The sequence below is a fragment of the Phoenix dactylifera genome, chromosome 16 (genome assembly GCF_009389715.1).
Source record: "Phoenix dactylifera cultivar Barhee BC4 chromosome 16, palm_55x_up_171113_PBpolish2nd_filt_p, whole genome shotgun sequence".
NCBI lineage: Eukaryota > Viridiplantae > Streptophyta > Magnoliopsida > Arecales > Arecaceae > Phoenix > Phoenix dactylifera.
Genome location: NC_052407.1, coordinates 7,916,406 through 8,180,898, shown reverse-complemented (window position 1 = coordinate 8,180,898; position 264,493 = coordinate 7,916,406). Strand labels below are relative to the sequence as shown.

The 264,493-nt window shown below is 38.2% G+C and overlaps 18 protein-coding genes and 1 pseudogene across 31 annotated transcripts; 11 read left to right on the top strand and 8 right to left on the bottom strand.

Annotated features, from left to right (window-relative positions):
- Positions 1-4,996: 4,996 nt before the first annotated feature.
- LOC103700874 (U-box domain-containing protein 21-like) lies at positions 4,997-6,552 on the bottom strand. The gene has a single exon (XM_008782770.4). It carries the CDS (start codon positions 6,474-6,476, stop codon positions 5,136-5,138), a length of 1,341 nt encoding a protein of 446 aa, XP_008780992.3. The 5' UTR covers positions 6,477-6,552; the 3' UTR covers positions 4,997-5,135.
- Positions 6,553-13,474: 6,922 nt separating this feature from the next.
- LOC103700875 (protein PYRICULARIA ORYZAE RESISTANCE 21-like) lies at positions 13,475-15,675 on the bottom strand. Its single transcript, XM_008782771.4, has 3 exons — positions 15,334-15,675; positions 14,423-14,504; positions 13,475-14,310 (listed from the first exon to the last, which is right to left on the bottom strand). The coding sequence occupies exons 1-3, from the start codon at positions 15,343-15,345 to the stop codon at positions 13,679-13,681; spliced, it is 726 nt and encodes a 241-aa protein (XP_008780993.2). The 5' UTR covers positions 15,346-15,675; the 3' UTR covers positions 13,475-13,678.
- Positions 15,676-28,462: 12,787 nt separating this feature from the next.
- Positions 28,463-31,024, top strand: LOC103700877 (alpha-1,6-mannosyl-glycoprotein 2-beta-N-acetylglucosaminyltransferase). Its single transcript, XM_008782772.3, has one exon. It carries the CDS (start codon positions 29,179-29,181, stop codon positions 30,487-30,489), a length of 1,311 nt encoding a protein of 436 aa, XP_008780994.2. The 5' UTR covers positions 28,463-29,178; the 3' UTR covers positions 30,490-31,024.
- A 17,148-nt stretch (positions 31,025-48,172) lies between these two features.
- Positions 48,173-57,770, top strand: LOC103700889 (phytochrome C). 5 transcript variants are annotated; one of them, XM_008782786.4, is made up of 5 exons: positions 48,173-48,467; positions 49,075-51,201; positions 51,370-52,186; positions 56,371-56,664; positions 57,264-57,770. In XM_008782786.4, the coding sequence occupies exons 2-5, from the start codon at positions 49,146-49,148 to the stop codon at positions 57,475-57,477; spliced, it is 3,381 nt and encodes a 1,126-aa protein (XP_008781008.2). In that variant the 5' UTR covers positions 48,173-48,467; positions 49,075-49,145; the 3' UTR covers positions 57,478-57,770. The 5 variants fall into 5 exon arrangements, with proteins under 5 accessions (XP_008781008.2, XP_008781010.2, XP_008781011.2 ...); XM_008782788.4 differs by having other exon boundaries at positions 48,179-48,347; XM_008782789.4 differs by having other exon boundaries at positions 48,179-48,375.
- Positions 57,771-62,598: 4,828 nt separating this feature from the next.
- On the bottom strand, positions 62,599-80,433 carry LOC103722740 (WD repeat-containing protein 26 homolog). Of its 2 annotated transcripts, none has more exons than XM_039114412.1 (5): positions 80,142-80,433; positions 77,175-78,075; positions 75,127-75,228; positions 65,155-65,784; positions 62,599-63,049 (listed from the first exon to the last, which is right to left on the bottom strand). In XM_039114412.1, exons 2-5 carry the CDS (start codon positions 77,967-77,969, stop codon positions 62,822-62,824), a joined length of 1,755 nt encoding a protein of 584 aa, XP_038970340.1. In that variant the 5' UTR covers positions 77,970-78,075; positions 80,142-80,433; the 3' UTR covers positions 62,599-62,821. The 2 variants fall into 2 exon arrangements, with proteins under 2 accessions (XP_038970340.1, XP_038970339.1); XM_039114411.1 differs by having other exon boundaries at positions 77,175-78,099; positions 80,142-80,432.
- Positions 80,434-90,638: 10,205 nt separating this feature from the next.
- LOC103722741 (protein transport protein Sec61 subunit alpha-like) lies at positions 90,639-99,574 on the bottom strand. The gene is made up of 7 exons (XM_008813407.3): positions 99,414-99,574; positions 97,938-98,286; positions 94,335-94,562; positions 93,905-94,259; positions 93,692-93,819; positions 93,458-93,593; positions 90,639-91,244 (listed from the first exon to the last, which is right to left on the bottom strand). The coding sequence occupies exons 2-7, from the start codon at positions 98,279-98,281 to the stop codon at positions 91,005-91,007; spliced, it is 1,431 nt and encodes a 476-aa protein (XP_008811629.1). The 5' UTR covers positions 98,282-98,286; positions 99,414-99,574; the 3' UTR covers positions 90,639-91,004.
- Positions 99,575-106,894: 7,320 nt separating this feature from the next.
- On the top strand, positions 106,895-107,840 carry LOC103722742. The gene has a single exon (XM_008813409.4). The coding sequence runs from the start codon at positions 107,142-107,144 to the stop codon at positions 107,502-107,504; it is 363 nt and encodes a 120-aa protein (XP_008811631.1). The 5' UTR covers positions 106,895-107,141; the 3' UTR covers positions 107,505-107,840.
- Positions 107,841-112,060: 4,220 nt separating this feature from the next.
- LOC103722743 (two pore potassium channel a) lies at positions 112,061-117,224 on the bottom strand. 5 transcript variants are annotated; one of them, XM_026810630.2, is made up of 6 exons: positions 117,208-117,224; positions 116,968-117,077; positions 116,729-116,857; positions 114,790-115,009; positions 112,683-113,620; positions 112,061-112,525 (listed from the first exon to the last, which is right to left on the bottom strand). In XM_026810630.2, exons 5-6 carry the CDS (start codon positions 113,579-113,581, stop codon positions 112,372-112,374), a joined length of 1,053 nt encoding a protein of 350 aa, XP_026666431.2. In that variant the 5' UTR covers positions 113,582-113,620; positions 114,790-115,009; positions 116,729-116,857; positions 116,968-117,077; positions 117,208-117,224; the 3' UTR covers positions 112,061-112,371. The 5 variants fall into 5 exon arrangements, with proteins under 5 accessions (XP_026666431.2, XP_026666433.2, XP_008811632.2 ...); XM_026810632.2 differs by lacking the exon at positions 117,208-117,224 and having other exon boundaries at positions 114,816-115,009; positions 116,968-117,167; XM_008813410.4 differs by lacking the exon at positions 117,208-117,224 and having other exon boundaries at positions 116,968-117,163.
- Positions 117,225-120,661: 3,437 nt separating this feature from the next.
- Positions 120,662-121,477, top strand: LOC103722751. The gene has a single exon (XM_008813425.2). It carries the CDS (start codon positions 120,662-120,664, stop codon positions 121,475-121,477), a length of 816 nt encoding a protein of 271 aa, XP_008811647.1.
- Positions 121,478-124,126: 2,649 nt separating this feature from the next.
- Positions 124,127-133,698, top strand: LOC113463786 (acyl carrier protein 3, mitochondrial). The gene is made up of 3 exons (XM_039114408.1): positions 124,127-124,300; positions 125,409-125,637; positions 133,150-133,698. The coding sequence occupies exons 2-3, from the start codon at positions 125,437-125,439 to the stop codon at positions 133,339-133,341; spliced, it is 393 nt and encodes a 130-aa protein (XP_038970336.1). The 5' UTR covers positions 124,127-124,300; positions 125,409-125,436; the 3' UTR covers positions 133,342-133,698.
- On the bottom strand, positions 133,412-135,234 carry LOC120104058. The gene is made up of 2 exons (XM_039114409.1): positions 134,690-135,234; positions 133,412-134,512 (listed from the first exon to the last, which is right to left on the bottom strand). The coding sequence occupies exons 1-2, from the start codon at positions 134,925-134,927 to the stop codon at positions 134,385-134,387; spliced, it is 366 nt and encodes a 121-aa protein (XP_038970337.1). The 5' UTR covers positions 134,928-135,234; the 3' UTR covers positions 133,412-134,384.
- Positions 135,235-144,576: 9,342 nt separating this feature from the next.
- LOC103722744 (protein DEK-like) lies at positions 144,577-155,842 on the top strand. 4 transcript variants are annotated; one of them, XM_008813415.4, is made up of 13 exons: positions 144,577-144,716; positions 145,567-146,287; positions 146,394-146,427; positions 148,582-148,658; positions 151,751-151,810; positions 151,939-152,049; positions 152,170-152,250; positions 152,474-152,560; positions 152,814-153,267; positions 154,436-154,545; positions 154,834-154,864; positions 154,940-155,097; positions 155,466-155,842. In XM_008813415.4, coding segments are annotated over exons 1-13 (1,935 nt in total). In that variant the 5' UTR covers positions 144,577-144,714; the 3' UTR covers positions 155,475-155,842. The 4 variants fall into 4 exon arrangements, with proteins under 4 accessions (XP_008811637.1, XP_008811634.1, XP_008811635.1 ...); XM_008813412.4 differs by lacking the exon at positions 155,466-155,842 and having other exon boundaries at positions 154,940-155,441; XM_008813413.4 differs by lacking the exon at positions 155,466-155,842 and having other exon boundaries at positions 144,581-144,716; positions 145,560-146,287; positions 154,940-155,441.
- A 14,096-nt stretch (positions 155,843-169,938) lies between these two features.
- On the top strand, positions 169,939-183,561 carry LOC103722745 (protein DEK-like). 2 transcript variants are annotated; one of them, XM_008813416.4, is made up of 12 exons: positions 169,939-170,091; positions 170,922-171,649; positions 171,755-171,788; positions 175,676-175,752; positions 179,542-179,601; positions 179,726-179,836; positions 179,957-180,037; positions 180,258-180,344; positions 180,604-181,051; positions 182,484-182,593; positions 182,957-182,987; positions 183,064-183,561. In XM_008813416.4, exons 2-12 carry the CDS (start codon positions 170,930-170,932, stop codon positions 183,231-183,233), a joined length of 1,929 nt encoding a protein of 642 aa, XP_008811638.1. In that variant the 5' UTR covers positions 169,939-170,091; positions 170,922-170,929; the 3' UTR covers positions 183,234-183,561. The 2 variants fall into 2 exon arrangements, with proteins under 2 accessions (XP_008811638.1, XP_008811639.1); XM_008813417.4 differs by having other exon boundaries at positions 169,958-170,216.
- Positions 183,562-195,649: 12,088 nt separating this feature from the next.
- LOC103698106 (nuclear transcription factor Y subunit B-3-like) lies at positions 195,650-196,910 on the top strand. Its single transcript, XM_008780079.3, has one exon. It carries the CDS (start codon positions 195,855-195,857, stop codon positions 196,524-196,526), a length of 672 nt encoding a protein of 223 aa, XP_008778301.2. The 5' UTR covers positions 195,650-195,854; the 3' UTR covers positions 196,527-196,910.
- Positions 196,911-208,221: 11,311 nt separating this feature from the next.
- Positions 208,222-217,417, bottom strand: LOC103722747 (isoaspartyl peptidase/L-asparaginase 1). Its single transcript, XM_008813419.3, has 4 exons — positions 217,171-217,417; positions 215,040-215,273; positions 209,942-210,028; positions 208,222-208,902 (listed from the first exon to the last, which is right to left on the bottom strand). Exons 1-4 carry the CDS (start codon positions 217,330-217,332, stop codon positions 208,399-208,401), a joined length of 987 nt encoding a protein of 328 aa, XP_008811641.2. The 5' UTR covers positions 217,333-217,417; the 3' UTR covers positions 208,222-208,398.
- Positions 217,418-227,825: 10,408 nt separating this feature from the next.
- On the top strand, positions 227,826-230,740 carry LOC103722754 (senescence-specific cysteine protease SAG39-like). The gene is made up of 2 exons (XM_039114407.1): positions 227,826-228,338; positions 229,917-230,740. Exons 1-2 carry the CDS (start codon positions 227,903-227,905, stop codon positions 230,507-230,509), a joined length of 1,029 nt encoding a protein of 342 aa, XP_038970335.1. The 5' UTR covers positions 227,826-227,902; the 3' UTR covers positions 230,510-230,740.
- A 14,304-nt stretch (positions 230,741-245,044) lies between these two features.
- On the bottom strand, positions 245,045-247,278 carry LOC103700184 (senescence-specific cysteine protease SAG39-like). The gene is made up of 2 exons (XM_039114405.1): positions 246,781-247,278; positions 245,045-245,806 (listed from the first exon to the last, which is right to left on the bottom strand). Exons 1-2 carry the CDS (start codon positions 247,214-247,216, stop codon positions 245,214-245,216), a joined length of 1,029 nt encoding a protein of 342 aa, XP_038970333.1. The 5' UTR covers positions 247,217-247,278; the 3' UTR covers positions 245,045-245,213.
- Positions 247,279-247,913: 635 nt separating this feature from the next.
- LOC103718377 lies at positions 247,914-248,512 on the top strand (annotated as a pseudogene).
- Positions 248,513-252,655: 4,143 nt separating this feature from the next.
- On the top strand, positions 252,656-254,839 carry LOC103718376 (senescence-specific cysteine protease SAG39-like). Its single transcript, XM_039114406.1, has 2 exons — positions 252,656-253,159; positions 254,133-254,839. Exons 1-2 carry the CDS (start codon positions 252,724-252,726, stop codon positions 254,723-254,725), a joined length of 1,029 nt encoding a protein of 342 aa, XP_038970334.1. The 5' UTR covers positions 252,656-252,723; the 3' UTR covers positions 254,726-254,839.
- The last annotated feature ends 9,654 nt before the right edge of the window (positions 254,840-264,493 follow it).

The window sequence follows — 264,493 nt, the reverse complement described above, 5'->3', positions numbered from 1 at the left end:
ACAACAGTGGGAGGAGCTGGTTCCCTTGGTAGTGCCTTGTCCACAAACAATCATGCGTGTGACACCAGTTATAGCCGGGATATTTTAGATTCTCTGAACAACTTACATTTAGAGCTCTAAACTAAGCCTAGATAGGCTTTTGGTATTCAAGTATACAAATGCACATGAAGCTTTTAATTTTAATTTGACTTAGCTTATTTGCCTAGGGTATGTTGAAATGTCTATTTGTATTTTTATTATTTTTTTAAAAAATCTCAACGCAGTTATGATGCAAGTTATGTTAGGTTCTTTTTTCTAAGAAGCTAGGTCATGACCAACCTTCACATACCATTACAACCACTCATTATACTTGTGTTATTAAAAGTTTAGAAGTCATGAACAACCTTTGATCTATAGCATATATCACACATCATCTAGTCAAAATGTAAAACTATAAATATGTCAAGGAAACTGCAATTAAACTGCAATTCTCTGATAATTCTAGTGCTATCTCTCTCAATGAGTACCTGTCATCCATCACAAATGATTATAATAACATTAAAGGCTGGTGATGGTATACATCGATTGGATTATCGATGCAAGTTGTGACCTACTTTGAGAACACCATGTCTGCAATCTTTCATTCACAATCTGGGTTGGGCTTATCACATCCACCAATCACTCCAAGATAGGATTACCATTGGTTAGATACATATATACATGATAGTTGTGCACAAACTATTATCTCTATTACTAGTAAAAAAGGAGACATCAATTTGAAACTTAACCATTGAAGGCATTGCTTTCAGATATCAAATAATTTATAGGATCATAAACAAATCAGTTTTGTTCTTAGCATGTAGCTGCAATGAACTAAGCTCTCAATCTATCTTCGGATTATTGTGCCCAGTCCATGATGTTAAGATATTGTACACTAGCAACCAAGCTGCCCAGGTGTTTAATGTGTTGGGACCTTGATACTGGAGTGTTTCCACTTTGCATTGCTGTATCCAAGTTGTATGTCTGGATCAATCCACATAAGTTCTCAAACATCCAATAGCATGTAATTGTATATCGTTCTACTGATGAGTGAAACCTTTTTTGTATGTTATCTATTACCCTTACCACATTAAATTTGGACATATTCATCTCGGGTGGTTTGTGGACTCTTGTCTTTCTAAGTAACCTAGTTGCAACTAAAGTTTGCCAGACGCATTCCTGGCCATGAGAAAAGGCTTGGTTACCAGGTTAGTGAGGACATGAGGTTAGAGGAGCAGGAAGAGTGGAGGGCAAGACGGAAGGGCCATCCCGTATGGTGTTTTTCATTTGAGAGCCTCCACCTCCGAGTTTTTTCAAGGTTAACTTCGACGGGGCTGTCTTGGACGGAGGTATGAGGAGCGGTGCAGGTTTTGTTATTCGGGACCCATCTGTCAGAGTCGTGGCTGCAGGGGGCAGTCAACTCTCTGACATATCGATTCAGGATGCGGAGCTGTAGGCTGCTTGGGCGGGCCTTCGTCATGCCCAGTGTGTTTTACGAATTAGATCCATCATCCTGGAGGGGAACTCGGCCATTGTTATCAGTTAGATCCGTGGAGGCCCAAGGAGTATTGGTTGTGTCCACCCATTGCTCCGAGGTATCTGGGCAATGGTAGGGAATGGAGGAGCCTTTCAGGCCAAGCATGTATTCCGTGAAGCTAATGAAGCTGCGGACTAAGTGGCTGCTTATGTAGCCAGTCACTCCGGTAGTATCTTGTGGGCTGGTGACGAGGAGTTGCTCCGGGCACTCCAAGATATTTTATTTTTGATTTATTATATGTATTCGTACTCGTCAGATATGATCCATCCGTTCTAGCAAAAAAAAAACAAATAAATAAATAAAAAAAAAGAAAGACGGAAGGGCCATGTTTTGATGGGACTGCAGACAAAAAAGCTGAGTAGACTTCCGGGTGTGGCAACTCTTTCTTCCTTCTTTATGATGGAAGCCATGATTTTATTGCAAAGAATATGAGGATGAGGACAAGCTTCCAACGTGCTAGCTGCACGAAAATGAGAGCTGGGCCAGATGGTCATGGAATAAAATCAGAAGACTATGGTGGAAAGTCTCAATGAACAGTGCTAGCGACTTGAAGAAAAAATTATTCTTTCTGCACAAAGTAAGGTTGGGAGGAAAGCAAGGATCATCATCTTCTTGCACAAGAGGCAAAATGAAAGTAGATTTGACACCATCCAAAGAGAATCGAGATCTTCTTGCACAAAAGGCAAAATGGAAGTAGATTTGTCACCATCCAAAGAGAATCGAGTTGGAGAATAGATACAGATTTCTCTGTTCTTCCATGTGATAAAACATCACGTAATAGATGGGCATGTGTCAAGATACAGTTAAGGCACTAATATGGCTAAAGCTCATCTACATTTCACAAATTGACTTGTGGCATAGCATGGAACCAAATTTAGTTGGACTTATATTTCTTGGATGATCCATAAAAGGAAAGCTGAGAGATAACTTTCCACTTGATACAGGACTCTGAAGAATCCAACCTCAGTGGCATATGGATGCTACATCTATAAATTTTTGTATGGCGAACCAAAAACTGAGTTTTTGTACTCTCTTCGAATGGACTTACTAATGCTGATCTCTAAGAACTCTAGAATGAAAGAACTAAATGAATTAAATAAAATTCAATATTTAAAATGATTGGAGGAAGGCTCTATTTATAGAGTTCATGGTGACTATTTAGAAAAGAGACCAAATGAAGAGGCATGTTATTTCTATTCAAATGAATAGATACATCCCTACAAATAGTCATGTATTTCATGCTAACAGTCATATCTTTTAAATGAAAAGATGCTTCCATACAAATGAATAGATGCATCTCTTTTGAAGAGACACCTCTTTCAAGAAGCAACCTTTCAAGTATGTCACTTTTGAGTCTATTTTCTCATTCATCTCTTATTGTCTAACTGTATAATGATGGGGGTGGAGCTTTGCCTAGATGCTTCTCTGAGTTGAATGAGTAGTTTGATCGGTTGATGATGAGGATTTCTGGTTAAAGCCAGCACTACTACCTTCACTACTCCCCCAGTTGATTGACTAGGTTGGGTGGTTGATTCTTTCGTTCTCTTCTTCTTGCCTTCCATGCGAAATGCTTCCCTTGAAAGAAGCACAAGCGAAACGATACCTAGATCCGGCTGGGAAACTACAATGTTGCTTAGGTTACATTGGCAACTCTTCGTCAATCTATCATTTCCTCGAGCTCTTCCTCCAGATGTCAACGCAGTCCGACCACCCCGTGCAGCAGAGTTGGCTCCGGTCAGCTTCATCCCAACAGGGCCGGCCCAATCCTTAGGCGACTGAGGCGGTCGCCTACGACCCCGGCCCAAAGAAGGCCCACTGCAGGAAAGGCCTTAAAGACAAAATAGGAAAAAAAAAGCCCCCCTGGGAGTTCGCCTTAGGCCGGCCCACTATAGGGAAGGCCTTAAAGACAAAACGGCCTTAGGCCTCCAAATATATTGGGCCACTCCTGCATCCCAACCCCTTCTTTAGAAGTCTTGGCATGTCTTAAACCTTTTAAAAAGAAATCAAACTGGAGTAAAAAGAACGCCCTTTCCTTGGAGCCCATTTCATGCACGCCAAAATTCGCACAGGTTACTTGCATGCTTGGCTGCAAGAAATTTTTCTGCGCACCAATTGAGCACGTACTTCAAACCATTTTTCTTTAACAGGGAATTTGACAGACCAGACTTCAAGCTTCAGCTAACACGTTAAAAGATCAACGATTGAATTGGTCATATTTGTAATCATGTATATTGTTTTAAACTCCGACTATCTTAGCAAAGGTACAAGCATGAAGCTAGCGATATCAATGGCAATGACCAGAATATATATTGAAATAGACTGTTGTTATTGTACAATTTATAGTACAAAATTAGGACTAGCTATCATTTTTCACTTTAACAAGCATGGTGCAGAAGAAGTGAAGAACCAACATTTGATTAAATTCATGAATTGATAACAAGGAGGTGAAGGGATAACCTCAGAGAGAATTCAATTAAAACAGAAAAATAAAATATGAAGAAAAATATTTGGACAACTTATCAATTTATTTGTTGATTTTAATGTTAATTAGTTTCTCGAAAATCTATGACAATATAAAGAAGAAAAAAGTGCTGAGAAATATTAGCTAAGATATAGAAGCTATGTCATCTTCTATCTTGAGAAATTTTAGATTGGATCGACCAACACAATAACTATAGTTTTCTGAGCATAATGATGGATCCAGCTTTCTAGCATCTGAAACTTGGTTCAGTTCTCAAATGTTTTGGTAATCTAGATATTCAAGTAACAACTTCTGCTCCAGGCCTAACATTTTTTGCCTCATGAATTAGACTGAGGAGAGAGATGAATGCTTGCCGGCATTTTATGTTCCTAAAATTAATATCAGCGTTTGCGCTGTTTGTTGCATTATGTTATTCTGTTTAATCTATTATATTTAATTGACATTAAATGGTAAAGATATTATATGGGTAAATGATTAGACTAAAGGAGAGAAAATTTTCAGAATTATTAGTATGATCAAAACAAAATCCCCAGGTAGAAATTAATTTTGATCATGTACGAGTGCATGTGGGATGCAAAAACAAGAAATAGCAACTGCAGCAACGGTCATAATAACAATAAAAATATATGATCAAAATTCACAAGAATCAAAACAAAATTGATGTTAGTAACCTTCATATTAAAAAAGAAAATGGATAATAGCCTCCAAATGCTACATGCATATGCTGTAAATTATCATTTACAATGGATGAAACTGATGAATTATTCAGTGATCTATGAAAAAATTGATTAAAATTCATAATTTTTTGGACAATTGTAATGCTGTTGGGTAATTTATTAGTTGTGAGTGAATTATCATGTAATTCAGAAATTGCGACTATGGCTATGATAGGTAAGCTATTAGTTCTATATGCCATAGATCAAAGAATCACTACAATGGCACCATTCAAACACAGCATGAACCATTTACTTTGTAGTAAATAATGAATCAATTTGTATTTCCTAACAAAAGAATCTTCATATCTCTGTACACTGAATATTCACAAAATCTAAAGTTTTATATGTTCTCTCTTTTCCTACTGTTCAATCATCTGAACAATTAGAAGGATCTCTTTAGTCCCCTAAAATCCGCAGTTCCAATGCAGTCCCCCATCCTCCTCGCGCCATTCAAAAGCTTCAGTAAATCGCTTGCCTTCACCTTGGTTGCACCACTGCATCCCACCTGCAACAGGAGCAATAGCTTCTGAAATGCCCCCACTTGGAGAGTCTCCACCAAGCACTCTTCCCCTGCTATCTCCCCTCTTTCCTGCTTACAATTCTTGCAGAGCTTCCACAGCGCCGAGACGGCAAACTCGGTTGCCATGTCTGAAACACGAAGCAGCTTCTTAACCAAGACGGGCATGGCGAGCGAATGATCATAAGCTGTCTCTCTGCCTTTCTTGCAGTTAAGAACTCCATCAAGGACAGCCAAAGCCTTCTCGACCATGCTCTTATCTGAATCAACGAGGATCTCTAGAAGCAGGGAGACCAACCCCATCTCCGCAAACTTCGTTGCAGTGATCTCGCTTGAGGAAACCAAATAGAAGGTGGCCACCAAAGAGGCTTTTGTGGCTTGAGGTGAAACAGGTTGCTCGATAAGTTTGACCAGTGCTTCGATCAATCCATAGGTCTCTGCCACCAGATTGACACGGTCAATATCCAACGAAGATACGAGATCTTTTAGCATCAAGGCAGCATTAAGCCTTCCTGCCAAATCTCCACATTTTAGGATCGAGACCAAGGATTTAAGAGATTCGGGTGATCCAATGTGCCTGTGAGCCTCCTTATCAAGAGGAGAGAAAGCAGTCAGCGCTGACAGGAGCTCCTCCAATACCCCTGAGGTTGAGCTATCAAAAGATCCTGCAGCCAATTCACTGAAAGAGGCTGACAGAATATGGACAGCACCACCCGAGATGATGCACCTCCGATTCCGCTCGCTCTCCCTCCCCAAAGCTTTGATCTTTGCCACCAATTCTTGGCACCGGACATGATCTCCTCTCGCGCTAGCTGAAGCGATCTCTGATAGCGGCTCCGATACCTGGGTCGGAGCCACCGGGATCCGCGGTGTGGGGATTCTTTCGATGCCTGATGAGCGATTTGAGGCACACCAATCTTGTATCATCCTCCTTAGGGAGTGGTTGGGTATGAGGTCTTCGGTCGTTAGCACCTTGTAGGTGACCGGGCATGTCTGTCTCCCAAGCTCGAACCATGTCTCGATGCTCTGTCGGTCGTAGGTGATTCCGGTGGACACCGTCACCGGATCCCTCATAAGGTCAAGCGATATTGGGCAGCGGAAATGGGTTGGGATTGATGGCTCCATGTTCAAATTCCCGGCCGCAGGGTTCCTCTGGATGAAGGGGATCTTCCGGCGGGGTTTCAGGGCCCTCCAAGTGGAGGCCATGGTAAGAGAGTGAGAGAGAGAGAGAGAGATTACGAAGGAGAAAGAAAGAGATGGATTCAGAGAACTCGCACTTGGAATGAGGAGGGGAAGAAAGAGAGGCAAGGGGGTGTTTATATGCGTGTGTGAGAGTCTAAAAAGTTTTGAACAGCGTAGTAAACGCGGACGGTTTCAAAGCTTTGAATGTTGACCGTTGAACGTTTAAAGTTGTGAACCGCGGAAGGAATTTTAACTGGGTCATGGGTTGGAATTGACCCAGGTTTGACCAAACCTGAGTCAACCAGTCGGAGTTTCCTAAATATTCGTCATTTCCGTGGTCGGTCGGTCATCAATCCGTGCACGGTTCTGAATTTTGAAGATGACCAATAAGGCCATTTGTGTGATAGGCAAGAAACAATATTGTATGTTTTTATGGTGCATATCTGTACATAATTTCACAAATGAATCTATAGATAAGGTAAAGATTTAGCAAGATCATGATGGTTCCAAAGTATATAAAGTCATGTTCAATGTAACCATTTTTGAAAATTTTGAAATACAAATTTAGCTTATACGTATATATATACATATATATACACACACACACACATACATATATGACTATGATGTTTATATTAATTACAAACCAAAATCAAGAATTTTTCTGTAGGGTGTTTTTGCGTGTATATCTTTCTAAATATTCGAATATGCAAAAATATCTTCCAAAAGTGATATTTGAATATATACCTTCATAAAACACTTGTTTTGCATGTATATTCTTCTTCTTTTTTTTCTTACATATGTACCTACAACATCTAACACGGTTAAGAAATTAGTAGTTTGAAGTTAAATGACTGAAATACTCCTAATAGATAGATATATAAAAGAAAAATTTATAAAGATATACACGCAAATAGCTACTTTACAATAGTATTCATACAATTTTACACATTTAATAGAGTATATACACAAAAAATTCTTTTTTATTTTTGTTGATTTCATCTTGTTTTAACATTTAGATTAGCCAGATGCATGCTCCTCAATGTCTTCTATGAAAGAAAGTTTTTCACTAATTATGATATTATTCTACTTTGTTTTTCTTCATTTATAATCAAATATTTACCTAAATATATATATAATTTTTATTTCTGAAATAAATCAAAATAATTTTTTCAATCTCAAGCAAAATAAAATAGTTTAGAACACCAAACTTTATTTTTAAAATAAACATTTTTTTAACATTTAAAAATGGTTTTTATTTCTTAAAATAAAGCTTTAAAAAAAACTGCTTTTTAATTTGCCTCTTTTCTTTTTTTTCTTTTTCCTTTTTTTTGGTGAAAAATAGGGGGGGGGGGGGGGGAGGGATAAACTCAGCAACCCTCAGAGCCTCCCTTTCACTGGGGAATGTTCGATGCAGGTCGCAAGTTTCCGCGTGCCCTTTCCGACCAGTGGGCTTCCTCCATTGAGACCAACACCTATGTGTGAGTACGTCATCTCAGCACCATTGAGGCTACCAGTAGACCAATAAACCCTTTCAGTTCACGTGTCCGAGCAGGGAGCATCCAGTCTCCTTAATTTAATCGACGTCCACACGTTTCGAACTCGGAACCACGGAGTAGGAAGTAAGGCCCAGTTTTACTGAGCTACCACCTTAGTTGCTTTTAATTTGCCTCTTCAAAATACATTTTTGTAAGGGACTCCTTCTAGTGAGAAGATGGCTCCTGACAATCGGAAGTTTTGAGAGTTGAATTTTGAACTATATAGGACGACTCCCGAGATTCATGGAGACGACCCTTCAAGTCAGTCTTTTTGCCCGGTCACCTGCAGATGACTTTTGGTCACCTGGATATGACTCCCGATCTTTTGTTTGAATAGCTCCTTGACGTATGAGGCCACTTCTTAGTAGCTTGAGATGACTCCTAATGGTTTGCAGTTAGCTTGGTTTTTGGAAGATGACTCCTGATCTTCTGGAGATGACTCCTGACATTCTATCGGTTAGCTATTTAGAACTGGGGATGACTCCAGGTATGCCGAGACGACAACTAGTCTACAGCTCCTTCCATCTGGTGGTGACTCCTCGGTAGCGCAGTCGACGCTTGTGAACTGGAGGCGACTCCTGAGGCACCAAGGATAACTCCTGAGATCTGTAGTTCTGCGCTAGTCCCTTGGAGATGACTTCTAACGTCATGGAGATGACTCCTCCCTGATTTGCTAAAGATTAAGGTCTGGGAGATGACTCCGTTCCAGTTGGAGATGACTCTTGTCTACTCTGTACAGCTCTCAGATATGAGAGACAGCTCCTCAAATGAGCTTGAGACGGTTCTTCATCTATGAATCTTCTCCTCCATTCAGAGGGGTAGACTCCTCCATCCTAGGAGTCGGCTCCTCATAGTAAAATCTTGTAACTTTCTTTTTTCCTTTTCCTAAGGCAAAGTCAAACAACTTAGTATCTCCCAAATGATCTTCCCTTTTTTATGACAAGACGTTTAAGTATATGCAATAAGAACATAATTTACCTTAGGCTAGTAAATAGTATCAGATCCTGAATTGAAGTATATCAAAGCATATCACTGAGTATATCAAAGCACTAGAGTTTGTCCGTTTTAAAATTTTATCAAGTATTATAGCACTTTACAGGAGCATTGTATGTTCAAAGTATTTAAAGTTTCAGATTTTCAAATGTACCAGAATACATTGTTTCAGAGCATTTAAGGATTCAGATTTAGAGTTTCAGATTATAGATCACCCCTTTCTTACAATAGTCCCCCTTTCAGATGATACTTTCCTCATTTTTAGTATTTTCCCTTATGCATTTAGGATTCTCCGCTTATTAGAAACTTTTTGGCATGCATATACTCTTGATGATTCTCCCCCTTCTTGTCAACATCAAAAGTTGGGAGAATGTATCATAGCAAGTACAACATGAGAAAAGTATCAGAGTAGGATATTCAAAAATAGAGAGCACAAACAACCACTAAAATACAAAGATATAATTGAAATAAAGAAACTTTTATTTTTACAAAAGAAGTTTACAAGTACATGCAGAAAGCATTTACATTCAAAGATCTAGTCCTACTCTCTCTTCTAAACTAGAACTACTCTCCCCCTTAGGTTTAGTGGATCCTTTCCAGGATGCAGAACCTGAGGGTCTAAAGGATGGTCTAGATATGGTTTGTTTGTAAGAAAATATATAAATAAATCTACCTCATCCTATCAGCTTAAGCTTTTAGGATAAGTGATGATTTCAATATGGCATTCAGGGGCCTAGCCCAACATGGGGCCTCTAGGAGGCTGAATTGTAGAAGAGGTGGGCCTATTTAGCTGCTCGACAACTTTGTTCAAGCTTTTGGATAACTTTAGTTGAGGAGACAAGAAGGGTATCATTGAACTTCTGATTCTGCTCCTTAAGTAGACCAAGTCCCTTCTCCACTTCAGTGCCAAGCCTTCTAGCAGCTGCCTTGAGGTTCAAGTTCTCTTCATAGATAATTTTCTCCACATCCTTGACCTCTGAGTCCAAATTGCTCACCTTTAGATGTAGATAGTCCACCTTTGTGTTGATGGCACTGAGTTGGTAGTTGATATTGGTTATCATCTCTATAAAAGTGCTGCTTTGTGGCGCAATTGTAGACTCCCTCTGAGTAGCTGCATTGATCCTTGGATCATTTAGAACTTTTTCTGCCACTTTGATGTACACCTTCTAAGTCAGTATGTTCAGTACCTGCTGAAGAAATTTCTGAGTGAATCTTTTGAAATTCTCAGCCATCACCAAATCCTCTGTTACCAGTGAACCTTCTCTGATGATTCTCTCATAAATTCCCTCAACGACCTCATCATCCACTACAAAATTACCTTCAAGCTCAGTCCTTTCTTCATTGACTTGTTCCTATGCTGGAGCTGAAGGTCCTGAAGGTCCCTTCCATAGGGGCTTCCTCTATTCTTTCTTCTTCTTCTTCCTCATTCCCCCTGACATTCCCTTTGATCTTGACCTATTCTCCATTTATCTTGTTATATCCCATTTGGAAGAGGGTCTTCTTATTGTATATATCAATCTTACCTTTTGTTTTAGTAATTTATTTTGAAGGCATTGTTAAAACAATACTCATCAAAAGCACAACAGCTATCATAACAAATTTAGAGGTAATCTATTAATTATATTTTAGAAAAATGCGTATCTAATATCATCTCTTATTTCCAATGCAACTATTTTCCGAAATAAGACTATGTTTTATCTATCTCAAACTTCAAATCTATATACCAATTATATCAATTTGTCTTGATCTCTAAATGACATATCGAGACTTAAAAGCTTGTGATAAACAGATACATATAAATGGTGATTTCAGAAAGTGGAACTGAGTTGCCGACTCTTATCTTTTCTACTTTGGGACACGATTGCCCATCAATGGATAATTTGTTTTCTTCTTGACTTAAAAGACCAATTTGACTTTACTTTACATTGTTTTATTGGAGATTGCTATGGTGCTTTTTTTTACTTTTTTTTTCAAAAAATAGAGGATCATCTTAGCTGTCTATTTTTGGTGAGTACAATCGAAATTTCAAGTCCAAATGCTTCTACCCCTCTCCGATTCATTGGGTGCTCCATTTCCTACAACTTCCTCTCTAACTCCTCCCACCCTACCCTTCTGCGCCTCCTCTCTCTCTCTCTCTCTCTCTCTCTCTCTCTCTCTCTCTCTCATGTTCAACTTCCATCATCCCCTCGATTAGGCGATAATCCCTTCTTCCACTTCTACCATGGCCCAAATCCACATCTTATGAAACATCTGGGGCTTCCTCTCCTAGCACCACCTCACCATAGCTTTTTCTCAGCCCACTCAATTCAAATCGCTCAAAACAAAATTAGAAGACAGTAGAATTACAAAAATAAGTTTTAAGTTTTTTTCTTCTTTAATCGATAATCTCCATCTCCTAAACTAAGGTATATAATTCTTATTTATAATACCAGTGACGTCTTCTCTTTCATAATTTGGATAGGATTTCTCTCCTAGTTTGAATAGCACTAGATCTTCAAAAGTAAATTGACTAATAAAAATTAATTAAAAAAATAAAATTCTATTGAAGGAAGAACTCAACTTTTACATCAAATTTACCTTATATCGTCCTACTAAATTCTTCACAGATTGGAAGATAACATCCGATCCAAGCCTTTTCCAAAAGAAAAGTTTTGGTCTAACTAGCCTGGTTCAAAGGCTAAAAGATGGAATTTTGGCCCGATTAAACCTCTTAGGTTATTGGCCCAAAGCCATAGCTCTCAAAAATTTATTCAATTTGTTTAAAAAAACTACTTCAATCAGACATTGTGTGACCAAATTATGGCTTCTAAAAGGTTGGTCTATGACTTGGCTTTTCAATATGGCAGATCTTTCCCTTGGACTCTATCTAGTTCTACTCGTAGTAGTCAATATGGTCTATATTGAGTCTAAAGATCCTTCTCGATCAAAATTTTTTTATTTAAAAATTTAACTTCCGCTAAATCAGCACCGAAGGATGTCTACTTTTCCATCGCGTGATTTGACCATCGTCGCCAGCTGCTAATGGGATGTATCTAGACAATTACAGCTGAGAGCTGGAACGAGGCTAATGGTGTTTTCTTGCAACATGCGGATGCGGGCCAAGATATGGGTCCCATTGGTGGTTACAAGTGGACCAAATTAGGCTTGTGGTACTTTGACGCGTGGCCTCCTTCGCAAGCATCTGGTGGAGGTGGCTGTCATCTATTTAATTTCTAAAAAGTAGAAACAGTGAAGTGGTTGCGTAGCCAAGGTATAACTCTCTGCTGTGGGCTGGGATCCTGCGGAAGGCCCGAAGCGAGAGGCTACAGTTCCTTCATATGATACAGCAGTGGCTGGCCAATTCGAGGACTTGTTAGGAGGCCATTAGAGCGACTTGCATAGCGCATCAGATTTGGCTGACAAGGAACGCTCGTACTTTCGGTGAGCGCAGGGTGTCATCGAGGTTTGCTGCGGAGCTTGCTCGTGCATAGGCCTCAGAGATTATGCTCACCCCCTCTTCAGATAGACCTTTGATAACTCGGGACACCTGGGGCCCCCCTTCTGCCTCGGCAGCCCCCCAGATGGTGTTTTTCACTTGGAAGCCCCCACCCCCGAGCTTCCTCAAGGTTAATTTTGACGGGTCGGTGCTGGACGGCGGTATGTTGAGTGGTACATGCTTTATCATACAAGGCCCGCACTCCAGGGTGATGGCAGCAGGCGGCTGCCAGATGTTTGACACGTCGGTTCCGGAGGCAGAGCTGCGAGCTACCTCGACGGGTATGCGTTATGCGAGGATGGTTCTGCAGGCCAGTTCGATCATCCTGGAGGGCGACTCGGCCACGGTTATCGGGTGGATTCAGAGGGGGTCGACGGGTGACGGTACAGACCACCCCTTGATCCGTGACATAGGGATGATGATGAGAGATGGAAGGGCCTTCCAGGCTAAGCATGTATTCAAAGAAGCTAATGGGGCGGCCGACTGGGTGGCGGCCCATGCGGCCCATCACTCAGGGTACACCCTTTTGTCAGGAAAAGGGGAGCTGCCACCTGCTCTCCGCGAGTTGTTGTATCTTGACTTTTTTGGATGTATTCGTACACACATTGTATGAAATATCCATTTTTAGCAAAAAAAAAAAAAGTATAATTCTCTCATTATTATTAAAGGAGAAAAAAAAAAGCAATAAAAAATTTACCTATAAACTTTACTACTTTTTGCATGTATAACTTTTTCCCTTTCTTTTGATAAAAGGCATGACAATGCTATATCATCAAGGCATTGCTTGTAAAAGCAAGCAAACAAACAAAAAGGCATCACCGTAGAGATCAGAAACGCATAACATCAAGGGTCGATGATTGGAGCACCGACCTAGCAGGTTGCCCATCTCCATCAGCTATGGAATCATCATCATATTCAATTGTCTAAATGACCGGGACCACCATTGCCCTCCCAACCTAACCTATCCATTGCTCTTTCTACCATCCAATTATTCAATCAATTTTTTAATCAATCAATGAATCAATCTCCCCATAGAGAACATAAGTTTCTCATTTCTTCACTCCATTCAATTAACATCATACGCACCAGCTGTGTTCATACATGTAATGACGAATGAACCAAACATCGTTCATACATTTTATTTAATGATAAATATTTATATATGCATTGGATTAAAAGGGAAATATTGATGAAGAAGATGCAGGCGAAGTTGAGAAAAATCACATGATGTTGCATGGATAAGCCGGGTCATCCTCGCAGACGATCTTATACTCTTCACGGTGGACAGGCGCTGGGCCCCACCCCCAGCCGCCGTAGAGACTCCCACACGAGCAGCACCGCAGCCCGTCGCTGTAGCCGGCCGCGTAGCACGGGCACGGCCGGCCGCAGCAAACCGGTTCTGGGCACTTGGGCCGGCACGGTTCGGGGGCAGGCGGTGGCGGAGGAGCCGGTTTCGGCGGAGGCGGTGGCGGCGGAGGCGGTGGCGGCGGAGCCGGTTCGGGCGGAGGCGGTGGCGGCGGAGCAGGTTTGGGTGGAGGCGGTGGGGGCGGAGCCGGTTCGGGTGGGGGCGGTGGGGGCGGAGCGGGTTTGGGCGGAGGTGGTGGGGGTGGAGCCGGTTCGGGCTTCGGCGGTGGGGGCGGAGCCGGTTTGGGCGGAGGTGGTGGCGGTGGAGCCGGTTCGGGCTTCGGCGGTGGTGGAGGAGGGGGCTTGTCTTCCTTGATTTTGATGTCTTTTATCACCTTGCAAGCCTTGCACCAGAGCTTCTTGGAGAGGTAGTGAGGGTCGAAGGGGCCGGAGATGGTGACGGTGTTGTTCTTCTCGTCGTAGTCAATTTTCTGGATCTTCTCTCGATCTCGAGTGCAGCGATTCAAGGAAGAGAGAGAAGGATTATAAGCACCGAGATATCATGGAATGCTAAGTGTAGGGAGAAAGAAATATCGTTGCATAATTCCTTAATTACGTACCTTGGAGCCTGCATAGTACTTTTTGGATCTTCTTGTAGCAACGACAGCATTGAAGGTCTACTGTCAAGATTAACGTGGAGATCTTTGATATACAGAAGAATAGAGAGAGTATTAGAAGTCAAGAAAAGCATGGAAAACACAGAAGAAGAGAGAGATTATAACTTCAAAGAAATTAAGAAATGGTTGTCTATCTATAACAACATGGTTTCTTTACTGGTGCAGAAGGATTTTAGAATTGTCGATAATTCATAAATAAATGAGGCTTGGTAATAATTTGAGCGATCAAACTGAAGAACAATTAAAGATGTTATATGGAATGCAAGCTAAATTTTTTAAAAAAGGAGGGATTCGGAACAAAACAAGAGCCAAAGCGGTAGATCAAAGAACAATTAAACCTCAAAAGCACACCAAAAGAGCAGGGGAAAGACCTTCAAGCAATAACAATGCAATGAACCAATTTCGGTCAATAAAAAGCAACAAAGAAAAGGTTAACTCCAAGAAAAAGAGAATTACATAGAATTAGATGAGAGACATCCAAGCCCATACTTTATCCTCGGATTCTAGCTAGTGATAACAGCAAGAAGTAAATGAAGAAAATCCCAGGAATTAAGGAAGAATATATCTATCCACCAAAAAGCATTAACACAAAATAGATAATGCGCAGCTATAAATCCAAATTTAATAGATTATGAACAAAAAAAAATGTAATGATTTAGACGAAATATTCTGAAAGACTCTGGAGGTGCAATGATAGAACAAAAACTAGTAAAAAAAAAAGGAAGAAGACAAAGCATCACAAAATGAGTACTATTATGTAGAAAAGAAGACAAAGCATCACAAATTGAGTACCGTCACATAGAAAAGAATGTCTCTAATGAGAAGGAGATTTAAGAGAGAGTAAGATCAAGCACCTTCTCTGCCATAGGCTCGAATGGTCAGAGATCCCAAATTTGGAGATAGGCAGCGAGGGGGTTTGGAGGGAGAGAGGAGTGCTACTCAAAAGATGTGGATGATCAAAGGAACTGATAAAGAACCTATGGATCCAACAGGTCACATCACGTATAAGTTTACTTAAAATTTTTGCATGACCAATGGATAAAGGTGCCACCGGACTATCGATCATGCAACTCCACTTGCACAGCATCTACAACCTTCCATGTACCATCAAGCAAGCAGATCACATCACATACTACTGTACTTTAATTTTTGCGTCACTAATAAGATAAAAATGGCGACGTCCTACCAATCAACTCCACTTGCAGCATTTACAACCTGCCACATATGCTCTCTCCTGTAACAGTTATACGTATGATGGACTCTTAGTGGAGAAAAGATGAAACACGGAGCAAAAAAATATGGCAAGTCGTCCAATATTAATTATTCTTACCATACTGGTGATAATATTAAAACTTATCTCGAGGTGATTTTACTGTAGCTGCAAGGGTTACGGGTTTATCTTTCTTTCCTTGAATCCATCGTTGGATCATCAGCTGCGAGCTTTGACAAAATGAGAATTTTTTTTCTTTTTTTTTGCATGAAAGATACAATATAGTCCCCAGCCTAAAACATCTTGGCTATAGGATTGTAGGATGGAGGACCTCATTCCTTTTGCTTCTCTATCCTTAATCTTTCTTAGACGATTTCTATGCAGTAGGGTATGTACAAGGATATTCACATGCTTTGTAGGAAATAAGATTGATTAGCTAGTGTAATAAGCTCGAAGTAGATGGGAAATCTAAAGATTAAGAAATATTAATATCATTTTTTGACCTTTTCATCTTGGAGTCATGAATTCATCAGATAGATAAGGAGAAACAGTTTCCATAAGGACAGCATCATGAGATATCCCCCATATCTGTATACTGTTGTTGACAATAATATCTACTTCTTGCACTAATGGCTGTGCGTAAAATGTCAATCCTTTCATAATGAAATGTCCAATGAACATACACCAGATCACATATTTGTTTGCTAACAAATTATGGATATCTTTGTCAAAATTAGACTTGAGTAGAAGATAGAATGAATATGACTTCATAAACTTTAGTAAAATAGAATTTGACAGACTGATTGATTGCTTAAATATAGATGTGAATATATGATTTTATTTTCTTGAGAGTTAATCTTGATTGAACAAAATACTTTAATGAAAATCACTCTTTTTTGACAAATAAGTGAATTATTGATAGTAAAATCATAAATTACTTTTTGTTGGTAAAAATTGTCTGTGGATATTGGGTTGAGAAAGATGGTGTGCTGTTAGATTGTCTGTTAGGTCATAAATTACTCTATCGAATGAAATTAAAAATAGAAACAAGGTGCGGTTTGAATCAAAAGGAGAAGATGGAAAGGCTGCTTTAAAGTGGTGGCCGGCTTCAAGATGCACCAAAGTCTTTGCTCACAGGTCAGGAATTTGGCGTCACCGCCCTCCTATCATTGGCCCCCGGCATTTATTTTCATATCATAGTGGCCTACCAAAGCCTACCACGAGATGTTGGCGTCTTTTGTCCATTTATTCCTGGGGGCCAACAGGTTATCTAGAGAGAGACGAAATGTACATTAGGGAAGGATGCCATCCGGACTTTTTTTGTTGTTGTTCATATCACGGACCCAATCCGCGGTCTTATTTGTCTCTCTATATACCTTTTTGTTCTGGAAGGACACTCATCACTGTCCATCTCACAAATGTCTCGGATCAGGAATGGTCCGACCCATCCCGATCGAGCCTCACAACTTTAGATTCCAGTCATTAACAATTGGCTAAGGGAGAGGAACGGTGTCGGTGAACTACAACCACAAAACTTTTAGTGACTATTTTGAGGGAACCAATACGTTCGGGTTTGACTGAAGAAAGCTGCTCTTGACCCAATCGACTGATTCTGTACTATGGAAAACTGGACTATGACTCAACCGATTTCCAAATTATCACCGCCAGTGAAGTGAAAGGGGTCATGTCATCCAACTAAATCCAGTTTCCAAAATGGGTTCTGTTGTTGTCATCGTATCCATATCCTTGAACTGATGACCATCATATATGTTTATGCTGGATGCGAAATTTCCTGGAAGAAGCAAATTGCAGCGGCATCTCTGTCCCTGCCCCACCATTGGCAGACCTAAAATTTCCCCCCATCTGCCCTTCTTCCTCCATTTACTTGGCAGTAATAAACATCAAGCCACCCAAAATCCATGAGAAACGTGGTAACTGATGTGTTATATTAGCATTCTTATGTGAGTACTGCTACCACCAAAATCCAGTTTGATGATAGCGAAGGCCTAGAGAGTGCTGATCAACCTGCACACAGGAAAAGAAGAACAAAGAAGGTCGCCAGAGTTGATCTTGAGGAGCCTCCGATGTTTAAGTTAGAGCTTTGGAGGTCAGCAGAAAAGAGTGTTGCTCAAGTAGCAACCCAAAAGAGAGGAGAGTGTGAATTGGGTTTCTTTTCAAAATTTTAAAACTTAATGACAATTAACTAAAGAAGGTAATGAATATTCAAGCAATTTAAGAATTAGCAAAAATGAAACTATGTGCAGGTGAAAGATGATGGGTAAGTTAATTAACATAGCTACAAATAAGAAAAATAGAAGGCACAGCGCTTGAGAAGAATACAACATATTTATAGTGGTTTGGAGTTAACCCACTCTTATGTCCACTCTCCAAGGTCACCCCCTTGAGAACTTCTACTATAATCTCAAAGATTACAATCCAGTTAATTTTCGGGCATTAGCTAAGTCATTTTCACTAAAGTTTTATCTGCAAAACTCTCGCATAGTTGATTTTCAAGAATCAACCACTTCTAATCCTCTTCGAAGTGCCTCCAGACATTTCACCTGAGTTTTACTCTAGAAACTCTTACAACAATCACACCATTCTTTGAACAACAATTTTCTAAACCTCTTGAAGGTCAGTTACAATAGTTTTCGTGCTTATACGGTGGAGGAAATGGATTGCAGTAAATGCTTGGTTCCAACATACTTCAATGTATTTTCATGGTAGCTCACTTCTATGTTCTTGCCTAATTATCAATCATCATGAATTCAAGGCAACAACTACATTTCACAAGATTAAGAACCAATAAAAGAAAGAAAAACAAAGTAAGGGGAACAATTAGGAATCATTATCAATAATTATAATTATACTAACACATCAACAATAGAATAGCAAAGAAACACTCCATAGATATGACACATGAAGCTTACAATAGAGAACCAATTCATGATAAGAATAATATGAAAAGACAATTACAATTAGAATCAACAATAGAAATAAACCACCAATCTTACCCAATATGGTGATTTCAAAAAGGGAAACTGCAGGAACGATTAATAGACCATGGCCAAAAAAGATCTTGATGTAAGAACAAAGTGTTTAGAAGGTAAATTTTCCTGTGGCAGAAACATTAAAAATATGTGAAGTCTTTTATTCTGGTGATCTGCTATACTTCACATGTTTAGCCTTTTTTTTGACAACCAATTTCCTTGATCATAAATTGTTTATTTTCTTCTTCTTCCTGTATGTAGATGCTAGTGTCCGAAGACATCTTAATCTATATTATTTTACAAAAAAATAAATCTGATTGTTTTGTAAAATAAATAATATATTATATTTTCTATGCAAATTCACTCCTCTGAAAGAAAATATACCAACCCTAAAAATAAAACTTTTATTAACACCATAATATTCCGGTTCATCTAACTATAACAGTCTATAATGATTTTAGTCCCTCATCATGACAAAACATCATGATTAATGTACTGAGAAAACATCATTATTGCAACCTTCATCTCATGAAGGATTTTCGCTATTATCTTAATTTCGATCAAAATGGTGGGGACTTTCTTGAGGTCTTTGTGGGCTCGATCGGCTACATTATTGCTGTGGGGTGGGAGAAAAATAAAGTAGCGAGGCTTTTTGACAAAAATTCTGAGTTACTTTCGATTGAAAGGATTAGGATCTGAGAAGTCCTAGTTGAATAGTACACAAATAAGCATGATTTTTTGGACATTTGACGTGGTCCCATGAAGCTAAAGAAAAGGCATGGGAAGAGCTGGCAAGCATACACCATTGCAACGTCCTATGATGAGGAGCAATGATAGATGTTGGCCAAGATATTCGATTCTAGGTGTGGCCTATGCATGTCTTCTTGGATATTTCCAGGAGCTCTTCCATGTCAAGTTGACGCATAAATGTTGTCAGGATAGTGAGTTACGTACCCAATATGAAGACCCCAAAGTTCCAATTGAAAAGCTACTCATTTACGCCTTCTAAGACACAAACTCGGCATGGGCACACTAGCTCAGGAGGCGGACGTAGGTTATAGCCTGTGATACAGTTACTTATATATATCTACTTCTAATGGATAAAGAAACTTCTTAGGCCCCATTTGGTTTGGAGTTTAGGGGATTTATTCTCGTTTCTTTTCCTTTTACTTTTATCGTTTTGTAATTTCCTAGTTTTAATCTCCTTTAATGGAAGCTCTTTTGCACAGAGAACAGATTCATGCTTGATGACTTTAGGAAGAAAAGAATCGATCAAGTTAGTCTTGCCACTGACAGACTTGGAAAAATCCATGTGTTCATTTACTTGAACAGAAATCTCATCAGTATTTCTCCACCATGGAGAAAGGTGGGCAGTTTCATACTTATCAGCCCAAGCATCTTAATTGCTAAAATGTTCCTACATGTTGTTAATAAATACATTTAGTAGCCAATATGCTTGAGCCAATTGGCTTGAAATTCTTAGAGTTTAGAGGTATTTGTAAGAAGGATATGCATAAAAGTGGATACTTACAAAATACTCTAATTTTGAGTCTATACTAGATAAAGGACTAGTGCTTGCACAAACAAGAATGGTAACAAAAAAGTAGCAACATGTATCAGAAACTGCATGTTTCGAGCAGCAGTCCACCACCACACTCAAATATCTTCTTGTATGGTCCAATATAGAGATGTTTTTTCGGCTCCATAATTCATTTGTGATGCATACTCACCCCCCATGGCGGAGTTCCTACTTAGATTGGATCAATTCCCATGGTGCATTGGCTTACCTAAGATCGGCCCTTTAGGGCATCAATCCACCATCATGTTGTAGTATCTCCCCATATGGTCGGATACGAAGATGTTTCTCTGGCTCCATAGTTCATTTGCAATGCGTGCTTGCTCTCCATAGTGGAGTTCTCACTTAGATTGGACTGCTTTCTATGGTGTATTGCCCTATCTAAGAATGGCCCTCTCGAGCATCGATCGGGTCTGCTAGCATGCTCGAATATCTTTCCAAATGGTACGATACAATCGAAGATGTTTCTTCGACTCTATAGTTCATTTCCTAACCATGCTCACCCCTCATGGCAGAGTTTTGGTTTATTTTGAACCGGTTCCCATGGTGCATCATCCTACCTGAGATCATCCCTTGCCGGGCAGCGATCCACTAGCATGCTCGAATATCTCTCGGTATAATCTGATACAGAGATATTTCTCCAGCTCCATGGTTCACTTGCAATGCATGCTCACCTTCTATGAGGCAGTTCCAGCTTAGATTGGACCACCTTAGGTTCCACACATTTAACACCTGTATGCATATTGTTAGTCCCTACCTACATACACTTAATATCCCCCAGAAAGAAGTTAGGCCCCAACTAAGACAGTACATAATTAATCTTGCCTTGCACACATTTAAATTCTCCCAACATAGCTTTGCTATCGACACAATTAGTTCCTACCTGCACATAGTTGATATTCCCCATCACATAGTCCCCACCTGGACATACTTAATATCTTCCAACACACAGTTAATCTTTCCTTGCACATATTTAATTTCTCCTTGCACATAGCCAAGATCTAATGTCAATATTGTGATAACCCAATCCGATTAACTGGGCCTGGTCCACTTGACCAGCCCAGACAAATCCCAAAAAAAAAGAAAAAGAAAAAAAAGGCCGCATGGACTCTCGATGGGAGCCTTCTTCCTCCCGCAAATAAATTGTTTCATTTCTCTCTCTTCTCTTCTTCTCCTTCCCTCTCTCCCCCACATTCTCTTTCCAATTTCTCTCTCTATCTGAATTTTCTCTCTCTAGGACACTGGACAAAGCTTAGTTCTTGGGGGGAGGCCATACTCCAAATTAATTTTTCAGGAATCCAAAATATAAAGGTGCAACCTTGAAAGGCTTTGCAAATTAATAATTGTTTCATGAATCCAGCTTAAAGATCATGTTCTCTTCAGCTCTCTTGCATCTTTCTACCTTTTCTTTTCACCCTTTATAGGGTTTAGCTAGCTTGAAGAGTACTGTTATGATGTTGCCAACAGTAGGTTCTAATTATCACTTTGTTCTATGTTTTCAATTAAACAGTTGGCTTTGCCTATTTTGGTTTAGATGGGGTTGCAAAACCAACAAAAATGTTCTAGGCTTTAGTCTTAATCGAACAATCCATATGGAGCCAAGAAATTGTCATAAATTCAAAAATATATAGTTTTCAGTTAGAAACTTTCATGCATCTAATTTTAGTTCCATGCATCTGATTTACAGAGTATAATAAAAAAAAATGACTGGATGTTCACAAAAGACATCTAAAGTAAAAATTAATTAAAAGCATACCAAAAAATGGAATTGCTTCAGATGCACTTTACATGGATTGAAGATTATGCATTGTTAGCATATTACTTGAGATTTGACCTTCATGACCAGAAACCATTGGTGTGAGGCAATGCAACAAATCCTTTCACTTTGAAAATGCTCACTACACTTTGATAGTTTCCACATACTAAAGATCATGGAGGCCTATCTACATAATACTTATGGACTAGTCCCTTGCATAAGTAAATAAAGCAACTTCATCCAAAGGTCGTTTACTTCATCTGAAGGTTTCCTAAAGCTCGCTCACTTGAAATGTTTCTTGAAGTGTCAATGCGATAAAAAGCAACTTTTTGTCTGCTGAATTAAATTTTGTTTGTCCTTAGTAACTTGTTAACTTAAATGTAATTTCTTTTAATCTGAACAAGGAGAACGAAGTAATTTTTTCGACTCACTCAACTCAAATCTCTCAAAAAAAATTAGAAAAGTAGTAAAAAAGGAGCAAAAGTAGGGTCTAGATCTTCTTTTCTTTTATTAACAAAAAAATTCGGGTTATTTATATTAGAGAGGTCTACCCTTGCACAATTCGGGTTGGATTCTCTTTTAGTTCAAACAAGACACAGTTTTTCCAAAATAGACATGACTAGTAAAAATAAACATGACAAAGCTAAAATTCTATAAAAGATATGTCTCGATTTCTATATCAATTGCCTTCAATCAATCTACCTAATTTTTTCTAAATTAGGGCAGACATTCGATCACAATCTTTCTTGAAAAAGAAAGTTTTGGCTTGACCAACCTATTTTGAGGCCTAAACGATGAAATTTGTCCCTTATCACTCGAAACACCGCATCCTTTATGAGGTAGTACCCGTCATAGAACTTTAAAAGTTATTAGTTGAAAAAAAAATTATATAAGTCGGATGCCGTACAATCAAATTATAGCCTCCAGAATTTTGCAATACGATTCGGCTTTTTGATGCGGTGCATTTTGCTCTTGCACCTTTTCTAATTCTCACCATAACAGCCAGAGTGATTCATATTGAGTCCGATGATCCTCTTGAATCATTTTGAAGTTTTATTTTAATGAATTAAATTTTGTGAGGCACCTAGTTTTTCTTGATCCTTTGAGCAAATTATATGTGAAATTAAATTTGATTTGTCTACATGACCTAGACTATAAAGTCTTGCATTTATTACTTGTAGAGTTTAGATCAAATCACCTCTAGGTAATATCACTACTCTTTTATTCACTACAGAGTATTGTATTCATGATAATGGAATTATCTATGCATTTGACTCCTTTGATCCCTTGACAAAATTTAACTAGAATTATATTGCATTTGTCCACATGATGAATAGAGAGCTCTACCTATGCAGAGCCTCCATTTTATTACATATATAATAGATAAATTTTATGTAGAAGTAAATTGCATTTGTCCGCATGGCGAATGGAGAGCTTAGCCTCCATTTTGGTATATATAATATATTTAGGGCTATGCATCTTAGAAACAATGCATCTCGTTACTAATATTTCTTACATGCTATGCACACGTCTTTCAAAAAGAAAAGGGTCTCTCTCTTGTAAATAACACAAAGTTAATTTATGCAGATTTTTATTTCTAAAAAATAGTTAGACTTTATTAAATTTCTTGGTTATGTTATTTTCTAACCCTAATTGTAGGTCTTTCCAAAGCAAGGTGGGAAAATGAGGTTGTAATAGAGAACTTAATTCCATGGTTGCAAACTGGTGAGCTTAGTATATGATCTGACCTAACTTTATATGATTATACCCACCCAAATCCATTTTTGTATATCTATGGATCAAGATGGCACTAAAATCTAGAATATAAACTTGTTTTGAGAATCAGATCAGTTTGAATTTATAATTTCCAACCTCACCCAATTTATAAGTAACCATGGGCTCGTTTGGTTCGCGGGAAAAGAAGGGGGAAAGGTGTGGTCAACGGAAAAGTAATGATATGCCTCTTATTTGGTTGGAGTTTTCAAAGAAGAGAGATGGAAAAGTTGTATTCCCATTGGAATATGATTCCCACATTTAATGAGAAAGTTTTTCTCATAAGAAACATGAGAAAGTTACTTTTTCATGAGGCAGAAATCACTCCATCTTTATTTTTTTTTCCAAAAAGGCCATTCAGCATTAAAGAGGCATTAAAGATCTAATTTTTTGGGTATAATAGGAATTACAAATAACTTTTTCAGAAAAGTGGATGGTCAACCAAATATAAGCACTTTGGAAATCTGTCATTTTTTCATGTTTAACCAAACATGCCAAAATACATTCTCAGGCATTTTCTTTCTAGAATTTTTTTTTCAGGAATCATATTCTTAGGAGGAAAATGCTTCCCGCGAACCAAACGAGCCCTATATCGTAATCTCATTCAAGCAATCTAACCTAGATCCAATATGCTTTACCCTTGGACACCCTAAAGAGGGCTGCAACATGGTCAAAAGTGATTTAAAGATGCCATTAGTTCTTTAGGGAAAAAAAAGAAAAATCAAAGAGGAAAAAGGCCGGTAAGGCCAATCATATGGAAACCGAGACTTGAGTATAGCTTGAGGGTACTGTTGGAAAAGGCTTAATGAACAAAGCATCTCGTCTAGCCCTAGATATGAAGACCCAACTCGTACTTACGTGGTTGAGCTAAAGTGTCCATTCTATGCATCTTTTGTATAGGAGCATGGTAGACAGGTCATAGGAAAAAGTTTTAGGCCTGATCACTCCTTACTTTACTTAGTTTGATGCTATGAGACATTAAGAGATGTGCATCAATTGGGTCTTGTAGCTTTCACACAGAGGCTGGAAATCAAGCCAAGCGGGCCAAGCCTCATGCATGCCCAAGCCTAGCCCAAAATTTGTTGGGGCTTCAGGCAAGACTTGGGCTTGAAGTTTCTTTGTAGGTCTTGACCTATGCCCAAGCTTGGGCACAGACCAAAGCCCAATCAAGCCCAACCTGAATAAGCTCGTTGGGCCTTATTGGCCAATAATGCTGAGTCCAACTTGAAAGACTCCTGGCAAAAAAATCCTAATAATGTAGTAAAGCCAAGGTTAGACCAGGTTCCAGGCTCGAGCTTCAGTTAATAAGTCGGCCTTGGGGCTTTGTGTTGAGCCTTAGCGAGCCCAATCATTACCCTGAGCCCTCCCAAAAATGTACTTAAGCACTATTTTCAAGCACAAAGCTGACTCAAACAATCCCTAGCCTAGCCCAAGCCCTAACTTGAGTTTATCCCAGCTCAATCGGCCTCGGGCTATCCTGGGCCCATTTACAACCCTGCTCCCCACTCATTTGCATGTCAAATTCGAAAGAAGGCAAAAGATCTACAAGCTACCATCTAAAATAGAAAAAAAATAGAAAGGAAATAGAGAAGAAAAATTATATCATTATCAAGGAGCAAATTTTATTAATTCAAAGAAAGAATTGAATTCTAGAATTCAAAATCGCAAGAAGTCAAACAAAATAAAAGAGAGTAAGGAAGAGAATTCTTCCCTAGCTTGGTGTAATCCAGTGTGATCTCCTCTTTGGAGAAGACCATGAGAGCGGCTTTCCATTAGCTTGAGCTCCTCGTATCTCTTGGCTTTTTTGGATATTAGATGGATCTTATGCTCTTCGGTTTTTATTGATCCAGGTCCATATCAAACTTGGACAAAAATAAGGGTCTTAGTAGAAGGAGGGATTGAGAGCCAAAGACTGGATTCATGGTAGATTCTTTACTCGTTGAAATGGATTACCCCACTCCTTGATCTAGGAATAAGTTGATCGGATCGATTTCCTGCTAAAACTTGAATCAAATTGTTGTAAAAAGAGATCCAATCAGACCGGATTGCTTTTTCTCGGATTCGTGTCCTGTCCATACTCGGTTGCAACGAAAAGATCTTCCTCCACCCCTCCAACCAGATTATGTTTTCCCTACCTCAACACCGTTTCTCCAATGCATTTCCTATTTCTGAGAGGTAACATGCCCTGACTCGTTCCTGTTCTGTTCTGAATACAATCGCTAAACACCCAAAAGCATCAAGGCGGGTCACACTGGTGTGGGGTTTGTTATCAGAGATCAGGAGGCCCACTTTATGGCAGTTGGGGATCGACGAATCTTCGATTAGAGTGTAGTCAGCATTGAGGTCAAAGTCACATGGAAGAGCGTCTTCTATGTGAGGCACGTACTGGGTGCAGATTGTATTATATTGGAGGGAGATTCAGCTTCGGTAATTGAGTGGATCCAGAACTCAAGTCATACGGATGGCGAGTTGCGACTGATACACGATATTTATAGCCTCCTGGGGGAGTGCGCCTCCCATCGGGTTGTCTATATCTACCGCGAGGCAAATAGCGCGGCGGATTGGGTGTCTTCTTTTGTGGTTCACCATTTTGAAGATTTTGTTTAGGACAATTATATCCTAGTCCCGTCTTTCTTGTATTCTCTTTTTCTTCCTTCCTTCCTTCCTTCCTTTCTTTCCTGTGTGAGGCGCTGGTACACCCAAAAAAAAAAAAAAAAAAAAAACCCCAAAAGTGACCTCGGACAACGCGTTACCTATAACACAAACTAAAAAACTCACATGCCGTCGCTGGCCTGCAAATGATAACTCCCACCCACACAAAGGAAAGAAAAATCATTGTCATTTAGTGTAGGACAAGGGTTGAATATTTTGCGCCAAAGAAGGATTCCCCGTCCTTCCATCCACCATTCGATCGCAGAACGATTGCTTTATATGTAGATGGCACCATCAGATTGCTTTAAGAATTGTGCAGAACATGATTCAACGGCTTTGAAATTTGTTACCCATGTTCTTCCATATAATTTAAAGTAAATTGCTAAAATCGGTCTATGTTCTCATAATGCCATTTATTATATTAATATTTTTTTATAAATATTAATTATATTATATTACATATATCATAATATATTATATATTATTTATATGATAACATAATATATTATGATAATTTGTATTAGTGTAATATATTATTATAATATATAATATAATAAATATATTATAGGGTTAGAGGTATTTTAGAAACAAAGTAAAAAATTTTTTTGGTTAATAAAAAATAATTTACCCATTTTTAAGGTATATTTTTTTTCTATCTTATGGGTAAATCCTATCTATGAAAAAATAATTTATGTAGAGAAGCGTGAGAAAATACGGTCAAGTTAGTAAAATGTCAACTTTTTCATAATATTTATATCCATCGAGGCCCTTAGCGTGGAATTTTGCTCTGCATCTCTCTCTATTCTTAAGAACCCAAAAAGATGATACCACCTCCATTCTATACAGGTAGCGCTTTGTATGGTGTTCTTCACCTTGGAGACCATACCCTCTAAGCTTTCTTAAGGTCAACTTCGATAGATCCGTGCTAGACGACAGCAAAAGAGGAGGTGCTAGGTTTGTCATTAGAGGTCCGAACTCTAAGATAGTGGCCGGTGATGACTATCAGATCTTTGATACTTTAGTTTCTGAAGTAGAGCTGCAGGTTGCTTGGGCCGGCTTGAGCCATGCTCAGCGTATGCTATAAGCCTGCTAGGTTATATTGGAGAGTGACTTGGCCACCGTGATCAAGTAGATCTAAAGTGGCCTGAGTGGCGATGTAGGGGGACACCCTCTGCTTCAGGATATTTGGGCTATGGCAAGTGATGTTGTAGCCTTTTAGGCTAGGCATGTGTTCAGAGAGGTCAATGGGGCCGCGGACTAGGCGTCTTCTTATGTGGCCTGTCACTCCGGAAGTATCTTATGGGCTGGAGAGGGGAAGTTGTTCAGAACACTCCGAGGCTTGTTATTTTTTGAGTTTATTGGGTGTATCTGGACGGTATGAGATTCCCACTTTAGTAAATAAATAAAGGGGATTGATAACCTACTCTATGTTATGGTAGGTTATTAATCTACCCGTTTTTTCGTAGACAAAAAATATTTTTATTTTTTATAACTCTTAAGGATATTTTATGTCTTTGTACAATTCTATATTAACTTGTCTTCTCAACCCCCAATTAATACTTTCTCTCTCATTCATATATATATACATATATATACACATATATATATACATACATATACATATACACATATATACATACATACATATACATATACACATATATATATACATACATATACATATACACATATATATATATACATACATATACATATACACATATATATATACATACATATACATATACACATATATATATATATATATGTATATATATATACACATATATATATATATATATATATATATATATATATATATATACATCGAGGAGAGAAAGTATTAATTGAGGGGTTAAAAGAATAGGTTAATGTGGAATTATAAGAAAGTATAAAATAATTTTAAGTGTTGTAAAAAATAAAAATATTTTTTATCTAGAAAAAAAAGGATTGATCGGTAACCTAACATAACAAAATATATACTATATTAAAGAGAGAGAGAGAGAGTGAGAGAGATGATACCACCTCGGAATGTGGATGGCGGTTAACCAACGTTAAGCGGTGACCGGATCACAGCTCCCATCGAGTGCAGCTTCTGCAGTTGCTTTTGCCTCTCTCTCTCTCTCTTCCCTGGATCCAAAGAGGGGTCTCCTCGCTTCGCTTAGACAGGATTTTTCCAATCCAAAAACGAGACCTTTCGGCACTGGTCCTCAAAATCCGAAGCCGGGCAGGGTTTGATTTCCAGGAAACCGCCTCTGTCGTGGATCTCACGGCTCGTTTCCACTTCTCACCTGCTTTGATTCGTTCTGAGGTTGGTTGGTTCGTGGTCTACTTGCCTCGTTGACCCCGATTCTTCTGTTGAAAATCGCGTATCAGGTGGGAAACATTGATTTTTAGGGAGTTTCTCTTGTTGGGAATGCCGTTTCCGCTCTCTTCTTACCGTTAGAAGAAGAAAGGTTCGATTTTGATTCATGGATTTGTGATTTCCACGCTCTGATCTTTGGTTCTTCTTGTAGATTTCGGCGGGGGAGGGCCTCAAGCTTTGTTTCTAAGGTGCTCTCCTCGCTGTTAGGCGGAAAAAATATTTGATTTTGATCCATATATGGGCTTGTGATTTCCTCGCGGGGAGTGCTTGTTTTTTTTATTTTATTTTATAGATTCTTCTTCTAACACCTGGAGAGGGCTCCCATGTTTGTTTTAAAGGTAATTTTTGGCTGATAAATAAGGATAAAATAAAATAGCATGGCTTTTTACAAGCGAACCCGGATGAAAGATGCCGGGTTCCGGCGAGTGCTTCCCCTGGTTCTGGTAGTTCTTTCAGCGGTTATAGTTCTTATATTTTTGCTCAGAAACAGAACAATTTATGATGCTACGTTTTCTTCTAATTATGAGGTGCGAGATATTCCTGCGTTAGACGGTGGTGTTGATCCAGTGGTAATGGATGGTAATTTTAAACCGAAGTTGCCAAAAAAGAATGAATTATCCATTTCTTTGGAGCAAAGGAATCGGCAACCACCTCGGAATACAGATCTCTTTCCAAATTTGGCAAAGGATCACATAAAGATTGTTCTGTATGTGCACAACCGGCCGCAGTATCTTCAAGTCGTAGTTGAGAGTCTGTCTAATGTGGAAGGTATTGGAGAGACATTGCTGATAGTCAGCCATGATGGGTACTTTGCGGAGATGGATAAGATTGTTCAGAGTATCAGATTCTGCCAGGTGAAGCAGATCTTTGCGCCGTATTCTCCGCACCTGTTCCCTGATAGCTTTCCTGGTGTTTCACCGGGAGATTGTCATGACAAAGATGACCCAGTGGAGAAGAAGTGTAAGGGTCATGCAGATCAGTATGGCAATCACCGCTCTCCAAAGATTGTGTCGCTGAAGCATCACTGGTGGTGGATGATGAATACCGTGTGGGATGGTTTGGAGGAAACAAAAGGATTATCTGGTCATATTTTGTTTATTGAAGAGGATCATTTTATATATCCAAATGCTTATCGAAATATTCAACTACTCGCAGTGCTGAAGCCACAGAAATGTGCGGAATGTTATGCTGCAAATTTAGCACCATCAGATGTAAACTCAAAGGGTGAGGGGTGGCAGAGTTTGATTGCTGAGAAAATGGGCAATATTGGTTATACATTTAACAAGACAGTTTGGAGGAAGATCCACGCAAAGGCCAAGGAGTTTTGCTCTTTTGATGATTATAACTGGGACATAACAATGTGGGCAACTGTTTACCCCTCGTTTGGAACTCCGGTTTACACTCTAAGGGGGCCAAGGAGAAGCGCTGCACATTTTGGAAAGTGTGGGTTGCATCAGGGGCAAGGGAAAAGCAATCCATGCATTGACAGTGGCAAGGTGGGTTTTGATATAGAAGCAATTGATAGAATTCCCAACATTAAACCAAATTGGACAGTGCACGTATTTGAGAAGCAAAGTGGCTATCAGGCAGGCTTCAAGGGTTGGGGTGGCTGGGGTGATGAGCGGGACCGGGATCTTTGTTTGAGTTTTGCATACATGTTCCACAACATGGAAGCATCTTCTGTTTGAAGGGGATGTGCTTATGCATTTATAACATTTTTCAGCTTGTCTGGTCATTCTCTTGTCTGTATGATGTATCTGACAGATACATGATTGATAAGATATACCATTTCTTAGTATTTAGCATTCCGCTTGTATTTATTAAGGAGGAGGTTTTATCTTAGTTTCTATTTGTTGTACTAGTGGAATATCGTTTTGTTCTTGCTAACTGGAGGTTTTCAGTCAAAGGCAGAGTATATCTCATTGATTAATTTAGATGTGGTTGAATCCTCTTTAGCATACTATTTATTTGAGTACTTTGTAAGATAACCAAGAAGACTAAAGAAGCGGCCAATTGGACAAACCTGATGTGCATGGCCTCTGTGATTTATATGCATTGGAGATCAATTTGCATCATCATATTGCCCACATATGGACCTGTTATGTTTTTTATTTTTATCCTTTGAGCTTAAGATGGTGAAGCATGAGTTGCCTTGTAACCAAATCATGATGTTTGTTCGGAATGTTAATAGATGAAAGACAATAAGAGTTTTTGGTGAGTCATCATTTGATGATATATTCTGCTACATGGTGATGCTTCATTCTGCTAATGAAATCCAAGAAGCCGTCTGAAATGTAGATTACTATTTAGAATTCAGAAGTTGCTTCAAGGGGAACAAACTTTGGACAAGTGTTGTATTGGTCTGTCTTTTGTTTCTTGTTTAGGAATAAATACTATTATCTTGCTAAGAATCATTTTATATGATTGTCATTTTTATATTGCAGATTCTTTTTCTAAGAATATACATGGTAATGAAATCTTGGAGGGGATGATTTTGATAATCCAACCAGTTAACGTGTGTATAATTGTTTGGTGTTCTTTTTCATTTTTCATACTTCACAAGCATGTATCATATCTTTGCTATAATATGTTTGCTAAAAGTAGTTTGGAGAAATACTCATAAATTATCAAGGAATGCATTGACAGAAGCGGAAAAATGCAGATTTATTGATCACGTAAGTTGCAATTGCCACAAATATAGCCGTGAATTCTTATCGACACTTTTGGCTTTAACTTTATTAATTGTTTATAAAAATTCAAATTTTTAATGCTCCCAACAACCCTCTCCCGATACAGGCAACATATACACCAAAAAAAATCTAGATGAAATTAAAACCGTGTAACTTTTTCCTGTATTAGTGTAATTTGATACAGTTATTTGACAATTGTACATAAAAATTTTGTTTGTTATATATATATTTTTACCTAAAACCTTCTGTCTCCCTATTTTTTGGCTAATAATGGTGCTTGTCCTATTATTCTCATGTGATTACATAAATGGCCTTTGCTTGTTTTCCATATATTGGGAGATGTGATAGGGTTCTATACTCTAATGTTATTTTAGATACCTTGGCTTTCTTGAACTGCAGGTGCTCTTTAAAATGTGGTTGTCGAGTACTATGCACTGTTCTTGTATCTGTTGCTTTTAAATATATTACATATCTGATCTGCATAGCCAGGCACTTGAATGCGTTTTGTAGTTCCAGTACTTTTGAAATCTGTATCCTTATTTTTGAGAACAGGTTTTTGCAGTTTCCATGAATAAATATTCTAGAGGCTTTTACTTTGGAAATGCAGAAGTGTTTTCAGAATTGATTTTGTGGAGGATTTGCCTGGTCGATGGTCTAAGGAGGACCATTGAAGATGTAGGCTTTTGGAGTCAAGTTACTATGATCAAATTCTATTGATGTGCTGGAAGATAAGAACAGCGATAAGAACAGCTGATATATTGATAATCTTTCATTTAAAATGGAATTGTGAAGGTTGAAGAGTATATAATGTTGTCGCTAGCTTTATGTTTGTTAAGGCAAAAGAATCATTCTTTGGGAGGACATCAACATGACCAAGACTTTCATTGCTTTCCTTTTTCTTATTGGATGATACTAATGTTTCTGTGTTGCCTTCTGGAATTAGGACTTTGCAGCATCCGGATATTGAACAATGGTTTATGGCTACTGAAGTAGAAGAGCTAATAAACAACTAAAGGATATTTGGAATGTTTGATTGGGCTACAAATGAACTAAGCTCTTCATAAATTGCTCAAGCATGGCTCCGGCTTGTTCAACTAGTTGAATTCAAGCTGCAGTTAGGGCTGAATTTATAAATGAGCAGAGCTGGAGTTCTTTCCAGCTTAACAAGTTATTTCTGAGCACAGGAAAGCTATGAAAACCAGCTCATTCAAATTGTCACAAGCCAAGTCAAGCTGAGCCTGAACGAACTCCTGGTATGGCCAAGCTGAGCTACAGCATCCCAATACCCTGCTTGGCTCAGCTTGTTTGCAGTTCTATGTTGGAGTTATACGTGCATATTCTTAGATCCATATTGATATATGGTATATGATGTGGCATGTTGTGGAGTACAGTATTGGGTGTCTTTAAGTTGTTGCATAAAGTTTGGTTTTCTTATTCCATGTCACCAATGCAGGGTTGCTTGTTCCTTCCATTAGTTACTCCAAAGAAATTAACTTAACCTGATGCTTTATCTATCAAAATGAGGTAAAAATTGGAATTAAGGAAAATTCATTAAACTTTTTGATGTTAAGAAATCATGATACTAGTGTTTGATCTTAGAAGTAGATAGAGGAACACAGGCTAATGAAAAAATAGCATATAGGAACAACTAATACCTGAGAAAAAAAGGGTTCTGAAGCGGGAAAAATGTTTGAATTTTGTGAACCTCAGAAGCGGGAAAAATGTTTGAATTTTGTGAACCTCAAATTGGTAGGGAAGCTTTTCATAAATTTAGTTTGTTTGATGTATCTTCATAAAATGTTATGAATACAGTTAAATCAAAGATCATAAGTCAGCATCCATGTATTACTTTAGAAGTCTGTTTTGCTTCATTTTACTGCTTGGAAAGGATTATCTCGAATACATTGTGTTTATGAAAAAAAGTTAACATTTTTTACATGGAAAAAATTATTCATTTGTTTTAAACTGTTTTATTTCCTCATGCACCTATCATTTTGCCTTTTTATTTTTATATGAAATTACTAACTGATGACAATTCATCAGACACTAATCATTAATAGAAGAAAATTTATTTTTATAGGTGTAAAATTTCGGATACCAGCATTTCTTTTCTTTTCTTTTCTTTTTTATTTTTGATTAATATGCTGGGGACGCCACCAGGGTTTGAACCCTGGACCTTTGCCAAGTGGAGAGGGGTGTCAACCAGCATTTCTTGAATATCTTGACTGCTGAATCTGTGTCAATGTCTCTGTTGGAGCTTGTCTTGATTATATGTATTTCTTCTAGTCATCAGGTTTAGCTCTGGATGTCGTTTGATAAAATAAACTACCGTATAACCTTCAGACCAGATAACAGAGGACGATATGATATCTGTGGTAATTAACTTATCCACAGGTCTTGTTTATTCATTCCAGAAGATAATTGTCTGTTAGTATGAGATATAAGATACTGATGTGATCATTCTGTATTCTAAAATTTATCAATATAACTTTAGATGGTGCAAGAATATTTCTTGTTTGCTGTATGACTGCTATATTTTTGTAAAAGTAATATTAACAATGCTGCACAAGAGATTTATTATGTTTAAAGAGATATGGACTGTGTTGTGATAAATTGATCACATGTTTGAGATGAAAACTGGAAGAGGGAGAGAGAGATCCTATCATTAATGAAGGAAAGGGGCAATCCTATGTAAAAATCTGACAATATAAGTGAGGCCAATGGCTGTAGTGACACTGAATCAATTATTAGTATTTCATATCCCTTCTTCATACCAATTTCAAGTGTTTGATCTTTAGATCTTCAATGTATCAAATCCCTTTTATAAAAAAAATTAGAGACAATTGAACATATCAAAGTTCTTAAAAAATTATTAGAGTCGATTAAATGTTCAAAGCTCCAAAAAAATCGATTGAATATGTCAGAGCTTTTTATAAGATATTTTAGGAGAGATTAAAAGATTTACAGATTATGTATCAAAGCACATGAACTTATGTATCAAATCTCTATAAAGTTTGAGATCCTAGCCATATAATTTGCATTGTATGAAATATGAAAGACATGAATAGATACCATAGAGCACAAAATGCATCGGAGTTGCTTATTTGTAGAAAGAGCTATACATAAATAGAATACTTCAGAGCTAAAAGCAGGTTGGATCAAAGCTATTTGTATGTCTTAGAGTTAGTTAATGTTCAATACTGTTCAATATCTGTAAGAGTTATAATTCAGTAAATTGAGATTAGAGCAATTGAATTTGTGCAAGTTATGGTGTAGTAGAGCCAGAGCAATTGAATTTGTGTAAATTATATTGTATCAGAGCCATTTTTCAATATAATTTGATACAAGATAATATTAACAGGGCCATTTATATCAGAGTCATTTTATGTTGCATTATATGAGAGCTATTACATCAAATTGAATTGTTTGTTATGCGCTTTACATTGTATCAGAGCAAATTGTTTACCATGTATCTTATATTGTATCAGAATATGTTATGTTTTATATTGAAGCCGAGCATGTTAGAGCATTCAAGCATACCTTTTTATTGCATCAGAGCCATCATGTGTTAGAATTGTATCAGAGCATATTATTTCAATTGTAACAGAGCATATTATTTAATTGTATTAGAGAATGTATCAAGACTGTTAATGATACATGTATCAGAGAGACATGAATTATCAGAGTTTTGCAACAGAGCTATATTATTTTGTATTGATGCAACTTATGTACAATTTATGTATTAATGCAATCGATTATTTTATATTGATGCAACTTATATACAACTTATGTTATGCAATTTATCTGCATATACTTAACCTCTTTTCTCCCCCTTTTTATCGCCATCAAATGAATGAGAGCAATAGATGATTAGATGAGTTTAATGGAGTGTTTAACTCCTTACTGTTTAATTAGTTTGTCTATAGTAGCGGCCACCGTGGATGCTTTAGCTAAGAGTGTATCATTCAGCTGCCTTGTCTGATCCCTCAGCTTCTTGAGCCCAGTCTCCACTTGATCCTATAGCTTTTGGGCCTCTCCAGCAAGGTTGATTGTGTTAACATTCACCGATTTCTTGAGCTCCTTCATGTCATTCTCAATGGTTGTCATTCTTTAGTGCACAGATGATACTAGGGCTCTCACTGAACCAATGTCGAATCTCAAGTCTGCTAGCAGCTGTGCCAAGGTAGAGGAATGGAGCACTAGAGCCTGCTCCCCCTTCTGCCTGAGGAGCTGATGTGTTTTGCTGCTCCTCTCTCCTTGAGGTTTCTTCCTGAGGATGGCTTGGTTCCTTTGGCATTGTTACCACCACCCATCTCACCACCTGTTCCACCGCCAACTTAATTTGGTTTTTATTCAATCTCATAGTGGTGGGGGCTCTCTTAGTGTTGAAACTTGCCTGTTGGTGTGGTTCTTCTCTTATTTTAAATTCTCTTCTTAAAAACTTCCACTCATTAAATCTTTGAATACTTTTAGATAGGACAGAAGACATCTTGGATCCTTTTCTGACTATTAGAGGGCTCTCCCATCTTATTAATGCCTGAAAGTTCACTTCTGAACATACTGAAAAACTAGCTGTTCTAAGCTGTCGGCTGCAGAAAAGTTGGCTCCTAGCTGCTTGGAGTAGCCTTATGGACATTTGGAGTTTGACTCCTTTGACTGGAGTCAGCTGTTGAACTATCGCAAAAAACCACTTTTCTGTTTCCACCCTGTGGCTATTCTGGAGTCGGCTTCTCCAAGATTGGGTCGACTCCTGGTCATGTATTAGTCAACTTCTGCATGTCGAAGTCAGCTCCTGAGATACTCGGGTCGACTCCTAACCATCCTTCGGAAATCAGCCTTTCTATTTCATCCTGCATTCTTCCTAGAGTCAACTCCACGAAGGCTGGAGCTAGCTCCAATTGTATGGAATCTTCCAATATGCTTTGACAACATTGAAATAATCACTCCAAGGGTTCTTCATCTAATCAAATAGTAAGAACTTGCAATAGATATTTATTTTTTTTCAAAACACAAAACCATTAGCACTATACTCAAATGTTTTGTATTATAAAAATCAGGTACTATTATACATGTTAGGAACCATGCTTGGTCAACACATGATGTAAATAGTTATCTTCTTTTTTCACATTTGCATTCCATTTTTCTATGATCCTAAACATATGGAATCTTCCTTATAATCTGTATTACATTAGAGTTTGGTTCGCCAAAGTGGTACTAGGAGTCTAAGACTCGTACTAATCGGTGACTGGCATGGTATGGTACATGTCTGCACAGTGCTGTTCCAGAGTGCATTGTTTTTTTTTTTTGAATTTTTTAATCTGAAGTCAGCAAATCGTTTGCAAATTTGTAGACTTCTAGCTGAAGTTGGCAAACTATTTGCCAACTTCAATTCAAAATCGTCAAAAAATAAAATAGGACCGTTGTTTAATTTTGAAACAGGGGATCCCTGTTTAATTTTGAAACAAGGATCTTTGTTTTGATTAGGGCTTTCGAGCCCTCTCTCCCCCTCTCTCCCTGCCTCCTTCTCTCTCTTTTTCTGTCTCTTCTTCTCGCTTTCCCTCCGCTTCAAACTGAGGTAATGAACCATACTGGTAACTGACCAATCAAATTTGGTATGCTCTGAACCGGCCAGTTCGGTATGGTCCGATCAGCCAGTTCGGCATGGTTCAGCGAACCATGCATTAGACCAATGAATCTAAACTGCCAAAATCTTTTATCTAACTTAAAAATGGTACCAGAGAAAACCACAATTTGAGACCTTTCATTTTCTCCTATTCTAGATGGTCAAGTCATTGTCTCTATTTCTTCATCACCATATACTCATTTTGTCAGTCGTTGTTCCTTACGGTGATCTCAAGGAATGCTTCAAACAAGGTGGATGATTGCAACAGTCCACTTTACTTGTATTGTAGTGACAATGCTGGCATTATGCTTGTCTCTAGCCATTAACCAGAGAGAATCATTCCACTTGAAGCAGAGCCATGGCACTCAAAGCCAAATCCATTGTGAAGCCAGTGAATCCAAATGATCCAAATCTCCACCAATGGATTGACTGCACCAATATAGTGAACTCTTAAATTCTCAACTACTTGTTTGAAGAGTTGGCCTCTAGCATCATTTATGTGAATACTGTTCACAAGGTATTGAATGATCTTAAAGAACATTTCTCCCAAACTAATGCAGAGATTTGGATCCTGGCATCTTTCAAATACAGAGATATTATTCACTTCATCAACAGCAAATGTCTGTGACTGTTTATTTCACCCACTTAAAGGGTCTTCGGATGAACTGTCTGCTCTGTCCACTTCTATCTTGTTTTTGTGGTGCATTTAAAGAGCTGACCGAGTGTCAGCAGCGTGAGAGGCAGTTCTTGATGGGATTGAATGAATCCTATGCTTTTATCGGTGCACAAATAGTACTCATGGATCCTTTATCTTCTGTCAATTAAGGTATTTTCTCTTGCGTTTCAAGAAGAGAGGCAGTGTGATATTTCTTTTGCTAACTCTTATGTTTTTCAGTCTTCAGCTATGGGCAGCCAAAGGCAACACTAATCAATGCTCAAGCCGTGATACTCATGATTATTGGAATTCTTCTAAGAAAAATGGTGAAGGAGGTAAACATGAATGACCAACCTATGATCATTGTGGATAGCTTGGTCATACAATTGACAAATGTTATGTTCTTCGTGGTTATCCTCCCGATCACTGCTGATTCAAGGAAAAGGCACAAAACTCTGCTAACCATGTAGTGTCTCCAGCAACTTAAAAGGCAAATCCAGATTTGTATTCTAATGCTTTCCTTTTACTGCAGAACAGTGCCGCTAACTATTGGCTTTAATCAATAAGCCACAAGCTGGTGAATCAAGCAAGTAGCAACCATCCGGCCGCTACTTTGTCAGGTATATCTCTAGGCCTATCTTTTCTCCATGTACCATGGATCATTGATAGTTGTTCTCTTGATCATATGGTCGGCTCTGCAAATTTTCTCACCTCTGTCACTCTTGTTGGTACCTCCATAATTAGACTTCCTAATGGAAGTCATGCTTCTGTTACACCTCCCCAAGCTCTCCAAATCCTTCCGACTTTGGTCGCCAAAACCTTAGGCCTCCTCCAATCTAGTGGATGGCCCCCCCTAGCAATACTAACAAAAGATTGGTTACCTGATTATGATAATCAAAGCAATGAGGGATCTCGCATATTCTTGCTGTATAAACAAACAAAAGTCAGATCTAACAAATAAAATCAATGCTGGACCTCATTTTCTTTATCTGCTTGGATTGGTGTGTGATTACTCAAGTGAAAAGGAAACCTTCTCCTTTGTCATGTAATTTAAAATTGTATTATATATGGAAACTAAGATTCTTATCAAGTGAGGATTTTAAATGTCCATTTAGTTAAGTGAAATCCAATGAGATCTGAAGCCTTGGATTGCACCCATTTTTTAGGAGAAATCCAATGAGATCTTAAACCTCATCTGCTTGTGGAGCGCTCCGTTTGGTGTTTTTTACCTAGGAGCCCCTACCCCTGAGTTTTCTCAAAGTCAACTTCGATAGATGTGTCCTGCAAGGTGGCGAGAGGGGAGGCGCGGGCTTTGTTATTAGACGTCCGAATTCTAGGGTGATTGCGGTTAGGGGCTGCCACCTGTTTGACACCTCAGTGCTTGGGGCAGAGTTGAGAGCAGCATGGTCTGGTTTGTACTATGTACGGCATGCCTTGCAGGGAAGAGAGATCCTTTTGGAGAGTGACTCTGCGGCGGTTATTGGGTGGATCCTGCAGGCTTTCCGGGGGGGGGGACGATTACCTCCCGCTGCTGAGAGATATTAGGGCTATGGGCCGTGATGGATTGGTGATCCAGACGAAGCATGAGGCCAATGGGGCTGCGGATTGAGTAGTTTCATTTGTTGCCAACCATTAAGGGGACCATCTATGGGTGGGGGAGGCGGAGTTGCCTAGTGCGCTCCGGAATGTTTTGCTTTTTAATTTTCTTGATTGTATCCATACACAATATGTATGATACTTACGTTTTAGCAAAAAAAAATAAAATAAATATATTTCTATTGCATCCCATTTCTATTGCATCCCGTTTCTTTCCTCTTTGGTACAAGCAAGTGATTTACTTTTCTATTTTTTTAACTTAATAAAGATCAGATCAACATTTATGCCATTTGTTTTGCTTTTCTTCAATAATGCCATGGAGTGAAACATGATATGGTGACTTGTTGAATTTATATTTGTTAATGGTAAATAAATTTTCAAAAAACATATTATTTTGTTCAAAAAAAATATTTCTTTTTTCTTTTGACTTTTATGAACATATGAATAAGATAACTTAAATATTTAAAATTTATTTATAATGATAAATTGTATTAATAATTACTTAAAAGAATTTTGGGGTACCATACTACCATTGCTCTATATACATGGCGGCATTAATTGTTGTGATGATGTTATTTCATTGTTCCCCCTATTTTGAATTTGGCCACCCCTAAATGTATATAATCTTGGCTCTGTCCTTGCTCATTGATTTTTTCATCTGATTCGTGCCTTATCCAGGACCTTTATTCTAAGATGATGATTGGTGTGGGTAGATGCCACTTCTTTGGTCCTATCACCCTTGCATGGAAGGTTTGTTCCATTTTTGCCACTAAGCTTTTGCGTCAACATCTAGGCCATTCATCCAATAAAAGTTTGAAATTTCTTGCACAAGTTATGCCTAATATTTTTATCTCCAAAATTCCATCATTTTCAAGTTTGCCCACTTGCTAAACAATCTCGCCTACCATTTTCAATAACTTCCATTTCTACATCTACATTTGTTGAGTTAATTAACTGTGGTATATATAGAGGGTACAAAACTGCTTCACTCACTGGCCCATGCTAGTTTCTTGCTATTGTTGATGATTTTATTTGCATAACCTGGGTTTAGGCACCCAAGGCTGAATGATTTCTTCAGTCATTTATTAAATTAATTTCAACTCAGGTTGATCATTCGGTAAAAAATGTTGGAACTAATAATGGAGTAGAGTTCAATACGACCCTTTTTTTCATGATCATGAGGTCAGACACAAACGAAGTTGTGTTGCCCCTCCATAACAAAACAGCATCCCGGTGCGCAAACTATTGCTGCTTGAGCCATACATTATTATTGTCAAGCAAAACTTCCTATCAAATACTGGGGAAAATGCATTTTAATTGCAGATTATATGATTAATTGCACTATTATTCTTTCGGCAAAACCCTTTATGAGAGGTGGTGTAAAACCAAACAATCCAGTTCTGTTATGTTTAGGGATGGCAATTCACTCCGCTCCATCAGGTATTCGACCCGATCAGATCCTAATAGAATAGGTTTTATTTTCAACCCAATCCAAATAAATGTAACTCTTTAGAAATCTCCTTCCCATTCTTTATCTTAGTTATTCTACTAGTAAGAAAGATTGAACATATGAAAGGCTATACGCTATAATGCTTAGTTATTTATTTTTTTGGTTGATTTTTTTTTTTAAATTTAAGTAACATTTGACTTCTTAGAGAACAATATTTTTATTTATTATGTTTCTATTATTTTTTGAAAATTTGGTTTGTTATATTTTATATCTTCGATATTTCGTTTAATGTTCTATAAACTAGTAAAATTTATTTTTTTTTTATTTTTTTTATTTGTATGCAAAAAATTAATTTTTATAGATTTATCAAATCCGATCCATCAAGCATGCTCTATCTAACCTTTTCCTTCTACCGGCTTTCCCAACCACCGCCCTCACTTGGAGACAAAAGATCAGATTCGATTCACAAAGATCGGAATCAAGAAAGGGAAGGCATCAGGGAGGGAAAGCCGGGGCCCCCTATACTTCGAGTAAAGCTGAAACCGCATACCCAACTTGTTGCTTCCCCAGTTATGTTTCTGTTGATGCCTTTACATTTACTAAATTTGACCCATAAGCAAAGCAATGTATTTTTCTTGGTCATCCAGATGGGCAGAAGGGGTATGAGGTGTATGATTTGGAAAGCCCCTCTTATGTCCATTTCTTGTATGCTATTTTCCATGAAGATATCTTTCTTTTCCATGATATGTCTTTTAATTCCATTCCATCAATGGTTCTACCTGTACTTATTGAAGAAGATACTGAGTGATCAGCCAATAATAGTACGACCAATGAACTGCTCTCGCTCTCCACTCCTCTCTTGCCATTAGTGTGAGGCCCAATAGTCCCACATCGGAAAGACTCGTTCCAGAGCCTGGGCATATGAGGCGGGTGACTCCAAATCCTGCAGACGCGTTTTGGGTGGAAAACAAAACCGGGGAGGGGTGAAGGACGCTTGCGTGAAGCCCCAGAACCGGACAATATCTGGCAGGGGAGCCCCGTGTTCCCCCCTCATGTGGCCCCCACGTGGGCACTGGGTGCCTCACGTGCCTCGCAGAGGCGGGGGCGTGACATTTGGTATCAGAGCCGAGGACGGCTCTTGTCCGATGGTGGGAAGGGTGTGAGGCCCAATAGTCCCACATCGGAAAGACTCGTTCCAGAGCCTGGGCATATGAGGCGGGTGACTCCAAATCCTGCAGACGCGTTTTGGGTGGAAAACAAAACCAGGGAGGGGTGAAGGACGCTTGCGTGAAGCCCCAGAACCGGACAATATCTGGCAGGGGAGCCCCGTGTTCCCCCCTCATGTGGCCCCCACGTGGGCACTGGGTGCCTCACGTGCCTCGCAGAGGCGGGGGCGTGACAATTAGTCATGCCAATAGCTTCATTGCATCCACCTCCACTCCAGCTTCTACTCTTCCCTCCAATTCTTCTTCCCATCTGAGGATCATCACTGTGGATAGGTCATGCAACCTCTCCCCGATCCATGACATTCCTCGACGATAAGCTTAGAGATTAGCATTCCATATCCCTTATCTATTTTTTTCATCAAATCGTTATCTTTCTCATGTTCGTGGAGCTTTTTTTTTTTTTTTTTTGCAGCCATCATCCATCGCATACCTAAATCCATCAAAGAAGCTATCAAAGATCCAAAATGGTATGAAGTTAAGGGCACTGAGGTTTGTGCTCTTAAGTATAATATTACTTGGACCTTGACATGCCACCTAACAAACAACTTATTGGTTGAATTGGATATACAGGATAAAATATAATCCAGATGCATGGTTTCTTTGAGAGATACAAAGCATACCTAGTGGGTTAAGGCTCTAGCCAAAAAGAGGGCTTAGATTATCTGGAGACATTTGCTCTACTTGCAAAGTTAATCATTCTTCATGTTCTCTTAGCTTTTGCAACAATCCAACTGTGGCATCTACAAGTAGGTATCAACAATGCTTCTCACACGGTGGTTTGGAGGAGGTTTATACGAAAATTCCTCCAGGTTTTGATGGTAACGAAGAGACTTCATATGCAGGCTTAATAAAGGCTTAAACAAGCCTCTTTGGCAAATTTTCAGCTACCTTATCTGATGCTGGTTTTATTCAAGTCAAGGTTGATTACTTCCGCTTCACCAAGCCCTTGGTAATTCTTTTACAGCTGCGCTCGTCTACGTTCACTGCCAGAAAACAAGCGTACAGTGACGGAAAACTAGTGACGGCCCGTTCTCAGTCACTATTTGTGACAGATTAGTGACAAACAGGAATTTGGTCACCGTGGTGTGATCTTAGTGACAGATTAGTGACAGATCGGTCACAGACCGGTCACAGAATATGCGGGTAGGGTGGGCGCCAAAACTTAGTGACCACCGTAGTGACGGGGTATCTGTCACAAAATTGGTAGCTGAAATTGCAACCAGACAGTGACAAATTCAGCCGTTACAAAAATCGTAACTCAAGTGTTTATAAACTTTTAAAAGATTATTTTTGGCAGTGACGGATTATTGACAGAAATTTCTGTCACCAAATTTAATTTTTAATTCCAAAAATATTAAAAATATTATTTTTGAGTAATTATAAATTAAAAAAAAGATAAAAAAAAGGAAAATCCAAAATGAAACTAAGTGTGCCCGCCGCCCCGCCCAAATCCCCTCTTTGATAGCCGAAATCCCAATCGCTCTACAGAAAATCCAAATCCCTTCTTCTCATTCCTAATCAACGTTGATGATGCTATTATCGCAGGGAATGATCTTTATTCTATCACGATAGTGAAGAACTTCCTATGTAGTCAATTCAGACTGAACGACATTGATCTAAAAGAATTCTTGGGCCTTGAGTTGGCTCAATTGAAGAGTGGTATTTACTTGTCGACGATCAAATACGCCCTCGAACTCTAAGAAGACACCGGCTTTCATTCCCCATAGCCTGTTGAATTTCCTATGGAGCAGTAACTTAGGCTCACAAGGATAGATGGTGAACCCCCGTTGGAGCAATCAAGTTATCAGTGTTCTATTGATCGCATGATTTATCTCACTATCATGAACTTGGATGTTGTGATAAACAGCTTAAATTGGGCTCATATTGGACTGAAATTGGTAGGCTCAACAAAGGGAGAGGGGGATCAGAATAGAGGAACTGCATTCCCTTGCCCAAGCTGCCGTGGACGGTAAGCCTGTGCAAACGGCTGCTAACCGTAGGGCCGCTACAACTGATGAATGCCTCGGCCGAGCTAATCTAAAACTCTTTTAAATTTTCCTCGTCCTCTGAGATTAATCCACTGCTGAGCCTTCTCTTCCATCTTCCTCATCTCTGGAGACTATCGTGTCACTGTAGGCGAGCTCCATCACCCCCAATAAAAATCCTCTTTTTTCCCTCTAAAACTCGACTGCCTTGGTTTTTTCCTATTTCTAGCATTGCTACCACAAGCCGCCAAATTTGCCAGTCTCTTTTTTTTTTTTTTTTTGAAAAAAAGGGGTAGGGGGGAAAAAGGGACAAGCCTACCCCCGCGTAGCAGTCCCCACTGGGCCTCCGCCCCGCCAGAAGAATGTTAGATGCGGGCAGAAATGGCCGTGTGTTGGCCACTCCGACCGGTTTTACTTATGCCTTCCCCACCCATGGGCCCGGCTCAGCTACCCCTCTGGGATCTGGCTCGAGTTCCAAGTGTAAGTACGTCACACCTGGCACCACCCCGACTACTAGCGGTCCAAGAGCGGTCCTATACCTCATGTCCAAGCAGTGGCCGAAGCCACATTTTAATCGTCGTCGCAACCACTCGAATTTGAGACCATTAGGTTAGAATCCCCGCCCCGTACCACTAGGCTACCACCTTTGCCGTCTCTGGCCAAGGTTCGCTACCTTCTCCACTCATCGGTAAAGCTTCCCTCACCATTTTCCATTCTTTCTTAAATCGAGCCCCCATTCCTTGACTTTCACTAGGCCCAAGATCCTATTCTTGGGCCGCCGCTCTCACAGGCTCCACCACTGTTGCTGTCAGACCCTCGACCATGCTCGCCATGCCACCGTCTGACCATCGCCCTCTCTCCCTTTTCTTCCCTTTGTTCCTCTCCCCTATTTTGTCTTCTTCTTCTTCCTCTTCTAATTTATCTCCTTTTCTTCCTATTTTTCTTTATTTATTAATTCTATGAAATCCTTCTTTTCTCTTTCTACTTAACTTGTAGATTGAAGATAGTAATCAAACCTAGGCCTTGATTGAACCCATACCGAGCTTATTTTTCAATTTTCCAATTTTAACCCAACATGAGACCTTGATTCTTCTTCAATTAGCCCTGTTTGCAAATCGCTATTGTCCTCGACTGTCATCAGACCATCGCGGCCAACTCATCGCAGGCTGGGCCACCGTTGGACCATCATCCTCTTTCCCTCCTCAACAAGCCTTTTTGATGGAATGAATCCTGAAATAAATAAAAAAAATGAGAGGAGGGCACTTATCTTCTGGCCGGATCCAGAATCCATCAAGATTTAGACCTCCACTTGTAATCTTGGAATAAATTCTACTGAAATTTCTGAAAATGATGTCCGGGAGAGTGAATGTAATTGCTGACTTTGGCATTAAAATACTATAAAACTTTGTATTTTGTTACGTTTGCGCCCTTCTTACTGTTGTATTCATTCTTTTAATTTTATAGCGGCACATACTCATCTCAATGCCTTTTACGAACACTTTAAAAGCTGTTTTTTTCCGCTACACATAATTATAAAATTTTTAAAACTCAATTCACCTTCCCTTTTTGGGTTAAATTGCTGGGCAACACTATGCAAAAGTCATTCCAGGCCTAAAAATTAAAAAAGTAAAAGTAATTTTGATAATAAAAGGCTAAGAAAGGTAAGAGAATAACTAATAGTTTATTGCGACGCTAACAAAAGGGCTGTAGAACCTAAAAGACTCCGTCAGCTGGTCTCGCTGTAGCTCCCAAAGTTCATTAGGACTTGCGCAAAATCTGCCATAAAAAAAAGGTTTTAAAGAGTAAACACGCTTAACGTGCACTCAAGAAAAACCAAACTAGTTTCTGCACCCAATCTAGTTTATTTTCTCTGTAAAGAAGATGGTAGAGAAATTTGAGGTGGGTGGGAGTGGATGTAGGGAGAGAACGAGAAGTTAGAAGAGACGGATGTTGGAGAAGAGGTTTTGAGAGAGAAATTTTTTTAGAATTCAACAAAAAAGATGGACTTTTGTGGTGGAGCAGAGAAAGGTGCTCCCTCTTGAGTGAAAAAATGGTGAAGTCCAGTTGTGCGGCACAAAATGAAACCGCATTGGAGATGTGATCGGGGAGAAGGTAATTTGAGATGTGAGGGTGGGGACAAGGCTCTTGGGAGCAGACCGTAGAGACTTCTAAAGCTTTGGATGGTATTTTGAGGATGGTTTTTTTTTATGAATATTTTTTAAAAAATTTAAATTTATACAAATATTTTTTTTAAATTTATATTTATTTCTATATTTTTATAATATACTATTTTTGCACAAATGCCTTCTAACACCGTTAAAAAAATTATATTTATTTTAATTAAAAATAAATAAAATTTTAAATTTATTTTTTTGTCCTCTAACGCGATCGCCTTGTAAATATTTTTTTTTACATGTTTACCTCTTAAAATATTTTAGTTATCTTAATTTGAAACCGTTAATTTTTTAACGATGTAAGATTGCATGGGTACATATGCAAAAACTAGAATAGAAAATGGTAGAATAGCAAAATAATTATTTTACGAGGGTATATATGCAAATATCAAATTTGAGAGAGTATTCATGCAAAATTTGATATTTAGGAGGATATTCATGCAAAAAATTTCTTAAAGATATTTACAAGTTTTTTTTTTTATATAAAATATGCTGATTGAAACTAACAACATGAGATGATTTGGATCTTTCTTTACAAAATATAGTGACTATTATGATGTAAAATATAAAGGATACGCATTGACTTGTAATTTCAAAAAACAATAGTGAATGTTCTTCCAAAAAAAGGTAAAAAAACGTTTTACAAAAATCTCTCATTTTGGAAAGAACACAAGGTAATGGTAACCCTCATATATTTCAATTGTGATGTTTCTTTCCAAATGGAGCTTGAGGCAAACTTCAGCATTTGCAGTGCCTGATTTGCCTTTGGAGTGGCCTCAGCACTACTTGCCACCGCAACGTCCGGGTTGCTGATGTGGACTTGCGCGGCCCGTGGGCCAGATTTTTGAGGCCGAAATCTCGCCACGTAAAAGACGTCACGTGCCGGTCTTTGGATTAAACACTTCCCGGATGGGCGCCGACGCCCGCCGCTTTCTCAGCGGTGCTCCCACGGGGCCCAAAACATTGGATGCCAAATCAAACCTCTCCTTCTTGTCTCCCAAAAAAATGATTTTTGGTACTGCAACAAAAAATAATTTTTTTTATTATTTTTATTTTTGATACACCGGTTATTCATCCTACTTTAGTATAGATGTAGCCAACCGAATCAAAAGTAAAAACCTGACACAATGGTGTTGGAAGTCCAAAGGCCTCTCCAGAATGCTGCGCCACATAGATAGCCATCTAATCGATAACTCGATTTGCCTCTCGGTAGGCATGCACAACCTGAAAGAAACTACAACCTCCTAATAGCTGCTAGGTGTCATGAAGTAAAGGGCACCAATTAATGAAAAATGTTTTTGATTTAATAAAAGATTTTATTTTTCCTTTGATTTTCACATCTTCTCACAAATAATCAAATTAATATAACATTATCAAATTATTTATATGATAATTATCTTTTATGTTATTTAAAACTTATTCGAGAAAACTCATGGACCGGGAGTACAAGATTTATTTCGGCAACATTATCTTGTAGTGACCGAGGAAAGTATTGCTGTTGATGAAATACTTTGAGATGATTCATAAAATTTTTGTCAGAAATAGCTCTTGAGATTTTCTCATTAGATAATCGAGTTGATAAATTTTATTTTATTATTTATAATTTTTATTATGTTAATTATTCAAAATTTATTTAAGATAATGTTGATCCTATTTTTGGTGTTTAGTGCTTGTAACTGTATGTGGATGGTCGTATGAATGATCTAGTGGTCCAGTATGTCACTGATTATTATTCATCCTGTATATCAATATCAATGTGAAAAAATAACAACTATAACATATCTATAATATAATCTCTTACTTTTACAAATATTTTTTTGTTACAATTTTAAAAATTATATAATATGTTTATATTATCACATTCTTTTTTTTTTTCTTGGTAGGTTTTGTGAAAAACACTTGGGGTTTTAGAAACTTAGGGGGAAAAATTAAAAAATAAAAAACCTACCACTTTCGTACGGAGTTTTCCTCCAGGCTCCACCCTCCTCCTTCTCCACCGTAAGTTTGTATTCCGTGAGAAAATTGGACAAGTAATGTAAAAATTAGTCCTTTTTATTCTGTATTCAGCAATCGGGGCTTAAATTTCAGAAAAAATGGAAGCCTTCAACCAAAATTGATGGCATGGAATGAAGAAAGACGGAATTCAGGTGTGTTGGTCCACTGCCATCGCTGAAGGTTCCTGTCCTCCTCTGCTCCTCTTGTACTACCTCTCTCTGTGACGCTAATTTTCTTTCTTTTTATCATCTGAGATTGCTCTCTTCTCAAAGGTAACTTATTTTCGTGCTTGGAATCCGAAAGATTTCATTTTTCATGTCACGTAATTGAATTTAGTATTTCCTTTAGAATTGTTGTTGTGTAGGCAGATTCAGCAAATGATATGGTTTCGAAAAATGAAAGCTTTTTTCATAGGTAATGGAATAAAGGGTTAGTTTATCAGATTTTAGGGTGGCCTTCTAATCTTTCCTCCTTGTTCTTGATGGGTTTGTGAGGGGTTTATGGGGATTTAGAGGGGAGTAAGTGACAAAAATCCCCTCTCACTATTCCTCTAGCAGAATCTGATCTCTTTCCCTCTCCTTCTTGTCCTCTGCTTCTTTATACTTTGTCTTCTCTGTATCAGAACCCAATTACTGGTCCACCCTTGGAACCGCATCGTCCTTTCCGTTCCTTATCCTGATCAGGTCTTTATTTTCAGAACCTGAATTTGCTTTTTTTTTGGTTCCAAAGTTGCCTCTTCCATGTCCCCAGGTGAAATTCTGAGTTTATGCTTAGCCCACTTGGTACAGTTTTGGAGTTGAATTCGGAAAAATTAAAACATCATACTTGGTGTTTGACATTAGGTTCAACTGAATTCTCTGCGTGTTAATTCTGAATCAGGAAATGGACATTTTTGGTGAGCTTTGTTTTTATTAGAAGAGGTGGGAGGAATTGGGGAAGAAGGATGAAAGATGTCGTCCAGGTCGAACAGAGCTACCTGTTCGCGGAGCAGCTCAGCACGGTCCAAGCACAGTGCTCGTGTGGTTTCTCAGACCTCCTTAGATGCAAAGCTCCATGCTGAGTTCGAGGACTCCGATCGGCCATTTAATTACTCTATGTCGATCGGTGCTGCCAATCGGTCGGGCGGCACTGAGAGCTGTGGCATCCCCTCCTCCACAGTCTCTTCTTACCTTCAACAGATGCAGCGGGGAAAGTTCATCCAGCCCTTTGGGTGCTTGCTTGCCATTGATGACCAGATGTTCACCATAATTGCATATAGTGAAAACGCCCCTGAGATGCTGGACCTGACACCTCATGCTGTCCCCAGCATCGAGCAGCGGGAAGCCTTAACAATCGGTACCGACGTCCGAACTCTCTTCCGATCTCCGAGCTCTGTTGCCTTGCAAAAGGCTGCAAGCTTTGGAGAGGTTTATCTTCTTAACCCAATACTAGTACATTGCAGAAGCTCGGGGAAGCCTTTTTATGCAATAATGCACCGAGTTGAAGTGGGATTGGTTATAGACTTGGAGCCTGTGAACCCTGCTGATGTGGCAGTGACTGCAGCTGGAGCACTAAAATCCTACAAACTAGCGGCAAAAGCAATTTCTAGACTGCAATCTTTGCCCAGTGGGAATATCTCTCTCTTATGCGATGTCTTGGTTCGAGAAGTAAGCGAGCTGACGGGCTATGACAGGGTGATGGCTTATAAATTCCACGAAGATGAGCATGGTGAAGTTATAGCTGAGTGTAGGAGATCAGATTTGGAGCCTTACCTTGGATTGCATTACCCTGCTACTGATATTCCTCAGGCTTCGAGGTTTCTATTCATGAAGAATAAAGTTAGGATGATATGTGATTGTTCTGCTCCACCAGTGAAAGTAATCCAGGATAAGAAATTGGCTCAGCCTCTCAGTTTGTGCGGGTCTACATTAAGATCTCCTCATGGGTGTCATGCTCAGTACATGGCTAATATGGGTTCGATTGCTTCTCTCGTAATGTCGGTCACAATCAATGATGATGATGATGAAACAGGCAGCGAACAGCAGCAGAAGGGGAGGAAACTCTGGGGATTGGTGGTTTGCCATCACACTAGCCCAAGGTTTGTTCCTTTTCCACTCAGATATGCCTGTGAATTTTTGTTGCAAGTATTTGGCATACAGCTTAACAAAGAGGTAGAGTTAGCAGCTCAAGCAAGGGAGAAGCATATCCTTCGAACGCAAACTCTTCTATGTGATATGCTCCTCCGAGATGCCCCTGTTGGAATTTTTACACGGTCACCTAATGTTATGGATCTTGTTAAATGTGATGGTGCGGCCCTCTATTACCGAAACCAGTTTTGGCTGTTGGGAACAACACCTACTGGAGCGCAGATAAGGGATCTTGTTGCATGGCTTCAAGAGTACCATGATGGCTCTACAGGCTTAAGTACTGACAGCTTAACAGAAGCAGGTTATCCAGGTGTTGCTGACCTAGGAGATGCAATATGTGGCATGGCTGCAATTAAAATTACTTCCAAGGATTTTATCTTTTGGTTCCGGTCACACACAGCAAAAGAGATCAAGTGGGGTGGTGCCAAAAATGAACCTGACACTAGAGATGGACAGAAAATGCATCCAAGATCTTCATTCAAGGCCTTCTTGGAGGTGATGAAGCAAAGAAGTGTTCCTTGGGAAGATATTGAAATGGACTCAATCCACTCCTTGCAGCTCATATTGCGTGGATCGCTGCAAGATGAGATTGTGAATGATGAGTCCAAGACCATAGTAAATGCACCATTAGATGATTCAAAGAAGATACCGGGTGTGGATGAACTGCATATGGTTACCAATGAAATGGTTCGTCTTATTGAAACAGCAACAGTGCCAATTTTTGCTGTTGATGCCTCAGGGAACATAAATGGCTGGAATACTAAGGCAGCAGAATTGACCGGATTGTCTGTGAATGAAGCTATTGGTATGCCTCTAATTGATGTTATTGAGGACGATTCAGTTGGACTGGCAAAAAATGTGCTATGCTTGGCTTTGCAAGGTGACAAGTTTTCTTTATTTTGCTTTTGTCTTTAACTTTTCCTTGAGAAGAGCTTCCATGTCATTTTTAAGTTATATTGTTGCCTCTCCATCTGTAATTACTTTCCAAGCTTGTAGAGATTTCACTTGCATCTTGCCTCAAATGTTGTTTGTTTCATTGTAATGACAGGAAAAGAGGAGCAAAATGTTGAAATCAAGCTTAAAACATTTAGATATCGAGAAAGCACCGGGCCTATAATCTTGGTGGTTAATGCATGCTGTAGCCATGACATGAAGGACAATATTGTGGGAGTCTGCTTTGTTGCACAAGACATGACAGGGCACAAAATGGTAATGGATAAGTATACCCGCATTCAAGGTGACTACACTGCCATAGTGAGAAATCCAAGTGAACTCATCCCTCCAATTTTTATAATTGATGAGAATGGTTGCTGTTTTGAATGGAATTCAGCAATGCAGAAGTTATCTGGTTTAAAGAGGGAGGATGTAATCGATAAGATGCTTGTTGGGGAGGTGTTCAGCCTTCAAAGTTTTGGCTGTAGGGTGAAGGATCATGACACATTAACCAAGCTCAGAATAGTGCTGAATGGTGTGATTGCAGGCCAAGATGCGGAGAAATTATTATTTGGGTTCTTTGACATCAACGGCAAGTATGTTGAAGCATTACTTTCTGCCAATAAGAGGACAAATTCAGAGGGTAGGATCACAGGGGTCTTATGCTTTCTGCATGTCGCCAGCCCGGAACTCCAACATGCTCTGCAGGTGCAAAAAATGTCTGAGCAGGCTGCAACGAACAGTCTAAGGGAATTAGCTTACCTTCGCCAAGAAATAAGGAACCCTTTAAATGGGATTGTATTTACTCGCAATTTGATAGAGTCTACTAATTTAAATGAGGAGCAGAAGCAACTTCTTAAGAGAGGTGCCCTGTGTCAAGAGCAGATGACGAAGGTCTTGGATGACATGGATTTAGAAAGCATTGAGCAATGGTATGCCTCTTCCACTTTTAGTTCATTTTATGGCATTGTTATGAAGCATTTATTCGTATAGTTGTTTTTTTTTTCACATTCTAGAAACTTATTCTGATTTCTGAAATTCTACTGTCTCTTTGTGATGGACTCTTAGAGAAGCTATGACCAAAAAAAAGGTCAAAAACTGCTAGACATGCTATTTTTCCTGTTGTTTATGGGCAGTCTAACGGTTGTTTGGGAAGGAAAAACAAAGGCTTATAAGTACAAGAATGGACAACTGTGCTCAGCATAAAGCAAAATTTGAATTCATAAACTGCCAGCATCTTTCCGTTCATCCTTGTCTTAATATCAGGATCAGCAACCTTTACTCCTCGATGCTCTTTCAACTGTGCTCAACCATTTCTTTCCCCCTGATCTCCCACTACAGCTTCGCCAAACAGCTAACTATGATAACTGTAGTACAATGGCTAACTTGCTTTTGTTATTTTGCAATGTTTAATTGCCTAGCTTCTCAGGAGGGAATGACTAAGTAGTAGAATGGAAGTACATACATAAGCACACTTAGCTCCAAGCATCTTTCAATTCTCAGGGTTCCCTAGCCTTGATAGCAGAGCAAGCAATCTGTGATCCTATGAGCTGATCCTTCTCCTGGATATAACTGTTGTTTTGTTTCATTACCCCTACATCTTCATGCCACTGACTATTAAGCCCATCATCAAGCAAGATAATTTCTTCATTGAAATTCATATTGTTACAAGTTATTGCTTCTTGTTTATATATATCTTCCAGAAGATACTAGTGTTCATATTGTAAATCCTTTGGAGATCTTGATCTAGTGTGCATGCAATAGATAAATAATCTGTATTATTTAAGTAAAAACATTGGAGGTAGATATTATTTTGCATAGATGTAGGCATGCCTAGCCCGCTCACTATATTTAGAAAACTCAAGCATCTCTTATTGATCTATGTACCTACCTATTAGTTTATCTATTTTTCTTGTATTTATCAATTTCTTCTTCTTCTTCACTGCCCCTTACACATGGGCCATACCCAAGCAAGGGGTAGACTGCAATTATATAGAATCTCGTTGACATAAAAAATGCTTTCTTCAATCTCTCTCCCCCTCTCTCTCCCCCTCCACCCCCCTCCCCCATCTCTCTCCGGCTCTGTTTATGCATACAAACATGTGTGATGCACATGATTATGTGCATATCTGGAGTTGCAAAACATTGTATGATGTGGCATTATGTCAGAGGCCTTTTATCTATTAAGAATTATATTATAATATGTATTAACTGTTCTGTCAACTGTAGAAGTAGAATACTATCAAAAAAGGCACAGGCATAACATTTTTAAGTTGCTAAATTGCCAGAAATATCAGAAAAAATCATATGTTAACTTGCATTATGTTAGGGAGGTATAATTATTCATGGCCAATAACGAACCTGCTAACAGCTATTTATGAGATAGCATGATGGGATACTTATTCGTGTGGTTTTGTTTTTTTTTTTTTTAACGGAGGAACTGAATAAATGGAGTCAAGTTGCATGTGAGTACTTGGTTCATAGACATAGATAGAACCATTTGATACTTTATTTTGTTTCTGGCAATTTTAAATTGGAAATTAAGACAACAACTAAGTGCCCATTAGGTATTGCTGTTTTTTCATTTTTGTTTCTCTACAATTTAGTGAACTATCACATGGAGATTGATGTTGAAGATAGTATGTGCACAAAACTTCTGCTATTCCTTGTTTTTATTTTCACTTTTTGAAAGAAATAAAACTTTAATTCCAAATCCTCTAAAGATTTTACAGGCAATTTGACAAAAACAAAGGAATTTCATCATACATGTTTTTCAGTTTAGTTCAATTTTCTTCATGTTCTTGAATACAAAAACAAAAAACAAAACCAAAACCAACCAGGCCCTAAAATTATAAGTATTTAAAATTCATTGATCTGAGAAACCAATCCGACATTAGCATGAAAAATGTCAATTTAAAAACATATGGAATTTAAATTTTTTTATTGCTTTTCTTTATTCTCTGTCGTGACAATTTAGTATGCTCTATTATCAGTAGTTAGCTTAGTGTTTAGGATATTACTGCTAAAAATGCACCCGTTGTTCTTGGAATATAAGATATTAATTGTATAAATTTACAGGAACTATGAATATTATGTAACAGTAGCCATTAACCATAACCGATATAGTGCAATATATAAAGCTTGATTTATTTGTTTTGGGCAAAATCCTTGTGGTTTTTGTCCCAGGTATGTGTTTAAGTTGTTTTCATTGAAAACAGTTTACAAGCAGTAACATTTTTACGCCCTACCATATTTCCATTAGATTAACAGGCTGCATTTTTGCACAAAATACTTCTTTCATAAGAACGTAGATCCTCACATAGACTAAGCTGCAAGTATGGAAGGAAAAACATTGGAGACAAAGTCCCTTTTATTTTAGGTATCAAACTCATTCCTTAACCACACTTCTACTCTGTACCCCACTCTCTCCCCTATCTGAACTGTAAGCATTGTAGTACTCATTGTTCCCTTCGCTGGATTTTGCTACCCCTGCCACTTAGGTAAAGATGCCAATATTTTGACCTTAAATGAACATTTTGTATGGAATAAGTGAAGGTGTTAGATGAAGATATCAGGAGCAGGTGACTGTTTGTACAAAGGCATATATATGAAAAGGAATATCTTTTTTTCAATTCTTTTCTATATATAGCATGGATATGTAATAAACATCAAAATCAGAGTAAAACAAGTTAAAAAAAATATATGCTAGATATTATAGCATATAGAAATGTGTAGACCATAAAGCTAATCAGTTACACTCAAGGTTTGCTATCTCTGCACTAGATCCTGTACCCGTACTATCCTATAACTTCACCAGTACACCTGGTATAGAGGCCAGTCCAGCGTTCCGACACTCAGTACGCCCTCCATATATATTGGTGTTGTACTACTATGGTACAGTCGGTACATACCGGTACCAACTGGTATGGCATTAGCATGGTTGCACTACTTCAGCCTCATTCTTTGTGAAGAAAAGCAGCTTGGTGTTATACTTTGCTTATTTCTGTTGGCTCATGGTGTGAACACGAGATTCTGTCTCCTTCATGCATAAGGGATATCAAATCTCAATATATTTTCTGGTTTCTGATGAATGAGTGTGTTTTTGGATCTGGATTGCATCACAGCATCTGAATGCTTATATATAAAAGATACTTTTGAGAAGAAAAGCTAGTATTTGAAAATGAATATTGTCCTTTTATAGAAAAGAGAGATGAAAATTAATAATGAACTTTTCTTTTGCAAAAACAAAGGGACATCTATATCCTTGCATATATTCTTTTACAGTGAAAACTCTGGCCTGATATGTCACAGGATGTCCATAGGCACATCTCTGCCCAGAAGTGCTTGCTTATTGTACTCTGAATGTTTCACTTGGTGAACAGTCCATTATCTCAAAGCTGCAATGACACTAGAGACTTCATAGGCATCATCTATTGATTGTTGCATATAGTCAATACTGGCAATCCGATACTTTTCTTATGTTTTGTTGCTGCTAGAGTCTCAATGCTTATTCTTGCTCTTTGAAATCCTTTTATCCCCTGTTGTTGCCCGATGCTCTGCTAGGTCATTTCACTTGTTTCCTCATGATCAAGCTCAGTTCGGTTGGAACCATCAGAAATGGTTCTAAGACTCCGGAACGGTTTAACTAAAAAGTTGCATACTTTACAAAGCTGCCTAGTTATGTAAGTCCTTAGAGCTGAGAAGTTTATGCTACAGTATCTGCTGTATGTTTTGTTTGCATGATAAGCAATGTAGCAAATTTCTCTACAAAGAGCAACGTAGTTTCCAGTAAAATGAAAAAGAATTGGAGATCCCAGCAACAATACCAGAAAAGATGAATACAAAGGATATTTGTTCGCTCATTCATATGATGCAAATTTGTATTATATTTGGTTTTATAAAGCTATTCATACAAGCATTTGATACTCTGTTGCTCCAGTTCAAAATATTTAAAGACAGTTCTCCACAATATTATCCCATCATATAGCCAACTGTTTGCTTTTCTCTTCAATTTAAAATTCATACATCTCTTGTTTACCTTTTGACTTGGATGTACAAGATCAACACTCACATGGAAGTTTTTTATCTTTCATTCCAATTTATACGGTCTGAACAGCTACATGGAGCTCAACACAGTAGAATTTAACCTTGGGGAAGCTCTGGATACGGTCATGATGCAGGGAATGTCTCTGAGCAGCGAGCGACAGGTGCCGCTTGTTCATGATTGGCCTGCAGAAATGTCCTCCATGTACTTATATGGTGACAATCTGAGGCTTCAGCAGGTCCTGTCGGACTTCTTGTTGACTGCACTTCAGTTCACACCCCCTACTGTAGGATCAATTTTGTTCCAAGTCATTCCAAGAAGGGAAATTATAGGAACAGGAGTGCAGATCATTCACCTTGAATTCAGGTAATCTACTCTTCAATGATTTGTTGTGAAGTTTGTCTAAAATTTGCTTATTTATAACTACACAACTTGAAGATGCACATATTTTATATGGTAGATGATGCTGGACCTTGCAACAGAAATTGAATCTTATATTGGACAGGCTAGCGTAAATAAGTTGGATTCTGTTCACTTTGTCTCAGTTCTTTCAACTGGACATTGATGTATGTTTTGTATGCATGGAATTATCGCACAAAGATTACATGCATAGAATAAAAGTAAATTATCCATGACCTATTTGAATTTTTCACCTTCACATGAGCAAATCTGTATTACCATTTAGGAATACGTTAAGGGAATGAGAATGCTGATATGAGTTTCCATTAAAAGAACCACATCTCAGGGCCCTGCAGATGTGTTTAATAATCACGAATGTTTTAGTTTCTTGGAGCACATGGTACCGATTGTTAGAAAAATATATCTTCCACAGGCCGTAGAATGTGTCTGATACTTGAGGATCTGGGAGCAAGCCATATCTATGTTCAAACTGGAATGAGATTAGTTTTTTTTTTTAGATAAAATTTTGAAGCTTCTTCTCTAATATTAGCAGGGTCTGTTTGCAGGATTTTTCATCCAGCACCAGGAATCCCAGAGGCTTTGGTACAGGAGATGTTCCACCATAGCCAATGCATATCGAGAGAAGGCCTTGGCCTATACATCAGCCAGAAACTTGTGAAAATAATGACTGGGACGGTACAGTATCTTAGGGAAGCTGAGAGAGCATCTTTCATAATTCTAGTGGAGTTTCCCTTGGTTCACGACGCAGGTGGGAGATGATATCTTTTATAGGAGAAATCAGTCCTGACCTCATGATCACCTTCCATCAGATTGCTCCATCTTCAATTGAATGAAGGCCTGTCATTGAGCTGCAAGAATTAGTGTGTGGTTGGTAACGATGTCGATATGGGAATCAAACAGTGGGTTCGTAGCATGCACTGACGACTCTGGTTTCAGTTCTTGGTTGAAGGCTGCATGTATAAGTGTCTTTTCTTAAATAAGGTACTGTACCTGAGGAAGATCTTTGTATGCATTTACAAGAAATAAAAGCAGTGTTTGCATTTTATCTTTAATACTTTCTCTTCCCCAATACCTTAAGTGGAAGCTTATGACTGTTGCTCGTCATTCAGACATTCAAAGAGAGGGTTCACTTTGATATCCTGTTGATTCTAGGCGGATCTTCCACCAGATGTCAGCATACTATTTATGACACAAGGCCTTTTAACTCCATCTGATTATAATAGGGATAGGAACCATGGATGTGAAGTTGCCTGAATGCTTGTGACAAGCTGAAAGAGAATCTTAGTAGAAGCTAGTTTACAAGAACTAAGAATGGTCTTCAGATAACCATGCCTGATCTTGGAAACGCCTCGTTAACCTTTTCTTTTTCTTTTGAAAAAACAGCATCGAGCTCGACTGCATGGTTCCAGCTTTTCGCTGTTTTGCTTTCTTTTCATCGGCAGTTCTACAAAATGCTTCCAATTCTTCAAGACAATGAAATAAATATGTGATTCATTAGAGCATATATTTAAGGATGGTTATCGTCATGTTTGATCCTGTGAGGTAGGATTAGGCGCGGCCAGCCATACAGGGGAGGCAGTTCAATGTTTGTAGGGAGTGAGGAGAGGATCCCTTGAAGCTTTGGAGATTAGAAAGGCGAACAAAAGGAATGGAAGAGTCATTCTCGATGGTTGTCGTCTCAAATTCTTTCTTTCGGGATAGGGGATTAGAAAAATCCTATTGATTACTGCTTTCTCCAAACAAGATGTTGGAGGACATCTTGGGCTCCTCTCCCTATCTCTCTATTTCTTGATTTATTTGTCGGGCAATCCTCTCATGCATGGATTTAGCTTAGATATCTATATTTCATGACCCTCTACCTTTTTTTTTTTTTTTTGTAGGTTTAATTAGGGGAAGGAGTAAGTCCTCACCGGCATGTATTGAATGTGGTAGTCTCAATTTCCTATCCATGCTTTGGTCCATTTACTCTGCCTCTGTAGGCTAATTCCATATACCATTCTTGTCAATTATTTGCAAGGAAAACCTCTAGGTTGAGTACAAATTGTCCTAAAAGGCGAACACATATATAAATGTCCCGAAGCTGGTACTGGAAAGCATCTTGGCAGCCAATGGTCGGGTGGTGATCGTAGTTCTTCAGCAACAGAATCCAATACTAGAGTTCATGTATCACTTGTGGCGGCAATTCTCCAATATTTTGGGAATGGCACGAGACCAAATCTGTGAAAATCCGTGCGGACATGTGTTTAGTCTCATATCGATTATTTACTAAGGAGATCTTGAGTAATTATATAGGATCAAGGAACTCAAATAATACTTTCCGGCTAGCCATTTTGGGTGAAGTCCTGAATTGTAATAAATATGTGAAGATCCGTATGGGCGTGTGTTTAGTCCCACATCGGTTATTCGCTGAGGAGATCTTGGATACTTATACAGAATTAAAGAACCCAAATAATATTTTTGGACTAGCTATTTTGGGTGAGGTCCTGGGTTGTGACAAATGGTATTAAAGCGAACTCGGCCCATAGCCTGTGTGGACTAAGGAACACTACAACCAAGTTCATGAAGGCTGACCACGGGCCTATCGTCGTGTTTGTGATTACATTTGAATGGATTTGAACCTTTAGTCTGACGAGGACGTCAGGACTTGAACGGGAGGAGTATGCGAGGATCTGTGCGGGCGTATGTTTAGTCCCACATCGGTTATTCACCGAGGAGATTTTGGGTAGTTATACAGGATCAAGGAACCCAAATAATATTTTTCGACTAACCATTTTGGGTGACGTTCTGGGTTGTGACAAAGTCCTCCATATCGAGGATTGTGGTGGAATACTTCATGTCAATTTTTGGTGGACTGGCTGTGCTTTCTCATCTCTCTTTCCCTTATTTCTTTTGCTAGCTCTCTTGTAATGCATGCATGTACAGTAGCTTCTAGGCTTGCTGGTAATTTATTTATCGGGGTTTGAAGTTGGCCTTAGCCGTTAGTTGACCCCATGGATGGATAGCATCAGTGTCCTGATGACTCCTCGATTCAAAGTGGTTTTAGCATGGCCACTTCTCATGAATCGCTCTCAGGATGGATAAAGTCGTCACTTCATGGTGGACCCTAGACAACCACTTGGGATACTATTTGAAAGGATAGTGTACCCTATCGATCCATGTTTAACTATCGAATGGACTGCTTTGGTCTCATTTGGATGCTTAAATTTTGCTTAAGTGATGATTAGGCTAAGCAAGATACGAAAACTCAATCTCAGAGTATGAAAGTGCCATTCAGGTCCCACTTGGTAAGTTAGACCATGGATTCTCTTTTTGCTCACAAGCCTTTCACAAGACTAGGTCTTAAGCCAGTGTAATCATAGTTAGAAAGTGACAAAATTAACACATAATATATACGATATCAACACATATATTGATGCAATAAAATATAATTTATATTTAAGTAAATTATATCATACTTGATCAAATGGTTTACAAATCATTTTCATATAGAGCACATGTGGTTCTTAATTTAAATATAAATTAATGGCAATAGATTAAATAAAATACAATTCTCTCACAATCCGTCAATCAGAAAAATTGTCCAAAAATCTAAAATAATCAAATGTCTTATTAAACTTTTATAAGGCAACCTGAAATATTCTATCATAGGTTCCGCCTATGTCTGAACTACTGAATCTAGTCTAATATCCCGAGGTCTCAATCACCCCTTTGATCAAGAATTACTCCTAACCTAACACTAACACATATTTCACAAAGAGGTGGAGTTTGTAGTTCTACTTGAATGCAAAGGAATAAGTCTCAATCATATCTCTTCGTTATTCAAATCCAGATTTCTACTTGATGAAATTAGATTTTTTGGGTCAGATCTAATTTATCAATTAAGAGAAAGTTAGACTAATTAAAGATATTTTGACTCCATTTGGATCAACCAATAAAGATAGAAAGAAGAGAGAGAGAGAGCGCCTCGGTTGAGGTTCAATCAAAGGCCTAGGTTTGGTTCATCGGTGACTATATAAATCATTGTGTCTAATCCATGAGTTTGAGAAGAAAAACAAGGAGAGAAGGATGTTTTTTCAGAAAAGAATAATTAATAAAAAATTGGAAGAAAAGGAAGAAATTAAAGGAAGAAGAAGAAAGAGGGACAAAATGGAGAATAGGAAGAGAGAGAAGAGGAGGGATAGAAGAGGCTGAGGGTGCCGAGGATCCGGCAGCATGGTAACAAGATTGGAAAGTTGCTGGCAGTAGCGGCCATTGCAGCAGGGGCTGACGGAAATAGGTAAAATAAAGGGAAAAAATATTAATTTGACAAAGAAATAGTTTGGGTTCAAGTCTAGCAGGAGGTAAGAAGAGCGAAAAGGAGGACCAAGGTGACACAGCTCCCTAGCGTCTTCTACCGCCCTATTGAAGGAGGAGAGTGGGGGCACCTCAACCTTAGTTCCCCCAAACGAGGCTTGGGTCATTTCGTTGGGGAAAAAGTCCCCAAGCGGTATATCTTAATGCAAAAGTGGAATCTCTCCTCCAATCTGCCAGAGGTGAATCTTTCTCCGAATCATCCTTATGTTGCGATTCGTAATCCCGTAGTCTTGCCTATTCCGAAGGGAGTCTTGTTATCAGTCTTGAATCTTCTATTGCCGCCTCTATTCATTGGCTTTTTCATTTGGTTAGTTCGAGATCGAAAGAGTCCCTGAGAGAGACTAGACTTCTAGTAACAATAGGTGCGCCTTCAGTTGAGGAGAGCTGTTCACAAGCAGTGGTTATGAGCTCTTTCTTGTTCCGATTCAGAATAGGTAATTCCTTCGCGTGGTGGCCACGGCCCATGCTGTGCAGCAGTGCTCCAACCGCATGCATAAAAAATAGGGCAAAGGAGGAAGAAAGGAGCAGTGCCCCTAGCTACCTTGGTTGCGCCTTCTTTGGCCAAATAGGGGCAGCAAGAGGGTGCAAGGCTTACTAGTGAGTGGCAATGGCGACGAACCTTCGTCAATGAAGTTGGATTCTGACGAGATTAGTAGTGGCAATACTCAAACAAGAAAAACAGAGCACACAAAAATCTAAAGAGTGAAAGAGGAGTTTCAGGTGGCAATGCTCGGCTACAACGACATGGCAGCCACCGAAGATGAGGAAGAAATGGAGGAAGCGAGGAAGGTTTTTGGTGGTGATCAATCGCAAGTAGATGAAGAAGATTTAAATGAACTCAAAAAGATTAAGCTTGATCAATGAAAGGATACGGCCAACAGGCGATTGGCAATAGCTCCAATAGCCGACAATCATATCAACAGTCCCAGCCGCCGATGGCCATTCATACAGCCTCCGATGGCATAATCATCATGGCCTCATCTGAAAATTTGGGCAGAGGACCGCGGTTCCTCAATTTCGATCCTTTCTCTTCATTTTTTTTTTTTTTTTTTGAATCTTAAACTAAAGTTGGATGAGCTTGCCAACTTTAATCCAAGATGTGTTCAATCTGGCGGGTTCTCATACATCCATTACGATCATGACCTCCTCAGCACCGATGAGGATGGTAACCGAGGTGGACGGCAATTGTTAAGATTCAACTCTACCCAACCATAACATTATAGAGAAAAATTAAAAAGCAACCAGATGTGATTCAAAGAAATAACCAAAAAAAAAACATATTTCGCTATTTGGAATGGCTCATTAACAACATCAGGTGGTGGACGAGCTATAGGATCACATCAGATCAATATAGTAAACCCAATTAAAAATTTCTAAACCCAAGAAGTTGCAAGTACAATTCGATCAAATAGCAAGATGAAACTAAAATTTTTCCGGAGGCCAAAACATGCAAAGCTTTAGATTTAAACACCACCCGTGAGGAAACCAAGAACAAAATATCACCTAGAAGAAAATGTAAGAAAATCATTAAATAAGCACGAAACAAGAAGACTGATTCGATTAGGAAAATAAATGGACAGACTGAAAAAGAGTCGAAGTACACGATTTATTGGCAGAGATAGCGGCCTTATATTTACAGGCCTCGTCTGCTATGCATGTCACGAAAGAACCAAGTAAAAGAATGTACAGTCAATGAAGGAATGATCAAAGAAATTCCTTTTAAAGTTCTCCATGCTCCATATTTGCATGTTCATTTTCTGTTTCCATTGCACTGGTGGACCACTCCGTTGCAATGATAACCAGCGTCCTTCCGCTTCAGGTTAACCCTGTTTAATCCCCATACACGTATTGTATGGTCATCACTAGCTGATGCCAACATATGATGATTTGATGGGTTCCAGCTGACACAGTTGACGGCACCGGCATGCCCAGGTAATGCCCGTATGAGATCCCCACCGGCCCGGTGCCATATGTACACCTGTATTGCAGATATTGCGTCATTGATGAGAGAAGGGAAAAAAAAATCCTACATCAAGGGACAAGTATGGAAATGCAACCATCTGCAATCAAAAGAAAAGTGCATGGAAGATGCAAGAAAAATTTACTTTCGGAATCAAATTTATGCATCAGTACAATGTTTTCGGTAGGTAACAGAGAAAAAATAAATCAACAAAACTTATCTCTGAAAGGTATTTACTATCTGACTGCCATCACACAAGAAAAGTCACTGGATTTGTGTTAGATCGAAATGTCTTCAATGGACTAATACCAAAATGTTACACACACAAAACAAATAAATAAGTCCAGCTGTCAACACAAGCATGTTGGTCATTCAAAACCACAAGTGGTCAGAGAATCAAACTTTTCTCCAATTATTGGCATCTTGTGACTCCTTTATAAAAAAGTTACTTCAACTACTGAGTAAATGAAGAATTCACAGTTCAAACACAAATATGGGGTCTTCAGATACTCCTTATTGTGGATGGGAAGAGAGCGTACTTGTTGATGAGAGAAACAAGAACAAACCAATATCGCCTCTTAGAGAGGAAGGATTATCAATGTGAATTGGCTCAGAATTGGTTGGCTGAGATGAATGAATCACCAAATAATTTGGAAAGGCTTTAAGGACTTTTACAGCAAAACCCAGACATGGAAGTTCTTATGCAGAATTGCTAAAAGGACTTCCAAACAGGGGGTTACTCTATCAAAGGCACATCTCCTATACAGAGTACTGTTCAAGATGTTGAACAGGACTTAAGGATGATAACATGTTTATAGCAGCTTGCACAGCAACACAGTCCCTATGGAATCATATCTGGAAGTATATATATATATAACCAGCCCTGAGGCTCTCGCCATTGCAAGATCTGGAGAGGGTCATCTTACCACCACATACTAAGAGATTGTTTCTAAATTTCAAACTCATGACCTCCAAGTCACAATAACCCAACCTTACCGTCACCAAGGCTCAACCTCTCTGGAAGTATTTAAATCTCCCAACCAAAAAAGAAGAAATAGGAATTTTCTTATTTCAAATTTCTATGTTAGTTGTCATTAAAGAAATAATATTGGAAAACACATCCAAACCAAAAAGATGTTAAGGTTCATAGAAATTTAAATATAGAACTGAAGTGCAGTGGGCGGGAAGCCGTTTCAGCTTCATCCTAAAGGAAAATACAGAGTTGATGAAATGGAAGCTCAACTCCTCAACAAAGTGATGTACATATGGTTCATTTGTTGGAAACAATAAGGAAAGCAAGGTTTTAAATACCATAGGATGAGAATGTCCTGGTTTTTTCATGGAACATGGTGCCCCGTATTGGCATCCTGACATTTGAGATGGTGGATGTCCCATCCCTTCCCAGTCCATTTCCCAAGTCCATTCCCAACTCATCCCATCCATACAGTTGAGATGGTGGGACGCCCTACTGTCCCACTGGTATCTAAAACATTAACGAAACTTCTTTGTGGCATTTAAGAGATGGAATAAGACTGTGCATTGGTAAAGTTTGCACAAGTGGAGAAGAAGGTGTTCCTTCACCTAATACAAGAGGAATGCTAGAGGGCATGGAGTTAAATACAAAGGCAGTCATGGTCACATATGCAGTCAAGGCTTATCCGAAGCCTGCTATTTTAGGCATGTGAAGAGATCAACAGGTCAAATTATAGACTCCTGCCAAGGCAAAGAAGAAGAATGGAACTATATAATTCGGGTATCTCCGAGTAGTTTATTGACTATTGAGTTCAGTTTCTCGACTAGAACTGATATCTTGATGCCTACAAAAGTTCATGAAAGCATATTGGTATTTCTACTCCTTATTGATGTTTTTTTTTCTCCATCATATTAGTTATTAAAGCTAAAAGCAATTGATAAATAACCTCTTTCAGCCCCGGCATGAGGTATCTAAACAACAGAAAACATATTAAGCCACCTCATTTAGCTCATTGGACAAATGCAAAACAAACTTATGACGATGCATAAGATTGACATATCGTGGAGTTCAGACTGGACAATTATTGATAAAGTACCAAATAGAGACTGAAGGATCAGAAAACAATATAAATGTGCCATGCATTTCATACCTGTGAATCTTCACTTCCACTTGCAACAAATGCCTGCTCATATCCCCCAAAACAGGACCTTATTACAAGTCGGCTACGCTTGTGACCTTTATATTTGGCTATAAGCATTGGCTCACCAACTATGCTCCACAAATGGATCTCTTGGTTTAGAAGATTTACCAGCAAAAACTTATCATGTTTCGAGAGTGAGAATGTAGTAATTGTTTGCTCCTCTTCAATGAGATGTTCTCGTTTTGCTTCCCTATCAAGCAAAGATATGGCAGTCTCCCTACACATGCTTATAATCCATTTGCCATCTTTTGTGACAGCAATATCTGATGTTCTAGTTGCTCGCAGCCCCTTCCAACTTTCCAGTTCTTTTCCATCCAAATCCCACAAGGAGATGTTCTGGTCAGTTACACCACAAAGCAACTGTTTTCCATCTGGGAACCAAGCACAAGAAATAAGACCAAGCCCACTTTTTTCATATACATGGAGGCATTCTCCAGAGATAACATCCCAGCGCCTGACGACCTCTTCCATGCCACAGGAGAGAAGCTGGCAGTCATCAGGTCTCCAGGCAACCATTATGACAGGTTTGTCATGACCAGTTAGCTTATGCTTCAATGAAATTCTTCCATCTTCATGAACCTAAAATTTTGCACAACACTAATCATTAAATAAGAGACTCCACCTTTCGCCTCCAAAATAGATGAGATAAAATCAAATCATTTCTTTGACCAAAAAAAGCTTTCTTTCTGAATAAATACTAGCTCTCTTAAAGCCTATCAAGACATGCAGGGCCTTGTCACTTAAAGAAATAACTGATATAACTTGCAAAAATTGAATTAGATCTGGTTATAAGGAAAAGCAAGTCCAGCAGCTATGGTGTATCAAGGAAAGCCAGCTAAGCAATTAAAAGCATGAAGATTCTGGGCAAAATGGCCAAAATTAAGTGTCCAAAGGAACAGATGATTAGATCTAAGTCGATATACATTTATTATCAGGGGGAACAGGATGACATAAGAATCAAGGTATTTGCAAATAGTTAAGAATTTTTTACAAGTTTTCTTAAACCTGATGAAATCATCAAACTCAAATTGAAGTTCAATATACTAATAACTCCTGTGACATAACTCCAGTTTCACATGGAGTCAGCAGCCAAGGATGAAAGAGAGTGCCCATGGAGGGTGGGGGGTGTGGGGGAAGGTGTATTGCTCTCACCTCCTAAAATTTAGTGTTTACCCAACTTCACACATTACCAAGTATTCAGCGAGATTTAAAGTTCTTCGACTCCTTTTATATGGGTCTCTTGATAACTGATGGTGGATTGTTGTGTACTTATAGAAAGTTCTTTAAATCCTTTGATATGTAATTTAAAATCCCAATCCTATAAGCTAAGAATCTTATCAAACTTACAAAGCTAATGCTTATCAAACAGCCAAATCCAAGGAGATACGCAGAAACTAACCATCTCTCATGCACAACTCCTCATTTTATCATGGACTGTCTTCTTCTATGATAGATGTTTGTCTCTACATAGTTTAGCATTCTTCTTTTAGAATTATAAAGATTAGATCTTTTACTTTTTTTAAAAAAAGTTTTTATTCTCTTTTTCCGTCTTTTAACTATGCCATGCTTATAGATCCCATAATCTCATGCACCATAGGGCACCTTATTGGATCTATATCTATTATATTTAAAAAAAATGACAGTTTCTAAATAAAGCAATCTTCTCTCTAGGTTCTCTCTGTCATTTTTATGCCACAAATACCCTTCCACTTTTCTATAATATACAAATTATCCTCTCATTAATTACGACCGTTAGAAAGGAAGAACCATGGAGATATTTTGTGTTGCTTTTGAAAACCCAACCTGACAAAAATAGAGACAGATTTCTTCCAAATCAAATTGTATTATTGAAAAGTACTCTTTAAAAAGATCATCTGACAAAAACATGGAAAGATTTTTTTTGGAAACCTAATATGATTTAAAGATATAATTCTTCCAAATCAATAATTAATTTCTAAAATATAATTTTAATTTTATAAATAAATTTGTTACTGTTTCTTAGATGATGCAGTTTAAAGTTTTGTTTTATTTTTCACTCAAACAAGCATTACACATGTCCAATTTCTAGTGTTTATCAGAACAACAAGATATTCGGTTTTTTTTATAATGATAAAAATTAGCTAGCCTAATTCTTATCCACATATATGATGTGTTGCATGGCACTAACATGAGAACCAGACTCAGACAGCAAGAGAGAAAAAAGAGCTACATGGATACATAGAAAAATGATTTTAACTAAAATACATATAAGTATTTTATATTAAAAAGTGAATATATTATTCATTATGTTTCAATATGCATGTTGCTATCCAAAATTCCCAATTAGCTTAAGGATTTTAGAGAAAATAACCATTTGCAAAATTATTTTAGAACCTACATCCTTAACATCTCGAAAAAGAACAAAAGCTTACTTTTTTAACATTATTATTGAGGACTAAGCTCTTTGTTGAAACTTGAAAGAGTCTGACCATCTACCAAATTCCAAAAAATTGCAATAAAAAATTTGATCAGTTTTCCATAAGATTTGCTATGCTAGTACCAGACTCGTACCAGTTGCCCGGTAGTTTGGTATGGCACGCAATCATGCTATTCCATTCCAAGCCTGTATCGAGACAACAAATCCGGTGAGGGAGGAGAAGAGGGAGAAGGAAAGAGAGGAAGAGAGAGAGAGACAAAAGGAGGGAGAGGGCGAGGGAGAGGGAGGAAGGGAGGAGAGAGGTGGAGGGAGGGGGAGATGGAGAAGGAAAGAGAGGGAGAAAGAGAGAGGGACAGAAAAGGAGGGAGAGAAAGGGAGAGGGAGGGAGGAGAGAGAAGCCGAGCAAGGGAGAGAGAAGCCGAGCAAGGGAAGCTCCTATTCTCATGCATTGGAGCGGATTTCGGTGCATGAAAACAGGGGTGAAGCTCCTGTTTTGCTTCGAAAGCTCCCTATTCTCATGCATTGGAGCGGATTTCGTTGTTTAAGCCTATTAGCTCGTGCATTCAAAGAGCTGGCAATGGGGGTTTGAAAACCCCCTCTTTCTTCCTGTCTTGGTCTCTCTCTCCCTCCCTCTCCCTCTCTCTCCCTCCCTCTCCCTCTCTCTTTTTTCCTCTCTTTCCTTCTCCCTCTCCCCCTCCCTCACCGATTTCTCGAACCAACAGGCGGAACCGTGTTGGTCCGCCCTTGATATAGCTTGGTACATGCCAAACCAGGTGGTTCAAGATAGTACAACATTCCTTGGTTTTTCAGATGTTTAATGTATTTCCATTATGAAATATATCCAACACGGCTTCTAGGAGTTGGACATGAATGTCCAAGTAACGCAGCATATATCTAGTTTCAAGAACCAATATATTTATTCAAATCGCACACATAACTTATTTTTTATTTAATTGTCAATAAAGTTTTAATTATCTTTCCTCAGTTACACGTCATATTAACTATAATTGAAAAGCATGTATAATTTATTAACTTTAAGTGTTATATTTGCATTATGACAAATACAACACAGTTATCTAACAATCATAGCCCACACTATTTGTTAGTGATGTGCACTCAAGAATTTAAATGATAGTCATCATTTTCATGTTAGCGCAATTATATTCTTTTGTAATTATCAATGGCGGTTGTAGAACACATTAATAATTTAAGATTAAAAAAAGAATAATGCATATATCATGATACCGGCCCCTATTAAAATTACAATTGTTTAGACATGCTATTTATAAAGCCACAGAGAAGTTACTATAATCATGTTATTTCATTTATGTTTCCCTTTCTTTGTACCCCCCCCCCCCCTCCACCACAAAGAAAAACAAAAAAAGAAAACAATAGAGACACACACAGACATGCACCCAGAAAGAATATAATTCTGGCTCCATCCATGCATGGAGTGATGGGTCTACCATAAAGTTGCTCCAACAACAGGGATAATATAAATATGTATTATTAGTTTTGCATACTATTTTTAAGGTACTAAACATTCAATATGATGTTCAATGAATACCTTAAGCACCAGGACAGAATTTATACTGTGACATTAAGTAAAGTCCCCAAGACAAATCATCAGTCATCTAATGTGATCATTCAAACATCTCACGGGCTTAGGCATGTGAGAGAGAGAGCAGCCATATTCATATATCAGATGCAAAAAGCTGATTTCCCATGAAAAGTTGCTGACTCAAATACCCTTCCACTGATGAGCATGTGAGAGAAGATGGGGGGATGCCAGATCAACATGGGTGAGGAAAGATGGACGGCCACGCACTGAGAATCCAAAGAAGAAAACGAAAAAACCCCGAATGGGATAGAATTGGAATGATATAAGTTGGACTCTCATACATCAATCTAATGAGAAGTTGAACAGTCATAAGGACCAGTTATCCATCCATGCTTTCTCCCACATGCAATGCACATGCTAAAATTTAGTATGTTTTACAGCGAGTGTCATCATAGACTGATACTGGATATGGAAGAATGTAGAGGAATGAAGCAACAACATGCCATAATGGAAATCCTATGCTGCATGAGTTGCTTAATAGCATTTGGGGCTAAAACCCACATGAGGCAATCAAAAAAGCATTTGGAGGATTGGAGGATGAATAAACCAAGCATCTTAACAATTAGAGCTGCAAAACCAGAACATTTGGCCATTATAGTCACTTGATTACATCATAATTTTTCACAGACATTGAATCGAGACTATATTTCTTTTTAACTGCTAACACCTACAATCAACTAAAATCTTCTTATCTGTTATTTTTTCATAGCTTTAGATTCAAGATGACATCTGCTAAACCTATTACTACTAGTCTAATGCGAAAAGTATAAGCAAAAAAAAGTGCACCAGAGAATACAGTTAATTGCATCAGCAGCTTTTTTTTTTTTTACCAAATCTGCTTAGAAAGGGGCTACTTACCAAATCTGCTGATGCACCTAGTCCTTTTTCTTTTCTCTCTTGTCTTCAGTTATGTCAGTGATTCAAATCTTCGATGCATGATTTGGGGTGGTTTCCATGGGGAGGGGGATTTTGTTCCGAAAGGTACACAGCAAAAGGTCATGTATACCACAAAACATTGTAACTGACCAACAAGATGGTCATTGAGATTGGCACCTTTTGCTGCATAGTACCTCTCTCTCTCCCCCCCTCCTCCCCCCTAAAAAGAAAATTCCATTTATCCTATATTATCTCTCCCTGTTCTCTTAGCACAACCCCAGAAACCCGCTTGGAATATTATGCAGCAAAATGAAAAGTCTGTTGCCCGTCCTCTCTTTTGGCAACATAAGCTTTACATTCTTGCATTTATGGAATTCAATTTGATGTAGGGGGTTCAAGAATGGATAGATACATCAATAAAGAAGACAGATTTCAATTTGTTTCCGATGACTTATGGCTAATTAGAAAAAAAAGAATTGCAAGATATCTGAAAGAAGTGAGAACACTAGAACACATTGAATTTATCGGAAGCCACAACTTACAAAAATTTTAGAATGAAGTCATAAAGGAAATCTAAGAGAAAAGGACAAAAATGAGCAACATAAATTAGAATCTACCCAAAAAAATGGCAGGGTGGAATTCAATAATGATGAAGCTTACAGCAGTTTGGTAAAGGTTATAATAGTGTGTTCCTGTGAATTGACACATGGAGAATAACAGGGCATTAACCAAACATAATATGCCCACTGGGCTCAAACTCTAGCAATAAGGTTGTGCGTATGACGGTTTAAAGAGTTCATTTGCAAATTTAGGTGGAACTATACGAAATGGTAATCAGATATGTATTGGGCCATTACATAACAATTACCCGTCGGAAGAGGCAAAAAGGTACAACTAGGGCTGGTCGAACTTATAACGAAATTGTAATTTAATTAAGGTAATATGACTTTTCCATCATGTTCGTCCAGCATGCTTGGTACAACGTGCTTTTGAGTATTGTACCCGGTTACCATAGAATTTAGCCAACAAGCTTGTACCACAAGCATGGGGATAGGCTTGCTATAAAAACAAAAAGAAAAAAGAAAATACTAAGTGCTACCATCTTGCTATTTCTCCAAGTCATGTTCATAGAAAGAAATGATTATAAGCTCCTACAGTAGCTCTTACACACGTCCCATCCTTCCTTCCAACATATGTGATATATACAAGTTTTCACAAATGAATGTACCATAAATCATCTTCAAATCTTGACATAAAGACTATATTTCAAGGTTTGCTGTACCAATTGGTACTGGTATCTACCGACTGTACCATACATATCGACCGTACATACCATATCAGCACCGAACCGGTATGTGATATAGCGAGCGTATCAACACTCTATACACCAAACTGGCCTCCATACTAGGTGTATTGACACTGCAATAAAATGGTACTAGTATGAAGTCCGATACCGAAATAGCGAACCTTGCTACATTTTGTTGGTACAAGATATAAAGATTATATGACACATAATGTGCCTTCAATCTGGCTGAACTTATAAAATATTCTTTTATATGGATCACCCATCATAGAACATTGTCGCAATATGAACAGTCATATGATAACTTCTATCTATGAATTTGAACTTTTAGATAACTTTAGAATATCATCTATTTATGAATGCATTAGAACTTGATTCTACATTCAATCTTCAATAATCAAACCCAAAAATATTAGTATGATTTAGATATTATGATTACAACTTACCAGAATTGGGCCCAACATAGGTACAAGAAGCTGGTCTCTTGAATTTTAAATAAGAAAATACTTAAAAAGCAAGTGCAAGAATGAGTTTTTGAGGAGATTTAAGCAAGTACACCATCCTAAACAAAACGTTCCTACTATTAAGGATTAGACAGAATCCTAAATGGTTCAAAAATTTCATACTCTACTTACATAAGATGGACTTTGCTCCTCTCAAGGGGAGTGCGTATCTACTCCTCTCAACCATGTGCATGTGTATATTATGTAAATATATAGATATACACATATACATACATACATAAAAATATGCTTTCCCTGAACTATATGAAATAAAAAAGCAATAAAAATTGAATGGTTATATTTTTGCAAATGCGTTTTAAATTCAAAAGAAAATAATTTATTATAATTCAAGTTCCACAAATATTATTGTTATTCTTAGCAAAGAAAATTTTAAAAGGTGTTATGGGTATGCTCAACAAATCTACAAGCACTCAATCAGTCTTTTTAAATTTACATAATATATTTTGAAATCATGATTAATTTGAAGCATTTAAAGTAAGGCTCGGTAGCTCTAAATGGATGATGTTTAGGGATTGGTTCAGGGGTGGTTTTTCACTTAACCAGCCAAATGCAAGCAAAAGGTGATATTAAAGATAGCCAGCCAATGCCGCAAAAAGAGCATCATGGGAGGGTATGATTAATCCACAGAACTCTCTCTCTCTTCTTCCTCTTTACATTTTTACATTTTCCATAACTTAATGTGCTAAACCTCAAATGTCAACCAAATAAGTGATATTAATAACCCATGGATAACTGAGCAAGGTATGGCAACTTGGACTTAAAAAGTACCTACCCCCTGGTTAACTATTTGACATCCAATCAGAGCTAAAAATTCACAGCTATTCTATCTAACATCCAATTCTTAAAGCCGAGGATCTACTCAAGTTTCTGCACAGGCACAAGCTAATGCATCTGGTATATACATATGTACAAAGATTCCAATTAGGAAACTTGGAGGGGGAATAGAGAAAGGGTTAACTACAAAGATTTACAGAGATGAAGCAAGCACAAAAGATGTTCAGATCCAAGCCATTTTTTCAGAGTGATACTCTCTGTGCACAGTCAATGAACATTAACTTAGAAAAATGAATACTAAAATGAATTTGAGAAAATGTACAAAATGTAATGTTGTAGGCCAAGAGAGAGAGAGAGAAAAGGTTACATGCAGGAAGGGGAAAAAAGAGCAATATAGATACCCGGAGTTTTTCAGTTTAGCCAGGGGAAGAAAGAGGTGAAAGAGGTAAAGGGCGAGTTGTCCTGAATGATTTGCGTAATGATGGATAAGTATGTCAGAAGGAGGGATAAGAGGGAAGTTGGAATGGAAGTGTTTGATCTGTCATGAAATTCTGATTGGGGTTCTTTTCCAGTTTTTGCCTTGCCTTCTCATTGTATAAATTTAAGACGTCAACATTCAAAAGAATGATTCTAAGAAGGGCAAAAGTGACAAATACAAATAGTTCAATCCATGCTTCTTGATACACTCTACATATATGGTGTGTGAGAGAGAGAGGTCCGTGCATATATGTAACGAAATGAATAAAATTAGTACACACCATAATATTATGAATGACCTTGCTGTAGTGCATGAACGTGGAAATACCATGAAAGATTTTAAAACACACAGAGATTTTTTTTCTTTTTTTTTTGGGTGGTGGGGGGGGGGGGGGGGGGGGGGGGGGGGGGGGTGAGGACATTTTATCCAGTTGTAATTGCCAAATTCACTAGAAGCAACAAAATTTTGGTCATTTTAGCTTTGGATCAAAATAAGGACATTTTACTCCAAAGCATTGCCTCAGTCAAGCTGACAATCTGATAGGTTGAGATGAGTAATAATAGAAGGATTTTAACTACTTCATGACCAACTTAGACGGTTCAAAATTCAAAATTCTTGCAAAACTCATGCATGATAATAGTGGTGGAGAAAAATATGTTCTCAGCAAGAATGAGTGCAAGCTGATAATTTACATATTCATGATTATAAATGTCTTGAAGCAAAAGCCAAGCCTGATGTGATGTAAGACAAATTAAGGATGACCTGCATACATGTTGAAGGTCCTATGAATGAGTTTAAACTGGATTTGAAAATAAAGTATTTTGTTCATTGTCTAGCTTTCAAGAATCAGGAAGAAGAGAGAAAATTTGGTTATTAATATCAAATAATGATTCAAATAATCTGCCCTAGGCTTTAGGTGATGGTGATGGAAGAAGCAATATTCTAATGAATTTTTGGACTATACAAGAGGACCTTGACCCATAAATAAAATTCAGCAACCAGCCCCTAGGCTGAGTACATCTAACGCTCCCCAGACCCTGCAGTGGCAGGAGCCTCGAGCATGGAATGCTCTTGTTTATACGATAAAGTAAAAGGAAATCAAACAAGGACTTGAAATTAGATGAAACAAAGAGACAGTAGAATAGAGAAGAAGAAATTGAGAAGAGGAAGAGGGATATGAGGGCCCATAACTGGCCAGTCAGCAATTTGTCATGCATTCAACAATTTCACATACAATGATTTTCTGAGCCAGAATAATAAGCCATTCTCTAATCTCGTATGCCTTGTTTCACGAGTAGACTATTAATCTTAATAACCAAAAAACTAACTTCCCAAAATTTTCTCTAACGGAAAACTTGGAACCCCACAATACCCTATCTTGAAAGACACCTAAAAGACCAGTAATTCAAATCGTAACAACTTTATCACTTACCCAACCCAGCATATACCTAAACTAGGACTCTCTTAAACTAATCTCACTCAAATTAGCACTTTAAATCCCACTCCAAAAATTATCTTAAAAAAAACTCCGAAAGTACAATAAAAAACATGAGAAAATACATTTTATTCGCCAATTGCCATCGCAATATCAAATTTCTGCACTGCACTGTCAAAGTTCCAGAAGTTCCAGCTAAAACAAGTAATACACCAAAGTTCAAACCAAAATATTGACAACTTAACATAGTTATCTAGCCAACTAATTAGAAATCAAACAAGCTAACTTACAGGAAATTATCATGTTTACTCTCATATATCCTTGACAAAAACTAGGCAATAGACCATGTGTTAGCATTTGTTAAAGGCAACACATGTAACTTTCTAAATGCATGCTATGACGCTAGACCAAGTGACAAATTTTTGTCACCAAGCTTACATAAAACTGGAAATAATTGCACAATATCAAATCAACATCCAAAACTAAAAAGTTACCTCCCATATAATAACAGATCCATCACTTGATGATGATGCTAAATATTTCCCATTATTTGAGAACTGCAAAAACCATACTTCATCATGGTGTCCAAACAGTACCTGTACCCATGCAAGTGACAAAATCAGTAAATTAGCATACTAAAGCTTCCGCACCAATGAGTGAAAAATTGAAATCAGTATAAGTGAATTAACCCTTGTTGAGGTAGAAATATCGAGTGGAAGTTCTAGCATGGGATTCTTAACAGGGCCATGTTTTCAATGGGTTGTCTCAAGTAGTAGGGAGGTTTTGAAAGGTTCTTCATTGCGTATAGGAGATTCTTAGGTCAATCCTCTATTGCATAATGCAAACTATGCAACTGATAATATAAAATTCCAACACATCAATTTTCACCTTTGGTTTCACGGCAGGCATGCTCCTGCCTATATTACCTTGGGTGGTATTCCAACACAACTCAACACAATTTTTAAAACGTCAACATGAGGCAAAGAACCAATCATAAAATTTTCTCTAACTTGTAATGATACACTACAGGTCCATAAGGCAACACAAAATTGATGAGACAAGAATCGTTGGCATCCAACATGTCAGCTCCAGTCCAATGTTCATCAGAATCTAAAAAAATGGTTAAGTTATTTGAATCTCATAGTATGCATATCACACCATAAAGAGTTCTATGTGCACTTATCAACTTCGTTCACAAGTGATGAAAAGAATATGGGCATGATGTGTTAAGATAAATGCACATGCAACTATGATGACCCCTTAAGCTTACGAGGAAAAGTGAAAATGGAAAAAGACAGAACCCTGACTAACAAAACACATAGAGACACCATCTGAGGGAACTTTTAAAGTTATATATTTACTCCATATTAATAGCTTTTCCAAATTTTCTTCACATCTCTAATATAGATTGTCCTTAAAGATTTACCATACATCCAACAAGAAAATATGCATATGACTATTACATTGTCAAAACCCATAACAGTTTAAAGACAAGATGAATTTGTCACAAAACTAACTGAATGGAATATGAAGCTGATGCCATGTTTTAGTTTCTCTGCTTAGCTCCATTCTCTATAATCCTCACAGCAAAATATATGAATTCTCAATAGAATTGGCAACCGATTTCACTATATCAACCATAAAGAAAAGGTTCAACTCCTCTACATATCTCAAATCAACAAAATATAAGCAATTAAGTTACAACCAAGAATTCATATGTCCATAAATGCATAATAGATTGCACTACGCTCCTCACAAGCTTGCGAGTCAATTTGCTGAAGAGCAAGTAAACATCTAACTATCTAAGAAATGTAATAAAAAAAGATTTTAAGATCATAGTGTTAAAATCTGTTCTGAGTTAACCATTATTAGTAAATCTAAAATCGTTTCTCAATGCTTCCCCTCCAACTCATACATTACCTGAAAGAAGATAAAAGGAGCCTAATCATATGACTAGACAGCACCCACCTACTCTCATGTCTCAAGATTATACAATAATTAAAGTCATAAAAGAATTTGGAAGATATACTTCAACAAAAATTTTATTACTATACCGAAATAATAAAAGTCATTTTCCCCATTTGTTTTAGCAAGGATCTTATAACAATTTCATGTTCTATCAATTCATGAGTTCATTATAAATAAATGAAAATTGTTAAATTAACAGAATCATTAGATGACATTTTTGAATACTATATTAATCAAATAGCAGCTACTTTTGGGAGAAGTATTTAAGGCTTGACTTCCCAAAGTTTAGAAAAGGATTGTACATAATTTAACATTTGACCTGCCCAAGGATGTGTTGTAAATCATACCTTCTACATATTTAGACTTTAAATCAACTTCAATCATTTGCATATTGATCACCAACAGAAGTGAATGGACTATCAGCCAAAGTATTACAAAACAAAGAGAAATCTATACAGCTTGTGAAGCATGACGCACAGACCAACTGGTCAGGAAATACGAGTCGAGACTAGTTTCCACAAAAATGCAATAACACAAGCTATGAAATAATTGACCATCATAGCTAAGTGCTAACCTGTGTTGTTTGAGAAGGTATCTGCTCCTTTCCACACTGATGATCAGTGTATAGGGACAGTGTACTATCCAATGAATTGTGGAAATAACAAGCATCACGCTGCACATTCAGAGCTTGTTCAACCAGATGCTCCAACCTCCTCTCGGGTATCATAACTGTGGGGGGAAACAACTTCTGCAATTCCTCTAGCAGCTTCATCCGTGAGTTTGCAGTCTCTGTACCCACATTAGCAAATCCAAGTAAAGCAAGCTTTGAAGAAGAAACAATACAACCAGAAAGCTCGTGTACCCGTTCTCTCTTGATGCCAAGAGGAGTAATCTCACTTCTCAACATCTTTACAGCATCAATAATTCTATTCTTCCCCAGAAGTTCAAAAAATTTTTGCTCTAATATCAAAAAAGATGCAGACTTCAGAATATTCTCATCCAAGTGATCTATTTTCCGCAATGTAACCAAACTTTCATCCCAATACCCATCAAGCACTTGTTTCCTAAAAAGATTTACCACAGATGAATGCAAGTATATTCCTGACTCGTCCTCCAAAGCTGCACCACTTCTCTCATAACCAAGAGAATATAAAGCCTTTGTAATGATCCTAACAAATTCCACTTTCTTAATAACACCTTTAGAACCAATTATGTCTTCTTTTCCTTCTGATGCTAAAGGTCTGGCCATTGGGCCTCCCAAAGAAATGACAGGCTCTGAAAAAGGTGAGTTCTTCAAAAGGCTCCCTGATTCCACCGTAGGCACTCTCACGCGTTTTAGTGGTGGTTCATTGTCATCTACACCTCCCATGAAATTCTAGAGTCAGCCCATATATCTCAACTATGTAAAAGATAAACTGTAAGAAAGAGGATGGTTGCTTTCAGCTGTGAACCAAAAGAAGCAAATTGAGAAATCCCTGCATAAGATAATTAAGAAATCCCTGCATAAGATAGTTAAGAAAGTTAAAGCTCACAATGTAGTAGGCAATATTTAGTCAATTTAAGCAGGTTAAGTTGGCATATCCACAATACTTAATCACTTGAACTAAAAATTTGTAAGATGTCTATTTTTCTTAAAATAAAAATAAAATAAACTCATGCGATCAACTTGGAAAAAATATAAAATCAAAAGAATCTGCAGGTAAATAATTTACAAATTAATGCACAGGTAAATTCTCACACTCTAAGTTGCAGTTTGGGGCCAAACAAATTAAAGCAGAGACCAAATAGTGCTACTCACAGTCATTTATTACTTACTAAAATTTAAAAAAAAAAAGGAAAAGAAAAAGGCACCCCACCCCACATAAGGCCAGCAATCCTAGCTTCTAAAGTAATTCATAACACCTGCTGTCTGGCAAACACTTTTAATTACAATTATTATAGTTCATTGCAGTCCATGTCTTGTATTTGCAAACAGTAGTCAGAAAAGGACAACTACAGCAAGGAGAAAATAAAGGAAAGGATAAGTTAACATGTTAGAAACAGTAAAAAGCATAAACATGGACAAAATGATCAGCAAGGATTTTCATCCTTGCACATAATTTAATAAGCAAGCTCACACAGGATAGAAAAAGGGAAGCGAGCGCTGCACCGCATTCAATGAGACAAACATTATGTCCAGCAACCTTGGTTTCAGAAGAAGACAAGAGAGGAGACAAAAAGGAGGGGGAAGAGAAGAGTTAGTAAGGAACCCTTTCCCTTAGTTCATGAACAGAAAAGGGTACAATAAATGGCTGCTCCCAAAAGAATGACTAGATGGAAATGATGATTATGATGAACCAAAGAACCCTTAATCCAGTTAGTTCCTTTTTTTCCTTGCATTCTCCACCATGACAGAGCATAACTCCACCAGATGGCTTGCACCAAAAAAGTCAAACTGGCCATCATCTAGAACAGGATAAAAAGCTCAACTGCATGAAATAAACTTCCGAATGACCTACAAACACTTTCTCACACTAACATTGTAGTTCACAATATAGTTCATCTCGAGACAAAATGCAATCAGTAAGCACATTAACTTGGTCCCAGGCAAAGAACAACTACTACTGAACAGAATACTTTCCAAATGAACATTTACCTATCCAACCAAATAAAAGAGAAACAAAAGCATGCTGGAGATGATTAGCTATCCAAATGGATATCCCATCGGAGCATCCCCCAAAAAGCAAGCACAATACCCTTTTGTGAGATTTGATTGTGTTTGCTAGCATACTTCCATTAGCAGTACTCAAATTCAAGAAATGCAGTTTACCCAGTAGAAACAAATAAAAACTGTCGCCAAAACCGTTAATTTCATAAGCACACTACAAATTCCTTCTAAAATAACCCCCCGCCCCCACAAAAAAAGCAAGTGTCTACAAAACCCACGTCAAGAACTAAGAAACCCAGCTGAGTTAAGCCCAAGGGAAATTGACAGAAACAAAAAAAAAAATTCATCATGAATCACAACAGAACAATTTTCTGAACGACCTTGCAGTGCTTCCCAAGACTGGCATTATTGTTCATATCATGAAAAATGCAATCAAATTATGCAAAACATTAATTCAGTCCTAGCAAAGAACGAATTCTATTGAACTAAATATTTTTCATATTAGCATTTTCCAATGTAATTAAAATCAATGTTTTCCAAATAAAGCCCCATCAGAACATGCCTAAAAGAGCAAACAGAACACTACCAAGATTATCAACACAAAGCAATTTCTTCGTGAGATATGATCGTCCTCACTAGTGTATTTCCACAGTATAGCAATACTCTAATTCAAGAAAGGCAGTACACCCGGCAAAAACAAACAGAAACCCCCAAAAAAACAATCAATTTCATTATCGAGCAATAAATTCTCCCCAAATCAACCAACAAAAGCAGCAAGAATCCACAAAACCCCCATCAGAAACCAATCCAGCTACCTGAACCCCAAACTAATCGATGAAAACAAGAAAACCCATCAAAAATCACAACAGCGTGTACCAGCGGACAAATCCTAACCTCCGATATTATCCGATAACGGAGATTTCACGGATCCAAGCCCGATCGGAACCGCCCAATTGCACAAAAGCCCCCAATTTCGGTCGATTCCCGTCGCGCCGCCTCGAACCCAAGAGAAATTTCACCGAGGCGGCGAGGGATGAAGGAGAGGCGAGAAGTCCCCAAGCCCTCAGAGAGAGAGAGAGAGAGAGAGAGAGAGAGAGAGAAGCTTCCACGCTCCCTAGGCCAGGGCTATAGAGTAATATTTCCTCGCCGAACGGCTCACGCTTTTGCCTAAGCGAAGGAAAAGACGGGATGAAAACGAGAAAAATATAAAACCAGGCGTTTAAGCGAGGGAATACGACGGCGTGAGGAGGATTGGAAGGGTGGGAATAGTTTCACTGTAGGAAGGCATCTTGGGTGCGTGAAGGCAAAAGGTAGGCTTGGCGTAGGGGACACCACCTCATTCCAAAAGAGGTCAGAGATCCCTTGCAATGCGGTGCACTTGAATCAGGCCACGTTAGGTTTGGAAAGACATGGTCAATGTGGTGCTCTTGAATGAGGACATGCAAAGAATTTATAGACCTTTGATACATACACTGTACATTGCATTATCCTATTGATGTATATTTGGAGAACTTTAAAACTTAGGATTAATTTTAATGTGGTGAATTTTTAAGCCTCATGTCAATGCTCCATACAACATGCAATGCAGCAATTCACTTCCTATTGTTGGGTAAGTAGAAAAACACCAAATTGGAGGTTGCAAAAGTGATTATCATCAAAAATGACCTTTTTTTTCTTCTCACCATGGACTTCCATATGCACCTATTGAACTATGTTAGCCCTCACAATTTATTAATGTGACAGTTTGATGTATCTTGGAGTAGGCACATGAACCCCCCAGTTATTGCTCCATAGCAATGGTGATTGATCAAATTAATAGATTGTAGAGGAGCCCCTACTTTTAGTTGTGGGCCTAATGCTCAAAAAACTATTGCTGACTTCTGGAGGAGTGCAGCTCCTACCAGGCTACGCATGTATACAAGGAGGCAAACGATACTGCCGACTGGGTAGCCTATGCAACATTTTGTTTTCTGATTTTATTGGCCGTATTCATACTCGTTGAGTGTGAGCCGCCGTTGAACCAAAAAAAAAAAAAAAAGAACCATTGTCAATATGAAAGTTAACTAACTATTGCTTGATCTTGCCATGCCTTTTGAGTTTTCAATAGAAAAGGATGACTGCTCATGAGTTTCAATGGTAGATCTCTTGGTTCAATTGTTGATGACTAGATGCAGGAAGAAAGTCAGAGACAATGGAGTGGAGTCAAATCTAGACGTTACCTGTTGATGAAGATGAAGCAATCACAAGCTTGATGACAACACAATGTTGATCAGAGGGTTGTTGAGGGCCTTTAGGGTAACCCACAATGTTTGATGTGAAACCGGTAAGCATCTCTTATAAAGACATAGTAATGACCTTCCAGCTGGCTCATTTATTAGATCAAGTATCATATCTTCAGTTTTAATGGGGGTGATAGATCAAGACTCCTAAACAGCACCATTAGCATTCCTACTTGATTATTGATTTGGTTGATTATCATCTCCTTAGTTTCAGTGGGGCAATAAAATAGGGGTGTTAAACAATCTGAACAACTCGAGCTCGTCTCAAAACGAACTCAGTTCAAACTTGGTTCGAAGCGAAGCAAACCAAGCTTGGATAAACAATCTAGGCTCAAAATTAATTTCAAGCCAAGCCAAAAATAGACCAAGCCAGATCAAGCTAGCTTGATTAGGCCCATGTGTATATATAAATAAATAGATAGATATATCATACGCTTGGTGACCATGACAATGATGTTGGCCAAAGCATTATCAAGTACCTTTAGGGCAAAACATGAAGCTGATGAGCATCTTATAAAAAAAACATGGACATCTCATCCGACTCATTAATTAGATCAAGCATTATCTCTTCGATCTTGATGGAGTGATAGATCAAGACTCCTGAATAGCACCATTAGCAATCGAGCTGACTATTGTTTTAGCTGATTAGCATCTCCTTAATCTGAAGGGGGCGATAAAATAGGGGTGCTAAACAATCTGAAGAACTCAAGTTCACCTCAAAACAAGCTCAATTCAAGCTTGGTTTGAAGCTAAATGAATGAAGCTTGAACAAATAATCTAGGCTCGAAATTAATTTATATATATATATATATATATATATATATATATATATACACACACACACACACACACACACACACACACACACACACACACACACACACACACACACATATACATACATACATACATATATATATATATATATATATATATATATATATATATATATATATATGTATATATATATATATGTATGTATGTATACACACATATACATACATACATACACACACACACACACATATATATATATATATGTGTGTGTGTGTGTGTGTGTGTGTGTGTGTGTGTGTGTGTGTTGATCAGAGCGTGACTAAGGGCCTTTCAGGTAAACCACAATGTTTAACATGAAGCTGATAAGCATCTCTTAAAAAGACATAGTAATGACATCTCATACATCTCATTTGTTTCATTCATTAGATTGAGCATCATCTCTTCGATCTTAATAGGGTGGTCACTCAAGACTCCTAAACAACACAATTAGCATCCCAATTGATTGTTGACTTGGCTGATTATCTTCTCATTAACATCAATGAAGCAATAAAGTAGGTGTATTTAATAATCTAAACAACTTGAGCTCATCTAGAAACAAGCTCGATTCAAGCTTGGTTTGACACTAAATAATAGAAGCTTGAACAAACAATCTAGGTCTTACGCATATATATGATTAGATCCAATAGTCATCAGTATTAGGATTGTTTCAAGAAGCTTGAATGCTTATTTAATTTTAGGTCCCATTAAATATTAACTAAAATTTGAACCATGCTTGGATCAAGTTTTGATTCAAGCTTGAACTAAGCTTGATCAAGCTTGAGTTAATTACAAGCTTGATTTAGGATTTTCAAGTTAAACTTGTAGGCTCATGTCAGTTCAAAATTAAGCACAAAGCAAGTTGGAAATATTGATAAATAAATCAAGATTGATCTCAATTTTGAAGCCCAAAATTAATTTCTAACTAAAATTGATTAGACCTAGGCTTGATCAAGCTCCGCTCAATTACACCTCTAATGGAAAATCAAGACTCATGAAGTCTTGTTATTGTACATATAGTGTTCAAGATCAGAATAGATCAAAACAAATAAAACAAATAACAAGTAGTAGATGAGAAAATAGTCTAATGGGAGTCGATGTGGCGGAAAATAAGCTTGATGATATGGCATGACCAGGTTGGTCCAACTTAGAATTAATGCGGCATTCTACATAGCCGAACAAAGTCTACCTCGACCAAGTTGAGAAGCAGAAAGAGCAAATCAATAGATCTTCGAAGTCACGTCGCCTGACAAGAAGCCTTGCAACTCGATTGAGCATTTTTTCAGCTCGTCGCCCTTCCTAGACTAACTTGAATCTTCTCACCTTGGCTAACAATTTTTCCACCCTGCGCGGAAGGATGTCCCTCCATCAAGCTGGGGATGAAGATTACCTTAATGACCTCCAATAGTTACACCAAATTTTTATATAGTTATAGCACATTCGAGATAATTGCAACATGACTTTAAGTTGTTAAGATACAATTCACAAAAGATTTGAAATCCTGCTGCTTTAAATAAGCCATAATCCCCTACAAGAGAGATGAGAATGCTATTGCGACATTATTCCAATCCTCAAAACACTACTAAGCTCCTTATTCATTCATATTACTTTCTTCTTCCTTATCTCCCACCAAAAATCTTCTCTGATTTAAGCATCGGAGGACATGGCTGGAGCCAACCCGGTAAATCCTCTAACCCCTTTTGTTTCTTTGTAGATCGGCGTAAGTGGAGCATATTAGCAATCCAAAGATCGGTAGTAACAGATTGGCGTCGTCTGTGCGAACGAGATGAAGAAAACTATGAGGCTTAGAAGAAATAACTACCAAGTAACTACTCACCTACAGCTTAATAACTTCCTGCATAGCCCGAGAGATCTCAAGCTCTCAGCCAGCCATGGGAGCTATCAACATCAAGTAGTTCCACCTGCTTGTTCGATAAGTGCAGGCTTTTAAAATAGTGGTACAGAACCTACAACAATAGGCCATCAATACCCAACTAATTAACCAACCGAACCACCAGGATAGCTTGGCACAAGACAACAGTCACCCTCGCCTTGAGAACCTTAGTGCAAGCTCGAGATGTGGCTGCTTCAGCTCTCCCTCTAAGCTTCCGGTCCCGACAAACCTTCTCCACATCAATTAAAAAAAGTCTCTATATAGGAGGTAGCCCTCAATCACAAAATCAAAGAGATGAACAACAAGATCAAAGCCCTATAAGGATGGAAGCCCGAAGCAGAGGATGACCTGAAGAGGATAAGCGAGCCTCCTTTTACCATTATTTTCTTTAATTTCTTTCTCACAAAAATTATTATAATTAACAATAGAAATATATTATTTACTATTAGTAATTTTTGAAAACTCCAATTTCCATGTGGCAAGAGAGATCTTATTTAGGTCCAATATGGTTTATTTTAGAAATATTTGCATCCTAAGTAATCTCATACTTGTAAGCATCATTGACTTTCACTTCTACGATACCTAATTAGGTTAACTCTTTTGCTACCATGCATACATCCTGACCTCATGCAACTAGATTCCTAGTTCTTGTTGGCCGTGGCCTGCATCACCGTTGATAACTAGACTTGGGCATCGGGCCGTGCCGGCCCGGCCCAGGCCCAGGCCCACCGGGCCCGAGGTCTAAACGGGCCGTGCCCCGAGGTCTAAACGGGCCGTGCCTGGCCCGGCCCGCTCAGCAGAAAACGGAAGCCCGGCCCGGCCCCAGGCCCGTCTATTGGCGGGCCGGGCCGGGCACGGCACGAGACGTGCCGTGCCTGGCACGGCCCGTCGCGGGCGCAAACGGGCCGTGCCTGGCACGGCCCGTCTGGAGAGGGGGGGAGAAAAATAGCCGTTTCCAACGGCTATTTTGGGAAATTTCCAAAAATGCCCCTCCCAACAGTCCAAAAACGGCTAAATTGAGGGGTATTTTGGGAAAAAAAATTTTGGGCTTCTATAAATAGCCCTTTCCTTCCTCAATCTCACCACACCAAACCAACTATTCTCTCCTTCTCTACTACTATTATTTCTCTCTTCTAAAGTGCTCTTCTAGCAATTTAATTTTTAGTTTGCATTTAGCAAGTGTTCAAGTGCTACACAAGAGGAGGTTCCTGTTGAGAAGAGAAGGTCACTCCTGTTGAGAGCACAAGAGGAAGCTCAGAATCTCGGCTCTGCCTCTGCCCTCCGACCCTCTACTCAATTCCTCCTTGTGGTTAGTTTTTATTTTTTGAATTCATCAATTTAGATATGTCATCTTTTGAGGAAAGTCATTTTGGCATTCCTCCTGTTTCTGAGGGAGAAGAAACTAATCCCCAACCCCATGTTCCTAGTTCCTCTAGAACTAGTGAACCGAGTGAAGATCAAACCTCTTCTCGTAAGAGGACTAGTGATGTATGGAATGAATTTGATAGAGTTATGGTTGATGGAGTCTGAAAAGTTAAATGTAAAAAATGTGCCAAACTTTATAGTTGTAGTAGTAGTGGGGGAACAGGGCATTTAAAAAGACATCAAGAGAGTCATAGGATGCATGATTCTCATGCTCAAACTCAAAGTACCCTTAATATACAAGGGGGATTACTTGTAGGTAATTTTGCATATAATCAAGAAAATCAAAGAAAAGCACTTGTAAAATGGATAGTTAAGGATGAATTACCTTTTAGTTTATGTGAATCTTTTAATTTTGAAAAATATGTTCAATTAAACCTACAACCTGCTTACAAAAGAACTAGTAGGCGTACATTTAGAAGAGTAGCTATGACTAACTTTTTAGCAATGAGACAAAGTTTAATTGAAACACTTTCTACTTTAAATGTAAAAATTTCATTAACTTCTGATATTTGGTCAGCATCTGTAGGTAGTAATTGTTTTATTGCCATTACTGCTCATTATATTGATAATGATTGGCAATTAAATAAACGTATTCTTGCTTTTCGTGCTTTTGATTTTCCACATTCTGGGCAACAAATTTCAAATGTCATTTATCAAACTGCATGTTCATATAATATTAATGATAAAATTATATCTATTACTTTTGATAATGCATCTAATAATAATTCTGTTGTTACATTATTAAAAGACTCATTGCATCCCATGTTAGATGGAAATTTATTGCATATTAGATGTGCATGTCATATCTTAAATCTTTCTGTTCAAGCTGGCATGGGCATGATTCAAGATGTGATTTCAAAAATTAGAAATGCAGTTTCTTTTATTCATGCTTCAAGATCAAGACTTCAAGAATTTAAGGAACTATGTATAAATCATAGTAAACGTTTAAAAAAATTTAAACTTGATGTAATTACTCGTTGGAACTCAACATATAGCATGATACATGATGCATACCCATATAAAAACTTATTAAGTGCATATATTAATGATCGTGGATTAGGCTTTACATTGACTGAAACTGATTGGAATAAAGAAAAAATTTTGGAAGATTTTTTGCTTAGTTTTTATAATGCTACCAATGTTCTTTCTGGTATTTATTATCCAACTTCATGTTTATTTTTACAACAAGCATATATAATTAGTCAAAAATTTGCAGAACATAGATATGATGATGTTTTAATGCCTATTATTGAACAAATGGAATCTAAATGGAATGAGTATTGGGACAAGATATGTCCTATGCATAACTTAGCTGCTGTATTTGATCCAAGAGTTAAATTGAATGGCGTGCTAATTTTACTTGATGCATACTGTGAAAATATGATTCAAGATCCTGAACCTGCTAAAATTGAGGTAAAACAACTTCTTTATGATATTTATGCTATATATGATGAAAAAATTCGTGGATCTAGATTCTCCGTACAAAGCTCTATTTCTTCTTCTAGTAGTTCTCGTTCGTCATCTATTTTTTCATTCATTGCACAGAGAAAACACACACATGCTTCAAGTTTATCTTCATCTTCTTCATCTTTAAGTAGTGAAGTAGAATTTTATTTACGAAATGATCTTCAGTCTGCATATGATGAAAATCAAATAGAGAATCTAGATGTATTATCTTGGTGGAAGAGTGTTAAAAATCAATATCCTGTTATGTCTGCAATTGCACGCGATATTTTAGCTGTGCCGATGTCCACGGTAGCATCGAAATCCGCTTTTAGTGCAGGTCGGCGTGTTCTTGACGAAAAGAGAAGTAGGATGACGGGCGAAACGGTTGAGATGCTTCTCTGCTTCAAAGATTGGTTGGATGCTGAGGCAAGACTTCAAGATAAAGGTGGACATAATACAACATCCTCTAATGATGATGATACAAACACTACTGAAGAGTGAATACTGATTCACTGATGATTAGTAAGATTTCTTAATTTTTTATAATTGTACATTTTTATTTTTTTAATTGTTAAAGTGAGTCATCTCTATTTTTTCTCCTTTCTTATTGTATTCTGGAGGTCAGACCAAGGTCCAAACCTCCCTTCATGTACCATTTTGATTTAAATTAATAAACTGGTAGGGGTCTATGCCAAACCCCCCACCATTAAGGTGGCTTTATATTAATAAATCCTTAGTTTTCAATATTTATTAATTTATTAAAAAAATTTATGAAGCATTAATTTTTATGGAGACGGGCCGTGCCTGGCCCGGCCCAGGCCCGGACCGGGCCGTGTCGTGCTTGGCCTACGGGCCAAGAGCGGGCCGTGCCGGGCTCGGCCCGCGGGCCAGAAACCCGTGACCCAGCACGGCCCCCTTAAATGGCACGGCCCGGTACTGTAGCTAGCGGGCCGTGCCGGGCCGTGGGCGGCCCGGCCCAACTAATTAACCAACCGAACCACCAGGATAGCTTGGCACAAGACAACAGTCACCCTCGCCTTGAGAACCTTAGTGCAAGCTCGAGATGTGGCTGCTTCAGCTCTCCCTCTAAGCTTCCGGTCCCGACAAACCTTCTCCACATCAATTAAAAAAAGTCTCTATATAGGAGGTAGCCCTCAATCACAAAATCAAAGAGATGAACAACAAGATCAAAGCCCTATAAGGATGGAAGCCCGAAGCAGAGGATGACCTGAAGAGGATAAGCGGGCCTCCTTTTACCATTATTTTCTTTAATTTCTTTCTCACAAAAATTATTATAATTAACAATAGAAATATATTATTTACTATTAGTAATTTTTGAAAACTCCAATTTCCATGTGGCAAGAGAGATCTTATTTAGGTCCAATATGGTTTATTTTAGAAATATTTGCATCCTAAGTAATCTCATACTTGTAAGCATCATTGACTTTCACTTCTACGATACCTAATTAGGTTAACTCTTTTGCTACCATGCATACATCCTGACCTCATGCAACTAGATTCCTAGTTCTTGTTGGCCGTGGCCTGCATCACCGTTGATAACCTTTGTGTTGAGGATGGGGAGGCAACCAGATATGTGAGAATCTTTCTATCATGTTGCAGACAACCAATCATTGATTCCTTAGAATACATTCATCAGATCTTTGTGGCTTACCATCAAAGTTTGATTCCAAAATAAAAGGATGGTCAACCTCGATGAAATCGGTATGGACAATTTGGAGACAATGAAGGCTGAGGAGGTCAAATAAGAATGGAATGGGAATAATTGCTCCCTCTCTGACTGCCTTTCTTTGTGCGGTTTAGCTGAAACTAAGTGCTTGAGATTGCTGTGCTTTTTTCTCAACTCTATCAATGCCATGAACCCTGATCATGTTGTGTCAGTTCTAATCCCAATCATGGAGTGCTCGATTCATATTGTAACCTTCCAGTCTTGCCTTGGCATTGGACTGGTTTAAGACTCTAGCGACTTTGCTGGCTACCAAGGTTTTACCTGTATTCTTTATTTTTGAAGATTGAATTTATTGGTCTTCTTTTTTAATATTTATGTTGAGGGTTTGTATACTCCTTGATCAAGCGATTCATCAATCAATGCAAGCTATGGTCGATAAAAAATACTCACCATTTTGCTCAGAAAGATGGATAGCATGCTTCTCACGACCTCAATCAGTCCGCTATGCTAGTAATCCTAGCAGTAATGGTGAGGGCACATTCTACCGACGAAATAGCTTGCGAGGTTGGACCCTCCGCTTTTGTTTACTTTTTGGCAAATGTCCCGGTGAGAAGCTAGTAACTAGGGCTGCAAATGGATCGGGTCGGGTCAAATCCTGAGTGACCCCGATCTGATCCGATTTCTTGTTCGGGATCTAATTTTGGATCCAGAACCGGTTAAAAATCGGATCGGGTCGGATAGAGTCCATGCCTATAAATTTTGATCCGACAGATCATTCGGGTCGGATCGGATTCGGATTTATGTATTTTTATATTCAAAGTTCCACTATATAATAGTAAAAAACTGATCCAAAAAAATGGATCGGATCAGGTCCGAGTCAAAATTGGGTGAACCCAACCCGATCCGACCCGACCCAAAAAATAGAACGGGTCCAAATTTAGGACCCGATCCGGCTCCGTGAGTCCTAAAATTCAGATCGGATCAAGTCTTATGCAGGTCGGGTCGGATCATGGGTCGACCCGACCCATTTGCAGCCCTACTAGTAACCACAATAGGTAACTCGTTGTTCAATATGTTAAAAAAAATAATACTTTAAATACCCTAATTTATTCGACAGTCCACATGCCTAGTAACTTTTTATAAAATATTATAAAGAAATACCATAACAAAACTCTATCAATAATCACTCTTGATAATGGTACCAACTAGCACGTTGATTAAGTCATGCTTGGTATTAGTGATCTCGGTTTTGCCTCCCACCAGTGGAAATGAAATGAGGTTGGATCGAGCAGGTCATGGGTTGACATATCTTGGAGAAACGCTAGATAGGACAATCACGAATGTGAGGAACACGGTAGCTGCCAGAGACATTCATATATCGTAGCAATAACATGGATGCAGACACTATTTTCAGCAACAAGTGTCACGGACAAATTTGATCAATAGTTTTGTTAGGAATCAGTTAGTGCAGGTCGTAATGGTTTGGAATTTACACCCATGGGTCTAGGAATTAGGACTCAAGCTTCAAACCTTGAATGGATTTCATGCATATTAGCATGGTACATCCTCAATCACTTGATCTTGGATATCATGTATATTAGCATGACACATCCCCATGAAGAAGCCATGATTCATTCTCTTGATATTCTTGTCATGACAAAGTGAGTTTTAGATGATTCTAAACCTTCTTTGCATGTAACAATGTCTTTCCAACTTCAAAATTTTTCCCAATGTACCAAGATAATAATCAAGTAGTCTCCCTGCAATGTAAGGCTTGACAAATGGACTTAGGAAAGTGTCAGCTCTTAATTGCACAGGTCCTCACAAGAAAAGGCATACATGTGTAGCGCCCCAAACAGAAAAAACATTGAACTGATTAAAATTGCGTGGCATCAAGTATAGATTTAAGGGTAAAAAGCACATAAAATCAGTCATTGATATCAAGAAAAGATAGAGAGCCTTGCAACCTATCCATCTGAAACTGAATGAACTAAAACACTAGATATCTTACCCATCCTTTCCTGGGGGTAATCTTCTGAGTTCTGAACTCCCATGAGGAGGGTTAGAGAATTATCACTATAAATAAACCCACATGGTAGTTGGCTTAACACCTGAAGTTAGAAAAGGCTTTTTCTGTTATCACCAGCAAAATTGCTAGAAGGGCTTATCTGAAGCCACCATTCCGGAGCTTCCTGAGGTAAAGCATCAATAGATCAAAGTCCAAAAAATCCAAGCTCACTTGCCCTCTCCTTCTCAAATGTCTCAAAATATTGATATATAATTGTCACCGCAAGCAAGATTCCGGTGCCTGAACCAATTGCACCCATGAAATCAGCGAGCACTGTCAGAGCACCAATGCACATCCCCCCAAAGGCCGCTGCTGTTGGAATATACCGGTTCAGCTCCTTCTGGAGGTTGGACTCGCGGTGACCTGGCATCACCATTTGTTGTTCCTGCAAGGTAAGAACAAGGACATGAAGTCATTTTATTTCTCAATAATACACAACCGCTTAAAGCATTTGCTAAGGAGTTATAATGAAAACCACCAAAATACATAATGAAGCTTGAAGTTTATGCTAAAAGAGAATTGAATAAGTATAACAAAATATTACAAAAAAGGCCAACACATATTTCCTAAATCCTAGTCATACTCTTTGTACAGTATACTTAAATGATGCTCCTGCAAATCCTGGGTTACTTTAAAGCTGTCACCACCTTCATAAAGCAGACTCCATAAATAGTCCAAAAGGGCAAAAAAAAAAAAACTAAATTCACCTAAGTGGCTTTAAACTCGAGCAAAAGGGCCAAAGATTTAGCACATACTCATGGTATGATAAAATCAGTAATGTTTCTTGAGTACCTCAAAAGTGCAGTAAAATTTGATTTATCAGAAGGCCTTTACGTGGAAGTGTACGAGTTCAATTAGTGAAGGTCGATGTTTAGGGGCTCTATTGTGTCCTTGTTATCTAAATGGTGGTAGAAGTTTCCTAGTGGTGAAGGGGGCATTTGGAAATTTCTAATTGAGAACTTTGATATCACAATAGAAGAATATGGTATGCTGAAATCAGGGGTGATGTTTCCAGTTTCTGGTCAGCTGTCTTGAGAACAAAGGATTGTTTCTTGTGTGGTGTTTCATTTATGGTGGGGAATGGTGAATTGGTCAGATTTTGGTTGGATAGATGGCTTGGACGGTTCCCATTAGCCGATTGGTTTCTGAGCCTATTTACCCTTGTTCAAGATCAATCTAGAATTGTGGCTTCATACTGGGCTGAAGTGAATGGTAGCTCTTCTTGAGTCATTCCTTTAGAAGAGTACTTGATGATCAGGCTCTTTTTGAACTATCAATTAATGGACGTCCTGACATTAATTAGTCCTTCTAATGATTCAGTAAAATGGAGATGTCTGCATCATCATTTATACTTATGTCTTGTTATAGGTTCACTAGTTTTGGAGGGAAGCTGCAAGGATATCACCAAGTCATTTGGAAGACTTGCATTCCAAGAGAGTGAAAATTTTCTTACAGCTAGCTTCCAAAGGAAGAATCCTTATGGCAGATATCCAAGGAAAAGAACTTGGCCTCATCCTCCTTCATGTGTTTTGGATCATGATCCTAAGGAGTCAGGTACTCATCTTTTTCTTTCATGTAGATATATAGAAAACAGCTACCGAGTTTGTTTAGAAGTAAGAAAAATTGAATGGCGAGGCTGAGCCCCTTCTATATAATCCTTTTGGGAGTTTGGAGAATAAAAAGGATTAAAGAAGCGAAGAAGAGATTGGGATATTCTAGCTGCAGCAATTTGGTAGAGAATTTGAAAGGAACATAATGCAAGAATATTTACTTTTGAAGCAAAATACTTTTCATTCTTAGCAGGAGAAGCGATATCAAGACTAAATATTAAGTGATATTTTGTTCTTTAAATCTCCATGATGTCAGTACTACTGCATCCTTTATAGTTAAAATTTAATGACCTCTAATGGGGTCCAATGTTGGGCTTCCCATCTTTTTGTCAAAAAAACAAGTTCATTTAGATACCAGCACATTTAAAATCTTCAAAACACATAATTTATTTGAAATTCATATCTGAAATTTTCTCTAAAACAATAAATATGCAATCCTTAACAGGAAACAGACAACTTAGTTCCAGTCATTTACTATGACAAGACTTTAAAGCACCTATGCTTCCCTGGAGTAGCCATGTTCATAATGACTTGCATCGAATACCAATACACCTCGGTTACAAGCAAAACATCTCAGATATTTCCATAAGTATCCTCTTTTCTCCTAACAATACAAAACATCAAATACAATGACAAGAACACAGTCTCAGTCTTCCGGAACATTCCTGACTACTTTCTAGGGATGCCAGGCATGGGTCAAGTTAGATCAGATAACATAAACATGCTGCAGCCATCATCATGATGTTTGTCCTAACTGAAATGAAAACTTTCATAAAGCATGGAGAAGACCTATAGCTGTGGAATGTATAATATACTAAAAGAACAAATATGTATAAAAAATTTATATGTAAAAGCTAAATGTTATTTATGGACTGTTCCATCATAGTCATAGCAGCACCCTTTTCCCTTCAAGATTTGTCAATATCTCTGTCATATCAAGTGCTATCCAAGTTTTATAGCTAAAGATTACAAATAGAAAGGTATGTACCTTAAGCTGCTTTGCTACATCTTTTGCCGACGAGCCAGAAACTTCTATCCAAGTCTTCGAGAAAAGTGCACAAGCTGACAACATAAAAACAATATAGAAGAGTGCATGGAATGGATTCACAAACATGTCTGCCAGGCTGCATTGTAAAAATTCCAACCAAGAAAATTAGCAATCAAAATGATGAATGTGAGAAACACAGAGAGAAAACTCAAGTTGAAAGGTTTACTTAATCACCTAGATGGTGCTGTAATGTAGTAAGCAAGACCACCAACAGGGATGAATTGACCACCAGAATATTCAGATTCCTTCCATTTACCCAACAGATTCACAAAGAAGTTTCCACTGAACCTCCTGTACAACAGCTGCATTAAACATTAAAAGAATTAAATTTTTACGAAGTAGGGAAGATATAACTATAATCCACCTCATACATCCCATGCTCAGTACCTGGGAAATAAAGTAAAGGTTAGAAACAAGTGCAGATTGTAAGATGATCGGCATGTTAGAGGTGTAGAATAACTTGATGGGGTAGGATCCCTGTTGACCCCGGGCATTCTTTGATCTAACAGGTAGAACAATTCGAAACCCTTGAAAATAGATGACAATGAGAAAAACCAGAACTGTAGCGAGCAGATTTGTCACATTTGGAAGATTTTGACGGTAAAATGCTTCACGGAGAGCACGGACCTTGTCCGTTCGAGTTATCAGTAAATGGAACAAGGCAATAACAGCACCTTCAAATTCAGCACCTCGGCCACTGTTGATGGTAGTGGGGCTAAATGCCTTCCAAATGATATTTTCACTACAGGAAATAAAATTTGGATGTAAGTGCAAGCTCATACATTCGCAAGAAAAGTGATAGAACCCACTAGCCTACCAAATATTGGTGGCAATGAATAGAGAAATGCCAGATCCAAGACCATATCCTTTCTGAAGAAGCTCATCTAGACAGATCACAATGATACCAGCAAAAAACAGTTGAAGAATTATAAGAATAGCATTTCCAGAACCAAGTTGGCTGACACTGCCATACATTCCAGATAAAACATAAGCAACTGCCTCTCCAATTGCGATCAGGATGCCCAGTAATTTCTGGGCGCCATTTCTGGAGACCAAAAAACATACACACGGTGAGATTATGTATAACACAGCATTTTCGTAGGATATAATATCTCATTACTAATCAGTTTAAAATGCATGCATGCAAATAGGAAGAAATCAGCATTGTAGTCTGTGTAGGAAAGGTTCAGAGTAACATAAAAAGGATCCAAAAAAATGCAAGATGATCAATCCACATGACAAAAACAGGAAAGCAATACCACCTAGAATTAACGATACTCCACAAATTGCAGATGAGCAGTATATATTATATATGTATATATGTGTGCATGTGTCTGTGTATAACCTCAAAGGGAGGAAAATTACTGAAGTATAGTTACAATTATTGTTATTAGCTCTCATTTGCAAACCCATATTGTCATAGATTCTACAAATATAGTACTTAGCCTATTTTAAAAGAGAAGCAGATGCATGCCTGTCAAACAGTTGGAGCTCAATTTAATGCAATCTATAACTGAATAAATGAAGTAAAATTAGTTTCTCAAATACACGGTGAAAGTAGTTTGTGATGAAAATGCTTAAGAATTTTGTTTTACATGATTCAGACATTATGATTGTTTGTTATTAGAAATGTTAATATGAAAATGATAAGAAGCTAGTTAATGATATTTTGAAAAGAGTGAATGTTAATTTGGAGTTACAGATAGAAGCTCTAGATGGAAAGGCATACATGGTAAAATGTGAAGTTTTAGGGAATAAATGATTTATATTCTGAAAAAAATTCAAACCAAAAGGTAGGCATGGAATAACCGTTACACAAATATTTCTGCTGTCATGAAGTGGTTAAAACTCAGAGGCAAGTGAATTTCCGTTTTACCATACTGATTTAGTTCTATTAAACAAACAGGTAGACAAAGATGTAGGTTTCATACAGAAGTACGACTTAAGGCCAGACAATCAAGACGCACCAACATGGATAATATGATTGTTGGTTTCATTTGCAAGCTACAAGAAGATTTTGTAATTCAATTGTAGACCAACTTGATACCTTGGATCAAAATGCTGGATGCTAGTGAAGGACAATAGGTAAAAGTGAAAGCAGCAAAGATGAGTAATTTAAGGTAGATTTCTGGTGAAAAGTGCAGGAGTACCCTGAAAAAAAAGTCAACTAGAGAAGGCCTCTATGAGAAAAAGATCTCAAATATATGTTAAATCACATAATGAGGTGAGGAAGGAAAAGAAGAGATTTACAAATGTCTCAAATTCATTTCAAATTGTTTAGGCATATGGTACCTTGTCTTGTGTACTCCTAATTTATGTAATGTAAAGTTGTTTTATTAATTTAGTGTTCAAGACATTAGAGATCTAGTGATAGCTTTCCTTGTTTACATTAGGTACCATTTGCTTTCCATTAAATTTAATGAAACAGATAAACACAGAACCTGTTCTTGTATTTTTGTGCAAAAAAAGCTTAAGGAAAAGATAAGGGAGGAGTGAATTGCAGTTTTTCATAAGATTTTTTATATTTTATGACCCGCTAATTTTGTCCAAAACAGTTTTAATGAAAAGTTGTGAAACAAGTGTTTATATAAAATTATCTATTTAGCTTTTCTGTACATCATTATAATAAAATCTACCAACCAACCTGCCCCCTTCTGCTTTGTTGTAAAGCCCTTTTAATAAAGCTTAACGAATATATAATCTCTTAGCAACTGTATATGATTTGAACAATACGATATTGATTTTAAATCCAATGACCACTACACTTAACTTCTCTTAGAAATGTAGGTGAGCCGAGCTTGAGCAAACAAAGCTATGCTGAAGCTCAGGACATTTTGTAATCCAGCCAAGCTCGAGTCCACACAACAAAAAATGAGCTGAACTCAAGATAATACTAAGCAACACCAACACATAAGAGACTTTTTTGAGATCCTTAGGCTTGCCAAAGCTTTCATATAATTTTTGAAATAATATCCATGGTTAGGTCTCAACATTACAGATAACATGCATTCTTCATTATGTGGAATAAATTAGTGTTTGATAAATAATTATTAAAAACCACTTTTCTTTAGATTATACTAAAAATAAATAAAATATATAATATGTCAAATTTTGAGCTTAATTGAGCCATTGGACATGAGCTACACAAACTTCAAGCCTGGCTAAATAATGCACATCACTGCAAAGAACACTTTACAATAACTTGCTATTTAACTTATTTCTTTAAAGCAACTACTATCATATTTCCATGAAAGGTCAATTTTGTGATTGCATGTACTAAATGTAAAAAAAGGCTCACACCCTAAACACATGCTTACAGTATACTGGAACAACTTAATAGGTTGTTAAAAGATGTATTGCCTCAATTCAACTGATTCTAATAAATTAATATAATAAATTAAAAAATAAGAAGACAAATCTACGATCATCATTGAAATTGGGACTGGACCTATGTTGTATATCATACCAATATAGATTTAAATACTTATACAAGATTCTATGAAGCATGGACATGGATATGGGATATGGACACGACATGACACAAAAATGCTGGTATGGCAAATCTTGAAAACTAAGATATGATATGGTCCGAACACATCCCTAAACATATATATCATATCGTATCATATACACAAGTATATATTTTTCTGCATAGAACGTGCATACATTCATACATAAATACATATAAGTATGTAAAAATGGTCAATAAAGCATAGTAGGCTATCAAAAATCATATAATCCATACGTTTCACGATAGCAACAACTTTTACAAGCTCATAATTTAGTCATCATTCAAATCCATTGGATGTATTCCACACTTAATTTTTTAATATTAATATAATAGATTACAAAATTGTCCCCCCAACACAATTTTGGATGTATTAAGAAAGTCTTCAAAGAGTATCTAGGAAGTATCTGGTATGTTTTCTAATTTTGAAAAATGGGATATTTAAGACATGTATCAGACGCATATCTGAGAATTATTTAACAAGTGTGGGTATCTGATATATATCTGATACAGACACTGCATATGATTTGAAATATCCGTGCTTCCGGGACAAGATTCAAAGCTCCTGAGTAAAAATTAGCAATTTCCTATAATATGCAATAGATTTTCTACGTAAGCAAAGAATATTGTAGTTCTAAATCACCAAGTCAAACTCATCGATGAATGCAAAATACTTTCTTATGTCCACAAACTGGCAACATGCTGAGTGTTATGTAGGAGCAGTTCATGCATATTGCCAGCGTAAATCAGCAATATGCAGGAAGAAAGGATTTTTCATCTTTCATCGTAAGATATAGCTAATGCCTATTCACATGAAAATCAATTCATTCCACCTGACAAGATAATCAACATTAATATCCACGACCATTATCATCTACACATTACAAAAGCATCATGCAGGAGAGTACTTACAACAGAGCACGATCCTCTCTCACACTGTTGTCGACTTCAATGATCTTCGACCCAACCAAGAGCTGCATCACCAGTCCCGAAGTCACAATAGGAGTGATCCCTAGTTCCATAACAGTTCCACGATTTGATGCGAGAATGACACGCATCCAATAAAAGGGATCGGCACCAGTTGTCGAATGAATCCCATATAGAGGGAGCTGACTGCAGACCAGAAAGATAAAGAGAGATATGACAGTGTAGATTATTTTCTCACGAAATGGAACTTTCCTGTTTGCAGTTTCAACTTCTGGCAAGATTGCCAGGAATGGCCTGACAAGATGCAGCACTCTGAATCCTCCTGCCATTGTTCCTGCATTCATTCACGTAGAAGTTTTTTTCAGGAAAAATGCTTTATGTAGCCCTTGGCATGCCCCTTAGCATACCCCGACCTGGCTATTTGCAAGCTGCCAGAGGTAAAATAAGCAATAAAGCCCTTCTTGAACAACCTACCCTGTGTATGGTGCACAGAAACCCGGTTTGGCACTCATTCGGGGTATGCTAGGGGTACATGAAGCAGCACACTTATTTTTATTTAGGAAAAAAGAATATAACGGAAACAAGAAATTTATAAATGCAGCATGGAAATGCATGAATTGTAGTTAATAATAACGCTGTAGTGCTCTGCATGGTCAACCTATCAGTTTCTCCTCCCACTGCAGCATGAGTGAATTGATGCAATTCATTGATCGCATCAGAATGAGGAACTGGCAAGGCGACAAGGTAGGCCCTAGATCAATTTTTTTTTTTTGCCCTCTCAAAGTTTTGTACAACTCCATGACAACCCCAATTCATTCTAATCATGATTTCTTTCTGAAATATGCATTAGACAATGATTTCCTTGGAAGGCATTTATTCGTCCAGCATCATGAGAAAAACACCATTCAGTTAATATGAAAAAAAAAAAAATTGCGACAGAATACAAACAGGAAAAGAAGCTTTTGACCACGATCACACAACTCAAAGATCCTCATGAATTTCAAAGGTATTGACAACTACACAAACGAGTAAAAAAGCAACATATAACACTCGTTCATCAAAAAAATAATAATAGGGCTTCAATCGAACAACTAATAATAGCAATAATAGGGCACAGATTAAACGGTCGAATTTAGTTGACAGAACAAATAAATCTACAACAAAAACAACCCGAACCACTTGAGAGAGCGGTCAACATGAAGTCAGGATCAATGCGAGAGCGATAAGAAAATACCAATTGAGATCTGATCAAAACAGAAATCGAAATCAAAATTCTAAAGATAACAGATCAGAACTCACATACAGATCTATCATAGCATTCCTAACTTTCTTTCATAAATAAACATACACGATTGCAATCGTGTGTTCTTGTTCGTGGAAATTAAAGAAAACAAAAGGAAATTGAAATCGAGACATAATATTTAGAAACCAACAACAGCGATACGTTCGTTGGAGACGCACCAGCGCAACCGGAGCCGACTTAGAGAGATCAGCGAAGGAGAGCTTTGAAGGACGTGGCCCGTCGCGCCTGCCCCCAAGAAAAGAAGAGGAGAGGGAAGAGGGGCAGGTTCCCACCTTTTTTTTTCCCTTGTTTTTTTGGTTTTTTTTTTCGTTTTCCAGTTGAATAAATCGTGAGTAGTATCCCGATCTCGCCGTGACTCCGCCACGACACTGTATCCAATAGAAGATCTCCATGTGGCATAAGGGATCGAGCAAACGAATCGTCGAGTCCGCGACTCCATCGCCTTTGCTTTGCTTCCGCGCAACGCCATCTCGACAACGCCTTCCCAACTGGCGCGTGATCATGAGGCGGGCAGGGTTGAGATTCGCGCTGTGATATGGATGGATGGCCATCGTTGAACTCAGGGATGAAATATTGTAGGTGATCTCTTTGCCACCTCATCTGTACGTGCTAACAAAAGGGTCATGCAATAACTAATCCCTTTTTTTTTTCTTTTTTTTTATACCTAAAAAAAAGAAGGGGGAGGAAGGGACAAGCTCACCCTCACGTAGCAGCCTCCATTGGGCCTCCATTCTGCCAGAAGAATATTCGATGCCGGCAGAACATAACCTACATTTTTGGTACGAGATAAATTGCCAAAATTGATAAGTAAATTTTCTCTATTTGAATGTTTCATTTCTAAAGAGAAAGGGCGCAATCTGAGGACCTGCACCAACGCAAATCATAGCTGTCATTTTTTGGATGCACCATGAATGAGGTATGTTACCATTTTGGTCTAATTTCCATGCTTATTCTTTCATTTTTTTACTTTCAACCTAAATCACGGTTGTGGTTACTTTTATTAGCACGGTCCACCTTCAAATACAAAGGACAAGGAGATCATTAATAGGCTCTTGCAATGCAACGATAAGCTCAAAGGTGAGCTTTGGAGTTGCAAAACGAGCAACTGTTTGGTGTCGCATTTTTTAATATTTGGTGTATTAAGGGTCCAGGTTGAATGTTTTAGAGTTTGGGGGCTGTCCCACAATAGATCTTTTAGGGGCTATCCAACTAGCTTTTTAATCTCTAAACTATCTATGTAGTGAGAATCATATATTTGGCTTAAATAAATGGCATTATCCGGCATACTAAGTGGAATGTTGCACTGGAACCAATCTAAAGCTTTTTGATCCCAAGCAATTTCAAAATGTCTTGCATGTTTCGGAACTGAAATGCATATCCAAAGATATATTTTTGGCCAATTAAAACACCCCCTCTACTTTTACACTATTCCACTCACATCCCGTCTACTTTTACGGTAGTTCTATTCATACCCCCTCGTGTATTATTATGTTGCAATTACATACTAATTTTAAACTATCATAGATTTGGCAACCTTTTCTCTCGTCTGCATGGTCGAGAGAAGGATGACAAGTCTTATGGCTAGATTGTATGCCAGCATATCACTGGTGGTGGATTAGCCAGAAATAAGATAATAAAAAGATGACGAGAGTAATATGGGCTAGGTACCTAAACTTTCAAGGACTTTTGTTACCATCAAAACACCCATTTAGAAAAAGAAAGATAGGGTATAGCTGGGGTTACGATTAAGGGCTCTTTTGGTTCGTGGGAAAAGAAGAGGGAAAAGTGTGGTCGACGGAAAAGTAATGAGATGCCTCTTGTTTGGTTGGAGTTTTCAAAGAAGAAAGATGGAAAGTTGTATTTCCATGGGAATATGATTCTCACATTTCATGGAAAAGTTACTTTTCCATGAGGCGGGAATCACTCCATTTTTACTTTTTTCCAAAAAACCCTTCAACATTAAAGAAGCATTAAAGAGGTATTAAAGACCTAATTTTTATTAAGGGCATAATAGGAATTATACATAACTTTTATAAGAAAGTGGATGGCCAACCAAACATAAGCACTTTGAAAATTTGTCACTTTCCCGTGGTTAACCAAACATACCAAAAGTACTTTCCTAGACATCCTCTTCCTAGAAATTTGTTTCTCATGAATCATATTTCTAGGAGAAAAAATGCTTCCCGCGAACCTAACGAGCCCTAAAATACTCTACTGCTGCTACTACCAGTGGATTAGAGTTCTACTCACAAACTAAAATCAAGAAATTTAAAAATAAAGATACAAATAAGAATAATTTAAAGATAAACTGGTTTCATTTGATCGATCAAACGATCTCTTGTTCAAATTACAATCTATTATTTATACACAAAACTAAAACTATGAAATAACTGCCGACTTCCTATAACTATCCGTATTGGCTTGCCACGATCTTTCGCAGTTTTGCAAGTTCATTCCACGATTCCACATACTTCATACACAGCACAACCATGGGCTAACTCCCATTCCAAAGTAAAGTTAATATTCTTGAACCTATGTATCTATACATCATGGTTAGTCCGGGCCAAATCTTGTTTCTTCAACCTATGTTTTTACACTTGTTGTGATTAGACAATCATAGACGAGTCATGTTAAGTCCAGCAAGGATCACATGACCTCCATCTGTCTCAATCCTTAGCTTCATCCATGTTGCACATGTTTATGACTGCCATCTAAGTTGCCAAGACGCTGACCTATTACTACTCATTTACGAAAGTAGCATTACTACTGTTGTAGGAAGGGCCTGAATATAGTCCTGCATCAGCTAGTAGCGAAAATGTTCTGTGCCTTAATTGGAAGGCAAAGCCCTTTCCTCTCGAGGCACCTTTTGAAGGGCAAAATCGTGAGGAGGGCTCTGGGTACGCTCGACCCCCAAAACGGACAATACCTCGGGAAGAACGCGGTCCTCTTTCTCTGCTAGCTTAATGTGGGCTATGCTGTTGCGCGAGGCTCCGGCCAAAGTGTCGTCCCCGCAACAGATGGCGCTAGAGAAAGGGCCTCCCGCACATAGAAACTCTTCCTGAGCCTGGAAGGCTGTCACGGGTAAAACCGGCACAGAACCTTCCCGCTGGGGGGGCTATGTTGTGGGAAGGGCCTGAATATAGTCCCACATCGGCTAGTAGCGGAAAGATTCTGTACCTTAATTGGGGGGCAAAGCTCCGGATACGCTCGACCCCCAAAGCGGACAATACCTCGGGAGGAACACGATCCTCTTTCTCTGCTAGCTTAATGTGGGCTATGCTGTTGCGCGAGGCTTCGGCCAAAACACCATCCCTGTGACAACTACCTTTAGCAATCTTCTGATATTCTTTTTAATTAATTCTCTTGAACTACATGTTTCCTTCACGCCTCCTCTAACATGGAATAGTCTCGTACACTCGTTTGACTTGCATACTGCTTGCCTCTCCTGGTGATCGCCTGTCCCTCGATAAAGCGTGCCTCTTCTTTATAAATTGGCCCTACCTGCCTCTCCTGGTGATCATCTCTCCTCTACTTCCCAAGCATACTCATTTCTCTAGCCATTCTCCTTCTAGTTGCCATCCGAGTCAAAGTAAGTATTGGTCAATAACTGGGTCCGCACAAAAGCTCTATGCCCACCGCATCGTCGTGGCTACTTCCCTGAGCTTACTATCACTGCAATTGATGAGCTATCATGGTGGAAAAAATATCAAATCATCGTGGAGAATCATGGGATGCAGCATAGTAGGTCAACAATTGTGAAGAATCATCGCCATAATGTTAGCTAGTAGGTTAGAAGAGTGCAGTGTGTATCTTGAGAATGTTAGTTTATTCAACCTTGTATCTATATTTTCATTGTGCAACCAAATTAGCCAAAAGTATGAAATGACATGGCCTTCTAACTCGATATTTCTTTACGTGCTTCCTAAAGTGCACAGGAAAATACTTCTTTAAATATGTTCTATTAATGGATCACCATCAATGCCCCTTAGCATATAGACTCCTCTAGGTTGTACAGTATATAGTTCTTTCCAATTTGGAGACCACTTTCCAAATCCGGGTTTCCAATAGGGAATATTACTTTCAATACCAAGTCTCCAATGCCCAAGGACTTTGGCTGAACCTTCTTATCAAAAGAACAAGCAACTCTAAATTTTTGGGCAGACAAACGATCTCATTGCCGGTCTCATTTCGTCCAGCTCCTCTAACTCAACTATCATAGCCCGAGTATAATCTTGACTAGATGATTCAAACTAATGGGATACCCTATATGATTTGATAGTCATCTCCAACAGTAGCACTAGATTGAGACCATAAGTTAGAAAATAAGGAGTTGCTCTAGCGGCCAATCTTTTAAAAATCTTGTACCCCATAATATTTTGGAAAGAATTCCAATAAACTTACGAATGTTGGCCGCCAATATCTTGTTAGTTGAATCGGTCCCATTATCTTAGATGCAATATGATGTTGAATGGATGATATAGTAACCGATCTCCTCCACAAATGCCAAGATATCTTGACTAGTAAAAGTAGTGTCTTGATCGATCGTGATAGTTTCCACCAAATTGAACCTATGAATTATATGATTCCTGATGAAGTTAGTGACAATAGACTGATTCACCGACCTCATAGGCCATGATGACAAACTCGTGACTTGCTGATGAAAGTGGATGGATCTGATCGACCAGGTTCATGGCCCACCTCTAAATGGTCATGATTTGATAATGGGATGCAAATTTGCTGCCGAGACTCTCTATAATAGTTCATGCCTTTGGCATGCTAGGCACCCCTTTAGCATACCTCATGCAATCCTCCACCATCTTAGGCTAGTAATAACCATATTGTTTGGTTATTAGCCATCGCACTTTTGGATCTGCCCTGATGGGTTTGAAAAATAAATTTCAAGGTCACCTTAGCAAAACCTTCAATTAACTTCATAACCTTCATATAATATTGCATGAGTGCTTCATTGCCACACTTATACTCCCCACAAAGCTATTCATTTATCACTTGAGAGTCACAACAACTTCAACTATGGCAACTTCCATGTCAAGCAGCATTCCTATGATGATTATCAATGCCTCATACTCAGCCTAATTGTTTGAGCAAGGGAAACTTAGCTCAGACGATCTTCATCCTTGCCTAATAAGAAAAAAATGATTGGAAGTCTATCATCCTCAGCTTGTATAAAAAAAAAAGGGAGGAAAGGAGAAATGAAGACTTTTACCTTATAGGTCAGCTAGACTCATGCCAGCATTAAACAATATCTGCTTGGTCAAGAATTCCCGCAGAGGGGACATATTGCTTCCGAAGAAGGTCCAATGATTTCTGGTCTTCCTTAGAAAGCTTGGGAGCTCAATTCCATATTATCTTGGAGGACCCCCAAAGGGTGCTGAAAGCCTAGGGCTACTCAGAAGTAATAAAGAAAAATCGACTCTTCCTCCTATGGATGACGAAAGGGTTCCCTCTAATCAAAGGACGGCCTATTTTGGAAGAAAAATACTACCAGCCTCTGCTCTCTTAGGTGCTCCTTGAATGTGAATAAGCCCCGAATCAACCCATAGTAGCATGGGACATTACGGAGCAAGCAAAAAGAAAGAAACCAAATTATAATCCTCCAAGAGTTAGAGACTAGTTAGGTCGACATTAATCCTCATTCAAAAATACAACGATGAAAGAAGTCAATAGAAGAGGCCGAGCTGAGAGGGAGAGGTCCTAGTCACCATAAAGAGAACCCAGAAGGAAGGAAATATTATCTTCTAATCCTGTCTAAGTCTTCTTGGGATTTGATAGATTTTTAACGAGTTAAATAAATTTAAATATATTAAATAGGTTAAGCGTTAAATAGGTCAAAAATGAGTTATATAAGTATCAAATAGGTTAAACAAGTTTTAAAGCTAGATGTATCGGAGCATAATTGGACTTAATTATTAGATGGATCAAAGCAAATGATTATTTTCTTTAAAAAAAGTTGATCGATCACGTCCAAATCTCATCCTACAGTATCCCGCCTACAGAAACCGTCTGATCAAGATCCGACAACTTTGCTTCGAAACCACATGAAAACACGACGCTGCGAAGCTCACGAGCAAATGGTTACCCTCCAGTTGGCGCAATTATTAGATTCCTTTCCGTCGCCGAGGATGACGTAAAAAGTAGCCGACAAGTCTGCAGAGACTCCTTTTCCAAGACCCGCCCTTCGGTAGTCCCTTAGCTATCATTTTGCCCTTTAAAATCTAAAAAAATTGAAGTTTCTGTGGAAGCTTCTACCCCAAAGTTGCCAGAAACGCCCCTTACCCTTGGTCACGAAATGTTGCTTTGCCAGGGTTGGTGAAATAACGCTCATCATTTAGTTCAAACTAGATTTATTTAACAATATCTATAGTTGTTATATCCTAGCAAAAGAAATGTTATAAAATCATTGCTATAAAATTTATAATAAAAATTAATAAAAAATTAATAATGTGCTTCACTCAAATCCTTTGTTTCAATAACATAGTGATCCAGTTGCAATAACCCTAACAAAACCTGCTATAGATACTTACAAAGATCATTATTTACTATTATAGAGAAAAAGGTTATTATAAATGACAATAATGATATTATTTATCTAATTAACGTTGACTCTCCCAGCTAGTACAGAAGTTTAAGTCTTAAAATATCGTTTGGATATTCTCTAAAATTATTATAACAGCTATCTTTTTAAAACTAAATAATATCTATATTATTAAGATAAACAGTGAAATGTAATATGATAGTAATTAACATGATAATTGTTAATAGTAACTTTTTCACATATTATAATGTAGACTCCATTTGGCAGAGCTTGTGGTGGGCCAATAAGCACTTTCTGACTTTCTAAAAGTACTTGCTAGATGGAATAGAGGTGTTTGGTAAAAAAAATCGGAATCAAAGCTAAAATAAGTTCTTGGAGAAGCTCTAAAATAGAGCTTATACGGAAAAGTATTTTTAGCATATATCGGAAAGCTATTTTGATTTATAATTTTTTTTCTTTTTGGACCAAAATACCCATTATAAAGTATTATAATTACAAAATTAGTTCCTAAAAATATTATATTAATAAAATATTAATATATAATAATTATATTTTATATCTTTATTATTTTATTATATTATAAATATAATATTATATTATGTTATATTATAATGCATTGATATATTATGTTATATAATATTAAATTATATTATATTATTTCGCTATAGTATACAATATTATATTACTATATTATAATAATATTATATTACATTACAATAATATTGTATTATATTATATATTTATATATTTAAAATATATATTATATTTTATTATGATTTGTTATATAATATTATGCAATGTTTTTTATGGTCATTTTATCATACCAAAAATATTTTCTTAGTTTATTTATCAAATATATATTAAAATTTTACAGCATTTTAAAAATATAATTACTAAAAAGTAAATAATTTTTATAAAAATTTTATTTTTAAAAGCTTTACTCCTAATATCTCTACCAAATGAAGCCACGAACAGTTTATATGTATCAATAACGGAGATATCAGCTACGCCAAACGGAGCCATAACCTGCTGATATAACAACAGAGTTATCTCGAAGAACAAAGGGCATTTTGGGGACCGAGCTTCTTATTCTCTCTCTTGTGAGAGACCGTGACCCAAAAGCTTAATTAAAAAAATAAAGAAAAAAATGAACGTTTGGCAGCGGAAAGAATCTTTCAGACCGTGACATAACCTCTCCCCATCCATCAATGAATCCAAGACTCCTTTCTTTTCTCTCCTCTTTTCTCCGCATCGGTCTTCCTCTCTCTCTCTCCCCCCCCCCCAATCAGACCCTAGAAACTAGAAAGAGAAATCTAGCTCGCTCGGTAGCAAGATGGCGATCCAGGAAAGGCTCCTGGGACTAGCGATGGAGTTCCGGTTCCACCTCCTCGCCGCCGCTGCCCTTGCCGCCGCCGTCTTCTCGCTCCTCAGCGTCGGGCCCAGCTTCGCCACCGTCGTAAGCTTCTTTTGGCCCCTCCTCCTCTCCACCGGCTTCTTACTCGCCGCCGTCGCCGTCCTCCTCCGGATCTCACCCCCTCCGGAGGAGGCCGCCGCCGAGCGCACCGGGGAGGAGCTCATCCACTACGTCGCCGGTCGTCCAGAGGAGGCTCCCCAGGATCGGCCGCCGGCAGGAGTAGCAGGCGAGGCGGCGGAGGGAAACGAACGAGGAGAGGAGGAACACCCGAAGTCGCAGTAAAAAAGGGGGGAAACAAATCTCTCTCGCGCGCAATCCGCCGGAGGAACGGCTTAATGGGAGTATTTGGGCTACGTGACGGGCGCTGATTGGAGGTTAGAAGACCGAACACCGGATCCGCCAGAGCCGTCAGCCGGATGTAAAAGTGTGCCTTGTAAAGAGGTGGAGGACATTCAAATGGACCATAATCTTTTGAAGTGGATTGTGGATATTGTGGGAATATCTTAGGTTTTTGTGTGTTGGATATTTTGTTGCTGTCATTATCATCGAGCATCAAAGTATTTAAATTATGTTGTCATCCTTCAAAAAAGTGAAATAGATTGATGTTGCAAGTTGGAACACCAAACACCAACTATACAAACTGATACATCAAGAGTAAAAACTAGGCAATTAACATAAAGATCGAAGGGGATAAAAGCTATGGAGTCCAAGGAAAAAAAAAATAATAGTAGTACTATCTATCATACATAGCAATAGCAATGTGGTATACAATGGTAACATCAATTTGAATGGCAATTAAGGTGCCTACAAAGAAATCTCAAGTGAAGTTCATAACATTGTAGTGAAGCTGCAATGATACACAGTGGAGCATGGGTGCTAAAGTCTCTAACCGCAGTTTTTTTTTTCTTAACTTTGTGAGCTAGGATGGGAGAAAATTTAATTGAAATTTGGGTGGTAGGATATGCTTTTTATACTAAAAGAGAAACCTCCCTCACAAAAATGCAATCAGGTATTGAACATCTGTAGCATTTTTGGGAAGCTACATATGGCTAAATCTTTGGTGTCACCTAGCAAGATACAGATTGCTAGGCTAGATAAAGATTTTCTCGATTGTTCAACTCTTTCAAACAGTAAATTTGCTCAACTCCTTAGAATGCACTTAATAGAATGCTACTGGTAGATGCACCATGCACATTTCATGTTGTTTACCCTTTCCTCTTTTTGAGACTTCCCCAAACTCTCCTTTCCACATTATCATGTCCCCTGCCTACTGATATGTCCAGCTTGACACTGGCCTCTCCTTTGATTTGTTCCCATTGCATTCCCTCTTCTCTCCTGCTCGCTTCTCTATTATTTTCTTCTCCCATCAACTAAGCCCAGGGCCTCTAGGATTGGTGCCCTTTTATAGTCTTTTAGTGCATGAACTCTGCTTTCTTTAATGTGTTAATAGTTGGAATGTCATTTCTTGATATGTCTCGGAGTTTTGATCGCATTTTAGAATCCTGAATGCCAGTTTGTTTAATCTTTTTGTGAATTTTTATGTTGCAGAAACTTTTTAAACAGAATAATGGGACTAGGAGTTTTGACATTAAACTCTGATTGAGCATGATCAAGAGGAATGGTGAAATACTAAACTTATAACAAAGTCTATCTTTGGCTTTCAGAGATAATAAATTTGTCAATATCTAATAGTTTTGCCTCATAAAGACAAAGTTGATTTTGTTTTTTCAACATAAGTTGGATTGCTTATTAGTGATTAGAAACTTATTTGGACTTGTAGTTACAATCTATTTATAAATTGAGTCATCAAGTTTCTCCGTTTGCTAATTTTTCTTGTAAGACATTTATGCATCAAGTTTCTGTCTTTACTACAGGGAATCTGTACTTATATCTGAACTCTGCATGAGTTCTATATATAGTGTTGCCTTTGGAAATCATATCAACACTTCAATTTGAAGAGACCTATCTGTTTAAAGAGTATGCTCCATCATGATAGTAAAACTACAAACTATTCTAGATGTTCATGGAAACTAATTTGACACCGTATGGTTTTAATCTATTGAACTATCTCATTAATTCATTTTATAAAATACGATTCGACTTATCTCTTTGACATTACAAGTTCCTCTGGAACCATACATTGCAATAGTTGTTTATATTATTATGCCTAATCTTGCATCAGGCTTGATCGAATTCTAAAAAAATGTCCATATAAAATTACAATATACTTGAATAATATATTTATTATAAATACACTATTTAATCTTAGTTATTACAAAGATACACAAATAAAATATTTTATTTTCAAATATGTACTTGGTAGCTAGCTTGTAGTTTACTCATGAATAAATCAAATACTATGCACCTTTTCAAGTTCTCTTTTTTACATTAGATGTATAGCTAATCCATGCAAAACAATGAGTTATCTCTACTGCACTTGTTACTATTCTGAATAATGATGCTTTAATTAGCATTGAAAGAAGCTTGGCACTAGGCTTGATCTTAATTTTATTCCTTTGCTATTAGTTATATATGCCAAATCTTGTATGTTCTATACAGTCTAATGATGCAGTCTGCCCAGGAACTTTGGAGAAGAAATGGCATGATAATCTATAAACACTAACAATCCCTCCACTCAAAAGCTGCACCTCATGGCTACAAACCTATAGTGAGTCATTAGTTGGAGCTTCAATTATGGCAATTGCTCCTCCATCTCCACGGTGCTTCAATTTCCCTCTATTAGTTTATGGATCATCTTTCATTTATTTCTAGTCTGATTTTTCCCCCTTCTTTCCTATAGCCTTCTACTATATTATGGCAGACTTTGCTAGCTCTCTTGATCATCCTCTGTTGTTAGTTTTTTTTTCTTCCCTTCTTTTCCTTCTATTATGCAATAAAATTTTCAAGACCCAAGAGATAAGATTCGAATCCTGGAACAGCAAGTCCAATTCTAGATACCAAGCTCTCCTCACCAAAAACATAGCACTGGTTGAATATTTTCTACACGTTTACTTTGTTGTATATTTCATCTCTTATTCACATTGCTGTATTACATTTTATTGTTCTAGTTTTAGTGCAAAATTTCATTTTCTAATTTGAGATTTGTCATATTATTGATTTTTGATGCATTCGATGTGCTGCAAGCATATGAAAAATGAATCTTAAAAGATAGTTGTTGATTCATATCCCATGCTAGAAGTTGATGTGGGCAAATTTAAATTCTGAATGTTCTGCAAGTAGTGATGATGGCTTGCATGTCGATTTGGTGCGCCTGTAAATCCTACATGGGCATTTGCAAATTGGTTCAAGTTTGGTGTTAGTGAAGCGTAGAGGCCCGACGAAGATCTGGTTTGAATCTGATGCATTGTGTATCATCAAATACATATGAATAAATATAACTTGGCCAGCTCATTGATGCATCTTACTTCAGGATGCTTATGAAACATTCACTCAGTCTCAAAAATATTTTATTACGTATAGATCAGAAGAACCATATGATTTAGTAAATTGGCCTACAGGAAGAGATCATAAGGAAAAGCAGCATTTGCTGTGGCAGGAATGCTTCCAAGGAAGTCAATGGACTTAATTGTGCAGATCATAGATCTGTATTATTTCGATGTATGGAATCTTGCGTAGCTATTGGCTGAATTAATTAAAAAAGATAAATTTCTTTATTACCTACTCATCCACTGCTAATCTCAATTAATGGGCAGCCACTAAGTTGAAGTTCTTTTCATTTCTCCCGGACTTTCCTTGTTCTTACCCTTCATTTGCACAAGTTGAATACACCTTTGCTTCACATAGAAATGGCAATGTAAACCCTGGAGTTGCACTATAATGTTTCACTCTCTCTCTCTCTCTCTGTATTTTTCCTCTTTTTTTGGTACAATAATGTTTCACTCTCTAAAGAGAAAAAAGACCATCTGGATGGCAATCTAATATGTGAAGATTTATCAATTGAAATGTAGTGTGGCAAACAAATTCATAATGCCTGCTTGAATTGGAGAATCATATAGATCCAGGATCTCGTGCTCAGCTCTCTACGTCCATTTGTCATATATTCATGCATATTAATTAGCCCTAATCAAATTTACGGGCCTCCTGTATTAAGATCAATCATTTCCAGTTTACAAGCTGTTGGCCTGTCCAACCAATTCGGCGACTGCCAAGGTGGGCCAAGGTGCTTTCATATTTTTTCTCAAGGAAAAAAAAAAAAAAAAAACTCCATAACTATGTGATGGAACATTTGACTGCAGATCAATACTTACACTGCATGGAGCTAATTTAGATTGCACATAGTTTACGGTAGCAGGAATTTTTATGGGAAATTACAACAAGATCCAAACATGTTGGACCTGATCTCACTTTAGATCAGTGGCACTTTCTCTGAGAGAGAGAGATGCAGGTCTTTAGAGAGTTGAGTTCTCAATAACATATGTCAATACAATCTGAAGCATTTTGTTTTCTGGGCCATCAAATAACCTATTTAACTTCACTTGAACATCTTTAAATAACTAAACATCCTTATAATTAGGAATTTTTCTATCTAAATATTTTTTTATTTACACCTTCTATTTACATACATAACATCAATGGCTAATATGGAAGGTGTCAGCATGCAAGCCGGTAAAGCCCCTGGGTAGTTGTACTAAGAAACCTGAGTCCAGACCCAGCCTTAACCAAAATTGTGAAGTGTATCTGGAAAACTGCTACCTCTCATTGTGCAGCCCATTGTCTACAAACCTCTTCTATCCAGACACGCGCGCGCGCGCGCGCGCACACACAGAGAGAGAGAGAGAGAGAGAGAGAGAGAGAGAGAGAGAGAGAAGCTCCTCAGGTAATTTAACTTGTAACCAGTCAGATTGGTCATAAGCTATGTAAATTACATGATAAAACTCAAGATACATTACAGGGATGGCAAAACTCACAACTCATCGTGTATGTAGACAAAGAGGCAGAAAAACTGGCACTTGCAACTGGCCAAATTAATTGTAAGATTCATAAACTACAAAAGAAACTCAAGTTACATCCACAGGGATGACAAAATTCACAAAATCAGTTGTGATACAGCTTCGTGTGCAACCATGAAGCAGTTATACTCCAAACAGCAGAAATAGTATTATCAGTCAAAGACATTCATGGAAACTTTTCACCTAGAGGATTGAGCGATTATCAGATCGGAGTTTGATATTGTACCTGATTGATCAACATCAAGTTCCTCAAACTCCTCCATCACAAGTGCTATATCCTCTTGGGTTATCTTCCCCATTTCTTTGAGCTTATATATTATGAACTCAGCAGCACTGTGGATATCCAACACCATAACCATTGCTAGATTTGAGAATATTAAACAAGATACTTCATAGAACATGTTGTGGACTGGATAAAACATTTTTAAAACTTTTTTGAAGTAATAAAACATTCAAAATTTAAAAAGAAACTAGTAGCGAATGCGCTTACCCCACAGCTCCATCATCATCCAGATCTGCCGCTTCAAGATCCATGAATGTCATTCTCCGTGTAAGCACCCATTTTGCAAGCAGTTTCTGTCTACTCTCTGTGTTTAACTCGGCAAGGTAGAGAAAGAACTGAGCTAAACAAATTGTACTAGTCATTATCCAGAACACAGCAAAAACACGCCCCCCTTTAGTTGAGAAACTCTTATCCCCATAACCCAATGTTGTGATAGTGGAACAGACACAATAGAAGGCATCAACAAGGTTTAGCTTCTCGACCTTCAACAGAAAGATAGTTCCCATAAGTATGAGAACTGTAAGAAGCAACGTAGTTGTATAAAACTTGTACTTCACTCTGTTTGACTCAATCTCCTTTAATGTATGTGCCTGACCAACCTTACGATGCATGTGTAGTGCTTTAATAATCAATACTTCTTGCTTCTCAACAAGGTAATCAGCTGCTCTACTTAAGAGGAGTGCACCAATTGCCATGCCAGTAAACACAAAAGCGCAAGCAAGAAGTTTTGTAGTGACACTGTCGGGAACAAGGTCACCATAGCCAACTGTGGTCATAGTAACAATACAGAAATATAAGGCATCAAGAATGCCATTGGTTGTCTCACCCTTGATCTGATCCTTCACAAGATAGAAGCAAACAACACCTGCTCCCAAGTAGATGACCAAGAATAAAGATACCTGTTTAAAGCTTGGACGGAAATTACTGAAACTGAACTTCAAATCTGAAAACGAGGCACCATGTTTGATTGACTCTGGTGTGAAGTCTCCAGGAGTAGTTCTACAACGACGGAATCTTTTCTTCTTTGCTGTGTCATTTTTCAGCGGTTGATGGGGAGGTTCCTGTAATGCTGGGAGCAAGGGCTGATTTGCAAAATCATTTGCCATTAGCTAGTGCCTAGGATATGATCACTCACGTCCAGAAACCTACATGACAGAAAAATGTCAAGAGAAGTGAGGTTATGTATTATAAATCTATACGCAGAAAATACATCAAGGAGACTATTTATTTACTACCAAGTGGCAGATTTAGGCATAATGCAATGTGTACTCTAAATCAAAAATTCAAAATTTCCATGATCATCTCTCTCAATAAGGCAAAAAGAAACCAACACTTTAATAATGTAAAGTAACAGTTTTAACTATTAAATATTATGTTTTTTTCCAGCACTAGTCACCTTTGTGAACAAAGTCCATTCGTATATTTCATGAAAAATATTTAATACATGTTTTCACCCCCTCCCCACCCTCCCTGCTTCTTTTCTTGCTGTTAGGAAAAAAGGTAGTTTCTGTTTCCTGTGAGAACCAATTTGACAGAGGTGTCCCAAAACGAAAGAAATTGTTTTATTAATCTAAACATCCAATCCATGAGAAAAACATTACGCAATATTAAGCTACATATACAAACAGTCCATGTCCATAATATGACCAGCATGCTTGCTAACGACATAAAGCTGAGTATAAGGCTAGCATCATTAAGAATCCCTTTGTCCATCAGGCTAGGAAACAAATTTGGACTTCCATGATAGCAGCAGTAGGTGGTAACACAGAATGCAACAACCAATACAAAACCCACAGCTTTGAATTGCTCTTATTAAATAACTGTCACTATCAGAAATTATGAAAAGCTTGTCTTTATACAAAGATTTTGTTTTTACCAATTCAGCATTTTCCCAATCAGAAGGCAACATAGTTCACAAATAATTGACAACAAACTTCATAAATAAGCAAATAAAGATCAATTGAATCATGCAAATCATAATTGAATAAAATTACAAAATTAACACTGCTGTAGATGGGTCTAGAGACATAAATTTCAATTTTCTTGAAGAAATCCTCACATTCTATATCAGCAAGGACAGAGGATCAATAATCCCACAACAAGTGAACTGCATTATGTCTACCACAGATTGTAAATATCGCAATTGCCCGTACATGTTAACACAACATTGAAGTTCAAATTACAGGCATCCAAATTTTAAGGGCCTGTTTGGATACTTTGCATCTAAAATTCATTAATAAGTTAACATCTGATTGAAAGTGGGAGGGATGGGAGAGAGGCGAGGAGGTGTGTAGGTGAGAAAGGAGGAGGTTACCTGAATTTAGGGATAAATGAACTCACCCCCGAGAATGAGTTTGCTCTTAGTGAAATTTCAGAATTGCAGGATGTTAGCGCGCCATTCGTCAATGATTTTCTCTCCTGTCCTTCCTACGTTCCTTCTTACTTTCTGGAGGATGTTAAGATGTCCCATGAACAGTGGATGTAAAGCATCCAAACAGCCCCTAAGCACTTATAGTACCTTGACTTTTATTTTTCTGTCAAAAAAAGTACCTTGACTTTTATTGTATGACAAATATATATGTGCTTAGCTAGAAGTATGAACATGACAAAATAATAAATGTCAAGTTTCTTGTTGGTCAAGTCTCAAGTATCTGCACAACATGTTAAAGCTGGCATAATATTGTCATGATTATCTGATAACAGTAGAAACTCTATGCCAAAATATTTTAAGGTGCTTAGTCCAACATATCAAGAACAACTATACCTTCCCTTTATTCAAATTTAACACTCATTCTTTATAAGGCCTTTATTGGTTTTTCTCTAAACATGGTCAAAGTATATTTCTCCCTCTATCAAAATACATATAATATTACAGCACACCGAATAATAGATAAGATGTTACAACCAGGAACTTCCAGCATTGGACATTCAACAGAATCCTTGAGTATTTTGTGTCACAATAATTTGTGAATAGGGTGGGGCTTAGGTCCTTCCTTTTATTGTCAAGGAAAAAGAATCCAAGTAATTTATTATCCAAGTAAAGTCTTATATTTGATTCTATATGTAAATAATAAAAATCATTATGGAACCATTGCAAGATATTCTTCACTCCCCACCCAATTCTTACAACTGTTTGCTATCCAGCCACCACAAAACACACTCAAAAAACGGGAGAAGACAGGAACAACAGTTAGTAGGAAGAGCATCTGAACTTAAGGAAGATTAAAATGCCATGCCTCTATTTGCCTAGATATTGAGGATGTTCCTTGGCGCAACGGTAAGGCTGCTTCATTATGAACTGAAGGTCACAGGTTTAAAACATGAAAACAGCTTCTCCGCATGTAGAGATAGGGCTGCCTACATCTGAGATTCTCTATGCCTTGCAATGGCAGGAGCGTCATGCATTGTTTTACCTATTTCTATTTGCCTATATATTGATACTTGTACTTTTTCTATTTCACATTCATGCCGTGAAGAGGTAGCTAGAGTGCAGGTACTGCGGTGGATGAAGCTCTATTTCAAGGTGTGACTGTTGATCCAGCATCTTGCTGATGCTTGATTTTTCTGTTCAACACCTTTCCTTCTTAATTAACAAAGAATAAATATTTGAAAATAATATATAACTTTATCATGCTGCGATATATTCGATATGCTCATTATTATACATTTTGAATGGTACTGCCTCTAAGCATTACTGGTTAGTTGCTCATGCACTTGGATAAGGACCCATTTGATGCAATAGTGTTGCCATCAAATTATGTTATGGATAAATTAGATGATTTCTCCACATTAAATAAGAATATCACGTGGTGCTCATTAATAGAGCAAACAAAATAAAAATCTTTTCAATATTGGGACTAAGATAATGTAAGAACAGATTATCTGAATAAAAGAAAGGAAAATAAACACAACAAATGGAAAATCATTGAACATTCTTTACATGCTGACTGAACAAAGGTGTATGTCAGTAAACTCTATATTTAAAAAAATGGTGAAAGACATTTTTTTAATTGGGAGGATGTCTTTTCCCCTCCTATTTCCCTCAAAAAAAATAAAAAGTGGTCTAAAAACTAAAGCAGTCTTAATATTGAAGGAATAATTTTTTTAGTGAAATCCTCCGTTCAGAAAGCCTCATCAAAAACAAGAGAAAAAAAAAAACCCAAATTTATTAAGGAGCCGAAAAAAATCATGAACCGGATCTTCAGGATTTAGTAAAAGATAAAGGCAGCTAAATGAAACCCAAAATCAATTACCTTGCCACAGCCCTCCTAGAAAACTCAATGAATTATAGACTTTTCGGCAATTTGGAAAAATATCGAATTCTCTGCCGACAACGTTTCTCTCACGGAATCGGATCTCCACATCAGAATCACCGGTTGGATCTTGAAGAACGAGTAAAGAAATGAAAAACAAATGACCAAACTGGTTAAGAAAGGGATAATGAAATCAAGAAAATGTTGAATTGAGAGAGAGGAAAGCTTGGACGATTCACCTCGGAGAAACAAACGGTCTCTTTAGCATCAGAGTAGGTAGGAACGGAAATTTGGGGTTTCAGAGGTGCGCCCGAGCTCCGCGGGTTTGCAAGCCTTTTGACCCTGCGAACTAGGGGAGTGGGGAGTTTGTTATAGAAAACAATAATGAGATTCTGACCGTGACCGTGACCGTGACAAAATTCTGGAACGTTCTAGTTTTTAGATGAATTATGATGGCCATTTCCCCGGCGGAGGCTCACCTCCCAAATGAGATTTTAGGGCTTTCACCGACCGATAGCAAAAAAGGAACTTACTCTGATCCACACAAAAAAAAAAGGTAAATGAACTCTGCCAGCTTTGGCAGTAAAAGGTCCAAGTGTAAGATGTATGATTAGACTTTTTGTTAAAGTCAAGACAAAAACTGCTAAAGAGGATCTCAATTTGGGCATTTGTACTAAACACTTCCTAGTAGGGTGAGCCTCTATTTGGAAGTTTTGGGAAGAAAAAAAAAGAAAAAAAAATTTTAATGAGGAAGAAAAAGAAAGAAATGGAATGGAATAGACTTTCCTCTCCTCTTGTTTGGAAGTTTTAGGAGAAAAGAGAAAGTATTTTTCTTCCTCTTGTTTGGAAGTTTGGAGAGGAAATAAAAAAAATCATACCTTTTTAACACTTTTACTAAAAATTCTTATTATAAAAGGGGCATGCTTATGAGTAGAGAGTAAAATAGGTATTATAAAAAAATTATTATATTTTAATTCCTTTCTCTCCAAATCCTCTTACTTATGGGAGGAAAGAAATGAGAGAATTGGAGACCAAAATTTTTCCTCCTATTCCCTCCTTTTCTTTCTCTTTTTCTTCACTAAAAAACTCCCAAACATCAAAATTTTTAACTTTCCCTTCTATTCCATTCATTTCTTCTCAATTTCAAGTTTTCAAACAGAGCCTGAATATTCAGAAGAAATTCTAAATCTAAGAGGCTGAAACTGGAAATGCCATGATTGAAGTAAAAGGTATTTGAAGTGGGGGACTAGAAACATGCAACCACCATGACCGAAAGGTGATTAGCTATGAGAGGAGACTTCAAAAGAGACAAAAGACCAAGAGACCATTGGCCTCCCAAACAATAGCCTTTTGCTACGAAACTTAGTTGAACCTTAGATTCCAGAGGTGAGTTTTGGTCGGTCGCATGCGATTGTAGTTCGGATTATTCTTGATCAAACTTCTCAAGTCTAATTATTCATACAAGAAAATTTCTTTGGAAGAATGTGGAAGGAAAGAAAATAGAGCTCGAGAGATCTTGGAATGAAAATTGGAGCAAGATAGCAGAAACCTGACTCCACAATGAGTACTTAAGTATTCACTCGCTTGAAGATGCCTGCATGATCAAAGTTTGCTCGGCATTATCCCAGCAATGGAATAAAATGTGGCTTCCTGATCCATGGTAGTTGAACAGCTTATAGAGACAAGATGTAGAGAGGGGGATAGAGAGTCAAGCATGTGAAGATCTTTATAAAGAAAATAAAGATGACATATGACTTATAGCTAAGTGATGACCCATACCAAGTCATGATTTGAAGAGACTATGATTGATTACTAGATCTTCAAAAATTAGGCAACAACAATTTTTGGGAGGTAAGCTATACTATACAAGCCTATGGCCACTATGAAAGGAGAAAGAAGCATTGCTGTACAATTCGCATACTATGAAAAATATAAATTTAAGGAGGGTGAGAATCCCTACAGGCATAATTATTCTAAAGGTCAAATGATGATATTTTGCCCTGAGTCTTGAATTGTCTAGTACATCTCATCACTCTTTTTTAGCTCATGGTTGATAGAATGCGAGGAGCATTGTTTACACCACATCCTTACTCAGGATGATATATGGGAGATACAATCTCATTCAGTCAAGTGGTAAGGTATGAACATAACTAGCGTAATAGGATTTCAGATGAATACCCTGACAAGAGCTATGTTCCAAGTAATAGATAATATATAAAAGCTACCATGACGACTGGAGAATATCATGCTAAATAGTGAATGTGCAAAAATGACCCAGAGTGAACTAATACATGATAGGCAAAATGAAGATACAACAACAATATTAAGACCGTTTGAGTATGATTATCGATCTAATGGGTGGTACAGAGTCAGGTTGTTCTGACAAATATGAAGTAATGGGAAAATAAATGGTGTCAGTTACCAAAACTGCTAGAAGTAGAAGTTAAATCTACGCCATAATTATTTGACTTACAGAAGCAATTTCATTCTTGATGCATTCTTTGGTTCTCCATAATTTGACTTATATGGAAGCAGTTTCATTGATCAATGCATTCTCTTATCTGCGACCATTTGACTTGTACGGAAGTAATTTTATTGAGTAATGCATTTTATTATCTACCACCGTCCAGTTTGTTTGGAAGCAATTTTCATCAATACTTTCTCCCTTATCTGCCGCCAATCGACATGTATGGAAGTAACTTGATTAGAGTTATAACAACATATAATTAATGTCACTTTATAGTTCCATTCGTAAAGATCTAATAGTTAATTGTCATCAACATGTATGGAGTCATTCCTTGGTACAAAATGACAATTATAAGTTTGTTATTGCTATACGACTTGTAGAAAAGCAATTTCATTATGTAAAGCCAAATTATGATTTTAGTATCATTTATCGTTTAATTTCATAAAGATATAGTAGTTATTCTAAATGAATAGATGCCAACAGACATATCGATCTTAATTATATAGGTGCCATCTTTGAGAAACAAGTTTGAGGACTGATATCTGAAAATGTTATGATTAACATAGGTAGCATAGAATATAGGAGCATGCATGGAGAATAAGCCATTGTGAAAATACATGGAAAAATAATAATGCATAACAAATGAAGAGAACCCATAGAACTCTTTTCTCGTTAATTCTCTCTTTGTAAGGATAATATGAATAGAAGAAATCGCAGGATAATCAAAGATCAAGCTCAAACTGAAAATTATTGATGATGTGGTCATCATATATAGTAGTTATTATTTATGTTGGAGATGCAGTGCAACCAGTGGAAAACATGAAACCAAATTGATAATATGCTTTTTAATTGATCTGTTTTGCTTTAGAGAAATATAAAGAGTTTTAATAGTTTTTGCATTAAATGATACACCAAAAAAGACTTGCCTTCTGCATTGCTTTGCCTACATATCTAGTTGTCAATGAACATAGACAAAGCTATGGTTGTGCAAAAGCCTACAATGGAAACGAAACCTCTGAAGTATCTCAATACCATTGAACATTATCATGAATCCAAACTTTCTTGTCCAAATTCAATGATACAAAATCCCACATTCCACCCTTTCTAAATCCACCATCTCGACTAAATTTATATCCAATGGTTGTAATTTTAATACCCACCCACTGGATAACTCTTGTGCATCCAACTTTTACCTCTCAAAGGACCATCATATATTACTAAATAGTCTCAATTAATGCTTCTCCTCTATAAAATGTGACCAGGACCCTCAAGCCCTCCCCACCTATCTCCCTTTGTTTTTCCCCAAAGCCTTCTTACTCTCTTTCATTTACCTGGAAGAAAAAAGAAGAGAGTTCTTCTTCCAGTTCAAAACTAGTTCACCCAAGCACCGACCTTTCATATACCTTCAAACCTTTCCACACCCATAACTTGTTCACTGCCACCCCAACCAACACCACTACTCTACCATGGATTTTAGCCTCCCCTTCTTCTTCCAATCCTACCGCCGTCCTTCAGACAATGGTGCTGCTGTCTTGGAGATAATTTCTTATATATTAGCCACCTCTGAGCTCCAAAACATACAACCCGGCAAAGCACAGATCGACCTCATCCTACGTGACAAGGTTTGGTTGTTCGACCCGCCGCTCCTAGAGGATGGATACCATGACCTCAGTCCCTTGCTCGAGAAAAATTATTTTGAGGACCTACAGGCTCTCGATTCCCCAGAACTCACCGAGATGTGGCCTGACCTCATGGCGCAGTTGGTCGAGAAGGCCCCACGGCTCCCTGCTGAGCTACGGGAGTTCTTCCAAGAAAAAATTCGGACAAATCTCCATGAAGCTACCAAGCTTGCAGCCTCAACAGATAATTGTGCCATGATCATCACTGTAGACATAGAAGTCATCACAAATATGTCCTATGAGCAATATCATCAGGAGGAGCGCGATGACCATCTGGGCCTTGTGGAGGAGACTTATTATCAGGTGGCATCGACTGATGAGTTTGATGAGTTTGATGAGCTCATCGAAGGAGAGGTAGGTTGGTCTCATGGGCCCATGGATCGGCTATCAGAGGATGCCATTGACCACAACGTGATCATCATGGCTTACGATGAAGGCGAGGTAGTGACTTGCACCATCTGTCTCGAGGATATACTGATGGATACTATTGCTGGTTGGTTGGATTGCAACCACCTATTTCACCCAGATTGTATAATGCAGTGGTTAAGGAATAGTAGGATGTGCCCAAATTGCCGACTAGAGCTGCAAGAAATTGATGAATAATTTGAGATTGGAAGCATTTCTTTTTTCTTTCTTTTTGTCATCTTTTCTTTCATTCACTCCTTTCTCTTTCGTGGTGTGAGAAGTTTAGAATCGTCATGTTGCCTATGATAAAATGCCAGACTCATGTCATTATAATATAGACAGTTTCATTCTAAATTTTCTGGTTACAGTATGTTGTCTATTTATGCTCAATTTGTTTTTTTTTTCCCAATGATGCAATGATGGTTATTGTGAACAAAGAAGAGTACCTATTGATAAATAGTTTTTTCCTGGAGAAAGATAATTAAAGTGCTAGATAGGTTTAAATGTTTCCAATTTCTTTTATGTTAAGATATTGATTAATAAATTAACTGAATAATTACATTTTTGTGAATGCGGGGGAGGTTTCCATAAAAAAAGTGAATACAATGAAGACATATTTTTTATTGGTTTATTGTAGAACCTTGATTATTGTTTGTTTTTTCTATTTAAGAGTGTTGAACATATGGCTTTTCTTAAAGAGAAAAAGGGTAAAATTGGAGAAACTTCGAAAAAGATGTCATCAACCAAACTATCATGCTCTTCATTCTAGGTTAAGGATCGGTATGTTTTTATTTTCTTTCATAAATTCATATTGTAAAGATCAGATATCTGACTTAATTGTCATTATGGCCACACCCACGTGAACCCTCCAAACTTAGAAAAAAAAAGGACAGAGTTAATTACACCCTAAACGATATAGATTGGTTTCGGAAGTAATACAATAGATGGAAACTATAATGAAAACCATGCAGTAGATGGAAACTCTGCAGCATTATTGATTTAATAAGTTGGTGGTCATGAATAAATAGAAAGTACACATTGGAGTGTATTTGATCAGCTATATCTTACCTATTTTTGCAGAGATTTTTTTCAACTTTGTATTATTACTCCATATAACAAAATACTAAAAATATATATACCTTGTTAGTTGATATTTGGCCTACATCTCTCGGTTTGCCAATGCTCCACATATATAGGAATTGCCTTCAGAGTCAAAATATTGCATAGTCCTCCTTAAAACCACCATACCATAGCTTGCCATCTATTTCAGCTATTGCTTCAAGCAATTGATAAAGTAGCCCATGCTTGAGGATCTTACTCCACACCAGGCAATTGATACCATCCATTATCAAGCGATGCTGTCATGCATTTCGAACATCCAACGCAATCCAATGATCTCACTAGAATATCAATGAGCAGCATCCTCTAGATTTGGCTATATCATCCCTTGAGTCATGCTCTACATCAATATAGAAAAACCATTAGTCTTTCACAATTTCTTAGAATATAGCTTTATATTGGCATTAGTGTTTGCATTACATTTACACTACAATACCATGCACATTTGAAAATGACAATGGAGGCAATCAAATCCATATGATTGTTACTTTCTTCTACATCTACAGCTGGCTGTTGTTGTCCTTTGTTTTGACATTTTCCCATTTCATTGCCTCTATCAAGAGAGGTATGCTAAAGATACACCCTAGCTATAGGCAAAATAACTTCTTTAATGGTAGTACATTCTAGTATATCTAGTCTAAACCCTAGTCCATCCAATCCAGAATGTTTGATCTTAACCTTTGTTCATTTGACCCAAACCTTAGTCCATCCAACCCAAACTCTAATTCACTTGATTCGAACCTCAGTCCATCCATATGACCTAAATTGTAGCTAGTTCATCCGATCTAACGTAAACAAATATTAGCAAACAAAATCAACCCCTACCATATCCAAGTATAGCCTAATCAACCCTCCTCTCGAGTAGGGTTGCACTCCGATAGAACCATATGTATCTTAACCCACCATCCCTCTTTTTTCTTAAGACCACTAGCCAAGTGGCTTTATATGAGACCTGCACATTAGCATTCTTCCTAACTAACTTGGTAAATAATCGGGAACTAATATCGGCAAGGATTTGCCAACTTCACCAGTGATCTTTTAAACCTCTCCATGACCGACACTTTTAGGTTTCGAAAAATATTAACCAAAAATCTCTTGATGGTTCGGTCTACTACAATTTTGTTGGCATAACTTTTTTCAATCCCCGATCAGTAGGTTCCAAGATCTCTATAGAATAGTTTTCAGTTGTTGCCTCCTGATGAGCTAAAGTCTCCAACTATTAATAGCATTTATTTTACTTTCTCTCTTAATAAAAATCAACATGAGATCTATTATTTATTTTACTATTTTTTTAATTTTCTTTTCGTAGCAAGTATGGTAATATGATATGAGTTATTTTTGCTCATGCCAGATTACCCTGATTCAAATCAATCATAAACTTTATTGTCGTACCTTAATTTTTCAGTGGAATACAGACCTTTGTACCAAAGAGGGGGAGGGCCCATCAATTAGATGTTCCATTAGGATTCCGGTATCATAATTAAATCCAACACCTTGACACTCGTGCTTAGAGTAAGATTGCTTCCGAACGTGCTAGTACTCGGCAGTGTTAATAGTGCTCCAAATGATTTGCTTTTGATGAGGATGGACCGAAATTATCCCAATCCAATCCTAATTTTTTTTTTGACAAACTTTGGATTCATCGATATAATTTATTTTAGATATGAATTGGATATGTACCATCATGTACGCTAATTTGGACCCGACAACCCTTAGACCCAATACTTATAACACAAAGTAAAACAGAGTAAACGCTCCGTCTTCGCTGCGTGCGCCGCTGTCGTCTCCGTCCCCGGTGCGCGAGAAGCCCGGCGAGAGACGCGTGGCGGTTAACTTCTTTCGCTTTCCAAACCTCTCTTTCCCCCATTTCAAGATCAAGGTTTCGATTTCCCATTAGGATCGGTATCTCTTCTTCCTTACTTCATGGATAGATTACAGATTGGTGATTAGGGTTTTAACCTTGTTTTTTTGGGATTCCTTGCATATCTTAAGCTCGAATTTTTTGAGGGCTGTCGAAGTTGAAGTTAATAATTGTCACCGCTTCTATACAATATTGTTAATGAGTTCTTCTTATCTTTTGTTAGAATCTTGTAAGTTGTGGTGAGTGGAAGAGGGGATTGGTGGATTCTTTTTTATTGTTTCGTTGAAAAAGAACAAGGATCATTTAGTTGATGTTCTTGGTGGATTGCCTCCCAATGTTCTCGATCATTTTCACTTCAAAATATTATTCAATGAATCGGATATATTTTTCTATGCATTTATAAAATGGTTATCTTTGCTGGGAGAGGGGGGAAATTATATTGATATTACAATCATAGGAGTTCTCCACACAGAGCGCTGTAGAATCTTTTTCATTAAAGTCATTCATTCGGTGGGTTCTTTACTGAGTTACACTTGATACATTTGAAATTTTAAAATTTTTGCTTTACTTCTGTAGTTGCATTCATTTCTTAGTTCTTTCTTGAGCAATTTGCACCTATATGACTGCTAAAAAACACGAAAAGAAGGAAAGCAAGAGAAATGATCTGGCTCTTCAGCTGACGACCTATTAATATATGAAGTCACAGCTAAGTCTGCAGTGTAGAAATTTCACAGCCAATTCCTGAGTTTTGGCTGGCAATTTTAGGCAAGCTACATATGCATTGAGAGATTTGAGTTTTGCTTGTTAAGCTAACTGAAGGATCAGGTACTTGCTCTTTTGGGACATGTTTACTTGCCTGCATGGTTTCTTGTCAGTGCTTGCAATATGCCATGCGGTGTCCGAAGAACTTTCACACCTGCATCAGCTTTTGGTACACTATCACACATGCTTTATAATCAATGACTGGCACATTGTAGGCGAAACTTATGTTACACATAATAATTGGCAGGGAGTTGGACTTTTTGTTTGAATGTTTTCAACTATGTTTTAGATTCTCATGTATGTTATGATTAGTTAGCAGATAAATAGGACATTTCATACATTGATGCTTAATTTATAATTGGCTCGGTTTTCTTGTGTCCTGGCTAGGTTTTTCTTTGATTCAGCTTTGGGTAACATGCAACACTTACGAAATTCTGTACTGAAGCATGTGCAATTGAGCTGCTCCACGCAACTACATGGGCTTAACACATGTCGAAAGTCACTCTTTGGGCCTATCAGATACATGTCTCTGGCATCAAACAATTCTGGCTCTGAACATCTCATGGCTCGTGTAATTCAGCTGGTTAAAAAGTTTGATAAGATAGATTCTAGCAAGGTGATTCTTTATCATAAACAAGTCTCTTCTGTCTTACATAAAATTAGTGCATTAGCTTATCTGCCAATATGACTCTAGAAACAAAAGAAAGTAGATCAGGAATATCACTTGGTTAAATATTCTCTAGTGCTTTTAAAAGGAAAATGCCAACTATACTACTGAGAGTGTGTAGGTCAATAAAGAAGCATGCCATCTGCATCTTGTTATTATATGAATATATTCAATAAGACCAGGTTCATTAACTTCCTCTGTAAAATGCTCCCCATGAAGTCAACCATCTCAGACAAGTAGATCAATTTTTCCCCTTTCGTTTTACTATATTTTCCCTCTGCAGCCAACAGCAACAATCAGATCTGATTAGATATAGTGAACTGCTATTAGATCTGAACCTGTCAATTTGCTCATAAACCTTTTTTTGACAAGTTAATTTTCTGCAGATTTTATGCTGGCAGATTTTTCTTTGATTTTCAGCAAACCCTTCCCAACTAATATCCTATATAGCCTGCTTGTGAGCCATTACATGTATCAGTTATTTTTCATCTACATGAATGACTACGATTAATATATCTGAAGCACATCAATTATTTTCTGATCCATGTCCAATTCATGGCTTCTAAGTCGACATTATTCCATATTTGTCTTCTATCTTCCTTCCAAAAACCTAATTTGTTGTTTTAAAGTAGGCTTTCGTACATCAATTTGGTATCAGAACCTTTGTTATGCCATAATGTTGTCGCAGTGGCAAATCCAATTCATGGAGCATATATGGTTATCAACAATATCTTTATAAGCAAGGTTTACCATATTGCCCTAAACAAAACAGTTCAGGGTATATCATACCGTACCGGATTAGAACCAGTATGAAAAACATCAATCAAGTTGGTACATGTCCCATATTGAAACCAACCATATCGATATATATTGCCTGGTCCTGCTCCAAACTAGGATGCGTATTGCACCTTTCCAACTTGTGCTAACCTGTACCATCCATTTTCGAGAGGTATTATGATAAAAAATAAGAAAAAGGGGTCTTGATACAGGATGCATACTGTATCATACTCGACCATGCCGTACCGAACTGGTAATATACTTGTACGATACCTAGTGCAAAGATTGCTGATGTTATTATGAGTATCTCGATGGAGATTTCACTAGGGAACTTGAATCATGTGAGTTTCTAGAGTTGATCCCTGATCTAGAAGATTACTTCAATTAGTATGATATGCCTGACCAAATATGCATAAACTTCACCATGCCAAAACTAAAAGTCCAAGCTTATACATGGTGGAGAGCATAGAAAATCAGATGATGTGCCATGCCGAGTTCCAATTGTTAATTATGAAGAGATAAAGAAGTTGCTCAAGTCGAGATATTTGTTGCCATCAGAAATCCCTTTAACCTTTAGCACGGTAATAGATATGGTCAACCTATTTCCAAGAAGATTCCAAAAGAATAAATTTACAGAAGGTGAGAAACTTCTCAATTTTCAAGGCTCTACTTAACAGACGATCTTGGTTTAATGATGGAAGGGTTGTTGAAAAGCAATATTGTAGAAGCCAACAATCTTGTAGAACTCAAGAACTTCTCAATTTGCATCAGACTAGGGCATAGGGCAGTATAGAGAGCATTAAATCTGCTTTTGTTGACCACGGAAGTGAAAAAAGAGGTAAAGGAGCTTCCCTTAAAATTGGATGATGTACAAGATCTTAAAGACAATGTGGAAGTAAAGAACAATATCACATAATACTGAAAATCTTAATGAAGAAAATGATGATTAAACAATGAATACAGTGATTCTGCAATAATGTTAGAAAAAAAAAATCATGACTGGTGCTTATTTATCAATAGAAGGCTATTTGGATGTTGAATTTCCATAGGAAGAAGCCAAAGTAGTTGGAAAACTTGGTTCTCAAGATTTTGCAAAATTTAAAGAAAAAGAAACATGCATGATCCCCTGAATTTCAAATATATTGTCATCTCATATGGGAGAAATGCTGATCATGTTTATGCCTTTCAAGATGATATCATATGGGCAATACTAGCTTGGTAACTAATAAAACTGGGGCTTATTCAGAGGCATTCATGAGTTATTTTAGTCAAGTACATTCTTATTGCATGGGATTGTTCATCAGCTGGAGATCAAGTTTGATCATGGGGTTGTTTGGCTCATTGTGACTCAAAATGCACTGCAAATAAAGTTGCATGGAGCTGAACTTGCAGCAATTCAGGTCCATGCAACTGGCTTGATCCTGTTTGGTTGGATGCAACTCGAACTACAATAACCACGGATTTTCTATTTGATTGGGTGCAATGCAAAAGATAAGATCACCTTGCAAATAGGATGGTGAACTTACCCCTCACATCTCAAGTTATAAACATTTATTTTGACTATCATAAACAAGGTTTCAAAGATACCAATATCCTTATTTAATGAACTCCTCCCTTACAATTATTCACTGTCATAATCAAAAGTATGGTCAGTATTTTCTTAAATCTGTTAAACTAGGAATATTTGAGAATAAAATTTTAATTGTTGTAATGATTATTATTTGTCACTAGAAATAAGAATAACAAAAAATGGCAGCATTATTTGCTTAAATTACTGACCGTACAGTCATACTAAAATAACAAGTGTTAGTTGTGTTATCTAATGATTTTTATAGAAAAATAATGGCCAAAAATATTCCAAGTAAAGATTCATAATAGAAGGCATTTGAACCCATATAAATATTGTCATGATATTATAGCAACTGTTATAAATCCTATTAAACACATGTTCCAGATTTTTTACTACATTCACATTGACACTTGTTGATGCAGATGGACGCTTTTCAATATTTTAAATATTTTTTAAATTGACATATTATCATGGAAATTCAAAAGACAACTTTTGATTATGAAAAAAGAAAAAAAGTGGAAAGAAAGGGAATGGGAGCAGGGGAATAAGGAAAAGGAAGACTCCAGAGGAGTCTCCTTCCCAATCATGCCCATTGTGGTCTACTCATAACCCTCTTTGGTGCTAGTAGCTTATTCACTGAGGACACCATCCAATCAAGTGGAAATGAATCTACACTTCCCTTTTCTTTACCATAAGTTTGATAGAAGCTAGCTAAGATCCATGACAAGTTCAAATCATTTGAAGATGGAGAGGAATAGAGATTTCAAGGTAGATTAAGTCTTATCCTCACTAAAGAGGATCACAACTTCGAAGCCTCTATTGGAGCTTGCTGTGAGATAGGAGAGAATGTTGATTGGGTCGATATTCTCATTGCTGGTGAGAATACTAATCTCAAACCTTTTAGAAGGGCTGGCTATTTTTTGGGGTGGTTTGCATTATGGAGATAGACACAAAGCTAGCAAAGGTAAGGAGGAGTCAGCCAAGGAGCTCGAGATCTTTGTGGAGATAGTAGTGAGGTGTTGATCAGAGCGGTGGAAGTCATCAAGAGAGGGTGCAAAGTTAGGGGAGGATGGGAATTCCTTGATCAAGCAATGACTCAAAACTTTCTTGATCCCAGGCTGAGCTATTATAGCTCGACATGCGGTACTTTTGGCCCTAATTTTGGCTACTGCAATTAGAGTTTAATCTGTAACCAGCCTTAGGTCAAATTGGCTCAATTGCTTGAAATGCACCCTTCAAACAATGATTGGATCTAACTTTCAGCTAAACTTGCAGGGGTTCGAGTTGCAGGGTTCCAAAACTCTCATGACATCTACTATTAGGCATATCAATCAGTCAATCATAAATCAGAAGTTAATCATTAACCAGATGTTGAATTTATGTAGTTTTAACTTCGAAGAACTTGAGATGCATTCCTACATAGCAGAAACCAAATGGAAACCCTTGATTGTGTCATGATGCAGCGGAAGGCTGAATGGCTTATAGACATTTGTTAATTCAATATTACTTTTGCATTTGTTGTTTTCCTTTTGTTCATAATGGTTTCAGTCAGGGTCAGTGGAACCGACCCGAACCGGCCGGTTTCGGCCATTCCGAGCCATCTTGGTGGCTGATCGGCACGGTTCCGGCAACGGACACGAAATCTATTGCCAGAGGGGGAGAAGAAGGAAAGAGAGAAAGAGAGAGAGCAAGCAGGGGATGGAGGGCGAGGGAGAGGAAGGAAGAGAGAGAAAGGTGGAGGCTGGTCGGCGAGCCGCGTGGAGGACGCTCCTCTGGGCTCCACAGCCGGCAAACAAACCCGCCGTATTTTTTGGCCGCGGAGGTTTTCTCCACCTCTTGCTTGGGTTGCCGGCCTTCGACGACCCTCCACTGGCCTCCATTGGCCCTTTGTCGGCCTCCGCCACCCTCCGCCGGTTTCCCTCCCTCTCTTCCCTTTCTCTCTCTTTTTTCCTGTCTCCCCCGCCTCCTCTACTGTGTCGGTACGGGCCCGGCACAGGCCCGTACCAACTCGTACTATCGGGCAATCGGTATAGTGCCCGGTATCGGTTCCCCCGACATTGGTTTCAGTAATAGTTGTATTGAATTAAGGGCCGGGTTCAAGGTTTGTAATCTCAGTACTAGGTACCATATCGGTACGGTACGGTACACTTCTGTGCCGAAATAACTCTCTAACTATTTTTCTCAATACGCACCTTCGTACGCTTTGGTACGGAACTTGTACCGACTTGAAGGTGTATTTCGTACCAATTTTCTTCCGGAAAGGTATGGGGCGGTACGGCCGACTTTGGCTGGGATTGAAAGATCTTAGATGTTATTTGACAACTTAAAAGGTGCAGTTATTTCTTGTGGTACTGTTCACGTGATATTAATCATGGTATAGTAGTAGTCATGAATTAGTGACTAGCACTTTATGAAGAGTATTTTTGGAAGAATAGTTAGGGTTTCCCTTTTCTATAAATATGGATATTATGCAATTAAGTTTTTATGCAGAATATGAATCAAGCAAGTTTTCTTTTTTTTTCCACTGCACTATCATTCCATAACGGAGGTGTGAGGCCTTCAACCCTGGGTGTCATTCCTTGGTGCCAGAGTCCAATATCATCCTTTGTCTTCTCCCTTGAGTCTTTCTTATATTTTTCTGTGTTTTATTCATAAAGTTTATTTTCTACTTAGATTTTTTTTCTTTGTCCCTTTCCATTTGCTGTATTTTTCCTAATGCAGCCAACAGCACCAGATCCGATCAGATCCAATGAACTGCTATTAGATCTGAATCCCGTCCAGTTTGCTCAAAACCTTTTTTTCTACAAAACCAATTTACTGCCGACTTCATTACAGGAGATTTTTGCTTGCTTTGCTGAAAATCCGTCCCAACTAACATCCTGTATATAGCCTATCTGTGGACCATTACATGTATCAGTTATATATATACAAATACAAAATACATCTATTTTTGGGGTCTATGTGCAATCCGTGGCTTCCAAACCACCAAATCTCATTCTATGTGGATATTATTTTATGCTTGTCTTCTGTCTTCCTTCCAGAAAACCTAGTTTGTTCTTTCAGGTAGTTTCCTGCATCAAAAATGTTCAGTAAAGTTAACCATGTGATGAGTACCTACGAAGCATGGACATGGATATAGAATACGGCATGATACAGACACAACGATAAGGCAAATCTTGAGAATGTAAGATATGATACGGCTAGGATATGTCAAGATATATATAGACATGCATATCTATATATATGCATATATATCTATGTATTATTTATTTTATACACATGCATATACATCCATACACACAAATTACAGGTGTATACAAATGAAAGAGACATTGATTATGCATATTAGCCTTTTAGAACAATAGTCAACACTTTATACACTAGAACTTCTACTAGCTCATAATTAGTCATTATGCCATAAATTATAATCCATACTTATATTTAATATAATATCAATAGACTACAAAATTGATCCTCCCTTTTATTTTTGAAGGTATTGGGGAAGTATCTGAAGTGTATCCAAAAAGTATCTGGGGTGTTTTTTAAATTTTGAAAAATATGCTGCTTAACACAAGTATTAGGCAGGTATCTGAGAAGTATCTGACGAGTATCAATATTTGATATGGATACAATGTGGACATGGCATGTCATTTGAAGTGTCATTAAAAGGATATATGAATTTGATGACTTCTTTTGACTTTTACTGTTTCCAGTAGCTGCTAGAGAGCTTTCTGTACCTTCCGTTTTTTGAATGCAAGTGATTACTTCTTTATAAATTGCTCTTGCAGTTTTGATGTTTGTTTGAACCAAAAAACATTAGAACCTGTCTTGCCTTTTATTGAAGTTCATATAAAATGGAAGTTTTGTAAATGAAATTGGGAAATGTTTAAATGGATATTGGGTACCATTTTACCTAACATATTGCCTTATTGAGGTATCTGCAATAGTTTAGCTCATGGGTTTAACACAAGCTTTATTTTCATACTGGGTTTGGATTTTTTGATTGTAAAGCTCAATTCTAGCCACTGTTTTATATCAGAAATATTATTATTATCTAGGCACTTTCTGTGCCCCAAAACCTTCTAATCTCCCTACTCTCTTTACTTTCTGCTTTCTTGTTCCTTTGTCAGGATTTTCGTTGTCTCATCCCACTTCCTCAGTCAGTACTGAAGCAAAATTTCCATCACAAGGGAAACACCACATCATTCACCTATTCTACCTTCTGCCACACTGCAACTTTCCCTCCTGCAAAGTCCAAGCACCTCCTGCTATTGACTTTGGAAGGAATTTTTCCCTTAATTTGTGGAACACACATTTCTTGTAATTGAATTCATGATGTGTCTACTTTTGCCACGTTTTCTTTTTGCTTCTAGTAAGAATTATGCAAGTAAAGTTTATTTTGTGAGTTTTTAAAATTTTTAATTCCACCTGTCATTTCCCAAACCTCTTTATGTTGTTGAAGAAATGGTTCTATCATTTGCTCACCTTCACTGAAACCTCTTTAGTCACATAATTAACCTACATAATTGCACCTACTGAATCCCTCTCCTTTCTCGAGACTTAGCAGTAACTTGAATGACAGTTCTGGAATGGTTCTCTCTCTACATGGCTGCCTTCATGTCAGTTGGTCTGAGGCTTTATGGGAGACGCCTATCAAACTTCCTGGAGCATTCAGATGGGTTACCTTCCCTGGGTGCTTTATCTGCATTCACTCCCTACTTTTTTAGTTGAAGGATGTAGAAGAAGATGGTGAAAGGAATCTAGATACTTGTGGGATAATATAATTTGTTTGGAATATCCTAATTATTGGTATGATAATAATGTGGAATTCCAATATATATCTTTATGGGAGCTGCCATATGTATTATGATAATACATATCATGATGCTCTTGTATCTCCTGAATTTATGGGAGCTGCCATATGCATTTTTTGACTGTTTTTATTTTTGTTTGCAAGAGTGTAGTAACAAGTAGGTGACCTATTATCGCATTTGACTTAAATCTTTCTGAACTCCCTTTGTTGGTCTTCCTTCATTTTTCTCTCAATCTAGATGTTATTATGGATGTTTTCTATGAAAAATATCTGACTACCGTCAAATTGGAACTTGCTACAGGTCACAGAGACAGCTGATTTCCAAAAGGACTTATGTTTGGACAGCTTGGATAGGGTGGAGCTGGTTATGGCTTTTGAGCAGGAGTTTTCCATTGATATTCCTGATGAGAAGGCAGATAAACTTTCTTGTTGTGCTGATGTGGTGAAATACATATTATCTGAAGCTCAGCCCAATAATGTAGGGAGCTCCTGATTGGATAGTTAGTCCTTTGATACGGCAGAAAGAATCTTTAGGGTTTCCTTGTGGCAAATCATTTTTAATCTTTCCATTTTCTGTTGTTTCTGTCTGATTTCATAAGATTTTTGAAATCATTTGTCATGGGCATCATGGTATGAATTACTATAATCGTTTGTATTCTTCAATTAGTACTTCATGATGTGAGAAGGCTTGTTGTTTACATTTAGTTAGATGGACTCTGTTACAATATAGAAATGACAGACTGTTGAAATTAGCACATCATTGAGTTGTTATTGGGAAATAACATTTCTCGGGCACATTTGCAATGCATTATCATTTGACTTGTATTGCATGTAGGACCTGATTGTTCTATTTTTTGTTTTAATTTGGTATGTAAAATATTTGGAAGCCTGTTATAGCTGCTTATCCTGAACCTTATTAATTTTTACCCATTTTCTTTCCTGTTTTCTAGTTGATAATACTATCTTATCAGATCAATGGAAATGATATAAATGGCGCATAAGGCTGCGTATGCATGTGCAGATCTCTGACCGCATTGCATTGCTTATATGTAGTTACTATAAGTGGTCATAATGCATACGGACCGAAAAGGCACTCGATTTAGCACCATTTGGCCGTATATGTGGCTCAATTAGCGTTTTGCAGCTGCATATATGACCTGTTTAGCATTATGGAGCCAAATATGTGTCCCACTTTTATATAGCTCTGTGTGGATGAAGCATGTTTAATTGATGATCATGTCGATTTTGGGTCGAATTTGGCAGGCATGTATGTGATGAAAAGGTCTTTATGTTTTCCAGCTTATGTTCAGAGGTGATATCTGTGAGGACCAGCCCACACACAGTGGACTAATGGGCCAAGCCCAACATGGCTGGCCCATCTGAAAATCCAAGTAGCCTTTCGGGAAGAAGATGGAGGCGGTAATCGCCAGCTGTCTGGCGGTTACAACTGCCTGACAGCCACGATCACTACCACTCTTCTTCCTCCCCACCGAGTGCCATAAGAACCAGGGGCTCTTCTCACGGATGTTTCATTCCTCACCTCTCACTGCCCCTCACTCCTTTTTCTCTCCTGCTACAAGGAACGGAAGAGTAGGGATCTGAGCCGCCGGAGGGAACATCATAGAGTTGTCCCAGAGCTAGGTAAGTCCCTGACTTCTTCTTCCCTGGTATTATGTAAGTAGATCTAGCTTAATCATGAAACAACAAGACAGAGAGAGAAAGAAATAGAAGAGATCAAGACAGGAAAAGGAAAGAATGAAAACAAAAGAAAAAAGAATAGGAAGAATAAAAATAAGAAGAAGAAGAAGAAGAGGAGGAGGGAAGAAAGGGGAAGAGTTTACCTGGCATACTCAGCCGCAGCCGTCGACGGCCAGAGGCTCTTCCTCCGCTCCTTTGGTCGCAGCGAGCTCGGCCGCTGCCATGGCTGCATCGATGGCCACGGTCGTGGGTTACTTCCCCTACCCCAATAGGAACGAGGGAGGAGCCTTCGGCTCCAACTGCAAGCTCTATCGGCCCTCGGTCGGAACTGCGGCGGGCCGGAGGCCCCTTTCTTTCGAGAGGGTGGTCTCGACACCCCATTTCCACCAAGGAACAGAAGGAAGCCGGCCGCCGCGGGCGCGGCGACGGGTTCAACCGTGGGCGCCGCCAGTCGCGGTCGACCTTTTCCGTGAGGGGGAGCCGCCCTCCTCCCTTCTCAAGAGAAGAAGGATGATGAAGAAGGGGGGATCGGCCGCTACAGGCCGAGCAGCGGGCGATGTTGGCCGGCCGCCGGCACCGTCGACCTCGGACCCGGCTCCTCCCGAGTACTCCATGAGCCGCCTCGCTTCAAGTGAGGAGGAGAAGAGGAGGGGGAGGAGATCGGGACGGAAAGAAGAAGAAGGAAGAAGAAGAAGGTTCGGGAAGGGAGAAGAGAAGAAAAAAAGAAAGAAAAAGGAAAAGAAAAGAAAAAGAAGAAAAGAAAAGAAAAGAAAAGAAGAAAAGAAAGAAAAGAAAAGAAGAAAGAAAAATAAATAAAAAATAGCTGTGGGCCGAAATGGGCCTGATTCCGGAGTGGGCTTCAAATAAATTTGGCTTTAGAAGCCTGAGGCCAGGCTGGGCCCTGGTCCGAGCCCAGTGTTCTTAAAACCAAAACTAACTGGGCCTGAAGAGCTCAAATTTTAATATAGGGACTATATTGAATATAGTTTGAGGCTAGGTTCTCTTTAAATTAACTAGAACTGATAAGGTATAATTATAAATTAACCAATAGTGTTTTTGGGGCTGAATATAAGTGGGCCAGTAATTAAATCAGGCCAAGGGCCTTATTCAGAACCCAATTAAATAAATGGCAAAGGTTTTATGATGCATAAATGGCAAAAGTTTTATGATGTATAAATGGCAAAAGTTTTATGATGTATAATCATATTTATGAAGTTGCATAAATGGACTTGCATAGTTTTATGACTGGTTGGATTATATGAAATGTTTACTTTATTACAAGCACAGATTTCAAAGCATGAATAATGACAGCACAGATTTCAAAGCATGAATAATGATAAGTACGGATTTCAAAGCAAGAATAATGATAAGTACGGATTTCAAAGCATGGAATAAAGACAAGTTTTAAGTCTGGTTCGATTATATGTTGTATAAAGTGTTTACTTTATTACAACCTTTAGTTTCTTAAAATAATGTACTAGTATGAAGAATATTATGCTTGATCCGATAAGATTATGCTTGTTTACTTACTGGGCTTTATAGCTCACATCATTCTATTTATGTCTTTACAGATGAATAGGAGATGCTAGGAACAAGGAGCGTAACATACTCCAGGGTTATGGGAAAGGTGAATGTTAAATGTTGATATTGTTTTTAGAAGCTTTGTATGGATTTTAATACATGAACATTTAATAACTTTCATGAATATAGTTGTTTACAATTTGAAGATTTAAAGTGGCTGTGTGTTATTGTATGCTTAACTTGGCAATAACACGGCCGTGTCATGAACCGAATTCGGGGCGTGACAATATCAAATTGTGAATGTGTGGATTAAGATATTTGTGTCAATAACTTCGGAGATTTTGACAAAGAATGTTACACAAATTAAGATACAACGGTCAAAATCCTAGTCTGGGGATCAGTTGCTGTGCAGTATGTGGCCTGTTCACACAAACTTAATGCGAAAATTCATTTTATCCTTCGTAGGGAAGCAGTAATATGTAGTCATGTAATTGTAATATGAAGAATGGCGTTATAAAACGTTGGATTCGAGGAGGTCCAAGGGGTGTTGGTCGCGACCACCCATTACTCCAAGATATCTGGGCAATGACGAAGGATGGAGGAGCCTTTTCGGCCAAGTATATATTTCGAGAAGCTAATGGGGCTGCGGACTGGATGGCTGCTTATGCGACCAGCCATACAGGTAGTACTTTATGGGTTGGGGATGGGGAGCTACCTCGGACGTTCCGAGATATTTTGTTTTCTGATTTTATTGGGTGTATTCGTACTTGACAGGTATGAATCGCCCGCTCGAGCAGAAATAAAAATAAAAATAAAAATGAAGGAATGGTGTCATAACTATTGAGCCTAACCGTTTGTATATGACTTTTTATCAGATGTTCCGAGACTCTTTGCAAGGAACACAAGCTTGGAACTTCGAATACAGAATCTTGTATATAAAGTTTTAACACTGAACCCTTCTCGTCCTTCTCGTTGACGTAGGAGAAGAATACAACAAATGCTATGAAGATGTCAAATACTATAAATATTGTAGTTTCTCATGCACGCATAACATCTGAAGTTTATACGATCCGTAATTAAGGTTCCATGACTATGCCTCTGTAATCTGTATTTAGAGTTGCCTGTTGCATTCTAAGACTCTGTGAATTTGTTGATATCATGACAACAATATTGATGTGGTTAACATGAGGCATTTGTACCTTCTAAATTTTGTATCTTTGTTATGTATAGCATTCACCATTCTTTTAGTATCTTTGTTACATATTAGCCTTATTCCTCTTTGTTTTAACTAAGCCTGGCCAAATCGGTATTAATGACAGTATCAAAAATATACTTGGCAGGTATCCAACTAATAAATTTATCAACTCAACCTGTTGGTGCCCTCATGTTAGACTTCCTCCTTACTTCATAATAAGTTAACGAACAACATATAGTTGAAAAACTAGAGGGCTTCTAAATGAACTTTTTGTGACATTCTTCAGACTATTACTATAACTATAGTCTTTTTTCGGAGAAGTTTCATATGCATAAAGAAACAAACAAGCTGCTTGTTGGCTATAAGTCGTCCACATGCTCACTCGCATGCGCATGCATACGTGCATGCACATGGAGTGATAGAGATACACAAACACACCGAGAGACAAGCGTGCTCATGCGCGCGCGCGCACAGAGAGAGAGAGAGAGAGAGAGAGAGAGCGCAACTAGGTACGGAAATCTTGACCATTTTATTCCAAAAGTTCATGGGAACATTCAACAGTAATCAACATAATGATAAGGATTAGAATGAATGCGTTATAATGGGTGGAGTATTGAATTGAGTAGATAGAACACCCAAGCATCATTGCAGAGTATGAGGTTCCAGCTCTATGGCCATCATTAATGGCCCAACCAAGAGATAAAAAAACCACTGGAGTATATTTTTAATTATAGTTGTTATCATAACATGTTAAATTAACCAAATGTGGCTTACCAAATTAATATCAAGTGAAATAGAAGTTCATGAAAAATCATCCAACTGTTATATTTTCCTTATAGCTTTCTAACTAAAATAAAAAGCACTATGTATCCTCATCCAATATAGGTTTATATATACTCCATTTCCTAAATCAATGGCCGTGTCGTTGATATCATTCCTAATCCAATTTACTTCATCTTGTGAAGCTTGTGTAGATTCCTTCCTTAACCCATCATTGATATACAAATGCTCATTGTTTGTCTTGATGGATGATTCTTCACCCATATCATATAAGTCACGAGTCTTTGTCTCAACAACACACTATTTAGGATTCAATGGATATTCGACATAAAAAACTTGCAACACCGTGATGCTAGAATAAAAAGGTCATCGGCCAAATTTGCACTTATATGCACCAACTTTGAGAAATTCACAGGTGTGAATCCAAATACATCTTTCTTCAACCCTTTTCCCTACTCTACATCAACCCAATCCCACTTAAATAAGGCAACTTTAAAACTCTCATAATAATTTAATTCAATTATCTATTAACTTGCCAAAGAAGGCAACATCATCTGGTAAGCTTGATGTCTTTGTTGTGATGATAATTCCAATATTTTGTGTTCTCCTATTTTTCTTCTGATCTTCTGTGCGAAACCTTCTATTTCTAATAAGATAGATATCCTTTGGACCTTTTGCCCCATTGTTTGGACCTCAAGCTTGCTATATTCATTTTCTATCTCCATTTATGATGGATGATGGTTGCGATGTTGCCACTTGACCTCTCTCCAATGCTCATTAATAAGTAATTGACCCAATTAGTATGGTTATTACATAAGAGCCATAAAATCAATTTAACTAAGAATCTTAGCACTTACTCGATGAATGTAATGACTAAGTTATGGTTGTATAGCATACACAGATGTGCTATAATAAGCAAAGGTTATTCTATCTCCAGAATAATATATTAGCCACTTTTTCTATAGGATGACCGGCTATAATAAGCAAAGGTGCATCTTGCATAGGTTCAAGAACAAGCTATCCATATTCCAAAATGATCGACTAAACTTTATCTCAATACCTTCAAAGTATCTTGAAGAAAATTATATGGAGTCCTCTACTAAATATCTCTATGCAATTGAACCTTCATGATGGGCTTTTTTTCGAACATAGGATTTAACAGTTAACAAGAATGTACTACTAATTAAACTATATCAGCACTACAATAGTACAAGATAATGAACATGTGAAATCAAAAAGAGACAAAATTTTAAAACACACCTCTCAATTGGGTACATCCATTAATAAGGCACTGGTCCGGTAGGCTTCGTCTCAGAAGCCAAATGAATGATCAAATGCACCATAATAATGAAAAAATATGGAGAAAAAATCATTTCCATGTAAGAAAGTATTTCTCCTGTTTGTGCCTCTAGTTCTTCAAGAGGGCTTACTTTGAGTACTTTGGAATATATATTCTGAAAATAAACGCATAGATCAATTATTGCTTTATTTACTTGGTCATTTAGAACTCTTATAGATATTGGAAGAAAATCCTGCATCAAGATGCGATAATCTTGATTTTTAAGTCCCATAATTTTTACGTTGCTTTATCTTAAAATGTTTGATAAATAGCTATCTAGCACTTTCAATCCTTTCAACACTCCAAGCATGTGTTCTTTTTTTATTGAAGATAGAGTGTAGCAAGCTGAGAGAAAGAACATTTTTTCATTTGGAAGCTCCTTTGGTTGAAGCACGCTCCTTATATCCATTTCTCTAAGATCAAAATGCGACTTTAAATTATCTTTCTTTTTTTTTATCCATGTTTAGCAATGTATCTAACAATTGTCACACACATTCTACACGATATGCACAACATCAAAGTTATGTTGAAGCAAATTGTACCCCTAGCAAAAATATGCTTTTCTTCTTCTATGCCTCTTTTACTTGTGCCAAGTCAACTAACCCTCATCCAATTACTAATTCCAAGCCTTCCAAAATATTAGATCTAAGTGGTGAAATTCGTGCCATATACCGTTCTTTGTTTTCATTAAATTTGCGGTTGTCACTTCAAAATGGTTGATCCATACGCAAGAATCGGAGTATTAAGCATCATTCCAAAAATTCGAAAAATTTGCAATATGCATCCAAAAATTCTACTTTTTAGCAATATCATATGTTTCCGTTCCACTATCCCATAGCTTCTCCAGCTCGTCAATTAAAGGCAGCAACTAGATATTAATATTATTTTGTGGTGACTTTGATCTAGAATCGAGCAATGACAACATGAAAGATGGTTGCTTCATGCATATCTATGGTGGTAAGTTTATGGAATTATGACAATCGGCCATGTACTATGGCTAAGGCGAAGTATTAAGCATCAAACCACTTCTATGCACAATCATCAATTGGATATCTTAAGCACAATCATTCTTATAGCTATCAAAGTGCCATTGCATCATAGTTGTTCAATGAGTATAAGCATGACCAAGTTTAGGAGTCAATGCATGCTCCATGATAACATCTTTAAGTATAATAAAGTTTATTGACGCGCTTTATGCAAGAACAAGCAATATGACCATCCTCATAAGACCTTAATAGAAATTCTAAAAAGCTAGAAAGACGTTCCAAATATCTTGCACTAACTTTGTGTGGCTCATGTATCCAACTTTTAGCCATCAATTATATTTTTATAAACTCTCTTTTATTTGTATACAAAATAGAAGCAACTTAGAATATAAATAAGTGGCATAAAAGAAAACTACATCAATGATGATCATTTAATACAGTAAAATTACGTCTGAACTTTTTTTATAGTAGTCACTTGAATAATATAAACAATTTGTGATAAATTCTTATGAAAAATGGAAATAATTTGGCAATACACAATTAGCTAATAGTATGTCTTTTGGAAAATAATAAGTGTGTTGTCTAAATATAAAATGCAATAACTAATAATAAGAAGCAAAAGTAAAATATTCAAGTGTGTTTTTATAGATATTACTAATGAAGAATATGCTAAAATGATATACTTAAACTTGCCTATCATAGGGAGCAATTTTTGCCTATTATTATCTCATTTGAACGGTTGATGTCTCTTAAACTCTAGGATCCTCAATATATTAAAATGCTGAGCAGATTTGTCCAGCCATAATATATCAATTCTAACCTAAATCAATTAATATAATATAATTTATCCTAGTTGAATATTATTGATTTTTCTTTCAAGTATCATTACAATTATCATGTTCTAAATTATCAAATTTCTTCTAGATTTCCACTAAATCGTATTTTGATAAGTTTTCTTCATGAAAGGATATCAATTAAAGAGTGAATTGTTCCTATCCAACTTTTATTATTGTTATTAGAGTCTATATACTGGATACCCCACAATCGTTTTTTGGGATATCCCACCAATCCTTATTACAATTGATTTGAGGCCTCAATTCCTTCGGAAACCCTCAAAGGTTTGGAGTTTTTTTTTCTATTCTCCAATGATTGCTACTTGAGCACCGCCACTAGACCTATACTCTCATGTCCTCCCCCATCAATCTCATTAGAAATATTCTCCACCTCAGGCAATCGCCACTTCCCACTTACCCCTCAATCTCTTCCTTGCCAGGCACAAGACCCTCCCCTACCTTTGTTGGTTTTTTTCACATCCACCTCTTGTTGACCTCCCATTCCTCTCTTGGTCGAACTTCGCCGAAGAAGCTTGCATCAAGCCCTTGCTGCATCAAGTTTCCCACTCAATACCTTCAACTGGTAGTGAGACACTAGCCTCCTATGCCTTCATTGGCCTCCTCTACCTCCACCGGTCACCACCTTCCGCTCCTTGTTTTAGCCCCCTTGGCTGGAGATACTTTGTTTCAGACCCTTGCTACATCCCACCTCCCCTTAAGATCATCCTATCCAAGCATAATAGACCTCCCACTTCACCAAATAAGTCCACCTTCACCCTATGTCGCCTCATCTTCAGTCTCTTGGCCTCCTCCGCCTCCACTCCTCACCGCTCAACCTTCCTCGTGCAATGGTCTATGCTTAACATGATTTCAGTAGTTGTTGATTCTTAATATTATTTAGGATTCTTTGTTTATGAGAATTAGGATTTAATAAAAACTAGGACTTTCTATCAATCACTAGCATGAAACAAAAAAAAATGACAATCAGATGAAAGAGCGAACAAAGATTATTTGTTGTAGTTGGATCCTAATTAGTTGATTCTATTGTGACGAGCAATGATGAACGAGTAACACCAAAGTGGAGGGAAGAGAAAAAGAGGAATCCATATCTGGGGTGGCGCAATGGGGATGTAAGGTTTATGAGAAAACAACATGGTGAGAAGGAAAATAACTGTATTTGGAAAGTCTAGATTGTTTCTTCTTTGAAAATTTGGAAAGCTATATTTCTTAAAAAAATTAGATGCATGTAGATGTAACACAAGCGGTGGCTTTTTTATCTTTTTATTATTTTTAATAAATCTATTATGATATTTACTAGAGTAGGTATATTGCTATATTTGTAAATGTAATAAAAAGTGTAATAATATAATGCTTTGTAAATTAGGTCATGTTAAAAATTGCAAAATCAAATTCATAGTGATGTTTATGGATACATGTGGTAATAAACTTTTGTGGCGATGATTTTCATATATCCCAATAATAAATGGGGGAATAGATTATATTTGGTGTAGTGTACATGTTTTCAAGTCCTAACTAATTTCTTTAGCAAGTTCTAGTTATAGGCCTCATTTTCACATAAAAAAGAGAGAAGTAAATAAACAAATAAATATAGAGAGATGTTGACAACAGACGATGTCTCATGCATGGGCACTTTAGACAGTTAACGTAGATAGTTTTCCAAAGTTCTTCATCCATAAGCCCCATTGTATCCAAAGAAAAAAGATAGAAAACAGGTAAAATTTGGCTCCCTAATAATATAAATTTGAAGAGTTCATTTAAGACATCCACATGTCCAAATAATTAAAGGAAACCAAAATAGCCGGTAAAGTCACTTGTCCTCCTTTTTTTTCTTTTTGCACTTTAAGGAAACTAGTGACTCCATCACCCTATCTATCATTGGCTCCATTCCAATTGCCACCTTTGTTACTGACCCTCCTTGCTTCCATCGCAACCTTCGTGAGTTCTAGTCATGGCCCTTTCTGCCTCCAATCATGTTTTTCATCCTAATAAATAGAAAATTACTGCTATCTGGTTCTAAATTTGGCACCAATGCTCGTGATTCCAACCAAATTGAGGTCTCTTGAGCCATGACATTTCAATCTTCTCTGCCCCTCTTCTCTGCCTCGACCTTGATATCTCTTGCTTCTATCCCTTTTCCTATTTATAGCAATATTTTTGAATGTATAGGGAGATAGTTAAAAGATGATTAATATTCTTTTAGAAGGGTTCAAAGGAATAAAGACATAGAAGATAGAACCAATTAGTTGTTCTAATTCCTTTATGATGGTTAGGATGGAAGGGGTAAGGGCCAAGAATGGACTAGGTGGTGGACTAGACAATGGAGTATAAAGATAATAAAGGAGGAAAAGAAAATTAACGAGACATTTTATTTTTTTCTTGCCCACTTAGATATGTAAAAGGTTGAGATGGATCTTTTAACTTTATAATTGTTGCTGAACTCAATAATGGAGCTGCATTCCTATATGGTCTCGAATCTCAATTAACTTCTCCAATACAACTTACACTTATGAGTCTTACTTTCAAATAGAAAAGAGAGAAAAATAAAACAAATATATAAATATGAAGGGAGTGGCGTTTGTGCAGGTTTGCAACAAAGTAGTTTGCGGCAGTTCTGCAACACTGCAAGAGAAATTTCTCATAGTTTGTGCATTATAATAGTGGAGTTCATAGTAGTATGTAACGGAGTTATTAACATTTTGATAAAGTTGTAAAAAAGTTCTAACTTATTTGGACAACAGACAACCATCCATTCACATTTATTTCAGAATTAATTAGAACAAGCAATTTTTTTCTCTTTTCTTTGTTGTAATCAAACATTCCAATTTTATTTGTGATCTTGAATCAATATTTACTCATCTATGTCTTCAAAAAATCTTTATCATCGTGCATTGTGCTCGAGCTAGCATTGAGCTTTTTTGGATAAATCAAATGCGGTATATGGCACTTTAACTTCTTAAACAGCTTGTAACTCTGATGAAAGAGAGAAAAAAAAAAACAACTTATGACTTAGCGACAGGTTGCCCCACCACAACGACCTTAGAATCAAACGGTTGCAAAGGGCAGGACTGTCCGATCCGCCTTGTGGCGATCCTGAAAGTATTACACGTGGCGCGCCGACAAGAAACCAACGGACGTTTTAGCAATAGGCAACCAACAGATCTCGACCGTACGTTCGAGAAGCATTTCTTTTATCCAAAAAAAAGGAAATAAACACCCAAGCAGAGACCCTTTAAGAAACTCGCCCAGATTTTGAAGCGAGGGATCGGACGTGGTGCGTCTCTCAGCTCGACGGTGACGCTTGGACCCGACACGTCAATAAAACCGTAATGGACTTCGGCTTGGAGTCCGGACTATAAAGAAGGCGGAGAAGAAATATGAGGGCGCGTCGAGGAGGGAAAAATTAAGTTCTTTCGTTCGCTAGCTCGCTCTCTCGAGGGAGAGGGGCGAGAAGATCCACTGCCAATTTTCGTCGATTCGACTGCTCTGAGATCTTATGTAAGTGTCTACTCACTCTGTCGTGATGAGATATAGAGCATTTTCTTGGAGTTTTCTGATTTTTTGAGGTTATTGCATGGAAAAAGTTCGTTCTATCGAGCTAGGGTTTCGAAAATTCGGCATGAAGGTGATATTTTCCTTCTTTTATTTCGCGTTTTTTTGGTGTCTGAAGGGACTCTTTTAAAAGTTTTTCTCTGATTTTATAAGATTTGGGTAGTTTTTCTAATCTGAAGCACTTCTTGCCATTTGTGGTGGGGGCAGATTGCTGGTTCTGCAGCTTTCCTTCTCTTTTCCGGTCTCTGGGGTCTCAAAGGATCAACTTTATGCTCGCTACTTGAGTGTTTGTTCCTGCACTAACCTTGGAGATGTCTTTTATCGTTGTTTCATGTTTTAAGGTTTCTATGCTGTTTCCCTGGTCTTTAGGTTGATAAAAGTTGGTGTCTTGAAAAAATATGCGATTTATTTTGATAAGGTTTGTCAGCCTACCTTTTGGCATCTCTGCTCTTTGTGATTCTATTTGTTATTCCTTGAACATGTTGATTTTTTATTCAATTTGCCTGTACATACTTTCTTTCTCCAATATGATGTCCATATATTTTAATAGTTATTTTTCTATTCGGACTTTGCTTCAGTTTTTGATAGCTAATGAGCTTCTGCAATCGGTGATTTCATATTTTGTGTTATAAAAGGTATATTCGTTGTTATCGTGGATTTTATTGTTCTCGGTTTGCATTAATTAATGAGTTTCCCATGTGCATGATTTCAGTCATTATGTTAACGGAATCTTGATAAGTTAGAAGTTCCGATCTGATAATTACTCCATTGACATTATAACTTTGGAAGCAATCAGGATGTCTGGACCAGAGCCAGCATCTGAAGTGGAAGCAGCTAAGATGGCCAATGGGTCTGCCCCCCTCCCTGAGGATGTGGGTGTGGAGGCTGTTGCTGAAAAGAACAGTGAGGAAAAGAATAATGGAGATGAAAAAAAGGATGGAGTTGAGAAAAAGGTTGGAGACCAGAATAAGGATGTTGAAGATAAGAAAGATATGGAAGGAAAGAAGGAAAGTGAGGAAAATGGCATGAAAAAAGTAGAAGTTGAAGAAGAAGGAAAAGACGAAAAGAAAACTGAGGACGTGAATACAGGAGAAGCTGAAGATGTGAAAATGGTAGATGCTGAGGATGTGAAAACAGTGGAAGGCAAGGATGTGAAAATGGTGGATGCGGATGACTCTAGAGATGAGGAAGATGGGGTCAAAGAAGTTGGAGAAGAAGAGGGAGGAGCGGATTCAAAGTTGAAAGAGGCGGATGATGTGAAAGAAGATAATGAAAATATGGAGAAGAAGGTTGATGACAATAAGGTGGAAGGGTTAAAGAGAAAAAGGGCAAGGAGTCAGAAGATCAGCGATAAAGAGGAAGCGAAGGCGAAGAAACAAAGAGGTACAAAGTCGAAGGAATTGCTGAGTACTCCTACGCCATCTTCGATTGATCGCCCTGTGCGTGAGAGAAAAACTGTGGAAAGACTCGTTGAAGTTATTGAGAAAGAGCCAAATAAGGAATTCCTAGTTGAAAAGGTGCAGACATTCATGCTCAATTTTTCCTCATATATTTTTAGTGGGTTCCTTCATCTTCAGTGTTTTTAATGAAATATTTATTTTCTGTTCAACATTTCTTTTGTAGGGCCGTGGCACTCCCCTAAAAGATATACCAAATGGTAAGGTTATGAACCGTTGCAAATTTTGATGATCTCTTACTACGTGCACTTTATGATGCCTTACCATGAATTTTGTTGTCTTCTTTGGAAATTCCTCTTCGTGAATTACGAGCTATGGACATAAATCTCTTACCCAGTAGCCCTTCTTGTTTTCCTCTCTATATAATTTTAGTGCTAATTATCTAAGTTTTTGGAGTTACTCATGCTGTCCTTTGTCTTGATTGATTTTACTTTCTTATGTTTTGAGATTGTGGTTTGGTTTTAAATCCATGCAATCACAATAGGATACTTCTTTTTCTAGTTTTGATTTGTTTAGTCATAGCCATCAAGCCCCATACAAATTAAATGAGGATCAGTTGATGAACCCTTATTTACAATAGTTGTTGAATCGTTGCTAACCAGTCTTTGTACAAATTAATTGGGAGTTGCCTCATGAATCTTTATTTATTGTTCATTCCTATTGGGGTCTATCTTCTCTTTCAAACCGATATATTTCAAATATGCTTTTAGTAACTTGCTTCAAGTTTATATTATGTATTCTCATCCTTGTCATATTCTAACACAAATATGTGTCCTGTTCCCTATGGACCAGCAGGGTCTATAAATACTTGTAGTATCATAGTACTTTACACTTTTGACACTTAAGTTGGTCATTGAGTTCTAGCCCCTACTATCTTGAATATTGTGATGCTTTTTGTATACGCTTGGTCATATTTATTCAACAATGGTTATGCCAAGGCCATCTCTACTTTGAGTTCTTGCTTCCTCCAAAAAAATGTGCCGGTTTGTGGTGGAGTAAAATGAGAAAAAGCAAACCCATAGACATTTAAATGACCTATTTTTGGTATAAAGCTGTTTGGTGCTCCCATGCTTGCACAAATAATATAATGGTAATATTATAGTGGATACAATTAAAGCACATTGGTCATTATCTTCTTTGCACATCTATCCTTGTTTATAAAGATCTGCTTCATTTGGATCATAATAACCATAATTTATTATGGAGTGCGTGATTATATTGTAGGGTATTATTTGGCATGTTTGTTAGCAAAATTAGATCATATCTATCTTTTTTGTTCTCAAGGTGATAATTGTTATTTTATTGAATCAGAGATCATTTTTGATGTTTATGAATTGCTATGAGCTAGATTGTTCATAAATTTTTTTTTTTGCAAATTAAAGAATGGTGTTTGAGAGGGTATCATGTGTGTATATATGTATTTGTATACATGTACATGTATGGATGTTTGGATCTATATTGGTAAAATGAATTATCTTGTTGCGGGTACCTTATTGGTATATTACTGGCTCGGTATGGTCATGCTATAAAAGTTTTGAAAAATTAAATAATTGATAGGAATATATGGATAAGTAAACTAGTGGCTAGTTTGTGATCATTGACAATAGTAATGATATTTGGATGATCTTGGGTTGTATGAGCTATTACTGTTAAACAATATTATAAATATATTATTTCTTTGTTTACTTGCATTTCGATTGCTGATATGATATATGTCTTTAAAATGTATTTTATAATTCAAATTATGTGATACTATGTAATATTTCTGCATGTTTATGACTTAGCACACAAAACACCTTGACCAGGGAATTTGACTCGATGGTCCTCTCTTATTTCTTGCAACTATTGAGCTTTTGGATAAGAAAACATGACTGAAAAAGAATTCTCTAACCAAAATTTTGCAGCCAAGAAAGGCTGTACAAAGGGTGTTTGCGGTATATTATGCGTACCAATAAGTATACTTTGCTGGCATGCGTTATCCACACTCTGTTGATACGATATCAATCCCTGGTATTTTGAACCTTGGCCATAGGATAACAAATAACTGATATTGATACTTATAGTTATAAGATAAAAGTCCTTATCTGAACTCTGCATGCTGTCCAAAGCACCTTTTAGAATCATGGAGTAAAGGAGTAATCTTCTCTTTACATGTTGAATGCTGGCTGTTAACTCAAAGTTGAGATCTGCTATGTGGATTTCTAATATTAGCATGCCTTCTTGATTTATTGCAGTTTCCTAATTTTTGATGTGCTTTTCATACTTCCCATTTTTGTATTAGTTTATCTTCTGTCTTTAAGTCTATATTTGGTGCAAAATTCTTTTATGACCTATGTCCTAAATCTTGTTCTCAGTGGCTTATAAATTAGCAAGAAAGAAGCCTGCAGATCTTAAATTGCTTCATCAGACTCTTTTTGGAAGGAAAGGAAAGGTAGTTAAAGATGTTACATTTAATTGCTTCTTTTATGTTACATTTGGGTTTTTAAGATCCTTGTTGGTTATCATACATTTGCTTTTATTATTTTATGCTGCTTCTGCTGGTGGCATGCATATGTATTGGTGTTTATGTAGTTGTTCTGGAGCTAACAATTGTTTGCTTAAGCTGATTAAGTGTGGAGTCATGGTAATCTTGACATTGAGGGAAGAATCTACTATCTATCTGAAGTAACTTGTCTTCAGATGCTACCCTGGTTTGTTGTCATTGGTGTTTAAATTGATGTCTATTTTACATAGTACTATCTTTTTTATTTCTTTCATGCACTTCTTGAAAGTTGATCACATTTGTCTGTTTGCTCACAGTTTTATTTTTTGACCAGTGATGTTGAGTTTGGTGGTTGGTGTAAAGTCCTTACACCCCATGTGTATTATATACATACCCATTTCTTCATTTCTATATGTGATGACATTCTATGAGTGATTAGTCTGTTTTTCAGGGGTTTAAGTTACATTTAGGAAAATGCACATTGTAGTGAGTGATTGTTTTAGGTTTATTTTGATGCCTTGAAAATGGTCCATTGTGGGCTGTGGAAACTATATTGATTATTTGCAGGTGAAAATCAAGCTTCTTTTGTCTGGGTGACATATTCGACATCTCTCTGTCTTATTATAAATATAATTTTCCGCTAATCTCTACATTCATCTAGATATTCTAGGTAATCCTTAATATTTGGAATGTTTTATCTTAGATATTGCACCTGCTTGTACACTTGGGCATGGGCTGCCAAACTCACTTGGTTTGCTGGATCTAGCTTGGGCAATTGGCGGCCCTGGACATGCATTTCCAGCCCATTGAGGTAGGCTGGGCCTCAGCTTAAAGCATCCAAGCTTGACCTGACATGTATGCTATATTATATTTTAGGGGATTTGCAGAATAAATACCCAATGTTTCCATATTTAGAGAAAGGTCATGTTTTCTCCCCGCATAAACACTCGACATTGTGGACCATTTTGTCCCCATTCTCAGATGAATATGCACATTTATTTCAGTTGATGTATACAAATTATCTTACATCTTCTTGAGAGTAAACTAAGGTAGATATTGTTTATAATTAAGTAATGGGTTTAGATGTAATAATATAGGTTTGCAAAGAAATCTCTTAGATTATCAAATTTACAGAAAATGGAACCTTTTTTTTCTGGAAGAGACTTGTCTGTTTTGAATTTTACTGGTATTGTAGTTTATCCCATGCACATACATACACTCCCTTTTGTTGCCGGCCTCACTGTCTTGGTCTACTACTATGTTATTTGTCACCCTTGCCACCAGTATTCCCATTTGTTCCCTGCCCTTCCTCATCATCAGTGTCTTCAACACCCTCACCACCGTCGATGCCCCTGATCCTTTCCCTCCTTTTGGTGGAATGGGAATTGACCTACCTGGGAAATTGATGGGGTGTGCTGGGTGACTAGGCAGGATGTAGAAATTAGTTTTGAGGTCCTCTGTTTTATGCTTAGCCTAGCATGTTGGAACTTGATCTTGAGTTGTCGCTTGGCCTTAGCCCAACCTGTCTCAGTCAATTCCAGGCCTACCTATCGGAATCTCATTCTTGTTCTCACAGCTGCTTCATCAGGCACCTTTCATTGCTACCGCTATTTAGAACTAATCTACTTTGTGTTAACTATCCATTATTCTGTATCATAATTATCCACTGAAGGTTCTAACCAAATAGCTGCATTTCTACATTTAATAAAATTATTAAAATTTTTAGACAAATGCTTCCTGGTTAATTCAATATCCTAAAACCTTTTGTGAGCTCCACCTGCTTATCCCTCATTCTAGCACCAGAATCCAATCTCTCATGGAAATGCAATGCACTCAACTTAGCTATTAATGTTACTTTTCTTTTGCTGCTAAACCCACTTGTTTTCATACATTTATAGATAATCTATTCATTATCATTTTCTATTAGAGCATACAGTCTTGGTAGAAAGATTCATTTTGCTTGATCTTTCTGAGGCAATAGAACTTTTGCTTGTGGCCAGCATCTTATTAGTGTCTTGACACTTTATAAGCGGGGTGACAACTCTAGAGATATGCATCTTGGTTTCTTACAGCCATTTATTATATGCTTCATCTTTCAGTGGGAAGGATAGTATCATTATAAGAGAAGATAGATGATCATTCTCATGCATTTGCGATGGTTCTCAACAACATCTTCATGCATGTTTCGCCATTACATTCTTCATCTTCATATTGATGATCCTTTCTTGCATGGGCAAAAATATTAATTTTTAGAGCAGAAGGTTAGTTTCATAATGAGGGTCACTTTCTATACCCGTTTATTTTGTACTAGTTCTGTAAGGGAAGGTTAGACTTTTGACATCAAAGATTTTACAAGCCTTCAGATGAACATATTCTAGCAAGTGGAAGATTTGACTCAATAACTCGAGGAAGGTCAAATCATTGCAGTGTCAAAACATCACTAGACCAAAGATTGTGAGATGAACAGTCTCACATTGATTGATGCATTTGAACTATCTCAACTTAAGAGTTGAGATAAGCTCTATGAACTAATTTGACCATATGAGCATGAAAGTTTTAAGGTTTAGTATGCGCCACTGGCTAGATTTTCTGGAACATTGATACTAGTTTGGGATCAAGGCTTATTTGAGTTGGGTTGAGTTGTAAATGATATTTGACTTCATTATCATGGCAGCAGTTCTTTTTGGTTGATGTGATCATTGCGCTTGTTGAGATGCGCCCCCGATTTTTTTGCCGAGACGAACTTGTGTTGTTTCAGTTGATAATGAAATTAGTTTATTTTTCTTTAAGATAAAAATTCCATTTAATTTTATCTTTTTTTGTTTCCTTTATTAATTGAACTCGTTTTCCCTAGTAACTAGTAAGGTAAGGGTCTCATCACTACATGCATAATGTAAATAACTCCCATTGATGAGGTTACTTATCTAAATAATTACTATTAAGGCAAAAGTTTTATCTGATCTTCTTTTGATTTTAATAATCTATTTTTTCTTTTCTGCCTTCTATTTCATGATGGGTCATTGTTGCATTTCTGATTGCAGGCTATAAATTTTAAAAATCATATTCTCCAATTTTCTGGATTTGTCTGGCACGAGAGCGATGTAAGCAGTCATTTCATACTTGAGATATACTCTGTTTGACTCCTGTATAATCATATTTACTTGTTTTCTAAACCTTTGAGATATTGTTCCAAAATTTTGACTTCCTTTTTGAATAACCTTTCTTATAGGAAAAACAGAGAGCTAAAATGAAGGAAAAACTTGACAAATATGTAAAGGATACATTATTGGATCTATGTGATTTGTTTGATATACCTGTTTCAAAAACAACCATGAGAAAGGTTGGTGGTCTGTTGTTCTAAAGTCTTCATGGATGATTATTCAAATCAAAGCTGAGTTTTGCTTGTGACACTTGTCGCTGATCAGACTGATTAAGATTCATACTTTCAATGTTCCCACAGGAAGACCTTGTAGCCAAGTTATTGGATTTTATGGTTGCACCTCATGCTTCTACTGATGTGACACTTTCTGACAAGCAGCAGGTTTGGCTTTGCTGCTAAAACTTGCTATGTTCTTCTTTTGCGGTGCTTGGTACTGGTATTAGATGTTCATTTAGATGGGTTAGGATTTTCTGGCTGAAATTTATGCACATGGGACATAGCAATATTAGATAATGTGAATCTTTACCTGTGGTAAATTTTTGAGGTTTAAGGGGTATTTTGTGGGTTGAATCTAACTGTTTCTTTTGTTCCTTTTTTTCCGCAGTTGATAAAATCTCAAAAACGTAAGAGGGTGACTAAAGGAAGTGCGTATAAAAGTGTGGCAGGAGCACCCACTAAGCGGTCTAGGAAGGTTTGTTGATAGAACAACTTGCATATAAGTGATTTTATGTTACTATTTCTTAATGATATTTTGTTCTTGAATAATACTTGATTTCTACAATTTTAACTTTTATTTGCAACAAAGCCACCTCTTTCGTCTTATTTGTGCGAGTCATTTCTCATTAACTATCTGTGCTATGCGCATTTGCATTGTTCAATTACATTAAGGGTTATCCTTGTCAAGATAGCCCTGATGTTTGTTTGAGACAACTGCATTTTTGCAGAAACAGACCAAAGGAGAAGACAGCTCAGATGGCAAAGGGAAGGGTGTACAGGAAAATGAAGAAGAAGATGAAGAGGATAATGAGAATGGTATTTCTGATGAGGACGAAACACTTAAACGGTCTGAGTGTGAGGCAAAAGAAAGTGAAGCTGAAAAAGCTGCTGATGAAGATGAAGATAATAATGAAGACTCAGGAAAAAGCAAAGAGGATAAGAAGAGATCTTCAAAACAACTAGGTTCTGTTGGTAAAGAAAAGTCAAAGGTGGAGACCAGTTCTAGAAAGTCCTCTTTCCCAACAACCACCAAGAAACCTATTAACATATCATCTTCCAAACATCCCAAGGCTGAAGACGTTAAGGATGTAGGTGCAAAGGTTTTCTCCAGGAAAAAGAGAAATGTTGATGTAGCCACGAAAAAATCAACTCTTAAATCAGATAAGAAGGAGAAAGTTACTGGTATGCCTTTGATCTGTAAACTTTGCTAATGCGTAGATATAGGATGGTAGAATCCACAGTATCTCTTAATGTTGATCTTGTATGGCTACATGCGTGCATGCATCCATAGGTTAGAAACAACCAATACATGTGATTTTTGGTTTCTGTGTATTTTTAGTGATATAGATCATGATCAATGCTGTAGATCTTCGATTTTGGTGCAGGATTATTGATTTTGGACTTAAGTAATTCTCTCCTCTGGAGAGGTGTGTAACCCATCCCATCTGTATGTGTATGTGTGCGAGCGTGTATGCGTGCGTGTGTGTGCATGCCTGAAGTTCTCTTTGGATTAGTTGGTATGCAGAACTAGAGAAACAAGAGCCTAATTGATTATTCTCACAATTAGAGCTGTTCATGGAACATGTTCTGAGTGATGTGGCTACATTGTTCTCGTTTAATGTTGTCCCAAGGGTTTGTTGCATCAAAAACATTATTTGAAGAATATATTTACATCTGAAAATCAAGAACTCTTTTTGCTCATTTAAGAGCTTAGTAAGTACAGGATACACAGATAGCTGAATAGAAAGGCAAGGAGGGAAGCTCTTAATACACAATTACATTGTTTTTACTTGGCCTGATGGCTTCTGACCTTATCAAAATATTTAGCTAGTGGCCTAGAGATTGTAGTACCTAAGCTTGCTTGGTTATTAAGATGTCATCAGCACTCATCTAGAACCCACGGATTTGATAGGAAAAGTAAATCTATTGTAAAACAATTGATGTTAGACTGTTACTGCTTTGTCATCGGCTTTTCTACAGGTGATATTGTGGGATGAAATTTTATATTTTTGCAGAACATGTGTATCGTTTAATGCCAAAACTTTTCTGACCTCCTCATGTCATGTCTGACGGCTGCTATATTAACCATGCAGCAGTCTCCTGATTGTGGCTGTAGTCTGTTGCATGTCTCTGTTCCATCTATTTCTAAGTTTTCTATCATAAAGATAAAGGATGTTCATGTGTTGAAGCTTCTTTGCCTCCCACCACAGTACTGTCAATGTTTAAGATTTTGTAAGAATGAGAACTGACTCTTGTGGCTCTTATTGAACTCTATGCTTGTCTGTGGTGTCTCCTCCACATTTTTTGTGAATGACTGATCACTACTTAACTTATCTGTTATTTGATCAAGGTAAAAGGGCGGCTAGAGGCAAGGGAAAATCAATGGAGGCGGAGTATCCAAGCGCGGAGGAACTGAGGAAGACTATATGTGAAATTCTGAGGGAAGTTGATTTTAACACTGTGAGTTATTCTGATAATACCCTGTATTATTTGGAAAATTAAATATTAAGAAGCTTGCATTTTAGTTGTACATCATTGTTAATCCAAAGAAAGTTGCATCAGATATTAGGCAGGCTATCTTCATCCGTGTTGCTCAGGATCTGTTGGTCTTTCTAGTAGTAACCTAGATATCATCAAATTGCTATTGCTTCTTCCCGTCATTTATGCTCTTGACCATATGATGCCCATATACAGTATGGCATATGATTTCTTCAGTTTTATTAACTACATTCTCCTGTTCTGTTTCAGGCCACTTTCACTGACATTCTTAAACAGCTTGGTATGTCTTTCTGAATCATCCTTATTTCTTTAATCTGGACCTTTCTGAAATACTTAAAAAGTTTGCTTTTCCCAGCAACCCATTACAAAATGGACCTATCTCCTAGAAAACCAGCTATAAAGGAATTGATCCAAGAGGAGTTAACCAAGCTTGCGGATGAAGCAGAAGAGGATGAGGATGATGAAGATGAAGATGCCAAGAAGGAAGAAAATTCAGAACCTAGTGGCAAGAAGGTGAAAACTTGATTGCAGCTTAAGTAGGGGCATGTCACTATATTTACTCAATAATGTTCTCCTGTCGAAGTTAGCCTGCCTGCCATGGTGGTCTGGCATCATTTTATTGCATTATCTATGATGCCGATTGCTAAGACCTTCCCCCTCCCCCCCTAGTCATGCTATGTATTTATAACATAGTTTTGTGGCCATCATCTCAACCTTAAGTTTACTGACCTGGAGATGTTGTTAGGTATCTGCAGCTTTAATCATTATATACTCAAACATCATATACCTGATTACACCTGTTTGGTGCTGACTTTGAGTTAAATCAAAAATGACATCAACTTTTCCATTCTCTACAACCCTTTTTTATCTTCTGGGTACAGCATTTATAACTTTCGAAGTTGGATGCCTGGAAATATCTTCTTCATGACTTATTGCAAGCCCTAGTGACTGGAGATTTATCGCTGTGCTTCTGTTGTGTGATCACTCTTCTTGTTTAATGGTTATATCATGCAGTTGTAAATTGTAGAATGCTGTTATTTGATGCCCTCAAGTTAAGCTGTCTTCTTTTCTTGGAAGGGTGTCTTTCATATTTGAGCTTGTGTAACTTGATTGTTGTGAGGGATGAACCTTGGCTGGCCAACTCCTTCTGGCATGTATTTCCTAAATGTATGCAATATTTTGTTGCTGCCCGGTGCTCTCTTGCTCGTTGTGGCTAAGCAGCACAGCAGTTGAAATCTTTTGCTAACCTTGTATTGGAATTGAGATCTCATGTCATGGCTGATTTTTGAACAATGAAAGATAATCTGCTCTGCCGCAACCACTTTGAACTTGGTATCTGAGTTTCAGCCTGTGGTTAGCACATCCATTTTAGTTCTTTTGATATAAACTTTGGTGTTGAGTATATATAATGCTTCTCCATCTGCAAATCGCAGTGTCACGGCCTTTACATGGTGAGGATGATTGCTCAATTTAGGAATTTATTTAAAAAGATTATTTGCACCATTGGTTGGACGAGTTAGTGGTTTTTATTGAACACTCATATGACATCTTCATGTCCCTTGCAATGTATGCTAGAGCAAGGCCTGGGAAACCCTAGAGCATGGCCGAACCCGAAAATGTTTCGTTGGTGCTTGACCAAGCTGTGCACTAGTACTTCCTGAAGCTCAAGTTTGGAGGTTTATCAAAAATCCATGCCGGGTCTGAATGAATTTGAATTAATGACATTTGAATGTTGAAGTGTCAGGTTGTTTTGCGGACGGTTTAGTTGAATATTTTCGGGATAATAATTGTGCAAGACACTCCAAGCTGCTAAAATTAGGGAGGGATGTCTCTTCATCGAAATTCTTCTTAGGGATTTTGGTATATGGCATCAAATATGGAGCAATGTAATTTTTCATATTCGGATTCAGGTATCTTATTAAAAGACTTTACCTGATCCTATTCAAACGCGGGTACTATCATATGCACATCAGAGCATGTTTTTGATTTTCATGGATTAGACCCAAATTGGAACTCCATCAACATCCAATAGTTTATCCAAACTTTTTCTTTAATTATTTGAGCTTACATAGGGTATATATTGGAGGGCATGAACAGGTTTGAACTTGACAAATAATGGTACACTCAAAATCTGGACTTGATGTTTATATATATCTAATCCTACATGACCCAATCTTCTCTGAAGCTGACACGATCAAATTCTTGGATTGGTAGTGTATGGATTCAAATGTAGACAAACCTCCAACTGGCTGGTTCTGGTTCAGTTAATATCTGAATAGTTTTGTCATGCATTTGCTTGGTCATGAGTTGGAAGAATGTTTGTAAAGGCAATCTAGTTATCACTCACCCACAAAGATATGATCCATCAGGTTGCTGCATATGCTGGTGTTTCAACTACAACTCATGCATTGATACTTACATTTGAGAAGAGCACGTGAATTGAATGGTTTTGCAACTACAAGGTTGTTCCACTGCGACTTGGTGTCATGAGTTTAAAACTCCAAAATAGTCTTCCAGCGTGCAGGGATAAGACTCTGTGCCTTTGGCCTCTTTGGACCTTGCAATGGTAGGACTCTTATGCATTAGGACGTCTTTTTTTTTGTTGATGCCTGTGATTTTTTTTTTTTTTGTCGAAAAGGGAGGTTGAAAACCACCCAATCAAAAGAAACAAGTATTTACAAGAGGTGGGGAGGAGGGTTGGACAGTGGGAGAGCTTAAGATGAATATTGAGAAACAGTGAGCAAGGAGAAGAGTTTTTGCAGTCTAACATAAGTCTATTCTTCTGCAAAAAAAGATTGTTCCATCAAGGGAACGGGAAGAGTTTTTCCAGTCTAACATAAGTCTATTCTTCTGCAAAAAACGATTGTTCCATCAAGGGAACGGGAAGTTCAATGGTTACTTTTATCTAAAGTGTCACAAAGCCAGGTAAGTCTAGCTGGTCTCAAAGCAGAGACCAATTATTGAAAAGACTATAACTGTTGGATATTGTGGAGGCAACTGAAGCTGCTCTGTTCCAGAAAACTCTGTTCCAATTATAGTCTATGACACTGCAGAGATAAGCAGAGGATAGCTGAATACATTCGTTTAGGCAATTGTTGCAACCTCTAGTGGAGATGAGATTTGTGAGTGAAGCAAGGGGTTGGCAAACACCAAAGATAAGAGAGAAAGCTATCCAAAACTATTCTATTTAAGGACAAAAGATGAAGATATGGTCTCAAGACTCAGAAGGTTTACCGCAAAATGTATATCCACCAAATGTTTTCTTGTCTTTCATTAAATATTATCCCTTGTATTAAGTTTATTCATCAATGTGAGCCATAGAAAGCATTTAACTTTGATTAGGACCTTCAGCTTCCATGTTAAAGAGGAATGCTTCCGTGTTATTCCTCTGAAACAAAAGAAAATGTAGAGGGACAAGGTAGTGAATTTTTTTTTTTCCATTCTATCTCCCACCAGCTCATCTAGAACTGAGTTGAGATAAATACCTATAAGGAGATTTATGAGCTTTCCTGATTCTTCCCATGCCACTAGAGAGAGGAGTTGAAATTTTGAGGTCCTGGGTCATTCATGAGTTGAATAACTGTGTCACCACACAATTTTTGTACTTATAGAGATGATGCGAGTTTGTGAAGGTAAACTTGAGAGTAGTTTCATCTATCCACCTGTCTTTCCAAAAAGAGAGCTATAAGTCCATTGCCAAGTCGGAATCGTACCATGTTCTCCAAAGGTGGTAGTGAAGTGATCACATCTAACTTTTAAGCACCTTCTTGGCGGCTTCTAATTTGCTAATAATTTAATTTTCCTACGGTACTTATTGATAAGTTGGGTATGGGCTTGAGTCATTTCGTAAAGACACCAATCCCACTTTGTTAATACAGACTGGTGGAAAATTCTTAGATCTTTCACCCCTAAGCCACTTTCCTCTTTTTTTGTATAGAGTCTCGACCCAACTTGCTTTGTAGTGCCAAATCTGACTATATGAATGCCCTTATGAACTTATCTATTTTATGAGCGATACAAGATGATAGTTGTTTATTAAAATATAGTATAGAGAGAGAGAGATGAGAGTACAACATTAATCGGTGTGAGCCTTCCTCTAGTGGAGAGAAGCCTTCCTTTCCAATTTTGATTCTACCTTTTGAATCAAAGGCAACCAATCAGCTTTGGTTAGCTTACTTGTTTATCTTTTGGATAAACAACTCATAGTCATGAGTTTCTTTCCACTCTTTCCCATGACATTGACTTTGAGGGCATCAAATCCATTCTCTTGTACCTTAGTTGGCACACATGAAAGTTGAGGATTGAGGTGGTCTTCCAAGGCACCTAACCATCAACTTGCAGTCTATTATTGTTGGTGCTACTATAACGTCTGAAGAATATAGCCACCCCGTTTTGTAGCTTTTAACCATGAAAAGCAGTTGTTGTTGCTCTCCTTTCAGTGTCCTCAGACACTCCGTCCTTCAACTTTCCAATTAATTTGTTGGTGATGTGCATCCACATTACTTTGGTTCTAGAGTTCTTATTAGAGTAGCTGGGTAGACTTATTCTTGCTAGGGTTATCCCACTAAGCTCCAGATCGGTCCCTCTTGTTGAAGTAATAATTACGTGGCATGGATGGAAAGCTGTTATTTATATGTTGCATGCCATGAATATATGGATTGAAGGAAATTCAATGACGAAATTGCTTGTCTGCTCAAGGATCCATTATCGATTATCCCTTCTTCAAAGACTTGCCAACCTTTTAGCCTCTTTCTCACATATTAAGATTTCTTACGCCTACATCGAGGGGAATCAGCTTGCCGATTTTCTTGCCAACTAAGCTTCCTCCCTTTCTCCAATCCTCCATCCTCTTTCTTTATCTTTATAGTGCTGATGTGTTATCTATTTCTTTCTTTCATTGGTAAAAATGAGGGTTGATAGCCTTCCACTTACCACAATATATATATATATATATATATATATATATATATATATATATATATATATATATATATATATATATATATATATATATATATTCCCCTCTTATTATTCAGAATGTATTCTATCATGAAATTTTTACTTCCAATCGTGAATGACCACATTTTATATGGAATGCTACGCCTTAACTCCAATGCTCTACTTTCAGACTATTTTACATAGACCACTTTTGATGCTCATAAATAAGCCAAGTATCTTAAATAGCACACCTTAGGGCACTACTATTGCCAAAAAAATAGCCCAACCATGCTTGCATTTCGCATACCATCTATGTGTATTACTTGACTTTTCACAAGAGAAGTTGGGTCTCAAAAAAAAGGATCTAATGACAGATATTATACCATTAGATATCGTTAGACAACATGACCCTTAACAACCGACTTATTCGTATGGTAAGCCTTCTATTGATCGATAACTTTAGAAGGTGGTTGCATATCCATCCGACATCCAGCCTCGTCAAATATATCCAGTCGACTACCAAAGTTTGAGAATAAGCCCTTGCCATTAAACTTGATTTGACGATAGGGATCTTGCCATTATAACTCTTTTGATGGTATATGTCTACTATCAAAAGAGGTAAAGCTAGCTTGGACCCTTTCTTCAAGTTTCAAGAGTTTTAGAATCTTTTCTACTATTCTTTTAGTTCCACATTACTCACACAAAGGCCTGGGGCCTCCTAGAAGATCCTATATAAATCCCTCTATCCCATATTTTCAACCAATAAGCACCTAGTAGCCTTTTAGCAAAGCTCAAACATAACTTGCAAAGAGAGCCGATGACTTGCTTGTCTAAAAGTAGCCATGTAACAATTATTCTGTACCTTCGAAATATTCAAGCGAGGGGACAACATGTAAAAGAAGCTTTCTTTTTCTTCCATTCTTTCTTTCTACTCTTAGTTTCTCCTTAGCCATAGCATAGCATAGCCATCCTATTTGTTTTTTTCTCCTTGGGAGTTTTAAGGAGAAGGAAAGGTGGCTATACCCTCTTCCTTCCCTACCAATATCCAAGATTACTCTTGACACGATTAGTCCCACAATCCTCCTGAGTGTTGATTTAAGATCCTTGCACCCAATAATTCTCATGTTTGCTTAATATTTCTTATAGGAAGACTCTTGGCATGATCAAGACCTCTATATAAAGAACACTCTATCTTGGGGAGGTAGACTCAGAAGCAGATAGCTCTTCGAAGGTAGCATCTTGGCAAGCTAGCAGAAGCGAATTGTTGGGTGGCAATCATATAGTTTTGTTATAGTAGCGGGTTCTATCTTGGAGCTGGATAAAGTACTATAGGAGTGACAACCCTTCACCAATGACCGAAGAATAGTCAACCTAATCCTATAGCTATGTGATTGGCAAGTGCATTTTCTGGCAAAAGTCTTTGAGCAATTTAATAGATAAAGTGTATTCCAACTTTGCCTTTGTACTTTTTATTCTAATTTTATAAAGTAACCTATAAAAGCTACCACTTTGTTCCACTTCTCCTAGAGATGCCCATACTGCAACCACTTTCCTCTTCTATTTAAGATTCTCAAAGTTTTCTTTTGTACATTCATGATTTAGTTTTCACTTCCAATGTTGAAAACAATTAATTTGGTTTGTAAGGTGTGTGCTAAAAACTTTGATGTAAGAGGCTTTGATATGGGGTAAGAGTAGTAAAGGACCAACTATGGGATAAGACTCCAAATTAACTATCTTAACAAAATTTGTTAATACGAAACACAAAGTTTGACAATAAACATCCATTCTCAAAAGAAAGTGGATCTATAAATCAAAAAACAAGTGAGAATAAATAAAGCAGGCTAGGAAGGTTTCCTAGGCACCATTGACAAAAAAGAGAGTATGAAATAAGAAGGATTAGGGCATGAGAGTTAAGGTTACGGATGAAAAAAAGAGTTGAAACAAAAGGAGCACTTCATCTAAGCCTAGAATCAAGGTTAGGAAGGGGGAAAGAGATTTGAAAAAGAGAAGGATAATTCAAGACGAGGTATTTTTCTTTTAATGTTCTTATAGTTTATCTAAAACAATATTCTACACCAATCAAGAAGTATGGTTGTTGAGTGTAAAAAGTGAGGTGCAACTACGTATTATTACTTTCTTTTATATGTGATATTATTCAATTGTTGTGCTTTCCAATGTATAGTATTCTAAAAGAAGGCTTTTAAGGAATATCAGAATCAAACCTTTTCAGGAGTCAAATTAGAGAAAGATGGAGTTTATTTGTTTAAGAGTTTTAGGAAAGAGGTCTGTTATTATTAGGAAGGGAGGCGAGAACATGTGAGATAGTTAACAGTGAGAGTAGCTAGGTAGTTAATATATTTTCTAAGATAAATTATTTTTATATATTGTATAGACTAGAATATTGCATGTGCAACACATGGCTAAGAAATAGACAAGAATGTGAGTGGAATTTTTTTTTTTTTGGCATTCTTCTCTCGTTGACCCAATCCAATGCAAGAAAAAGATAGAAAATTATGTATGGAGTTTCCTACTACTACGACAAATATAGTCTATTCTAGCATTTCAAACTATATCATAAAAAACTAAAATAACAGAATTTAATCAATGACTTACTAATATTTATTAGAAGTGTGACTTAAGCAACCGTCTCTTTAACTATAAGTGCATTTTTGACAAACGTCAATAGAGGTCATAAGCTTTTTTGTCACATTAGTATTTTATTGCGATATTTAATAATGTCTTTTGAATATTGCAACACTTGTAACACTTGTAAACATAGCTCTAGCATTTCATTAATGTGATGATAAGTGTCATGTTATCTTCTTAAGCAACATTTATAAATATCGTTTAAAATTATTTTGTCTACAACATTTTTGTACTTTTATAAGTATTATTATAGATATTTTTAAATGTTGCCAAAAACCAAGCAATTTAGTGGTCCTATAATATTTTTTTTATCATCAATTAGGGGCTTTTCCCCCCTCTATTTGTCAAGATTAATAATGAGCATATACTTGTCTACATACATATTAGAATTCCAATATGTGAAATTCATATAACTATTCCAATAATACTTTTGTTCAATGCACCAAACCTACATCAAATACACATTTTCAATTTACCAGACATTTATATTACCAGAATTGAAGCAAAAAAGTATTTGAAGGTGTTCACTTGAGTAAAAGTCTTAGATAAATTAAAAATATCACATCTTCAACTAAAGTAGAAAATTAGAAGAAGTTTGGATCATATATCTCCAACTTGCAAAAATAGACTAGAAGAACACATATATCAACCTGTAGGACATGGAAGGAAAAAAAGCATAAAATACATGACTTATATATAATAATCAAAATATGGTTTAAAAATATGTCAATCGATAGTTTATAGTTTTACTATTAGAGCTAGTAGATGGAGGATCATCGTTAGACACAAGAGAGTGTAACAATGATCCATAGAGTAGGGATCATGATAGCTACTCTCCTCAGGAGCCTAGTATATCAAATGGGTGAGAGAGGACCGTCATGTAAGAGGTCTAAGTGCACTTCTATCAGGTATAAATATAGAAATTAGAAAATTTTATTTTATTTAGGATAATTTTATTTTATTTAGGAAATGCAAAATTGTATTTTTTTATTTGGACTCTAGGACTAGAATATTATGAGAACTCTAGTATTTTCTTTTTATGTGGACTTTGATTAGGATTTTGAATTTTATATTATAAACATATTATTGTATTAATTGAGAATATAATTTGCATTATTGAGTTTTGAGAATACTAAATATTGAGTTACCCTCTATCTACCTTCCTTTTCTCTTTTCTTCTCTTCCTTCCTCTTCTGCTCTCTCCTACTTCTATCATGCGTCAATTTGGTATAAGAGCATCCTATTCTTTCTGCCTCTCGAGCTTGTCTTGTGACAATTTGGTATCAAAGTAAATTTTAATTAACCACCACTACCGTATCTTTACTGCTCCGTTACTATAGCCCAACATCTCAAACCACCCTCCTCGGATCTGCCATCTATGCCCCACCACAGCACCATCAAAAAAAAAGAAAGACAGGGAAAAAAAGAAAAAAATAGGGACGATTGCTTTGTCCACCACCACCCCTTATTTCCTCTCCTATTTTTCGCTACTCCCCTTCTCCTATCTCCATCAGCCATTGGAAACCCATCGCCCTTTACCGAAGCCCTGCCATGCCCTCACAACTACGTAGGCATGGATCTCTACATCCTACACTAGCTACATCATCCTCCTGAAGAGATTGATCACCGAATCTCACGAGTTTTCCATCAACTACCTACGCCCGACCATTGCTACCCTCATCAGCACCTTGCGTTGCCCATACGGCCCCTTGCCATGCCCTCCTCTTCAACAGGTGCCACCACCCCTGCCACACTAGAGCTCCATCGCAAGGTTCCTATCGACAAGTTCTGCCTTCGTCTTCTTCAGCTTTGACAACTCCTCTCTGTTGAAGATCCACTAATTTCCATCGATCTCCACTGCCAAGAGGCCTCTGCAATGTCCTTTACCCAAACTCGATAGCCAATTGCTGGTCATCACTGAGTGGAGTGCTGCCTAGCATCTAGGGCTTTGGAACAAAGCCCTTGTAAGGAACAGAGGGCCCAACCAAGTCCGAGTCTAACCCAGATCCAATCCAGATTTGGTAAGGAGCCTGTGGATCTGGGTCTGAATCACATTTGATGTATCAACCCGATATATCGGTGCCACATCACCAGTGGGGCCACATCATCAGCCAGCTATCAGCATATGTCAGCATCCATTCAACAATCTTTGACATGTCTGTATCGCTATGCAACCTGCTGACATCATTTGCTACATTAGTGGTCCTTGCCACATCGACACCATGTCAACTACCACATCAGCATTGGAAACATGCCCTAGCTAATGTTGATATATTGATTCCATTTTTGATGTTTGTTTCTGCTGATTCTATTAGTATAGTGAGTTTTTCTTTGCTAGAATGTGAAGTTATGGCTTAAAGTGTTCTTTATGAGATAATATATTTCTCTTTAAAACCCCAATTGATATTTATTTGATTGGATAACTGGTAAATTGCTTTAGTTCCAACTTTTAATCTTATCCCTTCTCTTTTACAAAGAAAAAAGAAAAAGAAATCGACATCTTGCACCTAACCTTATTTGCATATGGCCTTGTTATGTTGCATCCATTCTAGTTTCTCAACTTTGTCATATTATCTGCATTAAATTTATTAGTTTTACATGTATATATGGTACTAGTTTAGGATTCTTAATTATGTATTGTAATTTTTATTTTATCTTTGTATACTTTTATTGCCCTATACTTGAGTGTATCACACCATAACCAAGAACAAACAGAATGCCCACCTATCCACTATGGAGCAAACTATCCCAAATATTGTTCCCTCCACTTCTTCACCACCATTTGACCCTCAAGCCTTGATGAGCTCTGTAGACCATAAATTTTAATGGAGTCAACAATATGAATAATTGAGTTAGCAGGTAGATTAAGCTCTAAGCGGCTTAGGGCTAGATGAGTCTATTAGGCAACCTGATGAGTCTCTTCATTTAGTTGGGTATGTACAAAGTATCTTGTCCACTTTCGAATCAATAGTAACTACTAATAGGATGAGTTATACCCCTAGATATGTTATTAGAGTCTTACCTAGGGATCTTTATTATAATGTGGAGTCTAAAGCTCATAAGGATATACATGTGGAGGATGAGTTTATAGAGAAATACTAGATTCCAAGGCAACAGCATAGACAAGACTATAGGCAGCCATTTCATGCTCATCTAGGTGAAGTCCATCATAGGTAAGTTGATCAGCATGTCAGATATCCTGATAAGGTTAATAGGCATTTTTCTCTACCCTATAGATATGATCAAGAGGACACTTATGGCATTACTAGGTTAGTTAAGATAGATGTGCGATTTTATGATAGTTAATTATACCCTAACACGATCTTGGGATAGTTAATTAGACCCTAACACCTTCCTAGATTGGTTGGATGAGCTTGAGGATTACTTTGATTAGTATGATATGACAAATAGAGAGAGAGAGAGAGAGAGAGAGAGAGTTCATTTTGTTACGATGAAGTTGGTAGGTGTTGCCAAAAAATATTTGCAGAGTGTCCAGCAAATTCTTTAGCATCTAGATGAACTACTTTTCATCTAGTGGATAGTCATGAGGCACAAGTTAATGGAGACATATCTACTTTCTTACTATAAGAATTAATTATTTGATCCACTTATGAACCATTGGCAACTTAGTATATAAAATAATTGATAAAAAAGTAAACTACACCAACTCCGATCCCAAAGAAAATTACACCAACAATGATCATTTAATACAGTAAAATTACATCTAGACTACTTTTATTAGTAGTCACTAGAATATTATAAACAACTTCTGACAAATTCCTATAAAATTTGGAAATAATTTGGCAAGACATTATACACGGATAGCTAATAGTTCATCTTTTGGATAAATACAAAGTATGCTACCTATATATAAAAAAAGCAATAACCAATAATAAGAAGCAAAAGTAAAATGTTCATGTGTGCTTTTATAGGCATTAGTAATAAAGAATATGCTAAAATGATATATTTAAACATGCCTATCATAGGGAGCAATTTTCATGTGTTATTCTCATTTGAATGGTTGATGTCTCCTAAACTCTAGGATGCTCAATATACTAAAATGTTGAGTAGATCTATCTAGTGATAACATATGAAATTCTAACCTAAATCAATAAACTATATCTAGTTTGTCCCAGTTGAATATTATCAATAAATTAAATCATCAATTTAATTTTAGATTACCTTTAAATCATATTTCAATAAGTTTTTTCTAGAAAGGATATCAATTAAAGGGTGAATTATTCCTATCCAGCTTTTATCATTGTTATTATGGTCGATATACTGGATACCTTATAATCTTTATTTGGGATATCCCACCAATTCCTATGACAATTGATTCGATCCCTTAATTCCTCTAAAAACCCTTGAAGGCCTGGTGCTTTTTTTTTTCGATCCAATGGTTGTTGCTTGAGCACTACCATTAGGCCTGCACTCTCATCTTCTCCCCCATCAATCTCACCAAAAAAGTTCTTTGTCTTAGGCCACTGTTGCCTCTTACTCATCCCTCAATCTCTTCCTCTTTGAGCACAAGACGCTCCTCTACCTTTGCCAGCCTTCTCCCATCATTTAGCCTTCCATTCCTTGCCTGGTTAGACTTTGTCGAAGAACCTTGTATTAGGCCCTCATTGCCTCACCTTCTCCACTCAATATCGTCCTCTTATAGTGAGACATGGCCTCCTATGCCTTCATCGGCCTCCTCCACCTTCACCACTCACCACCTTCAGCTCCTTGCCTTAGCCTCCCTTGCTAGAGATATTGTGTCTCAAGCTCTCGTCGCCTCTTGTGCCTCACTCAAGATCATTCTTTCCAAGAATAACTAGCCTCCCACTTTGCCGGATAAGTCCACCTTCATCCCATGTCTCCTCATCCTCAACCCCTTGGCCTCCTTCATCTCCCCCCTTGCTACCCAACCTCTCTCGCATGGCAGTCCATAATCAGTATGAACCTAGTAGTTACTGATTTTTAATATTATTTGGTACTCTTTGTTTTTGAGAATTAGGGTTTGATGAAATCTAGGGCTTTTTATCAATCACCAACATTAAACAAAGGAAAAAAAAGGGGATAATTAGTTGAGAGAGAGAATGGAGATTAGCTATTGCACTTGGATCCCGGCCAGCTAGTTCTATAGTGGTGAGCAATGATGAACAAATGATGCCAAAGTGGAGGGAAAAGAAGTAAAGGAGTCAAAATTTGAGGCAACATGATGGAATGTAGGGCTTATGAGGGAGAAACATGGTGAGAAGGAAAATAACTATATTTAGAAAGTCTAGATTATTTCCCATAAAGAAATTGAATATTCATATTTCGTAAAAAAGTTAGATGCATGTAAAAGAAACACTAGCGATATTTTTTCTTTTTATTATTTTTAATAAATCTATTGTGATATTTACTAGGGTAGGTCTATTGCTACATTTGTAAATGTAATAAAAAGTGTAATATTACAATGTTTAGTAAAACATAAATTGCAAAATCATATCCACGATGATGTTTATGGATAAATGTAGTAACCAAAATATTTGTGGTGATGATTCTAGTATATATCATAATAACAAATGTGGGAATAGATTATATTTAGTGTGGTATACGTGTTTCAAAGTCCTAATTAATTTTTTTTAGCAAGTTCTAATTATGGGCCCGAAAAGAGAGAAATAAATAAACAAATAAATATGAAGAGATGTTGACAATGGATGACATCTCATGCATGGGCATTTTAGGGAGTTAACGTAGATAGGTTTCCAAATATTATCATTCATGGGGCTCATCCTATGCAAGAAAATAAGATAGACAACTACGTATTGGGAGAGTTCAACTCAAGTTTTGAGCTCGCTAACAATAACAATTTGAAGGGTCCATTTTAGCCATCCACATGTCCAAATGTTCAACTAGAATAGCCGGTAAAGTCCCTTCTCCTCCATTTTTCTTTTCACAATCGAGTGAAAGCAGTGACTTTATTGCCTTATCCATAATTGGCTCCATTCCAATTTCCACCTTTATTCCTGACCCTCTCTGCTTCCATTGGAACCTTCATGAGTTCCAGTCGTGGCCCTTTCTGCCTTCAATCATGTCTCTTATCCTAATCAATACCAAACTACTGCTATTTAATTCCAAATTCAAAACCAATGCCCACGATTCCAACCAAATTGAGTTCTCTTGAGTTATGCCTTTTGAATCTTCTTTACCCCTCTTCTCTCCCTCCCCCTGGTTGATCTCTTGCTTCCACACCTTTTCCAATTTATAGCAACATTTTAAATATATAGAGAGATTGATCAATATTCTTTCATAGGGTCCAAAGGAATAAAGACAAAGAAGATAAAACCAATCGGTTCTCGTTCTCTTCATGATGGCCAAGATGGAAGTGGTCAGGGCTAGGAATGGAGTTGGTGGTAGACCGAGCGATGAAGTATACATAGAATAGAGGAGGAGAAGAAAATTAACTAGCTATTCTATTTTTTTCCACTTAGACATGTAGAAGGCTTAGATGGATCCTTCAACTTTATAATTATTATTAAGCTCAATATTAGAGCTGCATTCTTATGTGATCTCGAATCTCAATTAACTTTTCCAATATGACTTACCCTTGCAAGTCTTGCTTTAATTCACATAAAAAGTGAGAAAAATAAAATAAACATATAAATATGAATGTAGGAGTGTTCGTGTAGATTTGTAACAAAGTAGTTTGTAGTATTCCTGCAATGCAATACTGTAAGAGAATTTTCTCTTAGTTTGCGCATTATAGTAGCAGAATTCATTGTGGTATGTAACAAAGTTGTTTATAATATACTAGTAAAGCCGTTCGAAAGTTCTAACTCATTCATGCATGGAGATGACAAACAACCTCGGATGCAGTGTTGTTTTAGAAACTTCTTGTTACATATTAGAATAAATAACTTTTTTTTTATTGTAATCAAACATGCCAATTTTGTTTGTGATCTTGAATCACTATTTACTTATCTATGTATTCAGAAAATCTTTTTTTTTCTTAGGAAAAGGGGTAAGGGGAAAAAGAGATCAGCCCACCCCCGCGTAGTAGCCCCCACTGGGCCCTCGCCCGGCCAGAAGAATATTCGACACGGGTAGACTCTGTTTAACTCATATCTTCTTCATCTGAAGGTGAGTACGTCATATCTGGCACCATCTAGGTACAGGTAGAAGGAAAGCATAACCGCTAACAAGTCATCTGGGCGTGGAACATTCGGTCTCCGAATTTAATCGACGCCTATGCATTTCAAATCTGAATAATTTGAACGAAATTATCGTTCTTTTACCACGAGACTACCATCCTGATGGCATTAAGGAAATCTTTATAATCCTGTGCACTTGCATTGGCCTATTTTGGTAAATCAAGTGCCGTATACTGGCAGTTCAACCTCTAGAAAGCTTGCAACATGACGAAAGGGGGACCAAAAAAACAAAAGCTTATGACTTGGCAACAGGGTGCCCCACCACAACGACCTTACAATCAAACGGTTGCAAGGGGCAGGACTGTCCGATCCGCCTCGTGGCTGTCCTAAAACTATTGTACGTGGCGCGGCCACAAGGAACCAACAGAGTCAGCAATGAGCAACCAACAGATCTCGACCGTACGATGGATAAGATTATCATTTAATCCAACAAAAAAAAAAGGAGCAACTCCAAAGAAAACCAAAAAGAGACCCTAAAAAAACTCTCTCAGATCTTGAAGCGAGGGATTGGACGTAGTGCGTCTCTCAGCTTGACGGTGACACTTGGACCGGACACGTCAAGAAAACCCTAATGGACTTCGGCTTGGAGTCCGGACTATAAAAAAGGCGGAGAAGAAAGTGAGGGCGCTTCGAGGAGGGAAAAATTAAGTTCTTCTTTCGTTCGCTGTCTCGCTCTCTCGAGGGAGAGGGGTGAGAAGATTCACTGCGAATTTTCGTCGATTCGACTGCTCTGAGATCTTCTGTAAGTGTCTACTCGCTCCGTCGTGATGAGATATAGAGCATTTCCTTGGATTTTTTTTTTTTTGAGGTGATTGCTTGGGAAGAGTTCGTTCTATCGAGCTAGGGTTTCGAAAATTCGGCACGAAGGTGATATTTTCCTGCTTTTATCTCGCGTTTGTTGATGTTTTAAAGGTTTCTTTTAAAAGTTTTTCTCTGATTCTATAACATTAAGGTAAGTTTTCTAATCTGAAGCACTTCTTGCCATTTGTGCTGCGGGCAGATTGCCGGTTCTGCGGCCTTCCTCCGTTTTTCCGGTCTCGGGGGTCTCAAAGTTTCAACTTTTTATGCTCTTTACTCGAGCGTTTGTTCCTGCACTAACCTTGGAGATGTCTTTTATCGTTGTTTCATGTTTTAAGGTTTCTATGCTGTTTCCCTGGTCTTTAGGTTAATAAAAGTTGGTTTCTTAAAAAAATATGCAATTTATTTTGATCAGGGTTTGCCAGCCTACCTTTTCGCATCTCTGGTCTTTGTGATTCTATTTGTTGTTCGTTGAACATGTTAGTTTGTTATTCAATTTGCTTGTACATACCTTCTTTCTCCAATACGATGTCCATATTTTAGAATAGTTATTTTCTATTCTAAATTTGCTTTAGTTTGATAGCTAATGAGCTTCTGCAATCGGTGATTTCTGTTATAAAAGGTATATTCGTTGTTATCGTGGTTTTTTTTTTTCAATTTGCGTTCATTAATGAGTTTCCCTTGTGCATGATTTCAGTCGTGATGTTATCAGAATGTTGATAAGTTAGAAGTTCCGATCTGATAATTACTTTGTTGACATTATAACTTTGGCAGCAATCAGGATGTCTGGACCAGAGCCAGCATCTGAAGTGGAAGCAGCTAAGATGGCCAATGGGTCTGGCCCCCTGTCTGAGGATATGGGTGCGGAGGCTGTTGCTGAAAAGGACAGTGAGGAAAAGAATAATGGAGATGAAAAAAAGGATGGAGATGAGAATAAGGTTGGAGACCAGAATAAGGATGGTGAAGATAAGAAAGATATGGAAGGAAAGAAGGAAACTGAGGAAAATGGCATGAAAAAAGTAGAAGTTGAAGAAGAAGGAAAAGACGAAAAGAAAACTGAGGACGTGAATACAGGAGAAGCTGAAGATGTGAAAATGGTAGATGCTGAGGATGTGAAAACAGTGGAAAGCAAGGATGTGAAAATGGTGGATGCGGAGGACTCTGGAGATGAGGAAGACGGGGTCAAAGAAGTTGGAGAAGAAGAGGGGGGAGCGGATTCAAACCTGAAGCAATCGATTGATGTGAAAGAAGATAATGGAAATATGGAGAAGAAGGTTGATGACAATAAGGTGGAAGGGTTAAAGAAAAAGAGGGCTAGGAGTCAGAAGGTCAGCGATAAAGGGGAAGCAAAGGAGAAGAAAGAAAGAGGTACAAAGTCAAAGGAATTGCTGAGTACTCCTACACCATCTTTTATTGATCGTCCTGTGCGTGAGAGAAAAACTGTGGAAAGACTCGTTGAAGTTATTGAGAAAGAGCCAGATAAGGAATTCCTAGTTGAGAAGGTGCAGATTTCATGCTTAATTTTCCTCATGTATTTTTAGTGGGTTCCATCATCTTTATTGTTGTTATTGAAATGCTCATTTTTCTGTTTAACATTTGTTTTTTAGGGCCGTGGCATTCCGCTGAAAGATATACCAAATGGTAAGGTTTTGAACTGTTGCAAATTTTGCCGATGGCTTACTACATGCAGTTTATGATGCATTACCATGAATTATGTTGTCTTCTTTGGGAATTCCTCTTCGTGAATTCCAAGCTATGGAGATAAATCTTTTATCCGCAAGCCCTTCTTGTTTCTCTCTATATAATTTTCATGCCAGTTATCTAAGTTTGTGGAGTTACTCATGCTGTCCTTTTTCTTGATTGATTTTATTTTCTTGTATTTTGAGATTGTGGTTTGGTTTTAAATCCATTCAATGATAATTTGATACTTCTTTTTCTAGTTTCTATTTGTTTGTTCATAGCCATCAAGCATCATACAGATTAAATGAGGATGAGTTGATGAACCCTTATTTACAGTAGTTGTTGAATTGTTGCTAACCAGACTTTGTACAAACTAATTGGGAGTTGCCTCGTGAATCCATATTTATTGTTCATTCCTATAGGGGTCTACCTTCTCTTTCAAACCAATATATTTCATATATGCTTTTAGTAACTTGCTTCAAGATTATATTATGCATTCTCATCCGTGTCACATTCTAACAAAAAAAATGCATCCTGTTCCCCATAAGGCTGCAAATGGGTCGGGTTGACCCGAGACCCGACCCGGCCCGACCCGCGTAGACCCGACCTGACCCCGAATTTTAGGACCCGCGGGTCCGGGTCGGGTCCTAAAATTAGATCCGAATCATTTTCTGGGTCGGGTCTGGGTTTACCGAACGGACCCGATCCGACTCGAATGGACCCGAAGAGAGAAAGAGAGGGGGAAAAAGCAAAAGAGAGTTTTTTTCTTCTTTTTTTTTTGTGGGTCGTGGCACTATTGGTCCGTCAGGATCCTCTCTCGGTCTATTACACTGTTGATACCTCTGGGTCGTGTCTCGATAGCTGGCTTTTCTTTTTTTTTTTCCTTCGGTTTTTTGGTTTCTGTTTTTTTTAACTTTTACTGGGAGGAAGTGAGGGAACACCGAACTGAATATGGGTCATGTGCCAGTTTTCTACAATGGAATTGGATTTTGGAAGGTCTGGGATTTTTTTTGTCCTCGTGAGAGGGGAGCTGGGAGACACCAAGTTCCGTCCAATCAGTCACATGGACAAAAAATAGTGTGATATGAAATTTGGCTTGTAGACCGACTTAGTTAGTAAGTCGGGGTCATCTATTCTGACTGGAGATCAATTGCAAGTCTTTCAAGTCATGGGTCACTCAGCACCTCATAATTATGATATGACCAAATTAGATTTGCCCAAATTCTTTCCCAAAAATACAAAAAAATTAGACCCGATTCGGACCCGAACACGACCCGATTCAGACCCGGACCCGACCCGGACCCAACTCAGACCCGACCCGACCCGATCTTCAACCGGGCCGGGTCTGGGTCCAAAATTAGGATCCGAACAAAAAATTGGGTTGGATCGGGGTCACCCAGGATCCGACCCGACCCGACCCGACCCATTTGCACCCCTAGTTCCCCATGGACCAGCAGGGCTTCATGAATACTTGTAGTATCATAGTTCTTTACCCTTTTGACACTTAAAGTTCGTCATTCAGTTCTAGTTCCTACTTTCTTGCATACTGTGATGCTTTTTGTATATGCTTGGTCATCTTTATTCAACTTTGGTTATGGCAAGGCCATCTTTGCTTTGAGTTCTTTCTTTCTCAAAAAAATGTGCTGGTTTGACGTGGAGTAAAATGAGACAAAGCAAACCCGTAGACATTTAAATGACCTATTTTTGGTATAAAAGCCGTTTGATGTTCCCATGCTTGCACAAGTAATAGAATCCTTCACATGAATGGTAATATTATAGTAAATACAATTAAAGCACATTGGTCATTATCTTCTTTTCACATCCATCCTTGTTTATAATGATCTGGTTCATTTGGAATTTTGGATCATAATAACCATAATTTATTTTGGAGTGCATGATTATCTGGTATGGCAGTATTTGGCATGTTTGTTAACAAATTTAGATCATATCTATCTTTTTTATTCTCAAGGTGATAATTGTTATTTTATTGAATCAGAGAACATTTTTGATGCTCATGAATTGCAATGAACTAGATTGATGCATAAGATTTTTTGCATATTAAAGAATGGTGTTTGAGAGGGTATGATGTGTGTATATATATGTCTTTGTATACATGTACATGTATGGATTTTTGGATCTATATATTGGTAAAATGAATTATATGTATGTATTTATGTTACTTGGGTGGAATGCATAGGTGGAATTCCTTCATGCATCACATATGCTTGCCATAAATGTTTATTTAGGTGTTGTTTGGTTGCAACATAAGTGGGGAGATATCCCCCTAGGAATGCATAATTGGTATTCCTTATGCATGACACATACTTGCCATAATTGTTTATTTAGGTGTTGTTTGGTTGTAAAATAAGTGGGGGGATGGTATACCCCAAAGTGGGGGGCATCCTATCACAATCTTGTTAAACACCAAAGATTTGGAGTTTATACTGTGGATGTGTTGTAAGTTTATTCCACCAAAATGCTGGCTTATACTGCAGAATAGGCTTGTCCCTGTTTCCTTTTAATTACCATTTTGCCCCTATTTATTTTATAAACACTCAAAAAAGTGAGAGGAAAATTTGGTCTTTGCTATAAAATCCAAAAGGTGGCAAAGTTCAATGTGCGTAAAATGTAACTTATTCACTCCACCTATTCCTTGCATTTATTCCTCGGCCAAATACCAAAACATACCTATTCCACAGAATAGGTCTATTCTTTCAATAGCGCAAGGGATATTCTTTCAGCCACTTATTTTGCAGCCAAACACCACTTTAGTGCATTGCTGCACGTGTTATTTAAATCATGTGGATAATTGGATAGAAAAATGAAAGCATGCTTCTGTTTTATTGAGGAAATAGATGTCATATATGTTGATGCATGCCTTTTAGGCATGTGTGCATTTAAGGTTCAGATCCTAAGTAGTTCCTCCAAGAACTTATTTCAGATCAAGGTCTGCAATCGAGGTGCTTGTACCTTATTGGTACGTTACTTGTTTGGCATGGTCATGCTATAAAAGTTTTGAAAAATTAATGATTGATAGGAATATATGGATAAGTAAACTAGTGCCTAGTTTGTGATCATTGACAATAGTAATGATATTTGGATGATCTTGGGTTACATGAGCTATTATTGTTAAACAATATTATAAACTTATTATTTCTTTGTTTACGTGCATTTCAATTGCTGATATAATATATGTCTTTAAAAGTATTTTATAATTCAAACTATTTGACACTTTGTAATATTTATGCATGTTAATGACTTAGCACACAGAAAACCTTGACCAGGGAATTTCACTCGATGGTCCTATCTTATTTCTTGCAACTATCGAGCTTTTAGATAAGAAAACATGGCTGCAAAAGAATTCCATAACCAAAAATTTGCAACCAAGAAAGGCTGTACAAAGGGTGTTTGCAGTGTATTTATGCGTACCAGTAAGTATGCTTTGCTGTCGTGATCTCTGATATGGTGCATGCCTTATCCACCCTCTGTTGATACAATATCAATCCTTGGTATTTTGAACCTTGGCCATAGGATAACAAATAACTGATATTGATACATATAGTTATAAGATGAAAGTCCTTATCTGAACTCTGCATGCTGTCCAAAACACCTTTTGGAATCATGGGGTAAAGGAGTAATCTTCTCTTTACATGTTGATGCTGACTGTTAATGCAAAGTTGAGATCTGCTATGTGGATTTCTATATTAGCATGCCTTCTTGATTTGTTGCAGTTTACTGATTTTTGATGTGCTTTTCATACTTCCCGTTTTTTATTAGTTTATCTTCTATCTTTAAGTCTATATGTGGTACAAAATTCATTCATGACCTGTGTCCAATCTTGTGCTCAGTGGCTTACAAATTAGGAAGAAAGAAGCCTGCAGATCTTAAATTGCTTCATCAGACTCTTTTTGGAAGGAAAGGAAAGGTAGTTAAAGATGTTACATTTATTTGCTTCTTTAATGTTACATTTGGGTTCTAAGATCCTTGTTGGTTATCATACATTTGCTTTTATTATTTTATGCTGCTGCTGCTGGTGGCGTGCATATGTATTGGTGTTTATGTAGTTGCTCTGGAGCTAATAATTGCTTACTTAAGTTGATTAAGTGTGGATTTATGGTAATCTTGATATTGAGGGAAGAACCTACTATCCATCTGAAGTAATTTATCTTCAGATACTACTATGGTTTGTTGACATTGGTATTTAAATTGATGTCTATTTTACATAGTACTATCCTTTTAATTTCTTTCATGTACTTCTTGAAAGTTGATCACATTTGTATGTGTTGTTGGACCAATGGTGTCATACAACCAGAAAATGTTTCTTGTTTGCTAGTATTTTATCCATATTGTGTTATTTTTTGCATTTTTTTTAGCAGAAATGCTAGAAAATCCAATAACTGGTCAATTGAAATTTATTTTCCTGTTAGAAGTCTGAGGTTATATTTTTAAGTGCAGATGTAATTGTAAAGAAACAATGTTACGCCCACTACCAAATTCAATGTTGGTGATCAAAAGATACAGTGAGCCATTGAATGTGATCTAGGAGGCCTAATATATTTATATACTAAACATCCTATGTTTTCTAGACTCCTAGATTGTGAATCAAGTCACCCCACAATCAGTGCACTATAACATTCCATTGTAATTATATATTCTGGGTGACTTGATATATAGATTCGAGGTCTCCAAATCATATGATTTTTCGTACATAGATATTTTAAGCCTTCTAAATCACATCTGATGGCTCACATTTTCATTTTTTGACCATTGATGTTGAATTTGGTGGTTGGTGTAAAGGCCTCTCTTTACAGCCCATGTGTGTTATATCCATACCCATTACTTCATTTCTACATGTGATGAGATTCTACGAGTGATTAGTATGTTTTTTCAGGGGGTTAAGTTACATTTAGGAAAACACACATTGTTTTGAGTGATTGTTTTAGGTTTATTTTGATGCCTTGAAAAATGGTCTGTTGTGGGCTGTGGAAACTATATTGATTATTTGCTGGTGAAAATTAAGATTCTCTTGTTTGGGTGACACATTCCATATCTCTCTGTGTTCTGTTAAATATAATTTTCCCCTAATCTCTACATTCATCCAATATTCTTGGTAATCCAGAATAGTTGGAGTGTTTTGTCTTAGATTAGATATTGCACCTGCTTGTACACTAGGACATGGGCTGCCAAACTCACTTGGTTTGCTGGATCTAGCTTGGCCGATTGGCGGCCCTGGACATGCATTTCCAGCCCATTGAGGTAGGCTGGGCCTCAGCTTACTTAAAGCATCCAAGTTTGACCTGAAATGTATGCTATATTATATATTAGGGGATTTGCAGAATAAATGCACAATGTTTCCATATTTAGAGAAAGGTCTTGTTTTTTCCCCGCATAAACACTCCACATTTTGGACTATTATATCCCCATTCTCAGATGAATATGCACATTTATTTCAGTTGATGCATACATATTAGCTTACATCTCCCTGAGAGCAAGCTAAAGCAGATATTGATTATAATTAATGGGTGCAGATGTAATATTATAGGGTATTTGCAGAGAAATTTCTTAGATTATCAAATTTACAGAAAAAGTCACCTTTTTTATTTTGGGAAGAGACTGCCCATTTTGAATTTTACTAGACCCTAATTGAAGTTAATCCAACACATACACGCACAAACACATGCACTCTCTTTTTGTTGTCAGCCTTGCTGTCTTGGTCTATTTCTACTTTGTTATTTGCAACCATGGTTCGCCGTACTGGCTTGAACCGGGCGGTACAATGCGTACCATACTGTACCGGTTCGGTATTATACCGTACCGGATCAGTACCGGTATTTGGTATGGAAGACGTATCGACACTAGGTATATTGAAAAGACTCTGTATCGTGCCGATGTAGTGCTATTGTGGCACCGGTAGGGAGTCCGGTGCCAAGACGGCGAACTTTATTTGTCACCCTTGCCACTAGTGTCCCCATTTGTTCCCATGAGTGTCTTCGACACCCTCACCACCATCGATGCCCCTCACCCTATCCCTCCTTTTGGTGGAATGGGAATTGACCTACCTAGGAAATTGATGGGGTGGGCTGGGTGACTGGGCAGGATGTAGAACTTAGTTATGAGGTCCACTGTTTTATGCTTAGCCTAGCATGTTGGAATTTGATCTTGAGTTGTGGCTTAGCCTTAGCCCAACCTGTCTCAGTATGTTCCTAGCCTACCTATTGGAATCTCATTCTTGTTCTTACAGCTGCTTCATCAGGCACCTGTTGTTGCCACCACTATTTGGAACTAATCTACTTTTTGTTAACTGTCCATTATTCTGCATCATAATTATCCACTGAAGGTTCTAACCAAATAACTGCATTTCTACATTTTATAAAATTATTAAAATTTTTATACAAATGCTTCTTGGTTAATTCAATATCCTAAAACCTTTTGTGAGCTCCACCTGCTTATCCCTCATTCTAGCACCAGAATCTAATCTCTCATGGGAATGCAATGCACTCAACTTAGTTTTAAATGTAACTTTTCTTTTGCTGCTAAACCTGCTTGTTTCTATACATTTGTAGATATTTTATTTATTATCATTTGCTATTAAGCGCACAGTCTTGATAGAAAGCTCCATTTTGCTTGATCTTTCTGATGCAATAGAACTTTTGCTTATGATCAGCATCTTATTAGTGCCTTGACACTTTATAAGAGGGTGACAACTATAGAGATATGCATCTTGGTTTGTTACAACCACTTATCATATACTTCGTCTTTCAGTGTGAAGGACAGTATCATTGTAAGAGAAGATAGATGATCATTTTCATGCATTTGTGATGGTTCTCAGCAACATCTTTATGCATGTTTCGCCATTACATTCTTCATCTTCATAGTGATGATCCTGTCTTTCTTGCATGAGCAAAAATATGAATGTTAGAGCAGAAGGTTAGATTCATAATGAGAGTCACTTCTTATACCCATTTATTTTGTGTTAGTTCTGTGAGGGAAGGTTAGATTTTTGATGTTGAAGATTTTACAAGTCTTCAGGTGCACATTATTCTTGCAAGTGGAAGATTTGAGGAAGGTCAAATTATCGAATTGTCAAAACATCACTAGACCGAAGGTTTTGAGATGAACAATCTCACATTGATTGATGCATTTGAACTTTCTCAACTTAAGAGTGGAGATAAGCTCTATGAACTAATTTGACCATATGAGTATGAAAGTTTTAAGGTTTAGTATTCGCCCCTAGCTAGGTTTTCCGGAACATTTATACTAGTTTGGGATCAAGGCATAGTTGTGTTGAGTTGTAAATGATATTTGACTTTGTTATCATGATAGCAGCTCTTTTTGGTTGATGTGATCATTGCGCTTGTTAAGATGCACCCCTAATTTTTGTATCGAGGTGAACTTGTGTTGTTTCAGTTGGTAATGAAATCAGGTTATTTTTCTTTAAGTGAGAAATTCCACTTAATTTCTGCTATTTGTTCTTTCCATATTTTCCTCTTTTTTGGTTTCCTTTATTAATTGAACTCGTTTTTCCTAGTAACTAGTAAGGTAAGGTCTCATCACTATGTGCATACTGTAAATAACTCCCATTGATGAGGTTACTTATCTATATAATTATTATTAAGGCAGAAGTTTTATCTGATCTTCTTTTGGTTTTAATAATTTATTTTTTCTTTTCTGCCTTCTCTTTCGTGGAGGATCATTGTTGCATTTCTGATTGCAGGCTGTAAATTTTAAAAATCATATTCTCCAATTTTCTGGATTTGTCTGGCACGAGAGCGATGTAAGCCTTCATTTCATACTTGAGATATACTCTGTTTGATTCCTGTGCAATCATATTTACTTGTTTTCTAAACCTTATATTGTTCTAAAATTTTGATTTCCTTTTTGAATAACCTTTCTTATAGGAAAAACAGAGAGCTAAAATGAAGGAGAAACTTGACAAATATGTAAAGGATACATTATTGGATCTATGTGATTTGTTTGATATACCAGTTTCAAAAACAGCCATGAGAAAGGTTGGTGGTCTGTTGTTCCAAAGTCTTCGTGTATGATTATTCAAGTCAAAGCTGTGTTTTGCTTGTGACACTAAACGCTGATCAGACTGATTAACATGTGTATTTTCAATGTTCCCACAGGAAGACCTTGTAGCAAAGTTATTGGATTTTATGGTTGCACCTCATGCTACTACTGATGTGATACTTGCTGACAAGCAGCAGGTTTGCCCTTGCTGCTAAAACATGCTATGTTCTTTGGTGGTGCGTGGTACTGATAATAAATGTTCATTTAGATGGGATAGGATTTTCTGGCTGAAATTTATGCACGTGGGACCTAGCAATATTAGATAATGCGAATATTTCCTGCGGTAAATTTTTCACGTACAATGGGTATTTTATGCGTTGAATCTAACTGTTTCTTTTGTTCCCTTTTTTTCAACAGTCGATGAAATCTCGAAAACGTAAGAGGGTGACTAAAGGAAGTGCTTCTAAAAGTGTGGCAGAAACACCCACTAAGCAGTCTAGGAAGGTTTGTTGATGGAACAACACAAATATAAGTGATTTTATGTTACTATTTCTTAATAATATTTTGTTCTTGAATCATACTTGATTTATACAATTTTAACTTTTATTTGCAACAAAGCCACCTCTTTCATTTTATTTATTCTAGTCATCTCCCATTAACTATCTGTGCTATGTGCATTTGCATTGTTCAATTACATTAAGAGTTGTTCTTGTCAAGATAGTCCTGATGTTTGTTTGAGACTACTGCATTTTTGCGGAGACAGAAAAAAAGAGAAGACAGCTCAAATAGCAAAGGGAAGAATGTACAAGAAAATGAAGAAGAAGATGAAGAGGATAATGGGAATGGTATTTCTGATGAGGATGAAGCATTTAAACAGTCTGAGTGTGGGGCGAAAGAAAGTGAATCTGAAGAAGCTGCTGATGAAGATGGCGATGATAATGAAGACTCAGGAAAAGGCAAAGAGGATAAGAAGAGATCTTCAAAACGGCGAGGTTCTGTTGGTAAAGAAAAGTCAAAGGTGGAGACCAGCTCTAGAAAGTCCTCTTTCCCAACAAGCACCAAGACCCCTACTAAAATATCATCTTCCAAACGTCTCAAGGCTGAAGACGATAAGGATGTAGGTGCAAAGGTTTTCTCCAGAAAAAAGAGAAATGTTGATGTGGCTAGGGAAAAACCAACTCTAAAATCAGATAAGAAGGAGAGAGCTACTGGTATGCCTTTGATCTGTAAACTTTGCTAATACATAGATATAGGAGGGTAAAAATCCACGGTATCGCTTTGTGTTGATCTTGTTATGGCTACATGCATGCTTGCATCCATATATACATGTATAAGAATGCCCAGAGATAAAAAATCATGTGTTTTTATGGTCTCTAACCTATGTATCAAGTGGATAGGAAAATGTACAGTTAAAATGATATCAAACCATGTTTTTCTATGATCTGAGCATTAAAATTTATTGATTTTCAATCCTTGCATGTTTTAACATATGTAGATAATGATCGCTGCGGTGGATTTTTACTTTGAACATTTTATCATGTATTTTGGCACACTAGCACAATGGACACCATCTTGTTTTGTGTCAAGTTGATGCATAGGTTAGAAACCACCAATACATGTGATTTTTGGTTTCTAGGTATTTTTAAAGATATAAATCATGATCAGTGCTGTAGATCTTCAATTTCGGTGCTGGATTATTAATTTTAGACTGACTAGATGCCTCTCCTCTGGAGAGGAGTGTAACCCATCCCGTCTGTATGTGTATGTGTGTGAATGTGCATGCATGCACGTGTGTGCAATGCATGAAGTTCTCTTTGGATTAGCTAGCATGCAGAAATTAGAGAGACGGGCCAAATTGATTATTCTCGCAATTAAAGCTGTTCACTGAACATGTTCTGAGTGATGTGGCTACCATTGTTCTAGTTTAATGTTATCTCATGGGTTTGTTGCATCAAAAATTATTTGAAGAATATATTTGCACCTGAAAGTCAAGAACTCTTTTCGGTCACAGTAATTAACATTTAAACACAGATAACTGAATAGAAAGGCAAGGAGGGAAGCTCTTAATACACAATTACATTGATTTTGCTTGGCCTGATGGTTTCTGACCTTATAAAAATATTTAGCTAGTGGCCTTAAGGTTGTAGTAGCTAAGCTTGCTTGGTTTTTAAGATGTCATCAGCACTCATCTAGAATCCACGGATTTGATAGAAAGAGGAAATCTGTTGTAGAAGAATTGATTTTAGACTGTTACTGCTTTGTCATCGGCTTTATAAGCGATATTATTGTATGAAACTTTATATTCTTGCAAAGCATGTTGTATCGTTTAATGCCAACTTTTCTGACCTGCTCATGTCATGTTTGATGGCTGCTATATTATCTATGCAGCAGTCTCCTGATTGTGACTGTAGTCTGTTGCATGTCTCCGTTCCATCTATTTCTAAGTTTTCTGTCATAAAGATAAAGGATGTTCATGTGTTGAAGCTTCTTTGCCTCCCAGCACAGTGCTGTCTGTTTAAGATTTTGTGAGAATGAGAACTGACTCTTGTGGCTCTTGTTGAACTCTATGCTTGTCTGTGGTGTCTCCTCCACATTTTTTGTGAATGACTGATCACTACTTGACTCATCTGTTATTTGATCAAGGTAAAAGGGCGGCTAGAGGCAAGGGAAAATCAATGGAGGGGGAGCATCCAAGCGAGGAGGAACTGAGGAAGACTATATGTGAAATTTTGAAGGAAGTTGATTTTAACACTGTGAGTTATTCTGATATTACCCTGTATTATTTGGAAAATTAAATATTAAGAAGCTGCATATGAGTATGTATATGTGTGAAAAAATTAATGTTTGTAGTACATTTTAGTTGTACATAATTGTTAATCCAAAGAAAGTTGCATCAGATATTAGGCGGCCTATCTTCATCCTTGTCGGGTTATGCTCAGGATCTGTCAGTCTTCCTAGTAGTAACCTAGATATCATCAAGTTGCTATTGCTTCTTCCTGTCATTTATGCCTTTATTTGTCCATTTTAGTACGACTCTTAGACCCTATTATGCCCATATACAGTATGGCATATGATTTCTTCAGCTTTGTTAACTACATTCTGCTGTTCTGTTTCAGGCCACTTTCACTGACATTCTTAAACAGCTTGGTATGTCCTTCTGACTTATCCTTGTTTCTTTAATCTGGACCTTTCTGAAATACTTACAAAAGTGTGCTTTTCCCAGCAACCCATTACAAAAAGGACCTAACTCCTAGAAAACCAGCTATAAAGGAATTGATCCAAGAGGAGTTAACCAAGCTAGCGGATGAAGCAGAAGAAGATGAGGATGATGAAGATGAAGATGCCGAGAAGGAAGAAAATCCAGAACCTAGTGGCAAAGAGGTGAAAACTTGATTGCAGCTTAAGTAGGGGCATGGCACTGATATTGACTCAATAATGTTCTCCTGTCGAAGTTAGCCTGCCTGTCATGGCGGTCTGGCATCATTTATCGCATTATTTATGATGCCGATTGCTAAGACCTTTTCCTCTCCCTAGTCATGCTGTGTATTTATAACATAGTTTTGTGGCCATCATCTTAACCTTAAGTTTACTGACCTGGAGATGTTGTTAGGTATCTGCAGTTTTAATTATTATATACTCAAACATCATATACCTGATTACACCTGTTTGGTGCTGACTTTGAGTTAAACAAATCTAAAATGACAAACTTTTCCATTCTCTACGGCCCTTTTTTCTCTTTTGGGTACAGCCTTTATAACCTTCGAAGTTGGATGCCTGGAAATATCCTTTTCACGACTTAATTTCAAGCCCTAGTTACTGGAAACTCATCGCTGTGCTTCTGTTGTGTGATCACTCTTCTTGTTTAATGGTTATATCGTGCAGCTGTAAATTGTAGAAGGCTGGTATCTGATGCCTTCAGTCAATATTTCAAGTTCAGCTGTCTTCTTTTCTTGGAATGGTGTCTTTCATATTTGAGCTTGTGTAACTTGATTGTTGTGAGGGATGAACTTGGCCGGCCAACTCCTGGCATGTATTTCCTGAATGTGCGCATTATTTTGTTGTTTTCCGGTGCTCTCTTTCTCGTTGTGGCTAAGCAGCATTGCTGTTGAAATCTTTTGCTAACCATGTATTGGAATTGAGATATCATGTCATGGCTGATTTTTGAACAATGAAAGTTAACCAAATCTGGGTTTCGGCCTGTGGTTAGCACATCCATTTTAGTTCTTTTGATCTGTACTTTGGTGTTTGATGAGTATATATAATGCTTCTCCACTCGCAAATTGCAGTGTCACGGCCTTTACATTGGGAGATAAGTGCTCAATTTAGGAAGTTATTTAAAAGGATTATTTGCACCATTGGTTGGACTAGTGGTTTTTATTGAACGCTCATTTGACATCTTCATGTCCCTTATAATGTATGGTAGAGCAAGGCCTGGAAAACCCTAGAGCATGGCCGAACCTGAAAATGTTTCGTTGGTGCTTGACCAAAGCTGTGCACTAGTGCTTCCTGAAGCTCAAATTTTGGAGGTTTATCAAAAATCCATGCTGGGTCTGAATGAATTTGAATTGATGGCATTTGAATTTTGAAGTGTCAGGTGGTTTTGCGGACCGTTTAGTTGAATATTTCGAGATTATAATTGTGCAAGACACTCGAGCTGCTAAAATTAGGTAGGGATGTCTCTTCATCCAACTTGGTCTTAGGGCTTTTGGTATATGGGATCAAATATACTGCAATGTAATTTTTCATGTTCGTATTCAGGTCTCTTGGTAAAAGACTTTACCTGATCCTATTCGGACAGGGTGGTAAAATATGTACATCAGAGCATGTTTTTGATTTTCATGGATTGGACCCAAATTGGAACTTCAACATCCAATAGTTGACCCAAACTTTTTCTTTAGTTATTTTGAGCTTACATAGAGTATATATTGGAGGGCATGAACAGGTTTGAACTTGGCAAATGATGGTATACACTCAAGATCTGGACATGATGTTGATCTATATCTAATCCTACATGACCCAATCTTCTCTGAAGCTGTCACGATCAAATTCTTGGAATGGTAGTGGATGGATTCAAGTGTAGGCAAACCTACAACTGGCTGGTTCTGGGTCAGTTCATATCTGAACAGTTTTGTCATGCATTTGCTTGGTCATGAGTTGGAAGAAAGTTTGTAAAGGCAATCTAGTTATCACTCACCCACAAAGATATGATCCATCATGTTGCTGCATATGCTGTTGTTTCAACTGCAACTCATGCATTGATACTTACATTCGAGACGAGCACCTGAATTGAATGATTTTGCAACCATAAAGTTGTTCCACTGTGACTTGGTGTGATGAGTTTGAAACATGAAAATAGACTTCCGGCATGCAACGATAAGACTTTGTGCCCCTGATCTCTTTGGATATTGCAATGGTAGAAACCTTATGGATTAGGATGCCCTTTTATGCCTGTGATATTCTTTTTTGGTTGAAAAGGGAGGTTAAAAACCACCCAATCGAAAGCAAGAAGTATTTACAAGAGGTGGGGAGGAGGATTGGACAGTGGGAGAGCTTAAGATGGATATTGGGAAACGGTGAGCAAGTTGCACCATCCACTCTTTGATAGAAATTTACAAGATATCCAGTATGGCACCCAGAGAGGAGGCAGTGGAGAGAAGAGTTTCAGTATATGTTGGAATAGGGAGAAGTGTTTTAGTAAGGCTTGCCCGGTACCGGACCTTGTACCGGTGCCACCCTAGTACAGTGTCGGTATTGTATGGTATGGAGTTTTTTTAATATATTGAGTGTCGGTACGTCACCCATACCGTGTACTAGTACCGAATCGGTATGCTACGCTAAATCCTATACCGTTCGGTTCGGGTCGATATAACGTACCTTGAGTTTTAGCAGTTTAACATAAGTCTACTGTTCTGTAAAAAAAATTATTCCATCAAAGAAACAGGATGTTGAATCAAAAAGTGTTGAATTAAGTTATAGAAGTATAGGACAATCTTCATGATTTATCTACAATCCTCAGTCATCCCCGAGTCTTGATACATATTCTTACTTTTATCTAAAGCTTCACGAAACCAGGTAAGTCTAACTGGTCTCAAAGCAGAGACCAATTATTGAAAAGACTATAACAACTAGACTTTGTGAAGGCAACTGAAGCAGCTCTGTTCCAGAAAACTCTAGAGTTCCTCTCTTTCTACATAGTCCCCCTGAGTCTTGATACATATTCTTACTTTTATCTAAAGTTTCACAAAGCTAGGTAAGTCTAGCTGGTCTGAAAGCATAGACCAATTATTGAAAAGACTATAACTGTTGGATATTGTGAAGGCAACTGAAGCAGCTCTGTTCTAGAAAATTCTAGATTTCCTCTCTTTCTACATAGTCCATGACACTGCAGAGATAAGCATGAGAATAGATGAATGCATTTCTTTAGGGAATTGTTGCAACCTCTAGGTGGAGATGAGATCTGTGAGTAATGCAGAGGTTGGCAAACACCAAAGATAAAGGGAGAAAGCTATCCAAAACTACTATATTTAAGGACAAGATGAAGATATAGTCTCGAGATTCAGAAGGTTTGCCACAAAATGTATATCCACCAAATGCCTTCTTGTCTTTCATGAAATGTTATCCCTTGTGTTAAGTTTTTTCATCAATGTGAGCCACAGAAAGCATTAATGTTGATTAGGACCTTCAACTTCCATAGTCAAGAGGTATGCTTCCATGTTTTTCCTCTGATACAAAATAAATTGTGAAGGGACAAGGTAGTGAAAATTCCCTTTCGATCCTATCTCCCACTAGCTCATCTAGAACTGAGTTGAGATCAATGCTTACAAGGAGATTTTTGAGCTTTCCTATTCTTCCAATGCCTCTAGAGAGACAGGAGTTGAAATTCTGAGGTTCAAGATCATTCATGAGTTGAAGAACCATGTCACCACATAGCTTTTGCACCTGCAGAGAGGGTATAAATTTTTGAAGGAAAACTTGAGAGGAGTCTCATCTATATAGCTATCTTCCCAAAAAGAGAGCTATAAGTCCATTGCCAAGTCTGAATCATACCTTGTTCCCAAAAGGTGGTAGCAAAGTGATCACATCTCTCTAGACTTTTAAGCACCTTCTTGATGGCTTCCAATTTGTTGATAATTTAATTTCCTATGGTACTTGATGATAAGTTGACTTTTGCATGGGCTTGATTCATTTCGTAAAAGACACCAACCCACTTTGCCAATACAGATTGGTTAAGAACTCTTAGATATTTCACCCCTAAGCCATTTTCCTCTTTCTTCATGCAGACCTTTTCCCAGCTTACTTTGCGATTAATTCCAACAGTAGTGCCAGAACCTGACTACACGAATGTCTTTATGAACTTATCTATTCTATGAGTGATCCAAGAAGAGTTGTTTATTAGCATATAGTACAGAGGAAGAGCTGGGAGTATAGAAATAGTCAGTGTGAGCCTTTCTCCAATGGAAAGGAGCTTTCGTTTCCAAGCTGACAATTTTAATTCTACCTTTTGAATGAGAGACAACTAATTGGTTTTAGTTAGCTTACCTGCTTTTAATGGGAGTCCCAAGTAAAGCGGTAGCAGTGCGAGTTTGTCGGGGAGCTATGAGGCACATCTCTTAGCTTCAAATAAGAGGTTGGCAATAATAGTGACCGCATCGTTCGCAAAGTTGATGGAAAGGCCAGAAATGAGTTCAAAGGTATAGAGAATGACTTTAAAGACGGCAATATTCTCCTCTTTTTTTTTTTTTTTTTTGCTTGGGCAAAAACAAGCGTTTCATCCGCATATCGAGGAATCTTGGTTCCTCCATAAATCCAGGGGATTCCCAATCCTTCTAAAATCCTAGAAAGAGCTATCTTGTTGAGCATTCCACACTAGGAGTGCCGTTAATATGAATAAATAGCAGGATAGTGGATCTCCTTGCCTTGGACCTTTCATGTAGAGAATCTAGTTGCCTAAAACTCCATTGGCATTCATTGCTATTTTGGAGGAGAAAGGATATTTTGCATCCAACCAATCCACTTGTCAGGGATCACTCTGTGTACTAGAAGTTTTGAAAAGAAGTCCAAGGTGAGATTATTAAATGCCTTTCCAAAGTCAAGTGGGCAGATAATTCCATCAGATGATCTTTTTGAGTGATGAATGACTTCGTTGACACACAGAATGTTATCAAGGATTGTCATGCCTTTAAAGTGCATCTTGAGTGGGTCAATAAGAGAAGACATGAAAGGTTGCACATGATTTGCAAGTACATTTAAAATGATTTTGATGCAATTGTAGATTAGGCTGATTAGATCGGAGATCAATAGGACATTTTGCTGCCTTTTATTTTGTATTAGGGTGAGGAAGGCGTAGTTTAATCTTGCCATATCCAAATTGCTATCATGCAATTGATTGTAAAGAGAAATAAGGTCCCACTTAATAAGTCCCAGAAGCATTGGAAAATGCATGAGGAGAAACCATGTGAGGTTGGGCTCTTATCGCTTTTGAAACTAAAAATTACTTTTTTAATTTCCTTGAGACAAAAAGGGTGAGCCAAGACACTGTAGGTCAAGGTACAATGGAGAGTATAGACTACACCAATCCAGGTCAAGAGAAATCCCTACAATGGTGAATCTTTTCCTGAAGAAGGATAATAATGCTTTTTTAATTTCCACCCCATATGGAATTTCTTGGCCTTTCCATTTCAAGTTAGAAATCCAATTAAATTTTTGATGGTAATTAGCAAATCTATGAAAAATTATGTGTTGTTATCTTCCTCTATGAGCCATTGAACTTTGGAGCATTGTTTCCAATTGTTTGTATAAAGCTTCTCTCACACCACCTAGAAAGATATGCATGTCAGAAAACTTGTTAGCACAAGTCCAATAGTAAGGGTCGATAGAAGCATGGGCATGCCACCGGTATAGGATAAGTCAGAAAGATGGTGATCGAAGGAAGGATATAGTAGCATGGTCTAGGTATTTTGATCTTCAAGAGCTTTCGCCACCATCACACTACTGCTTAAAAGAGATAAATTTAGAGATAGGAGTGTAGCACTGAGCTACAGTAGTAGAGATTCTATGTTATAGCTACTCTTAAGATAGAAACTATTGGTAGATTAAAAACTAAGACATGATAAAATGTATTGATTTGAATTGTTGAAGGATCCCTCATATAGAGTATAAATCTATTATTTATACTAAATATAATAACTGCCCACTCTGATAATTACCACGCATATCTAGCCTCCATTTTCGGTGGTTCCGATAACCGACACCAGTTATCCTTTACTACATATGCTCGTTGGCATGGTTGCCTTGCATCAACTGCTAGATCATTAATTTTATCGGTCTTAGTTTATCCTAACATAGTTTATATTGACTGTCTCTTTTATTTTGGCCTATAATACAATTCTTATATCTGGGAGTATCTCTAAATTCGCTTTAGTCGTCTTGGTCTACTCCTAAGTAATATAGTTGATCATGGCCAGGTCTTGAGTTTTCAATCTGGTTATCAATACCATGACTGAACCCTCCTCTTTTGGTCTGTGCCTTCTTACTTGGTGAAATTTGTCGTGGCCGAACTCTTATCTAGTTCAATAAGAATCACATGACCTTCATCTACTCTAATTTCATCAAAGCTAATCCGAAATGGTGTTTGCTCTTAGCCAACAGCTGGATTACTGAGATAGGGGTGTAAACAATACCTTGCATATCTCATTGGCCAATGATCAAGAGGCTGATGGGATGTCTGTCATCATCCCCTCGGTACCTGCAGAATAAAATTTTTTATTTATAATATTGATTTGCTGATTGAGTATTGCCTTTTTTACCAAAGCATCATTTCCACTTTTGATAATCTACTCGCAACTTTTTCGATTCCTCTGAGCTCTATGCTTCTGTCACATCTTCCTTCATGTAACACTTTTGTGCACCAAAAATGGCCCGCATATTGCTTAAAAGATCTTCCATATCCATCACGTACAAGGAGTTCCCTTCATCACATACATCTCCACAAAGCTTGGAACTCTTATTACCAAAAAAAATTGAAAGAAGGCAAACAATACTGGACTTCTCCTGTGCCCAAATCACATAAGAAGGCATTTACGTCGCGGATAATCTCCTGCTAAGATCGGACTCCTATGGATATCAGGACCAGCAAGGAATCAAAGCAACTTTTTACTGGACATCCAATCTGAGGAATCTGGGCGGTCTATGTGAGATGGAAAAACCATCCAGCATTGGACGTTTGAGAGACATCATTCAGCATGAACCAGGAGCACACCACATCGGACTCCCATAAAAAAAGCTAGGAGTGGACTCCCATCAGACTCCTCCATGAGGTGGATTCTCATCCAGCATCAGACTTCTATTGCCAAAAACAAATTTTAAGGCATCGCATGCCTCGGATTCCTACTATGCATGAAGGCATCAGACTCCCATCCAACCCTCCTCCGTGAGGCAGACCATCCACATCGAGCAGTTCTCCATGGGAATCCCCTTGCTCCCGCACCATCCAGATCTCCTTGGTCATAGACATCGTCCACATATGCCATCTGTGAGGCTGTCTCCTCCATCACACACACCATCCACATACGCCTTTGGTTGCTCATGCTTGTTGCTCTTTATATTTCTGGCTGCTAATCACCAATGGAAATATGTTTCAAATTTTCTCAAAGAGTCAAAGTATTACGGGTCGTACCATTTCTAGAAGCTAACAACCTCGAAATATCGCTCCATCCAAAAAGTCTTATCATAGCCTAGGAGGTACACTCGGTCTCATCATCCAAAGTGTTTGCTACTCAAGGCTCCTTAGCCTCCAAAGTTTGAGCAAGCCCGCTAGCCCTTATACTCATCCTTGTATATTCTCAAGGCCAATTGGTTATCGAGAATCAACCAGGCCAGTCGGCCCTTATACTTTTTCTCATATATTCTCAAAGCTCATTGGCCCTCGAGGTTCGAGCAGGCTTGCTGGTCCTTATACTTATTCTCGTAAATTCTTAAGGCTTGTTTGTCTTTGAGGTTCGAGCAGGCTTGCTAGCCCTTATACTCGTCCTTGTATATTCTCAAGGCCTGTTAGCTCTAAGGTTCGAGCAGGCTAGTTGGCTCTTATACTCGTCCTTAGCCAAGTATTCTCCTCCCATCAAGGCTTTATGAAAGATTATATTCTACTTCAATAAGGTGATTTTCAATACTTCTTATATGCCCTGATGATATTTCTGTCGACTTTACACACTTCGTGGAATTTTGATCTTATTATATGATATGTTTGGAAGGTGCTTCAACTTATTTCCTCCATCACTATGGCTATCATGGAATTTTGATTATATTTCATCTTGTCTTTAAGAAGCATTATTATCATATCTTAAAAGCACTTATAGTTATCCTGATTGGTCTCTGCAAATATTTTAGCTTGGCTAATACTGGTATAATCTCATCTCATTATGATCCCATGATCTTCATCTCGGCGAGCCTCTAAAGACATTATAATGTTGTGTCTTTTTCTCAAAGCATTCAGCTGACCTTTAGTGCTTGGATTATTTGATTAAGCCTTTATCTCGACCTACTTGCTGCCTAGCTTTATTTAGCCGACCTTACTTATATCTATATATCACTAGCCTGATCTGTCCCACCTCGGCATCCTTAAAACAACCTCGAGCAAACATTCAGATGACAAGCAAAAGATAAAGGTATGCTTGAAATGATTTCATTATATGATTATATAGCAGGTCAAAGATTGAACTAGACTACTACGAAAGAAGAAGAACAAGACTGGCCAAGCACTAGTTCTTCAAGGTTGACGACTCTGACAAGGCCACTTGGTTCAGGAGACCATCCTTTACCTCATCCTACTCCTCTATGGTGGCACCAAGAAGTGCAAGATGGGGGCCTATAGAAACCTATAGCTTGGGGCTCGATGGCTCCCAACTTTGCCATCATTGTCCTGCTCCCTATCCTCCTTGTTGTTGTCCATGACTGGGTCGAGGCCACTGAAGTTGGCCCCAGGGAAGAGCCTCAACACCTAGCTTCAATACTCATCAAAGCCCTCTATGTAGTACTTGATCATGGTGGGTGAGCGATGCATGATAGCTCTCCGATGCCTTGAACTTCTTCATGACTCAAGAAGCTCTCTTCTTGGCTTGGGTGATCCAAAACTGAGCGATCTTTAGTTCTTCCTCTGCTGCAGCTTCCTAGAGTAGGGCCCCTTTGATCCGATCCTTCTCTACAGCTAGCCCGCTCTTGAAGAATCACATCTTAGCTTCTGCCTTAGCCGCCTTCTCCCTAGCATCTTGGAAGGTCAACTGGAGCTTCTCCTTATGATACTGAAGACATCTTTCTCATGGAAAGTCCATATTACATAGAAGAGAAACGAAGATCGGCAAAAGGACTATTCTCCTTAGAGGAAAAGAAGAAGGAGAAGCAATAGAACCACCACCCTAAGATGATCTGGGATGATTCAGCGAGTAGGTTTTGCAAAAACCTCTCATTATGATAGAAAGGGCACTCAGAACTTCTCCAAATACAACAGACTCACAAAGGCCTCCACTCTCCTTTTACAAGGCTCCCACTAAAATTCAAACTCCAAAGAGTCTAATTCCAATGGAAAAGGGACTCTTCATTTATAAAAAGGACTCAAGAACTAGGTATGCAAAGGAGAGACATAGGTTATTCTACACCATACTCTTCTTCTTTCCTTCTCCCATTGTTCTTAATACTCTATTTGACTTAGGCATCGAAAGGCCCAACCGAAGCAAATCTAGCAAGCTTTTCTCTTCCTTTTGTTGTAGATCTGTGACTCTCCATGGCAGATTGACGCTCCATCTTCTACCATCGCAGATTGAGTGGATTGATTAGCACCCTCTACATTTCGAGATCATTAGACCATCATCAGATAGGATTTGGGCATCAACAATACTTTTGATAATTTACTGTATTTAACCTGATTCAAATTCCTGTGACTGATGTAGAATCAGGGGCGTATGGTTGCAACCAGGTTTTGAATGATTTTTTAAATCAAGTTGTGGGATGGCAGGATAGCGTTTACCTTATTCCAACTAAAGATAACATGTGAATTTGATTGCGAATGGATAGTGAGTAAATTGTGTTGGACTGTGTTTTTTTCACTTGTTTGTAACTGTGAAGGACCTTTTTAATGGTTTGTGAGCATGTTGGTGGTTTTTGAAATTTCACTTGGTATCAGTCTTCTCGGTGGTTCATGGCAGTGAACTTTGATTTGTAAATGAATTGCACTTAGGATTGCAGTGCAGTGACAGTCCCAAGCACAGGTATCGTCCTGGTTATTGGTTATAATTTCATTGGCAGTTCGATTAATGGTTTATGATAATTAGTTCATTTATTGTTTACGTGATTGTTGTTAATGGACTGCTGTCCAGGTTCAAGAAAATTAGTTCACATATTGTATGTATTGCTTTTAGGTGCATGCTTGCACGTGTCATACCTCCTTAGCTTAGCTTAGTACTTGGTCTTAAAAATATTTTAATATTATACCACATAATACGGTAAACTTCGTATTCTGTAGGAAGAAATAGATATATTATTGCAGCAAATAAACAGTTCAGTATGCATGGTCTCGCCATCAACAAATACTAGGTCATTAGCCAACAAATTAAAACCCCATGAAACAGACAACTCATATAGATTCAGGGTGGCACCGACAGTACAAGAGGGTGCCACCCACTATTTCAGGACATTTGGGCTATGACTAGTAGCGGTATGGCCTCCAGGGCTAAACATGTGTTCAAAGAGGCTAATGAGGCCACAGACTGGATGGCCTCGTATGTAGCTAGTCACTCCGGAGGTGTCATATGGCACCCACTACTTTAGAAAATCTAAGCTATGGCTAGTGGTAGTATGGCCTTCTGGACCAAGCATGTGTTCAGAGAGGCCAATGAGGCCATAGCCTAGGTGGCCTCATATGTAGCTAGTCATTCCGGAGATGTTTTATGGGTCGAAAAGAGAAAGTTGCCTAGAGCATTTCGGGATTTGTTGTTCTGAATTTATTGGATGTATCCGTACTAAAACTATATAAATTATCTACTTTCGGGAAAAAAAAAAAAGAAAGACAACTCATATAATCTATAGATTAACTCCCAAATTGACATTCTGCTTCCCATAGTTACCCACCAACCAGAAGGTATAGTGATGCCATGCCCTTGAGCGGCGGGGATGCCACTAAATACTAGATAATGCACTTCCCTCTAGCCTTGCATTTTCTAGGCTCACTCACTCGCTTTCTGAGCTTTGTTTTTATTTATTTTGGATGAGCTTGTTCATAATTTTTTTTTCCCTTCATGGACTAGAGCTGGAGTATCGTGCCATAAAATGTAGCCACAACTTGGGCCAGAAAAAAATGTTGATCAGAAAACTAGGATTTTGGCCAAACAAATAGGAGATTAGCATACCTTGAACGGCGGACAGGATTTGCAGCTGCCAATTTTGTGCGGAGATGATCTCCTTCCACAATAATTGTAAAAACAAATGATGTTGTTGGGGGAGACGCGTAGGTCATCGTCTGAAGATCCGACAAGGCCCGTTCTTGTCGAGAAACAAACGGCCGCTATCCCTCCATGCGTTGCCATCAATGATGCGACATCGGGACCAAGAGTCAACGGACCCAGCCATCCGCTCTCCATGGCCCTCGCGCGCGCACCCTCTCTCAGGGATTCCCAATGTTGCTGGAAATTGGATCCGGGGGCGGCCGTCGGCTGAGGAGGAGGAGCTCCGGGAAGGCTTGGCGAACGGCGGTGATCCAGCGATGTGCGGCGTCCTCCGGAGGACCTGCAAGAACCGGTGGCCGGGTTTTTCCGGCGCCGGCCCTCCGATGCTTAAGTCAGAGAGGGCAAGTATATGAACGAACGGAGGTAGAAGTAAAATAGTCAGAATTTCAATCTCCCCGCCCCCCCTAAAATGGAGAAGTTCCCCTTTTATAGAGGAGGATGGGTTACCTGTGATGTGACGGGGCAAACGGTCTGTCGTACAATTGGGCATGCAGTAGAAATTAATGCTCGATCGTGTGAATCAATGCTGCTACTGTTAGAGATTAGGCCAAAGCTCTTGAGTCGTCGTGGAGTCGTGCCATCATTCATAACCAAGCAGGTTTGCCGTAAGAGGCTTGATGTCTCTAGGCAAAAGAAGCCATACGCTTTAATTGTTGAGTACGCTGAGGGCCTGCAAGTGCCATGCGCTTTGATGGTTGAGTGAACAGGATGCCCGCAGGACCCATACACATTAATTGTTGACGAAGGCAACACGTAGTCTTTCGGTCGCGCTGCGGGGGAATGTGACCTCAGCGCGCAGGTCGGGCGTCTTTGGGTTCGTAGAGCTATTCGGGTGCTTCCAGGTCGAAAAGGGACTGCTCGATCGTCTACAGGTCGGAAGGGGTCTGCTCGGTCGGCCCCTGCTCGAAGGGGTCTGCTCGGCCGGCCTCTGCTCGAAGGGGTCTGCTCGGCCGGCCCCTGCTCGAAAGGGTCTGCTCGGACAAGCGTGGCGACATATTTTTCCCCCAACATCCTAAAACTCAATAGTTGAAGACCCAATTCGCTCCCGATTCTTTAGTTAAAGAGCCTTAAAAGTTAAAAGTTGCTCCCTTCTTAGAAACTTCAATCTCTATCGATGAGCACGTAACAACTTCATCATTTATAATATTTTTTTATCAGCACAATTCTGTATCGATCTATATTAATTTTTTTTATTAGTATAATTTTATTAAAATAATTTTAGCTGTCACGGTATTATTTATAATATTTTGGATGCCTAAATTATTTTTTATATATTGAGTGCGTATACGAACATATGCAATTTTTGGGATGTCCCAAATACAAAAAGAGGCCCGAAATAAAGTCACTTCTCCCTTTCTTTTTCTCTTATTTTCCCCCCCTTCCCCGAATATTTCAACATTCTCCACCCTAATTTCTACTTTTAGGGAAATCTACAGCTCAAGGAAGCGTTTCTGTTCCTAGAGAGATCGACCATTGGCGATTATACTGGGGAGTTTTTCACCGGAGATTCTGACCGATATTGATGCCGGATTCGGATAACGAGTCAGGGGGGCAGAACAACAGCAATAATAATGCGGGGGAGTACTCGTCGCCGAGGGAGCAGGACCGCTTCCTGCCGATCGCCAACGTGAGCCGGATCATGAAGAAGGCGCTGCCGGCGAACGCCAAGATCTCCAAGGACGCGAAGGAGACGGTGCAGGAGTGCGTCTCCGAGTTCATCAGCTTCATCACCGGCGAGGCCGCCGACAAGTGCCAGCGCGAGAAGCGCAAGACCATCAACGGCGACGACCTCCTCTGGGCCATGACCACCCTCGGCTTCGAGGACTACGTCGAGCCTCTCAAGGTCTACCTCCACAGGTTCCGCGAGATGGAGGGAGAGAAGTGTAGCGCCGGCGCCTCCGCCTCCTCCCAGTCTCAGTACAACGACGGCGGCGAAGGTGGAGCAGGCGGCGGCGCGCCGAGCATGGGGAACAATATAGTTGGTTTCGGTGGAGGTGGTGGTGGCGCTGGTGGGATGATGATGATGATGATGGGGCAGCAGATGTATGCGTCACCGCCATCCTATCACCACCAGATGTCTACTATGACTACGAGTGGGAGGAGCAGCATGGGCGGCGGCGGCGGCGGCGGCGGCGGTGGAGGTGGTGGTTCTTCTTCTTCTTCCCCAGGGCTTGCAAGGCAAGGAAGGGTATGAGTGATATATGTTGGTTTAGTTAGTTAAGATCGGTTGATTTGGTTATTCTTGTCTTAATTCTCATGTGGAGAAGGAAGTGATGTATATCATAGTGTAGCCTTTGATGGTGGGAGAAAGGTGAGCAAGAAGAAACATCCTAGACCTCTGAGGAATTAAAATGGTGATATTGATGCGAAATGGATTTACTTATCTTAGCATTTCTCTCTGTTGTATCATTGATAGATGGGTTCTAGGAGGAGAGATGCATATTATTTATTACTGGTATTTTTGTTATTTACATGTTGAGATCTAATCTCTTTTTATTTTATTATTTGCAGTTGCAGATTTGGTATATAAGAACCATTTTTAGTGTAAAAATGATAATCCATTGTGTGCTTTGTATTATCAGTATTCCATTTCTATGTGATGGTGTGGTTTTTCTTTCCTCTTTAGAGGAAAGAATGAATTATTTATTTACAGGTTTCTATTTCTCCCCTTTTACTTCCATAGTCTTATTTACTTGGGCAGTCTTCTTGGAGACTTGAATGAAATGGATAATATTATTTTTCTTTGGAAAATGTGGATTAGGGAAAAATGGGTAAAGGATACTGTGTGACTTTGTGTTGGGAGTTAGGAGGAAAAGGAGCTCTGGGGGTTATATGGGGTCTGTCCTACAACTATTGGATCATAGGAAAAAGCATTCCTACTGACCTTTCCCACATGTGCCCTAGGTCATACTTGTTTTCCAATGTATGCAGATAGCTGTGCAAGAAAGAGAAGGGAAAAGAAATTGGAACCTAGAAAAGGATAGTCTACAGTTTAATATTTAATTTAACATTTTAAAATTTTTAATAAATAATTATTTAAAGTTTATAAATTGGATAGATTTTATTAAATCTTTACTAATTCAGACTCAATGATCGACTTTTTAGATTGAAGATCCGTACTATTAAGGATGTTTTTACACAGTCTATCTGAGAATTATATTTTTTTCTTGTCTCTAACTTATGGATCAAGTGGATACAAAAATTATTGATTTTAATGAGATGAGAACATATTTTGTTATGACCTGGGAATCATAATCTTTTTTGAATTTTTAGTCTATACATTTTTTATTTATTTATGCAGATCATGATTAATAAAAATATTCTTAAACTGAATATCCTTCCATATATTTCAGCATGCTAGTCTAATGGACACTGCCTATTTTCATCCACAAGATATGTAGGTTAGAGAACTTCAAAAAAAATATATATATATTTCTACAGATTCATACAAATTTAGATAATAATTGAAGATGTGGATCTTTAATTTAAATATCCTAACATTGATTTTGGAATCATTTAAATATTTACTAACGATTTGATATAATATGGTCCAAAACATTTTAAGTTTATAGATTATCTTCGCAGCATACACAACATCACACAAGCTAGGAATACTGCAACAAATGCTGCTAGTTAGATGTCATATGTTTTCTCTCTCCACAAAGTTCATTCTAGTTCTGGGTTTTGAAAAAGAACCTCAAATTTAGACCAAGTTCTAATTTCGCAAAGAAGATTATATATCATATTTGCACCAACAAGTCTTGCATTCCTGTATCGCTTTCGATTAAACAACATCATGTGTTCAAGAACTTAAGTTTAAAATCTAATTCAAAAATTAGTCTTTAAGATCCGTTTTGAAATGGCAGACTTTTATAAAAAAATCATTGGATTTAAACGAAAAATTAAGTCAACCTGTGTTGTATTAACCCACTCTGAAGACATGATTTGAGATAAAAGTACCTTTGTTTTCAGATTTACGCAAAGGAGTTGAAAAGCTAGAAAGTGCTATGGTCATGCGATGGCATTTGACCCTCAAGTGCTTAAAGAGCTTCAACCATTTCAATGTTAGGACCTGGGATATATTTGAAGTACCAAAAACTTTGAAGATTTAGTATATAGCATAGCTGAAATATCTGAATGAAATCACACTGATTATATTTGGTATCAAGTTAGATTTCTAATATATATATTCTCAATATGATGTTAGAAGAGAAAGTTATGATTGAAATACAAAAGTTGCACCAAAGCTATTAAAGCTACGAAATTTAAATATTGTAACCAAGCCAATTGATTCAGTTTAATGATGAAAAATCCTCCTTTTTAGTTTTCTTAAACCTGATTTTTTTTTAAAAACCCCGCACCTTCTTTTATTGATATAAAGGACTCCTTTTAGGTGTAGGAAAGCCTTTGATTATAGCCATTTACTACTATTAAAGGAATTGAGTGGTGCCTTTATTTCGTCACTTTTTCAAGAGCATGCAACTGCTATTTAGGCAGGGGATTAGCTAGAAAATCCTATCTTTATTTAGCAAACACTTGAGTTGAATTCTAGAAACACCCAAGAGTCCTAGTAAATGCAAAGGACTTTAAGATAGTTTAAATATCTCCTAGTTCCCTTCTTTTGGTATACACTAAAGGTATTGAAGCTTTTAAATGGCTTTTGTTAATATTCTTTGGTGTTGTGCTATGTGGTGTGATTCCGAAGCAATACTAGTTGAATTCTAGAGCCCCTTTTACTTGAAGCTCTTGCAATATAGATAAAGGTGGGGAAAATATGAATAAGGACCAATGTGACTAATTAAATTTATAGAACTATTTGATGAGATCCCAACTAATTAACCTAAATTTTGTTTTCTTTGCATTCAAAAGTTTATAAAATTTTTTATTTTCTTCCTTGATTACACGATTTGAATTCTTTTCTGAAATTTGGGAGGAGTTAACTATCCAACGGTATCTCGTCATTAAAATATTACCTGTGCTAGTCTTCTATTTGCAAATAAAACCATAATCACCTACTTACCTATACTAGTTAAATACTCTGTTTTTTTTTGGTAAAAATACTTTCTTTCTCCAGTACTTTCTTTAATATTATAGTAATCAAATAGTGGTAATTTATTAATAATAAATAAAAAACTAATACTTAACTAAATCTTTATCCCAAACTAGTCCACTCCACTTGGATGAGTGTCATACTTTTTGAAAACTATTGAGATATCAATTCTTTTCTTAATACCTCATTCCTTCTGCATATATCAAATCATTTCTTTGTCCTTATACATCTATTGGTCTATGTTGTATATGTTTAGACCATCGAAGTCGTTCTTCTCTTGTTCTTAATTGATTCTATCTCCATCTTTTGCAAATAATTTTATTTTTTATCCTATATTTTCTTGTATTAGCACAAATCCATCTCAAGATTCTCACTTTGGCCACGCTCATCTTATGCATATATTGTCTTTTAGCTGCCTAAATATTCAGCATCGTAAAACATAACAAGTCATATAGTTATTCTATAAAAATTTTCTTTCAACTTAGTAGGTATCTAATCATATATTATTTAAAGTTTATTTTTCCATTTCATCCAACTTAGTCCAATTGATAACATCCTGTATATTATAAATAATTAATTTTAAAATACCAAAAGTAGTCTTTCTTAGAAACTTCATGTTCCTTAATTTTTTACTCTACCTTCATTTCTATTTCGAATTTTACTAACATTATATTTTGTGTTTCCGTCTTAATCCTACTTAACCTAAAACTCTTGGATTCTAATACACTCCTTCATGATTCTAACTTATGAGAAACTTCATTCTGAGTCTTAAATCATATGCACTAAATAAGAAATATAATAAAAGTAGTAAAACAAATTACGTGCTATTGACATCATAGCATATAACTTCCTTGGTGATTAACTTAGTTAGACTTAGGTATTCAATGGATCAGCTCAGCATATTCTTAGTGACTTGAAACTGCAATCCACCTCCGTTTGAACAAATGGATGTTGACAATGATGATATTAGGGATTATTCTCAACAACAATCGCTCGTGCAAAACCGTATATGTAGAGGCTGTCTATGTTACTCCTTTGTTGAGCAAACTTATCTTTTAAAAAAACCCAAAAGAATATTTCAGCACATATTTGAGGATTTTCAGAACAGATTTCAAGAGGCAGCCCAAAGCTTAATACTATATCCAAGATTCAAACAAAGTGGATAGATGATTGCTGGTAAGTATCTCAAGGCGTTGATGATACTAGCAAATATATTCAAAGTCCTGAGAATAGAATGGCTGATCCCTTGGCTGAGAGTGCAAGAATTATAAAATAATACAACCGCAAAGAGTTCAAAGTAAATAAGAAAAGAACAAGAAATTTGGCCAAAACTGTAGGCAGAAAAGACGAGGAGATGGGGGTGGAGTCAGAAATCCTCCATGCAGCCAGGTTATAATTTTATTGAATGTGCGAGCGCTATTTATTATTTAGGGTCTATTTGTTTTTTTTCTAATTTCTTATTCTGAAATTTTCATCTTTTCCAAATATAAGGAGAAAAAAAGATTGGATAAAAAAATGCTATTTTCTCTACAATTTAATGAAATATAACATGCAGATTAATGTCGAAGATAGTATTTGCACAAGATTTCTGCTATTCCTTGCTTTTACTTTCACTTTTTTTTCAAAAAAAAATAAATCTTTGCTACCAAATGCTCTAGAATTTACAAACAATTTTCTTAAAAAAAGTTTCATCATAAATATTTTGCAGTCTAGTTTCCTTTTTTTTTTTTTGAGGTTCTTCTTGCGCTTTTGAAAACTAAAACGAAAAAATCGAAGCAATACCAAAGTGTCCCTTAAGTATTTTTTTTCTCCTGTTGTTTCTTTTCTATCCATATGAATGAATGAATGACCGGAATTAGTTTATAATCGAAAATCTTTGAGTCTGCTTCATGTGGCCATTTGAAAGTATGAAGCCCTGTACTGGATAAGAAAAAAAGATTCAGAGTAAATTACAAAAATCCTCCTGAGGTTTGTGTTTATTCTAGGTACACCTATTAGTTTGGAAAACCTACACTTATACCCTTAGGATTTAACAACGTCTATTAAATCGTTTACGTAATATGAAAAGATGAAGGTACCCCTAAATATTATTGATGCCTAACCAGTCGATCTCGGCCCTTTTTCCCCATCTCGTCATCCCCTTTCCTCCGAAGATTAGGGTTCCTCCCTTCTTTGATTAATCTTGTAGGAAGCAAGAATATTACTCTGATCAACCAAGCGTATCTAAGTGACTGAGCCTACTGTTCGATAAGTTCACCTTGGTTCCATTTTTTTTTGAAAAATCTTAAATTTGCACTTTTTTGGAAAAAAAGTGAGGATTGATGTTTTTTGTTCACCCCCTATCCTATTTCTTTGTGTTGCATCAATGTCAGAAATGAAATATTTCCATCTGAAGTTCTAGAAAAATATCCATACATGGTTCCTTTCCCCTTATGGTGTTGTAAAAGAATTCTAACTAGTTGTAGAAAATAAACTCAAGTTGTAAATCAACTCTAGTTGTAATTTTAGATATGCTTGAAAAAGAAATGTCAACTTGAAGTTTTTAAAATATAGGTCAATTGAATTTTTTATAAATGAACTCTAGTGGTCTCCTTCCTCCTATGCTGGTCCAGGCTTGCAGCAACAATGGTGGCTTTTTTCAAACGTTGCTTTCTATGTCCCACCCTAAGTTTTCATTGCTGAATTTAAAACAATGGTGGCTCATAGCAGCATTTTCTTTACTCTGTTAGTGCTATATGTGCAGCATTGTGCTCTTGTTTTCTTTCAAATTAAAAAAAAAAGGCCTGCACTTTTAGCTTTTACATATTAATAATATAATGACTGTTCAACTCATTCATTCAAGGGATTTATCAGTTTTTTTGTTACTGTTTGTAACTATTTCATTTTAGTTAGAACACCATCTTTTACATAATGAGCTATTCACTTTAATATGAACTAATATATAGTGATTGATTTATGTGGGGGTGTAATGGCTTATCATAATTTGGTTGTGCACTATGGGGATTGACAATTTTGGATTGACAATGTAGACGAAGATTATTATTCGCACTTGGAAATGGTGGCTGATGTGTATGCACTAATTGGTAAGAACGATGCGAATCTTACTATCTCACGTGGCAGTACTAGTGGGTATTTGATTAAGAATGATAATGATCTAATCCGTATGTTTAGCACACATGGAGTTAATGAGATTCACTTGTTGTTAAAGATAATGTTGATAATCCAGTTCCCTCTATAGTTATTCCTTCTGGATGGGATGTAGGTGAAGTTGAAGTTAAAGGTCAAGTTGGAGGGGATGTTGGAGGTGAAGTTGGAGGGGAAGTTGGAGCGGATGTTGGAGGGAAAGTTGGAGGTAGATATGAGAAAGATAGTAGATAGAGTGAATCAATAGATATTGGTACGGAAGAAGATGTGTCGGAATTGTTAGATGTATCCTTTTTCTAACTCAGATAATGGTGACTGGATGATGGAGGAAGAGCCAAATGATGTGGATGGGAATGAGTCAACTGATGGGGTTGATGATGAGATATCTAAGGATGATGGCAGTGATGATCAGCTAAGTAATGTGAACTCTGGTGCGTCAATTGATCTAGTGAACAATGATGAAAAGTCCAGTTCTAGGGTGAGGAGAAGGAACTTCTCACTGATTATATAGGGCAAACCATTTAAGGTTGTAGAGGTGAGAGAAATTGTGTTTGAGAAAGGGTAACTATTTGTGGATAAGAATGAGTTCAGGAATGCATTAAGAAATTATGCTATCCAAGGTGTCCATGAACTTAAGAGGGATAAGAATGAACCTGACAAAGTGATTGCCCACTACTTAGGTCAATGATGTAATTAGAGAATTCATGTATCTCTTATACCTAACCGTAGAACATTCATGCTAAAATCCAAAGGGGCAGTATACATGTGTAAGACCTATAAAGAATAATAATGCAAACTCTAAATAGATAGCCAAGGTATTAGAGTATCACTTAAAGGCAGATCCACATATGAATTATGAGCTAATGTACCAAATTTTGGCTGAAAAGTATAGCATTGAGCCTCACATGATGTAGCTATATAGAGCAAAAAGAAAAGCTCTAGAAGGGGTGGAGGGGAAGCATAGTGAGTGCTATTCCAAGTTGTCTAGATATGCTGAAATAGTTGGGGCAAAATATCCTAGTACATTGATCAAAATTGAGTTACATGAGAGGCATGTGCAATCTAAAGAGCCCCCAATGTTTAATAGGATCTTTGTATGCTTTGAGGCACTGATGAAGGGCTATTTAGAGGGTTGCATACCCTTGATATGATTGGATAGTTGTCATTCGAAAGGGTCCTTTGGTGGTGTACCACTTTGTCCAGTTTTCATTGATGGAAAAAGGGGATTGCTTCCTGTGGCTTATGGTGTGGTGGAGATTGAGTGCAAGGATAGCTGAAGATTTTTTTTGGAGCATCTATATGTTTGCTTTGGTGGGGACACCGTAGAAAGGCCATTAATTATAATGTCTTATAAGCGAAAAAAATGTAGTTCTTTCACATTCCATGCTTTAATTTGCTTACAAGTTGTTTAATTTCCATTATGTGAATAGTTTACTCATACTGCCTAATCAATGTGTAGGGTTTGGTTGAGGTAGTTACTGAGATATTCTCAGATGCCAGTCATAGATTCTGTGCTAGGCATTTGTATAGCAATTTCAGATCAAAGTTTTGTAGTTTATTGCTGAAGTTTGACTTTTAGAATGCTGTGAAAGCATATGATCAGGTTTTGTTTGAAGACGCCAAGAAAAGAATGAAGGGGCATTATGCTGAGGCTTATCAACACATGATGAAAATACCTCTATTAATGTGGGCAAGGAATGCTTTTTGTCGAGAAGCTCGCAGTAACCATATCACAAATAATATGTGTGAGTCTTTTAATCAATGGGTGGGAAAGTTTAGGAGCAAGCCCATTCTTGGCTTGCTTGAGAATATGAGGATGAAGCTGATGGTAGACTACAGAAGAGGTATGCAAAGGGATGTACTTGGGAGGACAAACATACTCCTTTTGCTAGGCCAAGATTGGATAAAACTACAGAAGTTTCAAGGGTCTGTAAGTTGATACCAGCAAGCAAGCAAGAATTCCAAGTGCTGGAAGGAAGTAGAAAAATTGTTGTTAATTTGAGTAAAAAAAATTGTACCAATGTTGAGAATGAGATCACTGGATTACATCGTAAACAAGCAATGGTATGTGTTGGTTATACAAGAGGAAATTTGGAGGAATTGTATGATGAATGTTATATAGTAGAAAAATACTTGAAAGCATACAACTATGCCATTCATCTATTACTTGATACAAACCTTGATCCAAGAAATGCTGGTGAGAATTTACAGCCTCCATCTCTCAAAAGATTGCTTGGAAGGCTACGAAAAAAAAAGGAGAAAATATGAAGGTGAACCCATTGGGAGAAAAAGGTCAACCACTATGAGGTGTGATAATTGTAAGAAATTTGGCCATAATAGGAGGACCTGCTAGTGTGCTCCTGTGGCAAAAAAGATAAATTTTCTCAAGATTTTTAACTTCATTAGATCATATTACAACATTTTCTTGTGATTTTTACAGAAAAAAGCATAAGAACACTCCTCAAGCCAAGCTAGTATATCCCAATAGTCCCAAGTATGTGATGGAATACTTAAAACTAGATCTCCTTTAAGGGGAAGGGTAGATCTACTACAAGAGGTGGATTTGTTAGAATAGGGAGGCCTCGAGGAGGTGGTTGAGGGAGTGGTGGCCATGGTTCAAGGGAGAGTAGCATTCAGAACACAAGAGAGAGTTGTGGCCCTGGTTCAAGTGGGCTATTTGGATTGTTTTTTTTCTTTTTGTCCTTTTGTAGGTAAAGGATTGTTATTACTTTTGATGCTATGTGCTTTGTTTTTTTATGTCCGTAGATGTAAAACATAATTACTGCTCTAGTTTTTATGTCTTTTTTGGATGTTTGTTAATTAAGGGACAGGAATCTATGGATGTAAAGCATGGTTACTGCTTTGGATATCTTATTTAATCAAATAATGGGAATTTGTTACTTTGTTAATTAAGGCATGCTTTTTGACCAATGGCCAAGGCATGCTTTTACATGTTCTTTCATGTGTTGTTTCAGAACATTTACATATCATTGTTGTTTTTCAGTCTCAAGCTTTGCATACTGGGAGCTAAGATAGCATCGGTCATTTGCCTAAGCATCATCTCAGACAACACAAGTACAATATTATAATATTACTGTCCTATTAGTAGCTGTATTTTCATGGAATCAATTGTTTGTATAGGAAAATGGAACAGGTTAATATGAGAAGCAAGGAGGCCAAATTACAAAGCTTAATTCAACTCCATTTGTATATACTAGGATGCTTTCTGATCCTCAGCGAGGCCCCTTCTATTTTCTCAACCTTACTAAAATAAGCATTGATAGGGTGGTTATTCGAGCTTCAGGATTTACTAATGCTAGTGTTCTTATCGACTTAGGGATAGTAATTACCAGGCTTGTCCCTTCAGTCTATAAGGCACTAAAGATCAAGTTCCTGAAATCAAGTTTCAATTTGAAGGCGTTGTGGAAGTGGATATAGACGTTAGTGGAGTCCTATATTTTGTTAAGCCAGATGCTTTCCAAGTTTGTCTGGCTCTTGCCCCACAGATAGGATACTCATTGGATGTCATCAAGCCTTACAAGTTAACATCATAGGAGGAGATAGGTGTAAATCATAGGCGTCGAGCAACTCAGTTAAAGCAACTAAATAAGGATTATCATTTTTCTTTCTTTTTAGTTGAGGGAGTACAAATAAGTGCTATCAATGAAGCAAAAAATAAAACTAAACAACAAGAAAACATGATAGCCATTTAATAGAAATAGTACCATGTTCATTTAACTCCAATGGTCATTACAATAGTAATTTTTCCGAAACACTAATACAATTATGGTCACTTAAATATAAACACTATTACAAAAACAAGTAGTGCTAACATTCCAAATAAAAGTCTATTTGTCATAGCATTACTTTTACCTAATTCTTTAATCTTACAATACAACTTTTTTGACTCCATCCTTAAATCACTAATTTCTCTTCTTATATCTCGAAGTGAATCATCAACCAATATCGACGAGTGACTTCTTCATTGATCATTTGCGGGCAAACACCAATCCACAAATCAATGTTCTTCACAACTATAATACAACTTGTTTGGATTATTTTTGATAATTTGAAATTTTTATCGATGCTAGGTGGCTACAATGGCACCGCTTGTTGCAATAATCTAGCCACGATGAACTATTCTGAGAACGTACACTGAGTCGAGACATTAGGATGTCCTGCAAAAAAAACAAACGACATTAACTTGGTTCAATAATAAGATGAAATAGAAGTAGATGAAGTGATATTAATTTGAGGCCAAAACAACATGCGATTAAAACTTGTCTTTTGATTCATTATGAACATCTAAACTAGGATAGTATACAAAATATTTTCTACTACATTCAGTTAGATTCAATTAGTTAGAATGGTCAAAACAAGTAGTAAACACATGTTTGATCTAAAATCTAGTAACATTAATTTCAAGCAGAAACTATTGATAAATTTCTAACGACTTCAAACAATAAACATCTAATAAATTCAATTAGAATAAACTTCATCCGAAATAATACTATGAGCGCTGACGTTAATTTTAAACCAAAAACATCTGATAAAGAAGGAGATGGTGAAGCAAGTTTTGAGTAGGAGGGAAGAATTTGAAAGACAACTGAGGTGCACGGGAGCACGAGGCTGTCGTCACCCAAGGAGAAGAATGGAGCTAGGTAGGAAGAGAGAAGAGATCGATTATTAAAGAAGGGGATGAATGGAGAAGGTTTCAGCTTCGTTTTAGCATTTTATTGTTGAAGGTTATTTTAATCATTTCATACAATTATTTTAACGTCCAATTTAGGATTACCGGTTTGCCGAACAGTATCGGTTAAAGTGTGGGCTGAAAATAAATCTCAAGTATGTAAGTGTTGGTTTTGCAAACTAATGGGTGTAAGTATAATTTACATTTAATCTCAGGGAGAGTTTTATAATTTACTCAAAGATTAATAATCATATGCCTCTCTCTTGTTTCATATGCAGTCCTCCTACTTGTAAAAATAATCAAAAAAAATACGCATCCCTTGGCCCCTATAGTCGGAAGAAAAAAAAAGAAAAAGAAAAAAAAGCTTGACATGACTCTATTAAATAAAACACAGTGAAACGCTGCAAAAGCAAAATATCCAACTAGCCAAGTGCCCTCGTCTCCACGTTGGCCATTAGCTCCAGCCAAGTAGCAATTGCGAGAGAGAAGGAAAGCATTTCTGGCTATCAACTAGGAATTGTTAGCGGTTGAAAGATCCCTGATTTGATCGCCAACCCAGGTTGACCTGAGCACCAGTAAGTGGGAAAAGATATCTGAATGCTGTATTCCACTAAAAACAGTAGATACTACTACTCAGCATTTGGTCCCAGTTCCTTCTAGAGTATCACCGTATACAAGCAAAGAAGAATTCTCCCATCATAAGCATTCCAGAAAGCCCCTTAACATGACCTGCAAGTGATAAGAAAGATGCTCTAAGTGGAAAGCTACTGCCACTAGGAAGAAGCTTCTTTGTGGAAGAATTCTCCAACCATTGCCTCATTCAATGGACTTAAAAGAATTGCGGTCCACCACTTTGAAGAATCAATAACCTGATGGCTAATTCCTAGCAATACAATGCATCGTGGACACCACATCAAATCACAGTCATCATTTAGCCTGCTGTTTGTCTTCCACTCGTCCATTTTACAGATGATGCAAGCCAACATCGCAATAACATTTACAGAATTTATCCAGCTAAAGAGAGAAATCATGATTTCCAGTAGACATGGAGAAAAATTACTAGTTCTAGGAAAGACTGAAAGACATCCAATATCCAGCCTTTGCCATGTTCAATATCCAATATTTTAATTTTCCACAGAATAATATAGAGATGAATGAGAGACAAATTGGGAACTTAGTTCCTTATCTTTTAGGGTCTGGAAGAACACAATCAGTCTCAGAAGGCCATATTCCAATCTCTGAGTAACCATCCTCAGTTGCACAGGCCCTAAACATTCCCCTTGTGTTAAAAGGCATGGTAACTTCTCCTTTGGCAGAAACAGCAACTAGACCGACATTTCCCCTTGGAACATTATTGACAACATAGGCTGCAGCCTCCCTCAGTGAAAGCCCTTTGTACTCCATCAATGCAGCTACATCCCGGGCAATGGTAGCTCGGATGATGGATTCACCTTTGCCTGTAGCAGAGACTGCACAGAAGGAATTCGCATATGTTCCTGCACCTATGACGGGAGTGTCTCCTATCCTACCCACCATCTTGTTCACCAATCCACCTGTGGATGTTGCTGCAGCTAAGTTTCCACTGCCATCAACGGCAACACATCCAACAGTCCCAATCTGGCTGTCACCTTTGCCACTAGATGTTTCTTGAGGCTTGTCCTCTTTGACAGGCTGGGTATAATCAATCTGCAAAGTGCATTTACTCAAATCATCACTTGTAAAATCAGTAAATAATTCGATAATGCTTTTCATCAGGTGTGTGGTGACAGAGTGCTATTGCTCCTGGGAAAACTTCGAAAAGGCAACAGAATTATTCTATCATAGCCATTTGATGACCCACTTGTCGTACATGTGATGGCTTAAACAAACTAGGTGAATGACCCTAGTCACCTATGGTATAATTTTCAATATTAAGAAAACTTGTAAGACAAACAATCCAAATGGTAATCAAATAGGACAACCATTATGGTCCTGAGTAGAGAAACCTAAGGGCTGCAGTCCCCAAAGAAAATCAAACCAAATGCACTACCTGGATAGGCTGTCATAACTCATTAAAGTTGAGTATCACATACAAAAAAAAAAGACACTGACAAAATGTTCATGATACTTCTCTTTTCAGTCTATTAATACTATCCAAGAGTGCAATATGCATTGATGTCTAGAAAGTGGACCTTGAGACATTAAAGATATGTTAGGTTGGAACGAAATGGCAGAGGTGCAGGAGTCCATTTCCTTGGATTTGACTTCAGCACAGCCCCTGCCAAAGTTAAAGGAAACTTTTCCACTTTCACTGAACCACAAACAGATAGAACTGCTGACTTCTGCTGAAACCAAATTACAAGGCTGTGACTTCCACCCAGCCAAACACACCCTAAGAACTATACAATGAGCTATGACATACAAAAAATCCAGATTGAAATGTGAAATTACTTTAGTACATGTTTATTTGAAATGATGGAGGGGGGAATGCTTCCTAGGAATGCAAGGCAAAGTTATTCAACATATTGAGTCCCAAAGTGCAAGTATGTCCAGATGAAAGCTGATGAAGAGGAAAGGACAAATCAAGTGACATTGCCCATGATATTTCATGAGTGTTTCACAAATGTAAAGTCATGAAGGCTCAAATATTGTGTTAAGTCTGCAAAAATAGGGCCAGATAAACATAACAAATGTGCTGCAAAAGAAAGAATGCAAAGCATAATTTGGAGCAAACTCAGAAGCATACTTGCACACGGTTAGCTTCTTTTGCTTGCTTCAGTCTCTCAACATTTTCAGGAGTGATGAAATGATTTGCATCTACAGTTTCTACACCCTGTAAATTTAACATATCCAGTCAGATAATTGGGCAAATACAAATCCACAACCACTTTAGTCAAGCAGAAATAAACTAAATCAGGATCCAACTGAGAAACTAAGAGATTATTCATTGCATGACATGAGATGAAACGCTGGAAATGCGGCCATGGTGCATTTGTAGCATCAGAGGGATAACTGCGATAAAAATAGGAATAGATGATCATGTTCTATACTGACACAGTCCATACAAGTAATCTTATCAAGGAATTGGAGATGAATTTTTTAGTTCTTGTCAAGACACAATTTATAAAGTGTAAAGCAGGAATAGATTGTAAGATTAGCATAGCAAACAATGCCCTGTTCCTTTATGAAAAAAAACTACTAGCTTGCTACATCACTCAGCGGACTGAATCAAGAACAGATTTGCATATAGACTATATTCTACAAGCCAGATGACTGAACTTCTAGAATATCCGGATCTGGATATTAGGTGTGGGAACGAGCCAACTCTAGATTGCATGCGAGATCCAATGTACATGACTCCTACTGCTGGACTACAAGATAACTTCAATGCTGATTAGGTCTCTATATAAGATACAGTGAATAACTTCCTTAATGCACTTCATTACAATTTCTGGCTCCCTTATTTACAAGAGTAGCCTGTGCGATTTATAAACAATCTTAAAGCATGTCATCTTCAGTAATTCTTCCACCTACTGAGTAGTTTATGGTACATAGTTGGGTCACAGGTAATTCACTGATTGGGTAATTGTGTATTCCTGTACCTATAGAAAGTGGTACACAAAAATCAAAAAGTGAAAAAAAAGGAGTTAGCTGAATGCATGCTAAATGCATTTGCCAATAAGATGGACATGTGCACGCTACAAATACAGATACCAAGGAAGATTTTGTATTGAGTATTCCAATGTCACCAATCACTCAAAATTAACACGAGAAATTTGTCTTGGATTGGGTGGGGGGGGGTTGGGCTCCTATTCACGGATAAATTCTCAACCATCAGTGAAGGCCTTTATACTAAGTCCTCCCACATATCCCTTATGCAAGATCCAATGTACATAACTCATACTGAGAATTACACGATTAGTCTGCTAAAATTTGAGTCAAAAATTATCATATTTCTTTTTAGTCCTTTTATTTATATAACAGAGTCAAACTGTTGTTAAACAACATTCAGATTTGACTTATGAAGTTCTTAAACTGTAAGCCACGTTTGCAACATTAATATAGCCTCATTTTCTTTTGTGAGAATATGGCATAACTTTGTAAACCAACAATTCATCTAGGTTACTTTGAGTAGACATTGAGTCTCATGGCCCTAAAATATAATTCTACAAGCACTAAAGTTGCAAAGACTGTCTTGCAAGAGGATAGTAACAACTTTGAGGACGAGTTTCTGCTAGGCAGACGGAACCACGTAAACATGTCGAAAACCGGTGAGGGGAAAGGATTGGGCTCATAGGGGTAGCAGAACTCATTTTCTTGGGTATAAAATTTACCCTCATCCAATCCGTTTTGTCCAACAATCCCATTTAATACTTGGCTTCGACTATAGAAACGAGAGTAATATGGTTAAAGGCAATATCACCTTATGAGGTGGAATAAAGTGTGAAAGGGTCGAGGCAAAAGATAATCTTAAGGTGAGGATTGAAGAGACTTAAGTTTAAATGTATCGGGCAGGGGGAATTGAGGATTGGAGTGTTCAAGTGGAGTCAGCTAATTGGAATGTTTCCTCGGTTTGGAGCAAGGTGTCAATTTTGAAAATGAAATAATGTCATATTCTTATTAGGTACATGTCCTACCTATGGAAGGAACTCATGAAAGATAGGCAAATCAAAAGTTTAGGGCAAACATTAAGGACCCAGTCCTTTCTAATGTATTGTGCTTGATCATGAAGAGACCTCAAGTCCCTCCAGAGCCGGTCATCTTAATTCATCCTTGCTGTGATGGACCAAGATAGACTAAGCCAGTTGCCTCTCGACATTTGGGATGGCTAGCATCCGAGCACCAATTTTTTGATTGTTTTTTATTTTTCTTTTTATTCTTCTTAATATTCTTATCAATGATCATCTCAGTACCATACCAACCAGGCCCTAAATTGGGACTGGTCCTAGTACTGGGAGTTTGGTTTAAGGACCAATTTAATATGGCGGGACATAAAAGGGTCACTTGGTGTTCTATTGCCATAAAATTTGCATTTGCAAAACATCAAGGTTTGTTTGGACTTTGGAGGTGAATGACTATGAAGTTACTTCAAGCCCATCAATATGTAGATTTCTTAAGATGATAATCCAATAAGCTTACTCATCATTAAAGCTACATCTTGATTTCAAGCACAGTGATATGAGAAGTTAGAAAGTAAAGAACCAAGCCTTTTACAGGTCCATATAATGTTTCCTAATACATGGATAAACTTGATGACAAAAGGAAAGTCTAGGAAGCCCAAGTTTTCTATAGGATTTGGCTTTTGCTTGTGCTTGTGGGTTCCCACATTGTCATAAGCCTAACACGGACAGAAGAATGTGATTAGAATCTGTAAGATTTGGAGCAAAGATCAAGGGAATTTCAATTTCTTCCCTCCTAGACCTTTCCCATAGGAATATGAGCATCATTTTGTTGTGCACATTCACTTCTAGCTGGCTTATTGTGCAGTCATGCAGATTGACACTAGCTGTAAATGCAAGTGGAACTTATTTTCCTTCTATATAGGGAGATATGTATTGATTACTTCAGCTACAGTTCTCCAGGGCAAAACTGGTCACATTTTAGTATTCTGTACTATCCAAAAATTCTGCTTTCTCATTACCACCATGGCATGGGAATCCTTTTCTTCTGCTTAAAACTTTCTCCACTCCCATTATAAAGAAAAATGATCAAAGTATCATGAATCCTGCCTCAGAGATCTGCGCCACATGCATATCATCCCAACACTTGGCAAGCAATTTCATGGAAAAATATGCAAGTCTATTACAAAACCTGCAATTGACACATCAATATATCATAGCCGACTTAACTTTTTTTAAATATAATCAATTTAAATTGCTTTAATACTAGTGCACAGACATGTTTTAAGAAAAAAGAACATAATTTTAACTAACCCACAGAGAGCTAGGATCATGAATTATCCTAGATATCTAAGTCCATTGAAGTATATTTGAGAAATTTCATATATTCAATAATCGGTCATAAAATTGACATTATGAAATTATTTACACAGCAATGATACAAATAAACTCAAGATTCATGATAAAGCCTATAAAGGTTACATGGAAACATGTAACTAAATTTGCACATTAACAACATAAATTAAGTAGAAGAGGGATACGATTGGTACTTTGGACAGCTCATTTGCTGATACTATTGTTTGAAGTTTATATACTAGGAGATATCATGAGATATTTATGACAAATTTTATTTCACTATGGTACCAATGTAATGATCAGGTGATGAAATTATTATTAACATATAAAAAATGAAAATCAATAAGCTCCTAGAGTACCAAGGAAAGCATTAGACTGGGCAAATATAGGTTCAAAACATGAAAGCAAGGTCAAGCTTATAAGAGTGCAAATTGCCATGTCTTGATGCATTCAAAGAAATATACACTAAGAAGCATGGTTGGCCGAACCGATCCAAATCAGGCAGTTTGGACCGTATTGAGCTCAAATAGTCAGGTTGGTTTGGCCTTTTAAAACCTCCCAAGACCCCTGTTTAGCCATTTAAAGTCTCCGATGCCATCGTTCTGCCTTTTAGAGGCCCCTGAGATGTCGTTGTGCATCCCGAGCCCCTTGAACCCCCGCTAAAGCCCTGAAAGAAGTCCTCTCGCCCTCTCCCTCTCCCCCCCTCTCTCTGTCCCACTCTATGGTCATTGCTTACCATGCATTGCTTTGCTTATTGTGCGCCTATCCCATGGTGAAGGCCCCCATGCCCCCTATCTCACTTTTCGAGAAGAGGGCCTTCTTCAGAACCCTTTCCCATTTTGATTGGTCAAAGGGGTGGAGGGTTCAAACCCCTTCGATGCTCTCCGCCATCTCCATTACAAAGAGAAGGCAGAGGAGGCCGAGCATGAGCAATAGGAAAAATACGATGTGCTCTCACTCCCTCTCTCTCTCCCCTTCTTCGCTCCTCCCTCCCACCCTCCCTCTCTCTCTCCCCATCTTCCTCTCCCCCTCTCTTTCCTTGTCTTGGTACGTCCTAGAACAGCATGGTATGGACCTACACCATACTATGCCAGTCACCAACTAGTGCGAGCCTTAGTACCGCTTCAACAAAACTTGCTGAGAAGCTTAGTATAGAGATATCCACTCATGCCATGTTGTTCATAATCAGCTAGCATGATCAATACAATTATGGTGCGGATGGACATCTTGAGTCTTCCTAATTACCTACCTACCTACATTCACACATATATACATGCATGCACATGTGTATATAATACATACGCATTCACAATGAAATGGAAAGAAAAAAATAAAAATTCTAGATGGAGATAAAAACAAAATGGGGTTGTTCTTCAATATCAACCAGGGAACCATTTGAGTGTGCACACCCACTAAAATGCAATTTCATGTACCGCTTGCACTGGTTTGACAAAATTTTGGATCTATAAAAATAAGAATTTCCACTACAATTCCTTACAGTGTTCATAACCTAACCATATATCTATAATAATACGATGATAACACTTGTTTAAATTAACATTAGTTCAACTTCTGAAACAATTAGCATTAGTTTAAATATAAATTATATAAAAGAAAAATATAAATTATATAAAATAAACATATAAAGCACATATCACCATTTTTGTTATACAATGACTATGCAAATTGAGACAGCTAGAGAAATAAAACCAGCGGTTTACTAATACAATTGAGCATAGGAAAAGAATCTCAGATGACAGAATAGGAACCCCATGAATAATATAAGATAATCGATAGTCAAGGTATTCCTTCTATTATCCGGTTTTCCACAATGAATGACAAGAAGAAAGGTATCCAGATAGCACTAACTTGCTCCCTTGCAAATGCCTCAGCACCATCAAAAGCTAGATAAATATGCGGAGTCTTCTCCATCACAAGTCGTGCAAGAGATATGGCATTAACAACAGTAGATAGACCTGAGACGGCTCCACATTTCTGGGTGTTACCATCCATGATGCAAGCTTCCATTTCAACAGTACCATCGGTGGTCAAAACAGATCCTTTGCCAGCATTAAAGTGGGGACAGTTTTCCAGTTCACGAACCTGCAGAATGCATTCAAATTTGAAGAGACTATTTGAGGGGAAAAATAAATATGAGAACAGCATTTATTCTAAAATGTTTCTGGGCCTAATCAGCAGGAACTTGCAGTAATGTTAGACAAAATGCTAGCAGTTCTCAATCTACCATGGCAGTAAATGTGGCCCAATTTATAAAACCACTAAGAGATCTTCCACACTTGTGGACTTCATTGACTGAGCAAGAATTGCATGGAGACTGAAGTTGAGAAGTCAGCTTGAAAGATGCCAAGTACCAAAATACCACAACTAGAAGCATGGTATCTGATATCCCAGGCAACCTCAGCATCTTTTAGAAAAACAAATGTATCAGTAGGCTTGCTCCTAGAACAAGAATGTTAAGTTCATATATGTGTTTATGTATCAGAATGAAACATACAGCTTAAGAGGATGATATAATCAGTTAATAGCTTCATCTTTTCCAGTGTATGAAACCAATAAAGATAAGCCAGTATTTACAAAAAATGCCATATCCTTTGATATAAAGCACCATGTTGAAGTATTCAGTTTTTTAGTCAGCATAATGAACACTTCTTTCATAATTAAACAGATAAGGCATGTCTAAGTCTAAGTTATTAAAAGAACGGCAATCTAGGCTCAGCAAAGAAACTGACCGAAGGTTTACAAGGAATTTCGAATGACATGGCATAAGATTACCTCACGTTAGATGTATCTCAGCAGAAATTATGTTACTGGTGTGGCATTTCTCTGTTGTGATGAAAGCTCAAATCTTATGTTTAGCACCTCTTTCAGGAGGAAAAGATATATTAACATCATTAGATCTTCTACATGCATGATCTCATTATCGCACTTTTCAGTTTACTACACAACCACGTTAAAATTCCCAAGTCTGCAACATTTGTTGTTCTTCTCAATCATTTACCTTATTTACCATTTCTCCTTAACAAATATAATATCATAGAAATATGTCCCGTAACAGTTTTCTGCATTCCTTGTACTAGCCAGAGTTGTCCTCGATAAATAATGAATAGATTAGGATGGAAAAAGGATCAAATAAAAGAGATTCCTTGTCCTAGAGGAGATATTCATTCGTTTATATATCCTTTATTCTATTCTGATCCATCCACTAATGGGTCTCAATTAGGAAGAGATATGTGAGAAACTTTTGGAAGTTACAAGCAGTGAATGATCATTGAAGCAAAGATAGGTGCAGAATTTAGGATTTTTAAAGAAAAAGACTATTTGGCAATAAAACGTCATTTTACACAATTTTCAAATTAAAAAATGGTCCATTTTACACAATCACCTTTTATATTTCTCCCAAGAAACATGTAAGGAAAAAAAGAACTATATCAAGAAAACTACATAGAGTAGATATAAAATTATATCCTTTTTGTCCAACCTAGATTATTCACTCTTTTATCAAATTACAGCAGTAAAACGCAGTAAAATAGCACACCTTGACGCCCTAAAACCCTGTTAATTTTCCAGAGAAACATTTCTAACATCACAATTGCCATAATCATAGCCAGGATTATCAAGCCCTCATCCAATGTATAAATAAACAAACAAATAATATCAGGGTTCGCAAACATTCCGAACTGCACGATTCCAAGGTCTAATTCTGAGGAACGTTAATTACCATTCCACCTAGGTTCTGATACCGTAGAGGAAAATCAGATTTAGCACAAGATTATTCGAAACGGAAACAATAATTCGATAGACTAGGAAGCATAAATGAGGTTATATTCAAAACAACTAATCAAGTGACGCACAGAGACACAAGTATTGAAGAATCCATATAGTATGGATCGTAAAGAAGTAAAACAGAGAAGAGATATTAGGTGGGGGTGGGGGCAAAGACTGGCATCATGGGAGATAGATAGGATTTTTGGTGGGTTACCACGAGCTCCACGACATCGAGCGGAGGTCGGCTGGCTTTGAGGGCGGCGACCCCGATGGCGAGGCATTGGCGGAGGGCGGCCTCGCGCGGCGCCCTCCGCTCCGGAGGGAGCGAGTAAGGGATGTCGCCCGCTCCTCCATGGAGAGCTATCGACCATCCCATCTCCAAGCTTTCTCTCTCCGCCCCCTGCGGCGCTCTCGCTCGATCTCCTCCGGGGGAGCGTCTAAGTTGTAGTAGGTGAGTGGGCCTGGTTCGAGATTCCATGGGTATAAACGAGCCGAGCTCGAGCGAGCCGGCCCTGGTCCAAGCTCGTCTTCTTTGGAAATCAAGCTTAAAGCTTGAGCCTGAACCAGCTCACTTAATTTTCAGCCAGTTATCTTTTCTAAAAAATGTGTATAAATATCTAAAAATAAACAAATAAAGAGACAAGAAATACCTTTGTTTCCATCAAATCTACAATCAAAACGAGGATTTTGCAAGCATGAGACCATGAATGAATCCAAGTACCAACGAGCCAATGAGTTGGTTGGTTATCTTCCCCGTACAAAGTAGCCGAACTGTAGACAGTAGTGGATATAGAACATGATCAAATTGATAGTTTGGTTTGATTGATTGTAATATCTAATCATAATTTTCTTGAGCTTTTCTTTTTATTGTAAAATTTATTTTCTTGAGCTTCCAAACATTAGATCCTGAAGTTCTAGCCACCAAATATTCATCATAGGCAAGTAGTAAGTGGGAGATTTGTGAGCCTTCAACCATGCTTAGATGAACTCTAATAGCCTTCATAGGCCGAATCGGTGGAATTTGGCCATAATGTAGATTAGTAGGCCAAAATGTGAAGTCTTAACTATGGAAGATAGCCACAAAAGGCAAAAATGATTATAACTATTTTAGATTCTAAAAAATAAAAGAAAGACGGTCAAAACAAATTACGACAGGTGAGTTGAAGGCCGATACAGAATGACTATGTTTACATGTAGTGGGGAGATGGCTGACGACAATTACTAGAAATATTGGGAGTAGAGACTAGACGTGAGAAGCAACTTTCAGAGTGGATAATTATTATATTTGTGGACAATTATTATGTATTAATATAAATAAGTGAAATGGTACTCTATATAAGATCCTTCGATAACCAATCTATCCAGTTCATTTATTCTACTTTTTTTTATCTTTTTTCTTAGAAGTAGGCGTAGCATAGTTCTTTTACCATGGTTCCACACTACACCCTTTACCGTAGTTCTGTACTACACCCTTTATCGTAGCTTAGCGCTACAACTTTTCCACCGTAGCCCCATGCTACATTCCTATCCAGATCCATCTCCATCAAATGATAGTGAGACGGTAGCGAAAATCCGTGAAAGTCAAGGCACTTGAACTCACGCTACTCTCTATCCTCCCTTTCGATCATCATCCTTCCTATTAGTCAAACATCGGTGGTGTGCCCATGCACACATCTTCTAGCACTGCTAGAATTTGTTACTTCTTGCTAGCTAGCCGAGTTTTCTAGAATCCTAAGTTTTTTAGCACATCTAGAATGGGGTAGAAAAGAAAGGAACAACAAACTTCTTTAGCATGTCTAGTGGGATGTTGTGTAGTCATCGTTACATTATCTCCGGTGGGACACTGTGTAGTCATCATCACATTGTCTTTAATAAGATATTGCATAGTCATCATCACACTAGTTTTGATGGGATAATTGCATAGCTACCATCATGTCACTATCAAAAGAAGCCAAGGAAGCAACTACAGAGAAAGTGGTTGTTATATTAATACCACTTTTAGAGTGATATGTGCCATCTTCGGCTCTCATAGTGGGACATTTTGAAAGACTTGTTTCCATAGTTGAAAACCGTAGTGCATTCTAGTGAGTTCTATGATAAAGTCAACTATGCCCATCTTTGTGTTGGACAAATTGGCTCATCAATGAAAGTGTGAAAGTACTATAGTGCATAAGGAACCAAAGTTAGAGTCTCTAGCTCATCATGTGGCAATAAATAAAGATTACATCATGGAAACCTCAGAACCTACTGATCGAGGTACCATGGAAGTTATGCCAATAAAGATACAACAAATTGAACCATCAAGGATTGTTTCGATCAGTACCTGGTCGAAACTAGAGATCATCAGTCAAAGAGCGAGTCAAAGGATCGCTGGTGAATTTTGCAAACACTTCCCAACATTAGTGCCTAACTGAGAAGATTGTGTAAAGGGTAGAGACTAGGTTGAATTGGTATAATTTGGCCCTATTGTAGATTAGCAGGTCAAAAGGTCAAGTCTTGGTAATGGAAGATAGTCGGTAGAAGGCAGAGGCAATTATAACGGTTTTAGATTCTCAAGAGCAAAGGATTCCCTTATAGATTGAATAAGGAGAGACAGTCAATACAAGCTATGTCAGGATGAGTTGAAGGCCAATAATGTATGACTATCAGTCTATTAGTTGCAGAATGACCATGCTTATGTGTAGTAGAGAGATGGTTGATGGCAGTTACCAAAACCCTTGAAAGTGAAGACTAGATGTGACAAGCAAATGTCAAAGTGGATATTATATTTTTGGGCAATTATTATGTACTAGTATAAATAAGTAGATGCTACTCTACAAAGGACCCTTTAACAATCAATCAATCTAGTTCATTTTTCTTATCTTTATCTTTTATACTAAGAGTATGCGTAATTTAGTTCTTTTGCTATAGCTATGCACTACACCCTTTACCATAGCTCCACATTGCACCCCTTACCATAGCTCTGCATTACATATTTACATAGACTTGGCTACAACCTTTCCATCGTAATCCCACATTCCCATCTAATTAATATCCTATGAATAGTGGTATGATGATGACGAACATCCTTCAAGGTCTAGGCACTTGGACTCATGCTACTCTTTATCCTCCCTTCAGGATCATCATATTTCTCCCTCTACCAGCCAACCGAGTTTCCTCTAACCCAAAGTTCTCTAGCACACCTAGAATGGGGCAAAAAAGGAGAGCTAACACATACGAGATAATACATCGCTGTAATACCTAAACATTTCAATCTACAATTAGCATAAATATGTGAATTGCATTGCAAAATACCTATGATACTTTTCATAGGTGAGATCTTTCCTGAGTTGCAAGGGTTCATGTTATTACTTTTTCATTGTAGCATAAATAAACATAATCATCAATTATGTATTTTTAAAGAACTTTAGAAAATATATAAGAATATTGAAATATGTGAATTGTCGATATTTCAAAATATTTTAAATAAAAATTTTAGAATATTATAAAGAACAAAATAAAGTTAATCATTTTTATCAAAACGAAGAGGATTGAACTTTACATGAAAATAACTAATTATTAAAATATAAATTACCATGATATATTTGAAATAAGCATATCTTTATGATATTAATAAGTTCGAATAAGTATTATAAACTATAATTATATATTATAAGTCAATATTATCAAAGTGGCTAAGTAGCACACAACATTACAAGAGGTCTTGGGTTTGATTCCTTCTATAGGTATTAAAAAGAATTTTCTCTTCTATTAAATTGTAAGCATATATCCTGACCCATATATGAATTCAATAGTGACGAAATTTTCTTACATTTTGTGACAATATTATCACAAAAATATAACCTTTTTGATGATGAGTTTGGTTACATTACCATAGATTAATCTTTAGTGCTGAAGAATATATTTTATTCATGAAATTCTTTTACCTTTTGTGATGAATAATATTGTCACAAATTATAATCTCTTTGATGATGAATTCGTTTATATCACCATAGATAAATTTTTGGTGATATAAAAAATATTATATCATGATGAAATTGTCAATTTTTTGTGACAAAAACTATCATAACCAAATATATTATTTGATGATGAATATGTTTTTATCATAATTAATACATATTTGTTGGCGAAATACTTCTATCGTCACCATATACCTTTAGCGACCCACTTTTCCTAATGAGCATCATGAACATTTTTTTCATCAACAAAAACTTTTTCTGACAAAATTGATTTTTTGGTGACGACTTTTTTGTCAATATTATTTTTTGGTGTATCAAGCAACTATCTCACATTCCTGCTAATATTTGGCAAATGGTTCCATTTATTAGCCAAATTCACTATATCGAACATAATATTCACCACCACAATTAGATCTCGCAACCTTTATTATCTTCCCATGCTATTTTTCAATCTCGATTTTAAATATCTTAAACTTGTCAAGTACTTCAAAGTTTTCTTAAAAAGATAGACATACCGATAGTGAGAAAAGTCATCAATGAAAATAATGAAATACCTATTAACATAGATTTAGGAGTCCGCTAATATCTGTATGAATAAGTTCTAAAAGTTTATTACTATGTGTGGATTCTTTTTTTTTAGTTTTGATAAATTTGCCCCTAAGACAGTCAACACAGGTGTAAAAATCACTAAAGTCAAGCGAAAGTGGAATTTCATCATTAATTCACCTTTTAATCCTCTCTTTAGAATATGACCCATTCACTCATGCCATGACATAGAGGATTTATCCTTGGCCAATTGCTTTTTAGGGAAAATACCGTCTACATGCATAGAAGAGAATTCATTTCTAGAGACAATGTTAAGACGATGTAAACCAACACATAAAAGTCCTCCACCAACAACTTAGAGCCAAAAAATAGTTCAAAATTTCCATTACCCAAAGCAATCTAAAACCACTAGAATCAAGTTTAGAAAGAGAAATTAAATTTTGCCTTATGGATGGTATATAAACAGTATTCTCTAAAATAAGAGTAAATCGAGACTTTAATTCTAGTCTAATATCTCCTACAAGCTCAACTTAAACTCCGACTCCATTTCCGATGAATACATTGACTTCATCCTCACTTGTCCTCCGCTTGTTTATGAATTTCTGCAAAGAATTAGTAACATGAATAAATGCTCCACTATATAACCACCAAGAATGTAATGGAATATCTACTAATCCAGATTCAAAACAAAGAAGGGCTAGTGAGTTACCTTAATGCATGTTCTTCTTCTCTAACCAATTCTTATTCTTCAAACATTCAGATTTCTTATGACCTTTTTTTACAGAAGAAACACTGGAAAATTTTCTTAATAGCAGTTTGTGGGCCTCCAAGGTTCTGGTTTTCACTCTCAGAATTGTGAGCCTGACCATCCCTTTTAGAACCATTACCCTTTTTCTTATTATGTGCGGGGCCCTGAGGGCGTGACTGATACACCACATCAGCACTCTCATATTTTTTTCTAAGATATTTTTTGTCCTTTTGAACATAAACAGAAATGAGTTCATTCATGTTCCACTTATCCCTCTATGCATTATATAAAGTTTTAAGGTGACTAAATTGCACAGGGAGAGAACTAAAAGTTGATGAATAAGAAAAGCATCAGGGATATAGATCTCAAGATGACTGAGCTTGGATGCAATACTATTTAGTTTCATGATGTTAGTCCTAACACCATTAGTACCCTCATACCTCATATTGATAAATTTATTTATTAGCTCTCTAGCCTCAGCCTAATCAGATTCTACATGCCTCTTACTTATGGCATGAAAGAATTGCTTAGCGTTACCATTATTAGGTATAGTATATCAAATGGAATCAAATAGGGACCTTTTCATGATTATCAAGCTAAAATGATTCGTTTTCTCTCACTTCTTATAGGCAGACTTTTGTTCTAAAGTGATCTGAAATGGAGGATCATCATGCAATGCAATATCCAAGTCCATCAAAATTAGCGCTAGCTCAATATCATGTTTCCATGTTTTATAGTTTGTTTCGATCAAAGTTTCAATAGGAGAAGTAATGTTATTCACAACAAAGGTGCCAACTGCTAAACAATCTTTATGTAGTTAATTAATGGACAAATATAGGCAACAAATATACATGAAAATATTTATAAGCATTATGCTAATGAGAGCCATTGGTACAATGCCACAAACTTTCTTTGGAAAGAAAGTGACTCACATAAGGTATTCTTTCTAGCGTACAGTGGGATTAACTAGTAAGGTATCATCTGCCTTCGAAGATCTATCTACTTTGGTAGAATCAATCCCCTAGAGCATGCACATGCACTCACTAGCCAAAAAAAAAAAAAATCTACAGTAGAATTATAATATGAAATAAACTTTCTTTGGGGAGATGATTGTGTGCAATAATTCCACAACAATTCTCAATCCCTTTCAATCACTTTGGTGGTCACCATCTATTGAAATCTACAACCTTCAAAAAAATAGGGCTATGCGCATAAATCCATTCATTAACCTTGATGCACCACCAGCATGCAATTCAACAAAAATTAACATAACTCTAAGCACATTGTTATTAAATCTAAATATAAGAGTACACAAAATTTACAATAGCGTATTTAAGGACCTTTATGGAATAAAATTATATTATAGGGGCCATAACATAAACATTGAAGGACCACTACATAATAATACTTTAGCGCAGGGACAAATAATTATTAAGGTACCTTTATGTAATAAAATTTTATCATAGGCATTAACATGCCATTTTTGAAGAACTTTTATGAAATAAAATATTTGTTAAAGGACTAAATTGAAAATTTCTTGTTCCTTTTATTTTATTCATATTTTTTGGGCTAATTGGGTTTGGATTTCAAGTCGAAACCCAAAACTCGAAACCGAAGTCCTCATCTTCTTCCCTCTGCGTTGGGGAGGAGGATGGGGCCAAAACCGGCGTTCCTCCCTACCAAAACTCGGCAAACGACCGTCAGAAAACTCCAATTGGTGGACCGCTGCCCTCTCCCACTCCACCCATCATCGGTTTGCCGGCGATTGAGAGGGGAACCACTAGTTAATTGAGATCTAATAGTTCCTTTTTTATAATTAAACAATGGGTAGTCATCAGAAAACCACAATTCTGCTTGCGACCGGTCGTTCAAGCTCGATATTTGCGCCGTTGGCTGTTGGCTTTGAGTCTAGCAACTGGTTGCCCTTTTTTGTATTTTCCTTGAAACCAGATGGAAAGAAGAAAGGAATTCGTAGTGGCTCAACGAGCTCACCGTCGGCCTATCCTAGACGGCGGCCAACGACAATGGGGAACTTGAGTACTGCCGTCCCTCTTTTTCTTCCCCCTTTTCTTTCTTTTTTTTTTTTGATTTCTTCCTTTCACCCCTTTTTTCTAGTTTTTACCTTTAATTATTGAATCCGTAATTTCGATTCTAATCTCCTATAAAATTCAGGCTTTGATATCATATGTGTGATTTTTTATAAATAATAAGAAGACAATATTAAAAAAATATAAATAAATCAAAAACAATCAAAGCACCCTCTGAGATCGTTGAGCAATCGTTGATGATCGCTGCAGTGAGATTTTTTAAAAGAAGAAAGCATAACAATCAGGGTACACTACAAGAAAATGGGGTTTTATCGACCCTTTTTTGCCGACGCTTTTTACATTTGCCGACGCTTTAAAACGTCGGCGAAAACCCAGAACTGGGCATGCTTTGGGCTTTCCTGACGCTTTGGCGAATGTCATTTTTGCCGACGCTTTCTCTTAGCGTCGGCAAAAACTTTTGCCACTCCGGTATCGCTGACGCTTTTGCGACGCTTCTGTTTGCGTCGCGGAAACTTTAGCCGACGTTTATAAGCGTCGGTAAAGATTATAAAAAGTGTCGGAAAAGATGAATTTTCTTGTAGTGGTAGTTCTTTCTCTTCTTCTCCTCCTTGATATCTATCTTCTCAATAGAGTAGGTGCCCGTAGACAAATGTTAAAATCTTAATTTTCTAGAATTTTCCTACATATATATATATAAGTAGAGTGGAAACATAGCCTAATTATTAATGCTAATGGAACCATTTATTACAAAGCTTATTAATCGAATCAGACATATACTAATACTCATTACACCATATGACTAAGATAATAATGCCCAAAATAATCATATGATTACAAATTAATTATAGGCTTCTTACATATTCATTCAAACAACAACTTAGCCTATATTATTTATAATAAATTAAAACAAAATTAGTCCATAACCAATGGAAGCTCATTTTATGAGAAATTCTAATTTTTAGATTATAAAAGTGATGCAATGGAAAGACTACTATGAATCAAGAAGCGGTAAGGCTATGCATGTCCTATTAAGGCTAAGCGCACACTGTTTTATGTAGAGGTTTGAGAAAGGGTTCTGTACTCAATTCCTCTTATCTTTGGGGTGGTGGAGAAGGATTTGTGCGTACCGTGGATTACCTTCTGACTCCGATTAGCTCTGTTGAAGTGAGAACGACGGGTTCGAACGTTAGTTATGAAAGTCGATACCGTGAGATACCGTCTTTCTGCCGAAGATTCCATGCATCTCAAGAGCAAATTATGATCCTGGTGCATGGGGAATCTATGCTGCCATTGGTCAAGCTTTCACTATCTGTCTCTCCATTGCTTGCAGTTTTTTTTGGATGTCCTATCAGAGAATGCTCTTCTAACACGCAATGATGAAGCTGAAGGGCATTTCTCATTGGCTTGTTGGCTAAAAGTTTGTCCTTCATAAATTTGTACTTATTATACTTGTGGCTGCTAAGAAAATAACTTTTTTCTTACTGAAGGATGCCTGGAGTCTAGAATTAAACCATCCGGCTTGCTTGGGGATCAAGGAGTATACGATCCATCTACATCATATGTTGGATTTATTGGTATTGGCTTTCATGCAAAAGAGAATAGACATTGATATTTATGATACTGAGACTGGCCAGATTCTCTATGGTTTGCTCACGAGGATTCTATGATCCATTTGCATCGTATCTGAAGTGTTCCTTTAGTTTGTTAGATTTTGTATGAAACATTTTACATCATGTTTATAGGAAGCAATGCTAGATTGAAGTGGTTAACACAAACTAAACCCAACCCAAATGCCATGGCCGGCATGGTCAGACTGACCAGATGCGTTTGTAAGCTTTAGCTGAAATTGTTCTAGCCCAAGTTAGGAATTTAAAAGCGTTGGGACTCTCTTTTCTACGTCAAAGAGAAATACTCTTCCTAAGAGAGATTGAGGCATGTACCAAAAGGGGAAAAATAAAAAAGAAGATTGATGCATGTATAAGGAGGAAGAATCCTTAACCAGAAGAGGTACTCTAATTGCCACAATAAATCTAATGGTAAAAGCAAACCGGAACTAAATGATAACTAAAATATATTTTCAAAAAACAGTATTTCTGCACATACATATATATATATATATATATATATATATATATATATATATATATATATATATATACATATATATATATATATATATATATACATATATATATATATATATATATACATATATATATATATATATATATATATATATATATATATATATATATATATCGTAACTATACTTGATATCTACATACATATATCCTTCAAAATCAATCTATAAATGTATGTATGTACGTACGTGTGTACCTATGTACGTATGCATATATGTATGTAGGTATATATGTTTGCATGCACAGACAAATGAATGTAGGTATGCATGTATGCATGTATTTATATATTTACACTCTACATCTATCCATACATACATACATACATACATACGCTTATATATCAATTTTGAAGGATAAATATATATAACAAGCTAGCCATCGTTATGAGATATATATGCGGAAAATTTCTTTTTTAAAATTCTTTTTTTTAGTTATCATTTAGTGCCACATTGTTTTTATCATTAGATTTATTGTGCCAATTAGAGTACATCTTCTAGCTAAGAATTCTTCCTCCTTACGCATTAATCTTTATTTTTTCTTTTGGTACATGCATCAATCTCTCTCAAAGAGAGTATTTCTCTTTGATGTAGAAAATAGAATCCCCACGCTTTTAAATTCCTAACTTAGGCTAGAACAGTTTCAGCAGAAGCTTACTAACGCTTCTGATCAGTCTGATCATGCTGGCCTTGGATTTGGGTCGGCTTTAGTTAATTTGTGTCAACCACTTCAATCTAGATTGCTCAATATAATAATGATGTGAAATATTTCATACAAAATTAGCAAACTAATTGAACACTTCGGATACGATGCAAACGGATAAAAGAATCCTTATGAGCAAACCACAAGGAATCTGGCCTGTCTCAGTAGCATAAATGTCAATGTCTATTCTCTCTTGCATGAAAGCCAATATGAATAAATCCAATATCTGATGTAGATGAATCATAGAATCCTAAACCTCCAAGTAAGCCGGATGGCTTCTGGGTTCGAGGCATCCTTCAGTATGAAAAAGGTTCTCTTTTTTAGCAGCCACGAGTATAATAAGTACCCATGTACGAAGGGCAAAACCAACAAGCAATCATAAACGCCCCCTTATAATAGCGTGTTAGAAGAGCATTCTCTGATGGGACATCCAAAAAACTGCCATTTATGGAGAGACCCAGACAATGAAAGCTTGACCAATTAATGGCTCACAGTAGCTCTTGAGATGCATGAAATCTTCAGCAGAAAGACGGTATATCACGGTATCGATCGAGTTTTATAACAACTACGGTTCGAACCCGTCGTTCTCACTCCAAAAGAGCTAATGGAATCAGAACGCAATCCACGGCACGCACAAGTCCTTCTCCACCACCCCAATGATAGAGGAATTGAGTACCGAACCCACTCTCAAACCTCTATATAGAGAGTGCGCGCTTAGCCTTAAAGGACATGCATAGCCTGACCACTTCCTGATTCATATAGTAGTGTTTCCATTGCATCACTTTTTCAATCTTAAACTAGCACCATGACTGTCCCATTACCGAAAAGTCTTTGCATGGGCTTTTCCGTTCTTCTGCTATGTGCTTGTGCTTCTCATGCCACAGCCCGGACGCTTAGTGAAATGACCATGGCTGAGAGGCACGAGCAGTGGATGGCTCAGCAGGGGCGCGCGTACAGAGACTCGGCGGAGAAGGAGCGCCGCTATCAGATTTTTAAGTCTAACGTTGAGCTCATTGAATCGTTCAACGCAGGGAACAGTAAGTACAAGCTCGGCGTAAACCAATTTGCTGACCTTACCAACGAGGAGTTCAGGGCCATGATGAATGGTTTTAAGCCTTCCACTCTTAAGACGTTGAAGGCGACGAATGTTTTCAGGTATGAAAACGTTACAGCCGTGCCTACTAGCATGGATTGGAGGGCTAAGGGTGCAGTCACTCCCATCAAAGATCAAGGCCAATGTGGTGAGCTATTAATCTCAATTAATAATATCACTATTAAACTTCTTCTTTGCATACAAGATGACATTAACTTTCAAAAGGAGACACCTGTTACATATCCGTCTTCATCTACTTAAGATAAATTAATGAACTCTTAAGAAAGAAACTGGCATAAAAAGCTTTGCTGAAACAATAATTTAATAGCAGTACCGTTTAACTTTACTCTCATCCTGCAGCATAGCATAGCCTATCCCATCAATATGCGTTCAGCTCTATGGCTCATGATATGAACTATCAAAGGTAATTGGTGTCTCTCACTCAAACTAGCGTCAACCAAATCAAAACAGCAAAACAGAAAAGCAGCCTGAGTCGAGAAGGACTACCGAGTCAAAAATTTTTGACAGGAAAACAGTCTTCCTTTTCTTTTTGTGGTAAATCAACAGCGTTCCTTTATTACCTGATCTACTATTACTTGACGTGCAGGAACACCTTAATTAATGAGTTCGTAGAGTTCTGGGTGATCTTTGATCTCCCTTTCATGAAAAAGAAAAGAATTCGTAGAGTTTAAGAAGCCAAGAGTCTGATAATCAAGCAATATCCTGAAAAAATAGAATTAAGCAAGGAAAATACTAAGAGGCCCAGCCGCAGGAGAAACATTAATGGGACTGTAAGATCTTTCGAGCGAAGACTTCCTAGTCTTTCGCACGTGCATCCACTTGGTCCCATACCAGTGATACTTTGAGAGCCGTGCTCGTGCATGATCATGAATCTTAAAGTGTGATTGGGCAGTCGTGTGCGCATGGTGATGGTCTTTGATTCACCACGCTGGGCCCCATAGAATTATAGTAATAAAATCTGCTCGGAGAGGGAGTGATGGTCGCGATGGAGTAATGCAGGGGGGACGGACACTGACGTGAGAGGAGCTCACACCATCAACTCCCATCCACTAACTTCACCCGTCTAGAACATTCTACGCGCCCCACTCATGCTCCCAGAAAATGGAGAAAGAAAATTAAAACTAAACATGTTTTTCAAAGTATTTGTTGTTAGCCGCCAAGGCGGTAGCTCAGTTGGAACGGAGCTCTGTTTCTAACCAAGCGGTTCCAGGTTCGAAACGCGCGCGCGTCGATTAATTGTGGGGAGCGGATGCCCCTAGCCTGGACACGGGGTCTAGAAACGCTACTGGTCGGCTGACTGCTTTGGTGGTGCCAGGTGTGACGTACTCACACGTGGTGCTCGAGCCGGAGCCCGTTGGGGTATCCGAGCCGGGTCCACGGGTGGGGAGGGTATGAGTAATACATGGCTGGGGTCTGGTGAGCTGGGCCTATACCAAACAGCCATTCTACCTGCATCGAACATAGTCCTGGCGGGGGCGGGGCCCGGGTTCGGGGTTGCTACGCGGGTGGGGCTTGTCCCCTCCCCCCTACCTCCTTTTTTTTTCATCAAAAAAAAAAAAAAAAAAAAAAGTATTTGTTGTTATCGCTGTCATTACAAAATTTATTATTTTATTTCTTATGTTAATATAACTTAATACTTACATATAAATTATCAATAAAATTTATAGTTGTTACGTAGTTGCTGATATGTTGACAAAAAAAACAGGATGCTGTTGGGCTTTCTCTGCAGTTGCTGCAATGGAAGGTATTACGAAGCTTAAGACTGGTAATTTGATCTCTCTATCGGAGCAAGAGCTTGTAGACTGTGATGTCGCTGGTGAGGACCAGGGCTGCGAAGGTGGCCTTATGGATGATGCATTCAAATTCATCATCAGAACAGGTGGCCTCACGACGGAAACCAACTACCCCTACAAAGGCATCGACGGCACTTGCAACAACAAGAAGTCCCCCTCCCATGCCGCCTCCATCAAGGGTTACGAGGACGTGCCTGCCAATAGCGAAGCAGCCCTTCTCAAGGCTGTGACCAACCAGCCTGTCTCGGTTGCCATAGAAGCTAGCGGTTCTTCGTTCCAATTCTACTCGAGCGGCATCTTCACCGGCTCCTGTGGGACCGATCTAGACCACGGCGTGACCGCGGTCGGATATGGCACAGCAAAAGATGGGACTAAGTACTGGCTGGTGAAGAACTCATGGGGCTCGTCATGGGGTGAGAAGGGATACATAAGGATGGAGAGGGATGTGGCTGCTAAGGAGGGGCTCTGTGGGATTGCCATGCAGGCTTCCTACCCTACTGTCTGAATCACAAATTTGTATATATTCTCATGATGTCAGTGTCCCTGCATATATGCTTGTTGTATGCTTGTTGTGGCCAAACTTGCTGACGCTCACTATAAATTTGCAGCAAGAGGGGTGCTCTGCCTAATTGTCCATTTCATCATGTGTGTATGATTAATAGTGGTTGATTTTCTTGTAAATTGGTCTTTTGTCTTTGGGAGCAAGTTTATTGGGATCTGTCCATTTCTTTCCTTCTTTCTTTCCTTTTTGTTTCTACTAATCTTATGGATCTTCATTTCTGAATTTGACCTATCCATCAAATTAAATCAATCGTGTCTATAGGATGGAGGAGGGTGCCACTAATGTATCTCATAGATTACCTGTAAGGTACTAAATCAAAACAGTTCCCCAACGTGCATCAGTGCATCGCTTCATCGTTATTCTTCTTCAAAACAGGAACTCTTTCGGCTCTGTTCCACGCCACTTGACAAGGTAGCTATTTGCCAGAGTTGGGCACTGGGCCGGGCCGCCCACGGCCCGGCACGGCCCGGCACGAAGCGGGTCGTGCCTGGCACGGCCCGCTAGCTACAGTACCGGGCCGTGCCTGGCACGGCCCATTTAAGGGGGCCGTGCTGGGTCACGGGTTTCTGGCCCGCGGGCCGAGCCCGGCACGGCCCTCTCTTGGCCCGCGGGCCAAGCACGGCACGGCCCGCGGGCCAGCCCGGCACGGCCCATAAGGGCCTGGGCCGGGCTGGCCCGCGGGCCTGGCCCGGGCCAGGCACGGTCCGTCTCCATAAAAATTAATGCTTCATAAATTTTTTTAATAAATTAATAAATATTGAAAACTAAGGATTTATTAATATAAAGCCACCTTAAGGGTGGGGGGTTTGGCATAGACCCCTACCGGTTTATTAATTTAAATCAAAATGGCACATGAAGGGAGGTTTGGACCTTGGTCTGACCTCCAGAATATAATAAGAAAGGGCCGAGGTTTGGACCTTGGTCTGACCTCCAGAATACAATAAAAATGTACAATTATAAAAAATTAAGAAAACTTACTAATTATCAGTGATTCAGTGAATCAGTATTCACTCTTCAGTAGTGTTTGTATCATCATCATCAGAGGATGTTGTATTATGTCCATCTTTATCTTGAAGTCTTGCCTCAGCATCCAACCAATCTTTGAAGCAGAGAAGCATCTCCACCGTTTCGCCCGTCATCCTACTTCTCTTTTCGTCAAGAACACGCCGACCTGCACTAAAAGCGGATTCCAATGCTACCGTGGACATCGGCACAGCTAAAATATCGCGTGCAATTGCAGACATAACAGGATATTGATTTTTAACACTCTTCCACCAAGTTAATACATCTAGATTCTCTATTTGATTTTCATCATATGCAGACTGAAGATCATTTCGTAAATAAAATTCTAGTTCACTACTTAAAGATGAAGAAGATGAAGATAAACTTGAAGCATGTGTGTGTTTTCTCTGTGCAATGAATGAAAAAATAGATGACGAACGAGAACTACTAGAAGAAGAAATAGAGGTTTGTACAGAAAATCTAGATCCACGAATTTTTTCATCATATATAGCATAAATATCATAAAGAAGTTGTTTTACCTCATTTTTAGCAGGTTCAGGATCTTGATTCATATTTTCACAGTATGCATCAAGTAAAATTAGCATGCCATTTAATTTAACTCTAGGATCAAATACAGCAGCTAAGTTATGCATAGGACATATCTTGTCCCAATACTCATTCCATTTAGATTCCATTAGGTCAATAATATGCATTAAAACATCATCATATCTATGTTCTGCAAATTTTTGACTAATTATATATGCTTGTTGTAAAAATGAACATGAAGTTGGATAATAAATACGAGAAAGAACATTGGTAGCATTATAAAAACTAAGCAAAAAATCTTCCAAAATTTTTTCTTTATTCCAATCAGTTTCAGTCAATGTAAAGCCTAATCCACGATCATTAATATATGCACTTAATAAGTTTTTATATGGGTATGCATCATGTATCATGCTATATGTTGAGTTCCAACGAGTAATTACATCAAGTTTAAATTTTTTAAAACGTTTACCATGATTTATACATAGTTCCTTAAATTCTTGAAGTCTTGATCTTGAAGCATGAATAAAAGAAACTGCATTTTTAATTTTTGAAATCACATCTTGAATCATGCCCATGCCAGCTTGAACAGAAAGATTTAAGATATGACATGCACATCTAATATGCAATAAATTTCCATCTAACATGGGATGCAATGAGTCTTTTAATAATGCAACAGCAGAATTATTATTAGATGCATTATCAAAAGTAATAGACATAATTTTATTATTAATATTATATGAACATGCAGTTTGATAAATGACATTTGAAATTTGTTGCCCAGAATGTGGAAAATCAAAAGCACGAAAAGCAAGAATACGTTTATTTAATTGCCAATCATTATCAATATAATGAGCAGTAATGGCAATAAAACAATTACTACCTATAGATGCTGACCAAATATCAGAAGTTAATGAAATTTTTACATTTAAAGTAGAAAGTGTTTCAATTAAACTTTGTCTCATTGCTAAAAAGTTAGTCATAGCTACTCTTCTAAATGTACGCCTACTAGTTCTTTTGTAAGCAGGTTGTAGGTTTAATTGAACATATTCTTTAAAATTAAAAGATTCACATAAACTAAAAGGTAATTCATCCTTAACTATCCATTTTACAAGTGCTTTTCTTTGATTTTCATGATTATATGCAAAATTACCTACAAGTAATCCCCCTTGTATATTAAGGGTACTTTGAGTTTGAGCATGAGAATCATACATCCTATGACTCTCTTGATGTCTTTTTAAATGCCCTGTTCCCCCACTACTACTACAACTATAAAGTTTGGCACATTTTTTACATTTAGCTTTCCAGACTCCATCAACCATAACTCTATCAAATTCATTCCATACAGCACTAGTCCTCTTACGAGAAGAGGTTTGATCTTCACTCGGTTCACTAGTTCTAGAGGAACTAGGAACATGGGGTTGGGGATTAGTTTCTTCTCCCTCAGAAACAGGAGGAATGCCAAACTGACTTTCCTCAAAAGATGACATATCTAAATTGATGAATTCAAAAAATAAAAACTAACCACAAGGAGGAATTGAGTAGAGGGTCGGAGGGCAGAGGCAGAGCCGAAATTCTGAGCTTCCTCTTGTGCTCTCAACAGGAGTGACCTTCTCTTCTCAACAGGAACCTCCTCTTGTGTAGCACTTGAACACTTGCTAAATGTAAACTAAAAATTAAATTGCTAGAAGAGCACTTTAGAAGAGAGAAATAATAGTAGTAGAGAAGGAGAGAATAGTTGGTTTGGTGTGGTGAGAATGAGGGAGGAAAGGGCTATTTATAGAAGCCCAAAAAAAAAATTTTCCAAAATACCCCTCAATTTAGCCGTTTTTGGACTGTTGGGAGGGGCAAATTTGGAAATTTTCCAAAATAGCCGTTGGAAACGGCTATTTTTCTCCCCCCTCTCCAGACGGGCCGTGCCAGGCACGGCCCGGCCCGCCAATAGACGGGCCTGGGGCCGGGCCGGGCTTCCGTTCTGTGCTGAACGGGCCGTGCCCGGCACGGCCCGCTTCATAAGCGGGCCGGGCCAGGCACGGCCCGTTTAGACCTCGGGCCCGGTGGGCCTGGGCCGGGCCGGCCCGGCACGGCCCGATGCCCAAGTCTACTATTTGCTCCAGTTTCTCCTCAGATGGTCTCAGTAGCACCGCTGTTTGCTAGAAAGCTTAAATATTATATTATCAGCCAAGGTCCGAAGAACCGGTATTATGTACCATACCAATTTTCCGATGGCACGAGTCAATACGGGTCATATCGGGCCTGTACTGATAAGGGCACAATATCGTGAGAGAGAATACAAGAGACAGAGAAGGGGGAGAAAGGTTGGCAGAGGGCAGCGGACGCTAGCGGAGGGCCATGGAAGACCATCAGAGACCGCAGGGGGCGAGGCCGCGACCAATTTCCCTGTTTCGTTTGAAACAAAGGAACGGGCTGTGGCCTAGCCCCCCGCGGCCTCTGTCGGCCCTTCGTATAAAATTTCTAAAAATTTTTAAGTCGCGACCAGGCCCCTATTTCGTTCGAAACAGAGGAACCAGCTGCGGCCTCGCTCGCCCCGACCTCCACCGGGCCCATCACGGCCCTCCTTCTTCCTCCCTTCCCTGCTCGTTCTCTTTTTTCTTCTCCAGCTCCGGTAACGAGTCTCGTTTTCAATGTCGGAACCATACCGGTAAGCTATCGATATGGTTCGGGATGTCCAGAACTGTCCGGATCGGAATGGTTCTGCCGATTTTGCCGTTAGCTATAATGGTTCTACAAAACTTAGCAAACCCTTCCCCATCAACGCTGGGACCACCTCCACCAAGGTTGCCGAGTCTCGGTCGGGTATTCCCTTTGCCTGCTTCTAAATACAGCAGAAAAGCTATAACACATGGTGGCGTTGATATGTCGCAGTGGCCAAGGACAGAGATCGAAATTTATTGGTTTCCCCTTTTTTTTCCTTTTTTTTTTCACAAACCAGGCGATGGTTGATGCGGGCCACGAACAACTTTGTCACCGACCGTGCAAAGGGCCAAGTCTGTGATAGACCATGAGCAGCAGAAAAAATATTTTTCCAGTTGATCACCCTTAGCAGTAGAAAAAATATTTTGATGTTGATCGCTTTACAGTCTTCCCTATTTTCCAATTATCTTTCACTACCACCGCTTTCTAATTTCCTATGTACTTTTACTACTACTACAGTACTACCATCAGCATAAAGAAACAATATTTTTATATTTGGGTGCCAAGGGTGATCACATTGACCACCTTCTGTATTTCACCACATCTTTTACTCCTTCCCAACCATTATAAATATGATCTATTAAGAAGGATCCTTAGCCAATTAGAAAACGGTGTATAAATATTTGAATGTAATCCTACATAAGGATCCTTAGCCAATCAAATACTTATCAGGTATTTTTTATCTTTGTATTTATCTTTATTTGCCTTGCTTTATCTTACTTTATCCTTAGCCTACAGCTCTTAGTCTAGATTCATTGCCCCATCTACTTTCTCCTCCTTAGAGAAGGCGATGCCATGATGTTAAAAGTCCTCGAAGCTCCACACAGTTAAACTCACTACTACCCTTAACTTCTCTCTTATTTTAGATACTGGTGGCATCGCCCATATGATTTGACAACTCGGCCAAAGATACCTGCATTCTTCTTTGTGACAAAAAAGAGCACCAATACATCTTCTCTGGCATACCCAATGGGACCTCACATGTAGTTATCAAGATGCTGCCATAAAAAAAAAAAAAAGTGAACTTCGATAGTAGTAAGTCGGCGGATGGAGTGTTTGGAAGTATTGGTTTTGTTATCCGAGATCATCTTGGCAGACTGATTGCAACTGAAGGTCGGCACACACCTGGTCTCACAGCACTTGGGACAAAGCTTCGGACAGCATGGGAGGGGATCTCTAATGTTAGGAGGGTGCTGGCCGCAGTGTGTGCACCTTGAGGGTGATTCATCGATCGTGATTGATTGGATTCGAAGAGTAGATAGGTATGGTGATGGCCATCCTCTCATCCGAGAGTGTTGCAGACTGGTCTAGGAGTTTAGGGAGGTTCAGATATCACATTTGTTCAGGGAGGCGAACAGTGCTACGGACTGGGTCGCTTATTTCGTCGCCCGACACTCCAGAAAGTTTTTGTGGACATCGGCGGGGGGCATACCCCAACCCTTGTACTTTTTACTTTCTCTTGACTTGGAAGGATGTACTCACATTAGAGCTATATGAATTGCAGTTTTACCATAAAAAAAAGAAAGATGCTAAGATATCAAGACTGCCAGCTAGTCTACCACTACACTGTCAAAAAACCTTACTCACAGACTAGGTTGAATGACAAGGTCGTCAGGCTCACGAAATAATTCAAGTTCTTAGCAAATAGATCAGAATTTCTCCTCCTCGGGATCCTAGTTTTGGAAACCATGTTCCTCGGGCGAAAATAATTCATCAATCAGCTGGTCCTGGGCAAGAAAAGGTCTTGCAATTCAAATTCTACATGAATGAAAGCTAGTGAGAGTTGCTAGAAGTCATTGCCAATCTAGTGATTATTGTTTTGAGGCTATTTGTGGAGCAACATAAGACATCCTCCACCTTGATGGCAAAGCAGATCGAGAAGCTTATCTCTATGATTTCGAGTCAGTATCAAGTGCTACAACATACTCCGGTATATCCCATGAGACACGGTCGATCATTTCACTATGGTGGGCATATTAGCCTATCAATGTTTTCAGTATTGGAGTGTGAATATCCTTGAGAAGCCTAGCCTTAAAAAATTTATGGCCTATGAGAAAGGCATAGCCGAATATTGCCCTGGAGAGTCCTTGAGATCTAAAGACCGAGGTGAATGAGAGACTACTTTGCAAGTGAATGCAAGACTAGAGGATCAATATCAGGCCAACACCCAAGCCTAGGATAGACTTTGGTTATCCTATATATTCCATGGGTGCTTGCCAAAAGAAGTGTTGCGGGAATCACACTAACAAAGATCCCGATTATAGAATTTGGTCATCCCCTAGCGGTAATGAATGGGGGTAATAGTTCCATCACCCTACGATATAACCTACCCTTGTTCCAAAAATTGGGGGACAACCATCCTAGTGGGTACTACCATTCTTTCTCTAGCTATTGTGCATATTAGATTCATATAATGTCAGGAGGCAACCTCAGGTTGATACTCCCTAGAGAGAGTTTTATTCAGCCTAGAAATCAGTTATTTGGTATCCAAAATCCTCATATTGATTCTCTTACTGAGTGTTCAGGGAGGATGGAATGGGGAGTACCAAGATCAGTCTAGAATTGAGGGATTGTGAATAAAAAGAATACAGCAATACTGATTGTCCATCAAATAAAATAATTTTTCATTATATATCATTTTTGGCCAAAAGGCCTATACATCATTCTAGCATAAAAATCCATAGTTATACAAAATAAACAAGTAAAGGAAGCTTATTGATTCTTAGCTATGCTCTTGATCTGCTTTCATTTATTTTGCACTTGCTTGGCCTTTTTGTTGGATTCGTCCATTCTAGAGAGAAGTTCAAGCAGCTGGAAATTAAGCATAGTCGTGGAGCCAAGCTCGTGCTTTGTCCAGAGCCCCAAACTTTCCTTTGTTGTTCCTCTCCTACACGGCTTGGGTTGCTTCTGAAGCCTTCAACCAATCATAGGCTTCGATCAATTAGGTTTTCAAAGAGGCTATTAGGTATTCTATTGAACGATTTGCTCCTAAACATCATCATAGGTGTTCATGATTGGTTTTAGCTCATCTTTGAGGATGACTACTTCAAACTCAAGCTCCTCCTTTTAAGAAGTTGCTTGCTCAACAATTTGGGCCAATGAAGTTAACGAGTGGTGAGTTTGGGTGAAGCATGAAAGTTTGTCTTTCAGATTGGTCAAGTTTGCCACTTGACAATAACTTGGAGATTGGTAATGGACAACAAGGTAACCATAGCCATCTTTCAAGAACTAGCAAGATCATCAAGATCAACATCAATGACAATTTGAATCATCCTCCTAGCCGTTAAAGTTTCAGCTGAAATGCTAGTGGAATGGGGATGTTGACTGAGGACAACCTGCTGGTTGAGCATGCAGCCAGCCTAGCCTTCGTGAGGACCTTGGAACTAAGGACGAAATGACGATAACCGCTATTGATTTGCAAATAGGAGTTGACTCTCGAGGCTTAGGCTTAAATCATGAGTAAAGAGGCGAAGTTGACTACTTACTCTAACCTCTTGGTTAGTTGCCTGGGAGCTCTTCAGTATCAGGCTCCCTGTCTATGCCCCCATGCATAGGTTCTTCGCACAAACGAGCTCATTCTACCAACTACCGGCCCCCTCGAGATGGTGTTGATAACCCCCATGGTCAGCTGGTCGTCGATCTATAGCTTGAGAAAAGCTGCTCCCAATAGATGTCAGCTCAGTCTTGTGGGTCGTTTATGTATGCACCAAAGTAGCCCCACCAGATGAGGGCCTCAATCTCATTTTTGAGTTGGACACAATTCGTGGTGTCGTACCCATAATCTTAGTGTAACTTGCAAAATTTGCTCATATCTTTATGGGGGGCTAACTTCGTCTTCTAGGGCCATTTTATATAGCTCTAGTAATGGATCTCGATGAGGATCTGCCCTCAACACATGTTGAGAAGTGTGTATCTCTCAAATGTCTAAGAAGGACTCCTCAGTTAGCAAGAACTCTCCTCATTCTTCCTTGGCTTTTTGCTAGGCTCTTCTAGGTCCTCCTCAACCCACTTATTTTCTTCTCCTTGCCGGGTCTGCCCCTAGCTAAACCTCAGTGAGCTGCCATGGCCTCCTTTGCATTGATGAACTTATCATCTCAGGCCAAGAGCCAGGCATAATTTGTAGGAGCCTTTTTTTTCAGGGAGAAAAGAAACTGATACATCTTCTATCCGCTCCTCATGGCAAACATGGCGAGCCAATAGTTCAGGTCACGAATCTTCAGGGTAGCCATGTTGTAGCGGCTGACATAGTCCCAAAGGGACTCATCCTTTTGCTGCTTGATGGTGAAAAGGGTGTCTAAAACCTTCCTTTGCCTTCGACTACTTATAAAATAAGCAGCAAACATCCAGCCGAACTACTCAAAAGAATGGATGGACTTCGACTAAAACCTGGTGTACCACAAACGAGCAACCTTTTATAGTGTGGTAGAAAGGCTCTACACAGTACCAAGTGGGTGGCCTCCTAGAGCAACTTAAGAACTTTGAAGCTCTCTAAATGGTCCAAGGGGTTGGTAGCCTCATCCTATGTCTCGATCTATGGGTTTTTGAAATGAGGAGGAATAGGCTCCTCTATGATCTTCACTAAGAATGGAGGCCCGGTTGTGAACTCGACATCATTCTTAAGCTTGGCTTGGTGCTGCCTTAAAGCTTCAAGGTGGTGACTATCTCCTCAAGCTTGTGGTCAAAGTAAGCCCCCCTCCTGAAGGCCCTCTCAAATCGGTGGGGTGAGGAGTGGCCAGATGTCGATCCCTCCTGAGATGGTGAGCTTGGGGATCAAGACCTTCTATCCCATCTAAGGCTCCTTGAACCAGATAGGTGGCTATAAGAGAACCTCCTCAAGCTTCGAGGATGGGAGTGATGGCTTTACTGAGCCCACCTTGGACTCCAAGTAGCGAAGTGGTGACTCGGTTATGCCAGAACTTCATGGTAGCATGGCTCGCAAGCCTGCTTCTACTATTGCTGCTAATGTTACTTGGCAGTCGTCTACTGCAAATTCAAATGACTGTAGTTAACACCTGAACCTGCTGCAAAATGAATAACTAAAACCGCTCAGCAGTAATCGTTGGCGTTGACGATAGTAATCGTTAGTGCTGCTTGCAGTTCGGTGGAGGCAGAGCTCTTTAAGGGCTCTCTAGAGAACTGTTGGACTCTACAAGCATGTTTGGCTAGGTAGTGACGGTGCTGCCTGTGCTCTTCAAGACTTCATGGTTGTGAGTTGTTTGATGACTGATGAAACCTTCAATAGTGGGATCACGAATCCTTCCTCTAATGCCAAACTATTGCCGCTGGGAATCGGCTTGAACAAGGTGCTAACCTAGTTGAGTTGCTAGAGGGCTTGAGTGAATGGCCATTCAAACCATAGAGGTCGGCCAAAGGTCGCAATGTGCCTTTGATGTGGCGAGGTGGTGGGCGCCGTGCTTAGATGGTGATGACTCCAACACTAGTCGCTCTCGAGGTGGTGTTGGAAGAAGGAGATCGTGCTCGAATCTTTGCTCCAATGCAATCCAATTTGAAATAGCAATTATTGCCCAGCTTTGCACCCCAAGAGGGAAGGGTGAATTGGGTTTTTCAAAATTTTAAGCAATAAATGTAGCTAAATAAAGATTTAATGAGTGTGATTGGAAATATAAGCTACAAACAAGTAAGAATGCGAGAGAATAAAGTACAAAAATAAATCACTACAAACATAAAAATTTATAGTGGTTTGGTACGAACTCTGCTCCTACATCTACCCCCCAAGACACCATTCTTGAAAATGTTTACTATAATTCTTCCAAGATTACAGTATGATTATTTTGATTGACCTCATAACCAACCCAGTTGATTTTCGTTGAAAAGCAACCAGGACCACCACCAAGCATTTTTCTAGGCTCAATACAATCTAATTTCAGATTTGGATGGACCATTTTCCAAGTTTCTTTCAATCTCCGAAACTTGTTACAATAGAGTATGAAAAGAATAAGTAACAAAATAAAATACATCTCCTCAAAGACAAATAGACAAAGAATAAATAGAGCTCTGAAAGTAGTTAGTTGGCCTTAAATGGACTTGAATGCTCTTCACCAACTCTCCTTGATGGTGAAAGATGTGCCCATTTGGCTCTCAATAAATGCACTTGAAGTTTTCTCTTTCTTTTTCACTTATGCTCAATTCTTTTTTTTGTTGCTCAATTTATCGTCTTGTTATTCAATCTCATTTTCTTTTTTGGTGTTCCCATGCATTTATATTATCAAAAGGTGGTTGGAAGATGTTTCTAGCCATTAGACAAACTGAAAGAGCCATTGTAAGGCAAAAATGACCATTCTAATTAACAAAAAAACTAGTCGTTATCATTGTCAAGCACAGCTGGATCAACTTAAGAAAAGGGTCAACTCATAATTTTCAGGGATCAACTCATTATTTTTAGGGGTCGACTCAAAATAGCTCCTATTTTTGCTACGCTCTGTCTTTCTCCTGTGGCTATTGTGGGATTGACTCTTTTAGTTTAGGGGTTGTCTCATCCATTGACAAGGGTCGATTTGTTATCCTCCAGTGTCGACTAGTTAATATACTAAATTTTGCTTTTTTCTATCTTCTATTTGTGGTCATCTAGAGTCGACTTATTTGTTTCTAGGGTTGACTCTTGTTCAATAGGAGTCGACTCATAATCTTCAAGGGTCAACTCATTAACATGTTGATTTTGACTACTCTCTGTCTTTTGTTTGAGATTGTTTTGGGGTTGACTCGCATGATCTAGATGTTGACTTGTGAAAGCAAAGATTTTCATTGCTCTTCGTTTGTCTTCTGAGACTTTTCTGGGGTTGACTCATAAAAGCATACCAGTTTATTTTAGTGTGCAAGAGTCGACTAATTATACTCCAGAGGTCGACTCTTAAGATTGCCCAAAGTTTAATTCTTTTGTCTTTACCTGTGAGCATTCAGGGGTTGACTCAAAATATTCTTGGAGTCGACTCTTCTAATGTAGAGATTTAGAAAATTAAGTTTCATTATTCTACATTGAGAGTTATAGGACGATATCTTCTTAGCTTCCTGAGAATATTCTAGTACAGTCGAAGCAATTGATTAGTAAACTTTTTACTCAAACGTCTTGTATCATCAAAATCAAATCTTTTGGGTCAACAACAATGATGAAAAAGTTCTCTTATTGGAGAGTGTCTGATGAGGGATCCTTTAATGCTTAAGTTAGACAGATTCTTAGGGAACGGCGAAGGTGTTGTTAGAGCAACATAACGACATCTCAAAGATCTTGAGAGCCCTTACTTGGAGGGTCCCTTGAAATGGTTTGTTAGGCGAGGGTTGGTGCCCACCGCCGAAGGATTTAGGCATGTGATTGGCCATTTTTGGTAGCTCATCGTACATCCCGACGGTTACTCATGAGCATTTGCCCATGCATTACGTTCCACGTATCTCGTCAACATAGTTATGGAAACCGCTTATGATCGCAACCGAGATGTCACAAGCTGGGGATAGGATTTGAAATTCGAAGAACTCTTCGTGTGCATCTGGGTTGGCTATGTGATGGGTTTTGACTAGTAGATAGGAGCTTCATACATAGCAAGCTCTGATTGATCAGTTTTGTATGCTGGCTGTAGTTGGTTGGGGGCATATCAGTGCCATTGTTTGCGATTTTACTGTCTGAGTCTCTCCATTAATTGCAATTTTTTGGATGTCCTATCAGAGAATGCTCTTCTAACACGCTATGATAAGGCTGAAGGGCGTTTATAGTTGGCTTGTTGGTTATGTTCGTCCTTCAGGCATGGGTACTTATTATTCTTGTTGCTTTTAAAAAAGAGAACCGTTTCATACTGAAGGATGCCTGGAGCCCTGGAAACCATCCGGCTTACTTGGAGTTTAAGGAGTCAATGTTCCATTTACATCATATCTTGGATTTATTGGTATTGGCGTTCTTGCAAAGAGAACAGACATTGACATTTATGATAATGAGACAGGCTAGATTCCTTATGGTTTGCTCACAAGGATTATATGATCCATTTGCATCGTATCTGAAGTATTCAATTAGTTTGCAAGATTTGGTATGAAACATTTTACATTAATATTATATTGAGCAATTCTCGGCCGAAGTGGTAGACACAAACTAAACCCGGCCCATATGCCAAGGCTGGCATGGTCAGATTAACCAGATGCATTAATAAGCTTCAGCTGAAATTGTTCTAGCCCAAGTTAGGAATATAAAAGCGTTGGACGACTCCTTTTTCTGCATCAAAGAGAAATACTCTCTTCTGGAGAGATTGATGCTTGTACCAAAAGAAAAGAAAAAGATTGATGCATGGATAGGGAGGAAGAATCCTCAACCAGAGATGTACTTTAATTGGCACAATAAATGTAATGGTAAAAGCAAAGCAGAACTAAAAGATAACTACAATTATTTTTTAAAAAAGAGTTTTTCTGTATATATATCTCTATGGCTTGTTATATATATTTATTCCTCAAAATCAATATATAAATATATATGTATGTACATATGTATGTATGTAGGTACATGTGTACGTATGTATGTAGGTATATATAATGAAAAATTATTTTATTTGAAGGCCAATCAGTATTGTCGTATTCTTCTTTTTATTCACAATCCCTTGGTTCTAGACTGACCTTGGTACCCCCATTCCATCCTCCATGAACACTCAAAGTATGAGAATCAACGTGAGGATTTTCGATACCAAATAACTGATTTCTAGGCTAAATAAAACTCTCTCTAGGGAGTATCAACCTGAGGTTGCCCCTTGGCATCTTGGCATGTGAATCTAATGTGCACAATAGCGAGAGAAAGGACGGTGGTACCCACTAGAATGGTTGTGCCCCAACCTTTGGAACAAGGGTAGGTTACATCGTAGGGTGATGGAACTATTGCTCCATCCATTACCGCTAGGGGATGACCAAATTCTATAGTAGGAATCTTTGTAAGCGTGATTCCTGCAACACTTCTTTTGGCAAGCACCCGTGGAACAGGATAAACTAAGATAAAGCAAGGTAAATGAGGATAAATATAAAGGTCAAAAAAGATACCTTATAAGTATTTGATTGGCTAAGGATCATTTTGTAGGATTACACTACATTCCAATATTTATACACCCTCTTCTAAAGCGGCCAGGCAATCGTCTATTCCTATTGATAACACATATTCACGCCTAACTTCCACATTCCTTTGACAACTACAGTAGCTGGAATCATCTGCTTCCCACTCCCTCTCACGTTCTGGCGTCAATCCATATTCTATACCATGTCACCATCTTTAGTGCGTAAACTTTAGTGTTTGTTGAATAGATCATATTCGTAATGGTTGGGAAGGAGTAAAAGATGCGGTAAATTACAGAAGGTGGTCAACGTGATCATCCTTGGCACCCAAATATAAAGTATTCTTTCTTTATGTTGATGGTAGTAGTAGTGGTCATAAAAGATAATTGGAAAACTTAGTGCAATCTACATGAAAATATTTTTCCTACTGCTAAGGGCTGTCAACTTGAAATATATTTTTTCTGCTGCTCACTGCCTATCATGGACTTGGCCCTTCTGCACATTTGGCGACAAAGTTATGCGTGGCCCGCATCCACCATCGTCTGGTTTGTGAAATGGGAGAAAAAAGAGGAAAATTTTGTGGCGTTGATAGAATCGAAGCTGCCAATAAATTTTGAGTCTCTGGTTTGTGAAATGGAATGTGTTTGTTGTTTTGTTTGGAAACCTTACGTTAGTAGCTGATGGTATAACATCTAGGCTTTCTAACAAAGAGCAGTGCTAAACTGGAGATAATAGCTATCTTGTCAAGCGGCATGGAGCGGGCCCGAAAGAGTTCGATCCCGTCTTAAAAGGAATAATGACGAAGCCATGCACGTTGGGGAACTTGTTTGATTTAGTACCTTATATGTAATCTATCAGACTTATTAGTGGCAACCTCCTCCGTCCTATAGACAAGATTAATTTAATTTGATGAATAGATCAAATTCAAAAATGAAGATCCATAATATTAGTGCAAAGAAAAAGAAAGAAAAAGGGAAAGAAAACAAATTGATAGGTCCCAATAAACTTGCTCCCAATAGTAAAGACTAAAGACCAATTTATAAGAAAATCAGCCACCATTAATCATTCGAATTAGAGACATTCAAATTGAGGTACGGTTAAACATACACGCATGAAGACATGGACAGATAGGCAGGGCACCTCTCGTGCTGCAAATTTTCATTGAACGTCAGTAAGAATATTGGGCACAACAAGTACACAACGAGCATATATGGAAGACATGTTACATAAGGGTATAGACTAGAGAAGCTTCTAGCCCGGTGGGTCCCTAAAGCTTACTAGGATAAGCGGTATTATTGAACCATCCAAAACAAAGAGCGACGAAAATGAAAATAGATATTAAACAGATATTTGTGCTTCAGGCAGTAGGGTAGGAAGCCTCCATGGCAATCCCGCAGAGCCCCTCCTTGGCAGCCACATCCCTCTCCATCCTTATGTATCCCTTCTCACCCCATGAGGAGCCCCATGAGTTCTTCACCAGCCAGTACTTAGTCCCATCTTTTGCCGTGCCATATCCGACCGCGGTCACGCCGTGGTCCAAATATGTCTTGCAGGAGCCGTTGAAGACCCCGCTCGAGTAGAATTGGAAATCATATCCGCTAGCTTCTATGGCAATCGAGACAGGCTGGTTGGCCACAGCTTTGAGAAGAGCTGCTTCGCTGTTGGCAGGCACGTCCTCGTAACCCTTGATGGAGGCAGCATGGGAGGCAGACTTCTTGCTGTTGCAAGTGCCGTCAATGCCTTTGTAGGGGTAGTTGGTTTCCGTCGTAAGGCCATGGTTGTTGATGATGAATTTGAATGCATTATCCATGAGACCACCATCGCAGCCCTGGTCATCACTAGCCACGTCACAGTCCACAAGCTCTTGCTCCGATAGAGAGATCAATTTACCTGTCTTGAGCTTCGTGATACCTTCCATTGCAGCAACTGCAGAGAAGGCCCAGCAGCATCCTGTTTTTTTTTTGTGTGAATATTTCAGCAACTTTGTAACAACTATAAATTGTATGGATAATTTATATATAAGTATTACTTCTCATATATGAGATTATTGATTTATATTAACATAAGAAATATAATAATAAATTTTGTAATGATGGTGATTTATAAATTGTAGAATGTTCTAGATGGGTGAAGTTAGTGGACGGGAGTTGATGGCGTTAGCCCTTCTCTCGCGTCAGTTTCCGTCCCCCCGCATGACGAAATCCCACCCCGCTGCGTTGCTCCGGTCTTCAATGATGGGCTGACCATATTGCTTATTTTTCGATCAGATTTTATTACTATAATTCTATGGGCCCCAGCGTGGTGCAGCAAAGACCGTCGCCGTCCTTCCTTAGCAAAAAAAAAAAAAAGACCGTCGCCGTCCTTCATGCGCTCGTGACTTCCCAATCACACTTTAAGACGCACGGCACGAGCATACACAATCATGGCTCTCAAAGTACATGTGGTATGGGACCAAGTGGACGCACGTGCGAAAGACTAGGAACCTTATCCAAAAAAGGAAAAGCAAAAGGAAGCCCGTTTCCCAGTCAAAATTTTTTGACTAGATAGGCCTTTTGACTCGAGCTGCTTTTCTGTGTTGGTGCTTTGATTTGGTTGACACTAGTTCAAGTGAGGGACACAATTACCTTCATAGTTCATATCATGAGCGATAGAGCTGATCGCATGTTGATGGGATAGACTATGCTATGCTGCAGGATGAGAGTAAAGTTAAACGGTACTGCTGTTAAATTAATTATTGTTTTAGCAAAGCATTTTATGCCAGTTTCTTTCTCAAGAGTTCATTTATTATTCTTCTTGTTGATTTTATCTTAAGTAGATGAAGACGGATATATATGTAACAGGTGTCTCCTTTTGAAAGTTAATGTCATCTTGTATGCAAAGAAGAAGTTGAATAGTAATATAATTAATTGAGATTAATAGCTCACCACATTGGCCTTGATCTTTGATGGGAGTGACTGCACCCTTAGCCCTCCAATCCATGCTAGAAGGCACGGCTGTAACGTTTTCATAGCTGAAAACATTCGTCGCCTTCAACGTCTTAAGAGTGGAAGGCTTAAAACCATTCATCATGGCCTTGAACTCCTCGTTGGTAAGGTCAGCAAATTGGTTTACGCCGAGCTTGTACTTACTGTTCCCTGCGTTGAACGATTCAATGAGCTCAACGTTAGCCTTAAAAATCTGATAGCGGCGCTCCTTCTCCGCCGAGTCTCTGTACACGCGCCCCTGCTGAGCCATCCACTGCTCGTGCCTCTCGGCCATGGTCATTTCACTAAGTGTCCGGGCTGTGGCATGAGAAGCACAAGCACATAGCAGAAGAACGGAAAAGCCCATGCAAAGACTTCTCGGTAATGGGACAGTCATGGTGCTAGTTTAAGATTGAAAAAGTGATGCAATGGAAACACTACTATGAATCAGGAAGTGGTCAGGCTATGCATGTCCTTCAAGGCTATGCGCGCACTCTTTATATAGAGGTTTGAGAGTGGGTTCGGTACTCAATTTTCTTTCATTTCGGCGGTGGACTTGCGTGCGTGCCGTGTACGTTCTAATTCCAATTAGCTCTTAATTTCGGAGTGAGAAAGGTGGGTTCCAACATTAGTTGTTATAAAACTCGAAACCTAATGGGGCAACACTTTAACTTATGGTGCTGTTCTCAGTTGCGAGCTTAAGTAACAATCTTGCCTCGGCCCCATAGAATTTTTGGCAATAAAACCTGGTCGAAAAATAAGCAATATGGTCAGCGCCATCAATGGAGACTGGAGCACGCAGTGGAGTGGGATGTCGTCATGCGGGGGGACGGAAACTGACGTGAGAGAAGGCCTAACGCCATCAACTCCCGTCCGTTAGCTGCACCCATGTGCGCCGCACTCAGACTCCCGGAAAATGGAGAAAGAAAATTGCAACTAAACATATTTTTCAATTTTTTTCTCGTTTTTCACCATCACTACAAAATTTATTATTATATTTCTTGTGTTAATCTAAGTTAATAATCCCATATGTGAGAAGCAATACTTATATATAAATTATCAATAGAATTTATAGTTGTTACGTAGTTGCTGACATGTTGACAAAAAAAAAAAAAAAAACAGAATGTTGTCGGGCATTCTCTGTAGTTGCTGCAATGGAAGGTATCACAAAGCTCAAGATAGGTAATTTGATCTCTCTATCGGAGCAAAAGCTTGTGGAGTGTCACGTGGCTGGTGAGGATCAGAGCTGCGTAAGTGGCCTCATGGATGATACATTCAAATTTATCATCAGAAATGGTGGTCTCCCGAAGGAAACCAATTATCCCTACAAAGGCATCAACCATACTTGCAACACCAAAAAGTCTGCCTCCCATGCTGCCTCTATCAAGGATTTCGAAGACATGCCTTTCAACAGCGAAATAGCCTTTCTTAAGGTTGTGGCCAACCAGCCTGTCTCGTTTGCCATAAAAGCTAGTAGTTTTATGTTCCAATTCTACTCGAGCAATGTCTTCACCAGCTCCTGCGAGACTGATCTGGACCATGGCGTGACTGTGGTCAAATAGCAAAAGATGGGACCAAGTACTGGCCGGTGAAGAACTCATGGGGCTCCTCATGGGGTGAGAAGGGATACATCAGGATGGAGAGGCATCTAGGTGCCAAGGAGAGGCTTTGCGGGATTGCCACTACTGCCTGAAGCACAAATATCAATTTAATATCTATTTTCAATTTTGTTGCTTTTTGTTTTGGATGGTTCAATAATGCCACTTATCCCAGTGAGTTTTACGGACCTACCGGGTCAGAAGCTTCTCTAGTCTATATTCTTATAAAACTTGTCTTCCATATATGCTAGTTGTGTACTTGTTGTGCCTAATCTTGCTAACGTTCAATGAAAATTTGCAGCAAGAGAGGTTCCCTGCCTATCTGTCTATGTCTTCATGTGTGTATGTTTAATCGTAGCTCAATTTGGATGTCTCTAATTCGAATAATTAATAGTGGTTAATTCTCTTGTAAATTGGTCTTTAGTCTTTACTATTGGGAGCAGGTTTATTGGGATCTCTCCACTAATATTATGGATCTTTGTTTTTGAATTTGATTTATTCATCAAATTAAATTAATCCCGTCTATAGGATGGAGGAGGGCGCCACTAATAAGTCTCAGTGGTCAAGGCCCGAGACTCAAAATTTATTGGCAGCTTCGATTCTATCAACGTCACAAATATTTTCCTCTTTTTTCTTCCATTTCACAAACCAGACGATGGTGGATGCGGTCCACGCATAACTTTGTGGCCGAACGTGCAAAACGCCAAGCCTATGATGGGCGGTGAGCAGCAGAAAAAATAATTTTCAAGTTGACAGCCCTTAGGCCTTAGCAGTAGGAAACTATTTTCATGTTGATCGCACTGAAATCTTTCCTGCTTTCCAATTATATTTTACTATCACTACAACTACCATCAACATAAAGAAAGAATACTTTATATTTGGGTGCCAAGGATGACCACGTTGACCACCTTCTGTAATTGACCGCATCTTTTATTCCCTCCAAACCATTACGAAAATGATCTATTCAACAAACACTAAAGTTTATGCAGCACTAAAGATGGTGACATGGTATAGAATATGGACTGACGCCAGAACGTGAGAGGGGGAGTGGGAAGCAGATGATTCCAGCTACTGCAGCTGTCAAAAGAAAGTGGAGGTTAGGCGTGAATATGTGTTATCAATAGAAATAGACGATTGCCTGGCTGCTTAGAAGAGGGTGTATAAAAATTGGAATGTAATGTAATCCTACATAATGATCCTTAGCCAATCAAATACTTTTAAGGTATCTTTTTTAACCTTTATATTTATCCTTATTTACCTTACTTTTTCTTAGTTTATCCTTAGCCTATAGCCACTACAATAAAAATGGGTTTCCCGACTCTTACATGCCGATGCTTTTTAGTAGTATCGGGAGAAATCTAGATTAGACGATGCCAATGAGCGTCGTCAGAATCCTACGACGCTTCAAAGCGTCGTCGGAAGCCCTCCCAACATTCCTTAGCTAAGATGATGCTTTAGAAAGCATCGTAGGAAGTCTTAGTGTACCAACGCGATATTTTTGAAAGCGTCATCGGAGGCCTAAGCATCCCCGACCTAATCTCTTACTAAGACAACGCCTTACAAAGCGTCGTTGGAGGCCTAATCATCTTCGGGCTAATCTCCACCTAAAGACGACGCTTTAAAAAACATCGTCAGAGGCCTAATAGCAAACTAAGATGGCGCTTTCTAAAGCATCATCGGAGAACAATCGTCGAGAACAGCAGTAAACCCTCCTTCCTCCCCGGTCCCAACCCCTTCTCTCTCTCTCGCGCGTGCAGAGAACAATCCCTAACCCCTTCACCCAGCCGCCATCATCCCAGCTCCCCCCCCCCCACCCTCCCCCGATCCAACTCGGCTAGCCCTCTCCCCCTTCATGTCCTCCCTCCCTCCCTCCATAGGGAAAGGATGACTTCGTGCCATCGAGAAGGGCATTCTAGGGTACATCTATGATGCCTCCCCCTTCCCCTCCACCGCAGCCCTTCTTCAAGCCCCTGTGTTCTACCCCACCGAGGAGGAGTTCAAGAACCCCTTGGAGTTCATCGACAAGATCCGTCCCCAGGCCGAGCCCTTCGGCATCTACCACATCGTGCCCTCCAAGTCATGGAACCCCCCCCCTTCGCCCTCGACCGCGACACCTTCTCCTTCCCCACCAAGACCCAGGACATCCACCGCCCGCTTTCCTACGACCCCAAGACCTTCAATCTCGAGTATGGCCACTTCTTGGAGGACCACCTCGGCAAGAAGCAAAAGTGAAGGATTGTGTCGAGGGCAACAAGTTGGATCTTATTTTTTGCACAGACGAGTTGGATCTTTGCCAGCTCTTCAATGCTGTGAAGCTTAAGGTCGAGATCTGCGTTGTTGAAAAAGTATACAACCAAATCCTTAAATCGTTCTTCGCTCTCAACTTTTGGAAACGAGTTGAGTTTTTATTCTCGCCTTTTTGCAACTTTATATCTTTTCGCTCTCAAGTTGTCCTCTTTTTAGTAACATGTCTTCCATATATGCTAGTTGTGTACTTGTTGCGCCCAATCTTGCTGACGTTCAATGAAAATTTACAGCACGAGAGATGCCCTACCTATCTGTCTGTGTCTCCATGCGTGTATGTTTAATCGTACCTCAATTTAGATGTCTCTAATCTGAATGATTAATAGTGGTTGATTTTCTTATAAATTGGTCTTTAATCTTTACTATTGGGAGCAAGTTTATTTGATTAATTCTCTCTATAGGACGGAGGAGGGCGTCACTAATAAATAGGGCCGACCCAACCATTAGGCAACCTAGGCAGTAGCCTAAGGCCTCAGCCCAAAAAAAGGCCCCGGCAGGCACTAGGCATTGTGTTCGTAGGCACTAGGCAGCTGGCTCCAATCTCTCTTTTTAGGCCTCGCTTCTTCTCTCTCCAAAAGAGAGAAAGCGGAAGGGAGGTGGAGATGGGGTGGTTCCCCACTTCTCCTGCTCTGGAAATGCCACAAAAAAGACCTGAAGGAAGGATCAGTTTGCTCCCCCCTCAAGTACTTCGAATCGCTACCGTCGGTTTAGGATTTTTCTTGCTCAGTCTCCAGTTGGTTTTTCTTTGGTCTTTCATCTTATCCAATTCGTGCTAAAAGATCGGATTAGAGACATCCAAATTCAAAAATGAAGATCCATAATATTAGTGCAAAGAAAAAAGAAAAAAAAAAGGGGAAAGAAAAGAAATTGACAGCTCCCAATAGTAAAGACTAAAGGCCAATTTATAAAAAAAACAACCACTATTAATCATTCGGATTAGAGACATCCAAATTGAGGTATGATTAAGCATACACGCATGAAGACTAGACAGATGGGTAGGGCATCTCTCGTGCTGCAAATTGTCATTGAACGTTAGCAAGATTGGGCACAACAAATACACAACTAGCATATATGAGAGATAGGTTTCATAAGAATATAGACAGAAGCTTCTAGCCCGGTGGGTCCGTAAAGCTCACAAGGATAAGCCATATTATTGGACCATCCGAAACAAAGAATGATGAAATCGAAAATAGATATTAAACAAATATTTGTGCTTCAGGCAGAGGGTAGGAAGCCTCCATGGCAATCCCGCAGAGCCCCTTCTTGGCAGCCACATGCCTCTCCATCCTCATGTATCCCTTCTCACCCAATGAGGAGGCCATGAGTTTTTCACCAGCCAGTATACTTAGTCCCATCTTTTTCCTCACCACATCCGAGCACGGTCACGCCATCGTACAGATCAGTCCCACAGGAGCCGGTGAAGATGCAAGTTTGTAATGACAGTGAAAAATGACAAAAAAATTGAAAAATACGTTTAGTTGCAATTTTCTTTCTCCATTTTCTGGGAGCATGAGTGCGGCGTTAGTGGACGGGAGTTGATGGCGTTAGGCCTTCTCTCACGTCAGTTTCCGTCCCCCCGCATGACGAAATCCCACTCCACTGCGTGCTCCAGTCTCCATTGATGGCGCGGACCATATTGCTTATTTTTCGACCAGGTTTTATTGCCATAATTCTATGGGGCCAGGCAAGATTGTTACTTAAGCTCGCAACTGAGAGCAGCACCATAAGTTAAAGTGCTGCCACATTAGGTTTCGAGTTTTATAACAACTAATGTTGGAACCCACCTTTCTCACTCCGAAATTAAGAGCTAATTGGAATTAGAACGTACACGGCACGCACGCAAGTCCACCGCCGAAATGAAAGAAAATTGAGTACCGAACCCACTCTCAAACCTCTATATAAAGAGTGCGCGCTTAGCCTTGAAGGACATGCATAGCCTGACCACTTCCTGATTCATAGTAGTGTTTCCATTGCATCACTTTTTCAATCTTAAACTAGCACCATGACTGTCCCATTACCGAAAAGTCTTTGCATGGGCTTTTCCGTTCTTCTGCTATGTGCTTGTGCTTCTCATGCCACAGCCCGGACGCTTAGTGAAATGACCATGGCTGAGAGGCACGAGCAGTGGATGGCTCAGCAGGGGCGCGCGTACAGAGACTCGGCGGAGAAGGAGCGCCGCTATCAGATTTTTAAGGCTAACGTTGAGCTCATTGAATCGTTCAACGCAGGGAACAGTAAGTACAAGCTCGGCGTAAACCAATTTGCTGACCTTACCAACGAGGAGTTCAAGGCCATGATGAATGGTTTTAAGCCTTCCACTCTTAAGACGTTGAAGGCGACGAATGTTTTCAGCTATGAAAACGTTACAGCCGTGCCTGTTAGCATGGATTGGAGGGCTAAGGGTGCAGTCACTCCCATCAAAGATCAAGGCCAATGTGGTGAGCTATTAATCTCAATTAATTATATTACTATTCAACTTCTTCTTTGCATACAAGATGACATTAACTTTCAAAAGGAGACACCTGTTACATATATATCCGTCTTCATCTACTTAAGATAAAATCAACAAGAATAATAATAAATGAACTCTTGAGAAAGAAACTGGCATAAAATGCTTTGCTAAAACAATAATTAATTTAACAGCAGTACCGTTTAACTTTACTCTCATCCTGCGGCATAGCATAGTCTATCCCATCAACATGCGATCAGCTCTATGGCTCATGATATGAACCATGAAGGTAATTGTGTCCCTCACTTGAACTAGTGTCAACCAAATCAAAGCACCAACACAGAAAAGCAGCTCGAGTCAAAAGGCCTATCTAGTCAAAAAATTTTGACTGGGAAACGGGCTTCCTTTTGCTTTTCCTTTTTTAAATAAGGTTCCTAGTCTTTCGCACGTGCGTCCACTTGGTCCCGTACCACATATACTTTGAGAGCCATGATTGTGTATGCTCGTGCGTATTAAAGTGTGATTGGGAAGTCATGAGCGCATGAAGGACGGCGACGGTCTTTTTTTTTTTTTGTTTGGCTAAGGAAGGACGGCGACGGTCTTTGCTGCACCACGCTGGGCCCCATAGGATTATAGTAATAAAATCTGATCGAAAAATAAGCAATATGGTCAGCCCATCATTGAAGAGCGGAGCAACGCAGCGGGGTGGGATTTCGTCATGCAGGGGGACGGAAACTGGCGCGAGAGAAGGGCTAACGCCATCAACTCCCGTCCACCAACTTCACCCATCTAGAACATTCTACAATTTATGAATCACTATCATTACAAAATTTATTATTATATTTCTTATGTTAATATGAATCAATGATCCCATATATGAGAAGTAATACTTATATATAAATTATCAATACAATTTATAGTTGTTATGAAGTTGCTGAAAATTTAAAAAAAAAAAAAAACAGGATGTTGCTGGGCCTTCTCTGCAGTTGCTGCAATGGAAGGTATCACGAAGCTCAAGAAAGGTAAATTGATGTCTCTATCGGAGCAAGAGCTTGTGGACTGTGACGTGGCTAGTGACGACCAGGGGTGCGATGGTGGCCTCATGGATAATGCGTTCAAATTCATCATCAACAATCGTGGCCTCACGACGGAAACCAACTACCCCTACAAAGGCATCGACGGCACTTGCAACAGCAAGAAGTCTGCCTCCCATGTTGCCTCCATCAAGGGTTACGAGGACGTGCCTGCCAACAGCGAAGCAGCTCTTCTCAAAGCTGTGGCCAACCAGCCCGTCTCGGTTGCCATAGAGGCTAGCAGTGGTTCGTTCCAATTCTACTCGAGTGGCATCTTCACTGGCTCCTGCGGGACTGATCTGGACCACGGCGTGACCACGGTCGGATATGGCACGAGAAAAGATGGGACTAAGTACTGGCTGGTGAAGAACTCATGGGGCTCCTCATGGGGTGAGAAGGGATACATAAGGATGGAGAGGGATGTGGCTGCCAAGGAGGGGCTCTGCGGGATTGCCATGGAGGCTTCCTACCCTACTGCCTGAAGCACAAATATCTGTTTAATATCTATTTTCAATTTCGTCGCTCTTTGTTTTGGATGGTTCAATAATACCGCTTATCCTAGTGAGCTTTAGGGACCCACCGAGCCAGAAGCTTCTCTAGTCTATACCCTTATGTAACATGTCTTCCATATATGCTCGTTGTGTACTTGTTGTGCCCAATCTTGCTGACATTCAATGAAAATTTGCAGCACGAGAGGTGCCCTGCCTATCTGTCCATGTCTTCATGCATGTATGTTTAACCGTACCTCAATTTGGATATCTCTAATCCGAATGATTAATAGTGGCTGATTTTCTTATAAATTGGTCTTTAGTCTTTACTATTGGGAGCAAGTTTATTGGGATCTATCAATTTGTTTTCTTTCCCTTTTTCTTTCTTTTTCTTTGCACTAATATTATGGATCTTCATTTTTGAATTTGATCTATTCATCAAATTAAATTAATCTTGTCTATAGGACGTCGGAGGAGGTTGCCACTAATAAGTCTGATAGATTACATATAAGGTACTAAATCAAACAAGTTCCCCAACGTGCATGGCTTCGTCATTATTCCTTTTAAGACGGGATCGAACTCTTTCGGGCCCGCTCCATGCCGCTTGACAAGATAGCTATTATCTCCAGTTTAGCACTGCTCTTTGTTAGAAAGCCTAGATGTTATACCATCAGCTACTAACGTAAGGTTTCCAAACAAAACAACAAACACATTCCATTTCACAAACCAGAGACTCAAAATTTATTGGCAGCTTCGATTCTATCAACGCCACAAAATTTTCCTCTTTTTTCTCCCATTTCACAAACCAGACGATGGTGGATGCGGGCCACGCATAACTTTGTCGCCAAATGTGCAAAAGGGCCAAGTCCATGATAGGCAGTGAGCAGCAGAAAAAATATATTTCAAGTTGATAGCCCTTAGCAGTAGGAAAAATATTTTCATGTTGCTCGCACTAAGTTTTCCAATTATCTTTTATGACCACTACTACTACCATCAACATAAAGAACGAAATACTTTACATTTGAGTGCCAAGCATGAGCACGTTGACCACCTTCTGTAATTTATCGCATCTTTAATTTACTCCTTGCCAACCATTACGAATATGATCTATTCAACAAACACTAAAGTTATGCACTAAAGATGGTGACATGGTATAGAATATGGACTGACGCCATGAACGTGAGAGGAGGAGTTGGAAGCAGATGATTCCAGCTACCGCAGTTGTCAAAAGAAAGTGGAAGTTAGGCGTGAATATGTGTTATCAATAGGAATAGACGATTGCCTGGCCGCTTTAGAAGAGGGTGTATAAATATTGGAATGTAGTGTAATCCTACATAATGATCCTTAGCCAATCAAATACTTATAAGGTATCTTTTTTTACCTTTATATTTATCCTCATTTACCTTGCTTTATCTTAGTTTATCGCTCTTAGTCTAGTTTCATTGCCCCATCTACTTCCTCCTCCTTAGAGAAGGCGGTGCCTTAATGCTAAACGTCCTCGAAGCTCACATAGTTGGACTCACTGCTACCCTTACCTCTTTCTTATTTTAGATACCGGTGGCATTGCCCACATGATTTAACGATTCGGCCAAGGATACCTGCATCCTACTTTGTGACAAAAAAGAGCACCAATACATCTTCTCTGGCATATCTGGTGGGACCCCACAGGTAGTTATCAAGATGCTATCATGAAGACATCTTAAAGCTCGACAAAAGTAAAGTCATTTTTATGTTTAGAGTTTACCCTTATTCTTATAAGCCATGAGGCAAAGATTTACTGTTTCTTGGGCTTCTTTCTCTGAACTCAACTCCTCGCTAGGCGAAAGGACAGCATTCAAACAAAGAATTTCCTGTTGAAAAATCCTACGTTAGAACCAGACTTTCAGCAATTCCAGAATGCGGGCGGCAGTGGGACCCTTTGAGCGAAATGTGGCAAAAGGAAGGAAAATCCATTGACCGACCTTACTCCAAGCCATAAGTCATAGCTTTCTTCCTTGGCTTTCTGGAGACTTTCTTAACCAGTGGGTAGTCTGCTCCAACATGACCTAGTTTCTTGCATTCATAGCACACCAGTAGCTACTCCTTTTCTCTTTCTTTGCTTAGCTCCCCCTTAGCCATTGGCTTCTTTCTTATTTCTTGCCTTTTTCTCCTTATAAATCATTTGAACTTTCTGGGGATTAAGACCATCTTCTCATCACCTTCAATATCCTCTAAGTCCTCACTCTCCTCTTCTTCTTGAGCTACTAATTTGAGAGTGATAGTTTTCTTCTTCTCTGACTCTTTTTCTTCATTGTTGTGCTTCATGGTAAGATCATGAGTCATTAGTGATCCCAACAGCTCTTCTAGAGAAAGGTTGTTGAGGTCTTTTGCTTCTTAGATTGTTGTCACATTAGCCTCCCATGCTCTTAGTAGTAATCTAAGAAATGATTACAGTTGTGTCACTAAATAGAACAATTCAATTCATTCAGAAGCATACACATACCTTCATCCTTAATCGGAGCTAGAATCTGGCCTGTAGATACTGAGGACTTGTTGTTGGTCTGTTATGAACTGGAGGGTGTATTAGTTGCTCAATCAAGAGAACCAATGTCGACGTGGCTCAAAATGGTTGTGGTGTGCTCCTTCTGAATATTGGCTATATGAGCATCTCACCAATCTAAAAACTCTCCTGTCATGCCAAACCTATGGTCAAAGGGTACAAATTAATAGTCCAAACACAATAGTTGGTACTGGAAGTCCTCTAACTCCATTTGATGCAGCTTAGTAATAAAAAGTCAATCAGCAAGCAAAATGTTTCGAGAATACTAGGGCGGGTAAAGGATGCTCTGGACTAGACCGAATTAGCGAGCAAAAAAATTGGGGGAGTAATGCTCAATAGAGCATTTGTTATCGACTGAATAATTGAGCTGACATGGAGAGCCCTAAGAACTAACACAAAAGTTCCATAGCTTCGATCTCCACTACGGCCGAATCAAGGATTACAACTAGTCATGCTTCAGGGAGTGGAGAAAAGGATAGAAAATGCTTGATCTTGGCAAGAGGAACTCTCATAAAAGAACTGGAAGTATTTCGAGAAGAAAAGAATGGGCCCTCTGAATAAATAGATTGGTGATCGATAGGAACAATCGGTCTCATCAATCACAGATGGACAGATCTTGGGAAAGTAGGCATACGACCAAATCTAGAGTTTCCAAAGAAATTCTCTATACCCCTAATGCCCGAAAGTGATTTGTCTAAGGCACCAGCAGAGATAAGATAAAATAAAAGGAGCCAAGGCTATGGAATGGTCTTCGCTAAGGGCACTAACCAACCTAAGATGTGCTTTGACCATTTGGATTGACCGAAAATAGAGAAGGCAGTTGCAGATTCAAACTAGAAAGAAGGCAACGTAATCCTAATGGGAGATTGGCACAGTGCAATGGCAATAAAACTGAACATAATAATTGTATTTGACATGTTTATTTACAAGTAGGCCAGAATCATCATCAAGAAGGTCAATGGGAGTATTGGCATTAAAAGGTTCACCAACTAATTTGAGATTGAAGAGAATACCTAGATCCAAAAGACTTAGGCTAGTCAAGTGTGGTTGAGACGAAAGGTATTGGTTGAACGAAACCAAAAACACAGAGTAACAAGAAGCAATGGTCAGGTGGCTTTAGGAGGTGAACATGACAAGGCGAAGACATCGGAAAGACTGTTATTTTACCAAACAGAAAATTTTTGGCAGGAAAGCGATCAAGCTATCAGTTCCATAGCTCACTCCGAAGAGGTCGTGATCAATGGTAACTAATTGGAGGATTTTCAAATCAAGATTTTAAACCCCGACCTTTCATAAAGGAAGGTTTCCTCGTGGTGATGCAGAAAAATGGAAGAAATATATTGAGAGATTGGAGATTTAAAGATGGGACCTAGCAAACAAAGATCGGAAGGTTGTTGGATCAATACCTAAGGATCTATTGGTTACAAAACCCCACAGCTCTATAATTCATCTCATTTATCATGAGCGAGAGCATGAAGAGAGGTAGGATCTTGGCTCAACTTGCTGTGGAAGTCATTAAAGCTTGAATGAGATGAAGGAAACAAGAGCTACTAGAAGTGGCGATGGAAGACGAACCCTTCGAGCTCTTTAGAAAGATTCTAGCACTGCATAATGTTGTATCCTAAGAGGATTCTAATTAATTGTGGTGCTTTGGAAGTGGTCTACTTTAAAGGGTGAGCTAACTCGTTAAGCCATGTAGATAGTCCTTGAAGAGATGGGACACATATCGATGGGAGTTTTGATGAAAGCATGAAAATTCCAAAAGGTATAAGTGCTTCAAACTTCTGAACACCATATTCATGTCAACGGATGTGGGGACTAGTACACCTGATTGATGGCTAAAGGGATATAGAAAGCATTGCTTACACTCTATCACAATATCCAAGGATTATCATACATGTGGTATCTCTAAAGAAGAATTCAATAAAGTTGCATAGAATTGTGAGTCAGGATGTATGCAATTACCCAGATGGTTGTGTCTACACCATATTCATGCACAAACTGACATCGACGTATAAGTGGAGCGAGAATAAGTACGATAGGTTTCAAAAATATACCAAGAGTTGAGGTTGAATGGACGTCGATGTATGGGAGCTAATGAACGAATCAAATCAAAGGACAAATACATAAAAGAAAAGAGCCAAACAAGGCACCAATATAAAGTAGGCCAAATGAAGATGTGACAAAAGTTTTGGCTAAGTTCAATTATCGGCTTGACAAGCAGTATAAGGTTAGGTTGCTATGACGCACGCTCGTAATAGGATAATTGGCATTGATTACTAGAATCCCCAAAAGTAGAGGCTAGATGTGCATAATAACTATTAGACTGGAAAATTATTATTATTTAATATACATAATGGATTTGTACTCTGTTTGAGGATCTTTCGACAATCCAAACTAATGCATTTTATTTTATCTTAGTTCTCAATCTATCAATAATTTTTACAATAGGAGTAGCTATAATTTAGAATTTCTATTACTATTTTCTAGTGTTATACCCCTACATCTATCTAAATCCATCTCTTTTAGATGGTGGCACGATGGTGACGAAAGTTCTTGAAGGTTAAAGCACATAGATCCACACTACTCTTTATCTTTTCTTCAATTACAATCTTTCTGGCTGATCAATATTAGTAGCATGCCCATGTATTTACCTTCCCTTGCTATTAGAGTTGTTCCAACAAGTTCCCGTGTATTTTGATATTAATTTTGAGCCTAAATTATTGGTTCAGGCTTGGTTTGTTTAGATTTTATTTTAGCTTATTGAAATCACCACTTGTCCAACATGTGAAATTTTTAATAACGAGGTTAAAGAGTAAGGAGACAGAGTTCGAATTCAGAACCTCTGCTCTAAGACCATGTTGAAATCACCACTTATCATAAAACTTAAATTGATAAAATGATGTAGATTTATTTATATATTTTAAATTTCCTTACACAAATTTTTTTTGAGTTGAGTTCGAGCAAAGGCTAATCAGATCATTTATTGCCTCTGATATTCATTGACTGAAATCTGATGGGTGCTATAATTCAAGGGAGACAGCATTTTGGACATCGACCAACTCTGGCATTGTCATGCATTATGCGGACGGACGGAGCGCTCATAACGACGACATTCTTCAGCCGGATATCATCAGCCTCAGTGAGAATATCCTCAAAAATGAAAGCCGGATTCCATTGGCTCCCATGATTCTAAGGGTGGAGTAGGTCAAGAAGGACCTGCGCCAGTCTTCCAATTGACTGGTGCTAGGGAGATAGATCAATGTCCTTGCTTTGGTAGATGTGAATGATATAGGTGTGGATTTGGGTAGTGTTTTCCTCCCTGACCATCAACCATGGGCAGGTGGAAGGGGGCACGCTTTCATGCTTTGAGTGAAACCCAGTAGAGGCGAAGATGGTGAACAGTAGGATGAAAGCTTTGGTCATCATTTTATTCTCCATAAGAAAGAAATGGATGGAGAGCAGAAGAGGGTTGCTGCGCTTTATATAGGAGTGGATGGTGGGTATTGAGCTAGCAGGAGAAGCATTTATAGTCTGGGGAACAATTGGGTAGCTTTGGATTCTCTGCAGTGCATCAAAACAGTCATTGTTAATGGCTTCTCTGGCCTTTTTCTAACCTTCCAATAATTGCGATTTAGAGATGGACCTCTGAGAAAATCGAGGTGAAACTCTTTTCTGATTTTTTTTTTTTGTTTTTGAATAATAACTCGTCTCCAACTTGTTACTCTTGAGAAAAACTTCTAACCGTAGATAATTTAGACAAACGAGAGTGGTCAGCCCCTTCCTACCTTCACTAAGAGATTATAAGTCTAATCTGATCCTTCTCAATGACTGAGTGCAAAGTTAGCCTCTGTTCGATTATGTAACGTTTTGCCACACTTTATATCTCGCAGTCGGGACGTGATGCGATTTTTTTTTCCTAGTGATTTGGGCCAGTATCCAGACTACTGCATGTCCGACATAGTGTCACGCCCCGAACCTATCACTCGGGTCCGGTACGCGACCGGCCGCATGAGCCCTAGAGCAATGCCCTAAAGATCATGCAAGGCCTAAGATAAACAACAATTCCAATAAATCCATAACTAATTAATTAACTCAAATTGACAATTCGACATGTTTAAATAAACGATCGGTTTAATTACAAGATTTTCAAATATCCAACAATAAAAGATAAGCTGCTACTATCTATCTAGCAGTCAGACTCCATGCTGATCTCATTTCTCGTCCCACCCAATGGTCTCTACAAATCCAGTGCCTCTGAAAAAGAAAGTAAGTGTAGTATGAGCTTTTCCAGCCCAGTAAGAATCCCAACAGCCACACACAGTAATAATAATAAAATAATCAAAACATCAAATAAATGCCATTTCATCTTTTCAAAAGCTCAACAAACAACAAGTGTATATAATCAGTACATATACACAAATCCTTTTTCACATTATGTGATCCATTCCCGTATTACTCTGATTCCCAAATTTTCAGACTTTTCACTTCTGGCTTTGGACTAACCAAGTTTATGACCCAGTCCAAGACTGGACAAATTCCACGCATAAGCTCGTGGCAGCTATCCCACGCGTAAGCCCGTGGAGGCTATCCTACGCATAAGCTCGTAGAGGCTATCCCACGCGTAAGCCCGTGGCAGCTATCCTACGCATAAGCTCGTAGAGGCTATCTCATGACAAGGTTAGTCTAACCCATTTTACATGTCTAGTTTTACATGTTTAATCACATTTCAATCACGTCACATATTTTCATAATTTCTCAAAAATATGTTCTTCCTTCCCAATTTAATTATTTCAATACTTTCATAATAAGCAAAATGCACACCTCATAGTGTCATACAAGCTCAAAAACAAATAGCAACATACTGATAAAATATATCCAACGATAAATCCAAATAAATAAAAGTGCTCAGATGTAGGGATTCTTACAGAAATTTGTGGACTGACTCAAATACGGATCCGGATCACAATCTACGAGCTGGGGTGCTGAGTCCCCTGATCAAAACCTCCTGGCACCACTGTCTCCTCCCCTACAACATCAATTACAATCACAAACTAAATCATTTAATATTTAAATATTCAAAACTATAATTCACATCTGCTATGGGGTCCATCACCAGGTCCCCAAACATCTCAATCCCTCCAGATCTAGGGCAGTCGGGGTGGCCCGACTCCCACCCTTGTACCACCGGCCTGTGTTGTTGCCAGCCATGGCCGCAGCCATGCCGGCGACGATGGCCGGTTCCGGTGAAGAGATCAAGAGAAAGGGATGATTCCTCTCTCTTCATGGTTGGGAATACATCTCCCTCCCTCAAATCTTTTTTGATCCAAGGGCAATAGCCATGGTGGCTGCCCTCTCCTTCCCCAACCCAACACACCTCGGCCACTACTGGCCGAACCATTGCCGGCCGCCCCTGCTGCAGTCGCCGGCGATGGTGGCTAGCCAAGAGAAAGAGAGAAGAAGAAGTCTCCTCCTCTTCTTCTTCTTTTTCTTCTCCTTCTTCTTCTTCTTCTTCTTCCACCGACACTGTCCCCTCCCCCTTCCTCCATTTCTTCCGAAGATCCACTGGCAGTGGCTCGGCCCCCACCCGACGGCAACCACACAGTGGCTCAGCTCCCTCTGTCGTCGCTGGCCGGCGGCCAACCAATGGGGGAAAGAGGAGGAGAGGACGGGATCACGAGGAAGAAGGCCTCGGATCCACCATCTCCCATCTCCAACCAAAACCCTAGAAATCCTTCATCACATCTCCACACAAACCTAATCAACTCCCAATGCCATGGATCTCGGCCTACCGGCGGCCGGTGACGGCAAAAATCCGGAAGAGGGAGGCCGAAACAGGGGTACCCTGTTTCGGATCCCTCTCCAACGGCTCCACCGGCAAAAACCCTTCCAACATGACCCTAAAAAACCTAGCAAAAGGAGCTATGCTTACCTCAGCCTGATGGGGTGCTCCGGCGACCTTTCCGGCAAGAAATCGGTGGAGGAAATCTTAAGTTTTCACGCACGGATCCAAGGACTTTTCACTCAACTTGTGAGGGGTCTTCGTTGAAGGAAGGAGGCTTTATGGTATCCTCCTTGACCGGCTGGCTCGCGAACTCCGCCGCCTCCCTCCCACGTTCGCCCTCTTCTCCGGCGAACCACCTCACGCCGCTGCCCCCCCTTAACCCTCTCTTCCTCCACGATCGTGCCTATGGCACGATCGTAATAGATGGACGGGCCCGGTCTTTTCGGGCCGGCCCATCCATTTCTCTTTTTTTTTTTCTTTTTTTTCTGAGGTATTACATACTCTCCCCCTTAAAATAATTTCGTCCTCGAAATTAACTTACTTGAAGCCTCAACTTTTTTTAAAAAAATATATACATCCATCATATCATTCCTGAGATCTCAAATAGTCTCCCTCTTGGAGTACCTACTCGCAAGATTTTGATATACAAAAATCACAGCATCTCAAAACTTGATCCTTTCTATTTACTACACGTAGTAAGTTCTTTTGATTTCCTTCAAAAGAATTCCAAATTCCCAACCTTGGATTAAAATGCCATAATTATATCCCAAAGAAATTAATTTCTCTTGACTTTACATAAAGATCATAATTGGCTTGATAGAAATAGGAGAAATCTTTAGTATCAAATGCTCTTAATATTCTATAATCATTTTTCTTTTCTTAACTTTGCCTGTGATTAAATGATCAACCTTTATCCTAGGATTGCAGGCCCAAGCTTAATCACAGAGCTATCAATCCGTTAACGCTAAATTTGAGATGCCCCAAAATTCTTCTTAGAATTATCAAAAATAGGAGAGCCCACAACTACTTCCAGTAGGCAAAGAATCAACGACATTCCCCTCTACTAGAAAACTAACTTAAGTCTTCCATAATAATACCTTTCAGATCAAGGTATTATTATTAAATATTTTTCTTTTTTTAATCGATTTCAAATTAACTCAAACCACTACACTTCCGCTGCGCACTCTGATCTAACTCATCAAAATCTCTAAAGTCACAAAATGATTTCTAACCAAAGTATCACTTTGCACCGAGACTAAGAAAAATCCAAATTTTAGAACTTTAATTGAGCAGAACCTCCAGATCTCTCTGTCCTCAATTTATGCAGAGTATACTAACCATAACTGACCCTCAATCCTTTAGTCAAGTTTAAGGTCACTACGTGATCTCCACAACCTTCTTAGAATCCAAAATATCTAGGTTTAATTTAAAGGGAGTA

What these genes read in the sequence shown, in the direction of transcription:
- LOC103700874 (XM_008782770.4), bottom strand. Translation starts at nt 6,476, where the DNA reads ATGGCCTCCACTTGGAGGGCCCTGAAACCCCGCCGGAAGATCCCCTTC.
- LOC103700875 (XM_008782771.4), bottom strand. An exon ending in AGTACTATGCAGGCTCCAAG is followed by an intron (nt 14,311 to 14,422) that starts GTACGTAATTAA and finishes GCTGCACTCGAG; the next exon opens with ATCGAGAGAAGATCCAGAAA.
- LOC103700877 (XM_008782772.3), top strand. Translation starts at nt 29,179, where the DNA reads ATGGCTTTTTACAAGCGAACCCGGATGAAAGATGCCGGGTTCCGGCGA.
- LOC103700889 (XM_008782786.4), top strand. Translation starts at nt 49,146, where the DNA reads ATGTCGTCCAGGTCGAACAGAGCTACCTGTTCGCGGAGCAGCTCAGCA. An exon ending in GCTATGCTTGGCTTTGCAAG is followed by an intron (nt 51,202 to 51,369) that starts GTGACAAGTTTT and finishes TTGTAATGACAG; the next exon opens with GAAAAGAGGAGCAAAATGTT. An exon ending in TTAGAAAGCATTGAGCAATG is followed by an intron (nt 52,187 to 56,370) that starts GTATGCCTCTTC and finishes CGGTCTGAACAG; the next exon opens with CTACATGGAGCTCAACACAG.
- LOC103722740 (XM_039114412.1), bottom strand. Translation starts at nt 77,969, where the DNA reads ATGGGAGGTGTAGATGACAATGAACCACCACTAAAACGCGTGAGAGTG. An exon ending in TACCTTCTCAAACAACACAG is followed by an intron (nt 75,229 to 77,174) that starts GTTAGCACTTAG and finishes GCATGGGTACAG; the next exon opens with GTACTGTTTGGACACCATGA. An exon ending in GATCTGTTATTATATGGGAG is followed by an intron (nt 65,785 to 75,126) that starts GTAACTTTTTAG and finishes GCAAAATTTTAG; the next exon opens with GTTCATGAAGATGGAAGAAT.
- LOC103722741 (XM_008813407.3), bottom strand. Translation starts at nt 98,281, where the DNA reads ATGGCAGGAGGATTCAGAGTGCTGCATCTTGTCAGGCCATTCCTGGCA. An exon ending in AGAGAGGATCGTGCTCTGTT is followed by an intron (nt 94,563 to 97,937) that starts GTAAGTACTCTC and finishes TTTGGTCTCCAG; the next exon opens with AAATGGCGCCCAGAAATTAC. An exon ending in TACATTACAGCACCATCTAG is followed by an intron (nt 93,594 to 93,691) that starts GTGATTAAGTAA and finishes TTTACAATGCAG; the next exon opens with CCTGGCAGACATGTTTGTGA.
- LOC103722742 (XM_008813409.4), top strand. Translation starts at nt 107,142, where the DNA reads ATGGCGATCCAGGAAAGGCTCCTGGGACTAGCGATGGAGTTCCGGTTC.
- LOC103722743 (XM_026810630.2), bottom strand. Translation starts at nt 113,581, where the DNA reads ATGGCAAATGATTTTGCAAATCAGCCCTTGCTCCCAGCATTACAGGAA. An exon ending in GATGATGATGGAGCTGTGGG is followed by an intron (nt 112,526 to 112,682) that starts GTAAGCGCATTC and finishes GGATATCCACAG; the next exon opens with TGCTGCTGAGTTCATAATAT.
- LOC103722751 (XM_008813425.2), top strand. Translation starts at nt 120,662, where the DNA reads ATGGATTTTAGCCTCCCCTTCTTCTTCCAATCCTACCGCCGTCCTTCA.
- LOC113463786 (XM_039114408.1), top strand. Translation starts at nt 125,437, where the DNA reads ATGCAACACTTACGAAATTCTGTACTGAAGCATGTGCAATTGAGCTGC. An exon ending in ATAAGATAGATTCTAGCAAG is followed by an intron (nt 125,638 to 133,149) that starts GTGATTCTTTAT and finishes AACTTGCTACAG; the next exon opens with GTCACAGAGACAGCTGATTT.
- LOC120104058 (XM_039114409.1), bottom strand. Translation starts at nt 134,927, where the DNA reads ATGGGGTGTCGAGACCACCCTCTCGAAAGAAAGGGGCCTCCGGCCCGC. An exon ending in GCTGCGGCTGAGTATGCCAG is followed by an intron (nt 134,513 to 134,689) that starts GTAAACTCTTCC and finishes ACATAATACCAG; the next exon opens with GGAAGAAGAAGTCAGGGACT.
- LOC103722744 (XM_008813412.4), top strand. An exon ending in CCTAAAAGATATACCAAATG is followed by an intron (nt 146,428 to 148,581) that starts GTAAGGTTATGA and finishes TCTTGTTCTCAG; the next exon opens with TGGCTTATAAATTAGCAAGA. An exon ending in GGGAAGTTGATTTTAACACT is followed by an intron (nt 154,546 to 154,833) that starts GTGAGTTATTCT and finishes GTTCTGTTTCAG; the next exon opens with GCCACTTTCACTGACATTCT.
- LOC103722745 (XM_008813416.4), top strand. Translation starts at nt 170,930, where the DNA reads ATGTCTGGACCAGAGCCAGCATCTGAAGTGGAAGCAGCTAAGATGGCC. An exon ending in CAAAAACAGCCATGAGAAAG is followed by an intron (nt 179,837 to 179,956) that starts GTTGGTGGTCTG and finishes ATGTTCCCACAG; the next exon opens with GAAGACCTTGTAGCAAAGTT. An exon ending in AGGAAGTTGATTTTAACACT is followed by an intron (nt 182,594 to 182,956) that starts GTGAGTTATTCT and finishes GTTCTGTTTCAG; the next exon opens with GCCACTTTCACTGACATTCT.
- LOC103698106 (XM_008780079.3), top strand. Translation starts at nt 195,855, where the DNA reads ATGCCGGATTCGGATAACGAGTCAGGGGGGCAGAACAACAGCAATAAT.
- LOC103722747 (XM_008813419.3), bottom strand. Translation starts at nt 217,332, where the DNA reads ATGGGATGGTCGATAGCTCTCCATGGAGGAGCGGGCGACATCCCTTAC. An exon ending in AGGCATTTGCAAGGGAGCAA is followed by an intron (nt 210,029 to 215,039) that starts GTTAGTGCTATC and finishes TTAAATTTACAG; the next exon opens with GGTGTAGAAACTGTAGATGC. An exon ending in AAGAAGCTAACCGTGTGCAA is followed by an intron (nt 208,903 to 209,941) that starts GTATGCTTCTGA and finishes TGCACTTTGCAG; the next exon opens with ATTGATTATACCCAGCCTGT.
- LOC103722754 (XM_039114407.1), top strand. Translation starts at nt 227,903, where the DNA reads ATGACTGTCCCATTACCGAAAAGTCTTTGCATGGGCTTTTCCGTTCTT. An exon ending in CAAAGATCAAGGCCAATGTG is followed by an intron (nt 228,339 to 229,916) that starts GTGAGCTATTAA and finishes CAAAAAAAACAG; the next exon opens with GATGCTGTTGGGCTTTCTCT.
- LOC103700184 (XM_039114405.1), bottom strand. Translation starts at nt 247,216, where the DNA reads ATGACTGTCCCATTACCGAGAAGTCTTTGCATGGGCTTTTCCGTTCTT. An exon ending in CAAAGATCAAGGCCAATGTG is followed by an intron (nt 245,807 to 246,780) that starts GTGAGCTATTAA and finishes AAAAAAAAACAG; the next exon opens with GATGCTGCTGGGCCTTCTCT.
- LOC103718376 (XM_039114406.1), top strand. Translation starts at nt 252,724, where the DNA reads ATGACTGTCCCATTACCGAAAAGTCTTTGCATGGGCTTTTCCGTTCTT. An exon ending in CAAAGATCAAGGCCAATGTG is followed by an intron (nt 253,160 to 254,132) that starts GTGAGCTATTAA and finishes AAAAAAAAACAG; the next exon opens with GATGTTGCTGGGCCTTCTCT.